At 36.7% G+C, this 262,594-nt stretch overlaps 4 protein-coding genes across 25 annotated transcripts; 2 read left to right on the top strand and 2 right to left on the bottom strand.

Moving 5' to 3' along the window:
- The first annotated feature begins 1,135 nt into the window (after positions 1 to 1,135).
- AK5 (adenylate kinase 5) lies at positions 1,136 to 99,485 on the top strand. 3 transcript variants are annotated; one of them, XM_075156055.1, is made up of 15 exons: positions 1,206 to 1,584; positions 3,473 to 3,659; positions 4,632 to 4,799; positions 10,916 to 11,085; positions 11,206 to 11,319; positions 23,740 to 23,931; positions 50,465 to 50,555; positions 57,195 to 57,271; positions 70,788 to 70,871; positions 71,946 to 71,988; positions 73,096 to 73,140; positions 82,416 to 82,579; positions 83,613 to 83,729; positions 87,705 to 87,893; positions 97,180 to 99,485. In XM_075156055.1, the coding sequence occupies exons 1-15, from the start codon at positions 1,525 to 1,527 to the stop codon at positions 97,288 to 97,290; spliced, it is 1,812 nt and encodes a 603-aa protein (XP_075012156.1). In that variant the 5' UTR covers positions 1,206 to 1,524; the 3' UTR covers positions 97,291 to 99,485. The 3 variants fall into 3 exon arrangements, with proteins under 3 accessions (XP_075012157.1, XP_075012156.1, XP_075012158.1); XM_075156057.1 differs by lacking the exon at positions 70,788 to 70,871 and adding an exon at positions 2,662 to 2,844 and having other exon boundaries at positions 1,264 to 1,584; XM_075156056.1 differs by lacking the exon at positions 70,788 to 70,871 and having other exon boundaries at positions 1,136 to 1,584.
- A 1,027-nt stretch (positions 99,486 to 100,512) lies between these two features.
- On the bottom strand, positions 100,513 to 161,760 carry ZZZ3 (zinc finger ZZ-type containing 3). 9 transcript variants are annotated; one of them, XM_075156049.1, is made up of 14 exons: positions 161,102 to 161,201; positions 136,211 to 136,367; positions 135,129 to 135,198; positions 132,207 to 133,768; positions 116,728 to 116,866; positions 115,204 to 115,351; positions 115,003 to 115,121; positions 114,828 to 114,899; positions 114,548 to 114,649; positions 113,116 to 113,211; positions 108,594 to 108,746; positions 104,967 to 105,101; positions 102,213 to 102,313; positions 100,513 to 101,855 (listed from the first exon to the last, which is right to left on the bottom strand). In XM_075156049.1, exons 4-14 carry the CDS (start codon positions 133,715 to 133,717, stop codon positions 101,711 to 101,713), a joined length of 2,721 nt encoding a protein of 906 aa, XP_075012150.1. In that variant the 5' UTR covers positions 133,718 to 133,768; positions 135,129 to 135,198; positions 136,211 to 136,367; positions 161,102 to 161,201; the 3' UTR covers positions 100,513 to 101,710. The 9 variants fall into 9 exon arrangements, 8 of the variants coding, with proteins under 8 accessions (XP_075012150.1, XP_075012149.1, XP_075012151.1 ...); XM_075156048.1 differs by having other exon boundaries at positions 135,129 to 135,270; XM_075156050.1 differs by lacking the exons at positions 135,129 to 135,198; positions 161,102 to 161,201 and adding an exon at positions 161,610 to 161,760.
- Positions 161,761 to 174,617: 12,857 nt separating this feature from the next.
- On the bottom strand, positions 174,618 to 218,083 carry USP33 (ubiquitin specific peptidase 33). 11 transcript variants are annotated; one of them, XM_075156067.1, is made up of 26 exons: positions 217,993 to 218,083; positions 212,854 to 212,912; positions 212,181 to 212,318; positions 211,061 to 211,114; positions 208,899 to 208,961; positions 208,269 to 208,399; positions 206,258 to 206,410; positions 203,803 to 203,902; positions 201,146 to 201,215; positions 199,678 to 199,791; positions 198,852 to 198,930; positions 196,282 to 196,702; positions 195,733 to 195,873; positions 192,698 to 192,810; positions 191,190 to 191,362; positions 190,984 to 191,078; positions 190,364 to 190,397; positions 189,497 to 189,542; positions 188,541 to 188,721; positions 187,161 to 187,287; positions 184,974 to 185,143; positions 183,461 to 183,542; positions 180,769 to 180,877; positions 178,774 to 178,876; positions 177,927 to 177,995; positions 174,618 to 175,582 (listed from the first exon to the last, which is right to left on the bottom strand). In XM_075156067.1, exons 6-26 carry the CDS (start codon positions 208,296 to 208,298, stop codon positions 175,425 to 175,427), a joined length of 2,568 nt encoding a protein of 855 aa, XP_075012168.1. In that variant the 5' UTR covers positions 208,299 to 208,399; positions 208,899 to 208,961; positions 211,061 to 211,114; positions 212,181 to 212,318; positions 212,854 to 212,912; positions 217,993 to 218,083; the 3' UTR covers positions 174,618 to 175,424. The 11 variants fall into 11 exon arrangements, 10 of the variants coding, with proteins under 10 accessions (XP_075012168.1, XP_075012165.1, XP_075012163.1 ...); XM_075156064.1 differs by lacking the exon at positions 208,269 to 208,399 and having other exon boundaries at positions 212,181 to 212,292; XM_075156062.1 differs by lacking the exon at positions 208,269 to 208,399 and having other exon boundaries at positions 190,984 to 191,087; positions 212,181 to 212,292.
- Positions 218,084 to 218,491: 408 nt separating this feature from the next.
- On the top strand, positions 218,492 to 261,309 carry MIGA1 (mitoguardin 1). Of its 2 annotated transcripts, none has more exons than XM_075156069.1 (16): positions 218,492 to 218,581; positions 219,508 to 219,667; positions 222,503 to 222,680; positions 223,196 to 223,332; positions 223,597 to 223,723; positions 224,199 to 224,335; positions 225,108 to 225,231; positions 242,875 to 242,975; positions 252,747 to 252,865; positions 253,048 to 253,120; positions 253,457 to 253,543; positions 253,670 to 253,768; positions 254,091 to 254,225; positions 255,674 to 255,727; positions 257,523 to 257,639; positions 257,984 to 261,309. In XM_075156069.1, exons 2-16 carry the CDS (start codon positions 219,569 to 219,571, stop codon positions 258,200 to 258,202), a joined length of 1,806 nt encoding a protein of 601 aa, XP_075012170.1. In that variant the 5' UTR covers positions 218,492 to 218,581; positions 219,508 to 219,568; the 3' UTR covers positions 258,203 to 261,309. The 2 variants fall into 2 exon arrangements, with proteins under 2 accessions (XP_075012170.1, XP_075012172.1); XM_075156071.1 differs by having other exon boundaries at positions 219,508 to 219,625.
- Positions 261,310 to 262,594: the final 1,285 nt, after the last annotated feature.

Consider the following 262,594-nt stretch of genomic DNA (forward strand, 5'->3'; position numbering starts at 1 on the left):
AAGGAAAGTGTCTACATAAAAAGCTGGAGGCAGGGCAGAGGAAAAAGGGGGCACTTCAACCACAGAAGCAGCAAAACAAGGAACATGGCCACAGCTGAGAGGGAGAAGCTTGTCAAACTGAATTGATCCACAAATCAAACAGAAGGGGGAGAAGCTGCTTAAAAGACTCCTGAGAAGACCTAACCTATGTCTGAAAAATACGAGATACGGAAAGCAGTTGCTCACTGTTGTTCATAAGCTTCCATTTATGTAACCTATTTCTGTTAGGGTGTGCATCAGTGAAATTACATGGGTGTTTGTTAGAAAAGATAATCAATAAAATTAAGATCTAATTGGAACATCAGACTTGATATAGAACAATTAAGCAACTGAAATAATCTACTCTGACTTCCAGTATGCTACAGAGTATCACAGAAGCTACCCCCTACTTAGCACTCCTCAGAGCACATCTAGAATAATGCATCCTGTTTGGGGCTCTCCAGCAAGAGAGAGATGTTGATAAACTGGAGTGAGTTGAGTGGACAGCCACAAAGATGGTTGGGGATGAGAGCACTTGCCCTTGAGGAGAGGTTGAGGGAACTGCGCTTGTTCAGCCTGTGGCAAGGCTTAGAGGGGACACAATTCCAGCTCTCCAATGGTTGTGAGGTGGTTATGAAGATGGAGCCAGGCTCTTCACAACAGTGCAATGGTGGGCAAGAAACAAACTGAGACAAGGGAGGTGCTAACCGATAGAAGAAAACCCTTTTTTCACCACGAGGCCGGCCAAGCACAGGTTGCCCAGAGAGGCTATGCAGTCTCCATCCTTGGAGGTTTTGCAAGATGAGACTAGGTGAAGTCCTGAGTGAACTGGTCTGACTTGCCCTTGCTCTGAGCAGGAGTTTGGACCAGAGATGTCTTCAGGTCTCTTTCTGTGACCCGACGATCACAGATGCTCACGAGTGATCATAGTTCATGGCCGCCTACTAGCCCAAAGTGTATGAAATGCCTCGCTCTTCAAAACGCCAAAAAACGATGCCAAGGGCAGAGACCGCGGTAACCGGGAGGCTTCCACCACCTCTGCGCTGCGCCCGTGCACAGCCCTCCCCGCACTCCCTGCCACAGCCCTCCCAGCGTGCGGGGCGCGCCTGAGGACGGCAAAAGCAGGCGGTGCCGCCCGGGGAGCCGGGGTCCGATCCCTGCCGGGGCACCTTGCCTGCGGCTCACAGCCAGGCACAACCCCTCACAGCCAGGCACAACCCCTCACCGCCTCCGCTCGGGCGCCTCACCGCAGGCACCCCGAAACTTTCCCCGCCAGCCTGCGCACGCTCTTCCTCCCCGCCGGGGGAAAACGTGCTCTCGCTCCCTCCGTGCAGCGGGGACGGGGAGGCGGGCAGCCTGCCTCCCTCCTCCCCCCCGCCCCGGCTCGCCCGCCCGCGGAAGCCTCGCCGAGGCTCCCGCATTGCACCGCCGCGCCGCGCCGTGCCGTGCGCGGGGCTCGGCGCTGCCACCGGCGCCCCGCCGGCGCCCCCGTCCCCGGCTGGCGGTATGAGCGCCGGCGAGGCGAAGGAGTATCTGGCCCGCAGGGAGATCCCGCAGCTTTTCGAGGTAGGCGAGGCGGAGCGGGGGGAGCGTTTTCCGCCCCGTCGGGGGTGCTCCGCGCTGGGACCCCGCGGCGGGCAGCGGGCTGAAGGTGGCTGGAAGGACGGAGCAGGCAGAGGAGGCTGCGGCGCGCGTACCTTGCGCGGGGAGCCGCGCCGCGGAGGGCTGGCCCCCAGCTCGGGCCGGGGGGCGCTGCCGGGTGACCGCGGCTCCCGGGGCCGCCCGGCAGCGCCCCGCGGGCCGGGCTGGGAGCTGCCGGCCGCCCAGCCGGCGGGGGAGCGGCCGCCGCTGCCCACCTGCCGTGAGCCTCCGCGGGCGCGCAGGCAGCTGGGCGGCCGCGCCCCGCCGCGGCGCTGCGGGCGGCCGCGTCTGCCCTCCTTCAGCCGCCGGGGGAGGCAGCGAACTTGTGCGTCCCCTGGGCAAAGGACCCCCGGGGCCGCTCTGCCGAGGAATTCGGGCGGGGGTATCTTTCAGGTTTTCTCCAGATCTTCATTGGGCTGGGAGAAAAAAAAAGCCACAACTGTTTAGCGAGGTTTTGCTTAGCTTCCTGCAAGTTACCTGCTGCTAATGGTTGATAAATACTTCCCTGTGAAATGTGGATTTTTTTTTTTTTTCGAATCAGACAACCTGCCATCTATATAAAACACGCACACACACACACAGAGACATGTATGTATTTTCCCTGGTCTGTTCTGAAGCGAGACATTTTTTAATGTATTTGAAAATTACAGGACATAGACCATGCTAACGTTTTACTAGCACATTTAGAATGTGAATGGTTTAACAAGAGATGGAAACAAAACTGTTTTTCTGTAGAGGCTCAAAGCTTGAGCTAGCAATTTTTAAAAAATGGTGCATATCTTCTGCAAAAATACATGGCTAGTTGCTGTGATCAGTTAAGTAGTATAATAAGGGCATAGATGCATATAAATTATATCCTATTTTATAAATACAAATGTGTGTAAATAACAACTATCGTATAAACTGTAGATAACAAATAACTGAGCAAATCCTGAATTGGAGCTATTTATGTTTATTACTAATATCAACTGTGACCCTCAAGTTTATTTGCACAAAAATTAGGAAAAGCACAAAGGAACAGAAATCATCCTGAAAGACATTTATTGTTAAGAGAAGGTTGGATGCAGCTGTCTTGTGGCGAAGTGAGATGATGACTTATGTATCACTTTGTCAAGGGAAATCAATTACCATGCATCAAAGGAGGGCCTGGCATTCCTTCTTCCACACTCCCCATAATGCCCATAGGTACGATGGATGCAGAATTAATACTGTAGACAGGGGTTTTCTAATGGCTGGGAATTTCTGGTCAATTAAATCTGGAAGCACCTATGAACTTTGGGTTTGGGTTTTTTTTTGGGGGGGGGGTTTGATCAAGATGATATTAGTATTTCTCGTGATTTTTAAAAACCTTGTTTTCATTATTTTTGTAAGTGTTGACTCAAGAATATAGATAAGATACTTGTGGGTGCACTGGTCTTTAAGTAAAAGATATGTTTCAGTGATCTAATAGGCTACATAGAATATGTAACTTTTGGGGCTATCTAGCGCGTGCATTGCTCTGCGTGTATTTGCCAGTGGTAGTTCTAAGAAAAATGTAGGGAAATTTTTTACTATTTTCAGTTTTTATTACAGTGCAAGCAGACAAATATAAAGATATAGCCACGAGCTTCCTGTTCTGAATCATTTTTGTGACACCGGCAAACCAAAATCATACAGTTTTGCAGGCCTCACTCTCATGCATTGGCTTGAAACACAGAGTCTGAATATACAAGGAATGTGGGGCTTCTCTGTGTAAAGTAAAATTCAAAGTCAAAGTGCTTGTTTTGTCCTGGCATCTATCATTACAGTGTGTATTTCTGATTTTACTTTGCAGAGTCTGTTGAATGGATTAATGTGTTACAAACCCGATGACCCAATTGAATATTTGGAAAGCTGTTTGCAGAAAGTGAAAGAGCTTGGAGGGCCAGAAAAAGTGAAATGGGACACTTTTGTCAGCCCAGAAAAGAAAACCCTGCCTCCACTCAATGGAGGACAATCCAGGAGGTCTTTTTTCAGGAATGGTAATGTATTAAATATAAAAATGATTGTATTTCTTGTGCTGTGGCTGGTTTTACATTCACTACTGAATTATTTTATACTTACTTCTATAGCAGATCATGCCTTATTCTGATTTTCCTTAGGCAAAAGACACAAGGATTCTGTTTCCTTGTGTTTTGGCATTCTTCTCCTCCCATAACGGATGCTGCTATGCAGGAGAGGAAATTGTGATCATTTTGCAGCCTGATGGTGGATGTTTGCTGTGTAAATGTTTAACACATTAGTGGAGAGATTTCTCGTATCCTACCTAAAACATTTGCAAAGATAGGGGCAAAGTTGGCTCAGTGCACTTGGTTTATATGGTCCTTATGGATGACATACATAATAACTTCAATGCAGTTACACTAGGTTATTTTTCTAGTTCATATTGGAGCTATATGCTAATTTACTAAATACAATGTAAATGATAAACACTTAGAAAAAGGTGCATCTTATAAAATCTAAGCAAATGTCATACCAATACCTGTAATTATTTTAACTGTAATGTTAACAAAGAGTCATTAGCTCATCTTTCAGTTGCCATAGTTATTCTTTCTTGCCATCCAGCATTTCATTAAGCTAATTAGCAAGAATACTATCTCTTTCTCTGTGTACAACATGTATCACCAAAAGAGGTAATAGTACAGGTTATCTGCACAATACGTTTTTCTTCTCAGAGGCCACTGCCGAACTCTGGGTGCTATGGGCAGATTTTCACAGAAAAGCTGATGTGCTTGTAAAGAAACACCAAAGAAAACTCACTCCTACTGGTTCTGATTTAATAGATCAGCTAAATAGAGACAAGGAATATTTAATATAGTAACAGCAAGTACATTGTAAAATTAGGAAATATTTATATTTTATGTTTATTTATTATATTTAAATCTGCATATATGAATAGATTTTGAGTTGTCTGTGTATTTCCACAATTCCCAGTTTATCTTACTATTTTACAGTGATGCCTGATAATTCTAACTTCCCATACCGACGGTATGACCGACTTCCTCCAATCCAACAGTTTTCGATAGAAAGTGACACCGACCTCTCTGAAACTGCTGAGCTAATTGAGGAGTATGATGTATTTGATCCTGCAAGACCTCGACCAAAAATTATCCTTGTCATAGGTATGAAGGCAGAGTCATTTTGACAAGATTTTATCTTTGTTACTTTGCCTTTATTTTTTGTACTGCAAATACATTGAATGCCTATATGTATTTAAATACAATTCTTCCATCTGCCGTAGCAAGTGATGCAGCCCAATTAGAGTATATCAGAAAGTGAAATTGTTAGTGCTGAGGATATAGCATCCCAACTGTAAGCATTTTAGGGGTTACAGTGAGCACCTGTGGTCATGTTCTGTAGACTGAATGCCCATTAGCAGCTGGAGAGCTCATGGTTTGCTTATGGAGCACATCTGCCAGTTTGATTTAATCTAAAATGAACCCGACTCATGCATTTCAAAACAGCTTCACCATGTGAACCAAAGTGCTCTTCCAAAGCGTGCTCCAGATATGAACTAAAACACTATCGTAGATGTACTCAAAGCTGCTCACAAAAAAGGATATTTAAAAATATTGGATAAGCCAGCTCAAAAAGGTGATAGGGAACTGTTGTCCTCTATATTTAGAACCTTGAAAACTGATCGGTTTGTCCAGCTGGAGCGAGCATACATGGTCACTAGTCCATTGCATTGATAAATGAATCCCTAGATATTTGGTGAATGAATCCTGTGCCATCTTCAGGGAAAGTGAGCAATCAGTTAGCATTAGTTAATTGTGCTCTCTCCCCAAGTTCTCTCTTGTGTGCTGTTTAGTGTCCTTTCTAGGCAACTCGTACTTTCCAGCCTCAGACAAGTCTACTGTTTATTAAGAAATAGCAATTTAAGTCTAAATCAACGTTTTATTCTGTTTCTGAATTTAAGTTCTTTGAATTAGTTTCCTTGTCATCTGAAATAGTTGTCTTTTGAAATTTTACCACCAGGCCTAATTCTCTGATTCTCTGGACTCTTTAAATAGTTACAGCACAGGTGCCAGGTGATGGAGAATCACATTTTTAGTTCATAAAGCCTTATTCATATTAAAGAGAGCTATTGCTTCCATAACAGAGAATAGTATGTAGTATAGTAAAAGAGAACAGAAATGTCTTCTCTGTATTATAGAGTGGGATCTCTAAGAACAGCATGTCCTCTAGGCTCTGCATCCAGCAGGTCTTGGAAATGTGATATTGCAATATATTGAAAACAGAAAACCAGGCATTTTTCTAGATATTTGTGGTATGCCAAAAGAATTGCTCAGGCATTTGAATTTTCTTAACCTTTTGTTTTCAGCATTACAGATCTCAACGTGCAAATCTCTCCATGCACTGTTGAACTGTAAAGCTTGAATGAGATGGAGAAATAACACATGCCTTTCTTTCATCTTAATTAATTAGCTAGCCTTCCTTTTCATACAGAAGAAAAACTGGCTCCTTTTCAGTGACCACAGAAGGCTCTTAATGCATTGAAATCTGTGTAGCTCTGTTGCAGTAGGGTGATGAATGAAGGTTTGATCTAGGTGAAATAAAGAGAGATTGACTTTCACCTCTGGAACTGAGTGCAGGGGTATTTGAAGTGAAATCCTTGAACGGCAGCATATAGTGAACAGACCATGGATTTTACGGAGCTTTTCTTTTCCCTCATTTATATAGGGAACATTGTAAACATTCCACAAAGGCTATTTCACGTTTATTTTCCAACTGAGTTTCTCTGAATCTGTCTATTATGGTGTGATCTGATAGAAACACAACACTATATGTAGCTTAGCAGCTATTGTCCAATTTTGTACAGTATCAAGAAAATTTCTCCCAAATTCAACCTTCTATTGAGAAAGCACATAAAAACACGTGCTGGAAAGAATAAAAGAATAACTAATATACTCAATGAAAGAGAGAAAGTGAAAAAAAGTGTACTATTAATTTCAAGAGGCAAATATTGTACACAAAAATGTGTTGCATATTTTTCAGTTTGCACAAAATGCCAGCGAAAACTTCAGTTAAGCAAGCTATTTATGTCTAACTAGTGATAACTAACCATACTGCCTAGCTCAGATGGTACTGATCCTATTCGTTGTTGGGGATTGAAATGAATAGAAATTAAAGACCTGTCTTCTGCTTCGCATATTAGGTGAACTTTTCTTTAATAATGCATTAGCCCAAGATCTTTTTAATGCTTCCATAAAGGTTTTTACAACTTCCTTGCTTTATGAAATCTGTCATCCTTATAATGAACCAGGTAGCTCCAAGGCAAAAGAGAACTCGCTTATAAAGGTGGGGGGGGATTGTTCTTTTTCTGTGTTTGTAGAAAAGTCTTCTGGTGAAATGTAAAGCTGCAAAGCTGCAAAGTGAGTATGTGACTGGATTTTAGAAAAATCAAATGGAACCAGCCAGGATGGCACACATCTGAATCACTGGAAAATTAAGTTTCTAAGGCATTATAACACTAGGAAACTAGATTGTGTTTAAAAATGTGCTTCCTAACATATTTTGACAAACACATTTTTACTATTGATACAGCCTGAATACAAAGATCTTAAAAAATTAATTACCTGGTGTCATTAGCCTCAAAGTTCCGTATGTTTTTAAACTGCACTTAATTAAAAATATTAGTTAATATTAAAAGAATATGTTTTCCTTTTATAATCAAATTTTAAAGGATAGATCAAAGAGAGTGCTGTCAGCAGCCGGCTGGCCCATTGATTCGTTAAATCCAGTCCACAGCTAGATTTTAAAATCATAAGTCTTTTCAGAAATCCTATTATTACATGAATTTATTTTGAATTTACAACAGTATAAGCAAAATTGAAATTTTGAACTTCCATTGACAAAACTAGATTAAAACAACTGCTTTAGATGCTTTTTGGGCATGGAAATCTTCACTTGAAACCAGTTAGCAAACATAATTTTAGATGCAACAAATGTTCCCTAGTCTAGACATCTTCTAAGAAATATGTAAAATAATCACGCTTTTCTTGAATAATGTATAATCTCAGAATAAGTGAAAAGAATGAAAAACAAAAGTGATTTGATTTTCCTTTCTTGTGAACAGTTTGTCGGTATGATTTATCAAAGAGTCAGGAATGGATACATAGTCCAATAAATTATAACGATGGAAGTAATTTTGTCCTATCACTTTTCTCTTATTTTATTACCTGAATGTTTCCCCTTAGATTGTAAATGGATAATCCCAGCTTGCTATAAAGGGGTATTTTTGGACTGAGAAAAACAAAAGGTATGAGAAGTTTGTGAACATTAAAGCAAATACTTTATTAGTTTTTTTCTGCTTGCAAATCTAAATTGAAAGAAGTGCCGAGCTACACATTTTTTTTTCTGCTTCTCTTTAATGGCAAAGCAAAGCTCTCCCAAACAGGAGTGTAAAGTCTACCTACTTGGTTTCAAAAAGTTTTTTCAGCTATTTTATAGTTTTACAGAGACTGATGTTTTTTCAAGTAACAGTTCTGTTTTTCTGGCATCTTTTGTATCTCTGCTGGAATAGGGATACTATTTTCCATGTCAAATTTTCTGTTTCTAATTTTCTACGTGTTACCTATATATGTTTTGCACTTCATTGTTTCTGGGGTGCAACATAGTCTGTTTCAAACTTGTCTTGAGTCTGAAATAAACTGAATTTCTTTTGTTGGAAGTTTTATATCTGCAGGAATTAAGCACTGCATTGGCTCCAGTATGTTTTATAAACCCTTTTCTCTGAAGCACAGTCACAACCTATCGCCCCTTTTGTCTAGGAGTTAGGATTATTGACAGTAAATAAAGCCACATAAATTAATAATAATAGATGCTACACGTTTGTATAAACACACACATATATAAGATACATTATTTATATTTATGCTCATTAGATTGCAATATGTGGCTTTATATAGAGAGAGAGGGTTGCTTATGGAAATCTTTACACAGAGTGAGTAGCCATTCCAGTAACGAGTAATTAATCCTATTCATTCACCTCGCAAAATCTGCTCCATACAAACCGGCAGCAATCATCAAACAATTAGTTGTGCTTCTTTGTGCTGTTGTTTTCATCTACGTAAGAAAAAAGACACTGGGAATCAGTTACTCCAAACCTACTATCATTCCAGATTACCAAGAGCCTGTAATAAACTGTAAACTACATGGAATTACCTTGTTTGAACCTTTGTATCAGGTACGTTTTTGTTACAGGAGTGAAACACAATGTAAGGTTTGGTGAAATGCATTTGTCATGGGGAAGGCTGAACATGCCATCAAAGGGAGCGGGGAGAGCCGAAGCAGAATTGCTTTGTAGCCACTTTAGTGGAGGTGATGATTCCTAGTATGTCGGATGCTTGCATATCTACAAAAGGGAAACATCCTTTATTCTAACAAAGAGGATAGCTGAACTGTCTATGAAAGAAAGAGTTCAAGCTGAAAAAACTAAGCCCATCTAGATCACCTAGAAGAACTGAAATGGAATAGCTGTATAACATAACATAATCTGTTGAAAGAAGAGAGAAAGCATGTACCTTTTTAGGAGGGAAACAGCAAGTGAGCTGAATGAGGGAAAAATATTTTTCAATTGTAACCTTACTGTACAGAGATAAGATATAGTTTTTCTTTCATTTCTTTGCTTGTGTGTTTTATGAACATCTGTAGCTGTATTGACTAGTTGGATGTTACAGATAAAATGCTTGTATTTGCATTTATCTTAACCTGGCTTGATTTAAGCATTATTTAAACTAATTGGATAATGACAAAGCCTTTTTTTTCCCAAGGGTGTAACTAAACTGTGGGCAAGGGTATGGGAACACCTTAACAATATGCAAGTTTCCCTGTGCATTCTCTTCAAATGGGTCCTGATCTGAGTTGCAAAGGCCAGGAGGAGAGTTACCATCACAGCGTCAGGGGTACAGAAGAGTTCCTAGTGACTACTGGTGATGCTGAAAGCTCTCTGACATGTAATATTGGGGCACAGGTTTGAACTGCTTACACAGAGCGTGTCATAACCATATATTTTAAAGCAATATTGTAAAGCTTATCCTGCAGTCAAATCTGTATTAATTATATAAATGCCTAAAAGCTATTTATGAGAATAATACAGAAAATATAAGAAGCTCATTGCATTCATATTTACTTTCATTGCATTGCTGTATTTTCAGATTCATAGAAAACGTATATTATATTTTTAATAAATCTTAATTCTTTGTCTGTTGAAATAAAATTCAATGTTCTCACACACAATTTTCCAAAATATAGCTACTTAGTGTTGGCAATTAATATCAAAACATTTGTTTTGGTTTTGCTTTGTTATGCTATTCAGTAACATACACTTTTGTATATAGAAACATTTATTTTTATCAAAAAATTTCCCTATTTTTATGTAGTGGATTCCAGTTTCTCTGTTCTTCACATCATAGTGTGTCCTTTTAGTTCAGACATAGTCTGATTTTTTTTACATGCATTCTTGCTTCTGCTGTCCAATTGACCTTCACTTCAGCATTCCCTGGTATGTAATGTGGCTGTTTTCTGTGATTTTGATACCTATTCTGCCTGTGCTATATTAAAGGGTCTCTTTATTCTTCGAGTTGTCCAGCAAGTTGAACCTAACAAATTGCTTCTCTATCAGATGCTTCAAGCATCAATACCAGAAGTATGCGTGGTTCAATAAAAGTCCTTGTACCAAATCACTATGGAAACATCTCAGATGATTATTTAATATTTTTTCTGCATTTTGAAATCAGAAAACCTCAGAAACTCACACAAGCATATTTAGGAGCAGATTTTATTAGTTCCATTTCATGACTAGTCCATTGATTTCATTGGCTTATTTAAGCAAGTATGATTCTTTCTGACATGAATACGCTTCCGACTATCTGGCTCTATCTTTGGATTCACAGAGTTCAAGAAGGGACCAGTTCATTTGTCTCTTCCTCTACTACAAATCAAGAAAAATTTCTTTCCAGGAACAGCATTAGAATGAGATCAAGCCTAAAAGAACATGTTTATTTTTAATATGCAAGTAGATTTGTATTCTTTTTTTTTTACTTCATTTTACAAACTGTTACCTTAATGATCAGGTAGATGAGACCCATTTCTAAATGGCTGGTAACAAGTCATGCAACTGCAAGCTTTGCTCTAATAATGTTTGGAAAATTGGTGCCGAGAGCAAGGATTTCACATGTGATTGGGTACTTCAGATGAAAGGTTAATTTAATGTTTTACTTATAATTACCAATAGGTGGCCCAGGAAGTGGTAAAGGAACACAGAGTTTGAAAATAGCAGAACGTTATGGATTTAACTACATATCAGTTGGTGAATTGTTAAGAAAGAAGATCCACAGCACAAGCAGCAATAGAAAATGGAGTCTAATTGCCAAAATAATTACTACCGGAGAACTGGCCCCTCAGGTACAGCGTATCCTGTGTTAATGTTTACTTTCAAAGGATTTGTGCATGCTGTATTAATGTGTACCATCAAGAAAACCTCCTTTACAATATTAAATAAAAAACTTCTTTTCTCTGTGAAAGGAAACCACCATAACTGAGATAAAGCAGAGATTAATGCAGATCCCTGATGAAGAGGGTATAGTGATTGATGGATTTCCCAGAGATGTTGCCCAGGCAATCTCCTTTGAGGACCAAGTAAGAGATTATTTTTATTCTTAAAATAACTTACATATCTCTACAATAGTTAAGCTTCTTGAAATCATCAGTAGGATTCCAGGAAGGACTAGATGTTATTTCTAACTGAGCATTGCTCCTTAAATCTTTGCAAGTACATAATTACAGGTTGACAAAAGGTTATTCTTTTGGTTTACGTTACATTACGTTCTGTCTGAAGACAGAATATTTTACAAAAAGACAATGTAATAATATAACCAATAATCCAAGCCTTTTTTCTCAGTAATGAAAATCCTCTCAGGATAAAGAAGAAAATAACATCAAATCTAACAATTAGTATTTTTCATATCTTAGTGATTTAGGAAGGGGGAAGACATTATATTTCCATATCTATTTGTTCAATTTAATCTACATTAAGAGAAACATACTTAAATCAATGCATATCTTCACAACGCTTTTAATCTGAAGTTTATTACAGTGCATTTGAAAAGACTGGAATAAAATAAGTGTTTTGCAAGTTTTTGTAAACCAGAAATGATGCTCATTTTAAGAAATTTAGATGATTTTAGGTATTCTAAACTACAATTCTAAGGTTTAGTCAGCTAAAACTGTATTCCTGAGTTCTATTCACATGTTGTTTTCATGTGTGTATTTTAAACAAATCCAAAAACACTTAAATTCAGTGGAAAAACAAACGGCTTATGTCATTTTCTGATCAAGCGCTGTTAACAGTTATGGTCACAAGTAAAGGTTGCACTTTCAGTGCTGAATTTTTAGAGCGCTGCTCATGCAGAGCGTTTCAAAGTCCTTCACAATTGCTGGTGTAGTACCGTTTCTGTACTCTGAATTCTAAGTGGCATTGCCAAGACAGAAGTAACAAAAGAAAGCAGCTAATGAGACGTTTCATTAGTGTGCTTTTATAAGGTATTATTCTGGGCAAAATTTAGAAGACTGAATTGAGGAAATTAAAGGAAACAGACAAAATAGTTATTACAGAAAATAGCCAATGACTGCCAGCTGTATCTCCTTATAATTAACAAAAGAGAAGATTGACTATGTTATAAATGAAACAGCAGAAATTTAGGCTTAATGGTCATTTCCTTGCCTCATTTTTTTGTCCAGTATATTGTGTGACAGTGTGCCTTAAGTGCATTTCTTGGTGCTGTAATTTTGTGCTGATGTTTTGTTTGAAGAAAGAACAGGGGATGTGAAACTGGAAGAACTGACAGGAGTTAAATTAAGTGCTTCGAGTTATCCTAGGGTCAGATTCTCCTTCTACAAAGGAAAACCAATTAAACAACACCTGAGCACCCATCATAGGGTCCCTTAGTAATACTACTAAGAAGTGGAGTCCAGGAGGTAATAGAAAAAGCTCAGGCAATACCATGCTGTAGAAGGGGAGAAAGATGGACACTATGTTTCATACATGTTTGAACCCTCCCATTGCACCACTCTAACACGCTTTTACAGTATTTCCTCATTTAACTTGAAATATTCCCCCCTGGCAGCCTGGTTAGCTCTTATTAACTATAGAAAACTACATGGAAAAAAGACTGATAGAATGACAGATGATAGAAATCCTAACTTTGGCTCCTTTTTAATATGTGTGGTTGCTTCAAGGATGCTGTAGATCAGTCGTGGTTTTTTTTTTTAGAGGAAAGAGAGGATGGATTTAGTCATTTTAAACCTGACTATATTCTCAGAGAATTCCTTCGTTTTCAGTTTAATGGGATTTGCTAAATCATACTCCTCAAGGCCTGATTCTGCCTGAAAGATAGATGACTATCTGAGTCTCTCAAAAAATCCCGGAGCACTTCATATAGGGCCACCTTTCAATCTTACCTGTTCTAAAATAAATATGGGAAAGGAAGAACTTTTATAGGAGGATAAGAAAGAAGATTTGGTCTGTTTAGGCTCCCCCTTTTTCACCTTTCTTTGCAGCTGACTTCTTATATGAGCATATCTAAGGCCACGGAAATAAATGTACATATTTCAACATACAACATCTGTTTAATCCAGTGGGATATGTTTAGTGTTTTATCTTGGCTTTATATTTTAAAGAAATAAAATACGCTTGTTGTTTCTTTAAAATTCTCTGTTTACAGAGAATGCTACACACATAAGTAGGAAGGTCTTGTGGTGAGGAAAGGGGACTATCAGCAGACGTGGCACCCATCTTCCTTCACAGGATGAGGCTGACGGTAATCCATAGCATGTCAGGTTATTTACATTAAATGTGCTAACATTTTTAAGGCACTCAGAGGTCCCTCAATGGGAAGTGCAATTGAGTTGTGGAGAATTCAGTAATTAACTGTTGTGATAATTTGTGCAGGTTTGCAATTAAAGATGCTACGGGTGTTTTCCACAGCTTAGAAATGTTACAGCTTTCTTGCTAGCAATGTGTAGAAGAACAGAACAGAATTGCTCTCATGAGCCAAAAGTGACAAAATGAGAAATAATTAGTTGAAATTTCAGCAAAGAAAGTTTTGATTAAATAGTAAGACACTTTATAATTAGAAGATCTATTAAACAATGGAACATCCTTCTGAAGAAAATGGTGAAATCCCACAAAATGCAAATAGTCAAATCACATTATTCTATAATACGTATGCCTTATTCTTATAAAGAACAGATCTCTGTAGAACACTGAGATCTGTTGATAAAAAGTTCTGAATAAGAACTAATTCTTATTGTTATCATTAATTTTGTCATGGGTGAATACTTACTCTTACAGACAGTCCCTTTAAGACCATTACATGCTTATGTACCTGAAAACAGCAGCAAAGGTTGTATGACACAAGCCATTTAATAGGGGAACTGCCAAAAGATGCATGAAGTAGGAATTACTATTTATTTAACTGTTTTCCCTCATTCATGATTCCTTCACAGCTGTTGACTGTTTTGATTACAAGGATTCTAAAATGCAGTTGTGTACTTTCGAGCAGTGACTTTATATTATTATTTGTTCCTTAAAGCAGCTAGAACAGTTTTGGGTTTTATGATGTAAATTAAAATAATGATGGTAAATTTGTATAAGGGTAAATAGTATATGTTGGCTTTCTCAGTTCTTTCAGCTGTATAGAATATAGAGTAGATGCCAGTGGAAGGAATAAGCAGCAGGGACAAGGGTGGCTGTTCATTTATCCTTCATCATTTGAGTGTGTTGGGATAGGTATTCATCTGTAATCCCATGGAAGCTTGAAATAAACAAAGCAGCATTCATTTTAAAAGTGGCATTTTCCACTGTATAGCCTTTCTTCTTTACCCTTGTTTACACAGACAGAAACAAACTCCAAGAATATATGTAATAATACCAAAAATAATTGTGGGGGGGGAATGTGAAGGCCAAGTTATTAAACTGAATGGAAATAGAGATGAGTAATACAAGATATTGAGGGAGTAGGTGAGGCTGGAACAGAGACTGCACAAATGTGAGGAAAATAGGAGGTCTATAAACAAAACAAGCTACAAAACACCATTATAGGTCAAGAAAGCATGTCTGGTCTTCATTAATCGTAAGAAGTCTATATTGTTTTGTTACCCATATGTTGTTCCTCTTTGTGAGGCATGATACAGTGGCGTCAAGAAAGTATCTGGACCCAATGTCACATAAAGGGCCAGGAAGTCAAAAATTGCACTAGGTGTGAGCTGGCCATAGTGGTCAGTGAGAGGTGGACCAGGAGAGAACCTGTATGGTTTTCCGTCTAAGCCACGTCATCTCCCCTTTCGCCACTAGTGCATGTTGTGGACAGTAGATGATGAACAACTGAAAGGCAAGGCACAAAGGGCATAAAACCGGTCTTGCTCCCAAACGCTAACACTATAGTTCCCTGAACGCTGTTTACTGAACCTTTTTGTATATATTATTACATAGCTTTCACCAGTAAGAACTGTGCTGAGTTATTGTAAAGATAAACTAACTTATATTGCAAATGGTTCACCATGTTAGTAGAGGAAAAGGAAAAGGTCAGCTAAGGTGCCTGGTTTCTTTTGCGAGGACACGTAAAATCTAACTGTGCTGTGTTTGCAGACATCTTTTATGTAACAAATTATTTATGCTAAAATAATCCCTTCAGTTTTATGGCTCACACAGCTGTTACTGAAACATGACGCTATTTGAGGTTTCACAATCTCTTCATTTTGTGAAAAAATCAAATGAATACGTATATGTCTGAACTCTAGTTACAACACCTGTCCTGCATAATGTTCTAGTATAGAAATACACAATGATAATGAATTCTTGTTGAACTTCGCTTCTAACTGCTCTTGGTACTACCAGCACGTTTTTATCCCTTTGACTAATCCAGAAGCTGAACTTTTCTTTGGGAAAAAAACATTATTTTTAGTAAACGAGTCAAAGCAAACCAACTTATGCTAACATTCCCAAACATAGGTATAGCTAAAAGATGACAATTTCTTCCTTATTATGTTGCCAGACTCTCGTGTGGACAGTAAGTTCTCAACGTGTTGGTAGGCAGAATTGCATTAAAATCCATTGCATCTCAATGACTAAACTGCCTAAGATAAAGCAATGTATCATTTGCAGCACTCACAATATTTCTCTTTCTGCTCACATCTAGAAACCAGAAGTAACAAACACTGCTTCCAAGCAATAATGTCAATCTGGAATAAGTGGGTTAAAAAGCACTTTACACATCTGAGGAATTTTACATTTGAATTAAGGCTTCTTTTCCCTCTCTTTTATTGAGTTTTGTTAATATCACTGTTCCCATCATCCCTATATTTTGAGCAGGAGAGAAGTATTTCAGATGGCATCAGTGATGTTTTCAGATTTTCACCAGTGCTCGCCAACCAGCAGCAACTCTGCCATTCTGGTCACTTACTTACACCAGCTTCATTTCTTAATGGTCAGCTACTCATTGGAGATTCATTGCAGCCTGTGAGAACTCATAGCCATGAGCACTGCAGTTTTCTCTGAGTTTCTCTCAGTCTTCTCTGAACTTCTTACCTGAGTTGAAAAAAGGCCTGTGTTTTTTTTTCTCTTTGAAGACTGAATACATGACATGTAACTTCTTTCATTGGAAGTCTTGGATTGTTGCCAAATCCTGACTTTCCCATTTCTTAATTCAAGAAAGCAGAGTCAATACTACCAACACTTTTGATAGGGGTACTTTTAATAAAGCCCTGAAGTCATATGACTATGATAATCTCTGCTCTCATTTTAAAACAAAGTTTCAAGCAGTCATAGTTGTGGAGAAAAAAATGAAAACATGAATTTTAATGTTTTAAAAGCAAATAGATCTTCCAGTTTATATATTTGTTTTAAATATATGATAATTTCTGGATTCTAATTATTTTGAAATCCTTCTGCGTAGTAGCGCAGATTTAATACTGATTTCTTTAGCCGTCCAGTTTGAGCCTAGGCATAAAGCTATCCTAAACCACAAATTTCTAAGGTATCCATGATCTCTGCTGAGTGCAAATAGTTGAAAGGTGTTTAGATTCCAAGCACACATTCGAAAATGCCAAGGAGAAAATGGTTTATTTACCATTAATCTGTCAGCTTGAAATTCAGCAAGTCACCTACAGTAGCAGCATGCTCAAGCATGCTAAATATCTTCCTCTCCAGTAACACCGTAATGAAATGCCTCTGACTGGTGTATTGAACTCAAATGACTTGTGAAGAAGAAACTGCAGTTTGACTTTCTGTGTAATCTCTCACATGGCAGTAAGTTTTTACCTTTCCCAGGAGAAACTATTTCTCACTTCAGTATTTTCCAGTTAATTTCAGTTACTGCTTTGGTTTGGTTTTTTTTCCCCCCCCACTTTCAGTCATTCATGCATAACGTTCCTTCTGATTTTATTAAGTCCTTCACCAACATTAACCGTGTTAGTTTCAATAGAGTGAGTACAGATGAAGTTTGCTTAAAATATATTAATTGTAAGTTTTGTTAATAGTGAAATAAAATGTGGAACGGGTATTAGAATTAATGAATATTCATTAATGAATATAATTTAATTCCTTGACAAAAGAGAAAGACTATTTTTGTAGGAATTATCTTAAAAATATTTTTGTGTTATATGGCCTAGGTGTCAAGACTATATTTGAAGAAGTAAAATCTTAATTTAAATAATAAACAGAGGCGATAAATTTTATCTGATTCTTTGTTTAAAATGTCCTTAAGAATATTCATACACCTACAAAGAATAACTAGTTCATATTGGCTGTGATTCGAGTTAACTTTTTAACTCCCAAATATATTCCTTATGAAAATTATTATGAGACTTAATTGTGCTAAAGTAGAACAAACTATGTAGATGGCACAATATAGGATGCTGGGAAAAACTGACTTGTCCTCTCACAGCCTCCCAGGCTAAGGACAGCAGTCCTATTCCTCCAAGTCCAATACGTAAAATTCAAGCAGAAATGATGCCTGCAGTCCCCTCAAAGTTTGACATAGGTGTTTGTGGCCAACTGACCTATGGCGGTCTGACTGCCAAGCTCATGCTCTGCAAAGAGCTTCTTATAGAAAACCTGCTTTGTCACTGGCCAAGAGTGTGGGCTCCAGAACAACCAGTAAAATGAATGCAACCTTTCTGTGAATCTTCTTAAGGGGAAAGGATCTATTCTTTGCAATAGGTTTTTGTTCTGGTAAAGGTATTTTTTCTGCATCAAGGTCTATGTGTCTTCTTCTTTTCATTGCCTTCTCAACTTCTATCTCCTTTCTCCCAAATCTCCACTTCATTGTTCCAGGCTAATAAGCCTCAGGTACAGTCCCCTACTGGATATATGTACCCAGTCATCTGTATGAGGAGTGGGAGGGCTAGCACATCAGCAGTCTACATTGCTGTGGTTCCTCTCATTCATTCTCTTTGGCCCTGTGAGTTTTACATTGCTTTCTTAAAGCCAAGCCTGAGCAGGAAGCCTGTGGAGTAGTCTTATCATTGTCTGTCTTCTTCCCCGGAAGCTAGAGCACTCTCCTGGGAAAGGCAAGCAGTAGTTCAATTTTCTGCTGGGTAGGAGACCCTAGACCTCAGGTTTCCTATTTTTCTGGACAAGGGCTCTTCTCTGCTAGCCAAACTAGCCAAAGAAGAACTCATCCATTGCTGGTCCTTAACCCTCAGGAGAGGACCTGATGTTCTGAATTCAGAGTGGATGGAGGTGCCTGCTGAGCAGTTCTGAACCACAGGTCTTCTTAGACCTTTCTTTGTAGCGTTAGCATTAGTGTTTACAGCTAGGGTTTCCTATTGACTAGCTGGCCTACACAGGTGAAAATCTGAATCAGTTCTCTCACCTGCCTCTCTCAATCAATTATTAGGGGGCCTAATTATGTAGTCTGGGCAATTTGCTGGAAGCTTATTTCTTGGGCAGGGTGAATACAGTTCAAAAGCAGTTACCAGGAAAAATTCTGTCAGCAGGATTCATTCTTTGACAGCATGATTCATGATTTTGCTTTTCTAAAACAAGAAAAAACTATGCAAACAGTCTAGTAACCCAGCAGAGATGGAACTATAAAAAGCAAATCAGTAATGACAAGGGAGAGCACCCATACAATGGACATAAACTAGCTTGCTAGTAACCTTTACCAATTAGAATAAAATGCACTGTTAAATTAATGACAATTGTTCATGAGCTGTCAGTTAAGTTTTCTCAGGAGTATCTAATAGAACATACCAGGAATTAAGAAACAGAGCGTTTTTGTCTTTTGCCTAATGAGGAATAATGAGAGAGAGCGTAATCATCTAATTTCTAGCAAACAACCACACTACCCTCACTAACAAGAGGAGATGTAGAAAATATCCCCAGAGAGAAGAGAGCATCTTTCCACTTATACTGCTTTATGTCAATAACACCACTGACTTGCACGGAATTACTCTCAATTTAGTCCTTGTTCCAGTTTAGGAAGGAGATACCCAAAGAGAGTAGGATTTTCTTACCAGTAAATACTATTCTAAACAATGAGAGGATGTACCCACCGGTTTTATTCTGAGTTGATGCCATGTGCTCTTTGTCTCATTTAAAATTCAGAAGATTGTGAATAACCGGAAACCTGTCTGTTCCCGTAGGCAAAGATTCTCCCTGCTGCTGAGTTCCAGTTAGTAAGTAGTCAGATTCACTTCCCTGAGCCCCACAGTCCTTCCTTGCACACATTTCTGGACATGAATAAGACCCTCTGCCTTCAGCACAAGATGAGCATGTTATGGGAAGTCAGCATGAAGGAATCCAGTTCTTCTGTCTGTGCTGGTTCTGTATACCTTTTCTACAACCTGAGTCTCAGAATAAAACTTATTCCCTAGTCATAAAACTCAACAACAGTTCTGAGTTAAAAAAAATAGGTTTGTTTTCAAATGAGTCATAAAAAAACCTTTTCCTTTGTTAGAAAAAAGCAATTTGTATTCATATTTACATAGAACTAGATAATGTCTCTAGATAATTACTAGAGAAGTAATCTCAGATGTCCTTATGTTCATGCTAGCCTGTTAGATTCCAACTTAAAGTGTTTATAAGCACGTCTTGCAGGCAGGTGCAGTTGAGGCAAGTGGAAGCAGAGTGGTTCATGAAAACCGGAGTGAAATAGCAATAGCATTTCAAGGGTTTACCCTTGTAGAAGAAATATAGCAAGTGCTATTAGGTCTGTATATCTATGGATATAGAAGAGATGTTACCCTTTTGTGCGTCTAAAACCAAGCAGAGGCTTGTGTTTATTAAATGGTTTTCAGCTACTTTCAGGTGATAAAGATGCATACTCTGCAGGTAAAAGATGAATTCGTAGAGGGATCACATAATCAGAATCTACTTTGTCTTCCTACCTCAAATATGCTTGAATTACTTTTGTTTTCCACTTCAAACAAACTTTTAGACAATACTTCATTTGAAACTAGGCTTCTTGAACTGAAAATTTTAAACCATTGTTTTCATTTACATTTTATTTCTGTGAGCAAAATTTATTTCAAATTACAAATGCCAGTGTCAGAAAAAAGAGTTCTAATTCCTGGGATTCTGATACTGTCTTGTATTGTTGCTGTTAATAATCAAAAAATAAGGACACCACCACTATTCAGCTCCTGTAGAGAACTTGCCATTTTAAAAAGCAATAGGAAATAACTAAAACCTAATTAATTAATTTTCCACAGTAATTACTGTGCTGTACCTCGTTATTATCCTCATTTTACAACTAGAAAAAAAAAAATAAGGCTTAGGGCATGCTTCCCCATTTTCTTAAAAAGGAACTGACCTCTGAAGCCAGTGCAGTTTGTGGGAACTAAGCAGATGAGAACCTGCACACCTGATGGCGTCATGGTGGCTTTCAGATCCTTCCCTTGCTGTGGGGGTGCACTTACTCAGCCACAGTTTCTTTAAAGAACTGAGATTGAATGTGGAAAGCTGCACTGTCATGTTTGTGTGAAACAGGAGACCTTCCTTTTTTCTCCTTCCTCTTTTTCCTTTAGGGCTAATAATTTCATGGGAGATCTATTTATTGTAAGTACTCTCTGTAAGGTTTGATGTTATATGTGAAGTTATGTGATATGCAAAAGCTTAGGTCCTACTTTGAGGGACCCAGACTTCAGGAGGTCTGGTATGACTTCACAGATCTGAGTATGTGGTAGATGCTAGTCCTGAAGATGTTTGGGAGCAAGCACTGAAAATGAGAAGGCCAGCTACAGCTTGGAGCATCTAAAGATTTCTTAACATCTTTCTTCACTATTATTTCACAGAAATGAAAATACTAAATAAAACTACTCACTTGTCCTTCACTTTACTAGATCCCTGATTTGCAGTTATAATTTCTGAGTCCCTGTATAATGTATGTTAGGAAGCTCCAGTCAGCCGGATATCTACAGTGGGACTTGAGGTGTCTCTGTGCTCAGTCCGCTGCAATGTGCATCAGCCATTGCCTTTCATGAGAGAGTGTTCCATGACGTAAAAGACTGTAGCATTTTTTTTCAGAATCTGTGTCATAATTTGGATTTTTTTACTACTGTATGCTCTTTAAATTCCCAACTTCTGATTCCTCATTATGCTTCTACTACTAATGAAGCAACCTGAATTTAACAGGGCTACTTTTAATAATGTCCATATTGCATGGAAGTCTAACACAGAAACTTACTTTCATAGTCTTTCATATGAATAATTATGTGCCTTAAAGCTATTATGTGGTAGTAAAATTAACTGTCATAATTAATTCATGCCATGAAAGGACAGAATAACTCTGTCAATTATGTTTTCAAAATAGTCTGAAAAGGGGGGGGGAAGTTACTCTATTTTTGTTGACATTGAGGTACATATGTTAGAGATAGGAGAGACCTTCTCTCCCACTGGCAGTTATTTAAAAAAAAAAAAAAAAAAGATTACAAGGTTAATTGTTTCAAAATCTAATAGATACTCATTAAAAATTACCAGAATTTGTATTTTTGGGATTTGTTTTGTAGTTTGTGTCCTCATGTCTCCAATCTACAATATGCATAAAAAATAATTTGATGTTCTTTAAAACCCTATTTAATTTTCTGTAATGATAAAGAGGCCACCATCCTGCTTGCTAGTGCTGCTTATCAGACTGTCCTTTATTGTTTGAAAATGGCTCTGCTTTTTAGCCACTTTCTACTTCCTCATCTCCATATCCTACTCTGTCAGTGACCTCCTTTGTAAAGGCTAATGACCATCACCTAGTTTTGAAAAGTTGTATCTGTTTCTTTTGACTTCAGAAAAACCTTTTTGTCCTCAGGCTGCCAGGAGAAAAGGCCAGATTGTATTCCTTCAAATGACAGAAACCCAGCTAGACGGGTTTGGGTTTTTTTAAACTTGGTTATTAATTTTCCAGATTGTCCACCTGTGAAGTCTTGACTATTCAGTCTAGTATATGGTTGTCTTTAGGCAATTTAACATCCGTGGGTAGAGGGACCTAGATATCAAAAGTATTCAGAAGCGTAATTGGTTTGTTCTGGCCCTCAATAGCAATGTATTATTAACAACTGTGTAATGAACATAAAGATATACATCAGTTCCTTCTTTACACAGTAGTAGTTAGAATACATGTAGATGTTTTGGTGATACTTTTGTATAGCTCAAATTTGACTATCAAATTTACATAGTATCAAGCTGAACAAAGACAAAATTATTCTGTAGGTAGGAAACATGACGAGAAAAATGTCAATTTAGCATTCTTGAGCATCCACCGTCATTTGTAATGTAATTAGATTATGTCATTTTTAGAATAATAAGCTAATTTTTTAATAATATTAGTTAAACTTTTTTGTTCAGGTAAGTAAAGACAGCAGAAGTAACTTTGTGCTTGTGTATGAGAACAAATAAGGCCTTTCTAATCTTTAATCGGATAAAAACGTGCACAGTACAATAGGGTTTGTTTTTATCTGAAATGCTTCTTACAGAGAATTCCAATGTTTTAAAAGGCAACACTAAGCTAGTGAGAAAAAGATTTTTAGGTGAGTCTTTAAAGAGAAGTAGATTTTTTTGTAACAACCAGGTAGAGGAAAGAAGAAAACCAGACCTTATGAATATGGTTAGTATACACTTGTAGCCTCATTTTTAAAATCCTGTGAATTCAGGTGTCTGAGTGACTTCTGTTTTTTCCACATGTACTAAATAGTGGTGACCTCAGCAGATTGCCTGTGAATATTTAGCAGCATTCCTAAGAAAGTGGGGCTATCATTGCTTCCCCCCACCTCAAGCACCAGAGTTATCTCTTCTATAACTGTTTGATAGCATGAGTAACCAAAAGTTATGAAGAACACTGAAACCCATAAGGACAAATTGAATTTAACTGGGAAAGAGCTAAACTTCCAAAAATTTTTTTTCTCATTGACATAAGGTTGTACTTCCTGAACTTTAGTGCAGGGATGGGTGTGAGATAAAACCGTGCTTACCACACAGACCATAAAGGATAGGAGAAATTAAAATCCTCTCAGCTGCCACACCCAAACCCTTGAAAAGTGCACTGAAGCTTGGGTGAGATTTAGAGAAACCGAGCAAGTGATATAAGAAACTGTGGATCTTGGAACAGGTCTGTTTTCACCTGGTCCTAGGCATCAGTTAGCTTCATAGTGGCTGCTGGATTTTAAATACCACCTTACTTAAAGGCTTTTTAGATGGAAACCATACAACCATTTTCCTGCAGAATATGAGGCATTTATAATTTGCTCTTTTTAAAGATTTTTTAGCTGGTGGAACCTTCTGGTAATGCAAATGATGAACATAGTCTAGAGAAGGTTTCTGGGGTGAGGTAAGATTTTTTCATTAACCTTTTTCCTTAATATTTCAGGTGAAACAATGGACAAAGAAGCCCCTCCGTAAGCCTACAAATTTCCTTTAAAAAAAAAAAAAACAGAAAATTAATGACTTCATCAAGTTCCAACTTATGCAAATGTAGCATATCTGAGCCTCACCTAATAATGGAATTGCTGAGTCCTGTAGTGCTGGATAGTCAACTTACCCACAGACTTCTTGAATTGCTCTTTTCACAGATCTGTACCCCAGATTTGGTGGTGTTTCTGGCATGTTCCAGTCAAAGGCTGAAAGAAAGGTTACTGAAGCGTGCTGAACAGCAAGGGAGACCTGATGATAACCTGAAAGCCACTCAAAGACGACTAATGAATTTCAAACAGAATGCCGTCCCATTGGTTAAATATTTCCAGGAAAAAGGACTAATCATCACAGTAAGTCCTTTAGTGTATACTAAAGGAAACTTAATTGTTGTTGTGTTTATACTTGGCTTCTTAGACCTTTTGCTTTAAGATAGGCTAGATGAGTCAAATTATGTTTTAGCTATACACCATGGTTACTGAAAGCAAATTTTCCGTTTGCTGAGGGAGTGTTTTCTGCAAAACGCAGTAACACAGAGCAAAATTCATGTGCATGTAGATGACATGGTAAGCACCATGTCAATTCTTTGCTGCAGACATAAATTCCTTTGCCAACTAGTTGCAAACCCTTTGCTCAGAAATTATTTGCATGAAAGAACGGCTTCCTTTGAAACACTGGTTGCTATTCCAGTGCCAGCAGTTTCATCCCCTGCAAATAGTCATGTACTTCTTGGATGGTTGTCTTGAGAGGGGAGGAAAGCAGAAAAAAATTACATTCTAACCAAAAGCATACTTTGAGTTGGATTAAATCAATACAGGTTCTTCAAGGAATAAATATATCTGGCTGTTGACTGACTCCAGTAAATAAAAAGTCTTTAGATTATCTTATCATGGGTTAAATATGCCGTATTATGTGGTCTCCTACAAGCTTTAACATTTCAGATAAAAATTTTGATGACAAGAAAATTGCAATGTAAATAGACCACTCGGATATCAGTAAGAAAACTGATTTCTGCAGTATTTGGGGCAAAATAAAATATCTCTAAACAAAGAACATACGAAAAGCTGCATTCATAAATAAAGCCAGTAGTACTTTATGGAAGTAGGACTGGCAAGTACTGCTGAAGTATTTAAGTGTTTAATGATGACGAATTCAATGAGCAGTTGACAATGGTTGAATTACTGACATGTTCTAAATTACAGACTGTGTCTGGTTGTAATAGTGCACAGAACTTGGTATCACATATGTCACCATGGGAGCACAGATGATTTATTGTGTTTCTTTTGATGGCCTAAATAACCTAGGTAGTTTACATTGGTATGTTCTCCTCACAGCAGATATAACTAATTCTATGTGCTGGTCAGATTCATGAAGGGCCAAAGCATCCTTAATTGCAAATACATCTAATGATGTTGGTAGCCTTAATAATGCACTTCAACATCTTTCTGAATTTCAAAATGAAAACCCCAGGAAATTATTACATTGTTTTTTCCAGAGAGTATCTTTTCTGTTTGAGGATTTTGATTAACTCTGTTTGGAAGGATGAGAGGACTGGAAATCTTGGAAGTTGTTCTTCATTATTGAGGACGTGTGTATTTTGTGGCATTTCTATAGCCTTTACAAGTGTTCCTTCTACAGAAAGCATACTTAGCTCTTCAGGGAAAATCCCTTTGTAGGTAAGGCATGTGGAGCATCTAGATAGAATTCCTTTTTTGTGATGAGACCTGTAAAACAGAGGATGTTTTTCCTATTGAGGTTTTTGTCTTCTACGTTTTAGCTCTGTTTCTTGAGAGTTCTAAAGATAATTTAAATTGCAATGTTCACCTTAGATATCTCTTTTCTTTTTGAAGAAAGCAGATGTTTGTGATGGGTATGGAAATGGTAACATGGCATGTGAACATTATATTACTGTCCACTACAGGACAAGGAAATAGCATATGCAGAAAATACTGACTTGGCAACATGTCAAAAAAGTCTTCAATATGAAAAAAATCTGTAAGATTTGAATTTACTCCTTAATTATATGGTACCTACTTAAAGTGTGTTAATATAATTTCACAGAGATCTAGAAATTACTCTAGATTTACATCTGTATAGAATTGTAGAGGATTAGACTTCGGAAGGGAGACTCTGTTGTTCACCTGTCATTAGAGCTACCACAGTGCAGTTGCATTTCCCTTGTTGCAAAACCAGGATGCGTTAGTAAAGCCAAGCCCTGAGAGTTAGATGTGTGAGTAATTTCATGGCCGGTGGATAGAAGGATCCCTTTCTATAGATGATAAAGAATATATATGGCAGACCTCATTTCCATAGAATTTCATTGCATATGGAAGATACATTTTATAGTTGCCTAAGGCAACTAAGTTAGTGGGGAATAAATGAGAAAAAGGAGTAGCTGGGAAAGGAGTAATAAAAAGAGATTAAGCATGCATACACCAAAGCAAGTAAACAACTGAAAATTTCTACAAAAGGGCATTTTTTAAAACCACATGACCTTGAAACAGAGGAAATGTATGCTAAGTCCACATAGAAAACTACATACATACTACTAGAGCAAGTTGTAAATTTTAAAACAGTATTTCTAAAAAATGGTTATTTTGTCACCATTTGTTCCTTTTCTTAGGGCTCAATTTATAGATCAGCATTATCTATAGAGTTTTGACATTCTTCTGTAATTTCTTTTCATATGTTTATTTTGTTGGAAAATAATTTGTTCAATGGGAAATCTAAGTATGTTTCTGTAAACTTCCTGTCCTATTCCTTTAAGCAAACATCAATGGAGATAACAGATGTTTTCCTACTCCAAATAATTTTGATCCCATTGTCTTCTTCACTGATGAACTTGAGCTTTCTTTTGATTTAAAAAAAAAACTAAATCATATAATTTTTCATAGCCTTTCATCAGTGGAAAAGACAGTTTTCTTAGAAAGCCATAGGATCCAAGAACCATTGCAGTCTTCATCATCTTTCTTTACTGAAAGAGTGGTCAGGCCTTGGAACAGGCTGCCCAGGGAAGTGGTGGAGTCACCATCCCTGGAGGTATTTAAAAGACGTGTAGATGAGGCCCTTAGGGACATGGTTTAGTGGACATGGTGTGTTGGGTTGACGGTTGGACACGATGATCTTAGAGGTCTTTTCCAACCTTTATGATTCTATGATTCTATGATTCTATGATCATCTTCTCCTGGTGGAAGCCTTGTATCTTGAACTTGCCTTTACTAGTACGTATTTGTATAATGCAGATGTAATATTAACGCTTCTACATACATTTGATGCACTTGTGCGTGCTATTTCCCTACAGAAGGAGGAAGCAAGAAAGAAAATCACATTTATCCTGCTGATTATAACGTTGAACCTGGAAGGCACTGAAATATTATGCGGATGAGAGCAGTGTAAGAACTAGGAACAGCATAAAATAGAATTATACTAGCCTAATTCCTAGAGGAGTGAATCCTTCAGGCAAGGTCAGGCAAGGTCAATGTTGACCAGGAGGAAAAAAAAAGATTCACATTTTTCTTAAATCCCTATCTGCACCTTGTCACTACTATTCAAAGCTCTAAATCTCAGACATTTCTTCTACCCAGTATTATGATTCTACTCAGGGAAAAGAAACAGAACCATTTGTCTTATGGAGAGTTACAATTTTAAAACCACAACTCAAATTTTAAACGTCTACTTAAATATGTTGTTCTTCATCAATAAACAGACCAAAAGAGAAAAAAAAAATCACTGAAATCTAACTAAATAAGATTAATGAGCAGACGTTTAATATAATTATAGTCTACTGTTAAATACTGTATGAGCAAGAAAATAAAAATCTAAATTCCCAAAGAATATTAATTTTTCTGCTCCAACAGTTATTCCATACTACTTTTAACCTATTTTGGTTAATAGAATGAAAAAACACATTCTTCATTTCAGATCTTATTGATTAGGTTGCGTAGGTATAATTCTTTCCCTTCATCTTTTTTTTTTCCCCCTTAATCTCTGATAATTTTATACAGTACATAGCTTATATTTGTTTGCTGCTCTGTATGCCTTATGTTTTCAGGCTGTGCATGGTATCCCTGCTCTCAGGGTCTGATCCTGATTTCTGTTTTCAAGGAAAGAAGTGAGGGCCCAACTACAGTACTTATAAGGAACGGGAAGATACAGTTCTGTCCTTTCTGAAAAACTCCTTCTTTGGAATAATGAAGTTGCAATATATCAAAAATTTCGGATTGTTGTTCAAATTGAACAGATCTGTAAACTTCATTACAATTAAAAAAGAGAAGTAAATATCTGATATTTTCATGAACACGCGGTCTGTGTTTAAAATTCTTTTTAGCAATCTATCAGTAGGTCTAAGAAATCAAAACCTGACTTTATGTAATTCAAATTTGATTTCAGAAAGTATCAAGGCAATAGTAATAGGTATCACAATATTGGACATGGTGTATATAAATAGATGCATATGCTGGCATTTATTGTATCAGTAACTTTTCAGAAATCTTAGAACATTATATATTGTTTATCTAGACAATAATTAAGCCACAAATTACCGGGGGGGAAGATGTTAGTTAGATTAAATTATAAAAGAGAGAAAACGTGAACGCCTAGATGATCTGCAGGTACTCTAATGTTTAGCAGAGGACTTCAGTTCTGAACACAATTTAATCTGTTCCCGTATCCTTCCTGCCATCTAGCAAATATTAGAATATTATTATATTTGGTCTCAGGTGCTGATGTGACAATTGGTATGTATACACATCCATGCCCAATAAACCACGGCTACTATTGAGGTGTGGTCATGAGTAGAGAACTTCAAAATAAAAGGGTCTATGTATGCAAACTTCTAGACAGTGCTTGCTGTTCAATTAAAAATACTTAGGTGGTTCATATCTTTCACTTACGAGAATCATTGTTAGGTACTTTGTTATTTTGGCTACAGTACTCCTAGAGATACAGTATGGTGTCATTTCAGCTTCTAACACTGATTTATAAGGGTTTCCCTCTTTTTTTTTTATTAGATAATAATGAAAATTCAACTGAAAACTTTTATTGTTTTGTTAATTTCAAAATACATTTCTCTTCTGGACATTATATTGATGTTTTATCATTATTAGACCTGCAGCTATGAATTACTTAGCCCTTAAGAACCGTCAGATAAAGCTCAAGAAAATCACATTCACTGACCTTTGAATAAATTACTGCAATGTAGAATTATTCTAACTAGGAAATGTTTTCATTTACATCCCATCAGATGTAATTCATCCTACTGCAGAGAAGTTTAAAGAACACACCAGTACAGCATGGCAGACCATAATGAACAAACCGTTGTAGCACTTGTATCATAATGTCCCTAACTCTAAATCATAAACAAAATCTCCCACAGAAAGCAGCCTCTTTGCCTACAAGAAATGTTGTTTTTTCCGTTCAACTGACTCAGTTAAGTTGTCTCAGTCATAGGGACGAGCTATATTCTGAGAGAAGGGAATGAGAATTCGGAGGATGGTAGATGGTGCCCACACAGTGAAAAATACCAGAGTTGTACTTTTTTTTACTGCTAATTCACTGAGGAAAATGCAAGAAAAAATTATAGCTACTTATTTTTATAAAATGAAGCCATTGGCAGCAATCAGCCATATTCAGTAAAGTAAAAATTCTGACCATGCTATGGTTATTGCTGTTAAGTTTTTATCAGAGGAAAAAATTATCAGAGGTGAAGAGGGCAAGATATTATGCAGGATTTATATCTCCAGATAATCTGTATTTCAGAAACTAGTTATTTGTATCAGACCAAAACTAATTGTGGGAAGATGGTAGGACAGAAGAGAAGTTGGGTAGAAAGGAAAAGGCAATTAAACTTCAAGTCTCTACTCTGCCTTGTTCAGATGGATTTTAGATCTCTGCTATTCACACCCCAGTGATACCCATCAGCCAGTTATTGGTTATTTTGAAAAGGGTTTCTAAATCTCCACTTTATCTGGACTCTAATCTGGTATAGATATTGGTATAGTAATTGGAGAGGAGATCATTGGGTTACAAAAATCTTTCAGTCACAGTTATTAAAGCTGTTCTCAGAGAGCTTAGCTGTTCTTTGTAGAACATATCCGTTGGTCTAGAGAGAAAAAAAAAATTACAGAGCTCATTGTCGTAGCAGTGGAAGTTTCTCTTACTGGAGACAGGATTAGGCCCAGTCTGCCTTATTTATAATAATTCTATGTAAGCATAGTGCTTCAGTATCAACCTTGTTATGGTAATAAGTCTGTGTGTATTAAAAAAACAAAACAAAACAAAACCAACTGGCTTTAGTGAGACAAAAATGCTAAACATTAAAAGAAGGCTCTGGACCTTATTTAAACAGCCAGGATGGGACAGCATCCTGTGGCATAAAATGCCGATTTCACTGATATCTTCATTTCTCACTTGTCCTTTTAGGGAATTTACCATGCCTATGCAAAACATTAAAATGACATTCAGGTTAGTCAGAGAAGTACAGAGAACCCAGAAAAGCAGCTGAAGCTGGAAATGGATTTTGAGCACAAATTTAGAAGTTAAATAGTTGCATGTGAGGGAAATAGCTTATATAGCTGTCTGCCTTCATTAGCATGAAACAAGCCTAATGGCTGTCAACTGTCACAGAAAAATCCCCATGGAGCTGCGTTATATAAATTTTTCTCTTGATTTGGTTAAAAAAGGGATTTTGCTATAGCATTGCACACGGACATGAACTTTAGCCACAGGCTGTGGCTTAACAATACGCTGACGAAAATATCAGTTATAACCCATTTCTAAAGTTTCCTTGCTATCGTATAGCTGTCCAACTTGAGGTTTTGGTTTGGGCTTTTTATTTATTTATTTATTTATTTATTTATTTATTTAGCTGATTCCAAAGGACTTTCAATTACTCGTTTCTCCTTTAATTCTGGGCCCCTCCCTGGAGAAATGTCAGTCCTGCAGTCTTTTCAGTAACTCTCAAGGTCAATCCAGATCTTATTGATAGCAAACTGTTATGCAAAGGCATGATCTGAATCTGCACCCTGCTTCCGGGTCTGGATGGCAGCCACTGCCAGGCACCTCTCCCAAACCAGAATCCAGCTCCAAGAATCTTCTCCTCAGTGGGGGAACGCGCATCTGGTTCAGCAGAACGCAGAATGACTAGCTGCTCTTGTTTTTATGGTAGTGATACCATGCAGTTTTGCATTAAACAATCCTTAAAAAGAAAACAAAAAAAATCCCACCCCCCTTCCCTGAAGTAATGCTAGGAATAGAGACTGTTAGCCACCACCTCCCCCGCGTGCTCTCACTTCTTCGCTGCAGGCTCAGGATCTCATTTACATGCCATCTGATGCTTGGATCTTGCATTTTTGACTGTAAAGTGATACAGACTTGGCAGGAATGGTTTCACTCAAACCTAGCCTCGTCTGTATCTGAGCATAGCCTTTCTTCCCACAAGTCATAGATGTGGGTTTGAACTTGCTTTGCTTTGTAGAGGATACTGAATTGAGATTTCCCATTGATTGGCCCAATGCCACCAAAATATTTTCAAATGCTAAAAGTTGTTTTAAAAATACAGCAGTCATGAGCAGAGTCTTGTAGGAACATGTTAGATGTGCTTTTAACATGACTACTACACTTGCTCTTCAGGGTACTTCTGGTTTCTTGGGCATGACCAAGTAGGGGTGCGAAGAAGAACCCAGATAGCTTTGAATGTCAGCTGGAGCCAAACTTCAATTTTTAGGAACTTTTAAAATCAAACAAGGAATGTAGGCAGCTATTTGTGGGAACCTCGAGACCAGAGGTTTTGTTTGAGATTCAGGAGTCTTCCTCTGTTTTGCTGCATAGTTCCTAAATCTTCATCTGGCTCCATGAATGTATATGCTTATATAATCATGAAAAAAATTTCTACACAGGGAAAATGAGATGTGGGATGGGAAATAATTACTATCACTTTTTCATTTTTTGGTGATTCAAAGCAATGAAAGGTAGGTTGAAGTCTAGAACAGGTAACCAGATCTCTGCAGACACAGAAATTCAGCTAGCTGTCATTGCGAAGTAAGGCTCTCTGTGTCTCTCCTATGTTTGATAGCTCTTTTGCAGAAAAATTGGGATATGAGAAAGGACCTGGAGCTGTTTCCTGTGGAACTGCTGAACTAGAGAAAGTTTATGCATGCTCTCTCATCACTGCTAGGTTTTACACTGTGTCTCAACACTATTTATGCGTTACTACTTTGTGAGATGTTTTGAAGAACATGCAAAAGAAGGTATATAAATGAAATTTATGTAGAAATGTGTCTAAACAAACTGTTTGTAAATATATGCATATTTTATATGGGAAAGATAGATGAGTAATTTGTGCACGTGTGGAAGCATGTGCACCATATACACTTTCCAAGCTTCAAAATATTTTCAGCCTCTGATTATATGATTTATGTCAACAAGTTAAGTGTATCAGAAATACTAATGTCTGCCAGAGAATGACCAAGCTTGGGAACTTGCCATCTGTGTATACATGCAAGCATGCAGAGAAACCCTTGAGGGTGGAAATTCTTTGCTGAGGTGAATAGCCTTGGTGCAATACTATGTTCTTTTTTAACTTTGGAAGCATGATAATTTAAATAAATACCAGCTTTTTGAAATCTGCCCTGCCCTCTGTACCCCCAGTAGTTTGAATGAAGAAGTAGACTTTGAAAAAAGAAATAAACTTTTGACAGGTCTGGCTATAGAATTAGCCATTGATGAGTGCATGGGCCAAGCTGATTTAGGAACTCCAGAAAAAGAGAGGGAATGCTGTTTCTGACAGCCATACTATCCCAGATTTATCCATTTCTGGCACCGTGAAAGCTGATACATGTTTAAAATTAACAGAATTTTTTTTACAGATCTGAAGCTAAAGCTGAGATAAGTAATTAAGCCAAGTTGTCATGCAGAGAAATGAACTGTAAGAGATATTTAAAATAACATGCCCTACATATTCTTCAAGTTATTTTAAATAGTTCATCTTAAGGTAATTAAGCTCTGTCCTTTGGGTGAATATTAGCTTCCAATTTCCTTTTTGTAGTTAAAGTGAGGCTTAAAGAAGATTAATTTTTCTTATTTAGAGGAAACATATTAAGAAACCAGCTTGGAAAAAATAGTTTGTCCTTTTTGTATTAAATCAGGAATACTTGGCATCCATAAGCAAACTTTCCTATCCTAAACCATATTTGATTTTGTGAACATCCAAAGAAGAACCAAAACTGCATTTCAGCCACGCTTTGCTGTAAACATTAAAATACCATTTTCTTACCAAAAGTTCCATTAGTGATTTCCAGTTCTGTTTACCATTGGTGGATCTTCCCTGTGTAAAGTTTATAGTCAGTGACCTCCTGATTTTATGGCAAAGCTGATTTGCTGCCATTTGATAGAAAAGTTTTGGATATCAACTCATGCAAGTTGCTACGTCGGTAGAATCAGGATGGTCTTTCAGCTCTCACTCTCACAGTCCTATTAAAATGTTACTACATCTGGTGGCTTGTGCCCTACAATTCCAGTATTTAACATCCTTATTTCCTGAATATTAAGTTGGTATCATTAGCTATTGTTAAATATTTCTATTTCGTTATGCACATGGCAACTGAATATTTGTTCTGATATCAACCATACTCAACTTTGATTCAAATGGGTAAAATAAGACTGAGTGGACTGGCCTCTAGTCATGCAATCTAGTATCATCCTGTGATTATTCAAGCATTTGCTCCTGTTCCTCCTTTCCTGTAGATGTATGGCATGAAAGAGAGAGGAGACATAAAAGATTACACTTTCTTATTTTTTAATGCATCATGAAGATGAATTTATTCACATTTGTGAATGCTCAGCTATTGTAATGATGGAAGCCATTTAAGTGTCAAAATGGAGAAGAGATGCTCAGATTGTCAGCAGAAAGTCTGATGCAGTTTATCTTCTGGACCCATTCTGGCATTTTTCTCTAGTGTTCTGGAGTCTTATTTCAGCATTTAGGCTCAAAAAGACAGGGTTAGATGCAGCTATAGTGTTGGTGGAGAACTGAGAAAGCTGAAAAGCTACTCATCCATTGTGTGACTCAGGGAACACACCACACTAGACTACTAAAGTGACAACTATAGCCTTCCCCTAGTACGTCTCCTCCTTTGCAGAATATCCTTCTGGATGGTTCTGATAGCTCTTTGGAGGTTTTTTTTTTCCTAATACAACTAAAGAATATCTACCAGTGCTTTGAAGAACTGTATGAAATACTTCAGAATTAGGAAGCACTGCTATTGTGTTAACTCAGCACTTCATAGAAGTAATATATCCTTGCTTCTTAAATTCACTGATACACATTGGGTAGCCACTAATAAGGCTATTTTGTTCCTTGTAACTGTGATACATCATATAGTGTTAGCACAAACATCTCTGCACAGTGTTGTCTTGCATCACGTAGACATAACCTAAAATTCTTGGCAAAGACTCTCTTGTGAATCCTCTGCAGTTTGTATTTGCTATAACTAAGCATGTTTTCTTTATTGTCTTGCACAATTATCATCCTTCCTACTCCCAGGATTAACATTTGTACCTTTCCATCTGATACAGAACTGTTGTTTGTTTCATTAATGGCCAGTGAATATAACTAACTATTCACTTTGTTGTCACCATATCACATTCTGCAGTTCAGTAGTCTCCTTAAATAATAAAATGGGAAAAGAAGCCTCACAAGACATGACTATAACACTGCAATCACAATTACCATTGTAATTTTCTGTGAAGGATGAACTGTTGTCTCCATTCTCAAGGGTTAATCTCTTTTTATGCCAACAACATGGTCATTCGTGCCAGTCAGGGTATAGCAAATAGAGGACTTAATGGATAAAATGTGGCATCTTTTCACTGTAACTTGCTATGATCAGTTATTTATATATCTAGGATTGTTCATACATATGTTACCCCTTGATCCATTTTGTTAAAAATAATTGCTAAAATTATGTTGGTTTTAGACAAATCTTAACATTTTTTCATTATGTCCTCCACTGGATTTCTCCTGACTTTCACCAGAATGTCAAATTGAAGCTTCACACTCCCATTTTCAATACCAGTACTTCAAAATTCTCTGCTCTGTCTAGCATATCAGGTCTTGTCTTTTCTTGCATTCTACCATCCACTGTGTTTTGGTAATGATAGTTTTGTAATGCCGAGGTCATCTCCCTCTCCTATCACTGCAAGATGCCAATTAGGCAATTTAAAAATATACTTTTCACTGGTTTCCTACTGTGTCCTGCCTTCTGTGCTTTTTCGGTCTGCTCTATGGAAAAGAAGAGACTTCTGTATAAACGCAGAGTCCTTACTAAAAGGGAACCTAGAATGTGGGCAATACAGTTTTTAGTCAAGTTGCTTATTAAATTTATCAGTCCTTAATACACTGAAAAAAAATCCAGTAATCCTCTTTGTATCTGCATCTTGTTACAAGAATTTCACTATATAGATTCTACATAATATAGATTCACATAAACCCAAGGCAGCTCATTTCTGCTGCTTTTACAAGAACATTATCTCTGCTGTCCTTCAGGCTATGTATGTTGCCTCAGTCTGCTGTAATGGCCATTAAAGGTTTTGTGGGTACTTTAGCTTTCATCTCTGACCCTGTTCATGGGGTGCAAGACACAAATGAGCTCAATTCCAGTACTGTGAACAGAGGCTTTCATTCATTTATGCAATTCATGTTCCCTCATATCTCTTGAACTTTAGAAGGTCAGGAGCCATGTGAATTCTGAAATGAGTTTGGTTTTAAAAACGGTTCGTTATATCCTTCAACTACAGCTAGGAGACCACTCCTCAGAAAAATCATTAAATTTAGTAGGGTGACTGTAATACAGAATAAGTTAAACATATCTGGATATTCTCTCATAGGTTAGGTTAGGACTTGGTAACAGAAACGATGACAGCGTTTCTTGGAAGGATGTCTCTACAAAAACCCTTGGCTTAACAACCAGTTATGTTAGAGAGAACTTTCAACAGAATGTATTTGATAGCTTCTTGTTAAGGCTGCACAACAATTTGTTATAACCCCATTCGGTGTAAATATTAATTATTCTTTAAATTAAAGGTTACAGTTGCTCTTTTTACATTGAGCAAAGTTCAAACAAAATTGCAAAATTCCTTTTTCCCCTGTGAATTGCACAAGCATGCTGAACTTGCTGATTTAAAAAAAAAAAGTATGCCCTGAAAAAAGATTTACTAGAAAATGACTGACATTTGAGGCATGAAACAAGACCTAAATCTAACCTTTTTCAAGTGCACGATTTGGCCTGAGAATGAAAAAGGACAAATAAAAAAGTCGTAAGCAGGGATAGAAGCTTGTGATAATTTATTCACTGGAGTAAGGATGGGACATAGGTATGTAGAGAGAGTCACTGTCTACCTCAGTGACTATTTATGTATTTACAGAAGTTGTACAGCTCTTAGAGAAGGGTATGTAAACCTTTTGCAAATTAAATCACAGGCAAGTACCCAGGAACTTCATTACATGAGGTAAGAGAGTGTTGAGTTCACATCAGGGAATCAGTTAAAAATTAGCTGGTGTGCAAAATCAATTGCTTGCAGAGCCAGCATATATAAATGGGCTCTCTGTAGATTCTCACTTTCCACACTGGAGGAAGGAGGAAGTCAGCAACATCCTAAGACCCAATGGAGGGCTTTTAATGGAAATGGGGTCTAGTTTGTTCAGTGTAGACAGGTCCACATGAACTTTTGTTTGATGGGGTATTTGTATTTAGTCAGTTCCCCTACTCCCTGGCGTAAGTTTAATACAGAGTAAGCTTTACAAATAATTAGGATCTGCCTCTAAATTATTTTTCTTCTTTTACAGTATAGACTACTCTCAAAACTAATAGAATCAAATAAGAGATTACAGTTCTCTGGAAGTTTGGACAGTGACTTTCAAAAGTTTCTGGGAGCTAGAACACTATAGTCCAAGCTAAAGGAAATTTTCCTTTCCTCCTTAGCCGTAATGACTGTATGGAATGCAGTCATTGTTTCAACTTAAGATTTTGAAAACTAATTTTAAGAACTAGCATATCTGAACTGTCTTGAAAAGTCTGCAAATCTTGTCTTTGTTCTATAAATTATTACAAGTCCACTTTTAGAGTGAGTCTGAGTATTGATACTTCCTGCTTAACATTTAACATGCCTACTGGAGAAGGCTGTGTCCCTTAGAATGAAAAAAAAAATTTACCTTTGATGTAATACTCCATAAGAGTTAAAAGATCTAGTAAGATTTATGATCTGCAAAAGGAGGGAATTGGAATTGTATTAATATTATTAATTAGGATATGCTTGGTGAGACCCACCAACTGAATTTGACTATCTGCACAGTGCAATGCTGTATGTTGTATTACTTAAAAATGGGACAGGTAGCCAAAAAATGCCAGAAAACTGAGTTAACATAACAGGTTTAGGTTTAAGATCATCTGAAATTATTTTTTGTTTAAAAAGATTTTTACTGTCAGATTATCCAAGTCATCTTACTCAGAATTAAAACAAAAAAGTTACAGAAAGAGAAAGGAATATTTAAAATACTTTGTTTTCTATCTCACGACAGCTTAAACCACGTGAAAGGAGAGTGGGAACCTAAAATCCCCCCTAATCCCTTCTGTAAGCAAAAAAAATTGGCATGTATTCACACTGTCTTTTTTTCCACTCTAAGTCATTTCACTGCAAAGGTAAAGAAATCTTCATTTTCTTGAATGTCTTTTGTTTAATTAGAATCTTAAACAGAAAAAAATGCCATAAAAGATATCTTTAAACCTACTATCAATTGAAACTAAACATCACAAAACTTAGTAATAAACTTGTTCAGCCCTTATAAATTCCATCTTAACACTTCCTTCATTTAGTAACTGTAAGTGTTTCAGGGTATCTTGACCAATATGAACTATAGATAATTCTAGAATTTGTCATATATATATGATCTTTTATATTTTTGTCTTAGAAGCATGCAAGAATACCCATTTACAATTTGAGTTGCTTTTAACAGTGCTTCTATAAGCTTATACTGAAGTCATTTTCAATTGCTAACATAAACATGCATTGATTCTTAGTCATAATTGTATAACTGTTCCTTAACTGTTTAGAAGCAGAAAATACAATCAAATCAATGTTTTCTCCTAAAGCCTATCATAAATCCAAACCAAACCTGTTTTCCAGGGTCCATGCCATTCACTCTGTCTAGATAACATGAATGGTTTTAAGAATAATTTTATCAATAGTAAAATTTTAATAACAGAAGAAAAGCAAACGCAAATCAAACATTCATTATATTAAGGTAAATAAAAAACAACAGATAATTGTTAAATGTTCTAAATAGCTATTATTTCTAGTCACCGTTTGAGTTCTAGTCAGTACCACAACACTGGTGAAGGTTGAAAGAAAGAGGTACACCTTCCATACACTTAGAGCTGACTTATATTACAAAAGCAGACACTTTGAAAACACTTAATTTTGTAATTTGCTGCCCATGTTTTGCCAGAATCCCAGTAGAAATTAATGTCACTGTACACCTGTAAGATTGAGATTATTTTGCTAAAATAATGAAGGGTTGAAGCAGTCAGAAAAAAAACCACACTAGCACTAGGCAGCAAATGGAAAGGTAGACGCTTCACAGATATTATTTGTCTGCTGCTTCGCAAGATGACATTGAAAGCAACCATAGTGTGAGAAACGCCATGATGTAGTCTCATCCAAGAAAAAAATTATACCAATGGTCAAGGAGCTTCAGTGATGGAGAATACTAGCCAGAAGCTACTTTAATACAGAGAAACCCCCCCAGTTTATAAAATAATTCACACTGTTTAGTAAGTGTGAAGTAGTGGATTCTTCTTTAGTATATCAAAAGTTCTAATTTTCTGTGTAAATTGAAGCAATGGTCAGTTATAGCAGTTTTATAGATAATGTTGTATAAATACTCAGTGTAGGTTGTTTGGCTTGCTTTTGCAATAAATTATTGATATCTTAACAACGTATTAATACTATGGTATTAGACCTCAAGTGTTAAGAGTTTCAGGTATTCTGTAATTCACTTAGCTCAAACAAACAGGTAGTGGACAGCCAAAGGTAAAGTTATGAAATTATATTAAAAGAAAGATTGTGGAGGCTTCATTTTGATCTTTCTTGGGTTTTTTTTTCATCTTTCTCCTGCAACACACACTATTGTTGCATTACATGCACTTCTTGACAATATCCCTATGCCTTTTCGGACTTCATTTCCCTAGTCAGGGTAAGTGAGCTGCTCTATGATTTGTACTTTCTATTTCCTTGATCAATATAGTGGCCATTTTCTGTACTACTTGTTGACAACACATGCCTTGGACATTTCTCATGCCTTTTTTTTTTTTTTTTAATAAACCCATTGTATTATTTAGTGCTTCCCTAAAATTATGTTTCATTTAATAGCCTCTGGGTAGAAATATTGTCAAAAGCTTTTGAAAAGTTAAATAAATTATGTCAATCAGTTCCACTTCATCCACTTTTTTGTTATGATATTTAAAAAATGCTTTCAGCCTACATAATCACGTGGGATTTTGTCCTACATTTGTTTCCAAAAAATACATGCTAGATGCAAGAATGTCATATTCCTTGATGACTAAAGGAATAGTTTCTGTCAGTATCTCCTTAGCTTGCCAGCTTTCATTTATAAATCAAATAGTCTCCTTTGTGCTCTGAAACAACATGCTCCAATAATTTAGACAGCTAAACAGAACTTTCTGGAACAGAAATTAAAATAGCGCACTCACTTCTTGCTGCAGGAAACAAATTCATGTCCTTCCTGAGGCAGCACAATTGGAAGTAAGTTTTATGAGCCCATCCTGAACTCAAACTGACATTTGCTGAATATTTTTCCAAGTTTGGTATGAGTCATGCTTCTAGAGATAAGTAATTTATTTCATTGAAATTTAGCACTCTTCAGCTCAAGATGACCAAGGGAGGGCTTATTATCAAGGATTCCAATGCCATTTACGAAGTTTATTAATACAGAGACCACCACTGGAAACACTGCCTATCCTAGGTCACAATTTATTTAAATACATAGGAACTGTTTAGCTGGGAAGTAGAATTTATTTTTGTCTTCCAAGGAAAATAGAAAAGCTAATAATTTTCAAATGTTCTAGTTCTTATAGTCTGAAATTCCACTTCAAATAACTACAACTATTGCAGATGAAATGGTCTATATTACTAAGGCCTTAGACACCTACAAATGTCAAATTATTTCCTGAATTAAATGCAGATTTTACATATAAAAACCCCACAGCAGCTAATGTTTAAGCCTATGGTATACCTTATGCTTGTTCTTGCATCTGAGTCATTAGTTCTCATGCTTTATTAACTAGTTAAATTTGCCGTTGAAATTAACTGTTAATTTTGTTAGCTTTCAGTTGGTAGCATTCTTCCTTAGAAAACTGTGATGTTACATAGGCAAAAATCCTATTTTTCGTAACAGTTATTATGACATCATCTAATGGTAAAAGACCAGCCTACAATATTTTAGTAATTTTCATTCAGAATCTCTGCCACAAACGCCAACAGGAGAAAAGCTATTGATCTTGAAAGGGAAATATTTGGTGTATTTGGCAGCAGTATCAATGCTTTTCATTGAAGCAAAGTGGAAACTATCACTGGAAGAAAATAGTATTTATAGGAAAAATGTCTTTTATGTCTGAGTTTTTCTAAAATTTGTTTTCAAAAAGTTGCCTTATTTGAATTACAGTTGTTGCTTGTATAGACCTTTTCTGGGAAACCAGTGTTGCTATATATTTATTTGGGGTGCCTGTCTGCAGTCTGTACGTGCTCTGGGAGCTGATGCTAGAAAACGATTTGGTTTTGTTTTAAACAAAAGGGACAGTGACACAGAAGCTCCAGGAGCACTACAAGCAGGGGAAAATATACATTTTTTAAACTTCATTCAGGAAAAATCTCTCTACACACAAACATATTGGTTAATGTCTTGTAGCTTTAGGGCTCATTCCCTCTGAGAAGCACTGTTGCACTCAATATTAAAAATTAAAGGTATCGAGGAAAGCATTTATTTGAACATATTAGTAATCAGAGCTGTTTCTGTGAACTGGGTGCTCTGGGAATGGGAACATTCCAGTACTCGTCTCATGTGGTACTGGAGGAAATAGGGGGATTACGCCGTAGCAACTGGTCCTTAACTGGTTTATTCCCAGAGAGTCTCGTGGTTTATATGAAACAGGGTGAGCTCCCAGGAACTTCTGAGGAACGAGGTCACATCCAAGCCCCATCAGAAGTCTTCCTAGATAAAGATGGAAGAAGAACTACTGGAGGACAAGCATTATTGCTGTGGAATGAGAAAACAAAGGCATTTGGGGAAGAGTTGGGTGATTCTAGATCTTCCTGTAATGTCACTGAGCTGTATATAGCAAACTGACAACTACAGCTGTTATTGACTAAGCTTCATGCAACTTGTTTGTACTGCTCTGCCCTTTGTCTAGGTTTCAAAATACTGAATTTTACATTAATGCTTCATAACTGGCAGCATTACTGTCAGCTCCAGGAATGTAAGAGGAAAGAAAGGATATTGCAAGCTAAGACACAGGGGCTATTAAAGCTGTATGAGAATTTGGGCAGCATCCAGTCGTACCTGACTCTCTGTAATCAATAATGTATTTCCCCTTCCTTTAGGTTTAGGTGCATTAAAGTAAAAATCAAACAATTTATTCTAGACCCTCAGTGGAGGTGAGAGTAAGATGATCTTTCCCTCAGGCTGAATGTTTTCCTGGATTCTACAGGAACAGAGTAACAAATAAATCATGGAGCATCTCCTAACTCAGACTGTAATTCAGTTTTCCATTCAAGCTCTTCAGTAGTGATCTGTCTTGATGCTTGACACCACTGTTCTGTTTCTTCGTAATACCATTTGCCTCTTTAAAGGCAATTTCCTTTAAAAAGTAAACGTGTAGTGAAAATTACTCCAACAGTGGAATGCATATTTTTTAAAATAAGAAAAAGTAAGCATGTGTGCTTTCAAGGTAGACAAGGTCTCTATATTTGCATGTGCTAAAGCATCCCCTTGTTTTTAATTAATCTTCAAAAATAATTAATATAGTTGATTTTGCTATAGAAGCTGCTGATCAGATGTAATACATGTCAAGGTGCAAGTTTTCAATCATTTGCAAAGTGAATATGCATGAGAGTTTATATGTGGAGATGTTGGCTGTATTTATAGCTTGAAAAGTTACTCCTAGAAGTCGACAAGTCAGATAACCCAGAACAAACACATGCAAATCGTGTCCCTTACATACTACGTGAACTAATGCATATGCTGCCTAATTCAGTTCTGATTCCTGATGACAACTTCAGAGAGAAATGGAATATTTATTGTCGGGGTCATAGTAGTGTAAAGAAATGGCTGAAACATTTTGAATTGTTTATTACTGACTATGTTAAACTGACTTCAGCTTAAAAAAGTTAAAGAGATACAAGCATACTGGAGGACTGCCTATTGGAAGCTCATAGCCCCTCTGAGGAAATGGAAAACATGATGCAAAAAGTATTTCAGAAATAAAACAGCAATATATTTGCTTTCCACATAACAGTCACCAGCTATCCAGATGAATATCCTTATTGGGAAAAAAATTAACCAGCCAGTGCTCTTAAGTATCTGCTCAGACAGAAAGGCTTTGCATCTTAGTGTTATGAAAAGTGTGTATGTTTCAAAACCACTCTGAGGCACCACTGTCTGCCTCCGTCAGCTTCCCTATCAAACAAGTAATTGCTTTCCCCCCAGTTCATTAATTTTCTGCCTACCATGCCACCAAATTATTGATTTCTCCCCTCACCTGCAATCAAATCTAGCTCTCCTTCAATTTGCCCATTTTCTGCTCTACAAGGGCCCATAATTGCATGGTGTCTTTCCCATCAACTCTTGCCACCACATTGCCTGAGGTGCTCATTTTTAACAGCTGAAAACTGATGTAAGTCAGGGTGTTGATCAACACGATCCCAGCATAAAGATAGGACTTCTCCCTCTTTCTGCCTATCAAAAGCTATTACTCCACATAAACCTAAAAAGACAGGCTATTACTTCTGCTTACTGTTAATTGTTTCTTCAGATAAGACATACGATTTACTTGGTGTCATACTGTTCCACATTACAAGTATGAAGGCTGGCTTAACAGAATTTTACCGTGAAGGGAATTAAACTGTCAGAACATCTCCACACTTGTATGCCATGGCACTAAGTTCTTGAGTTTAGCACGAAATAATGGAAAATCACTTTAAGAACAAAAAAATCCAAAGCGTCTCTTTCGTGGTAATTGGATTGTTTATGTACTGCCAAATTAATAGAAAAGGGAGATGATTAGCAATTGAACTAGAAGTGTCCCAAGATATCCTCTTTTGTACTAATGTGGGAATGGGCCAGAATTTGACATAATTTTTGCATCTCATATCAGCTATAACAAAATCCCTAAATCTATTCAGGGTCCATCTCTTCATTTCTAGAGGAGCAGAGCAGGTTTGATCTGTGTGCATGGGTGTGCATGCTTGTATTTTCACGTTTTGTGGTATAAGGTAGTTAAATCAGCTGATAGTTTCTGTTATAACTGTGTATTTACTCTTTTTAAGGGTCATTTCAGTTCTCGCTAATGTTACTGGAAGATGTTATTTGAATTCAATGGTTTAATTTTTTCTTACCATAGTAGATTCTGTCTATGCACCTAATGTGTTCAAAAATTACGTAGTTAGTGGCTTCAGATTGCACCTATTTTGAGTAAATTAGTTTGGATTATACAAAAGCTAGCAGGAGCCCCTACAGAACCTGTCAGCTCCACTCAGGGCCGGTGAATGTTCACCCTCATGCTTGTTTACAAGTAGCACTCATAGCAATAGACACTCAGATGACAAGTGGAACTTGAGAAACTCTAATGATAGAAGTATGGGGACTCTGCAATGATTTATGAATCCTCTGTGGAACTCCTGTGGTAAAAAATAAGGTGTTAAGTGGTTTATTTTAGATAACGCAGAGTATTCATTAGGATTATAATAATGGTGATAAAATCTCCAACTCAGTTTCTTTTCTAAATTTCTGTCTGATTCCAATTTATGACCTCTGCTAATTGCATATTTTTTTATAAATCTGGTGAGCTCTAGTGTAATTTCAGTTGTAGTTTTTCTTCTGTATGTGATACAACATCATATAAAAAATTAATCTGAGATTTCAGAGTATTTGATATAAAAGATAGAAAATATTAGAACTAGAAAATTGATTACAGAGAAATATCTCTCCCCTCTGTCCCCTCCCCCCCATTTTGTGGTGTTTTGGAGGTTTTTTTGTTTGTGTTTTGTTGGTGGTTGTTTTTTTTTTTAAAGAGTATCATTAAAAGTACTTTATAATAGGGGAATGTTCCCTGAGCTCCCAGTCTGCACATCCCAGTTTCATTCCTCAGTTCCTCTGCTTATTATTTTTCCTGTACAAGGCTTCAACTCTTTTTTCCTGTCCTCCCTTCTCAATGGTTATTATCCTACCTTATATATTTTTCCTCACATATTTCTTTACTTTTTTCCCATGTTGCTGATTTTTTTTTGCTTTTGGTTTTTCCAGAGTTCTCTGTAAGTAACTGCACAAGTCAATTAGCTTGTAATCATTACGAGAAGCAAATTAGGGATGGAACAACAATAATAAAGGGATTTCTGTGTGGGTGTCCGAAAATTGTAAAGCAGCACCTATACACTCGAGTGTGTGTCTCATTTCACCTTTTAGTATTACCAAGGGTAAAATAAAACTAGTTCTTATTTGTTTTCACTCCTTCAGGAGCAAACCTCTGCCTAAACCAGTCTGAATAAAAATAGTGAGTTCTTCGTGTCACAGTTGTAGCCACTGCCACTTGAAAATCATTATAACTTGCTCAATCTTATGAATCTCTTTATGTTACTAGCTAAAGGATTGTCAACTTTTCAACCAAAAATACCAACACTTCAAGGACAGTGATACAATCTGACTTCTAAACTAGGTATCTCTTTTAAAAGCGTGGGATAACTGTGATACAAGAAGCCATGTTCTCTTTTTTGTGGCTTACCTTACTTTTTTTTTTTTATTTATGAAGGAATTATTCCTCAATTGCAGGTGATAATATATGGATGATTTGTCCACTTCCTAAACAATGATTGTTTTTCACTTCTACATATAGCTGGTTAATGGATTATAAAGCCAGAAGTGACAGCTATGGCTATGTAGAGCCATTTTTAGACTGCAGACTTTCCTGAATTAATTCCTATTTGAATTTGAATGTATTACTATTTTTCTTTTTAGGAACAATCTTTAAAATTTTCAAATCATGGGGAATCCATTGCCAATTATGATTAATTAAGCAGTAAAGAAACTGGCATCAGAATAAATTTTGCTGCTTGCTTCAATTCTGAATTTGTCTCCCTTGCTCTTCACCCTTGCATCTTACAATTTTGACTACTGGATATAACTACTACTAAAATTTCTCTTTCCCATGGAAAGGTACAGGAAACATTCATTTTTCAGCCTTCTCTGATCTCAGCCCTAATTCTTCCCTTATTAGACATGGTAGTCAAGTAACCATTCTCATAGCCCATCTGGAAGTCCCTCCAGTTCATCAGCTGTGGATACTAGCACTGCACTGGGTGTCCAGGAGCTATCACCCCTGCACCAAACACCACCATGTTATGTTATCACTTGGCTTACATTCAGCATTCCTGTTCATACATCTAATTAGACCCTCTGATTAAGCAGCACAACCCAACTTCTGTTCATTTAATTGTTCATTATAAATCTCCCTTCAGAAGTTGCTTTGTCTGAGAAAAAAAAAATCCCCTATCCTATTTATATGACTGGAGGTCTGAAGGCCTATTTTCCACAGCCAAAGATCAGTCAAACACCACAGAAAGGTCTGTACCTGAGGATGTGACTTAAAAGAACAACTCAAAGCAACTCTCTTGGGTTTTTTTTCCTGACTAGCATTGACTGCAATGGTCAGAGGCTTGGCACTCTCTGCTCACTCCTACTCTTGAAGACTAGCAACAAATAATTTCCTACTGAGGCAAGACCAAGAGGTCAAAAGAGCATACATGAATACCATCTTGCTTGCAGCAAGTGGGTCTGATAATTAGATCACCTGTACCTTTAAATGTACAATATTTGGGGCATTTCTTCAAGTGACATAATATGTGTTTCAATGACTGAGAAAACACTCAGACATCTATGAATTGATTTTGAGGTGGATGGGAATATTGCCATAGAGCAATTAGCCCAATGTTGTTACTTTAATTTGGACATGGCTTGTTTTCTTTTCATTGACATCCATCATGTTCTAAAATAGAGGACAGTTTCATCTACTGTTGCAAATGCTTGCTTTTTTAATATGCTTTCTCCATTTCTAACTTTATTTCAAAGTGCACAAACAAGAATTCCCTGTGAGTCTGCTGCAACCAGATTTCTTTCTAGTTTTCCTGTGCTCCTGTTTTGGGTCTGTCATTTTGAACAAACCACCTGCAAGACCAACTGTGTCATTGGGGGTGAATCAGTCCGCAGGGGGCAGTGCCAGACTGAATGACTTCACCCTCACCCAAAATTCTAGTTAACTCCAGTTTCCTTGATGCTTGCCCCCTGATAAATGTGAGGAAAGAGCTGTGCACTTTTTTCTTTAACTCCATACGTGGTATTACCAAACCTCCATTTATCATCATTGACCAGTGAGATTCGCAATGTTGAACAACTCGGACAATTTTTCTGTGAATTTCTGAATTTCTGTGAATTTTTCTGTTGGCTAGGATTTGTTGGGTGCTTATTTAGAAACACGAATCATTTTCTCTCCGAGAGCAGCAAGTACAACCTGCTTTCCCTAGAACAATTATTTACAACGTAGAAGCTCTAGAAAATATTTTCCATCATTTTTATATATAACACTGTGCTAACATCAAATCCTCCAATACAACAATGTTCACGTGAAACTAGGATAAGCTTGCCAGAAAATTCATCATTATGGCAGTCATCATTTATTTAAAAAAAAAAAAAAAATCAATATATGCTGAGGTACATGACTTCTACTAGTCCTTTCTTTACTAAATCATGATAACAGAGCAAAGCAAAACTATCTGAAACTCAACTAAAAGGAGACCTTGGAGACTTCAGAGATCTGTTCTTGTTCCTGCTTTAATCCTTGGGGTGTATTCCCCTGAACCAGGTGGGAGCATAACAGCGTGTGGTGTAACTACAGTGTGTGGGTGTGGTAAATTCACATCCTCCCAAATGATGCTGTATTACCTTTTCCTCCCACAGAAACACCATTATTGAACTGACTGAGGAGAGGGAAGGTAGAAAAAGCTTCTTGTATTTTCCTTCATCACAGGGAGATAAATTTTGGAAGCAGGACCACTCACAGAAGTGATATGGAGATTACTGCCCTGCAGCTTCCACATGTATGTTGGGCAGGGGAAGGACTTTACTAGATTCTTACCAAGCATAGCCCCCAAATGTACTTCACAAAGATTTGTGAAACCTTTCTTTGCTCAGAGATTTAGGCTGGTTTCTTAAACACATGTGATTCTCTTGCCCTCTGAGGTCCTCCCTCATCTTTTCCTGCCCCAACAAAACAGATAGCGAAGTACAAAAACCCCATTAGTGCTCATTGAGGGAAACATTGTAGAGCAAGTTCAGGCCTCAAGCCCCACTGACCTCACAGGGAAGAGATGCTTTGCTTCTTCCCACATCACTGGTAAAGATTGTATCAATTCAGATAACAATACAGTTAATGTGTCTTGTGTATTGCAAATGCTTTCAGTGGCATGTTTAATAAAATTATATTTCTATAAAACATAGGCCTTGACTATAATTAAACTGAGCCATCCATAAATATACCAGTAGATAATTTAGTTGCAAAGAGCTGTGTTTTGAAGCCAGTAGGGATTTGTTTTCAGTAGGGAAAGCAACATGTCTAAATCTATGGATTTAGACATGTTCTGCTAAAAATACAAGTTTACTGGTGTTTGTTCTTTGTGAATAGGGTTGTTTGAGTACCTTTCATGTTTTATTCAAGCCTCCAATAATTATCAAAGGATTTCATTTAAAAATGTTTAGCAATTCAATGAAGTACAGAACTCACATGGTTACTTAGATTCTTTCAAAAATATTTTCTCGGTGAAAGCTACCTTGCCTTCCTGTGGCTCAAGGTATTACAATTCTCATTTTGTGAGGGGAAAACTGAGTCTATGTGCAAACTTCAAATAATTGGTTTTCTTTGGGTGACAATATAGGCTTTTATTACAAAGCCCAGATTTTTCAGAGTACTGAAGCACAGCTGGTGTTCTTTGAATGGGGGAAGTTGATGTTTCAAATTCTTGGAACCTTCAGAACGTTTTGAGATTGATCATGTGTTTTTTCATGGTAAACTGGATTATTCAGAGGAATGCTGCAAATAAGAAAGCAAGCCTGTCATCTCTCCAAGTGTGGTGTGACCTACACAGTAACGATCAGACACAACCTGATTACAATTTACTGGGTTTTATGCGTACACATACCTACAAACATCATATTATATGATATGTCTTCCCTAGCATATCTAATGAAACACGTACATTTTTGTTGCTGAGAAGCAACAGAAGAAAAGCATATCCCCACAGTTCCTCAGAGACAGACCAGTGCAGAAGAATTCACAGAGATCAATACTCTTTTCTCATCCACAAGAAAATTCCAAAGCTGCTCTTTGTGCATGGATAATAAATTGCCCAACGGTAGCCCAATAGCTTCATTTGAGACCTGTTCTTCCAAAAGCCTCAGTTTTGACACAAGTTAAGATGTAATCCTTCTAATAGGTAAACACAAACATATTTCTGCTTTATAAATAAAAAACAATGCTTTGAGTTTTGATTAACACTGAATGGCAGAAGAACTCCTCAAGAATAGATAAATGTCTGCCCAGACAGATGGACAACTGTGCTGCATCACAGGATGAACTTCTGAGTGGTCCTCAGGGTCAGAGCCAGAAACTCTATTTCAAGAACCAGTGAGAAAACTCCATGTATTGATAATTATAGTAGGCTCATCTATGATGAAATGAACTCTAGGGCTGAGCTAAGCATAAAGCTAAATATTAAGACCTTAAAGATTTAAATTAGGACTAATACCAATTAAGATTTGAGCACTTGGACAGGTGTTGAGACTTAAGCTTGTTGGCAGCAAACTTTCTACAATGGTTGCCTCTCTCTAGTATGCTCTGGCCTCCCACAAGCTTCCATTTTCTTTTGTTCACACAGACCCACTTTGCAGAATCATTCTTTGTCTCTTTGATGTTCCTTCCCTATTTTTGAACTATTTCTGACATCTGCCACTCTAAATAATTATTCTTGGGCTGATATGTGCCTCTGAGTTTACCTTGAAGTGCTGATGGAAAATGCCATAAGGAAGCAAATTTCATTACCAGTGACAGACCAGCTTAAGTAATATAGATAATACATAATTCATCATAAGGCGTAATGAAAAGAGTGATACTGATTTTGCAATGGTGGGTATTAGACAAGCAATTCAGTATCTCTCTGAAATTAACTCATTAAGTATCATGCTATATTCCAAGATAGATATTTGGAAAACAACTTCATCCTTATAGATGTTAGCTTCTGCAGCAAAGTTCCTTGTAGGGTTTGAACTTCTCTCTCCAAGGCTTTTTCCTGACTATTATTTTTACCATGAGACAGGCAGATATTGGCAAGACATCTGAAAAGGTGCTCAACAGTCTTGGACCTGGAAGAAAAAGCCCACTGAAGTTCCTGAGCTTGCAATCGCTAGTGTAATGCTTTTCACCCTGGGGTTCATTCTGCGTCTTAAAACATACTACACGGAAGATACAGAATGATTGAAAATAGTGACTCTTATACAGGGGGGCATGCACTGAATGACAGCCATCTGATGCAACCATTATTTGCTTATTCCTGTAACTTGAGGTTACAGTATTCCCTTTTTCCATAGTAATGTATCTGGCCTCAATTCAAGAAATAAGAAAAAATCCAGAGCAACAGTAAGAAAATGTCCAATTTTTTTCCAAAGAAAGCCTCAATAGTGATGATCTTAATGAATTAATCTTGATAAATATGATAAGAAAAAACACAAACCCACTGTCACCTGGCCAGAAAAAGAACCTATCAGACAGAGCTGAGAAAAAAACTTGGGAGAATCAGTATCAGAATTCAGGCAAAAGACAGAATAAATGAAAAAAGTTTAAAAAGGTGGGAAATTAATTATTTGCCATTTTAAAGGAGCCTTGCTGTCCCGATTTTATTAATTTATTGCTGAGCCAATACACTTTCTGCTAGTGCGAGAGCAAGGAAAGCTTTCTTTTCTATATAATAGGGGACTTCCAAAATACTTTACTTTTTCCTAAGAATTTTGCTCAACTACTTGAAGAAATCATACACACATACATAACACGGAAATTGGTTTCAGACAATTCAGAAGTTGCTGAAAATTTTTCACTTGAAAATTAAATAGTTATTTATGCTAATCTCTTAAAAGAAGTGACAATAAAGTAATCACATTTCTGGTGTCTATGCTGTCGTTTTTTTCAACCATCCAATGGTTGAAAAAGTAATATGCATTACTAGTTTTACTTTCTGCCTTGAAACTTCATTCTCGGAGAGCAAGTAAATTTTACTATAGCTTCTGTTGCTGACAAGCTATTAAAAATAGGTAAAATGGTTTACAAAATTAGTTTAGTTTTTAGTCAAAATGATTAATACCTAAAGCAATGGACAGCACACAGAAAAATAGAAAGGTTCTTATCAAGAAGGCTTGGGGTGAGAAGTCATATTACACATTGATCAGCCAAGTAGTATGCAGTGCCTGATTGCCAACCTTTTTTTTTTTCTTTTTTTTTTAAATAGTTTGATGCAGACAGAGATGAAGAAGAAGTGTTCTTTGACATAAGTTCAGCAGTTGACAATAAACTATTTGCAAACAAAGAGGCTGCAGCAGGTGAGTTAATGCAAGATTTAGAGAATCATTTTTTATACTGCATTTGACATTGGTGGGATGCCTTTTTCATATTCCTTAAGTATGGATGTACGTACTGTAGCAAAGTCTTGACCAACCTCAAACATTTGCACAACCAAGGGCAAAAAAAATCTCTTTACACTTGGAAACTTCATAAAACCCACCTAGCATCTTGTTTATCTACAAGCTCTCCTTAAAATACTATGTCCACTGAACAACTATATCATCAATACAAAAACTTGATAAGTTGATCGATTCCAGTTGTCAGCTATCTGTTTCAGTGAGATGATACCTCAGTGTTCACCAGAAAACCAGTCCTATGAGATTAATGATCATACTTCCTCCCTAATAATTGGTACTAATTCTGAAACTGTGTGTGAATATAAGTCAGGCTTTTGGGATTTTATTTATTTATATATTTATTATTTGTGCTTACTGAGGCTTGCATGTCTTAAAAGAAAAAGCCTTTGAGGGACAAAGGACTGCAAAAGAATTGAAGCTAAAAATCAAAGCACTGAAAATCCATAACATCTGTCAGAAATATTTTGCTTGAGGGGAACAAGAAAATGTTCCTTGGTAACTTCACAACTTTTTCTTTTTACAGATGGCATCCCTGACTGCCTTCCAAGTAGACCATGAGGGTTATATAGGTAGATGACGTCATAAATGTCTTGTGAAACAGCACACAAAAAGAAAAAGAAAATTCTAAGTGAAATATTTTCCTGTAAAATTTACTACCTTTATTAAAACAAAGATATGCATAGTAGAGAAAATCACGTATCTGATCCCTCCTCTGTTTAAGGGAAAACGCATCTGCCATAAAAGGGCAGACAGGGTAGCTTCAGTTATTTGTAATTGTGAACAATCATCTGGGGGCTGCCAAGGAAGGACGAATTGATGAAGCACAATGAAATCTAGTAGTAGCAATACATCTATTACCTCTTTTTGACAAAAAGGGGATTATTTTTTTCTACTAGCAAGACATTTGCAAAGAGCAGTGCTTCAGACAGGAAGATTAGGTCATATTTTGAAGATTTGAAAGGGGGGTCCAAGCTAGCTAGCCTACAAAACCCACCCGTAAGGCTATTTTTGATAATGTTCAAAATGAGATAAAGATGAATTATCAAGGCGGGGGTGGGGGGGATGATGACTTGGGGGGGTTGAGAATGATAAAGTGCATTAGCTAAAAAACCAGGTTTCTAGTAGTCAGCTTCGAGATAAGATGCACACAAGAATAAAGACTACTAGCTTTCTCCATTAAGTGGCACGCTTACCTCTTTTGTGCTTAGCCTTATTCCTAGAGGCAAGAGATTGATTCCAAACCTAAAATGGCATTCCCACTGTATAGCATTGTATTGATAATTACCTGTGGATTCCCCAATCAAATAAGCTAAGTACTGAATAGCAAGAAGAGGAAAGAAATGGCATAAAGGTGCTAGCTCTGACAAACAGCTTGACAAAAGGTAAACAATTTGCACAAATTGGTTGTGATTCTGGATGAGTTCAGTCAGTTCCTTGAAAGTCTGATCTATGTAATAAATTCCTCACCAAAATAATTGGAGAGCTATGAGCTTTATCAGAAGCCATGCCACAATCATCTAATTGGTGCCTAACCTGAGCACCAATAATAGTAAGGAGATTCGAAGTAGGATTTCTAGAGATCCTATGAGACCAGATATTTAATTTCTAAAAGTCGCAATTCCAGCATTGCCTTGATCTCACTTTTTGTCTTTTGATCTTATTAGTGATATTGCAATATATTTTGGTTCCTGGTGGCTAATGTAAATATAGTATTTCTAATATTTTCATGCCTCCACATCAATGTAATTCATATATCATACCTGTAAAATCCAGTTTTAATCAACTGTGTAACAATATATGCTGAAAGAAAACAACTGAATATTTTTATAGATTAAATTACAATTTTCTTATTGTTGCCTTCTATGACATATTAGGACTGTTGCTAAGAGCAACATCCTGTCATGAAACTCAACAGTGTAAGGTTGCAATAAAATTTGTATTAAAAGCATCTTACTGAGAGCAAAATTAAAATGTAATCATTCTAATGCTAATCAGTCCTTCAGTAAATTATTTCTGTTATATTCCACTTGAAATTTATCTTCTAAGCATTTGTCTTGCCCAAGTGCTTATATGCAACATGTATTAATTGAGTTATTAGACTGTGCTTCAGAGCATGTTCCATAACATAAAAAGACATTTTGGTTTTATTGAACTTAAACATGCTACTAAGAGACGCAACATGTTTCACAGGATAGTCTTGGATTACTTTTATGACAGTCAGTGTTGAACGGTGCAAATAGTGTAGTTGTTAAAATATGAGTATGGGCGTATTTGAGCCAATGAACCATATTGAATAGAATTGCTACCAGGATTTGAAATAAATAACGGATTTAAGCAAGGATTGGAAATATATTAGCTGATTTGCCAAAATGCAAATGGTCCAAGGAGCAGACTTAATTAACTCACATGATGGGGTATAGCTACCTTGTAATGTGAAGTTAAATCAACTGCAGATAAATTTAGTCAGATCAGTACAATTTAGTTTCATTGTACAAATGAATTTAGTGAACTGTGAAAAAGCAATGCTTGACATTTGCATTCATGAAAACTTAAGGATGAACAGACTTTCAGAGAAAGTGACATGCACCCAGGCTCAGAACACTCGAGTGTTTTATAGGACCAGAGACGTTTAGGGCCATGATGCCCCTGGGTTCTGGGGCGCATTTTTGTCGTAGGAATCACACACCTACCCATAACAGCCATACTCTCTCAGCTTTCCATGACCAATCCAGTGCAATTCAGGTTAGGAGCAACAAACAATATGTAAAATACAGCATAAAATTTAAAAGTACAGCGTCATGGTGAAGGAAGCGACTGAGCACAGCCCTGCACCCCTCCGGGGGCAGGGGAGTCATTCTCCTTGACTCCCAGACCTGGCAGGGGTAGCTCCTGTCAGCACAGCCTTGTACAACTGCAGCCACCCATTAATTCAGCTCATCCCTCAGTGCTGTGTCACTGGATTCTCTTGCGTTCCTAGCAAGACAGATCTTTATGAATGATGCTTTCAGTGTCAAGATACAAAGCCTAGCAAAAAAAGGGAATGCATTCTAGTGATGTGCTGTTTCTTTTTTCAGCAGCCTGCTGCTCCCTGGAGAGCTGATTATTCAGTTAACGGGGATTTAATAAAAACTTCCAACTGATTTATTTTTTAATTGTTCAGTACTGTACCTAATAAAATCCTCTCTGCTTTTTCCCCTAAGGAAAACACAGGGCACGTGAAAATGACCACGTTTCTCTTACCTCAACTTTAGGCATGCACTGAAATTGAAGAAGCATATTGTTAAGTCATAAGAGTACCTTTTCAGATCAGGTGCTTGCAAGCTATTTCTCCATGGCAGTAGAGCTTTCATGCATTTTTCTTAATTTTTTTTTTCAACTGTTGAGTTTCCCCTTTTGAAATTGATACAGTTACTCAGATTGTTTTCAATAAGTTCATAGAAGCACACGAAGGCTCTAAGTTAACCAAGAGCTGAGATTATGTGGTGGAATGGGGCATCCCTTCAAAAGGAATTAGGACAATTCAAACTGTAAGACTTTCCTCTTAATGGTAAACAAGTGTTAATTTATTTTATAGCCTAGTTCTCAATGTACCAACTTATCAAAGGAAAAACAATGCAACTCAGAAAAGGCAATGAAACTTACTTATGATCAGCTGTTTTGTTGTCAGAGCATGAGATGTGCAGCCTGCAGACTCATTGAAAGCAGCAGGGCATGTTTGCTTCCAAATGCTTTAACCAATCCCCCTCTTTTCCTTAAGCCAACATCTTGTGTGTCTCCTTTGATAGCTGAACATTGCCACAAGTTTTACATAAAATGTTGCCGATTGAAATTTGGGCTTAGAAAACCTGAGCTGAGTTTTGAATTATTCACTCTTTCTAACACTCTGCCCTTGGCTTTAGCCTCATCAGTAGCTTTGCCTGCCACCAGGATTACTGACTCCCAGTACCTTGCAAAGTGGCTATCTGGTATGCTTCTGCTGCCACGCATACTAGCGATTGGTTAGTGAGCCTGTTGTCCTCCCCTGGAAGCCCTGTTTTAGCAAGATGTAGTCCAAACTCAGCAAAATATGCTCCCTCCAACAACAAACTGAGCTGGGGGATAGCAAAGAACTACACTCATGCTTATTCATACTGCACCAGGGATAACACAGGTATATGTCCCCTCATTATTTTATCTTGTCCTGCGAATAGTCATTTTCTTCAATTCATTTCTGGTAGGTTTGCCTTTAGGCAATTTGAGAAGGGTAGAGAAGTCCGTATACTGTTCAGTGATAGATGGTTATGGGTTTTATTAGTTTTCATTGAACCAAGAAAGAAAAGACACATATCTTCAATTTTCCTGACCTTCCTTGAATATATCCTAGAAAGGAGCTATGCTTCCCCAAGGAAACTGGTGTCCTAGTTAAAAAAAAAAGAAAAAAGGCCTTAAGATGCTTGACCATATTAAAATTGTATAGCCATTATGGCTTTTATCACTTAAGATACATTATGCATGAGTATTCTTTTTCAGCCTGACCTTTACATTAAAGTTTGCGGCACCCTATTTCATATTAGCGTTTCTAGCTAAGGATACATACTGCTCTTGGTAGGTAAGTGACAGTTAATCAAATACTTGCACACAAGTGCCTTTAACAGTGATTGATGTGTCAAGGTAGGCCAGTGCTGGTGATGACTGAGGCTTAGTTAAATTATATTATCAACAATGACACAATGTTAAGAGTGAGATGTCAGCTATGTAAAATAAATCAAAAAATTAAGATTCTCTCAGGAGTTGTAAATCTATTTGGTTGCATATACCTTTTACAGAGAGGTATTTTCAAAAGATCATGAAGTGTATATACCAGAGAACATGCTGCATATGTACATGTGACATTCTATAATCCCTTTCTATTATTTTTTTTATAGCAATCTGATAAAGTATACGTGAACATTAGGGAAAAAAAAATCCCAAACCCAAAAACACCAGCAGATGGTAGACGCAAGTCTTTCCCTGGTCTCTCTTACATAGTCCAAAGAGTTGCGTCAAAGATTAATTTGGCAGCAATTGTAATATGGATTGCAAATTAAGACGCCGTGGAATCATCATCTCTACTAAGCAGTTACGGTTTTAGTCATCATGACATCCAGTTCCTCTCCTGTATTCTCTCTCTTAGTGATGTTTAGTTCACCACCTACATAGATTATTACTATGTAAAGTTTAAAAGCAAACAAAAGCAGATAATACGTAAATGCATCTGGCACAAATTGAACTGCAAAACCTGTTATTGATAGTGCTTATTACAGAGAGCCGCTCATACAAACATCTCTAATGGTGAGAAAAGAACTCCAGGTCAGCATTAGTCTTAAAACTATGTATCCTCAATGCCAGTGCTTGCAGGAACTGGTTGAGACACCTGTAACCCAGGTAGAGACACCTGTAACCCAGGAGGGAGGGAGTTGTTTTCTCTTCCTCATCAGTGATCTTGTCTGACTGGGGACATGAGGGCACAAAACAAAGCACATATATTTCCCTTGGTGTTACCTGTTGCTCCCCACATGAAGATAGTGATTGTACTCACCTGTGGCTACTGGCTGGTTACAATTTTTAGATCTCTGTGTGTCATTACAGTATTTTGGTTATTCTCATTTTAATAATGCTGTGAAAAATACTCCTGTAGTCACATGCCTATTGACATTTTAATGTGTGTTGAATAGGTGCAGGATTTGGTTTAGGACTGCACCATCTGGAGGGCCCAGGAGTAAGATGATCTGAATGGGGTGATAATGCCAGAATATGAATATGATGTCCATGCTACACCCTTCCTATGTTTATATAAAAAGATGGTTAGTGGGTTATCATCCCATTCTGGTTTAGCAATGACTACCCCCCAACATGACTTCTTGAAATACCAAGCCCAATTTCTGTTATCCTGCACCTTCAGCAGTTCAGCTGAAGCTAAATTGTAAAGCTCAGCCAGGTCAAAGCTCCTCAGCAACTGAATTTTGTCATCCCAAGTGCAGGAGGCTGCACAACTTGCTGGTCCTGCCACAGGAAGATGATGGGGAGAAGGGGCAGAGCTACACTGTCACCTTGGAAAGCGGTAGAATAGGAATGGGGACTGTTGCTGCTGGAAGCATGCTGCTTTGGTCTCCCATCAACATCACTCCAGGATCCTTTTCTGCTAATCACCAATTAGTCAGTATTTCCTTTCTCTTTCCTAAACATGGTTTGTATTCTCCCCCGAGCCAAGATCCCTGTGGCAATTTTACAATGGCAAATTATGGCACGCAGAACACCCTGCCCAATAAATTTGCAATCTAGCTGAAACAATTTGCCATTTAGTACAACCGTTCCTTATTAAGATTTGTAGTACCTTTTATGGATCCTTTGAAGGCTTTGTTAATGGAATACCATTCACCCGGGTGCTCCAGCACGTCTGAATGGTTCCTTGGATTACAGTTTTTGCATACATACAGACAATTGGAAATATTATAGTGTTCCATCACATAAAGTGAAAATTTCCAATCCATTTCTGAAGTCTTATTTTCTTTCCTATTTTAGGGCCAAATGAACTTCATTGCAGTCTGATTATGGATTCTGAAGATACTGTTTATACAGAATTTGACTTTGAAGACCAGGTAATTTTATGTATATATGACCTCTTTCTAGACAGTTTTCTAGCGTATGTACATACTGTGCTATAAAATTTGTCTGAACAAGGAACTTTAAGGGTACCTAAGCCAAAGGGCTTTTTAAGTGCAATATAAGTAAATTTGTGATACACAGAGGTTGCTTTCTGGTTATGAGAAAAGAGTGAATATTATTGTGGTATTAAGAGGCTGTATCTTCCATTACTCTACATTGCTGAATTTCCCCCACAAATTTTAAAATGTTGGCAAACATGGCAAATAGAATTGTTGGAATGCACTGTAAGTCTACGGTATATTTAAGAAGAGGGAGTAAAACATTTTTCAAAAGAGAGGCACAGAAGTGTGAAATGTAACTAAAACCAAATCAAACATTCGCCCCTTGAAAAAGAAAAATGTTTTTAAGAATAAAACAACAACAAATGCTTACAGTGTGTTGAAACCAGCCTTTCTAATGATCCCATTCTATCCATATCTAAAAACTAAATTTTGATAGCGTTTTCCTTGTACATGGGAAGAAAGAAGGCTAGAGAGGGGAAAAAAGGTTGTATACATCTTTCCCCTCTAATCTTCACCTCAGCACTGATAAGGGCACATCTGGAGTCCAGTTCTGGGCTCACCAGTACAACATATGGAGCTACTTAAGAGAGTCCAGTGAAGGGCCACTAAGATGATTAAAGGACTGGGCCATCTCTCCTATGAGGAAAGGCTGAGAGAGCTGGAAGTGTTCAGCCTGGAAAAGAGAAGGCTCGGGGGGATCTCATCAACGCGTACAGAAATCTGAAGGGAGGGTGCAAAAAAGACGGAACCAGGCTCTTTTCAGTGGTGCCCAGTGACAGGACAAGAGGCAATGGGCACAAACTGAAACATGGGAGGTTCCTGTGGCTTGGATACTATGCTAAAGCGTTATCATTCTTGTTACTTTGCTATGGATAAGCATTAAAAGAATGACTTACAATTAAAAAAAAATATTTTTAAAGCCATCTGCCTATCACACCCAAAACTTAAGGGGTTTTGTATGTTTTGCTTTCTGCCTTTCACTTTTGCACAACTCTGCATGCATTTTCTTCACGAATACCACAAACACTTCTCTAGGTTCATGAGGAGCTTGGCAAAGAACATTATTTTGTGTTTCTGTTATCATTCAACTAAATGCAGTTGCGAATGTTCTCACCTCTTTCTTCATTATTCGCAAAAGATACCTTTTCTTGTGAAATTTTAAAGCTAGTGACAAAATTAGGACCAACAAAACTGAATTTTCATTCAGTATCATCAGTTCATTCATTGGTTTTCTTTCACAGTATTCAATGCAACACTTTATCCTCCTTGCAACATGTTATATATTCTAGCCCTATTCATTTATGTTAGTTTATGATCCTTTTACTCTTCCTTTTGGCTCAGTTATTTCAGTTTGGCTTTTTTCAAGCAGACAGCTCGCCTTTGTCTCCAAATCCCATTTTAAATCCCATTCTTTCATAAATCCTTCTTAAAACATTCCCTATCCCAGGAAACTCTCTTAAGTTTCTCATTATCTTTGTCTTGACAGTACTACTTCTTTATTGCAGGGTTTAGGCCTTTATGCCCTATAAAGTAGAATGCATATTTAAATCATATTTGCATTATGTTGATGTTAAATTTTGAAAGAAATATATGAAAATTATACTAATTTATAATTTCAAACTATATGGTTCACTGGTGATACATTGCACAGTCCGAAAAAGCACTGACTGTAGTTTTGATTGAAATTGCGTGTGGTTCTTACATGAGACTAAACAAGACGACTACGATGGGACCTTATTGTCTTTATCAATAGCAAATATTCTTTCTGCCAGATGTGGCCATTAGCTTTTCTCATTATTTTGCCAGACCAACACGTTGCCATTCTGGCAAGAGTGCAATACTGTTATGAAACAGAGGAGAAATGAAGTAAAGACAGTGCTAAAATCCCTTCAGTCAAAGAGAGATATATAAATATGAAGTGGCTGACAATGACTGTCTTCAACTGCAAGTTGATATCTTTGATACTTATTAGTGACATTTTAAAAAATACAAATATTTCTATTACTAATAAATATTTTTATACCCAGTTCATATGAGATGCCTTGTACAAATATGAAGAAAATACAAAGGAGAAAGCAATTGCAACCAAAAGCCCTTACCATCTAAATTTTGAAATGGTGCAAGCAAGTATTATATAAAGAGGCAAAGAAGGGAGTGGAGATTACCATACAGTCATAATACCATCTAGCTACCCAGTCTGAAAAACAAAATTAGAAATCACTCTCAGGAAGAAAAGATCAATAACTAAATTCAGGAGTGAGGAACTGCTCGCATTTGAAACTTGAGCTCATTTTGACTGTGGCAGTGATTTAATACTCCAGTGATTTACCACATGCTGTTTACGAATTGCATGAAGCACCAACAACTCAAGAGAATCTCAAGTGGAAAAGGAACGCGTGTCCGGATACAAATGTGTCATGCAGTAATGTTATTGCATAGGAAATCTGTCATGAGAATGTGGGGGATAAGAAGGCTGGTTTCTAAGCAACCTTACACAGCTGAACTGCTAAAAATGTCTGAATTTTAGCAGAACATCTTGGTAGTCACTGAACAAGAGGAGTTGGGAGTTAGAGCAGTACACAACATGTACTGAAGACAAAGCCACAGCTGGGGATGAGTATCACTTGGCACAGCTGAAGTGGACATACACAGATACCTTTGCGTTTTCTCATTCTTGGAATCAGCCAGGAAAATCTCCAGTGTAAACTAAGCCAACAAAGAAGTATCTGAGTTCTTCAGATGTACGCTACTTCTTCCAGAATAACCTCTCTTACTGGCAGGCAGGAACAAGGAGAATGAGTGGTGTGGTTCCAACTACCGATGTAGTCATCAGCTCATCTAGGAGTGCTCCAAAATATAGCAAAGTGCTTCGAGAAACACTTGGTACCTGTTGTTGAAACAGTGCAAAGCAACATTAACGCAAGCTAAGATCTGGCTTTTCCGGAGGAGTACGCAGGGGAAATTGAATTAAAAGTAACTCAGAAAAAGCTTGAGCTTTGTATTGTACATTTTATAAATGAACATTCAATTAAATTAATGTAACTAAATTAAAAGCAAGCTGATTGTTTTCTACCGGCTATGCATGAATGCTTCAAAAACTAGAACACTTGTAATCACTAAGTCCCTACAGCATTGAAAGGCAGGAGGGAAATACTCACTTCTTAAAAAAAAAAAAAAAAAACAACAACATTTTTTTTTCTCCAAATCATAATAACTATTTTTCTGTTTCTCAGATCTGTAGCTGTCAGATTCTGTATTACAGAAGGAATAATCTAGGTTTTTAGAATGACTGCCCAAAATATATTCTTCAAAAAAAGAAAAATAAAAGCAGACAGTACCTCTCATTGAGAATGCTTTGTGGAAGAACCAGCCAAAGTTTCACATGGTAGCAATCTCTACAGCCTTCTCTGGAGTAATGATTACACTACTCATGACTTGATTGAAAAACATAAAAGCACAGTAAACTGATAAGTTTCAGATATTTTCACCCATATTAAGACATCAGGAATATGTTTTGGGCCACTCTGGGTGCAACAGCATAGCTTCTAATGAGGGAAGACCTGTCCTTTATAGAATATTCTCATTTTGCAGAACTTGCTGTCGTGACTAGTGTCTGATTTAATAAGGATTGTCTTTTGCTGCTGGAATGCTCTCAAGTGTGATACAGGTTTTCACTGCTCACTGTGTTCGTTTATACTTGCCATTCAATTTCTCAACTTTGCCAGAGAGGCTGTCAATATAATGCCACTTGTTTCCAGAGATCAGACAAGTTTTATCTTTAAGAATTGGATTTTTAATTAGAAACCTACCATTTGGCTTATTTCAAGTGCATTCAGGCCAAAAGAGAGTATTGAAAAATTGGCAGCAGTGAATCCTATCAAAGAGTTCCAGAAAAAAGAGCATCCAATTATTTTCTTGTGAAAATAAGGCTTTCAAGACAACCTTAGCTAGTCTGAGGAATATTTAGACTAATTAGAGAAAAAGTTAAAACATACAGTCAGACAACTGTAGAGTGAATACACTCCTGAACAAGTGCTTATAGAATTGATAACTTTAAGATTTGGGAAACATGAAAATCAGGTACACTTCAAGTAAAAACCTTAAAAATATACTTAGCCTCTTCTAATATTTGGGAGGGAGGGGGAGGAGGGGATATATTTCACATCTACAAAACATGGAAATGCGTTTTTGTTCCTCAAAGGAAGTTACCAGTTCATAACTGAGACATTTCCATGTCCTTCCAGCATCAGACTGCATTTACTTATGCAGTTAGGTAAATGCAACGGCACATGCAAAGGAAAGATTACCTTTTTTTTTTCCCCAAGTGTGTCAAAGACCTAGGAAAAGTAGATGTAAAAAAGACTGAAAGATAATAAAAGGTTTTCTGTTCAGCAATGACAAGCAATCTATTGAATTAAGAAAATTGCATAACCCCGTCTTTGCTGCAAGTGCAGAATGTTTTATAATTAGGAAATGTGACAGCTCACTTGAAAAGCAAGAAGCAAAAGCAAAATGAAGTGGAGCAAAAAAGCCCTCAAAGAGACTTACTCTCATTCTAACGAGAGGAAACAAGCTCTTGATTAAAAGTTGTTGCCATGTAGTGACAATTCTTCTTACAGCTCGCTGTCATTTCCCACCCAGAGCACATACAAATCTAGGCTTTAGGGGAGCAGGAGGAAAGCTTTAAGTGAACTGATGAAAAACAGAGTCCATTGCTACCAAGACTATAACAACATTTCCAGCCTGACTGATTATCATAGTTTGAAACTTAAATATTCAAGAGTGATAATGAAAAGGCCCTGAAAGTTTTTTCAACGCAGAAGCAGAACACAAGTATTCCTAAAATTGATGGGCAACAGCAAATTGAAAGCCTCATTTAACTAAAGCTCTGTGGATTAAACCAAAGACCATTTTCCTCCATTTACTGTGTTTCATATCAGTTGTCACTGTGTTTTGACTCTATTTTCTCTACATCAAAGATTCAATCCAAGTAATTTATTTAACCCTCCAGACACAGTGCTCCAGGGGTTGACATTACAATACGACAAAGAACAAACTGCACATCTCCATTAGCAGGAGAAATTTTCATTGGGACTTCCAAGGCTACCTTTCAAAATTAGATAAACATTGATTAAATTATTTAAGGGGTCAGATCTAGAATGCACTATATTAATCATGTGCTTTCTCTTTACTGGACAACATAAGGAACTTCTGGTATGACAGCAGTTTTATTCATATATGCTGTGCAGCATTAATCATTACAGGTCTTAGTGAAATGAGCAAGAGTATCCAGAAGCTATTTGGGCTTTTAATGCTGAACATTTCTGTGGTGTCCATTTCTCTTTCACCGATAGGCAACAGTATCAATTTGAATTACAGATTCTGGTTCTACAGGGAAGCGTATTAAAACAGGAGTACGCGATAGAAAAGAAAATGGACTCCAGGAAACTCAGAGAATGATTGTGGAACTCTTCCCTCAACATTTGTTTTTGTTAAAGAGCACAGAAAGGTAGAGTCCAATCTAGTTTAAGGATATCTGCAAAAAAGGGGTAATGCATAAGCATCCAAAGAGATGAAAAAGCTGGAGAGGCAGGCCTAACTACAGAGAAAAGATGTTTAATAGAAATGTACTGAAGTCAATGAACAATCTGTTCGGTTCAAGTTGCCATGGAAACTGTCCTATTAAATGCTTAAAAAAAAAACCAGTTCTAGAAACAAAGTACTACAGTTTGCCTGTTACAAAGTGCTCCCTTAATAAGCTCAAACCAAGTGTATTTTGGTGCTTCTATATCATTTTGTAAGCTTGAAGAATTATTTTTCTCTTTCAAAATCACCATTGTACACTGTAGTAAAAGCATGTGAAAGAAAGCCTACTGCTCTATTTCTCCCCATGCAAACCACGGCGAAATGGGCAAGAAAAATTGCTGTAGACTCAATCTGCATTTTTTCTTTGGAATGCCAGAAACAGTTGTTTGCTCCTCCTTTCACAGTCATTATTTGGATGTTCTTTCTGAAGATACTTATATTAGGGGGGAACTGAACTGCCAAGGTTAGTTGAAGTCTTTGCATCCCCATTTCTTTTCTGATTTTGAACCAAAAGTTGCTGCCTGCAGCTCCAGTGGGCAGTACAGGGCATGAGGACTTGGTTACAAGGATCATGAGCTCATGTGAGTTACTGGAGATTTAAACAACAGTGACAGCATCATTCTTCAAGATGTGCTGCATTTATGCTCCACTGAATACTTTTGCAGTAACTTAGGAAGCTCTTCTCTGTGGCTTGTGGAAGGTGTCTGTAGGAAAAAGCATTACAATTTACAGTATCTCACCCTCATTTTTCTGGCAATAGCACTAGGATAGTGTACCTCCTTTCCTCACACCAGCTTGCCCCTCCGCTGGTAAACTGAGGCCTTATCCTTTCATGTACAAAATATAACTTTACAGCTAAATTTACAAGTTCTGCATTTTACATGTCTACCGTTACAGCCCACAGAACGTGCATAATTCTTGGGGAATATCAGGCATCACACACAGTTGATGCATATCAGAACATTTCATATTGCACCTAAAGCTGATAATGAAATGCAAAGGTGTATTTTAAATCCCCTCCTCCTAGATTTAGACACCTTACTCAGGGCTGTGGCTGCATTCTGTTCACATAGCCCAGCATCCCTAAAGACAGCTACCAAAGCCCGCCCTTAAAAATATTTTTAGCAACAATTCCTATATTTTAAAGCATTGAAGAAGAAACAGCTTTTTATAAAACATAGTAATATTTCTTAATCACTGTCAAAGTACATAGATATTTACATATTAAACTGCAGTGATTGCAAAGATGCTGTTTTACTATATAGAATACAAACCTGCTCTTTAAATAACTTATTTGTGTTGTATTGAAGCAGAAGAGTGGCTTCTCTGGATACATTGGAAACACTTTAAAAAAAAAATCCTCTATGTATTTTCAGGAAGCCATATGCTTCCTATTTGGTGTATTTTTACTCCTATGTATCCCGTGATTGTGCTGTCAACTTTAGTCAATTTGGGCTTGTTAGCAGTCATAAGGAGGAGTGAGAAGTGCCCTAGTTTTAGAATTCCTTCACAGTAGTGCATCTCAGATCAGTGAACTGTTTCTTCCCATCATTAAATTCCTTCTTAACAGAGAAGTTCTTTATAAATACTGTAAAGGTTTCTTATTGAAAGTTATAAAACTACTTAATAAAACATAAATAGGTGTTTTAGTAAACCTAGAATATGCTTGGTCAAACGTTAAGCAGAGAGAGTCTTTGAGAGGTAAAATTTGAGCACAGTTGTCAACTTTTATCTTAATAGCCACAAATCATAGGATCTGAGGCCACACGCTGGTCTTATTTTTACAACACCCTGTTCTTGTCCTTCTCTGTGCCAAGATCTTTCACATGATTTTCTACTTCCATATTTTAAAAGGTCTGTTCTCATTAGCTACATTTCCTGGATCTACATTTCCTCTCTCTTTCTCTCTGCTGCAATTCTATGTGTTATGTGTCTGTGCATTATGTATCTGTACATGTGTCTTTTTTGTAAATGGCTGATGTGATCAGGGCATAGCAATGCCAGCAGCCCTTAGTCACTGTCTCAAGACCTGATCATCTGCCACACAAGGGAAAGGCATCTACTCATTTTTGTGGTGCCATCCTGAAACTAAACAACCTCTTTCTCTTTTTTCACTGGCAGTGTTAAATTATGACTGGTAAGGTAAAGAACAGAGCTTTATATCAAACGTGTTACTATAGAGAATTTTGGGTGAATGCTGCAATGTGTGACACTGGGTTCGGGCTAGAAAGACCTTGGAAGGGGAGCAAGCAATAGAAAAGACATGCTGCCTATTGTAGACATATGTAATAGAGGACAAATACTTTCATCTTAAAGAATGAAATAAAAGAATACATATATCTTAAAGAAAATTAAATGTCTTTAGAAAATTCAGATTACAAATGAAAGTTACATTCTGCCCTTGACTCCTTTGCTGTTTATATTCCTAAAGACAGTTTGAATTCCTGTAACTAATCTTTAAAATTAATGACAGGTTGCTACTTACAGGTTACTGCACCTGTCATTGAGTTTGATTTTCATAAAATAATGGAGCTCATATTAACAAAATAAATGGGTGGTGCCATGGTGATGCATGGAAGCAGAAGCATAACGTTTTGTAGGTTACCTGTGGAAAGTAACACCTTGAACTTTCAGTTCTTCCAAGAGAAGCAATTGCCGAGTTCCACCACAACTGAATCTTATCAAAGCATTTTATCTTTTTCTTTTTTCTTTTTGGAAATTTAATTGAGACTGCTCTGCAGAAAAGCCTTATTTATCTAAGGTTTAACAAAAAAAAAAAAACCCACAAAACAAAAAAAACCCCACAAAACGAAAAAACCCCAAACCACTGAATTCCACCCCTCAGAAGACAATGTAACAGTTCAGAGCTGAGAGACTCCTGCACATAGTGCCAATGGTGTATGATTTGAGGGATTCATTCATTAGCATTGTTGTTAGCAGCCTAAGAAAAGGAGCTAAGCGGCGCCGAGTTTGCAGTTCAAATGCACTGGAAGGTCCCCTGCTACACTTCGGTATTGCAGCAGCTTGATATAACAAAAAGCCCAAGCAGCATAAATACTCCACATAGAGAAGAATCATTTAAGGAGTGAGGGCTATTTACAGAAAAGAAGAATGCTAAAGGAAAAATAGTGATAACTTCCAGGAAGAATTTTGTAGGCACTGGGAACTTTCTATAAATACAGCTCTACTGAAAAGTAACTGAATACCGTATGTGACAAAAGTACTTTAAAACGAGCAATAGATAATAACTATGCACAGACAATATGGGTGCCGAGTGTCTCAAGTGTCTTCAAAACACAAAGATATTTAAAAATCAAGCCCCAGTTCTTCTTCAGGTTAGATATAATGCTGTCCCCTCTAGTTCAGCCTTTTAAACCCAATATAAAAATTGCAAATGAAGTATTTGGTTTACCAGAATACTCTTACGCTGCTCTGATCATCCAAAATGCTGCTACTGTGCTGGGAGAGATGTTCTTATTGCATAGCTTGGTTGGTAAGTTTGCCCTTGAAAGTTAATTTTTTTGAAATTTTTTCGAGTTTTCTACTGTCTGGAAATCAATATGAAACTAAATAAAATTTTGCTTTCATTTTCATGCTTAATAATCACATGTATTTTTTGTCATTAAAAAAAAAAACCTACAGAAGTTAACAAAAACCCAACCCCTCCCACTATAGTAAACAGATTTTTATTTTTCCCCTCAAAACTATTGATAGCTACTCTTCTTTATGCTATCGAAGAACAAGAATGAAAAATCTGAAAAAATCTTGCATATCTTTAAAAGCCAGATAACTCAATCTTGGTTTACAAGTATTAAACACGAGACACGAGTTAATCTCTACCTCTGTATAGGTATAAATTTGTTTTATTTTCAGAACTGATAGTAACATTTATTTTAAAGGAATAGTGGCATAGACATTCTTGTCTTTGCTAGAAATCCAAAAGTAAAAGGAAATCATAGCGATCTAATAATCTGTCAGCATTTTGTAGATGCTATTACAAACACTGATTTTTTTGCACTTTCTTGTTGTATGCACTCCAAACAAACAAAAATCACCTCAAATAACATTAGCACTGTTCTCTCATCTTAATTTCTATTAGTCCCTTTTGACACAAATAACTCCACTCTGCTGAGCAGTATGAACTATGTAAGAAGACATGCCTTTCGGGGAAAGAAAAGCCTTGAAGTCTGAATGTATTCATACTGTTTCTTATCTTATTTACACATACTCATTAGTTCTGGACCAGAGGAGGTCAGAGCACAGCCACCCCTGCTTTCCAGAGGCATACTTTAACACTCAGCTTGCAGAAAGCAACTCAGCCTCAAAAAGTGATTTGAATCGTAAATCAAATTTAATGGCAAGCAACTGTATGGCTTATAAAATCTGTTCCCAGGGACCATTGCCCATACATAAAACCTGCAGCTAACCCAGCATATCTCATAAAAACCAAACATTTGCTTTTACAGGAAGAAAACAGGAATTTAAAAGACAAATTCCACAGCTGAGCTCTGACTAGCCCCAATTTGTTCTGATGTCTAACTTTGCCTAGCTAAAGCTTGCTCAGGGTCTTTATGTTTTGCAATATACCTAAGGACACCTCTCAGTGATAACTACATTTTTATAAATAGAGGCTGCATACATCTAATCTGAAAGACCATCATCTGTGATTAGGTATATGCCTATTAAATCTAGTTGCAAACACATGTCAAACTCTAAAACCACACAGATTGTGACAGACTGGACTGTGCTGAAGCAGACAAATTGTATATGCAGACGGTGCTCAACAGACATCTCATACAGCTTTCTGATTCCCTAAACTATTCTTAATCAGTGAGAGAGTTTATTTAATTGAGAGCTAAAGTTGATTTTAAGGGTACTAGATGTAGAAGCATCATCTGCAAGCATTTGAGATTTCATTTAATATTACTTTATTAAGGACTAAGAATTCAAAGTAAATATACTACAGGTTAAAGAGGCGAAAGTGGAAATTTAAGTCTTAAGCCTAGTTCTGCTTCCATATATAACTGTGTTTACATTGACAAGTCACTAATATCTCTGCTAAACTGGAAATAATGCCCTTGCCACTATGCCCAAAGGAAGTACAAGGAAGATTTATGTGGAACTGTAGTGTTCTTTGAAGAAACAAAATGCTACAGGAATACAAATGGTTTGCATACCTAACAACAGCAAAGGGAGAATTGCACAACTACCATGTGCTGAGAAATTGATGGTTATATACCTACATTCCCATCAAAGGGATGCTGATGATATCGCCATGGTAAATCTACATAGTCAGTTCTTGCCTGTATTTTCTACTGTATACATTATGTTGTCTGTATTAAAGTTATGTTTGTCTTTGCTGCCTTTTTTTTTTTTTTTTTTTTTAAGTTTACACATTAAGTTCAATTCTCAGCAAATACTTTTAGGCAGAGAAACATGTAGTTTTTATTTGTTTAAATAATTTGTGCCTGACATGTTCCTTTGAATATTTACATTCTCAAATTCAGTCTTGAAAATTGAGCATAATTTTAGGCAACGATCATGCTGTATTTTAAATTCAGTCTCATTCTACTGCCTTTTTTCTTCTTAATCCATGATTATTTATCCTTTTCAGTAAATTTCTAGGAGGAGCTCTTGTTATATCTGTTAGAAGTCTGAATAAAAATGTATCAGGCACTTTTCACCACTATTTTCAAGAAGCATTCAAGCAACAACAAGGTGATAAGGAAGAATTTTTTTTTTTCCATGTTACCAAAAAAAAACAACACACCCCAACAACAAAAAGAAAACCCAATATTGCTTTCTTTAAAGTTATATGACTTAAGAGTCCTAATTCATTAGTAGCAAAACTCAAAGATCTGGAGAATTCTGTATCATATCCTTATTATATGCTGTGACTGTGACTTACTGTCAGTTTGTTTTATTATGGAAATTACTTCACAACCTAGCAATGAGAGGCAGTAACTTAAACTCATTAACCTATGAAGTACCTACTACTAGTCAGATATTTACTAATAATGAGCTAAGTGACAAGAAGTCAGAATACATGCATTTTCCAACTCTAAAGGCAAATGTCAGGTAAGAGATTCTTTACAGGTAGCAAACTTCTCTATTTAGTGATAATTTTAGTTTACTGTTGATATCGTTTAAGCGGTTATGCGGACAGCTATGCCCCACTAATCAATGTTTCCAGATATTTGTAATATAACCTGGCTCTAAAGGCATCTGAAATTACAGACTACCCACCTTTCTTCAGAGCTCATTACGTATAAGATTGTAATCTTCCCCACCTTGCTTTCAACTAAATGGAAACAGCTATACTGAGAATACAGAGACTGTTCTGCTGGTAAATTACTGTATTCCTGATGGCAATGTGGTGTAAAATACTATTAGCAATCTAGTAATTGGTGGGACTTTTCCTCATGGGATCACTTGCTAAATCCAACAGTTATTTTCCAAAGCACTCTGGTAACCAGGCAGAACAATGCTTTCAGGCCAATATAGGGTAAGCCATTCACAGTTTAGAGACCTACTTACTAGAAAGACACAATTAGAAATAGGTATTGTCAAATGTAAATGAGTGACAGGATGCCAGTCTTTGTCACTCTCTACAAGGGACTGCAATCCAAACAGCAAAACCAGCTCCTCACCCAGATCAGCAGAAAAAATTGTTGTACTTCTGAGGAGATTGGGAGGAAGCGGGTGAAAGGAAATGGTGCTAAGTCAAGTTTAAGTATAGAATAGTGAAAACTGCGTAGGAATACCTTGTCATCAAAACCAAATTAACTGTAGCCCAACTGTTCTAATTTGTTCCTCCTGACTTTTCTTGCAGCTCCCCTACAGACCCCTGCAGGTCCCCTTTCAGGACCTCTTTCCACTCCAGCTGGGTGCTGTTCAGTTCTGTCTGAAAAAAATGTTTTTGTGGAATAACTTATTTTCTGAAATATGGGGAAACTTATTTTGTCATGGAAGTTCAGCAGGGCTGGTGGTCCCACTCACATTAAGCTGTGTGCTGAGTTGTCTTATAGAATTATGAAACAGATGCCCTTTGGAAAAAAAAAAACTGTGGAGAAAAAAAGCAATTCTTTTGAAAACAGTATTTCTGCACCTGAAAAGTGAGCAGTTACAGATATAAACAGAATTCATTATTTTGATGTTCTGGGTTCTGATCAATGTCACACTTCCTGTTTACCTACTTTTGAGTTGCAATTAGAATTCACTTTAATGGCTTTTCATAGCACTTGTTCCTTATGTGAACATGGCTTGTTTGTTAGTTAACCTGTCGTTCTATTAAAGCAGATATGGTTGGTCAAATAAAAGTGGCTGATAGCTTATTTAGCTTCAGTTCTGTCTCTAGTTTTTACATATTTCGGCTCTAAAAAATTAGAGCTGTTCCTGACTTAAACTGACCTTAAACACCACCTGCTGCTCTGAGCAGCCAGCCCACCAGTGTTACGGAGGCAACTGTAGGGGAGAACAAAGCAGTACTTGAAAGAAGTAATGCCTCTTTCATTTGATTGTAAACTTGTGACTGTGATTTTGATTTTAAAGAAGCTTTACTCTAAACTTTGTGCCTAAAATGATTTTGATCCATAAACCTTCAAAGGCGTGATAAGAAGCTGAATCTAAACCCAGGCCTTTTTATATGTAATACATCCTTTGCAGGGTCAAACGTTTTCTTGTATTAGTACATCAAAGAAAAAGCATGTAAGGTTAATAATGTCATTTGAATTGTAGGAAAGAGATTAGTCTCTTACTTGAAAATGTTTTTTTTTTCCTGAAATACTTTCCTGCAAACTTAGTGGATCCAGTTGCTTTTTTAATTTCGCGCTCCCCACACCTTTTTTTTTTTTTTTTAAAGATGGCAGTTCTCCTGCTGCAGTGTAATAGACTGAGAATTACTGTGAATGAAGAAATGAAAATGTTCTATGTAGCCAATATAACGGTACTTCAGCCTAATGAAGAGTACTTCTGTTTCAGTGATAATGGGAACACAAGGAGAAACTTGCAAGGGTAGTGCAAGAGCCTTGCAAATTACAGTGGCCAGTAGTTTACCCATTCTATTCACCATGCGTTTGTTTCACTTCATCTATTCATGCAGCTATACAAATTTCTAACAGTGGCTATTTCTGACAACATACTGAAGCAGAACTGTAAGAAACTACAGCTTGATAACCCTATGGTATTTTGAGAGGACTAGCATAATGTATTACATGCTGATATTACACACTGATGATGTAATGCAAGCATGTTACTGTCAATGCTATTATTGGTATTTTATAGACTAGATTAAAGCACTGATGGTGTGAGTATATTGACACTACATAAGCTAGACTATGTCCAGCCCATATATAATTCTGATTTATAAGAACAGCAAAGGATTCTCACTCTGACACTCTTGCTGGCCAGTATTTGTAATTCCTCATTGGTTGTACTATACAGTATGTGACAAAATAATTCTAAGTGGCCAAGTATCAGGGAAAAAAACATGCCAAGTTCCACATTTCCCTGGTGTAATCCCTCTTTGTTGTTCAGCAGCCTCTATACCAACTTGTAGCTTGTGTTGCATTCTGAAGGTAAATACATTCAAGTTGGTTTAGACCAAAGACTAATTTCATCTTTATACTGTAGCTCACTTCTAGAACTTAGTCAATATTGCCTTTCCACTACTAATAGCTTATAATACCATATTTACTTCAGAAGCAATTCAGCACGCACACTGGTTGCTTATATATCATGCTGGAACTGTGCAGTTGGACACTGAAAAAGCTGTTCCTCACAAAAACAATATGGGCCAGTTAATCATCTCAAGTTGTCTCGGGTTCTCCATGCTCATGTTCTACCAACTGAAACAGTACTAACAGCATTTCTGTGACATTGTTAACCATATCTCAACACAGATTAAAACTGAGAGGTTAGACTATGGAGAAGATATTAAGATATACATATAAGCAGATATAAGAAGAAATGCAAACTACGCAGAATATCCATTTCAATTTGTCAATTGCTCAATTAACAGGAGGAGGATCAGTCAAGTTTTTCTGGTTATGAGAGCACAGGAGGTAAGTTTCTTTTTCAGTATCATTTGCCATTTAATTTTGAAACCTTTGATTTCCCCTTGTATTTAAATAGTTACTTAGAAGGTAAAGTGAATTCAGGTTATTAATATTGTGAAACTTAGGTCTCAAAGGATTTTATCATGTGAATTCTCTTTGGATGCAAATTAAAGCTTGTAAAAGACATTTCTACACTCTTTAGGCCAATGGATCCAAAATTATTAGAAAATATTACTGTTAATCAGCATCAAATCTCATAGGTGTTTTCAGAAATTGGCAGTTACGAAAAGCTTGTTGGAAAGTATGAGTTGCTAAGAGTCTAAGAGGAATGAAAGGATTAATCAAAACCTCTTACGGCTAATGATACTATGTAACAAGAGATGTACACGCCACATAATAAATCACAAAATTGTATGTGATGAATGTGTCTTGTAAGCGATTAAGTCAAGATATAATAAAATTCCAGCAGGCTCAGATGGTGCAAGATCACCTTCTGTACTGGTACAATCAGGCCAATGACAGGGACTCAGACTAGAAGGAACTGCTTTTTTAAAAAATACAGTTTCAGTAAAAGGCAAAGCTGTAGTATATACAGTAGTTTTGTGCTAAAATGAGAGTAATACCGGGATTTCATTTAAGATTATTATTTGGCTGAGTTTGAGGCTCAGGGGAATTTAAGACTACATCTCAGATGTAAGGCACCAAATATAAAATCTAAATGGGAAGTGGACAAACTTCTACAGCAATTGTAATGTAATAACATATTCAGAGAAAAATGCAGTGGCTCAGGAGGCATGTTATTACATCAAGATGCATCTGCTTCTCTTTTTTTTTTTTATCTTTTCTTTCTCTTTTTTAAAAAATTGATGGGTATATGCAAGGTCTAATTTTCAGGTAAAATATTTTTATCATATCTGCAGTGAGAACTACAAAACTGGGAGATAAATAGGCTTGTGGATAACAGCTCCTTTTGGAATGCAAAACATTACAGCAGAAAGTAAATCTAGTAAAATCAGATGACCTTGCATGAGCGTTACACAATTCAGCGTGGAAAGCAGCTAAGATTAAAATTAGTAGCTCTTGCCAACTAACGAATTTTTATTTTCATTTTAGACTTTTCAGAAGATCTGAGGAAATCAAACATAATTTTTGTAGTCGGTAAGTAGGATTCCTAATTTAACTGCTACATTTGAAAATCCCCATGTTATTTAGTTTTGATTGTAAGTATATGATTTCTTTTAAAGTTTATCAGAACAGTTTGATTAAGAGTATTTACACTACAATGGTGGTTTAGTCTTTTGAAAAGGAGTTAGGATTTAATATCATGTTATTAACCTGGGTCTGACCATGCTAACAACAGTTGTGTAAAGTTCAGAGCAGGAGGTATGTTAAGTGAACACATTCAAAATGACCTTAGTTCTTGTGCAGTTACAGTAGTGCTGTGTGATCTCCCACAACAAAGCTGCCTCAACAGCATTAGTTAAAATGTTACTAGATTGGATTTATAACTCAGAATTTTAACGTTTAGGTAAAAAAAACAGGCGTCTTCACCTCTGCATTTGTGAAACAACTTTTGTAAATACAGGTTTCAACTCAACATACTGTTAAAAAGTTAGTGGGATAGTCACCATGCATGATGCTAAGCATGTACTGAGGCTTTGCAGGTTCAAGGTTACTTTATATTTGCTTTCTGGAAGTCCACAGAGGAAAAGCACCATGTTAATGCCCATTATTATATAAATGTGACTAATGTAATTAGCATAAACTTTGAACAGCCTTTTAAAACAAATTATAACTAGAAGATTTACAAGTTTCAGCTTAAAGCTTGGTACGAGTTTCTGTGGAAAAAATAATTGCTTTTGTATCAAGCAGAATTCTTCAGAACTGCTTTACAATACAAAGCAGGAACAACACATTTCCAAGGACCTAAGGATAGATACCCAAACATGGGTAATTTTACATAAAAGCAAGTCACTTTATGCATTCTTTTTCCTAAGGGAAAAAAAAAAGTGACTTCTGAAATTAGCCATAAATGAATGGAAGTTCCATTCAGAATTCAGGAGGCATGAAAAAACATTCCAATACCAGCAGGTTGAGGGAGGTTATCCTTCCTCCCTATTCAGCACTGGCAAGGCTGCGTCTGGAGTACTATGTCCAATTCTGGGCTCCCCAGTACAAGAAAGATAATAACATACTGGAGTGAGTCTGGCACAGAACCACAAAGATGTTTGAGAGAAAGGAGCATCTTTCATATGAGGAGAGGCTGAGAGAGCTGGGACTCTTCAGTCTGGAGAAGAGAAGGCTCCAGGGGATCTTACCAATATGTATAAATACCTGATGGGAGGGAACGAAGATGAGGAAGCCAGAATCTTCTCAGTATTGCCCAGTGACAGGAGAAGAGAAAATGGGGACAACTTAAAATACATGAAATTCCATCTGAACACAAGAAAACACTTTTTTTATTGTGAGGGTGGTCAAACACTGCAACAGGTTGCCCAGAGAGACTGTAGAGTCCTGAACAACCTGCTTTAGCTGACCCTGCTGTAACAGAGGTGTTGGACTAGATGATCCCAAAAGGTTCCTTCTAACCTAAAGGATTTTGTGAAAAGATGGCATGTTTATGTGTTGTACTTTAATCTCACCCTATCTTATACCAAATACAAGTTGACTCAATTTATTGCAAACCTATGGTGGATATTATGTGTTTGAAAAAGTAAAATCAGGTTACTGAAGAGCTCATTGGAGACTTTTCTTAAGGGAAAGATGCATAACACTTATTTTCAGTCTTTAAGCGAACTGTAATTCCATGCTTAATGAAGTACATCTTCCTGCTGTTTGCTACAATGACAAATTTGCATTCTCTCTGCCTTACATATCTTACTGGAAAATTATGTTTGGGTTTGTACAAACACAGATTTTTTTTTTGAAAAAGTGAAGATGCTCAAGGAATTTTGCCTCTGAAATTGTCCATGGTAAGGCATATTTTTCAATTACCTTTGGACTGCTTTTTCTTTTTCAAAGAGCAGTTTTTAATTTTTATTTATAATTTTTTATAGGCCATCTGCTAGCCACCTTCCAGTTTAAAACTGAAAACACACCTTTTCCCTATTTATTCCTGCTCTTGAATCCATCTCAGACTTTCTAGTAAACGCTTTCTAGGAACAGAGAAAAATTCTGCTTAATCAAAAGTCTAAGTTTTCTTTGTTGAAAATTTTATAATGAAAAGTTTGACTAAGTCCAAACGTGGGTTACTTGTCAACAAGTGATGCAGAATGATTTATACTTTTTCCCAAAATATCCCCTTCCCTATCCTCCCACCCCTGAAAAAGCTTCTTGAAGTCTGATGTGAAGAGAGCATGGATTCTTTTTTTTTTTGGTGACCAACATGAGATCTTCATGATTGCTCATTTGGCTGCAAAATCTTGATTTTGCTCCATCTGGGTAGTGAAGGTAAATGGTATTTCCCAAAGACAGATTTCTTGCTGGTGCTGGGATAGAGTGGCCACAAGCTTTTTTTACTTATGGCAGGCAGGCAAATCTTCCTGAATCACGTGTTGACCTACATGCACTCCATTTGCATACCATTTGCCTAGGCAGTAAAGTTGTCTTACACGTCAGTCAAGAGCTGAAGTCCAATCACTGTGAATTGTACGACAGAAGAAAACTTTGAAGAAGCCTCACAGGAGCAGAGCAAAACTGTCAAGCTTGGGGAGGGGGAGCAGGGGCGGAGAAATAAAAAAAATAGGCACCACAAATTCTCAGTGGCTAAGTACTCCATTGCAGTGGACAGCACTAGAAATGTTCAGCCCATGATACCTTGACTAGAAAGAAAGCAGACAAGATGGGTTGGAGCATGCTGCTGTAGATACTTGAATGGGAAAAACTGTCTCGGTCTCAGGTGTTATCAGGAATGTTTACTCATTACATAGATGTATTCATGAGGAAATAATAAGATGCTTATAAAGATGTTTTAAAACTAGAGTTCTAAAGAGACGCATTTGAAGTCGTTTACAAACTAATTGAAATAAATACACCATCTGCCATAGCTGACGAATTGAGATAACTGTTTATAAGACAAAGGGAAAAAAGCAGACAATTCCCTCCCCCACTAGTTTCCCTTGAAAATTGTCCAAAAAGGGAAAGAAAAAAAAAAAAATCTAATTAGCAAAGATTTACATTACAGCTAATGTAGGAGTTAATTGGAATAACAGTCAACTCGGATTAATTAAGCAATGATGTCGATGTTTTATCCTGACAGCAAAGCAGAGACATAGAACCAGCAAGTCAAAAATATGGGAGATAACAACAGGGTAATAAAAGAGGCAAAACCAAGTTAAACTTGGCCTGCAAAGTAAAATTCAAGAGAAAAATAAAAAATTAAACAGATGCAAAGATAAATTTGGGGGATGCTCTAATATTCAAAACTTATGTAGTTATTGCCTGTCACTAAAACAAAACAAAAAAAAAACCCCACCAACCAAAAAACCCTTTTTCATCAGAGCAACATGAAAAGTAAAATCTTAACCACAATGAACAAGGTATGATTTTATCATTCGTAACTAATGTGATACTCTATATCACATCCAGAAAATTATCACACATAACAAAGTTACTGGGAGCATTATCCCTCCCTATCCTCCACTTTTATGTCCAGACTTTTATAAAACATAGCCACATTTGGCTTTGGTTGAGGCTGAAACCAAAGCAGAAAGTTTTCAGGAATCTTTCCGTACTTTGGATCAGAGACAAACTCCCCGCTTACTCTTAAATGTAGTGTTTAAAATTTAGTCAGTGCAACCAATTTCCTCTGCAGAATCCTTGTCATATTCTTGCTGATGAACCAAAGCTGATAATGGTTTAAGTCAATGTAAATAAGACCAGCTTTTCAGCTGACACTCTGAAGATATTATCGCCACCTACATTTACAGGTAGAACATTGTCAGCTGCAGACACTAGCTTCTTGTGCATACAAAAAAAAAAAAACAACCCACACAACACCACAAAACCCAAAACTCTATTTGTCCAAGGTATGTCAGACCTTGAACGACATGATCAAACTTTGAATTTAGCCCTGCTTTGAGTAGAGGGTTTTAGCAGATGAGGTCCCTTCCAACCTAAATTATTTTACAGTACCTGTATTACAGCTCTTTCTACAATCAGATAGGGATAGGATGAGCAGTGCTGATAATTGAAACCCCAATCAGTCCAAGCGCTAACTGTAGAAGCTGATGAAAGCTATTTTCTCTGACTTTCCATGAAATGAATTCCACATTTTCTTTAAAAGGGATGAAAACTCAGTGATGTCCCAGGACATCACATCATTCTGCCAGTATGTGCTCCAGGTTGTTTTTTGATTAAAATAATCTTTCAGGAAAAAAAAATGTTGAGGAATTTTTTGTTGTTGTTGTAGTAAATACTGGCATAATTCCTATATGGTTTCACTCAGACTAAAATCATATGTGAACAACAGATGAGGTGCTATTGAGAAGCCTTCAAATGCCATATTCTGAAGCTAAGGCTTATTTTTATTTCTATAAGTAATCCAAGTAGTATTGATAGAATTGCCAAATTGATCAAGTCCTCCAAAATCATAACTTGAATATAAGGACAGCTTGACTGGGGTTATTTTGATTTCACTTCTGACTTCTGAGGCTCCGTTGTGCAGCTAGGTTTCCCCTGAAAGCACTTTTCCATGATACAGGGATAATACTCATTATGAAAATAAGGTCTAGAAATTGAAACATTTTAAAATGAATGGTGGGACTCTCTTGTAAATCCTGCTGCTGGCATTTTATGTAAGTGTTCACAGTATTTTGGTATACGATAAATTCGTAAGATTTCGCAAGTTTAAAATGGAGACATCCCAGTCTGTCTGTATGACACTTCTGCTTTGTTAATATTTCTGGCAGCAAAGCCAGTTCATGAACTGCTCACATTGCTTGTTCCTGTCCCTGCTTACTCCCAGCAGCAGTCCCAGCTCCCTCTAGCATCATTAATTCATCTGCTTGTGATGTTGTGCTCTAGGCCAGACTGGTACATTGGAATCACGAGCCTAGGCTTGCGGTCCTTCATAGTCTTAGGGGGGGATTGGGGCATGAGGGAGAGCAGGTATAAGAGACTCGATTTCTTAAACTGAGAGCTTTCACTGATCTAAGGCAAACTGCAGTTAAACATTCAGAAGTGCTGCTTGGGCAGTTGTCATTTCTCCCTGCCCACTGAGACCACTCTTTTTCTCCCCTCGAAGTGCTCTCTGTGAAGCATTTCTGCATTCAGTAATTAAATGGGGAAAGGTGACCACCTAAGTCAGCAGTGCTGCCAGAAGATCCCCTTACAGAGTTTCACAGGCAGCTGAATCAACATAACGGAAAGGAAGACTGCGCTAAGGGAGTGCATAGACCTTTTAATCCAGCCTTGTCTATAGAAAAGGAATATGCAGAACGGCATTTAATTTTTATGCTCTGTCTAGTACCCTGGTTCCAGATACTTGCTTACTGTTTGTATCAGAAAGCACAAAGAGACACACAAAGGATTCAGTTTCCAAGAATAACTTCACTGACTGATATAATGTGCTTAATTTCTGAATCTGCAACTTTTTATTAAGTTAATTAATGAGCTTTACAGCAAGATGTACTGCACTTCGCAATACTAGCATAATACAAAAGCATGCTAACATTGAAGAACGGCTGGTAGTAGTTCTACATTCTCCTACAGGTCACAGCATACTCGTAATTCCTCTGGCCATTTTCTAGGCTTTAACTCTTTATCTTCATGTCATATATGAAAATCTGAAGACAACGTGATTAATCTGAACAGCAAGTTCCCGTGAATCAGTCTGTCAGTAGTTAACATAATCTTTTTTTCCGAAATATATGTAGGCAGAGCAAAGGATGACAGCATACAGAAAAAATGACAGCATTCACAAAGAATCTTACGCCTTCACAGCAAAAGTGGGGACATATTTTCCTCCTCCTAACAATTGAGCCATTGGGAAAACTTAAGTACCTTTTTCAATGTCTCAAGTTTTTTCTGTTTGAAAAACAGCGCAACAAGTTGCAGTAAAGGCTTCTTAACTGAAAATACCTTTGTGCTAGCTTTTGTTATATTTAATATGCAGCTGTTGTTCCTTATAAACTTTCTTCAATTAAATTATTAAATTTTTCTCATTTTTTTAAAAAGATGCTTAGATTTAATAAAGAGACCCTCTAAAAAGAATGAAAGACAAATTTTGCGACACAACGAATTGATCTAATGAGTAACGAAATGCACTTTCACATTCTTTCCCACCTAAATAGCTCTTTTGCAGTCACATTAAATACTGGCCTTCAGAGGGAGACAAGACTTTAACTAATACTTGAACTTTAGGCATGTAAATTAATACTGGCTTAAAAGCTGAGTATGTGTTCAGCCCTCAATGCTGAATTTCCTGGGGGCGTTCAGCCTCTTCTCAGGTAAGGCCAAGCAAGAACTTCGGTCTCATTCATTGATAAGAAAGCACAAGACTTTGTAAAGTGGGTCATATACATTTGTCAAGCAGTAGGATGCTTTGCTACTCATCAAATGATACTAAATTAATAGCAGTGGCTGTAAAAATTACCATTTTCAGCACATAACTGTTATTTAATTATGTCTTTTCTGCTTTAAAGAGCTCAGCATTTTAATCTCAGTTTTGTTGGAACTCTTCTATAAAAAATAAACATGGTCAATTTTAATTAATGTTTTGGAGACATGGTAATGCTCATTATGGTGACCCTGCATTCTCTTTTAAAATACTAACAGATAAAGGTATTATAGAAACACATCAACTTTTCTGAATATTTACCTGCTAGCTAAACAACCAAAAATTGTCCTTGTACTGTTATTTCTAAAAAGAGTTCTAGTTTATTTAATATATGAAGGGACATTATGAAATTTCTGTTTCGGCTCTACATTCAGAAGAGAAGCAGTTATATAAGAAACAGAATAAAGTAATCTTTATAGCTGTTTTTTTCTAATACTGTATATATACACACACCAAATAAATAGGATTAAATTACTGCACTGCTAGTATATTCAAGGCCAGGAAACAGAATGTGTAAACAAGTACATGCACCCACAGACTTACTAACCTAAAAAACCAGAACAGACCAGAGATAAAATTAATTGCCACTACAGATATTTAACGTTCACATTACAGATATTTTGCCTATAATTTCTCTGTATCTATTTCTCTGTAACCATTCTTATTTATTCCTTTTTTTCTTTCAATAGGTGCTTTTACAAAAGAATAATTTTCTTCTTATTAAAGCAATAGAAAAACAACATGCAATCCACATGGGAAAGAAAATGAGACTGTGACAAAGATATTACTAGCTAAAATTGTAGCACAAGTGTAATTCTCACACCATGGGCTGATAATTGTCTTTGTGAAGCTGAAGTAAAAGACTCCAAGTTACAGTAGACAAAACCGTTCCTTTGATGCTGTTGCCTTATGACCCAGTTTTTATTCTCAGCTACAGTACTGTAACTTCTCTGAAAATTACATGCTTGGAGCAATTATTTCTTAAATTGAATGCAAAAGTTAGAAAAAATTTCAAGTCAGGAGGAGATGGTGCCAAATTCACTCTATTGTGAACATCTTATTCCTATATTTGTTCATGGAAATATAAACAAAAAGGAAAATCACATATTTTCTAGCATCTTAAATCCACATAATAGGGCTGTGTAGTCATATTTGCAAGTCCCAACAGTTGATAAATACACAAGTCACATGCTTAAAAAACTTTATTGAAAGAGTTGGTTTTTTTTTTTTTGGCCTTGTCTCTTCTTTTGATTTTTGAGCACTGTCTCCCTACAAGGGTATAATTACCTCCTACTGCAGCAGATCTTCTGAATAGATCCATCAAAGATTGTAAAAATGCTGCTACACACCTGGAAATTTCTCCCCGAATCCTGCTGTTGTCACAATGGAAATTTGCTTTCCTGGCCTTCCCCACCCCTGGCACCAACATGGCCCCTCACCCCTCCCCACCCAGTTCAGCCCTCGTGGGGTGCTCACCTCAGCTCCGCCAGCAGCTCTGGAGGTCACAGCCACAGGAGCGGGATCCCCAAGAAGTAGCTTCCAGCAATTTCCGTGGATTGCCCGTCTCTCCAGCCAGGTTGGGGTGGCTGCTGCCGCTCAGCAGGCGGCTGAAGAGGGGTTTGGCATTTCACAGGGTCAGCCTTCAGGGTGAGGAAGGAAGAGCAGTCACCTCCATTGAGGAGGTGGGGCAGGGCAATGCCAGCACCTGCAGAGCAAGCAGGTGCCTCTGAGACAGCCCCAGGAAAAGGGCACTTACCAGAGAGGCATCCAAGAGAGGCAGAGTTTTGGGACTCTTGAGGTGGTGGCAGCTCTCCCGCCAAAGGAAGCAGGGAGGCTTGAGGTGCCATTTCTGACAGGAGGACACCTGTGCATTTGCCTGAGTCGCTGCCCTTCCCCTCCCGCCCTCCCTGTCTCCCCACAGGCCCCGGGAGGTGGGAGCACCCAGCCTGCAGCTGTGGTGAGCTGGGGGGAGGCCGCAGGTGCATTCCCTTCAGCCTGTGGAAAAATCACTTCAGCAGCTTCACCTGAGCGCCCTGTCGGCTGAGACTGCCCTTCATCCCGCTGGTGTTTGGCTCTGGGCCTGGTTCAGATATGGTTTTCCAGCTCCTGACTGAGTACAGTTGTGGATGTAGAAGAGCGGGTGGCGGCAAGGTCTCCACGTGCCCTTCATTGCTGAGCACTTTACTCTTACGCTTCCCTGCCGCGAGCATGAAGAGCAAACCAGTACTGCGGCTGCAGGGCGCGGCGTGACTGAGCCTTCGTCAGCCTTTAGCAGCTTCAGAGCAGCATTTAGCGGCTCTCAGTTATCGGCAGACATACCAGCACGTGCGAGCTTTCCAGCTCAAAGGGAAAGGGCACAAGCACACTGAAATTTTGCTCTTACGTTTACCACAGTGCAAAAGGGTTTAGTTACTGTACAGCTACATGCATCCCACATAACAGAGGCAGGTTTCACCATCTCTTTGCCTATACAGTTCCATTCCATAAATGGGGGCAAAATATTTCCCTTGCAAGGATGCTAATATTTGCTGCAGCTATCAAGCTGAACATATACTGCGTCAAATACCCTTCCCCACTGGCTGGCTGTTTCATGTTTTTCTTTTACATGGTAATGGTGTTTTAGGAGCAGGTTCTCTTCTGCAAGACATTTCACACTGTTATGACTCCTTCAACTTTGGTCCACATTTTTGAGTCAGCAGTGTAGTATACCGGAAGGGAAGTATATGACTTCTTCTACTGTATAGATTGTCTTTGCAAAAAAAAATTGCAAAATAGGCAGTCTCATCAACTTCCTCCCATTTTCTTGGTTGTTATAGTTTGAGAAAAGGCAGATATTTATTATTTTCTAATTCTAGATATTTTTCCCTCGCAAAAGGTGGCCCTGGCTCTGGCAAAGGTAGCCAGTGCGAACAGTTAGCCAAGAAATATGGATTTACTCACCTGTCCACTGGTGACCTTCTCCAAAAGGAGTTATCGTCATTATCAGAGAGAAGTAAATTGATCAAAGACATCATGGAATGTGGTGAACCTGTGCCTGGCGTAAGTGACGGTTTTATTTGGGGTCCTAATGGTTAAACAAAGGCAGTGGTAGGTAGATTGTCTAAAAGGGTGGAAATACGAGACTAGAGCTGATGATTCCCATTTAAGTAAAATTAGTATGCAACTTGAAGGAGAAGTTTCCTCATTGCCAGATCTGTGGCACTTTTTTCCCCTTTCTGTGCCGGTATTTCTTTACATTTCAGACTCACATAGGCAACAAATTAGTAATGAAATACATTCATTTCATTACTGTGCTATGCATTGCAAAATGTAAGAATAAGTACAGGAAACAAACTTCATGTCCATTTTATAGCTTCACATTTCAGATTCAGAGCTGGTCCTCCTGGCAGCTATTCTAATTTACAATACCTGCGGCAGTTCCCTGCAGAGCTGGCTGACATCCCAGAGTAGCTGGACTGCAGTTTAATGGAGACCATGAAGACAGAGTGTGTTGTTCTCAGCTGGACTTGACTTTTACACGGCAGGTCCGCAGCCCCAACTCTTGGTGGATCTTCAGGAAGTGCAGCTAGATCGTAGGATGCATTTGTTAATGAAAGATACTGGGAAGTACTGCTCAGGGGAAACGAAAAGCTGTGCTGAGGCTTGATTTTGATTGCTTTGCTCTTCGGTGTGTTTGGTCAGATAGGTCTCTTAACACTTTCCATGTAATATAATTATATCAATGACATAGCAAAATGCAATCAGATTGGAAAATGCTGCAGCAGTACTCCAGAGTTTCACAGGTATTAACCTTAATTTTGAAACTATGAAATATTCCCAGCTATCTAGAGGACACTTTGGGAACTCTTGGATGGGTTGCAACACTAGATTTGTGTAGCATAGCTGGTCCTGAGAGAAGAAAAAGTAGGGTGCCCTGCTACCTGTAGGACAAGAAAAACACCTGCATTCACAGGACCTGCTTTTAGCAAAATAAGGCAGTTCTCAAGTGTGTAGGACTAAAGTCAGTGTAACAAACAAAGGTATCAATCTTTCTTATTAATTAAGCAAGTAACTCCCTTTCTTTCCAATGCAGGGTATTGTCCTAGAGCTACTGAAAGAAGCCATGGTTTCCAAGTTAGGGGCCACAAAAGGCTTCCTGATCAATGGGTATCCCCGGGAGCTGAAAGAAGCAGAAGAGTTTGAGAGCAAGGTGACCGAATAATCGTAATGCTATTATAACTCCTATTAAGATATGACTGTGCTTCTGATGCTGTTTGGGTCCCCATCTTTAGCTGATGCAACGGGGATGTGTGAAGAGCCAATCCCAGAGCGTTGTGCTGCTGATCACTGAAACTTTGGCACCCCATCAATATAGCAGCTTTTGCCCTCACCTACACAGACTATGTAATACCAGGAGAAGTAAAGGCTGATTTTACCCAAATTTAGTATAAACCAGGAACAATTCACATTTAGTGGAAAGCACCATTTTTAGGATCAGTTTTCCAGTTCTGGTGGATGGCTGCTATACTTCTTATGAAAATCTCATCAAGCGCTATTTGATGTAGGTTCATGAAAGCATGTATCTTCACAGTTAATATCTCTTATCATTAAGCTGGCTCTGCTAAAGCTTGCTGCCACTTCGAAACAGCAAAACACAGATTAAATTTTTGTGATGAGTAACAGGTGGCATAGCCATAAAAAGAGCATTTTGCAAGTGACTGCGTGGCAGTTCAGAGCGTTATCGATTTCCTCAGTATGTGCTAAGACCTACTGAGAAGTCTCAGCTGTACATTTCTCAATCTGCAGAAAATACTCTATATAAGCCCTATGAATGAATTTGCCAGTGTTTAGGCGAAAAGAAGTAGTGAACTAGGGGAAATAGTTAAGTGTATATTCTACCATATTACACTCCACGAATGTCCTATACAAGTTTGAAAGGTAATAAAACTTTAATGAATCATCTGCTTTCTCCCTGAACCTTTAGCTGCTTTATTTAGTTGATTACCACAAAAGCCTAGCAAGATTTAGGCATCAGAAGCTTGACAAAACAATGAGCAGTAAGATTTGCTATAGAAGCCATTCACAGAAATGTTGATCCATTAGTTCCTTTACTAAAATGCTGTAGACTATTAAAAAGACATTGGAGATTTCTTTCATTTTGTGTAGAAGGAGGAACTATTTCAGCATGCTGCTTTTCTGACAGGCATATGTGTCATGTCCTGTGAACACTGGTGTATGCTATAAAGTAGGACTTAGAGATTGGAGTGTCCTGGACTGAGGCATTGCCAAGCAAACCAATCTTGATGCATCCAGTGCAAAAGCAGAGCCCCTTTCAGCTCCCGTAGACACTGTAGCAGCAAAAGATCCTGTAGTCCTGAGCTGCCTTTGACATTTGGATTAAAATACAAGGGCCCCAAGTGATAATTTTGAATGTGCTAAGTCATCCCTGTTGTATCCATGTATCCACTTCAGTTTTCACAGGGTGAGCTTGGCTGGCTGTAAGCTGCTCAGTAAGTCTGTGAAGTTTTTTTAAATGAGTCATTACTGAGATAAGGCTTTGCAGTTCTTTCTAAAGGGGAATGAGAAGTTCTTCCTACATTATAATTGAATGAAAAGAGGTGGACATCGGGCTTTATAATTAATGGCGGCAAAGTGCAAATGAATAATGTTACATATCTACATGACGTGTAAAAAGGATTATAATTGTTAACAAAGAGCTGTTCTGTTTAGAAGACATTGGGAATAGTGCTTATACTTAAAAGCTTGACAGCCCTAAATAGAATTAGCTATGTAGAAAGAGCTTATTCTCCAGCCAGTTTTGCCCAATTCCTTTCTATGATGTAATTGTATTTTTACCTAGCCATAATTCTAGAGAAGCACACGTCTCTGTTCCCTCCTCAGTCTTTCTGATAGGTGAGAAGTAGAAAACAATATTAAATCGTAAGTTCCACATCACCAGGTGCAAGATACCCAATACGACAGAGTAAAGACCCAATACATTAGACTTGTTTGGCTTCTTGCAGATCTCCCGAGAGCATGCATTATTTAAGCTAAATTGTGTCGTGAAAACAGTAATTTAAAAAAAAAAACAGTAGTAAAAATTGCTTTAACATCTGATGGGGCATTACTTTTACTTTTTGCAATTTTTAACTCAGAAGAATGACATTTCTGTAACGTTTTGAATTCCAAAGAATAGCAACATTGAAACTTTTAAGAGAACTATGTAGATTTTTCAAAAGCAAATCAGACCCGGTCTGTCAAACAAGATACTATTATCTGATCCTACCAGTCAGTAGACTCCTTCATATCCTCATTGTAAAGTGATGATATGACTATAAGTGATGAAAGGAATCATTCCTCATTTATTGTATTATAATTTAGAACAGACCATGGAATTCCTCATGTGGAGCTGGGAGGAAATAACTTCTCATCATCCTAGCCCAATTATACAAAAAGAACATTTGTTTTAATCATTGATTAAGCCCACATCTTTTCTAACTTCTCAATCTAAGTCTCTTGCAGTGTTAAAACTGCCTTGTTGGCTTTTTTAATCCCAAAACCCAATACTGCTGCTGCTAATAGCATTAATGTTTTCTGAGCTGTGTGGAAAAAATGGATGGATAAAAGCCTGTCATTGAGCTGCCCGACATAATCCCTTGGCTTCAGCTGTCTCTTAGAAAGTCATTAAGGTAGTAGAAAGGTCAACATAATCCAGACATCCTCAGTCAAATGCAGAAGGCCTAACACGAAATATTTACCTTTAGAATACTTCTTCCTTTAAGGGCTGTCAACAAAGGTAACAATGGCAATTTCCATATATCAGTCATTTAGACTTTCTTTGCCGTAGCCATGGTAAAAGTATGAATTTCTAATGGTCACTAGTGTGAAGAACAGTCGTCTTTTCTCAAGACTTCTCACTCTTTCCTAAAAGGTGTTCTCCAAATCCCTGCTAGAAAGGGAAGGAGTGAGAAAAAGCCTGAGAGCATCATTGAAGGTTTTAATACATAACTGCATGGAAAAATTATCACATTACTATTCTCTGATCCTGTAACACCTTTATTTTACTTGATAGAGTTTATCCCTTTAGACTCAGCCCCATAGTTGTTGCTCAGACAAAACGTGTCAGAGAGAGCTGTGCTTGAGTAGGATGCATGACCGAGTGTATTGCAAGATCTATGCTAAATGACCCACATATTTTTCAATACCTTGGGGAAAGAACGATGGGGATTTGTGTTTAGAACTTTTGGCTCTCTCCTAAAATACTGTAAGGAACATTTTTCTCTTTCTTGCCAGTTCTTTTTCACCCATAAAGTACTGCAATATCTACTATCAAATGTAGATAGAGACAATTATTTACTATCTTTGCCAAGGCCTGGGAATAAAAATAAATAAATCCGTATTTATTTTGTTTATAGGAAAGGGCAGACTCTCCCTTATGACTAGTTTGGCACCTGCCAAAACGCACTAAGTGGTGGGCTTCTCATAGAATTCGGAAATTACTCGCCAATTTGAAAATGCAGAGAAATATATCACATCCTTCCTTTATGCCATGGGTAGTAATGATGTAGAGTTACACTGCAAATATTGACATAAAATAGGTGTGACATAAAGTAATTCACAGGATGTGAGTAAGTCCAATAACAATCATTTGATGGTGTCCCTGAGCCTGTCTTTTCTACTCATTTACGTTTCAAGTGGGCACACTTTAATTTGGACATTTCCTTCTATTGCCTCTTGAAATTCTAAGCTATAGTTTACCACTCTCTGAATGAAAATATACTCTTCACAGATTGAACAAAGCAAAGGCTAAAAAAATAACTGTGTGAAGCATTCCATGAGTCCAGTGCTGTTTGCATCAAGCTGTTACCAAACAATTGCAAATAATGAACAAGCTGACGATCTTCAGTCCAAGTAGCCAGAATTTTTCAGATCATATCTCTTTTTCTCTGTATGTGTAGAGTCCAATCGAGCACAGCCTTGATCGTGAATACTGGGATCTCTAAGTGCCGCTGCAATAAGAGGTGTTTGTTAATAAGCATAATTTCTGCAGAGACAAATACGAAAGTAATTTGCTAATAAATTCCTTGATGACTCTTTCAGTAGCATTTTTTTTTAAAGTTATCCAAACAAAATCAGTTTTGCCAGGCCAGTGGTTTGAATACTTACTGTTTTTCTTTGTCTCTAGGTTGGGGAACCAAAACTTGTGTTCTGCCTGGACTGCTCTGCAGAAACCATGAGCAGTCGCCTTCTGATGAGAAATCAGAGCAGTCAGCGCTCTGATAACGCTGAAACCATCAAGGAAGGGATCGAAAGCTATTACCAAGCATCAAAACCTGTGATTGCATACTATGAAAGGAAGACACAGTTATGCAAGGTAAATTGCTTGACCTTTTGAATTAAATTATTGCTTTTTGCTTCCATTATATGAGCAATATTTGGAAAATACTGACATGACATGATTTATGAACTGTATTAGTTTCTGTACTTTCCACTTTGTTCTCATCTTACACTTCCCTGGTTTATTTGCCACTTCTACAAACTTCTGAATTCCACAGTACAATTTGAAAGAATGAAAATACAGATTTATCCTGATTCTGAGAACATATCCTGAATCACTACCCCATCTGTATAGAATCTCTTGTTAAACATTAATGCAGGAAAGCTTTTCTTTAAGTATTAGGATTTATTTCTCTGTAAGGCTTTCAGAGTTAGGATGAAAGATTATGTTAATCCTAAGCCCTTCTGTTAAATTTACAAAACTGACAGCGTCTATCCTGAAATAAAACAAACCTGCACACAAGAAAGATCTTTCTGCTGGAACAAATGACATAGTTATATTAATTTCAATGAATTATCTCAGTTTACACCTGCTAAGGATGTGATATTTAAAGCATTATTTTTATTCTCTGATCAATACTTTACAGAGAATTAAGAAAAATTCCATCAGTACAATTAACTGATGTATATGCTGGCACATCTGTAAACTTATTTACGTGGGATTTTTATATGTATTTTTATATATTTCTGTGCTCCATCATGGCACACTATCCCTTCACTCAGATACAGAAAGATCTAGTCCTACTGATCCTTCTTGTCCTAAAAGGGAAAGAATCCAATAATAGTTTCTGGAAATACTATGGGAGCTTTTTCCTAGAGGCTGTAGCAAACATGCAAGCCACATATCCCATTTCTCCTCTGCAAAGTTCCCAAAAGAGAAACAGGCAGCTAATTTATGCACCCATATCCTGACCTGAGAACAGAGTAAATGACATAGTCCTGAGAAAAATGATACTCAAAGGGAGAGTCCTGATTTATGGCCTTTGCTAAGCCCACAGTAAGGGCACAGAAGGCAAACTCTAGAGTGGCAGAAAAAAAATCCCCAATTACTTTTCTTTTTTAAGCTTAAGAACAATTTTGTGGTTTTATTTGTATTTTCTTTGATGAGCTACCTTGCCAGCATTGCAAGGATGCATTTAATTAAGAATTCAGTACAATACACAGTACACCAACACAGTGCAGTGCAAAGGAAAACAGAGCGCTCTGTATCTCTAAGATCTTGCTCCAATGAGCTGTAGTGCTCACACTGCAGTGTTTCCCTTTTTGAAGCATCAGGGAAGTGACAGCCCCAAAGAGAATGAAACTACACTAAATACTTTCACACAGATTTTGCATTCATGGTCTGCCTTATTTCACTTGATGAGGACTCTCCTTGCCCTTCCTTAATACTTCTGCTGCACGTTTCTGCTCCATTTCCTGTGCAATCTATGCAATGGCAAAACATGCAGTCTTTTCTCGAAAGCTTATAGCTCATTAGCTCCTTAAGGGCCTTGCCTAGTCTATAGGTCAGAACTGGATATGTGCTTTGCACTCTTTTATCATTAGTTTTTGGGGAAACTGACATTGTGTGTTTGTATCTTAGAAAATATTGCTTGAACAGTGTTTACACTGTTTTTCTTACCATGTCTGTACAGTGTCTGTACTTGCTTCTGATGAATGTAGATGTTCAACGTACTTCCATCTTTGGATGGAACTATTGGGTATGAAAGCTCTGTAAAATCAGCTTTATAAACATTATAATGTAAAATGTCCTTTTAAGGTTGAAAAACGTGTTCTGTTTCTCTTGAACACAGGTACTCTGTATTGAGATGTCTACCTCATCTGCTTTTTACTAAACTGATAAAATACACATCTGCTATCAAAGATATGATTCCATTATGGATTTAAGCAAAGTAGGGAGATGCCCCCTCCCCAACCCTTATGATGTAGACAAGTACATGTTCAGTTACTTATCAGCATTTAGAGAACACTGCCAAGATACTCAGCAGAGGTAGGCTTTTAGAATTAATCCTCCCAGGCTATCCTTGTTACCCTCTGCCAGCCTCGGGTACAAGCCTGCAGCCCTGGTGCCTGCACAGCAGGGAGCAGAAGCATATGTAGTTTCGATAGAAGAAGAATGCTAACATTTTATTGTTCATGGGTGAGAGAAGTGATTTTTTTAACCAAGTGTTGTTGAACAGTTATGGGAATCTATTTTAAAGTTTACTTTGCACCTACTGTCAAAGTGGAAAAGTAGGTCTGAGCACTTTTTTGCACAGGCCAATTGACTTCAGTAGCTATTCTAATCCAAATATTCCCTATCAGTTCTGCAGTGGACAGTGCTGGAATGAAAAAAAAAACATTTGGTTTTGGAAATACACTAAAATACTGTGAAACAAAGTAATTTCTTTTCTGGAAGGAATGCTTGTTTAGGAAATTTTTATACGAAATTTTCCTGGATAAGGGAACTCAAAGAGTTTAACCATACATTCTGATTTGGTCAATGACACAACTCAAGCATAGTGCCTGGCATAGTGGCATCCTTCCAGTGCCCAGTCCTGCTTTGAGCGGGAGATTGGACCAGATGACCCACTGAGGTTCTTTCCAACCTCTATTATTATCCTGTAAAGGTACATCTTACAAACCTATACATTATTTGGCTCAACAATTTGAAGAATAAAGACAAAGAAAAAAAGGTTAAGACTTGGTCAACGGCTGTTTTGAAAGAAAAAGAACTAGATAACACAAAATGTGTAACTGTTAGCTATGTGGGAAATTAAGAGAAAATAGACATTTAGGTTTGCAGTTTTAAAACCATTTCAGCAGTGAATATGTTTAGGCTGCATGTGTTGAAGAAAGTAGAGAGTAAAGGGGAAGTTTGCAATTCCCAGGACATGGGGTTAATTTCTTATTTATAGCAACATATTTTACACACTGCTAAGCATTGACATTAGCAGCCACTCTGATGTTCTCTGAATGAAGAAAGGGAATTCGGGTGGAAAGCAGAAAAACTATCAGTAATACTTCTGACTGCAATTTTTTTTGTGGAGGCTAGACTAAAATAGTCCTTTTTTTTTGATATTTGTAATATCATACACAGGAGACCGAGACTTTACCTAGATGCAGTGTAACATGTTTAATATTTTTCTTCCTGATTTTAATTATAACCACATGTTTTCAGCTTTGGGAATCTGTTCATTCCTAAGTGGGTTTTATTACTCTCAAGCATTGACCAGCACTGGTTGAAGATGTTAATGCTCCCATTAAGATGCTGCTGCCTCTATAATTCTGCTCACTGAAAGAAATATGTTTCCTAATCCATTTCAGGCAAAGCCACCAAAGTTAATTTACAAGTGTTGATTTGAAGACCCCTTAAAATAAATTATCTTATTTACATTCATGGATTTTTTAAAATAATCCACGGACCTTCATGTAAATACAGACCAGAAGCTTGTGCACTCTTTTTCTCAGGCAAAGCTGGTGGGATCCAATAGCTTCAGGGAAGTGAAGGTGCTGTTTGCAGTTCCAGATCAGTCTGTGATCCCAGGAGAAGCGATAGCCAAAGCATCTGAAGAGAAGCTACTTAAGAAAGGAAGAGAAGAAGGGTCTAAAAGAATCTTCAGTTGTCGTCTTCTGGAAAGTTCCTGCCCAGGCTTGTTTTTTCAACAGAAGTAGCTCTTCAGTGGAAGGCCCATGTGAGCTTTATGTCCCTTGAGATGCCAGCCATGCACTTTCTTAAAAATTCAGAGGAGTGGATGCTGAGATTTTAAGAGGAATATTAGAGACTAAATCACACCTGTCACGAAGATTCAGCATTAACCTTTTCTAGCCAGCTTACTGCAGTGACTAAGCACCACTAATAATTGTAGGTGAAATAGTGTTTAATTGTATAAGTGATCATGTCTTGTAGGGCTTAACTGTAGCACCCAGTCCCTGCTTTGCCACAGACAAGAAAACCAGAATTGTTAAATAGACTTGTTTAACAAGAAAATAGGGTTGGCATATTCTCCATTTTAAGTGTATTTAGGGCTGGGCAATGTTTTTAACAGATTGGGAACAGCACGTGGCAACGGTGCTACGTGTTTAATTTGTCCTATCCAGCCTAACAGTTTCTAGTCCTGAAACAGGCAGATTAAATATGTAAATGTAAAATTCAGTCCTGGGCATAAGGCCAGCAGAAGGTCTGGTGTGGGAATTAGATGTTGGATGAGCACTTAATGGAGGAGGAACTGAATCTGTTGCGCCATATTAAGATGTGCTTAAGACTATATTGTCAAATTAGCTTTCTCATTCTCTGCATTGGAACGGGTGTTACGGCACGGGTGGAAGGAGCCTAATAAACACAGTAGAGACAGAAGAACTCAAGTCACCTAGCTTCCTCTGCAGTCATTAGGAATTCTCTCTTTGCTTTACTTGCACAGAAGAGACAAAGGCATATGGTTATCACAGCATTCCCATTTTAATCAATGAGAATTTTATGACCTTCTCTAAACCTAGAATTATTATGCATAGATGGATTCATAAATAACTAACATGATATTTGGAAATGGAACATTTTTCCATTCCACTGACCTCTGAACAAGAACAGTGACCTGATGAAGCTGCCAAAAGATCAGGACTCTGAAATTTCCATGTGACCAAGATTACCTGTCAGTGTTTCTGCTCAGCAGTGGAAGCATGAGCCATGAATGAAACGTGGAGAATTTGGGTGCAGATAAAACATCCGTGAACCTGACAGGAATAAATAATGTTGATCCTTCCAGCCACCCAGCTGAGATGAAGAACGGTGATGTAACTCACGGGGATGTATTTACAAGGGAGGATAAACTGACTGAAGAATGAAGGACAAAGAATGACAGTGTTCTCTGCTCACTTTTCTGCTAAGGCATTATTTTCTAAATTGTGTTCTTGAAGGTAAAGTAGTTGTAGCAGTAAGTTAGAAATTTTCCAATTAATTTTTAAAAAATCATGTTTTGGGGATATAGTTTAATATTCCATAATTTCTTTCATAGTCAGTTACAGAACACCCACCGGCCGCTAAGGACAGCGAGTGGATGCTTTTTAATAAAAACCTCGTACTGGAAAGGCAGGGCCTGAAAGCACTACTCACAAAAACAACATTTGCAAGCTGCCTGATTCTATGGGAATCAGGTGTTTCAGATGAATGAAATGAAACGAAATGCACTATGGTAGCTGTAGTAAGCAGGTAGATACTGTTGGTTTTAAATTTATTTCTCAGTGATTTCCAAAGCAGCTGGACAGAAAAGAGTGTCTGAAAATTTAGTAGGCACCTACTTGTGTTTTAATGTGGCTAAATGTAATTACCTTTGAATATATGGCCCTCTGTCAATTGAGAAGAAAGGGAGAAAAAAACCTGACTGTTTTTAATATCTGACTCATCCTTTAAAGCTTCTTTCAAATAACAGTATGTAGGAGGGTAATAAGTAATGGAGCAGAGCAATGCATTGGTAGTCAAGCAAAACAAAACTGATCCTAGCTAACGTAAGACACCTAGTAAGTGTCTTAAAAACAAGTTCCCTGTTCAAAGTCACCTGAGGAAAAGGGGCATGACTAAACAAATAAGGTAGGCAGTCCAGAGCAGAGGATTTTCAAGGATGTCCAAAAACCTTCACTATTTCAGATTACAGACCATGGAAGCTTAGCCTACAAAGTTCAACCAAAATGCATTTCTTCTTATTTTTCTCTTTTTCTTTTTTTTTTCCTTCTTCTTTTTTTCTCTTTTTTCACAGTGTGGTTCACACTGCTTCTTTCTAAAATCAGTTGAAGTCATATGCTGGGGAAGCAGTAGTTACTAGATTCTTATCACAAACATTTTCCATAACCATTATGAAAGAACAGGTGACCGTCCACCCTCTCACGATCTTCCACTTCTGAGCCTTCTCATGCTGATCCCCTGTTAGAAGTTTCTCTGGGGAGAGGCAAATGTGTACTTTTCCCTTTAGAGGAGGGATAATCAATGGTAATAGTGATAGCAGGTATGTAATTTATTTCCATCTTTTGAAAGGTTGTCAGAGAATCATTAACCCTGGTAGGTAAGTAGGTGGGGAACAAAGGAACAAGTGTGTCTATGTCACCCTCCTTGGTGGCTTGTGACCCATTAGATGAGACATCAGTCTAGAAAGATACATGAGAAACATTAGCAGCGGATTATAGATAAAACACAATGGTAAATTCATGCCAAATGCGAATAGGTATCGGGGCAGCATGTTTCCACTGGATTTCCAGACAACTTGATCCATTGCTCCGAGAACCACGTACTGCACTGTCTCAGAGAGGTTTTTAACACTCCTTTTAATGACAAAGATATAAATCTTAGTGACATTGACTGACCTTGACTGACCTTCAATAAGAAGCTTCTAACTAGTGAGTTTATTCCAGAGTCTCAGTCTGTCTTTCTGAAAAAGGTGGTCCTCAGCCATTCGCTCTCAAAAAAACAGTTGGGTTTTTCTCAGTGGCTCTAAATCCCAAAAGCTACAACAAATGGAGATTTGATGACAGAAAACTTAATTGGCTGATTTTAATGCCAAAAGGAGCAACATCGTTTTATGAAGATGATTACTCCAGCCATTCTTCATATGAGCTCATTAAATTTCTCTGTATTTGAAGTTACCTAAAGCCATAGTGGCATTTCAAAACTGGAAGTACTATGGAAAACTGTATCTGGATCTTGCTTTTATGAGAAGACAGTAGCCTTGAATAACCTTGAAAACAGTCCTAATTCATAAGGTTTCTTACAATCTGAGAAAGAGAAATGCACAGTTTTCTCTCCTGAAGCTGCAGAGAGTGTCATTGAATTGCTGTGGTACTGGCTGTGAATTATTGTCACATTAAGTTAGTTTCGTACCACGACTTTAAGTTAGTTTTATGAATTGGATCTTTGTTATTTAGGAGGCCAGCATGCGAAGCACTGGGGCTGTCATTAGTCACGCTCATTCATATTTTACTGTGACTGTTAGGAAGGCAGCGTTCCAGCCAGCCATAAAGGGCGGCAATTTCCATGCTCACAAACTTAATTCTTCTTCACAACTGCCTAGCTCTAGAGCTGAGTATCAGTCCCACTTCTAGAAGAGGTTGCCAAAAAGCCAATGGCAATCAGCTGTGCTGATTAGGTTAGATCGGTTATCCAGTGCAGATGTATTTATGGAAAAAAGAGATAATAAAAATACAAGTTAAGACAAAAGAGCTTTGAAATGGCTGTGGCCTTCACCCTGTGTGAAGTATATTTCCTGTGGGATAGCCATATGAAAATAGGTGTCCTGGCAGTTGAGACGGACAAACCAAGCTGCTTTCTAGCAGCTGAGGTGGGAGTTGCTAGTTTTATTCTAACTGGAGAAGGTAGGCATTTGGTCCAGAATGGTTCACCATTCCCCTTTTCTCTTTGCTACTAGTAAGTAACCCCCTCCTAAACCCTTTGTTTCTGTGGCATAGAAAGCTTCTGAAAGACATGCAGCCCTTGTTTGAGAACTGACCTTTCTAAGGCACCACCTGCAGCTTCACAAACTACTCCAGCATGTGCGTACTTCAGCATTACATAAAGCAGCAATGTCAGCAAACATCAACGTGACAGAGAGCAAGGGAAGCAAGAGAACCATGCTTCTGAAAGCTTGCCAGGAGGGGAGAGGGTAGTTCAGCTCAGACCGTAAGATATCCTTGCGGTGAGTCCAAGGGGACTGAACCCATTCAGGATGGCTCCTTAAGGGGTGGCCAGGCTGGTCATTTCCAGTGCTGGAGCTGCTGTGTGTGGAGTAGACTGGCTGGGTGTGCCAGCACCTCCGACAGGATGCAACAAGGGACCAAACTTTGCAGCATTTGTGGATGCCACCAAGAGCGAAACCAAGCTACGGAGCGTGAATGCAATCCCTTGCTGGATCTCTGCAAGGAGCAGCTGCTGACTCCCACACAAGACTTAGCACCAAGGGACTTAAATGTACATTGAGTGCAGTCAGACTGTACAGGAGCTGGCTGCAAGCCAACACCATATCTGAGAAGAATTTCATGGCCTATTTTAAAAAAACATATTTTGGAGTTTGAAATTCCTTTTATTCTCCTGCAGAACAAAGAGGTGGCAGAAAGTATGACGGTCAAGAATGTCCCCTTCAAACATTACAATTGTCTGGCATCCTAGTCAGCAACTTGGAGATGAAAATGCAGCACACAGTTCAGAAAAACAGGCTTTAGTGAAGTTGTCACGGGTCCAGTTAAATGTGTGCAAACTCCATGGCATGCACGCATGAAAGGCTAAGCGTGGAGAAGCAGAGAGGAAGCTTGCTTTTGAGTAGAGGATCAAGGCTCTCAGCAGGCATTTGAGAGGAACTGAATAACCATCAGATGCAATCTGCGTGGTGTACACAGCCAGCATGAAAGCTTCTTCTGTCGCTACTGTGAAGGCAAAAGACAGCTCTCCTTCCTCAAGTAGTGACCTGCATGACACTCACTGCATGGGATGGACATGAAACTCATTGCTCAGAAAAGCTCGGTGCTACATTATGTTTTCTAGGGAACACACAGAAGTATTACTGGCTACAAACATCATTCCTCTTTGCTAAAATGCAGCTCTCTCTTCTTCAGCATAGGAGAATAAATTGGTCTTGTTTTTGTTGAAGTCCAGTCATGAAAAATAAACTTGAACAGCCTGGACAACCTCTGGCCAAAACAGAATCTTTGGGGTATTAAAGAAAAAAATTTCTTCAAAGAAAGTGAGTTCTCGTACAACAAATCCAGTGCCACTGTAAAACGTGCATTGCCCAAAGGTCGTCATAAAACCAGAACCCATTCACCAAGCTTGCAAATACAAATGCACAGAAACACACAACCTCGCTAAGTTACTGCCACTTGAAAGCTTTTAGGTCAGTCACAGCATTACAGACTCTGACACTTTAGATGACAAGAAACAAATTAACAAGTCAGTGCTATTCATCTCATTAATGGTGATATCGAAGTTACCTTATTAGGCTTCTTTTGGAGGGTATTAAATGTTAAAATAGTTTCTAAAAATCTTTGGATTTTTAATCTTTGGATGTTCTGTATACTAAAGGTGTAATTTTACTTTAAAACATGAGTACTTAGGAGAAAGAGCTTAAGCTCCCTCACGTGATTAATGTACTTTGCTCCAGACGATGGAGCCTACAGAATCTTCTCACATAAATCTGTGGAAACACAGTGAATTATTTGGTTTATGAAAGCTGCTCCTCTACATTAGTGTTTATAACATGAAAGAGAACAACTTTTATTTTATATCGGACCAGTTTTTTGTGCCAATGTTTAGATTCTGAGATAATTCTTCATAACTTAATCAAAACTAATGTTTTTTGCCTGCTTCACAGGTTGATGCAGAAGGAACACAGGAGGATGTTTTTCTGGAAGTCTGCAAGACAATTGACTCTTTTCTGAAAAAGGAAGAGGCAGCGTTTTCTTTTTCAATAGAAACTCAGTAATGGTGTGTACACAGCCTCACCTCACGTGCACTTGACAGTCATGATTAAAATGCTGTTCAAAGCAATACTGCTTTCCTGAGAGGCATCTGCCATTTGTGCATGTGGTATGTTATTTTAGATGAAACTTTTTCTCTGTTCTGACAATACACTCAATAGAAAGTGGTCTGTATGCTAACTCTCTAACTAAGAACTATATATTGTTTTATTGGTTGTTTGCTCTTCACGGGTTAAAAGCAGCATGGTGAACAGCAGCTCTGGTTTGTATTTCATGATCTCATACATTTGATCGGAAGTCAGACAGTGCCTGGCCAGCAGTGAGCTCTCCAACCACATCATTCACCATTTAGCATATTAACTTTAAGACTACTGCATACAAGTTTCCTATTAGTTATTATTGTCTTTTAATTAACAGTATTATTTTTTGTGGTATCACTTAGCTTGTTCTTGGGTTTTAGTGACTAAAATCCGTTCTCTGTTACATGCAGCTGTAAGACAGCTGGAATTAGTCAAGCTAGAAGTTAAAATAAACTTTTCACACGTCCCCAGAACACTATTACAACAAGAAGCAGAAAAATTAATTGAAAGTGAAGATACGGTTGAATATTGTGGAAGTCTGTCAATCCATTAAAATCCATTATTGTGGAGCAGACACCATTTTTGAGACAGCCTTGTCTTCTGCTGGGAATTGTAGGATATTATAAATGACAACTTCCCAGTTTTGTGAGCTGAGGTGAAAATAATGATTGTATTGTGTGGTTAAATGTGCAATCCAGTAATTATCCATATTAACAGCAGTTTTACTGTATTAATTAAAGTCTACATATAAAGTTGACTATGAGCCAGAACGTGTGAAGATGCCTTTAAATCATACTTCGGAAGCATTTCAAATGCAAAATTCAGATCATATCTGTTGTCTTGTACTGGCATTGCCAAAACTTTGGGGGGGGAGCGGGGGGGAAAGAAAATGTCAGAGATATTTGATTCATATTGCGTGCATCTTTACTAAGCCATTTCTCTGTAATATCTGCAAAAAAGTCTGTAAAAATCATATCCTATTTCCATTAGGTTAACCAAAATATTGTGGAGTTTCTTTGGTATACTGATAGCTAATAAAAGCTTGTTTGACATTCCTGTAAAGTAATTGCATCCTCTTACTGGAACTACTGGGTGAATTCACAGTTGAAGTGGGTTGCATGATTGCTCTTACTGTCAAAGTTGTACTTTATGCGGCAGATTTGTATTTTTAAAGTTACCTTTCTTGTAATGAAGACATAATACAAATAAAACATGTACAAAAATGAGGAGTAATGATTTCTGTTACAGTATATGTGGGTTTAATCCTTTTTAAAGCACAGTACATGACTTGAAAATATAACTCAAATCAGCATGCTTATAGAATATGTCCTTTCTCCATTCAGGGCAGATTCTTCTGTTTTCTTTTTCTTCCTTGGCATTTGCCCTGTAAATGCTAATTAAATTATTTTTTACGGGACTGTTTTAGATATGTTCTTATCCTTCATATCCTGGATGTTCCTTCTTTCCTGGGTCCTTTCATAGCCTACATTTTACCTCTGATGCTCTAGGAAGTGCTTCTCCAGCTCCAGACCAGTGCCATTAAGTGACCAGTAACGCCTGCAGTACAACAGCTTTAAGCGAGAGATTTTCATAATGCATCAGCTTGAGAAGGCAGGTTTTTCTAAACTGAGCCTTGAAGCACTAGCAGCTGTCTGGTGTAGTATTTTTCCGAAAAAAAAAAAAAAAAGTAGTAAAATATTCTGGAGTTACCATGAAGTTGCAAATTCATCTGGGTAGGTTTTTTCTGGAATATTTTTTATTACTTCTAATTACAATATAAGTTAAAAAGTGTGGAGTATCATACTTGTGCTGGATGGGAACAAAGGCAACAATCAGCTGCTAATTTAAAAAAAAAAAATCAAATTACAAAAATTATTTAACATACAGTTTCAGTTTAATTTTTCTTTCTGCTTCTTCTGGTCTTTTCTGTGGAACAAAACAAAAAAACTCCCATGCTTGATCGGGTGTATGTGCATTAGATATCTGTTTGCATATGTTCATAATGTATGCAAGAGAAATAGCTGTATATGCATGCATATGGAAATATAAATATTTATACATATTCAATAAAAAGAGGACTTATCCAAGACACTTCTTTCTTGGGTGGTTCAGACTTGAAATTCTCCTTCTGCTTCCAATCTCATTCAAATTATAGCATGGCTTTTTGTTCTTCCCAAGCTATCCTAAATTGATGACTTGAATATTTGCACGTAAGCATATTTTCACTAATGTACTTTCATTATTTCCTTCCAGTAATTTTTTCAGGATATCAACAGAAAACAAAGATTACCACAGATTCTCTCCCTGCTAATACACCTTCACCAACGCTAGCTTCCTATAAACAGCACGGATGATGTGGAACGCACAATTTTTATTGTATTAGGGAGCCTCTCAGAGCAGTATCTTTTCCAGTTAAAACCTAAAATACATCATGTGAATTTTTGTGTTGTATTTTTTTAAGGGTTATTAAATTTATCTCCGTATACTAGATACGTGAGATATGTTTACGTATACTTGCTCAGTGTTTTAGTAACTGTACTTTATTACCTTCTAAATAGATTAAATGCTTAAAATTATTTTTTCTGAAGCAAAAAATAACTACACCTAAATTTATTGCAAAACTTAATACTGATCAGTTTATAGGTGCAGCCAGCCAATTATCCTTCTTATTGCTATCTTTTTAAGTCAAATTAGTTTCTTTTCTAGCTAATTACTTTGCGTATTCAAGTTTCAAAGCAACTGGAAGTCTATTACAGTTATAAAATAATCAAGTGTTTCTGAATCACAAGCTATACATTTCAACAGAAAATATATTAACTAAAATATATCACAATAATTACAAAGCTTCTCAGACAATGGTATACAGTGTACCAAGGCTACTAAAATCTGAATTTTCTGCAATCTGAAAAAGAACAGTTTGTGAGTCAGATATGAGAAAACTAAAATGCCAATCCTGCAAAAGGCGAAGCACATTTTAGTAGGCGCAGAGCACCATCAGTTCCCATTGAAATTAACAGCAGAGGAAGGCGCTGGGCATCTTGCAGGTTTGCATAGTGAATATTTGTATGATGTATTAAAATGTCCTTTTAACGTTTTCCATCTTGATTAAAAAGTCAGAACTGCACAGAAAGGAAGTCACAGCAAGCATTCTATATATAAACAGACTGTATCCACATAGTTTATTTCTCACAGTTCTCCTGACAATTGAACATTATTTAAGAACATACTGTATACACAGATAAGAAGAAACATACAAAATGTTTTAAATGATGCACAACAAAATCCAGCAGTATAAAAGAATGCATGTGAACCCTTGCTCACTGCTCAGGCTAAATTTAATCACTGTTTAAATAGTAATAAAAATACAATCTTTCATGGATCTTGTGCAGACTACAAAAGAGGAAAAATTATTACCATATATATGATTTATATTAGGCAGTTTTCTTTGATGAGTTGCACTAACAACTCCAAATACAGAGGCAGAAGGCTGTGTATTTTATTTTAAAGGAGTTAATGTTGAGTATTAGAGACTTTACACAGTTACTACCACTGGCACTTTTCACCATATTTTGTACACATCACATGATCATCTTATATAACATTACATTTAAAAAATATATCTGAGTGACAATTTTATAACATTCACACACCATGAGCTGGTTAAGGAAGCAATGCCACAGTTGCCCCCCGTAGTGCTTCACTGTTGGTAAATAGAGTTCATCGTGGTTTAAAAAAAAAAAAAATTAAAAAAATTGAAAGTCAATGTGATTAAGCAGCTCCGATTTAATAAAGGCCTGTAACCAACCATCGCTGAGACAGTGAGTATTTTTTTTTAGAGTACATCCTAGAAGCAAACACTGTCATCGGTTAAAACCTTGCCTAAATAAGTCAGTTACTGTGCTGAAAACTATTTCACAACAAAACTGCAAGCTACTAAACTGTTTTTATATAAATACTTCATCTCCTCTGGATCTCATTATAACCAAGTTCTTCAAAGCCTTTGGAATTTACTCTATCTTTAATGTGTGCTCTCATTTCTGGCTCACCCTTTTGTATGTTTTTCTTTTGTGTTTAGATTCACCACCTAAAAATGACTAATGTGGTGAAAGAAAAGTCTCCCAGTGAAACCTTCTGCACACTAGGAATGTTCAGCTGCTGTTCAGTGATCTAGAACCATGACAGCTCAAAGCTGTAGTTTGACAAGTACACCCAGGAAGCTGTCATGCTGTGAGCAACATTTCAGGGAAAGCAGAGTCTTTCCAAAATGTGCACAGAATTAACAATGGTGCCATTGTTATCTTTCAAAAAGGATAGTAAGCCCAAGATGGTAGATCTGCTTCCCATGTCATCTATTTGCTGGAAAGTAGTTTGGGTCAAGATAATTGTAAGTGGTGCCCTGGGACATGCAGTAGTCTCTGTCTAAAAATGTCTCTGCTCTGTAAATAGGTTCTAACTGATGATCTTCCTTATGAATCTCTGTTTCATGCAGACTGCAAGGGAAAGAAAAACATTAACAGTTTAAAAGTCAAATATTTTCTTTAGCTGTTTCTGAAAGTATTAACAGGTTCATACCAAATTTGATACAATTAATTAATAAAGTATAATTTCCCCCACTATTTAACAGTGCCAAACCTATCTGTCCACTGTATTAAGAAAAAAAAAATTATACATCCAGAACATGCTTACAAAATATATCTCCCACAAATATATCCTAAAGTATCTTCCACTTCACCCAACACAGGAGATGTGTCCTATGCTGGAGCAAAGATTTCCAACATACGCAGCAATTAAGCCACATAGAGATATTCAAGCTAATTACAAATAAAGTAGAAGTGTATGCTGCTCACCAGTCAGAACAAGAATCACAGAAATCCAAGGACATTTCTTGAGGGCAGTCTTGGCAGTGCCACCGAACACCCTGGATAGGTTCAATTCCGCAGTTATCACACTGTGAAGCACATGGAAGAGGACTGAAGAAACAGCAACTGTAATCACTTACGTTAGTATACACCAATACACCATATAGAAAGGCATGTATTCTAGGCCACACAGCTGAATTCTTCTCATCACAGACCATAATGCATTCATGGATGAAGAAGTCCTCATACTCTAGGACAGGCCCTCCAGAGCCCTGAGGATTGATCAATCTTTCTCTCACTTTGCTTCCCACTCCCCAAATGCTCCATGTTGACATTATCCTCCTGCTCAACCAAAGCAGACCCCGTCCTGCCTGCAGTCACTGCTTATCCTTATCCTCACATGGCTGTAAGAACTGTGGCGACACAATACATGAACGTTGTGTTTCTACCGCTTAAGTCCAACCACGTGAAATGTCTAAGCATAGATTCACTTTCCATGGCAGAAGCAAGCAGCGGGACTAGACCAGCAGAGCCTGTGGGGAGGCTGTTGATGGGCTGCAGATCAGGACACAACAGGTCAGACCGATGCACTTTCAAACTCAGGAAATACAGTAACACATTATAGGTGGTTTGGAACTAAAAGCCAGGTGGCTGGGAAGGAAGTGGGACAACATATTCAGGGAAAGGAACAGAAGTCTAAAACTAAAGCTGAGCAAGAACTAATCCTCTGAGAAGAATCAGGGACAGCACAATAGCAGCTAAGTGCAAGAAGAGTGTGGCATGAAGAGGAGGAAACAAAGTACAAACGAAACAGCCAAGAATGGATGAAAAATTCACGATGGTAGAGAAGAGGGGCAGAAATGCAAAGATATTTGATAAAAAATGGAAACCTGGAAAATGGAACTTGGAGGCAAGGACAGCTTTTCAAAAATCTAAAATTTGAAGAGTGCTGCAGAAATAGGATTGAAAAGGAAAAGGAAGTGTGGGAAACAAGCCTGTGCTCCCATAGCTCATCCTCCTTCAGAACCTGAAGTTCTCTCACAGCATCTGTGAAACCCACTCACAGAACAGCTCCTTCCTGACCACAGCTAATCCACTCAGGGTGACAAACACCTTACACCTTACAGATTTGTGACAACTGTATCCCCTCCTTCCACAGATGGCTTTCAGAGTTTGTGGGCTGACAATGAGGAGGGACTAAGCATACTCAGAGCTGTTCTCTGAAAATCAAGTTCAGTATAATGCTAAATACTTAAAAAAAATAAAAAATAAAAATTGGTTCCAGTTTTCTCAATTTGAGAACCAGGATAGTGGAAACCCTTGACCTTAGTTTCTGTGCTCCAGCTTCCTTGTCTTTCCCCTGTGAAACAGAAATAATACCATGCCTTTCATTTCCTAAGAAAAAAAAAGTATTTGCAAAGTGCTCTGATATTATAGCAATGAAAGCCATAAAAAGCCCACAAGGGATTCAAGAATTCAATATTCAAAGTAGAGTTTGAATAATGTATAGTAAATGAGGCTGAAGGACATGCAGAACCAAGTGTTCTGAATGATTGCTTATTAGGTGAGCTCCGTCCAGCCCGTGCACTGAGTGAGGCAGCACTCCTGAGGGAAAATAGTATATAATCATGTAATTTCGTAGCTTACTGTAATGCATAATAAAATCAAATTCAGATTGCAAAGAAACTTTCAAACTTTGAATGCTTGACACTGCATAATGCCAATTTACTTTTCAGAGTAATTTTATGTAGAAAAAGCAACTAGTTTGTTACCTAGAAGTGTGGTCCTGCGTGATCAAAGTTTTGAATTTTGGGGAAGTAAACACTAACTTAAAAAACCCCAAAAAACCAACAACAACAAAAAACCCAAACCAAAGACACCATGCTATCTTTAAAAAAAAAAAATAGCAAAAATGAAAAACGCCTTGGTGGTCTAACACCATGATTAAGTCTGTCAATGTCAACTAACGAGGCTGTCTTCATTTTCTAGTCATTTTGAAATGAACTTTAAACTGAATATCTTTGCATTCTTATATAAATTGGTATTATAAAAATACATCTAGCTGCATAACACTAAACAGAGTGAAGAAACTGTTCCAACATACCCACCAGTTACACAGAAAATCCCTTGCAAACCAGAAAACATAATTTAGAGAATGCCCTTTCTTTCATGTCTCTTATTAATGGTTGATACTGGGACAACACATTAACTTAAATGCTTACTTTCTTAATTTCACATAACTATTGTTTCGTGTCCTTGCTTCAACTTCTGCGAGTTATTACTTGATAGGATTAGGAAGTTGCTACAAAACAGAAGAATTATTAATCTATTACTGTTCTCATTAAAAATCTTTGTCCCTTCTATGGCCTCAGGTGGAGGCAAAATGACTCCAAATTCATAATCAGAGAATTATCAGCAATGAATCGTTGTCAAAACACAGTGTAGTGTCAAATGGAATTCTATAATGATTTAAACTGGCTCTAGAGCTGTATTTTCATAATACGAATGATGAAAAGACAGTATGCTTATTAATTTTCATACAATATCAGTATTCAGTGAAACCTGAGCTATTGGAAAGAGTGAATCACTTGGGTTGTTTTTATTAAAGAAGATGAAAATGAACAAGAACTAAGGAACCAAACTTGCTATATTAAACAAAGCCTTTTTAGGAAAGCCAAACCATGTTATCTTTGAAAACTTCTACAACCCACTGAGTAACAGAGGAACATCTCTTAAACTCACCTTGAATCCCACATGCTGCACAAATCCACTTTCTGCATGCATCTGCTGCAGTTTCTGTTTCTTCAATTTTTTAAACTCTAACAGTTCTTTGTATTCAGGTAACTCTCGATATGTTATTGGAATACTCTCTTCATCCTGTTCATGGTTAAAAATAAATAAGAAACATTCTTTACTTTAGGAATGTAATAACTAGTAAAACATATATTCCATAAATCACTATGTATGATTAATTACCTTTGAGAAAATGCTGGCAATATATTCTAAGAAAGAAACATACTGGTAAATTATTTTTAAAAACATAGCATAAAACAGCGCATACAGCTAACCTACATTTTATTTTGTATTACTTATACTTTATTATTTGCATTAAAACAAAAAACCCCATTATCCTACAAACAAGTTTCTTCTGGTGAAGAGCTTAGCTGTAGTGTAAAGGAGAGAGCAGTGCCTAACTTTAATTCCCAGTTTTTTTCTCATCTTAGATGCCTAACTGCAATTCGCATATAATCCACTTGTCCATACATTGTGGGCAAAATGACAGCTACAGTAGAAGACTTAGCTTCTGTTTAAGACAAAACTAGTTTATTTTAGTTTTAAATACGTGGCAACAGATATTATACTTGAGAACTGAAATTTCAGGTCAGTTTTATCAAGTTCATTTATCTTTCTTTTTACTATTCTGTGGAGTGGTATGGAATAATACTATTCTAAGGATAGTTACAATCACTGTTCTGAAGCACTTTCAAAGCTGTGAAAATATTAAAAACAAAGGACACCCAAAAACTTTTTACAGTTTTAAGGATTTTTGCACAAACTCAGACTTTTAAAAGACCTATAAATCAAGACAGTACCAAGCTTCCATTATATGTATTTTTTATTTGAAGACAATCTTAACAGTATTAACTTCTCACCTTTACCTGTAAGAATAAAAAGTGATGAGAAGCATCATTCCATGACTGGAAAAGTAGAAGTTTCAGAGTTATCCAACTCCTTCATCCCTTTACTTCATGCTTTCTCCTAATAGCTTAAGAAAATATATTGCTATTTTTCCTAAATTATGAAAAAGTTTGTCTCCCTGCAGGCTGGTGCATACAATTTTGCCAGAGATTTGTAACAAATGGTTCTCTTTTTAAAGAAACACACCATTTCTGTTTTTTCTCATCCAGTTTTCTTCAACAAAGTTGAGGACCTCTATGTTATGAGAAGACAGAAGCTCTTATTCTAATTCAGATGCCCATTTCAAGATGGCTATTTAATTGTAGCGGCTGTAGTTGGTAGATGTCAGCTGTTTTCAAAGATGACAAGTCTTTATTGATTTAGAGCAGTTTTCAGATCCTATACTGATAGGAACATTCAGCTATGGAAAACAACTACAAGATAGTAATCAAAAATTCTTCTAATGTAGCCTACACACATAATTTCAATTTCTTCTTACAAATCCATGAAGATTAAAGAATCTGTATTATTTAGTAAGTTTATTAAAGGAAGTGAGGGAAAGAGGCTTGCTCTTTAGTGTTAGATTTCTAAAGGCCTTATCAATTATTTAATTGTAATTATGAACCTATATAAAGGACTAGACTGCAAATGTTCAGAAAAATCAAGGTTAAATGACATGATTAAATTGTGTGGTGATAAACTACATTCTTTTAATATAAAACAAGGATTCACCTTCCACGCAAATCTCAAAAGTTTTTCTGAGAAAAACTGCCTGGCACAAAATAACTGTGTATTGAATAAACTACGCTGTAATAGCTCCCTGTGTGGACACTTCTTTCTGAATAGTAAGTAGTTGTATTCTAGAATAATTAGACTACTCCCAAAATGAAGTAATCGTAACTGAAAAGTAAATTCACTCTGTTGGGAATAGAGGGTCTTCACTTGGGAATAACACATTTATACTAAAAACAATTTTTCAGGAATGGTTATGCCAGTCACGCTGACTGGTAATATCCAGGCAAAATCTTCTGTCTTTCCATGGGAACAGCAGCTGGTACTTCCATTGTAAAGCACTCAAAGAAAACCTTTCCTATAATTTTCTTGCTACACTGAATCTCTTCTCCAGCATGCTGATGCAAAGTGTTTTTCTCCAAGACAGTGACTGTCACTAGGAGACCTGACTTTTAACATTAGAACAAATCCTCTACGTTCATTTTGAATATAGTTCATGAACTCTTTTTTCTTCCAAATTGCTTCTATTTTGCACTGATAATGGGGATCTTTTTGGTAACTGAGCTCACCTGTGTCTTTCTACATTACTGCAAGCCAGAAATATATCCATCTGGAAATGCTGCACTAGTGAAGAAAGAAAAGATTAAGCCAAATTTTTTTTTTTTTTAAAAAAAAAAAAAAGGCACAAGTCCACCATTATCACTGCAAAAAATTAAACCAGCAACTTCTACCCAAATTAAAATAAATCCCAGTTAATTTATGGTGCCTATATTTATTAGAGTTAGGACACCATAGCAAAGCCAAAATATTTTAGGAAAATATTCAGAACAGCTAGAAAATATGTATTTAAAAACAATACAGAATGAAAGAATGTTTGCTCAAAAACAGTTCCATTGAGATAAATAATATTAATCTGCACCTCTTCTAATATGCATTTTTCTTTCCAGGCCTTTTAAGGTTCTTATTGGAATATGCAAAGTTACCAGAAATGTCTGTAGATGAACCAAAAGACCATCAGAGAGAGATACAGAGCATAAGTGAATACAGAGCATGATGGGATTTAAGTCTGAGTAACAGATGAGCAACTTTAATAATTTAAGGAAGATTATGTAGTGCAGTGTAAAAAAGTCAATAAAGAAAATGAATGGACTTATACTGGGTGGCCTTAATACTTCTGTCATGCAACAAGCTTTTCACACAAAAGATGTCACTAGGCTCACAAAAAAAAAAAAAAAAATTTAACAAGTCAGGCTCTTCAGTCTAAGCACAGTGAAGCCACAGTGATTCACACCAGCTGTGAATCTTGCCCAGCATCCTAGTGGTAGGGTATAGTCCCTCTATACGGAAGTGGGAAAGACGTATGTCTAAATTCTTGTAGTATTATCACGTGATAAATTAGGAAAGTGGAACACTACATGATGTAATAATACATCGGGTTAGGATGGCTACTAGAATTTGCCTCTAAAAACACAAACATTTGCTGGTTGATGACTCAGTTTGTTAGTTCACGCTTTGAAGCGGATTTTAAAAAAATCCGTAATTAATTCAGCCACTGAAGGAAGACAAAAAGCAATGATGCCAACAGCATTCAAATTTTACCAGGGCTCTATGTAAATTTTCTAATATAACACATCTTTAAGCAGAATCATAACTATATAGTTTATATGATTTTCAAACTGATGTCATGTCAGATCACTTTTTGAAAATATGCAACTAAAACTTTTTAGAGCTGTTTCAGGACAAAACTGTTTATTACTTCTTTTACATACTTCCTTTCTGATTTGGTCTGAATTTTCTGCAATTGGGGCCTTTATAATAATGATGTGTTTATAATTCAAATTTAATACTTACTTGATGATATTTATTTTATGGCAAAGATGCTTAATCCTCATATTATTCATTAAACAAGGTTAAAATGAAAGTAAGCAAGATATTCTCTGACTGATTTAAATGACATACCGATACTTCCTCTTCTGCTGCAGTATCCATATGGCTGTGAAAACTGGATCTGTCATCATCTTCATCCATATAAACTGGAGGTTCATGAGATGTCATGAAAGTTGAAGGTTTGAAAAGATGTTTATTTAAAGGATGCTGCCGTCTACTTGATGACTACAGTGAAAAAATGATATATTTTTAAAAACATTCCTTGCTTATTATTTAAGTAATCCTCATCGATAAAACCTTGCCAGAATTTTGCTCTTTTGCACTAAACAGTCTATCATCTTTCCAATTATTTTTAGTTAAACCTCTCTATCAGAGCCTCATATAGCTGGAGTTTTTCTCCACCATAACAAGTGAAATCAGATGAACAGTGAAACACTTCTTTGGTAAGAACCCAGTAAGAAAGAGCCCTTACCATAAAAACCTTCCTATCTAAATAAATGAGATGGACAACAATAGAAAACCAGAAAATAAAGCTGTTACAATTTTGAAGACTGAGAACCAAAGTGCAAATATATTAAAAGACTTCCAAGAGTCATGAATGGTGTGAGTGCAAAACTAAACAAAGAAGTAGTTTTGCACAGGTCCAGATCCAAGAGACCAGTCCATGCTTGATACTTATCATCAACTTCTTGTATTAATTCGTGCCTTAGAAAATCTAAGTCTAGGCTAATTGTCCAGATTTCTTTCCTAGTCCAGGGAGAGAAAAGGCAATTCATTCCACCATAAAAGAGGTTTCTAAGAGTCAGAAAGAGTTGCTCTCTGAAGGTTCTTTTTCATTGCCACTGACTGGAAAAGGAACCTAAAAAATGTTAGATGAGATAAATTACTCCATTAGTGTATATCTAAAACCTTTCAACTTTAATGCTGTCTGAAGGTGTAGAATGCATGGCAGTTTTAAAATAGATTACTTAAAGGCACTCAGCCCCTATTACTTATTCCCCATGGAAGAATATTAAATATAAAAAAAGAAGAATTTAGGGTGAATGAAACTGACTCAACTTTTTACTTAGCTACTTTCCAGACCAGCATTTTGACATCTTAAATGTCAAATCTTACATTCCTCAATTTAAAGAAAACAGTGTGAATCAAAATCCAGAAGTATGGAAAGTGCTTTTTTTAATAATCGTAAAAGAGAGGATTGTCTTACACTATGTCTAGCTCCTGTCATACAGATAAAGCATAAGGAATACTTACAATAGTTAATACTTTCTCTTTTTATGCAAGACTTTTTATCCCAAATGTTCCTAAATCAGTTACAAACCTGTAATACTATAATACAGCCATTTATCTCTAAAGACGGATTCAACCTCTAAAGAGGGATCTAGCAGTATTTTACAGTTGTGCACAGTTTTAAAAGGTAAAGATCACACAGTTTATCTTAGATGGAACGTAGCTATGCAGACAGAAGTATAAGAAGGAGTTGAGACTAGCCCCATTCACTCTTAAGGGAAGAGATGAAGACTGTAGTAACGATTGGAAGCTGGTACCTCAGATCTGTAGAGGAACTACAATGCATAGAATAAAAATGAACATTTTGTTCTAAGACTAATGTACTATCCATTGTGTTGAATTTTTCTACCTTCTGCCTTATGGTCACTGACTTCCTGTGTTTTGCTGCTTTTCTGGTTTCCTTTAAGATTTCAACCCCCCCAAAATACTTCCATTTATAAAGTTAGACAGTATTTCAGCTTGAGCTGACACAGTGATTTAAATTTTCTGTTAATAGAAAACAGATCTGCATTCAATACTAGATCTGGAAATCAAGAAAGGAAAACTGTGTCTATGTTTAAGTAGTAGCGCTGTTATGCATATAGTTATGACCTAGGAATTTAACTGAAGATTTGAATTCTCTTTTTAACATGATTCTACTTCTGGTGAAGAATGAACTAAAATACTACATAAAAGCAGACAGTTAAAAAATCATTTTTCCTGTGGGAAATGTATCTTCTGAATTAAGCTTAAAAGCAGGTGCACTAATGATATTATATAAGCATTAAATTGAAAATGATAAGCCATAATTGAAGAACTGAATACTAGAGTCTCTGATTCAGTTTTATTTTCACCAGTAGCAGATGACGGTTATACAGGAAAATAAACCGATGCATCCTGTTTAATTTCCTGTATCACTTATCAGAAGAGACATTATGCCATACGAGGAGATATACACAGTAACTTCAACAAGATATTCAAGAACTGAATAGGCTTCTCACCTCCCCAGTAACCATTAAAAAAAGCATCCTGGGCAATCCCCACGGAGAAATGCAAGCACGTTCTTGTGAAGCATCCCTTTTGACACAATTATTTACATTAAATATATCTATGTTTTTTACTCTCCCATCGATATGTGCTTTAAGTATCAGCATCCAATTTTCAAACTTCTATTATTGGCAATAAAGCAGACACCGCAGTTTACAGTGTATATGCATACTCAATATCAAAATAAGGATGAGCACAGCATAAGCATGACCCAGGCTTCCAATATCCCGTGCATTTCCTTTCTGCCATATTATGTTATCTCCATTGGAGTCTTGGGAGTAACTACAGCCTGGTACAGTGCTGTCAATCTATGCTCTAAGTAGACAGCTATATTAGCAGACTGAGAGCTCAATTCCCCCACATACGCTATTTGTTTGATCTTTTCATCTGCTGTATTTCTTATGTGGGATACAAATATAAAACGGAGACGCTACCTTAATACAAACCAGGGCACAATGACCTTACTCTTATGACTTGGTAATAAGGATATGAATCATACTGTGAAAACAGACATAAGTATTAGATTTGTTCTACACGTAAGCTTAAGAAAAACCTTTAGGATGGTAGCATTACCACTGTAGTATAAGAATGTTAAGAATTTTATAAAAAAAATGTTTCACTCTTGGCTATGGTGTGTTTGTAGGCACATCAGTGGGGTTAAAGAACTTTATGGATCACTGTTCAAATTAGTGAAAAATATGGTTAAAATGTCACACATATACTGATTAAATATTCCCACTGTTTATCAAATACAGTGATCTGCTGCCTGGCAGCATTGCTCACATTCTGTAATAACAGTCTTTCCAAATAAAACTTAGAGGAAAGAAGAAGAGACATGTGACTAAGGTAATTTAAAATGGTAAGATGACATAAAGAACTCGAACGATTATAATTTTCAAAACTAAATTTCCAACCCTGTTTGAAATTAGCCCCACAGTATGGTAAACTGTACAAGTAATGTAGATGAATCTCACGACAGTATTTAAAGTATCAATGTTTCCAGCTGTTTTTTTGATTCTTCTGCCAGAAAGCGCTTTTCCAATAGACAAGGTGCCAGACTGTCATGCCTGCACCTTCCCTGCCTCTGTTTATAGAGCAGAATAGTAGATTAAAATCCCGGTGAAAGTAAAATGGCATTACCATGATGATGGCAAACTGGAAAGCCTCTGATACAAGCACTCATTGTTTGCAATAACTCAGAGAATACTACGAGACAACTGGGGATGTGTAACATTTTAAATCATTAGAGATGAGCTGTCCTTAGATCCTTCTATCAGGCCCCTCTGGCAGTAACTTTTGTTCCCAACCTTTCAAGGGCAAATTTGCCTTTTTGCAGAAGCAATGTAAGGCTTACTCTATTCTTAATCAGAAAACATCACAGACACCTGGATGCAAAAAAGTAATGTTACTCTACAAAATGCCATTGTAACAGGTTTTAAAGAACTTCTGTAAACACAATGGTAACAAAAAAAACCCACACCCAACAAACAAAACCCTCACAAAACCTCACAAAAAGACTGCCCTCTTCAAATGTCTAGGGTCCTCATTAGTACCCAAGAGTACTACATTATTTCAATAAAAACATATGGCTAGTCTGCACAGAAATCTAGAGTCTTTTCTTTTGCAAATTAAGAAGATTTCTCAGGACCATATTCTTTTCTCATCCATTCCAAGATCAGGAAAAGCACTGTATTTTAATGGTCATTTATATGATCATTCTATTTTAATGGTCATGTATGTTGCAAATCAAAATAAGATGTGACATTTCAGTCCTAAGCCTACGCTTGTGCTAGTTCAGTATGCTCAGTTATATGTAATTTTCTTTGGTTTTGTTAATTAGCAGACGACAGTACAATATGAATTATAGGGCTCCTTATCCTCTTCCAACAGGGTTCTCATAATGCTCTTCTACATCAATTACAGTAAACTTACAAATGAGGAAAAAGTACCCCAAGACCAATCATTCAACCCTGTTAGTTCATCCTACAGTCTGACTGCTATGTTCTCTTTTCTGACACTTCATGTCCCCGAGATTATCTGGTAGAGAGGTAATTAATAGATATTGATGTGAAACTAGAATAACAACCAATTCACTCTACAGTGGTAATGGCAAAATAAAAAGATTCCTTTATTAAGTGAGAAATACATGCAAGGTGGAACTAGTTAGTAAGAAAGCACTAATCAAGACTTAACTCTGTTGGAAATATTAATGATTTAGACTCAATTTGCACATAAATGCAAACAGAAATACGGAATTTCTGCTGTAATACTGTCTCACCTTTTTGGAGTATAAATATAAGTTTGGAGTTCTTCCTGGAACTGGAATACCAGCTTTAGTCAGTTTAATAAAATATTTTTGCACTCTACTGGCAACCTAGAAAAAACAACATGCAACAATTAAATGTCAGATGAAATGTAACAGGCTTTCACTTCAAAGTTTTGCCAGCATTGCTAGATTGGTACAGCGATAAGAAATCCCTATTTTCCACTTCGCGACAACTACTCTAATCATTACCTATCTTGCGATGCTGCATTTGTAATATTTCCAGATACTTCGAAGGCTTTCAGAGAAAAAAACTACCTGTTTAAAAGTACACATGAAATCTAGCAAAAACTGTGAGAGAAAGGAAAGAATTTTAGTAGTTTATTACCTGCTGAAGCTTTCTTAACAATGACAGATAAATTATGCATAGTTAGTATACAGAAAGTATACTTATGAAATAAGTAAGCATATATTTTAATTTTTTCAGGTATGGAGAAATATACCTCTAAGTATAGATATGATCAGAGGTGGGATAATCTTGTATATTGAAATTCTTAAGTATACTTTTACCTGAAAGCGTACAACTGAAATAGGAGAAATTAAAATACTGTGAACACAGAACACCAGCATTTTTTACTTCTGGTCAAAATGGAGCAATCATGTCATTTTAGGGAAAAAATCACAACAAGGCAGATGCAGAAACAGTCTGTGTCTCCACATCTGTGTCCTTTTGTGGATCTCAGCCCCAGTACAGAACTAATTCTTCTGTCTGCGACTATTAAAATGTCTGCCCATTCTACAGTATTGAGGTGCAGGAAATTCAGCACTCCAATGTAACTCAATCTGAGAGCAGTTGGTGTCACTATACTTGCTACATAGAATTAAACGCATGCTGTCAAAATCTAATGAACAACTGGGTCTGGGAGCTTTGTCACGGGCTTTGGGGAACTTTTAAAATTATGTATTTGAGATTGAGAATGAGTCACATTGTTATGACTGAAATGCAGGCCCTGCTGTAACATTTTTAAGAAAAAGTGATTACTGAAAAAATACTGGATTTTATTTATTGATGTTTAAAAAAAAAAAAAAAAGATCTACAAATAAATCTTCTGTGAATCTATATCAGCTGCTAGGATGCAGTGACTGACATCACTACTACCACAGCACAAGCACTCAGACAATCCCAAGCAGTCAAATTTTTTTTCTAGCAAAGTAAGTTTTATTGCTGTAATTATGAACATTATAAAAATAAACCCTCTTTTTTAATTCCTCAGTTTATGAATTGGTTTTTTTTGACAGAAAAAAACCTCAAATTAGAAATAAATTACTTAAGAGATTGTATCCAGGTTTCTCTTCAACACTTACCAGTACTTCCTAAAAAGCTTTTTGAAAAGAAAAAAAAAAAGTCAAGGAAAGGGATTACTTCTCCAAGTGTTTTACTTGTTACCTGCTTTGCTGTTCTATTTCCCAGTTCATCAGCTATCTTCTGCCACCGTCGGGACTCTACTTCCTCTGGTGGATACTTCAAAAGCAATTGCTCAAGTTTTTTCTAAATCAATAGGGGAAAAAAAATAAATACATCTTTCCTACTAGAGGTATGAGTTGTCAAAAGATGAGTATCTACATACATATGACTCCGAACTTCTAAGTGCTTTAAACATTATTACACAATTTGCTTTTGTTCTCATGTATGTTACCAGAGCTACAAAATGGAAGTTTCCCATTACCTGTTCCTCTACAGTCCACAGCTGGTTAAAAGTTTCAGGTTTGGTCTCATCACAAAGTCGTCCTCTTATCATCTGCTCAAATACAGTATATAAAATGGAATACGTGTTTAGAAAAAAAGAAAAAAATTCAAAAGTAAAATTTGTAAAATTTTATCTTTCCTTTTGTAAAAACTACCTGTGGACGACTGTTTGTAGAACCTTCTGGACCATCACTTAAAGGCAAGACAGAATATGAAATAGACTCTCCATCCTTCTTGGGATCCAAAGGACTTTTTGGTCTTGCAGGTATTCCTACTGTAAGCAACACAAAAAAGGAATTATTAAATATCCACACTAGTCATTTCTTACTTGTAACGTATGCCCACTTTCCTTTTACCTTTGTCAAAAATCAGCTTCACTCTCCTACTGTTACGTTTTCGGTTTTTAAATTCTCTCTCAAAGTTTCCAAGGCTAGTGGTGTATTGGTCCCAGGCAATCTCAGGGAGCTGAACAACTCTCTGAGGATATGGAAGACCCATATCGACCTGAAAAAAAGAGTGAAAAGTGAAAAGCAGTTGCAATTGCTGTATATCCAAACAAAAAACTACAAATCCTGAAAAGTTATGAAAACCTGATACCAAAATCATAATTTTTGAAGTGCCATGCAGCACACAGTCTTTTTAAGGGGAAGTTATCTTTCAAGAATAATACACAACAGTGCATATAAAATATGCAGCGGCACGGTCAATGATGGCTTATTGAGCATAAAACTTTAAAGCATGTATTTCAGTTGAAATCAGGTGTATCTGACTTCAATATCCTGTTACTGTCTACCTGTCTTTTATTTTGTTTAAACATACTGTTTGCCCAGGATCTGTACCTTTCTTAACACCAAAAACTATAGGACTCGGAGTTTTATCATCTGATAAAACTAAACTCCTCCCACCAAAGAAATCAATGTATATTTTACACTGATTTTGCTGTCTTCTGCCCAGAACACAACTGTTGCAAAACTCAGGTATACTGAATGATAGTTAAGAGTATCGTTCCTTTGGTTTGGAGACAAAAATACACCAGATACTTTCAACTAGCATTACTATTTCCTCATACAATGATTATGAAATGCAACACTATTACATCATGCATGCTATTAACTCATCTCAAAATTTAATGGCAGTACAACGACTGAAACCAGTGGGCTTACATCAGACCTCTCTTTAAACCTAGGTCTGTATAAACCTAGGAAAAAAGCACCAAAAATACCTACTTCATTCTTCACTGAAATACAACACGTTGCTATCAGATTAGAAGGTCAAGCGTGTTTGTCACTGGTAGACACGGCCGCAAGAAAGTATTCAAGCTTTAAACATTTTTTCAGTATCCTGGTTACTACAATTTTTTTTAAAGCTTGAAGAAAATGTTTCCTTATCAAAATTAATAGTCCTCCATCAGACAATATTCTATTATGTTATCCAGAACTCAGGTATGTTTTCTAGCATTCATTCTGGTTTTAGGCTATGAACTACATCTCCTGCTCTTTAAAAAGCACCCTACCAAATTCACTTATAGCACAACATTTAATTTCTCTAATGAGAGAAGTTATGAATTCTTGATCTGATGCCTTCCAGTCACCTGTAGATTTCAGGTTGTCTTAAAATACCTACATTAAAATTAGAAATTTAAAGATTACATTTCTACATACCAAAAAAAAGGAGAGAAAGCATATCTAATCATTGAAGACCTATGTCTTACAGATGTAATAAGCAAAGGGCCATTTTTGCTCAGCAGAGAAAGGATTTTAAACTCATAATATTTACGCAAGTATATATAGAATTCTCTGATTTCTATAGACGATGAATTACTAGTTATTAAAAAAAAACAAAAAATCCCAGTAAGACTTAAGAAAAGCCCATTAAAATACCTTCTTCTGGAGTCTTTCCACAAATCCAATAGGATCTTTCAGTGCTTCTCTCTGGTGTCTGCCTAAACTTTCAAGGTCTTGAACTGCTTGAGTACGTTGAGCCTCGAGTACAGCAATCGTCTGTAACAGTCTCTGATAACTACAGAGACAAAGGAAAATATCTCACTAAATTTGTCTTTAGAAGTGACACCCCTCCCCAATCTAAATACTAGCCATGATCATCTACCAGATTTCATAGCTTATGTGAAACAGTTCACAGACATTTCTACTGAATTATATAAAAAATTATATCAAATCTATTTTAAGTAGTAGATGAATTTATATAAACCCATTAAAAAATATACTTAAAACCCCCAGTGATTTCCTTTAAATGTAAATTCTGTATTAGCTAAAACAATATGGTATCAGGGACAAGCTATTCATATTCTCAAAGCTATGACCAAACACTAACAGAATGACCTAATTTCTCTTCACTTCAAAATCAGCTTCCTTCTATCCCAAAACAAATGACTCTACAACAGAATTTTAACATTTCACTCAACCACGCACGGGGTGGACAGGAATGACTTAGAAACTGTATCTAAACATTTCATATAAGCCTCACTTCCGAGGAGAATATGAGAATCATTTATGAAACATAACAATAAACCAAGGAATAAGTAATGTGCAAAATAAGTACGTACAAAAGATATTCCTCTAAGAATACAGTAGATAGATGAGTATGTAGCATTCCCTCAAACCTGCCGTCCCACATGCAACACAATTTTGATTTTCTATTTAACAGATACATTTGAGAGTCACTGAGGTGACTATCATACCTGTACCCAATAATGTATGCTTCCCAAATTGTTTTCTATAAAGCTAACTCAGAGTCAGGAAATCATACAATATTGTAACACAGCCTTTAAAAAATAGGCAAGGACATTTAATACCTTGTATTAGCTTTATAGTTACAGTTGTCCACTTCAGTTTCTGAATCATGTAGTTACTCATGGCCCCTGTTGTTGCAAATTATTATGTATCAACTTTTTTCATGAAAATCTTTTCTGACATTTAATACAACTTTATTTTAGTTCAGCACAAAATGCAACCTAACACATACTAAAATCAGGTAAGATCTATTCACTACTACACTGTTTCAGTAAATTTGCTTTCTATTCTCTTATTGCTAAAACAAAGACAAGCCTAACACGATGAATTCCACTTATATTACAGAGAAGATCCAGAGGTTACTGAGCTAATGCAAGTTTTTCAATTGACTGCACTGGTAAGTGGGTAAGGCTTTAAGTGGAAGGAAGTAAACAGCTTCAAGGCAAAATACAGGCTTTGTACCACCAAATATTTAAATTTTTACCTAGACATTAAACTGCTGCCTCACCATGAAAAAGGGTAATTTTCTTTCCACTCAAATGTAATATTTGAAAACATAAAATACAGCCATATATTCCAAAGTTTGAAACTAAAATACTGAGCTTGTTTAAAAACAGTAGGAAACAATTCTGTTACGAATTTATTATTATTTAAATTTGTCTGCACACATTCAGGTTTATATGCAACTAAGACCTAAAATGCTTGTTAAATAGGCCATTAATATTGGAACAGTAGTGGAATATTTTCACGACTGGAAAAGTGCTCCAGTTTCTTCTAAACAAAATAATTTTGCTTAAAGCAAGATAATTAATGGGGCTATTCTTGAACAGGCGAAAAACGAACTTCAGAAATAACTTACAGGAAGTAGTGAAGCCACATCAAAACTGGCCAGAGACAATACCGCAGTTCAGATTGTTACAGGCTTACAGGAATCATCATATGTAGAATTAAGATCTTTACTTAGTTTTTACAGTGTCTGATTACTGCCTAGCTTTGCGCTGGGCAACCTCTGTCCATGCTCAGGTGGACTGACAGCACTGCTTACGCAGAAGCCTGCCCTGCATGCTCCAGAGAAATGAAACACAGGCAGGCTGCTAACGTGTTTGATGTAGATGCAGCTTTAACAACGCAGAAGAGCTTAATGATATCTGGGGAGATGATTTAACCCGGACAACAGAAAGCCTTTTTCTATCAGCAGGTGCCAAAACCTCTATACAAGACTCTGGAGTTAACTCTAGTCATGGTAACAGAGTCTCAGTAGCGTACACAAAATTTGCATCTAAGAAAATGTTAAATAAATACCTGCCTTTCTTTTCTTGAGCCATTTTACCTCATTTATTCAAATTGTATTTAAGTGATTGCTTTTCCAAATGAAATGGAAAGAAAATAATAATTGCCTTTAAAACATTTACATACATAGAAGAAAAAAAGCAACCAAATGTTGGTGATTTAGATGAAGTGCTAATTTAATGATAATTCACATGTGTAAAGTGGGGGAAGAAATCATCTTAACGAGGTGGCCTTAAATAATTAAGTCTGAATGGAAAGAGAAGAAATTATATTTAGGGAGAAATGACAAACAAACCAAGAATATTGAACTCCAATTACTTCTCTCGTTAAAACATTCATGTGACCTCACTGAAGTAATCACAGACTTGGAGATAGACAGTTCAGAAGCGATACCTCTGGTCTTCACGGAAATATGTAAAATATTACAAGAATGTCAGTATCATTCAAAAACATGTCATGTAATGTTGATCTGTGGCTAGACAGCACTATTACCATGAAATAATTCAAGAGAGAAAAAGGGGTTTTTGAGTAAACTGTTCAGACATAAAAATTTCCTGGCACTTTTTTGTACCTCCGCTAAGAAATGTATTAACTTCCATATTCAGTTTTTATGAATCAATACATTCTGAAGCCCAGGAATAAGAGTGCAGTTCTATCAAGTGAATATCAGAAGTATTGAAATGCACAAAAATGTGCATTTTGGGGTCTTCCATTGCCAAGAAAAAATTGAAAATACTAATCCTGAAATACATAGTTTACATATTCCATATTCAGGTACTTCAGATTTGCTGCAGTACTGCATTCTCTCCAAACCATTGCACGTCCCTTTAAATTCCAACATGACTTTTTAACCGACTGTATTATAATATGTCTGCATATGTTCTTTTAAGTTTTGAACCACTACTCTTTTCACAGGTTTGTATAGGCTTTTAATTCTCTGGCCCTACATGACTGTAATAAAGCCAAGTATTTATCTGAAAAAGCACTAAGCCAAAGGATGCACATGTTGAGCACTTTCTTGAAGTCTCTGTCTTTTCTGGCTTCTTAGTCTCGAACAGTAACATAATACTTCTGCCGCATTAAGCAAAAGACACTGTGTGCATAATTTCCAAGACTATTAAAAAAAAAAAAAAAGTGGCTGACAATTTTACTCTCCATCTTCCAAGTTTCTCTGTAAATAAGCACAACAATTATGATTCAAACTACCTCCTGTAGTTGCGCTACCATTCTCCAAAATTGAAAAAGCCTAATGAAAGTAAAGAGAAAGTAACTGGAACCTTGCTCACTAGTCTGCTGCAAAACCGGCTCCATCCTTCAATGAGGCAATCAAAGAGCAACCATCTCTGAATTATCTAGCTACAGCTACATAATTTTCTCTGAAAGATATGTGAGGAATTACCAAGGAAAATAATCTCACATCCTCTGCCAAAACAAAACAAACTCATACCACTAAAAACGCGTAATTTGAGTAAACTCGCTGTCAGTCTCATCCCCTACACTGACTGAAGTTTCTTTCTTTTCTCAGTTCTAATTACTATATTGTTAGCACATACAAAACCCGAAGCAGTTTCCTTTGTAGGAAAACTTTCACTCTACAGAATGTAAATCCACGTTTCCACAATCCCAGTACTGAAACACTCTCGTAATTTCTTAAATCATGTTAATTACCAGGAATTTTCCAGATGAATACTTGAATAATTCAGTATAGTATAGAAACTGAAGCTGAAAAACCTTGATTAAAATGGGTTTTGCAGGGACCAATATTTAAAAAAGGAAAGCCACTTCTTAAAGATTGATACTGATCAGCAGGGATTCCTGCTGATTCAGTTGTTCTGTTGCAGTGATAACTATTTCACTCTTTTGGATTACGCCATAAAATAATTATCACGTAGCAGAGCCATATTTCTGGAAGTCCTGCCATAAGCAATTAGTTTTTACACTATTCATTTCCATGAACCTTGTTCTAATAGTGATTAGGGAAACCGCAGCCTCCTCTCTTCTCTGTGATAAAGCTTGAAAATAGTGTAGCTAGTACCTTAATGAGACCCATTTCCATTTTGATCCAGTTTTCCGACATCTACTTTCAAGATGCTTTTTCCCCTCCATTCTTTCCATCCTGTGATAACACTATTTACATTTCCAGATCGAAGCACCCAGAGTTACATTCACAGATTTTATTTTCTTTGCATCAGGAACCAACAACGAGCTTTAGAAAGCACTATATATATTTGGAGTCTACCTGCCTTAAGAATAGCACGTTTCTTTAGTTTACTCTTATTTTTTCTACTAAATGACTTAACACTAGCCTGTGCAAGAGGCCACGTCATTCAGCATTTTAAAATAAATTCATTTCAGTATTACAGTAAGAGTCTTTCAGTCACAGAGGCTAGTCCCTCCATGGTTTCTGAAGGTTTCTTCTCCCTTCAAGAGAAGAACATACTGTACTTTAAACCTTAAGTAAATGAGTGATGTGAGAAACTGATACTACAACATGAAAATTTTAACTTTTAGGTAGCTAATTTGAATTAGTGGATGGAATAAAATAAATAAGTGAAACTTTTCAGTTAAATTGTGGTAAATAAATGTGAAGCCTATTGGACAATGTAAGAGGCAGACATGAAAGTGGCTGTTGGAAACATTCACCGAACACCACAAAAATGCCAAGCCTCCTCTAAAAACAAGCCTCCTAAAAAGTCTTAATGCTCAAACATTTAAGAACACATGAGGAAATTTTCTGCCATTGGTCTTATCCATAAAAAAGAAGAAATTTCATCTTAAGTATCTTCATCCAAAGTAAACTTATACACAAACTTGAAGTTAGCAAGAGGTATCTCAAAACACTACTGTGCACTATTTGTTGGACTTTCCTTATCTAATATTCCAACATAATTATATTGCATTTTCTCACCTTTTAAGCTACAGACTCGGAAACAGCAGTATTACTTCTACTCTCCCCTCAATGAAAATAAAGGGAAGGAGGTCCTTGCCAGTCCAAAGTTTAGTCCTTATTTCATCTTTTTCAACCTTACATAATCACCTCAGAAGTAACGATATAATAAACATTCTCACATTTACTTATATATATAAACTCATGCAACTTTGATCGCCTCAAAGTTTCACATAGTATTCAAACAATCTTACAGACACATAGCTAAATGTTAATAACTTGCTTTTAGCATGAACCATATACGGATTTAAAACACTTGCATTGTTATCACAATGATAATTTTTTCCCTTATTTAAATATTTATTATTGTTAGATCACTAATGCAACTCTCTTCAGTATTTTTTTAAAAGTTGACAAGATATAAAATAGTTTTATAAAGCTAGCAGGTAACAAAAGTGACATTCATTAACAATGAAAAACTGTAGCCAAAAATTATTTGTAATGTATATAATAAAATCAGCAGAGTTCCCTGTAATTTATTGTCTCGATACTCACAGAAATTACTTGAAATAAAAAAGTGACTTTGTCAGCTATACTTGTGTTACAATCATCACTTAGTACCTTGCAAAGACATGTACTTTGCTCCCTAGTTAAAAAGAAATGACTTACCCTCTCTTGACCGATAAAATGCTGTGCAAAAACTAACTGCACTTTTACAGTTGTGTGAATATCATTCACAATATGATAAAAAGTACAGTAACATCAATTTTGGGGATTAGAAGGTAAAAACGTGTGTGCCATAATTTAAATTTTGTATTACAATTATTATTTCTTGTGCAGGTAGGATTTGTTTTAAATGAAGGAGTATACACTTCTCATAACAAAACATGGCTAAAATAGATGTAGAAAAAATATCTACCTTAAAACAAACTTTTTTTTCTGTTTCCAAGAGCTGTGACACGAAATCAGTATGTATCAGTAATCGGGGGGATTTGTGTAAGTCTTTGTTTTATTGCCATCTACTGGCACTCTAGCAAAGTACAGATTAAAACCTGTTCTCCTATACCTAGTCATTTATCACTCTGCATTTTGGTCTACTAACAGCGATTCAGAAAAAAATCCCTTATTAGATGCTAAGCTAAGAAAGTATTGGATATTAAACATGTTATATTATAAGACTGCAAATTACTGTAGGAAAAGGGAAACCCCAGGCAGTAAGAGATTGGCTTCTTGGAGAAATGTTTAAGTCAGATCAAACAGAATCTTCTCATTTCAAAGAAGTGTTTTGTTTTGTTTGGTGTTTGTTTGTTTGTTTCAGTTCAGAAATATCAGATAATGCTCCCAGCTTTTAAGCTTGGCCTGAAATCTTTGCCAGTGTCATGATACAGTAATTTGGACACTGTAGAGTTTCTCGCAAATTATCCTGATGTGCATCTGAGATTTTTAAAAAATCTGTTACTGCACTAGGGGAGAGTGCTGGGATTCAATGCTAGACTTGTGGAATACACGATAGCCATGAGGAAGCAGAAGAGACTGATGAAGAGTGGCCCTTCTTTGATCTCCCTTCAGAAACAGAAAGGAGTTTAAGGGCATAATCAACAAGGGCACATATCAACTCCTGTCAGGATTTATAAATCCACCTTCGCCTGAAGAAAGCAGCATATGGTAGATTTTTCCTTACCTAATGCTTAGATACTACGACCAAGGTAATCTACTTATAGACAATTCTGCAACTCACTATGAAATTGTTTTCCACTCTAGCTTAACCTCTTTACACGTACTGTAATTTACTGTACTTTCTCTATCCATATTTAATATTTGTACTTCAGACCTTTTAAAAGACTTCTGAGATAAGTAAATAATTAAACTGCATCTCCATTTTATACGTGAAACAACTGAAGTATATATTAAGTGGGTTCTCCAAGTTTACTGTGCCAGTAACAGAACAAAAATTGCAATTTCTAAATGCCAGCCTCAGGCGGTAATACACACCTATTTAAAACAAAACAGAAATAAGCCAAAAAGCACATTTTTAAAGGACATTTAAAAAACCCCAACAAACCCTAAACCAAAACAGAAAACGCTACTGCAGTCTTTTACCTGGATGCAAAAGAGCCATTTTCCACTCTAATTTCACCCTTTTTCTAACTTTCACAGCTCCAGACTTCATATTTCAAGCATCTGAACAGTATTTTATTGGTTACGAACTTGTGATGCCCCTTTCTTTCTTAAATCCTTAACTCTGTCCCAGAAACAGAACACCCACTCATATATTTCTATATGCTTCATTCTTGTCAACTGTCCACCACACTCAGCAGGATTTAATATTAGCTGGACAAAAGCACCTTTATCAAATATCCACATTTCCAGCAAGTTTTCAAAATTTTTAGTAGCAAATACGTCTCTGTGCCTCTGAACAAACATGTAACTTGTTTCAGTCTTGTCAACACGAAAGGTTAAAACATCATCCATCAGTCCTCCCCCAGTTAACACACTTTAATATAGCCTTTTGATCTTCCTTAACAGAACTTTCAAAAGTATTTGCCTGCAGGACAGTGACATTTAGTAGGGAAGAAGATATAGGTCCCTGTCATTCCTCTATTTTCAAGGCTTGGAGTGACATGAAGGAAATGGCAGTAAAATTGTTTTCCTCACCAGGGGCACAGAAAAAAAGACTGACAGCACACCCCCAACTCTTTCTCCTCCCTCCTCATCATCTCTAATAAGAATAGGCCCAGTCCCTTTACTGAGAGAAAATACCACACAGATTCCTCCAGTATCTCCACTTAGATATTCTTCTCTAAAAAGATGTTGGGGAAAGCAACAGAAGGGGCTTTCTTCCAGAGGCAAAATAGGAGCAACCGATGTTACCATGAAACTGACCCAGCTGTGCAGAAATCCTCTGAACAAAAAAATCTGAGAAAGCTGACAACACTGATTACTGAACTCCTTCAACTCACTCTACGTTAGTTTATGCAGGTTTTCACTAAAACCCAAGAAACCCCCCAATGATTCCGGTGTATATTCTTGCCATACGAAAAAATTAACATATTCCCTCAAGTATTCTGTTACAGTAATATCTGAAGACTATAACTGGATTACAAGAACATGATATGCAATCATGAGAAGTTGAATGTTCCAACAGCAATACAAAGTATTATTCACTCAATCTTTTTTGGGTAAAGAAGGGGAAGAAAAGTTAGAAATAAGAAAGAAAATCAGTGAAATATACCTTTTTATTAGTATTCACTATGATAATAAACCATGGACAAACACAGTTGGTCCTTGGCTTCAGAAGCAAACTTTCAAAGGTTGTTACACAAAACAATAGCACATCTTCACCTTGACCTATGCAAAGCAAAATAAAGATGTGCAATAATGAAAAATTAAAAATCAGCTGGCTATTCCTACAAAGAACAAAATTTAAAGGAAACCAAAAAGCAGGATCTTTCCTCCCCTCAAAATAGCATATAAGTACTTTCTAGCACCAAAGAAACACCTATCTTGATTAGAACTTATTGCTGAGACTAAAACAAGCATTAATACGTACTGCTTGTACAATTCCTTTCTAAAAGATACCGCCAGTCAGTTTTGTAGTTCATGATAGAGATGCTGTCAAAACTTCATGTAAGACCAAATACTTAAGACTGGTAATGGAGTTATCATTTCAAGCTAGGTTAGTTAAAACTGACGAGTAAAGATACCCGCATTCTCACAGCATACGCCAGTCACTCTATGCTTGTTTTCTTGGTGGCATCATTATAGTTACTAATATTTTAGTGAAATACTTGCACATCCCTACCAAGTAGGCAACTATGTTAATATAATTTATTCCTTGTCCCACCAGACATAATTTACATTGGTATAACTGGTATAACAAAAGCAGAAGTGGTAAAGTGTGGTTAAGTGTCCCTTGTGTGCATAGCCAAAAACACAGCCAGAGCCTTACTCTCCACACAGCTGTGTTGGGTGAGTACGTTACTATCCCACCTTTTCTTGGTTTTGCCTCTCTTTTTTTAAATCAGGACCATGAATTTCCTACAGCACCTGATTCTTTTTTCAACTAATATTTCCTACACCTCAAAACCATTTTTATTATTTACTAATACTTAATTTTCCAGTTTAGATGAATTTACTAATGAGAATCCTTAGAAATGATAAGCATTTCCAAATGAACAGGCGGGAAAGTAAGTTTCTACCTTTTTCTGTATTAAAATAGTAAGTTTGCCTTGGGGGGTTTTTTGTTTGTTTGTTTGTTTTTTTAAATCTGTGCATTTTTCTCCCATGATTTTTGATCAATGTTGGTCAAAGAATTGGAAAGACAAGTTGAGTTCCTGTATGTTCTCTAAAAAAGTTTGGGAAGGGGGTGAGACCATAACTACTGTCTCCTCAAGAGAAAGGCAAGCAGAATTCAACTGTTACTCTTCACATTCTCTGGTCAATCCATCAGCACACACATCCACACATACTACCAAGCCAGCCAGCAGAGAAGCAGCTCTGTGCTGGAGAGCTCACGCTCTCTCTTCCAGGACAGGATGCTGCAACAGAGGACTCTTGGAGGTGAGAGCATAGGCAGAAAAAGAAAAGCAGGTATCAGGCAAATCAGGAGAGAATTCAAGGACACAAATCCAAAAGAAATCAAGCTTTGTTTTCCACAGGATCCATTATTTAAATGAGGATTGCACTGTGTTTGATAGTGCTGTTCACTAGAATTGTGATGTGGTTGACAGCACGATAACTATGTTCAGAGAAAGAAAAACGAATTTGACAAATGTACTTGACATTTAATGGCTCCTAGAGTAAGCCTATTACTAGAGAGAGAAAAGAAGATGCAGCACATGCCCAAGGCATTATATCTTGCAAATTAAGAACTCTGTTATTTAGTGTTTATTGAATAGTTTATATAATTATAAAACATGATTCTATGATTACAAAAATACTCTTATCTAAACCTTAATCTTTAGTCCCGCAATGATTTTGCATCACTTACCACTTTGCCATTGGTAAGTATTTATAAATAGAAATGATGTTATAAAACATGATAAAATAATGATGCTGGCAGTAAACAAGTCTCAAAATACTTAGTATTTTAAGCTGTGTAAAATATAATGAAAATTTCATAAATAAATGTGGTTGTATGCCCATTACTCTATTACAACATGTTTTAACAACACAATTATCTGCAATACCAAACTGCTGTTCATCAGAAACTCATAATAGAAGTTTCTAATTGATTTCCATTACATTTCTATTCTGCAGATTAACTAGTTGCAGCATTCAACTTCTACATGAAATGAGATTTTTACTCAAAGCCGATTTAGTTTTTTGTAACTTAAGAACACAGACCGATCTACCAGACAGTAGAAACTACTCTCTGAAAAAAGTACAAATTTTCCCTATAAGCTTTACATTAATAGGTAGTTTAAGAAAAATATCACTGTATGCCACACCACTCTTATGTGGAACAAAGGATTAATTAAAACACATGGATATCTAATATATATGGCACATACGCATTTTTAAAAAATTATTAACTTCTATTATTCTTCAACACTAAAAATGTAACTTCGTCAATTCTTCTATGTTGATGATATATTCTATAAAGTCCTCAGACGTTATATGTTTACAAAATAGTTGCCATCTCATAGCATTCCTGACCCCAGTACGGATTAAAACTGCTACTACAAAAACTAACTTGATTTACACCAATTCCCTTTATTCCTTAAGATGAAACAATGTAACAACCAAAGTCTCCTCAGACTAAAACTGTATGTCTCGTAGGAAAATGAGTCAAAAGTGTCCTTAAAAATAATATAGGAGGATAATTTATTCTACAGTATTAGCTACTCATAGCTACATGACATCACTATAAAGGAATGTTAGATTACCTGACTTATCTGTACATTAAAATAAATCCATACTGTGTCATAAATTTGACCTTAATTCTGAGACCTATATCTGAATATATGGGGATAAACTACAAAACGGATGTAATATTTTTATTCTTGCCCAATATATATGAAAATAGACATGGAGATTTTATCTTAAAATATATTAATGAAAAGTATTTTAATTTTTAATACTAATTGTCATCCAGTTAAGGAGAAAACACGGTGCAGGTAAAATTAGAAGTTCACCTTAGTGAAAAAGACTGCTACAGGATTATGTTAGAGTTACACTTTAAGAAGATTCTCTTTAAAGCAGTTCTCAAATAATTGGTATGGCAAGGAGCACCAGACCCTATTCTAACAAGTCAAGTGCAGTAAGATGAACTTTTATAGATAACTGTTTTAATCTGATTCATCAGGCAGAAACATTTGTGACGGAATAAAATACAAAACCTGTACCACAGGAAATGCCACAGATGCTTCTTTTCTTTCACACATTCATATATTAAAAGTGCATCCAAAGATATTAACAGTATTACTATGAATTGTCAATTAAATATTAAATCTGATTGTACGACGCTACATGGTCCTCTGTCTTTCCAAGACCTCTGCAACAATACAACCCACAGTAAGTAAGAATTCACAAGACTGGATTTTAAGAGATGTATTAAAATATTTCATTTTAATCTGTCTTCAGTTTAAATGTCAGTACAGCTATTACGATTTTAAATATTATGAAGTAATAAATGAAACCAAAGATATATGAAAATATCTACTTAAAAATATTTACTGAATAAACGCAAGGTCCTAACTGCTGCAACTGAATGCCTGTAGGCAAGTGCTCATGCATAATTCTTATATTTCAGTGGGCTTACCTACAGGCCTAAGTAGTCCCTATAAAGCTAATCACAATTTACAGGCTCCTAGAAACACACTGTATAATGCATTATGTGTACATGGAAACTCAATTCCTCAATTACATTTTCATCAAGAACTCAGAGTGAAGTGTTAAACAAACATTTTCCCCCATGCAACCTAATACATGCCAAACATTGCAAATCTCCAAAGAGAGTAAGTAGAGAGGAAGAAGGAAAAAAGAAAAAAGGGCACTAAATGAAACACTGGGCAAAGGGGAAAATGTACCGAGAACAAAATATTGCATACGACAGAAAATTAAAGTAAGCTACTGCACTGTAAGAAAGAATTAAACTATAAAAGGATACAGCAAAGAGATATTAGAAACTCCTGAGGAAAGACATATGCAAAACACTAAGCACAGCATATAAAACTAAGCAGTTTAAAAACATTTAAATCAACAAGTTCAGTTTTGATGAAAATATCTCAAGAGAAAAGGCAAAGGTTTCTGAGCTAGAACATAAAAGCAGAATTCTCAAATATGCATCAAACCGTATTTTTCTCAGAGGAATACACAAAAATTCAAATTATGTGTGTAATAACAGAAAAAATAACATGAACAATACTTTACAATTACACAAGACTAGATCAGTCTGTTATTATCTACATGAACGTCTATGTTGTGATAAAATTTCTGTTTAGAGATCTCGGATCTGTCTTTGTAGGAGGGATCTATTTTATTAAAGAGGTTGTGGAACATCCACCATTTCAGCCTTCTCTCTGAATGATAATATTCCACAATTTGCTTTCTGTGATGATTATTTTTCCTATTATATCATCCAGTTTTCCCAGAAATATTTATATATGAATGTTGTTTAAACACGACAACATTCAAAAAGCAACAAAATTCATACAAAAAATACCACAATATACATTTAGTTGTTTTTCTTATAGCAAGTCTTATCAACAGCTTTTGAAGGTTTCGGCATATCTGTATTTTATCAGTGTTACAATAATTTCTTGGAGAGTGAAAATCAGCTGTATGAATGTGTATGTCATCAAGCTATGTAATATAACAAGAAATAATGTAAGTTTACAGACATATCAAATTGCTTCTACAACACAGAGGAATACAGCCTTTTTTCCGCTGTGGAACATCAAAAGAGTGATATTAATGCCTTCTTGGAGAAATCTGCCTCTCAACCTAGCCAAGATGCTAATGTCTCTCTGAATTTGCTTTTAAAAGAGAATAGAAATATAAGCCAGAGAAAAAATCATCCATAAAGACAAGTTTAATCACAAACTGATGACGGACAGAAAAACAAAGCTGTGTACCATTTGAAGATCTGATAAGCAGAAGATCAGGATACTTTGCTGAGCCAGAAATATCACGGGCAAAGCGAATAGCCTTTACCCGACAGCATAGGAACCCTGGAATTCTTTGCATCTGACTAATCAGGGAAAACATTTCTGCTACAACCTTTTTTTTTTAGTTTAACATTTTAGAAAATAAGCACCAAATGAGATTAAATAAGGGTATAATAAAGACACTATTCAAGAACTGTAACACATAAATTCAGAGTATCCTCTAATGAACTTTGTTATTTTTAAGATTTGAAAAAGGATGTAGGTGCACTGTATTTGATTAACTCTTGAACTATGAAGTTCCAGATAAAGGACAACTGCACTCAAATATGAAAATATAGACTTAAATTCTTTAGAAGGATCCTATTATCATGAGGAACCATTAGAATACTAGATTTGTTTTCTTGCAAATATAAACAACAACAACAACAGACTGCCCATAATTTTCCAATTATATCAACATTTTTAAAGGGGGAAAAAAAAATCCAGCTAACACTACCTACAGTAGCATGCTTCCCTTCTGAAAAGTAGACATTATTCTTTCCTGATCTAGAAGAGAATTCTAGCTTCGACTTTTTCACCACCAAAAATGAGTAAAATATAAGATAGGATAAAAATAACAGCAATTTCTTTTGGAATTTTGCATTCAGGCAGCGAGTTCGTAGCAAGCTACCAAGTCCTAGTTGCAATTTCAAAAGCTCCCCAACAAGCTCTCACAAACAGGCTGCCAATCAGAACAACAACTAGTCAGATCTTCAGAGCAACTGTATATTCAAAAGCTAACACTAGGGCACGTTCCTGAAATTTTTCAAGAACAATTTAGATCTGTGTTTAATTGTAAGAATAGAAAAAATTACTTTTATTTTTACAGTATTTACATTCAATTGCAGATTTTGATTTTTAAAAACTGTGCATTTCAGACATGTTTAATTTGAAAGAAGTAAAAATTGACGCTACATCTAAAAATCTGTTATGATCTTTATCATTCTTTTCCTAATAAATAATAATAATAATAAAAGATACATTACTAATGTATTTTTGTACTAACATAACTAGTAAAGTCATCCTACATACAGATACAAAAACATCCAAAAAAAGTCAAAAGACAACAGACCATTTTTCCCATTTATAATTTAAGAAAGCAATCTTCTCTCTATCTACCAGGAAAAGTGTCCATACACTTTGGCCTGATGGCTGAACCTGCAGATATTTAATCGTTATTTTGAAATCATAGTTTGTCTGAACCATGCTCTAATTCACAATTTTCTCTGATTAAAATAATTTATTCACATCCAATATTGAACAAAATTTCATTATAAAAATAATGCAACTCTAATACCAAAAAACCCAGTCAAACTTCTGCTGGATTAAACAATCATCTGTGCCTTCTGCCCCATATTCATAATAATTGTGCTGTGATTATTTACAGAAACTGCTAGCAGTGGTTTAACTCTTCATAAGAAGCAAACTGAAGATCATCTGCATTTGGCCTTTCAGTACTCACAACAAAATGTAGAACATCTACTAAACAGCAAAACACAGAAAGTCAAAACAGCATTACAAAGACTGTGCAATAAAAACTGTGGCCCAATCTATCATTTGAAGACAAATTTTCTCCACATAAACTTTCTTCATTGAGAAAATTGCCCTTTTGTTTCAAGAATCTCTTTCACAGTTACCACAAATGTACGATTACCACAGTACTACTTACAGACATTAGATGATAAATATAAAAACAAGTTAGTGCTCTTTTCTAATAATAATGAGAACATGTATATATTTACATTTAATAAATATAAACAGCAATGTAGACATAATTTACTCCGGAGAAAGTTCTCAAATTGCTGCATTTGATCAGTTTATCTTCCTTAATATGATAATGATAAGTCTTTCCCATGACACTCTGAAAATAGGTATCTAACCTTAAATTCTATGTACAACAGAATGGTACAACACCTGTATGCACTGTGCCTATTGGATATGCTGATAAATAACTGAACTGTAATTAAGGGTTATAATTCCTTTGTTTCCAGCTAGTTTTTTAGAGAAAAGAGATAACAGATGTGTTTAAAAAAAAAACCCCCACAATTTCTGGCTAAAGAATTCATATCGCTAGAAATGTATAAACCACATTGCTGTACCATACTGCATATTAAATAGAGTTTAATTTTGTTTGGGGCAGAAACAAGGAAGAAAAATGAAGACTGAAGAGTATGAAAATTATAAAGCACTTAAATTTTTGAAAGTACTTTAAATATGTATTAATTTATATATTTTTGGTAAGAAACAAAAGCAGAATTCATGGTTACCATAGTTACACATACTCTTTGTTGTGTTTCAATGCCACATGATCTGATTCAAAGTAATACACATCAGGCTCTTCCTCATCATCCTCTGCAGTGTGGATGTTGGCACTCTCTTTGGCAGATGGTACATATCCAGCAACAAGCCTAGCCTCAGAAAGTGGCTTTCTTAGTCCATCACTCCCATGATCTCCCGTATTACAATTTCTCTCTTTTTCATTCTGTTTAATTTCTTCAGACTTTTTGGGAGATCCATTGATATTATTAACACCTACAGGTACATTCTTTTCAGTGGGACTAAGATTATTTTCCTCAACCTGTCCGTTTTCTCTACAAGGAGAGTTATTTTTAGTAGGGCTACTTCTGGCAGGGGCAGCCCTTCGTGGTGAAGTTCTCAATGTATATCTGTGTTCTTGAAGTTCTGACATAGATGTAATTTGAGCCGAAACACAGTCCAGCACTGAAGAATGTGGTTCAGGTTCACCTGAGATTGATGCACTGTCATGATGAGTATTCGGGTTGCTATTGGTGTTTTCAGCACACTGTTCCTTAGAGGCACTACTATCTCCTACAACATCTACCTCCTCCTCCGAATCCCTTAACAAAGATGACTGGATTTCAGAAAAGGACCCTGTAGCTGGCTCATCTGCCTGATTAGCGTGCTCCTCAGGCAAGCAGTCATTTATTATTTTGTGGTCCTCTAACTTTACCTGTTCTTGAGAGTTTGTGCAAGGCACATAATGGTCTACAACACTGTCCTCCTTGCTGCTATTAAGCAACAATGAAGAATGGGCAAATGAGTTTCCATTTTCTGCTACTGTTTTGTCCTTGGGCATACAGGAACCAGCATTGTTTTGCTTAGTGTTCCCATCAAGCTGACAGTCATCACAGTTAAGAGAATTTGAGTCTCTCTCACCAACTCCATTGACGGTCTGATAACCTGCGATCTCGTCAACTATTGCAGAATTATTAAATCCTTCTGCACACACATTCACCTTTTTAACTTCCCTTTTGTCACAATCATCCAATATAAGACATCGACAAGCTCGCTTAGTCCCTGTGGAGACTGCATCATTGTCCGACACTAAGCTTTTATGCTCCAATGACTCCTTCTCTGTTTTAGTAGGCAAGTCTTCTTCTGAACTGTTGGGTGCCTCTGAACGTAGACAGCGCTTAATTCTTTTCAAAACTGGTGAAACAGATTCTGCTTGTTTTTTTTCACAATTTTCCACAGTTTGTTTATCAACATTATCTTTTTCCGAAGAAGACAGCCCTCTCTTTCTAGGGCTCACCCATGATTCCCGAGCACTCTGTTGTTTCAAATCAGTAGTTCTTCCACCGTTACTTCCCTTCTGAGTTTGCACAGACTCTGGCCTCTTCTTTGGTGACCTTGACCGTATTTGAGGATGGGGGGGAACTTCCTCTGGATGAGCAATACTACGGTTTCTTAATGTTCTACCACAAAAGTTTTCATCCAAACCATTTAAACCCACTGTAGATCTTGTAACACGAGTAGATCGAGAAGCAGCCATACTACGGCAAATCCCTAAAGTATGTTCATCATGATCCACTCATTGGGAAACCTTCAAAAAAATGTAAACAAAACAGTCAGAAAAAATATTTAAAAAACACCTACAGACATAGCAAATATGAAGAATATATTGTCACAAATGTACCTAATATAAAACTGAATATGCCTATGCAATGTATTAATACCACTTCTTTCTGTGGTATTTCCTTAGGGCATTAAAAAAGTTTTCCATCTAAGCCACAAAGTAGCTGACTTGCTATTTGCGGTTGTTCTGGCTTTAGTACTTGTGTGTGAATGTTGTCATGTTTATGCCTTATGTAAGGCTGGAATGTTCCAGCTAGGCTCCAGTTACGAAAATACACTATTTTTATGTATTGTACATATGATATAATGTATTGGTATTATTATTTAAATTTGTCTGGTCAAATGAGAGGTATCAAATCACATTCTTAATATCCCACAGTTTCCAGTTACATGGTTTCACACACTAAGAAGGGAACCATTAAAACTGTATTTGCTTGCTCACCTGTTGCTTAAAACAAAAACAAATCGCTCACAAGTAACAAAACAGAATTGCAACTCTAATTTAACAGGGGATTTAAAAAAAAAAAAATCACACCAGTAAAAAATAGCTAGACTCATTAATAGCAAAAATTAACTAAAACAAAATGCCTGAATCAGAACCATAAAATCACTCAAGTTGCAACGGACTTTGGAAGGCAATCTAGTCCAACCTCCTGCTCAAATGAACATCAAGACTAACTTCAGATTTAGTTACACAGGACATTGTCCAGCTGGGTCTTGAAAATCTCCAAGTACAGACATTCCACAACTTCTCTGGGCAACCTGTTCCACTGTTTAATTGTCCTTATAGTGAAAATATTTTTTCTTAAACCCAGGTATTTTTTTAGATCCTCCCCTATTTTTGCATCATTTACATCAACAAAAAGCCTGGCTCTATCTTCTTAGTAATCTCCTCTGAGGTACTAGAAGGCTTTTTCCCAAGCCCTCTCCACTTTTAAACTTTTCATACAGTTGGTGAGATGAATCATCATCTACATTGGATTTACGTAAATTCAGATTCAAAGCTAAGTTTAAAACATCCAGTTTGAGAGTGTCTGTATTTTAGATTTCAGGGTGAAATGTAGGAGTACTTGACTTGCCCAATCTCAAAATAACATTTTTAATAAAAAACAGTTCAGTCTTATCCTTCTATTCATTTCATCTTTAAAAATTCAATGTGTCAAACTGCATATCACCACAAACCTGTCATAATATCCATGATAATGAATAGATTCACATTTGTACCTAATGGCATACCTTCCCTTTTCCATCTTCCCAAATTCCAGATTATACAAACCTGTTCAACTGACATATGATGTGAAGACTTAAAATTTTAAATATGATCAAACCTTTAACATGTTATTTAGGAAGGCTGAAAATGACAAATGGAGGAAAATTGTTTCAATAGGCATTTTCCATCTTCAGCACAGGAGAGGGGAAAAAAAAAAAGCATAAATTCTCCCAAATCTACTATTTAGGTGTCAGATGGTCCTACAGCAGAAAAGAGAGAACGGGACAAGACCAGTACACCTCTTAAGCAATACAATTCTGTTTGACAATTAACAGTAGTTATTACAGTCTGTTTAGGTATTCATAACGCAAGTAGTATTTCTTAATGAAAGTAATGTATCCTTAAAGTATTGGTTGGTTTAGCTCTAGATACAACTGTATAAGACAGCACATCATTTTGTGTAACGAAGAAAAGGCAATTACACAGCGGAAGTTTTAAATATTCTCAAAACCGTATTGTATTTGTGCTGCTACAACCTTCCTGCTTGTTAGCTATTCCCGCTGCCTTACATGAATGCCTAGAAAGGCGCACTGTTTGTATTCCTGGAGATACAGGTAAAGAACTGCTAACTTCCCTTCTGTCCCTTTAAAAGTAATGATGCAGGACAAAGTGTGAGATGTCCAATGAACTTTGTCTTAAGAGAAAATATAAGTAACATGACAAACAGGAAATGGGCAAAACATCAGTAGTCGAGTTGAAGAGAGAAAAAAATCATGTAACTATGCATTGTCTACAATGGTTGTTTATACCTATTTTCCACACGGATAAACTTGCCTGTATATTCTCCCCTTTTACACACAAGCTCAATACCTTCTGAAGAGTGATCTCATTTGGGGTTGAACCCAAATGTGAAAAACAGGGTCATTTAGATATTCCCTTTCACCTAGGTTGTTCTAATGAAGGCTAGCACACATTAAGGACGAGTAACTGACATTTCAAATGGATACCAATAAAATAAATTAAACCAAATTCCAATGTACACTTTGGTGAGTAACTACAGCTGAATTCGACAGACATTAGAAATAATATGTAAGACAGAAATCTTTACTGATTTGCTGGTATGTTACTTTCTAAAGAAATACACCTTACATAACAAGTTAAAAAGTTATTATTACTTAATATAAAATGTAAAAAACTTACCATTGCAAAACTAGAAGAAATATAAACTTCTGATACTTCATACAGCAAACTCTCACTGCGCCACTCAAATAATATCAATCACCATTGCTGATATCCATGATGTAATCCAAATGCCTTTTTACTAGTTTATGCCATCACATTAACAAGATTTTGAAAACTGTTGAGAAAAAGACAAAGGCATCAATAAAACATTTAAATTATTTCATTAAAAATTAAGAAGAATGCAACAGGACATAGAAAGAGTAACAGCTTTTTTAAGAAGCAATTATCAATTTTACAAGTGTCCTACAAAAAGAACAGTATGCTATAAAGTAATTAAGAATGTAAAATGCTAATTTAGGTTTCAAATGTAAAATATCTTTCTTGGTTATTTTTAAGTGATTCACTGTATCACATTAAAGATGTGCAAGCAAGTGAACTCCCAACAGAGTCATGTGTTAGGGTGTTCAAACCTCAGAAGATATTTGAAGAGACACAAGAAAACAGGTAGTGAAAGATATTACTACAACTAATGAATTATGAAAGGCATTGTCAAATATATTTTATAATTAGATACACAGTGAAAAACAATTATTTCTGCTATTTAGTTTTAATCGGCTGAGCAGAACTCAAAACTTATATTAGCTCCAAATCCCTGAATAACCTTCATCTACACAATAGGAGTGAAATGCTTTCCAAAGTTCACATTAAACCTATTCTTCACCCAAGGAAAACAATGTATACTACCTTGTTTATAGTGGAAGCGAACCAATTTTGATATTGAAAGACAGAAGTAAATCTATGGATCCAAAAGCCACACAACGCTTTCAGCTGTCTCCAGAGTTTGGGCATCAGTGCCAATGCCCAACAGCTATCACTTGAAAAAACATACCAGGAATCGCATTTAATTTAAGAACATCTAGTACTATGGAGGCACCATAAATCACTATAGAATAGTGATTACTGAATCTTTCTTCATATTCTGTTGACTTCATAAAAATGAACTTATTTTCATATTTACAATTCAGAAACTTCATGATCTGAAACACAAGCTGACAGGTTTCTCCACATTTTTCTTTCTACACAGTTATTATATTTAGATTATATACGTCCAAAGCCTTTGGAAATTGTCTTCTTTACTTTCAACCTACTTATGATTGCATACTGGTAAAAGCAAAAAAACAAATTCCCCATTAAGCTGACAATTCAAAATATAAACTGAGCCAAACAAGAGGAGAAGAGATTAAGTATGTCTAGTTACAGTGAAATTCAATAACGAAAGATATTTGTACAATGATGTTACATGAAGTATCATAAATTCTATTATATGGATAACTAAATTAAATTAGATTTCAATTATTCAGTGGAATTTCTTAATTTAACAAACAGCAGAGAACTGTCATAATAAAAGACAAATAAAGAATGGAAAACCAAGAAAGTAAGGAAAAACACTTGAAAATGCAAGAGATAAATGACTGAAAGGAATGAGCAAAAAGAAACAGTTGCTACTTAGCCATACCAGGAATGGAACCAGAAACAGTGAGAGATGAACTCCGTAAAGAGCTCCAATAACAAGTGACTTCAGCCTGTGTTCCCCCGCCCCCTCTGCCATCAAGTTTCTTCTGGTTTTAATATCCTGGTATGGTCTCAGTTACTTAAACTTGTATTGTTGCCTTTCCTATAGATCCCTTTAGGGGAAAGATACATATGTAGATACCAAAAGTAAAGAGAGATTTTGACAGATTTGGTTTTTGTTATTTGCAAAAACCAAATAACATAGCCCAACAAAAATCCCATAGCTCAGTAACTTTGGTAAAATACAAAATACAGAAAAAAGCCTGAAACAAAATATAACAGTGAGTCAATCAGAAGGAGGTCTAATCTCAAAATTTTTAATTACTTTATCAGTCCATAAGTAAAGAACATTCGCATAAGTTGTTTTAGGAACGGCTGAAATAGTAACATCAGTCTTTCCTCAGATTTGTAGACTTTATTTCCCCTAATTTTCTTCCCCTTAAAACAACCCTATTTTACTCACAGAAGGAAAGACACAATCCCTACTGTGCCTAGTCACCTTTGGGGAGAGCAAGAGCATTTTAGAAACAGCAAAAAGAACCTGTAAATATCACAAGAGGAGAAACCAAGGTGTGGGGGGGGAAGTTTTACCGAAAACTTTAATCAGCATACACTGAAATGACTGCATCTTAATTACTGCTTAAAAACTAGAAAACAACATTCAGAAGAGCTTACTAAGTGAACAATTAAAAAACTTCTCCCAGAAGTTTCCTTGGAAAAATTATCTTGAAAAGAAGCTACTATTTCTTTACATTTCATAACCAATTAGAATTACTTTTTTCACCTAGAACAACCACATCTTCCATGGCAGAGAAATCAATGGAAGAGTAATTTAAGGTTTTGGACACCACTCATTTTAGAAGATATTTATGAGTTGGAATAAGGAGTGCAAGGGAAACTAAATATGCTTTTAGGTCTAAGCCATTCTTCAGGGAACCACATCAACATTTAAGATGTTGCAATAAAGACTCAAAGCCTAAAGAGAAAGAATCGGCTAAGAAACAACATGGTCTGGTTTGCAAAGCCCACTAAAAATGAGGAAGTTACAGGTGAAAGAAGAATGTAAATGCAGACAGAGACAAAGCTTTGAAGTAAGAAAGGGACCCTGAATTTGTCTTTTGTGGGGAAGGACCTGTCTAAGAAGTCAGCGAGCAAGTGTTGATCCTGAAACCTTATAGGGAATGGTCATACATTAATCAGTATGCAACTTCTTCACAGTGAGACTGAAGTTCGACTGCTTACAGAAATTGTTGATACATCTTACATACAATCAAGAATTTGATGACAGCACAGGATGGAGTTTCAGGATTTTAGCATTTGAGAACCCTTAAAGTGTTACATAGCTTTAGGCAAACTCTACTGATACGCACCATAATCATATAATTACGCTAGAATTTTTATTTAACTTAACCAGAAGCCTATTTAACAAAGCTCAGGAATGTTGAAGTGTGTGTGTGAAAACCTCTAGCAACAAAGGAAACAAATTTACATAGAGATGGAAACCAACAGTTAAAGACAGCAGAATGAGGAAACTCCTTCCTAAATATGCAGAATAACCAATTTCTCCACTTCACATACCAGTACTGGGTATCTGGGAAACAAATCAATTGTTTAAAGGAACCCCAAGAGTTAAGAAACATGCACATAGTTAAAAGTATGTTCAATGTGGCCCTAAGCTAGAAAAGAAATGGTAAAGAAAAGAGATCAATATATGAACATACTGGGTGTTATCAGCATACAGGACCTGAAAGCAGCAAAGTAATGAAAGTCTCTACTATAATTGTGTGGTGGTGCTTTTAATATATACACGGTACTTACAATGGCTATATTAACATTACATACAACATTAAACAAACAAAAAAAAAATTGTGTATTTGGGGGGGAAAGGGGGAAGAGACTCCTGCAACAGGAAAAAGTCTCCAATAGTTATTTTATGTCACTATTTTATGAAAATGGACAATAGCTACAGCCTTCCACAACAATTCAACCCTAGAAAAGACAGTAGTTTGTTCATCTCATCTAGAGTATAATGAATCATCATCTTATATGAACAGAAATAATATGTTCTCTTTCCGTTCTTCTGAGTCTCATCTAATAATCAATTTCTATTCATGCTCAGTAGTACTGCACGGTGGTAAAGATTAAAACTTTTTCCAGTGTTCAGATATTGCAGCTGTGGATACCTGATAGCAGTAGCACTCTCTAGTCCCATCCTGCAGTAAATCCCAAAATTACTTCAGAAACAGTATCTGTTATTGGTGTAGTTACCATTTACACGAGCAAATGTGAGACATATATAATTGCCCTTTCCTGTTTCATTTTCTTTCTGCTCTAAATCTGTGGGACCTTGCCTGCCTGTGGCTGAAAGAAATATTGCAGAATGTTTTATTTCAGTCATAAGACTCTTTTTTCTGTCATCAGAACTTGGAAGTCCTTAACGTATATTCCTTTTTTAAAGCAGTGTATTTTATTCTTTTAAAAATATGTGTCAGATTTTACATTCTCTTTTTCAAACTATAACACTTCAGAAGAAACATCATTTTTACACACAAATTTCTAATACTGAAAAGCAGAACGTTTTCTGCGAAAGAAAACAAATCCAAACAATTCTGTATCAATGACAATAATATGGTGTGGTTCGAGAATATAAGACTATGCATAATTTAACTAGTTTGAGACAATGTACACTCAATTATTCTACATTTCATCCCAAACTATTTCTTGAATTTTGACATCCTGCTTCCATTGACCTAATGATTTTCTAGACTGCTATTACAATGCACTTAATATAACTCTATTAAAATAACTGTGACTTTTACATAAGAATATAGCAAAGAATATAGCAAGATTTCTGAACCTATAAACGTCTGTTTCTTTCAGAATCTCTCAGAAACCACTCTGAGCCACTGGCCACTATTTATATTTTAGGAAACAGCAGTCCACTAGGAACTAACTTGCTACTGGTCTATCTCAGTGCAGATACGAAACCAATGGCCAAAATTGACTTTTCTCAAGCCTCTTTCTAAATTCCACTTCTCTCAAGAATCAATCAGAGTTGACAAAACCTGAGTTTGACCTGACCCTGTATCTGTAACTCAGTCTTCTACATTAAAGGGGTTTAACAAGGAAAAAGCATAACATTTATCACGAATCTCCTGCTTGACATTACCTTCTATTATGAGCACGTGATAAATTTTTAACTCATTACTGCATCCATACACTAAGCATGCATGCACGCAATCTTTAATTGTTAGCAGAACCCTGTATATGCTTCATGATATGGCCCTTGACGGGGGGGCAAGAAATTACATCTTCTGGTTTTGCATTTTCCACAGACAATTACACCAAAGGTATTTTGAGTAAGCTTTTGTGTTCTGATTGCCTAGAGACATCCTGATCATTACACCATTATCTTTCTTCTTATCAGCTATACACTCCAGGCCACATTATTTCAGTGACATAGAAAAAAACAATCAGACTTTATACATTTTAAGCATGCATAGTACTGCTTAAGTGTGTATCTCAAGAGAATATTCATAGATGACTTAAACTAATAAATAAACCCAGTGCGTCTCTGTGGTATAAAATAGCAATTCTTAAATTCTCTGCAGAGCAGTAGCATGTTATTTAAAACAGTACGTTTTTAAAATGGAAAGTTTATTGTATAAAATGAAGACTGCAGAAGCTATTTATATATACAGAATCTAATTCCTTACAGAAGTATTTGTCCAAGACAAAAAATTAGCATCTTTGAAGAGAAGAGAACTTGCACAGTCATCAGATTATCAGGGCTTTGGTTTATCTCCACATACAAAGCATATCACTTCCCAGCAAAGTGGTATTACCAAATTAGGGATGAATTCCATTTAACAAATTATATTCACCAGTCTATCACATCTAGAGTACGCCAGCATCTCTTCCCACACATCCTGAGCTTAGCATAACTACATTAGCAAGAAAATAGTTTTCTGGAGAAGGCACTATATTTTTCTGATTTTACATTACATCAAAATAAGCAATACTTTCAAATGATAGAAATAATCCCCCCCAGAAGACATTACAAAGATCTTACTTGAAATAATATATACAATAAGCAACTTAAAGCTATAATGAAAGCTTAAATGCTATAAAAGTAAAAATAAATAGATGTTATGAGGCTCCATGGTCTGGAATTACTCTGAGATTTCAGCCGTCTCTGACACAGTAAGATTATATTACACATGGTCAAAATACAGACATTTGTCAGAATGGGACTACTTATATTTCAGGATAGCAAGATGAAATAAAGAAAATAAAGAAAAAAGAAAAATTTAGAATAGTAGGAAAAAATTATCAACAGTTTTTAAAAGTTATACCACTCCAAACTAGCAGGCATGCACTTTACCTAAAAACTAAAACTGGCAAAGAACTGGAATGGATAGTTCAATATGCTCATTTTCTTCCTTAAAATAGATGGGTTCACCAGACAAACCTATTCTTACATAAGAGGAAAAAAAAATCTTTAGAAAGAATCTTCTTATGGGAAAAATTGTTTCTAGTTCTTTCTGGGAAAAAAAAAGTAATGGAAGAGTAAGCGAGTAAGCTGAATCTGGTATTTAAATAATAGGATGTGTGAAAACAAACAAAAGCTTAACCTGCTCCTCTCCATCGTTGTCTTACATTGACCCCTCTTTCTCTGAAACCACAAAATAAAGAAAAAGGTCAAACCAGCCAGTTATATGACAAGACTAGCAATGCACATCTGTTCCTTTTTAACCCTTCCAGTCAGCAGCGGGTTATCAAGACGGCTGACTGCACTGGTATTTCTCACTCTTCTGGGCTACCTACATGAGGAAATTTATTGGGAGGATGCGTACGATAGAGGCATCACCTCTCTTCCAGCCAAACATTACAAGATAAGGTTGCAAAGTTAATTCATATAAAACTAAATATGAATTATACAAGTGTAACTGTACAGCAGAACTCTAGAAAGGTAACCACTCTAACAAATTTCTTCTTCTTACAGACAAACCCTAAACTGCTTTCATTTCTTGTATCTTGGCCAAATTAGAGTTTGCGCTGAAATCATACATTGAAGCATCTGCCTCAGACTGAGATTCCCACCCTGCTGCCTCTCCCCTCAATTCTCAGTCAAAATAATTACTCATTTCTGTGCACAAATACGGATATTTTTTTTTAAACTGTCTTATTGCTTAAGACACATTTGACTTTTTCTTCAGGAAGTTTTTCTACCTCCATGTTTTGGAGTAAGAAATTGGAATTCGGCATAGAGAAGCATTTGCCTGAGAAATCCTGGTGGAGTTGTGATGAAGGCAGGCTAAGGGGAACGGTAAACATGAATGGACAGGTAAGGAGAGCAGCTAAATTAGCAAAGTCAGTGGATGTTGACTGGAGAAAGAGACAGCCTGGAAATCCTGAAGAACTGCTAGAAGACAGAAAGATCACAACTGTGAAAGAGGAAAACTGGAACTGGGAATAACTGGAAGAAGCAGACTGATTCAATCTTCTAACTACTATTAATCATTCAACTACTAAAATTCCTTAATCCCTTGTCTCACTTCAAAAAATCACACTTAACCTCACTTATTTGCCATCACTCTAGATCCTTCTCAGCCCTCCTACCCACTCCACTACATCATCCTATTCTAAATTATAATATGCTTTCCATGCGAAACCATTCAGCTGCTAAATAGCTTTACTGTTATCCAAAGAACATCTCCTGTGCAGATTACCAAAACATGTGACTAACATCTTTGAGACACATTAAACTACACAGGTTCTTGAAAAGCTCATTATAAAATTAATTACACTAACTTCATTAAGTAACCATTTATCAAAATGTTATTCTAGCAGAATAGACTCCAAAAGTATTTAATCTCTTAACCACAGCTAGAACATAGTTCTATACCAATATATAGGAAAAATATGATTTATTTCCTAACAAAATTATTATTGCAATACGCAGAAAATATCAAGCATAAAAAGACATTTCTTTTTTCCTACAGGTAGGCTGCAATTGTAAGGGGTCATCAAGTACTTAATAACCCTGCTAACAGCTTACAGATGAAAAGGAAGCTGATGAAGAAAAACAGTGCTCCTTTACTTTCTTAGAAGACCCAAGATAAACCAGTCTGTTCATTTTTGTAGAATACTACACTGGAAATATGTACTCTGTCTGATTTACTTTCGGAACAGTGATTGCAAACATGCTACCCTATGAAGTACACTGTAATGTCCATATTGTATGAAATACTGTATAGAATATATTTTTATCCCAGATGATTTTCAGTCAAGGGCATGCATTTGAAATACATCCATTAATATACTTCTTTATATGCAAAATTACAGCATCAGCTACATAAGCCTCAGAAGGCTATCATGACAAACACTGACGTACAAGATAGAGCAGTACTACACACACAAAACCAGGTATCCTGCATGGATTGTGCTCAGAAGTGCTGTTGCACGGGTACTAAGGCAAGGACCAAACCAGAGAGTTTGGGAAACGGGAGCGTGAGGCATGCAATGCATCCTGTAAAATATTTTGAGTGTTGCAACAGAATTAAAATGTTTTTGTTCTCAATTTTTCATCAAAATTTAAAATGACCCCTCTGCCCCCAAAGAGGGGGGAGGGGGGAAGCGAGAAGGAAGAATGTTTTTCCAGTTATCTCTATTAATGAAAAATGTTTTAACCATTTATTTTCTATCTGATAATACCTTTGACTCAATCTAGGAGATAAGCATGTTATTCTACAAGCAAACCAGCAAAACTGCTATCCTATAGATGGCTCTTTGTAGTCCTATATGCAACCCAATTCTGCCAGACATCCCACCTCACCTCCCACGTTTTGAAAAACTTCATGTTCTTCCCTCTGGCCATCTCTAAAACTCAAGGATGGTGTGGTCAATTCCAATCTATACATGCACTGACTAGATTGCTAGCAAACCATGTATAGCAGGTAACTGCTGGACTCAAACTGCAATCATCCTCAAAAAGGGGACTCCAACTTTCATGAAAGCTGTGAACTCTTTACACTTCTGAGATCTTCACTCCCAGCTAAATTTTAGGGGGGGTTGCTAAGTTGGCCAAGAGGTTCAAATGTTACTCAGTGATAAGAGTAAACTAATGGGGGACACCCTCTTGCCTAAGCTAAAGGGTTGATCTAAACTATGCTTAAAACACATTCTGGACAGACTGGGAGCAGGGAGGGTCCAGAACTGGCATCTATGAACAAAAGAAAAAAAAGCCTGTCACACTATGCTGTGGCCCTGCTGTGTTCTTCTGACCAGATGCATTTTCATGCTCCCAGAATTACAGACAACCCTTGCACATGAGCTGATCCTGCAGGTATAATTGTAGCACCACTCACCATGTAACCAAACAGATGTGTTCTCACATGCTAGGGGCTCTAGAAAGTAATGGACTAGCTTATAAGACAAACTGCTTTAACCTTGAATTTAAATACTGTTATCATAGAATCATTTAGGTTGGTCTTAAGATCATCAAGTCCAATCGTAAATGACTTGCCTTATGTTGCTTTTTGATTGGCAGTTATTTTTAAGAGTCCTAGCTCTTTTAAATGCTCATGTGGCTGTGTTATGACTGACTTTGATATATTAATAAAATTGTATAGCACGCTCCTGTTTTGTGAGCTGGATGTCAGCATCATCTACACAGAGAACGAGCCTTGTCTCCCCAGGAGTACTTGAAGGCAGACAGAAATTTTCTCCCAGTGCTTGGGCATCCTGACAGAACAGCAGATATCAGCACTTACAAACAACGTCTTACAATTTATTCTTAGATTCTTTCCAAATTCTGCTTTGCCGCTGACACTGAGCTTGTTAAGCAGAGAGGTTTCATACCCTTCTATAGTTTGATGTTCTCATTCTTTGTTCAGTCTGTATTTAAGTGTTCTGAATAAAAGACCATTATGCATATTTCAGTCTACTTGGACTCCTGAAGTTTCAACTGGCAAGTATTGAAGGTGTTTTAAGTGCGTTAGCAACTGCATTTTTTAAAAGCTCTTAAAGTAACAGTGACCAGCCACTTTCTGTTTGATTGCTGTCCTGTCTCCAGGCACACAAAAAACCATTTCAATAAGAACATTATTGCATACCTTTTCCTTTTAATTACAGCATACCTACTGGTAATAGAGGTCTTGATTTAAAAAAACCAAACTTTATTTTAAGAGTGGTCCCAGTTCAACTAGTACCTTACTTTGTCTAGCTGCTTCTGACTACATCCAACTACTTCCAGATGGGATAGCTGGTCAGAATTTCCTTGATTTAACAGTAGAATGGCAGTCTATTTTCCTTTTGTATTCTAACACATATTTCAAACAGGACTATGATTGCATCACGTGTAATTCTGTTTTGCCTGATTGCTATTTTGCTTGCTTCTCTTGCTCTGCTCAGAAAGTCTTTGTGGGCCAATACACTCACTGATAAACAATACGTTGCATTTAATTTCCTGGGTTTTCTGTGTTCTGCCTTGCCTATGCTTACAGTACTAACTGGAAATACAAAGAAAGTTTGGCCTGCATTTACATTTAAAATCTCAGCCTTTTAGTTACTGCTTACTTTCTCAATATGAACACTTTTTTCGTTTGAACACTTTGGCATAAAATGCCATTATCACCCTGTAAAAAACCCAGAAGAGTATTTTTTTCTTCCATAACTACAGGTCTTTGCTTTTCCTGTGACCACTGATAAATAATCTTTAGGCTTGCTCTACTTACATTTTTCATCTAGATGCAGCCTTGCTCATCAGTTTTGCAGTTTCTGCGGCCCTTGGCACAGTAAAAACTCAGACCAGTCTGATTCACACTTTTTTAGTCTTTAAAAGTCACAAATTAATTATCTTGAAAGATTCAGCCAGAGGAGTAAAACTTTTCACACAGTACAACTAGCATCAGTTGTTTTTTCTCCAGGTATCTTATTAACTTGTTGAATATAATATTTTATAGATTTAAAATGCATTTCTAAGCACTTCTGAGTTTTTACACTGTTACTCTAAACCCACCGTTAACCTGTCAACACGTTGCTGAAACACAATTACCGTTTACTCTTTGTATGCTTTTCTTTTTGCTTCCTTTATTCAACTTTGTGATAGAAGGAATACCCAGGTATTCTGCTTTGATTATTATTGTTCTTCAGGGTTGTTTTGTTTATGATTTCCTGCACCTACATGAGACAAGTTACTTTCAAAACTATGTTCACTGTTCAAGCATAAAATGAAAGACTGCCCACAAAGTGAAAAATTCATTCTGATTCTATTATCCCTTTCCACTTGCTGAATACTTTATCACGCACTTTCTAAATATGTTCCATGCTCCAGATATTGAGATGTTGCACTACATTTACAGAGCAAAAAGGACTTACCTATTACCACCTAAGCACATGAACATACCTGTCACCTATGCACATACACACTCAATTCCCTTTGTACGTTAATTGACTATCCATTTCCAAAACTTCTTCCTCATTAACTTTAAAAGAAAATCAATTATTTTAAACTTTATTAATTTCAAACCTCTTTCCTCACATTAAGTCAGACCAATGGTCTATCCAGTCAGTACTCTGTCTCCCAACAGCAGCCATAAGCAGATGGCTAGGGAAGAGCTGCTGTATACAATACCTTTCCAGCTTCCAACTATTTTTAGCTCAGGGTCCTCTCAAGACATACATGATTTCTATCTATTTACTGAACTTCAGTGGATTTCTCTTCCACGAATTTTCCCTGTCTTCCCTTGAGCTCCCATAATTTTTTAGCATTCAAGCTATCCCACCGATGTGTTTGTAAAAGAGAATTCTAATTTTTCATTTTTACAAATGGGTATAAAGATCCATAACCTGGGAAAAAGGAAAGGCTGCAAGGTTAGATATCCAATGCAACTCTCACAGCAACTTGAGTTTGAACTTTCTCCTTACTGCTTTCAATTGTATTTTTTTTATTGGCAAAATAAAATTTTTGTGTTTTACTCAGAGCTCTCCCTTCTGCTTCTCTTTTTATAACTTTGTCTATACACATTTTTCCAAGAAAAAAAAGAAGATGATCCATGGTATTATCAATGATGGAAAGCTATTGCATAAACAAAGTGTGCCTTTTCAACTACAATGTCATGGATGTTTCAAACAGATACACTCAATACTAGTAACCTAGGTATATGTTTGCAGTTTTAATCTACCCTAATAAAACATATGAGACTTCAAGTTTTTAAATAGCATGTTGCCTTTTCTCATTTTAATTTTCTGAAACTGAAGTAATTTCTGACAGCTCTGACTTTCACCCTTTGTCTCAAGATGATAGGACTCATAACTACAGTAATATTTCACTGATTTTGTACTTCATCAGTTCAATAATACATTCAATAATACAGTGCAAACTATGACCACATTTTAATAAAATAACAATTAGAGCATTTAACCTTTTATATAAGAATATGTCTGGCTATGGTATCTAAAATTCTTAATAATATGTATTTCCAAAAATAAAAAGGAGATGCTCATCCTACTATTCCTCGCAATTACCCTGTAACAGCAGATAAAAGGACTGAAGAAACATAAAAGGGCTATTCAAGTCCCAGGTTCAGCCACTACAGAATTTCTCAAAGCACAACAACAAAGGAAAAGAGAGCTACCATCTACCTTCAGCATATTTTATCACAGATTCAGGCAACAGGATGGAGCTGCCAGAAGCTGGGTCAGAGAGTGTGAATTATATAGTTTCCATACCTATCCTAAGCAAACATGAGCAGATTGCCAGAGTTCAGACAGTTTCCTAAATGGCTAACCCATCACAGCAATGCAAAATCTGCACTTGCAGTTAAGTTCTTGCTCTCCACAGGCATGGGCTTTGCCTCTGAAATGCACACCAGATTGCCCACACACTGTATCAAGTGACAACACATTTAAAAACTTCTAATTTGAAGAAATTAGATAAAGCTTGGACTAAATGGCTAAGTTATTTATTATGGACTTACATATTGACTTACACAAATGTAAACTGGATTTTTTTCTGATTTTTATCCCTCTGAAACATTCAGTTACAGAGATCGGATTACTCCAAATGCTGATTTTTTACAAGACCAAAACCAATTTGACCAGTAGCTTTCTGAGTTTGCCACAGATACAGTTTGGAATCTTTACAGTATGAATTTGAAAATAATCAATAAAAGCAGTTACAAAGAAATCACATTAATTCACTTTGAGTGTCTTATGCACATTTGCATTTATAGAGTAAAGATATCAAGCAGAAGACTCTACATAGCTTTTTTTAATAATAAATCACTTACAGTTTGCCAGTGATGTCCTAAAAAAGCCTTACTGACCCTTTCTAAGGCACAGTTTTTTCAGACTACTAAGGAATTCAACAGTGCTATGTCAAACCAAGTGCTATGCTTATTCCTTACTCTGAAGAGCTGACATTAAGTATTAAGTAAGGATTAACTTGACAAATGCAATTTACATGCCATCCATAAAACTGCTTAACCTTTTTTAAAATATTATAAAAAAACCCTGATTGTCAGTTCTCTTAGAGAACATCTAAAATTTCTGTATAAAAATATGAAATTATTCAGCTATGAACATCTGTATTACTCACAGCATAATGCTGTAGCCATAAAAGAAGAAAAATAAATACAGTAAGAATATAGCCCCTAAGCAGCCTTTGCTGTATCTTGAATATACAAAGCCCTCATAACTCAATGATACATTATCCCTCCTAGGGCAATAAGCAATTAAACACATTCCTTTCTTGATAACAGGAGAAAAAAAATACGTAAAACCCCTATACCTTTAAAAATTAGTTTCACTGTATCTAGAAATAAAGAAGTACTGAAATACAGTGACCACGTATGGCATGGCAGACCTGAGGACATACCTTTGCTGTACACTCCCAGAATTAATGGATATTTTATTTGGCTTATCTCCTTGGTGTTCCACATAGAGAAGCTATCCCAAACCTTTGATTATTCTTGTTGCCTTTCTCTGTACTAAGTCTAGCAGACAGATCAGTGCAGGATAATCATATTCAAAGCATGGCCTATGTATGTCATGGATTTTTACCATAGAATAGTAATGGTTTATGTTATGACCCCTTTCTAATAATACTCAACACTATTTTTTTTTTGACAGCTAGCGAAAACCGAGCTGATGTTTTTACAGAAATGTCTATCAGAACACTTTCCTGAGCAGTAATAGCTGATTTAAAGTCAGGGTTGGGGTTTTTGCATAAAGTTGTTTTATTCTCATGCATTACTTCACATTTCTGAAAATGAATAATTCTTCTATTTTATCACCCATTCGCTCAGTTTTGTGAGATCCTTGTACAACTCTGACTCAAGACAGTGGTGAAATCAAGAGTCATCAGATTTGTATTATCTCTAGACTATTAACAGAGTAGAGGGGTTTTTTTCTGCAATCACTGAAATAATTTTATTATAATATCACTCTCTATAAGTATTTGATCGAACTTAGCAACTCTGACCATCTTCTAACATTTAAAACACCTGCTTATTTTGACTGAAAATCCCCCTCTTAAATTATGTGCCAGCTAAGGTGGCACTACTTCCTTTCTGGAGTTCTGCATGCATACAGTTTGGAATTATCCTTGCTCAGTTGAGGAAAACATTAAAAACATTTTTTTATTCACTCTTAGTGGTGAGGAAGAGCAACTCTACAATTTCTGTGTATTTAAACAGCCACTAAGGAAATAAAACTGTAAATCCATGTGTGATTTAGCAGAATCATAATGAAAAATACGTTGTGCCAGTCCAGGAGTCTATGTTGAAGGTTACACATTCATTGACAATGAAGGTTACGAAGATCCAATGGCAAACACCTTCTTTAGTGATTGAACCCTCTTTCAGCAGTTGGCTTGATTTAGAAAGGTTTCCACTGTTATCCCAAGTGGGTGACTCTCATGAGGATCTCAACATTTTACATCCTAATTACTGCAATGCTCTTTTCTCTACCCCTGCTCCACTTATATCCATTTAGATACTTCTCCAAAGAGCGTTTCGTTAGCTTATTGCTTTGTCCAAGGCACCACTTTCCCTGTATCTTTCTAACATAGCAAACAAAGCCACACCCACCACTCCTTATCAAAAGGGTTGATTCACACTCTGGTGAGCCTTCAATCATTCTCTCTTTAATTTTGCAACAAGACTTCCCAGGTGAGGTTTCATTTTACTGTTAAGTGATTTAATCTACAAAAAGGAGCAACCCCACTCCCCTGTAACTCTCAGGCGCATCATCCCGATTTTTCCCATGCATTTGCTTTGGTATTCAATCCGATCTCACAATGAGCTGATTTAGAAAATACAAACCCCTACAAAAGAGCCATTATCTTTTTGCTGGTTTAGCTCCCTAAACAGGCTTACTGTAATGGTCAAACGAGCACAGGTGCCAGTGGAAAGCAGGGGTCACAACTATGTATTTTGGTGACAGATAGCCGTTGGATCAGGTTAGCTGTAATGTGAAGCCTTACTCTCAGGCTCTCCCTTATGCTTTGTAAGCATAAGAAGCACAGTTACTTCTTTTAACTTGGAACTCCAATCTTCCATGATGAGGATAAAAATATTTTATAACTGATGCACAGGAAAAAATTCAACCATCGTACTGTTTCCATCTATCTGTATTGCCCAGCTATAACCTATATACTGGAATTGTGAACTCCTTGGGGGAAACGTTCTTCATGCCTGCTTCTGCAAAGCAGGGGTCATAGCATCATCCGTTTTACTTTACTTTATTTTCATTATGTTTTACTGTTCACTTGAATATAAAACTGTTAAAATTCTATTGAAAATTTAACTGAAATCCAGTTGACGCAAGTCTTCACTGACAGAACCTGAGGCACAAAAAAGGCATCAAGGGAAAAAAAGAAAAAACAGACCTTCTATATTCTGATCTGTTACTGATTCAAACCCTTGGGCTCTTTTTGACATCTTCTCATTATGGAATATATAGTCAGTCAGAAGGTCAAAAAGAAACAGTTGTCCAGACTTCAGCAGAAGTTAATTTCTAAGTACAAGAAAATCAAACTTTTGTTTCAAAGCAGTAGCAACAGCCAACCAACTAGGGAAGCTATAACTGTAGCCCACACATAGTAAAGGACACATTTAAGAGAGGATAAACAAACAGAACTTAAATTCTAGCTCATGCCACTTCTGCAAATCAGGCCTACTGACAGAACGGCTAGGATGAGAAGAAACGTCCACATGATTATTTGGTACAAGTCATATAACAAAGCTATAGTGACACATGAAGCAAAACTGAAAATGGTACCAAGAATATTACACAGTAAGCCTCTCCAGAGCTCTCCTGTTTCTCATGGAGAATCTCCTGACCTTTTGGGATGGTGTCTTTGGGAGAATTTCTTGGGCCAAGTAAATACAGATATTCAACAATCTAACAAGAGCTTTTTAAAAAGGCAGTTGATCTAACTGCAACTAAATTTAATTATGAGCTATACCCTAAAAGCAGGACACAAAGGTCTGATCACCAGAGTTACTTCTCAAGTAGAAAATCAATGAGACATGAGTCACACTGGATAAAATGACATTAACTGGCCTGCCTTTACCTCCATATCCCTGCAAAAGATTCCCTCTCCGCATTCAGAATTTCCATAAGAGAAAAAAATAACCTTTCGTGCAATATAGGAAGTTTCAATAAAACCACTTCTGGGCTGTAATTAACCAGAGATATTTTCAGATCATGAGTGACGTAACTGAAATTCACAAATATTAACAAGAAATTAATTATCTGTATTGTCGGTGTGGAGGTTTTTTGAGGGGTAGTCATAAAACAATAACAAAAAAAGACTGTCTAGATCTTAACACCAAGAAATCTGCTCCTTTACACTTACACACTTGGATAATTTGAATGGTCCTGACAGCAAACTGCACTCCATAAAGCAAGCCATTTGTGAAAATAAAATACAGAGGATTCTTGAGGATTTGCAAAATTCTCTTTGGTTCAACAACAACTAAGACCTTCAAACTACATGTCAAGAACCACACTGAGATAAGACTTAGCATCTAACAAGTCTTGAAATTAACTGTAAATTAGGAAAAGAAATCTGAAAAAGACAGACTTCACTTTGGGGTGGGGAAACTTTATTTGCACTAGCACATCATACAAAGAGTAAATGTTTCTCATTGTCCTTTTCAGCACTGGCTGTGAGATGGCAGCTATGTGAAGAACCTTTTCCTTCTGAAGTATCTTAGGAATCCTCTTAACAAAGGATCAGTAGATTCCCAATTATATGATCCAGAAAAATTCTCAGCTGACCTCACTGAAGAGAAATGAGATAACTACACTTTGTTCTGTTAGAAACCACTTCCTCACAGATGGATTTAAAACTATGCAAGCATATATGAAAAGCAATTGCATTACTGCAGCCTCCACAATGATACTGTGAATAATGATTTTTTCAGCCTTTCTGCATATTTTGCAATGCAGTGGATATAGCAGAATTTCCAGAAAATTGATGCAATAAGCACCATGATTCTGCTAAAAATAGAAAACTAGTTTAAAAAAAAAATCATAAGCTGTAGTGGCTTTCTATTTTGCCTATTTTTCCAGGGCAAAATAAATTAAAAAAAAATACAGAAAAGTTGCAGACTGAGGATTGAAAAGAACTGAGAACATCTGGTTAGCTTTCTTTTTCCTGAAGCCTAGCTTTTGAGGAAATACCCAAAGAACAGTGCTGGCAGCATAGCAAAGCACAGAAACATTGTCAAATCTTTTAAAGTGACTATTTAGACAGAGTAGGAACTAAGAAAAGCAATATAATCCTGTACACCTAACCAGTAAAACTCGCTGCTAGTTATACTCTGACTTTCAGAGACATGTATAGAGAAAGCCCAAGTAAATAAAAATAAGGTAGTGGGTGGAAGAGAAAACATGTACCTATATATTGATTAATGAAATAAAATTTTTAAAGTTGCCGAAGAAATTGTATACACCTGGAAACAGAAAAAAAGCAAGCAAACAAACCCCAGCATCTGTTGTAATGTTAACAGATTCCCAGTCACTGCCTATACACTTCTCCAGTCCACTCTGCAAGAAATGCTTCTCCGAACTCCAGGTTAAAACAGCCTTTTCCAGACAGTTCTTTCTAACAGTTTCTTCTCAGTTACAGCTCTTCAGGTGGAGCTTAGGGATAGGTGCATCTGTCTCTGCCTAAGACTTAAGCCTTTGTGCCCTTACTGCATGAGATACTGTGACCCCTTTATAATACTTTACAAAAAAGCCTCTGTACTGCAGTGATACATATAAGGAAAATCCCTGGAAGACTTAAAATATTTGAGAAAAGGAACAAATTCCTTATCTGACATAATTCTAATACAGTGAACAGTGTTTGCATTCTTCCTTTATTGATTTTTAGAAATAGGATTCTCATTAACAGCTCTGAGATCACATTTATTTAACTGAAATAAAGTATATGAAACCATTAGAATTAACCTCCACCATGTCCTGCTGCATTTGGAACTATATGTAAGCAAACATTGCTTCAGGATCTAAAACCAGTACCGTGTCAGTTACCAACACTTTGTTTCTCAATGGTTTAGTGACCAATTTCCCATCAATTACAACAAACAGAATGATGATACCCTGTGAAGTTAAAGTACATATAAAGTTTAATCCCTATCATTGGTGAGATGGAAAAATGCCCTAAAAGCCTAATTACAATTACGCAGTAATAGATTGAAAGCATTATTTTATCTAAATCCTCTACACTCTTTTTAAACACTGAGAATGTGATAGAGTTTGTTTCACTTTTCCTAATTATAGAGCACATACATATATGACACAGAGCTTATCCTTCATTTGTCATTAAGCCCAAGGCAGCTTTGTCAAATTTAAAAAATCAGAAAAGCTTGAACAAGGTCACATGGAATATAAGCAGTTGATTTTGAATAGAAAAAGTGCAGAATTAAACTGAATTTGGTTCAAAACACAGTTTTATCAAATTGTCCAGTACTTTTAACCCTAAAAAGCTTTAACAACTCATTTGTGTCAAGGTTAGTTCTTCCAATGTAATAAAATATTTTTAAATCACCTAAAAAAAATCTCGAAGGAGAAATTTTGTTTAAAACTAGTATATGTAGTGTAAAGGATACATTTCTATTCAAGCTTTTGCATATTGTGACTATTACACAGCAATGGGCATTAAAGACTGGAATCTATTTCTAACAAAACAATTTTAAATAACATCATATTTATATAACAAACTCTTCAGGAACCTGAAGGTACTTTACAACTGATGATTATCCCTCAAAATACATCTCTCAGATAATAACTGTTATCTCTATTTTAACAGAAAGAAAGTGAAGTTGCATGATTTGCTCTGTTTCAGAGCCTGGAATGCACCTGATTCCCTGGCTCCCTAGACTTAATCTTTTGAACTTTGCTTCTCTTCAACAGTCTTTTGAAGGACTTTGACTCCAGTGCATTTTATTTCTATTGGACCATAAAAAACACAGAGGTAAGTCAAAGGTATTAAATCTACAATGAAGACTCTATTAAAGTTATTTTCAATATTATATTACAGAAGGCTTTATAAATAAATGTTTTATAAAAAAAACTTTAATGAATATATTTGATTTTTTTTTTGTAAACTAAATCTTACAAACTGTCACATCACTAATTTTTTTTGCTCCACCATGAAGTTTTGTTTCATTTTTTTAAATCATGGCCAGCAAAATTACAAAAATCATAAAAATGTGGAGAGATCTAATGCTGACAAGTCATCCTACCTTCTGTGCCAAGGACAGACCAACCGTATCTAAAAGGAGGTTATTTAACCTTTTCTAGAGCACTTTCAGCAATAGATATCCCATTACCTCTGTCAGATACTTAACCCTGTGATTATCTATCCACAGAGCTGGAAAGTTTTTCTTAACATTGAAATCTCCTTTTGTGCTCTTTAGGACTGTTATTTCTTATCCCACCTAGAGAGAACAGTTTATTACATTCTTCTCTGTAGCAATCTTTACCATATTTGAAGCCTATTATTATGTCTCCCCATCTCTGCTATAGACTAAACAAGTGCAATTCTTTCAGTCCTTCCTTAAAGGTCATTATTGCAAATCTTCTCTAAACACTCTTCAATTGGTCCAAATCTGTTCAAAGTAGAGTAACAAAAATGGAGACAGTACATCATCTGAGGCCTTACGCTGAGTACTGCAGAAGAATTTAATATCTTACATGCAACAACAATACTGTTCATATACCCCAGTATGACTCTTCGGTTTTTTTATAGAACTGTCATGACTCCTTTGTGTTCATTTTGTGATACAGCTGCTTATTTGCAGAACTGTCGCCCCAGCCAGTTGTTTCTCAGATTTAAGTTTATTGTTGCTACCCAAATGTATTATTTCGTGTTTCTCTTTACTGAACTGCATCCCATATATTTCATGTCATTCATCCAATTTGTCAAGACCATTTCACATCCTAATGCTTGTATTCCCTCCCAGATTTGTACTGTCCAGGCAGTTAGTAAATCTGCTTTGTTCTATCATCCAGGTCACAAACTGAATGACTAAACAGGATTAAATTCAGAAAATACACCTGCACAATTCCACTCAATGCATGCCTTCAATTTGAAATGTCCTCAAAGCATTTAATTAATAGGTAACTAACAGGCATGGCAAATCTTCTCTGGCAGTATCTATTTTTAGTGTTTCTAGATTCTTTAGCTGTGGAGATAAAATTCCTGACTTCAACACTACTGTACAGGCAGAGTATCTTTCAAACACAAATATACAAGGGAGGCTCTACCACTCTCCTCCCCCTTTAATGTATTTGTATGTTGCACAGTAACCCAGCTGCATTGCTCCTCCAATTTTGAATTTGGGCTATATCCCTCTTTTCCTTTCCTACACAGACACTTCAATTCACAAGAAAAATCACTAGCTCTGAAAAATTCCGATCTTATGTACATCTATATATATACACACATACACCAATAAAACAAAAACAACAACAAAAAGTAGGGTGTTACCATTTATGTATCAACAGGCAAACTCTCAAGAATGCTCATTTCCTTCTTGACTTTTAAATTTTCTAACTAAAGTAAGTGTTTTAAAGTGGTCAAATCACTGCATTTAGGGACACAAATCAGGTATTTCTCATGACAAAGCTGCCAAAATCCCACTGCTCTGGGGCGGGACTGACATATTCTCCAAAAGGTAAGCTTTTACCCTTCTTATCGCTAGTTTGGCACATGTGCACCCACTAATCAAAACAAATACTGTTTAAATACTGTATTTAAATCTGAACTAGTAAAAACATCTTTAAAATCTTGGACAATCAAATTGTCTATCTTGCCAACATTCATATTCCTATGTCCTATGATGAAGTTCAAAAGACCAGAAAAAATGGAGAGCAGCTAATGGCAATCTAATAGATAAAGCATTGCTACAAGGAGAATCAACTGTTTTCTGAAGCAACAAGACACGAACCGATCAGCTTACTGCAAAGCAAAAATATTTAAATTGAGTGTCAGGTAAAACTTTAACCATGGGGTGATAAGTTGCTGAAACAAGCAACACAAAAAGGAACTTCGTCATCAGAGGGAATGATCTCGATACATTCCAAAGGGCAGAGGCCTGGACTAGCTGACCTTTCTGTATTTCTATGTTTAACTGAATTCATTATAAGCATCAAAAATATTAAAGTAACTTTAAAGAACAATTATTGTAAGTTAAGCTACCAAGCTTTTTGTCTGAAGATACAAGAAACTCTTGTATGACAAATTGTCTATATAAGGGAAAGTAGTTAAATGCAAACTGTTAACTAATACACAAATTTTGAACACAAACTGTACAAATTATCAACCTAATATGCTACAAAACCCAAACCAAGTATATTGATTACAAAGCTGCACTTAATCAGAATCTTTTTAAAAGTCTTTTTGTTTGAAAAATAGTGTCCAATAAGGAAGACAACACACTATTTAATGTTCAGCTCTGCATTTCTTAAGTGTTTTACAAGTTACTCAAACAGAAAGGTTTTCACAAAACTAAAATAAACTCTCATGACAATTCTTCTACAACCAAGGCAGTTTTTGAAGCAGAAACCATATTTACAATGTTCTTAAAACTAGAACAATACAGAGTGTAAAGTTTATCAGAAGCAAGTTCTTATAATCAGCAGTTTGATTTCCAGCAAAGAACACTTAATTTGGAAACTAAAAAAAAAACCACCTTCCTCACTACAGAAGTGAGAAAGTTTCTCACTTTCTGCAACTTCACTCCCGCCTACAGAGGTGGCAGAATTTTTCTTGTTCAAGATTTTTAAGGACAAGTTCTACAAATATTCGTCTGGAATAATCTAAGTACGTTTAAACCAATCCCAAAGAAAGGGAACAATAGGTCTTACAGTACTGCATTTCTAGAACTGTGAGTGCAATGTAAATCTATAGATACAAGCAAGTGCTAAACACTTGAAAAATAAGTTCTCTTGCAAATCTGGTTCTTTATGACCAGAGAGACCTGTATCATCAGCTCCCACGCCATGCAAAGACTTCCATTTTTGGGAAAACCAAAACAAAGCAAACCCCAATAGATTAGCCCTAAAGACTTTAAAAAGAGCTTTTCAAATGTGAAAGACTAATTTAAAAAACAAGAAAAACCCCACAATTGGAAGTAGGGCAGACTGCAAAGACTTCTGTTCCGACTTCCTGAGTACTTTTAGAAACATTAAGAAAACATTTCTTATTTCCCTTATCCAACAAAGTGGTAAAAGAGCAGAGTAAAAGACTTTCCACCTTATATCAACCAGACAACTCTTACTGACCAGAAATCAACCTAATCAAAGTATCTAGAATGATCTGGAAGAACCAGAAACAAAAAAATCTTTAAGTCTCTTGGAGGTATTGGGAGAGTAAAGTCTTCATTCTGTATGAGACTATGGATAGCAGACTGGAATCTCACTACATAAGCATGTTAGAAACACTAATAAATATCAGAGCAGTCACGTGCTGTTCAGCTGTAGAACAGAGGCCCATACCAGGATACATTCCCAAATTTTGTGAAATAGAGATTTAGTTATTTTTGCACATTAAATCTGTAATAACACTGAGCTCAAAAATCCCACTTGCTATTTCTCTTTTTCCAGAAATGTTAAAAATTATGAGACAAAACATATAATTGAACTTCATGACTAAATAGCTTAGTAAGTAAGCTATTTAATACAGCCCATCTCTTAGTAATTATACACTTGGAGTATGCAATGCAAAGGAAAAATCGTTTCAGTTAATAGTGGTACAATTGAGAATTGCAACAACTACCTATATTGGACTGAATAACTAGACACATAAATTATCAACAGTATTTCAATTTAAGGTCATAACTGCTTCTCCTTACTGACACACACGGTTGTACTGTGTGACAGTCCTTCACAAAAAGCCTTACTGTAAATTCAAGACAGAATGTTTTTATGAAATAAGCATGACAGTGCTGGAGAAGGCCTGCAACCAAAGTTGTTCAGGTTCTGAATGACTTGCTAGAAGTCACATGTTAAAGTAAACTACTAACTGCTAACCCCTTCTAAGGCAATGGGAGTTTCATGAGTGACTTCAATTGGGTGAAAATTTCACCTAAAACCTATTCTTTTGAACATTTTACCACATACTCTTTACTTTAAAAGAACTGCATTTTTCTCCCCTGTTTAACACACACCATCTTTTTTTTCCTTAAATGAACTTTTTTCCACTTCTGATTAAGCAAATACTAATATTATTAATCTGAAAGACAGTACAGTAAGATTAAAAGATACTTGAAAACAAATTGCAACAGTAACTTGTCAACTTATTTTCTGAAAAGTTATACTTGCTTATGAAAAGAATCAAATTTTGCTAACCCCAAATCTACCAGTCCCTACTGGATCACCAGTCCTTGTAGCAACTGGGGGGGGCGGGAGGGGGAGGAGGAGCATAGTATCTAACCGTAGGTTAGAAATACACCCAAAAAGCATATTCTCAAACAGTTGCACAAGTTAGTATTTAATATGAAATACAGAGTACACTTAGAGTTTCACTTTAAAAGCCTCAGTAAACGATCACTATGTTATTAGTACAGTAATAATGACAGTATTAATGGAAAACATGCAAATACATGTACAACCGCTGAAGAGCTACTACAATTCGTTTAATAATAACTGCAAACGTATTTACCAAATAAAGCTTGGATCTTCAAAGCCTAAAGAACATATTCATTTATAAGAATTTAGTATCAGTTATGTGGCAGCCTAAAACCAGATTAGTAAAATGCAGAGTTATACTCCAAGACTACAAAAACTGCCAGCTTTCCTGGATAATCAGGGACGGAACACAAAACACCATAAGGAAGAAACAGAACCATATGCTCTCCCTTAAGAGAGATCAGGACTAGGAGACAAAGGGGACATTGCTGAGCTGGGACACTTGGATACTACCGGAATTATTTTTCCAACTACAAAGCAGAAATGTATTTTACAATTTTGGGATATAATGGGACATGTATCATAGCCTCAAGAGAGATCAGATTTGTGATGTTAAATCTCTCTCTTTTTGGACCCCTGCATCCTTAAACATCAGCGTTCCTACAGGGTAGGAGCAGTTTGGGTTCAACAGCAGAAACCTGAGCGAGTACACAAGCAACAGCATGGGACAGGTCTGAAAAGCAAGCCCAGACAGCAAAAACACCATGAAGTGCTTGCGGGGGGCAAGGGCACGGCCCAAGGCTGCACGCTGGTCGAGGAAGGGCCAAAGGACCTCTAGATGTTAACGCTGACTGGAAGCTGTGAAGGCAGCACTGGGGCGGTCGGAGAAACAGCCGAGCCAGCGCTGTGAAGTTGGGCACCCTGTCCAGCAGGTGATATGGCAAGGCAGCGGGGGACAACCAAGAGGCGCACCAGTGGGCTCTGCGGCGCACGCCGCCCGCCCCGGGACGGCGCCAGCAGCACTGCCCGCAAGCCCGGCGCCCGCGGCTGGAGGGCCGGGCCCCGGTGGCAAGGGCAGAGGCGGTGCGGCGGCGGGGGGTGGGGGCGAAGCAAGCAATGGGACACGGCACGGTCCACGACGCTGCAGCCTGCGCGCCTCTGGAGAGCCAGAGGCGGGGGGGGGGGGGGCTGCCGCGGCGCGGCCCGGGCACTGCGAGGGGCAGGCGTGAGGTGATCTGAGGTGAGGCGGGGCAGGGCCGGGGCGGGGGGGAGGAGGGAGCGGAGCGGAGCCAGTCGCGCTTCCCCGGGGCGCCCAACCCCGCCCCGCTCCCCGTGTGGCCCGGGGCACGATGGCGGGGAGGAGGCTGCTCCCAGGGTCCCCGCCCCCCGGGCCCCCGTTACCATTACCCAGCACGCCCAGCGCTGCGCCGCCATCCCGCAGCCGGCCCGCTCCCGCAGGGACCGCGCGACCTCGCGAGATTTCCTTCCCCCCCGCCCGCCACCCCCCGCCCCGCGACCCGGCCCGGCCCCGCGCGCGCGCACGCGCACCGCCCGCACTCAGCTCAGACCCAACATGGCGGCCGCGGCGCCGCGCACGTGTCCCCGGCCCCGCCGTGTCAGGCCGGGCGCGCGCATGGACACACGTACGCACACGTAACGCGCGGGAGGGGGAGAGGGGGGAGGGGGCGGGGCCGCCGCGCAGGCGCACGAGGCGCCGCTGCGGGCCAGCTGATTCGAACAGGGCGCGCGAGCCGCCACCTCCTCCCCGCACGCGCTGGTCACGTGGGGGCTTCCCCCCTCTCATTCCCTCCTCCTCCTCCTCCTCCTTCCCCCTCCCCTCGCGGGTTCCGAACTCGGCACCATCCGGGTCCCCCTTCCCCCGGGGCCGGGCCCGCGCCCGGGCCCGAGCCCTCACCTGGCGCCCGCTCCTCGGCGCGGCGGGCGCGGCCGGGCCGCGCAGCCCCGTGCGCGGCTCGCTCCCTCCGTGCTGCCCGCACCAGGCAGCGGCGGCGGCTCCGCACAGCGCCTGCTCCCCTCAGCGCGGCGGCGGCTCCTTCCGCTTCCTTCCCCTCCCCCTCCAGCCGCTGCGGCGGGGACCCGCTCCCTGCAGCTCCGCCTGCTGGCAGAGGGCGGAGGCGCCCGGCCCGGCCTTGCCCGCCGCCGCGGCCAACGGCCGGGGGGCGGCCCGCTGCCCGGGGGTGGGGGCCGAGCGGCGCCGCGCTCCGGCATGCCCCGAGGGAGGGCCGGCCCTGCGAGGGGGCTGGGGGACGGGACGTGCCGCCGTGCGCTGGGGCAGGTGTCTGGCGGAGCGCCCCGGGGGACGGAGCTCCGCGTGCCCGGCCAGGGCGGGCGGCTGAGGCGGGAGGAGGAAGCGGGCGGCGCGGCCCGAAGCGGCACCCGGCGGCTGCTCCCGCCGTGCCGGGCAGCGCCGCGGCCGTCCCGCCTGCCGCCCCCTCCGGCGGGCTGCTCTGGCGCCGTGCCGCGCCGCCGGCGGCAGCGGTAGCAGCCGGCCAGCGCCCGGTGACTTGCAGGTTTGCTGCGGTTAGGAAGGGGAATGGGGAGCAGGGCTCGGGGGCGGTATTCTGCCGCCTGGAAGCGCCGCTTCTCAGGTCGAACGAGGCAGTTCCTGCCTCCAGACGTCCCCGCGCCTGCCTCCACAGCCGGCTTTGTGCCCCAAAAGTGGGGCTGTCTTGTTCGCGGCTCCTGAACAATTTCCAGTGCTCTCTCCCGACTTTCTTACTTCAAGCAGTGCTTCAGGAACAGGCACCGTGGGGTACTCCCACCCTCTAGATTATGACTAAAAATTAACCAATCGTGCTTTCAAATCTCGTTTTTGGTAGCCGCCTGGTTCTCAGCTAACGTGAATGTGATCACCAAGAGTTACTATTTAACTCACGCAGTCTGCTCGAATAGGAGATTATTTACCTCTGTACTCCTACAGAGGGAGAGGAACTACTGTGTATCTCTTGCTATCCTTGTAACCGCTCATCGTTTTTTTCCTGATAACCACGGTTATAATGCAATCTGGAAGAGCTTCGCGTACCCAAGAAACACAAAAGACTCAAGTTTTCTGTTAAATGCGTATGAAGTTCAAGCCTTTCCATTAAGAGCGATTAACAAATTTCCATATTGCTAGAAAATCCTAAGCTAAAACAGTTTTCTGTAACAGAAGACTAAGTACTGAAGAATATTTTCAATTGCTTTTAAAAGCAATTACTGTATGGTGATTCAACTGATTGATACTTTTGTAAAGAAAGCAGATTTAATAAAACCCTAATTGCCCAAATTGCAAGGCTAGTCATACAGACACTCAGTCTGCAATGCCAGGGTCTGCAGAAAAACCTCAGCAGCTTTTCCACTTTCCCAAGCAGTTCTCACTTTGCCCTGCGTCTTGCTGACTTGGAACTCTTCTCCTGTGATCAGACTCAAAACAACTGAAATCCCACAAGAAAGGGAAGGAAATTTTTTTCTTGAATCTATGCCACTGTTCTCATGCAATCTTCTGTCTGTGTGCCCGAATCCGAAAGAGGAACGGAGCTTTTTGCGTTATTGCAGGAGCACCTGTAAGCACTAAGATGTTGTAAATTGCAATCCATTTAGAAATATGTTCACTTAGCTAAACAGCTGCAGTGGTTGAAGATACTGCATTTCAGACGTGTTTGTGCTTTCACAGTAGAACTGAGGGTTCTTCTCAGCTACTTCAGTGCAAAATCAATTGGGGTTTTTTTGTGTTGTTTTTTGGGGGTTGGTTTGGTTTGGGTTTTGATATTTTTTTTTTTCAAAGGGTGCAGTTGAGCAATAGAGCTGAGCTAATCCGATGGCCTGCTGACACACGAGGCAGCACTTTTTCCGATCTTCCCTGCCGCACAGTCTTTCCTGCTGTCCACTCTGGTGCTCATCTACGCACATGGTAAACCAGTTGGACTTCCTAAACCACCAAGAAACTGTTCCTTGTTTCTGGTGTGTTAGTTTTCAGCTAGAAAATAAGCTGCATTGGCTCACCGCGGAGACTAACAAGGGAGCCAGCACGTGAGATGCGGGTGAGAGAGTGTTGCCAGTAGAGGGGAGGAACAAGACAATCCTCTTTTGGCAGCAGTAACTTTTTGGCAACAGGCTTAAACCAGTCAAGCTATATTGCCTAACCACACCCTACACCAGGATTTGCCTTGAATTCACTGAGGAGGACTTAAATACTATGTTCTGCCATCTTGCCTAAGAAGCAGTAATGTCTAGTGATGGGCTGATAACAAAGAGCAACTGTTGTTAATGGTGTGATGTTTCAGGTAATGGTTCCTGCTAATGAAAGGGATACTCCCGAGGCTCTTGCCCCACCTCTACATGCCCCCTGCTTTTTCCTGGATTGAATCCAGCCATTGTGTATCTACAGGGTAGTTTGGCTCAGCTAACCTTCCAGTGGAAAATTAACAATATGCAAAGAAGAAAAAAGCAGTCCATGTGTAGTAAGGACTGAGATCAAGCAGGTTTACTAAGACCTCCGCCCAAGAAAATTTACATCTAAACCTGGAGAAACCTGCTTCATTTGAAACTGGCTAGCTGGGGCTCTACCTCCACTCTGTTGTCCCCACAGTTCAAAATCTCTTTTTCATTCACTCATGCTATCCTGCAGCCCCTTCCCCACAGTATCCTATAGCAGCTTTTAAATAATTCCCAAGTATAAAGGAATGTGCTCCTGCCTAGCAGCACCTCATTGCTTTCTCCAATACATTTTCACTTCTAGTCAGTCTCCCTTGCTCCTCATATACCCTACCCAAACTGTATCACATTCCTAAGTCCTTTGGCTGCAGTCTCCTCTGTGCTACAGCATCTATCTTGTACCAGTAATTAGTAGCTGCATTTATTATGGGTAGCCTTGAGTATTAATCATTTATAGGGCAATAACAATTTCTCTGGCCTCATCAATGTTGGTATTAAAAAAACCAATGGTGTTAATGACAGCTTTTCAGCATGTTACAATGGGACAAGCTAAAAAAATACTAGATCAGCCCCCCTCCCCCAAGTCAGTACTTTCCACAAAATCAGGAGCCGAGATGTTTTATATCCCTCCAAGTCACTGAAACCTCAGCTTGTGTTTGTGCACAGAAAACTGGCTAAGACCACAAGGTCCAGCTTTGATGAAGTTGTTACATGGCTCATGCTTTCAGTGGCAGCATCGCTGTTTCTACCTATCTCAATCCATGAAATAGCTTAATTACTTCTCTTATTACTAGAGCAAACTAAATGTGATTTTTTTCTGACAAAAGATTAGCAAAGTTCACTCTTCACAATTCAGCACAATGGAGAAGTTGATCCCAAGGACATCTAGGTTAGTTCTGTGGCAGCTACTCTGGTATCTTTATACCATGCCCCAAGAACGACGTTAACAAGCTGTTACTGCTTGCTACCCAACACTGCCGTTAAAACACGACTTACGTTCTTGGCTACAGCTCTAAATCTACACTGGCTCTTAAAAAGGGCATGCAGGATGAGGAAGATTACAGCTGAATTCATCTCCAGAGTTCAGCTCAAGCTTGTTTGTTCTGACTCAAAGGCAGGTGTATCGGACTGGTTGGTGGAATTAATCGGGTGGCTGCACAGTAAGCCCTGGACAAGAGCAGAGAGACTTTTCCTAAAGCCAGCTTAGGTTCAGTAGGGTCAACTTCCACAGTATGGCCCAAACCTAATAAACCATCCTGCACTGGATGCGAGTTGGCTCAGCATAACACTCAGAAGTCTCTACACTAATTACTTTACCATCTCAATAATTTTGTTTGTAAGTACTTTATAGGTGGCCTTTTGGATTTTGTATTTACATATTTCTGAAAGCAAAAAAGAAAAAGCATTTGCATTCTTGAGAAGAAAATTCCAACAACATAGTTATAGAAAAGAACTTAAAGTTATAAAAGGGAATTTTTTGTTGAGCTAAAAGAAAAAAAATTTTAACAGTGTTAAGACCATTTTCTGCTTAAATATGCATACTTACACAGAATCACTTCTTGTTTTCTTTGTTATAGGTCCTGGTTTGCTGCTCAATTCTGCCTGCTGTATTCTCTGGAGAGCCCTAAATTGTAAATTTTTTCTTTTTTTTTAATTCATGTTACCATATGTAAAGAACAAGTATGAGAAAGACTAGATTTCCCTTAAGATCATCAACAACAAAAAAGCATTTTCAATGTTTTTACCTGAAGCAAAATGCTTTAGATAAACAAAATTGGTTTGTGTACAAACTTTAAAAAAAAAAAACAGCTGTGGCATCAGTAGCCAGTTTACATCAGAGACTGTACAGGCTTTTTGCCACAACTTTTGTTAAAATTTACATTATCAATTCAGTAACATAGTGACAAAATGCATGTTTTTAATAATATTTCCACTACTTCAAATACTACTTGGACAAAGACTTTACAGCAGTTATGGAAGTCAGCATACCAAAATTAATAATAAAAAAAATACTAAAATCATAATTGAAAAAAACCCCCGCAACTGTGGTAAATTGCACAGGATTATAAGTGGTTATCTGGTCTAGTATCTACTGAAAATAAATCCACTCCAGCCATAAATTTAGAATGCCTGTTTTTATGACACTTTTTTTTTTTTGTGTGGGAACAAGGCGGGGGGGGAAATCAAAGTTATAGCTATTTATTAAACAGAAAGATCTCCAGTCATTAATAAAGGATATGTACATTAGACAATTTAGGAGTCTTATAACCCACACAGACTACTGCAGAGTTGACTTTGGTTACTGAACGATGTCATATTCCATGTTGAAAAAGCAAGCTGCCAATTACAAAAGTTAAACACATTTAGGAATTTATTAGTTTATTTCCATTTTATGCCCATATATTTAAAGTAGGGGCAATCTAACCCAAATTGGTCTAAAAATTTGCAGTTGAGATCTGATACTTATTTTTAATAATTAAATTTGTTAGGCTATATTCAGTACAACGTATAACCACTCCTCACTCATGAAGTATTCCCATTTACATGGCTTTTTCTAATTTCAGTAGAGACTTCAAAGTCACGTAGATATGAAATGATAGCTAGACTATAGTGCATTATTAAAAAAAAAAATATTCCAGGCTGGAACTCATTAAAGCAGTATACTAAGAAGGAAGATCCTTGTTTTTCAAGCTTTTCAACTACTTCTTAGTTTTTAACGCTCAAGAGCTTCAAAATACTTCAAAACTGAAATATTGGTGTCTAAAATACTTCAAGCAACTGTATTTTTTAATTTGCTTTATTTCAGTTACTTTGAGCATGTTATTATTCTAGTGGATAAACTTTGACTCAGGTTTCAAGAAAACAACAGTCCAGACACTTCTGGGTTTTGGAAAATTTCACGTATGTGAGACAGGGAAGTTTTGACTAAACGGGGTTAGAATGGGAGCTGGACCTATATGGGCCTAAGGCTACTGAAAAATTGAAGTCCATATTAATAGTTACCTTACTGTAGTGTTCACATCAGCACTGACTTTAAGAGTTAGTCAGCTTATTCTAGGAGTTTTACCCCTTACAGATGTTATGAACTCCTATCCAAACAATCACTTTTATCTTTCCCCTCTCCTCCCTTTGTTACATGGAGCACTCTCAGGTATTAGTGGTTCTGCATTAATACTTTTAATTATGTACAACTTACATAAAGATGTGTCAGGTCATGGAATATCCCTGTTACTGTTTTGACTACCTTGCATATTCCTTCAGGTCCTAGACCACAATAAAGGGCTCTATTGTTACTCAAACTGAACAGCGTGTAGTATGTTCAACGTAAACCAGAAAAACACAGATTAGGAGTTTTCAGGTAAGATATAGGTGTCTAAATCCAAAAAAATAAGACCTGGCACATTTCTGCCTAGCTGTTAGGCACAATTTTTTTCCAAACAGAGAAGTTTTTTAAAGACAAGTCTAGCCTATTTAAATCTAATTGGTATCACACAGGCATGGACACCAGCACCACTGACAGTTTAAAAAGGAGAGATCTCTGTTCAGGGCTCAAATCCAGAGCGGAGGGTAGGCACTTTTCAGATTTAGGTTAACAGTGCGATCAGGAAGCTTAATGTCTTCTGGAGGAGGCTTGCAGAGCAGAAGCCCAGAAAGTGCCTCCATTACCTGTATCTTTTTCAGTATCTACAGAAAGAGCCCAGGAAGACTAGCCTCTGCACTTGAGTGTGCAAAGTCCAGGTCACACATGAAGTTCAGATTGCTACTGATCTAGTTTAAGAGACAAATTACCTCCACTACCCTGCTTGGTTGGAAAGCAAATTAATTATACTGCAAACAAACAAGGTAAGAGAGAGTACATTTTGCTTACTGAAAATTATTCACAAGATGGGACACCAAAGAAGAGTTCATAGCTAAATAAACGTCTTATTTCTTGCTTCTGCAGTTAAATTGTAAAGTCAGTCTAAATATAAAAACCTCAGTACTAGACTAGAAATTTAATTGAAAATATTGTCTAACTGAATTAATAGCTGCCAATCAATTAGCATTTTGGCATGTATGAGTGCATTTCTTTCGTTATAGCTGAAAAACTCAAAGTAATCTTACTTCTGGTCCTAAAGAGGAGGAGCGCACATTGGTGGAAACAAACACGCATTCACAGCATGAGCAAGTGCTGCATCTCTGTTCGTTTGGGTTTGGCATTTTAACACACACTCAGGGGAAGGCGGGGGGGGGGGGGGAGCAGGGGGGCGAGAAGCAATGCATCACCATGGCAACCAGGACATCTTGTTTTAGCATGTACATTAAAAACACACAGGACAGAACAAAATTAGTCACCTAGAAAAATATTAATTTCTGGGCAAAACTATTCACAAACAATGAAAATGAAAAGGTCTTGGCATTGTTCTGTGAGAGAAAAGACAAAAATTGCTCTTTTTCATTTTTGACAGCTGACAATTTATTTTGAGCTAAGTTTTTTCTTACTTGTAAGAATCAAATGCCTCCTCTCCTCTGCCCTCTTTATTCTTCTCCACAAAGTACTTTAAGATTTACTTTCTCATGTAGTAAGTTATTCCAAAAATGGATCTTACTAAAGTTCTTAATGTATAATAAGTTATTTGTGAGTTCCAAGTGAGAAAGGAGGAACATACCTGGAAATGAAATCTTCTCAACTTCATTTATGTTATGAAAACATTTTGTGGATGGTGACTTTTATTTTTGCACCTCCCATGCTGCTGAACAAATGACTAGTAAGAAAAATAAGTGATTTGAGATTCACTAGCATTGCATAAAGGCATATCAAAACTGCATGAATAACCAGTGTATTTCTATTACTCCAACTTTACTTTTTTACTGACAGTTCATTTCATAATGGTATATAATCAGTAAGTCACATGTCAACTGTAGTTCCTCATGTCCACTCATTTCAACAACCAAACTTGTATTTTATCCCTTTAGCTAATCTACTCAATCTTCAACAAGTCAGAAAATGAAATTTCTTGCTTATTCATCTTAGAAATGTCCTATTTGAGTGATCAAGTTCCTGTTGCATTGTCCACACATACACCCGTCTACAACCCTTAAAGGGAAACTTGTCATTGAGTGACTTGGCATGTAGTATCACTAACAATCCATAAAACCTATCAGACACATCAGTGATATATTTCTCACAAATGGACCTTCTTTTTCTAGCTGCATGTCTCCGCTGACACATTTAGAAGAGAGAAAAGCTTTGTGATAGAGTAAATAATACCAGCTTTCTATGAAAAACACGACTCTGCTATTGTAAGCAAACATCTGTAATATTAAATGTATTATAAACAGATGATGTTTTATCTTGCTGTGTGGCAGTGTTCACACTGTTTTTTATGGAGAAACAGCCTTGTCACCTTGTTGAATGGCTGAAAGCTAGGTTGAAGCTATTCTTAATTTACGACAAGTCACATGTTTTAAACAGCAATATACATATTATAGAATATATTCAAGAAAACAAGTTATACTTTTCATTGTTAGTGAGAATAGCCCTTTTAAAATTTTTTACAGAACAAGGCTGTTTTCTAATCTGCTAAGATTTTGAAGGCTAATATAAACCAAGTTTCTTTGCAACCAGATAATTTCTGTGAAATAACGCTTGAAAGTGATTTGTCTTTCTCTGTGACACTTCAGAAATCTAGAACTCTTATTTTGCTTCCTGCTACTAATTGTCAGCTCTGGATGGCTTAAGTATAGAGGGAAGCCAGAAAAGCCATCTGTTTGGAAGAATGAGAAAGCTAGTTGTTTTACTCATTTCCTGGGCAAAATGAAGAGCTGAAAGGTTTTCAGTGAGAAAACTGCTTAAACTGCACTAAGCCAGATGTATATAGGGAATTCAAAAGGAATAAATGGAACAGAACTTTCTTAGTTCAGGATAAAATAGTTGTATGGCAAATATGAAGAAACCACTTGCCCCTTTAAGCAGATAATCTGTAAGTTTTCCTGTAAATTTTCTAGATCTCAGGTTTGCTTTTCCAAATGAACCTATATGATGAATAACAGGATAATCTATCAATAATAATAAAAAAAAAATGTTAGCAGTATCATTATAAATAAATGCCTATAATACTAACTTGAAAGAAAGTTCTTGGCTTTAGTCCTTAAGAAAACTTAGGGTATCTTGTGTTAGAAAAAGCCAATCACTATATGAGTTTTGAATCCGAGAAGCAGGATTCTTACGTAACGCATTAGCAGAGCACATCAAATTACACCAGATTTCATAAGACAAATTCAGGCCTAATGAGCATATTTAACTTTTGCTCCACAAATGAAGACTGCTTCATCCACATAATATATTTTATAGCCAAACATATTTCTAACACTTTATGCTGATATTCCACTGTCAGTGAGACATACCGTTAACTCAACATACTTATATGAAATTACCCTGCTCTGGGGCTCCCTTTACCAAAATATGGGACCATACGAATTTACAAAAGGCTCTAAAAATAAATTCTTTCAGATGTCACTGAGTGTTGCACTCTGCTGGAAGAACAGATTTCTAAGAGTACATTATCATCTAGCCTCCAGAGTAGGGACTAATACACTACTACTTGTTAGCTCCCATCTTCTGACATCTCTACTTTGATAGCGTGGTCCGAAGTTCATTCCTACCAGCATAGCTCTGTCGATAGAACGCTAAGCATTCCCACATGACTATGTGACGCCCAAGCAAAGCTAAACAGACTAGAACTTCTACATCAAATATGACATTGTCAGGGAGAAGAAATAGATTAATTAAATAAAAAACCCTAAATAAATTAGCTTCCATTGACCCAGCTGCATATAGTAGGTTTGCAAGTCATAGTACGGTATCTAGACAGAGCAGTAAAATTCTTTACCACTGTCAGGGACATGTAGCAACAACGGGTGTGGCTGTTCTCCCTTGAATTCAGATTTAGCAGGTTTGTAGTGTCTCACCAGAGAGCTTACCTTGCAGCAGTTTTTGTCAAATAATTCTTAGAGGATGCCTTAAAACATGTTTTTGCTGCATTCAGGCAGCTCAACAGCTGACAATGACAACAGTATTCAAATAAAATATGCAGAGTGACCAAAATGGTTCTGAGTTTTTCTGATATGAATTAATAAAAATAGCTTTTGCCCTTTTTCATCTTATCTTGATACAGCTTTTGAACAGTGTTTGAAGTCTCTAACTTATCTAGCAAACTTTCAGGCCATTACTGATGGGAAGGCTGACACCCATTACAGCAGTCAATTGAGTGTCATTTATCTATTTGAAAACAAAACACAACCTTTATCGGCTGTATCTACTCAAGATCTATTCCAACATAGAACCAAAAATAATTACTGTAGTGTCTCCAGCCACAGTTCAATTAAGAGACTGGAGAAATAGATTATGTGCATTTATATATGTATCTATCCCTAGACACAGGACTAATTTAGATTTTACTTGCAGAAACAGCTTTCTGGACTACCCAAGTTAAACAATGAATTTGCATCACAGAATTGTCTTCAAAACTTCCTTCATTTCCTAATGTTCCAGTCACAAGAAAGGAAGAGACTGGCCTTTAAGTCAGTAAAGTATAACATGGGATAATTTTACAGCTGACAAGCAGGTCATTTTTATTTGCTTTATTAAGCAGACGGACTACTTAGCTCTCACCTCTGAAGCTTATTATAAAAGTGCCTTATTTTACTACTAAGCAATTCAATAGCTCTTCCACTAACCTTTTTCCCTCCAATTATACTGTTCAGCTACATCACATAGTATCTGAAGCCCTCTCCTCGATGTTGGGGGTTCAGATGAACCATTAGCTATACTACTTGCAAAAAAACTTCAAAAAACTAGAGAAATCAAGCTTTGAGCTGATAACTCCCCCCCACACTCCCCCAGTTCTCTCCAGAAGAAAGGATTAAAGTTACCGGACTGAACAGCAGGCTTTTAACAGCTCAAATGTAGATTCCCAGGCCTAAAACAAGGACTCCACTGGATTTTTCCCTTCTTGAAATGACAGCTTCCCTGGCACCCAAACACATTGCTGTGTTTCCTCAACTGGAAACAAATGAACAAAGAATTCAAATAGTCTGGTGAAAAGCTTGTGGAAAAAAAAATAATTTCCACAGCCCCTTCCTGAGATGCATTCTTTCTTTGCTGCGAATCAGACAGCTCTTCACAGTAAAGGCTTCTCCTTTACCTATACTCTGAAGTGTTGCCTTCCCTCTAGCACACACAAGCCATCCATCTGGAGTTCTCCCACACTGTCTTACTTTAAAAGGCTACTTCCATTTCTGTGGCATAAAATCCTTTGTGGAGCTCTCAAAGGACTAAAAGCAAGACAGTCATCCCTTTGGAACTGTCTGTCTTGAACACAAACACATCTATTTCATCTCTGCAAACTCAGGATTTCTTGTTTGTTTTTTTTTTTAAAGCATGACAAAGAGTTGTAGTGTGAAGATGCCTTTTACCGTGGTGACAGAGGCATTTCACAAACTTTGCGAGTTTAAAGTGTCTCGTTAGTGATCTATGTGCTTCACAGTTTAAGATTATGTTTCACTATGGATTCCCAGACATCCAGTGGAAAAGACTGACAAAACTTCTAGAAGATTTCTAGATTTCTAATAGGCTACCTAAACCCAGCACAAGTCTCCATTGCTGAAGCTGAGGCAAATATTCCTACCTATCTAGGAAAAATTGTTCACTATTATCCAGCAATTATTTCCACATTGGAAGTCTTGCATCTTCAGCATTCTTTTAAGCGAGAGAACAACTTAATTTTCAATGCCGAGTCTTGTTGCTCTTCTCTGAAATACCCCCTCCCCAACTTGTATTTATCATCATAGAGCACTCAAAATTGTGAACAGTACAGATGAGATGTCACAACAAGCACCGCACCAAGTAGAGCAGAAGAATTACCTCCTGTGCCTCACATCTGATGCTTTTGTTACTATTACCCAGAACAGGTTTTGTTTTGGTATCACTGGATTTTAGCTCTTAGCCTGATCTGCTGTAATACCCAGAATACTTAGCACAGAACTGTTTCATTCCCCCAACAAGCTGATGTCCCTAACACTCAATCCATTTTTCTCTTGCAAGTTTTACAGGGGCAGTCTGTTCACCATCCAGATTATTAATGAAAACATTGAATAAATTGGTAATCCTGATCATCCCACAGTGATTTAACCAAGAAAATATTTCCCAAGTTTCCAATTAAGAACATCCTGTAGGAAAAATCCTTCCTAAAGTATGCAGATCTATTCTTTCTTATTTAGCTTTAGTATGTTAGAGAACCCTAAAAATAGCTTAAATGAGATAAAACCTTAGCAAAAAAAAAAAAAAAGAGTTAAAATAAGACAGTATAAATCTAGGTTTAGTTTAGTCACACTAGTATGAAAAAAGGACAACAAAATGGAGGTGGGAACTTAGAACAGCCTTCCACAGGCCAAGGTCAGGAAGTTTCTATTGACTGCTCATAAGCAAGTTACCTTTACCTTACTCAGCAAGGTAAGTCTGTAGTAGTAACTGATGTGTTTGTTTATCTTGTACATACAGAGGTAACTTGATATTAACTTCAAGTTGCCTTATCTACTAATGTAAAATTGTCCAAATGCATTGTCGGAGATTAAAAGTCTCTGCACACTGTTTCTTTACATTTACACCTATGTACATGCAAGGCTTCTCAGCTGCCGATGTCCCATGACTTCCTCTGGAATTTAAAGAACACTTACGTACAAGTTCTGAAACTTAACAGGCTGGCCAAGAGTTACCTGCGATACAGTTTAAAATTGAAAAATTTTTTCCTTATATACCAGCCATATAATCATTGGCTTCATACTGCTGTCCATTTACCCCTCTTAGTTGCATTGCTGTGTTTTTAGCTCTAGTTCTTCTCAGGTAGGCTGAGCAAAAATACTGGGATTTACATTCAGACAGAACTGACTCCTCCTACATGGCACATTAGCAAGTACTTAAAGTTAGAGGACACTTTCTCTACGACTCTTATAAGAGTTTTAACCAGAATGGCTTTAAGTGCTTTACAAAGTTCAAAACCAGTTTGATTTTATACTAGATATAAAATTATCAAGAAGAATGTTATGTCAGCATTTTCTTACTTTGGAGCTAGAAATGTCAACATCATTGCCTAAGCATGAAGTGGTCAAGAAATATAGTTATATGGCTGTGAAAACAGTACCACAGCATTACTTCAAAAGTTTTTGTATTGATTAATAAATGAAAAACATTTAAGAAAGTTTCCCCCCTCCCTTCGATAGTTTAATTTTTTTTTTTTTATTATTGATCCAGCCTTGAATAATGCTGCTTATTTGGTAACAATTATCAGGCAAAAACAAGAGCAAGTGCCATTCTGCATTCCGATATGAATGGTTCAGTAAAGTTTTGCAATATATACATTTTATCCAGTTTCTGACATTATAGGTCATCATGCCAATGAAAATTTTTAACAATACAATAAAATATTTCAAAAGGAACTGTTTATGAATGTAATTCAAGAGACCAGACAATTTATTTTCTGAAATTTAGATCACTCATGTCTATAATCATTTTACATTTCACACTTCATGCTCTCAAACGTTACCCTAGAGAAGACTAAATCTTTTTGTCACATATACTATTAGAGACACTAGCCAGGTTTATAGAGTTACAGAAGACTATAATAAGATGTAAAATTTAGTAGGTAATAAGTTATGACATTTGCTGACTAAAACAATATTCAATCTACACTAATGTTTGATCCATTCAAATACAACAAGTATTTGGATGTTATATACTACCCATTTCATATACTTACAGTGCAAAATAAGTGAGAATTTTTTTCCTGAGCATTTAGGAAATTAAAATCCTTTTCCTTTGTCATTGATTGCAATCCATTTAAAATATACTCCCCATATACCTAGGCTTGTCAAGACTGTACAATTAAGACAGGCAAAAGTTTGTAGATATCAGAAGCCCAATCAGGATCAGAAGGGTTATTTAACATCTCTAAAATTTGTTCCCATTTTCAAGTCTAAGGATGTAAAAGGATTCTGACATACCAAAAAGTTCAGAAATTACATTTTTTTCCATTGACCAAACACTCCAAAATGTACAAACCCCATGCCTTCCAAAACAGAGAAACAGCCTCTATTTAAACAAATTGTAATACATATTTCAACTTACTATTCTGTAGTTAATGTAATGCCCAGTGAGCTGTGCCTCCAACAGACGTAAGAGAATAAAACTTTTAGGAATGTATTTTGGGCATTTTGTAAGGAAGCTGGATTCCTTATCTTTTAACCTTTTTCTCAATAGCTACAGACCATGAGTTTCTAATTCAATCTTCTCCTCTGTTTGCAAGATATCAGGTTCTACTGGAGGAACAGGTGGTCTGAGTATAATTTCTGGACCTCCACCATAGATTGACTGAAGAAAATTCCATGTTTCTTCAGATATTTGTCCAGAATCTGCACCTGAAAACATTTTTAAAATTTTAATTACTATTTAGAATAATTCTTTCATGATTTCTTTGAAGTCCTTAACAGATACAAAAAGAAAAAAGAATATAGATTCAAATTTAAAACCCTAATCTGAATTTGTGCTTTATCTTGCCCCAACTACCAAACCCAATGACATATTTTGTGTTAACTTTATACTTCTTAATTCTTACAACCACCTGCTCTAAACTATCCAGTACTTAACACACCTCAAGCATAAAACACATGAAGGTTCTATGACAAACATCTTATCTGATACTTATCAGCCAAGCTGACAACTGGTAGTTCTTGGTACACAGGAAAGAACGATTCATATTAATGTAAGGATATGCAGTCCCATCAATTACACAGTAAAGTTCAAGGACTCAAGATTCTTGTTTCATCAAAGAAATTAATATTGATAGTAAAGAATAAAAGCGTGAGAACCACAGTGAAATTCTCAGAACCCCAGAGAGAAACCACTATTAGCACACTAACAGCCCCACTAATGCTCCTCGTATGTAGCACTGATGGGTTAGCCTGATTTCTTTTCGTTCACTGATTAAAGTCTTTGCTTATGATTCCATTCCTCTGGTTAGAGGTCCCTCTCCTGTCTCAGGTCAGCATCCAACATGATTTTCCGTAACCTTTTATAGTGGCAAAGGGCAAGGGAGCACCAGCACATCACCCCTCTAGAGGACAGCTGAAGTGATTTCTTCACACTAACCTAGGCAGAGAGGACAAATTTCTATTCTATCTAAATAGACCCCCTCTTCTTTAAGCAACTCATTAAAAAGCTGCCCCGCAGCAAGTTTCCCCCAATATCCTTATTAGATACTATTAATCTGTCTTCTTAAGCCTAATTTCAGCACACTCATACCTTAAAAAAAAAAAAAGCACCATAACAAGGGGACTTCTCCCCCTACCTCCTATACTTTTTGGTCCTCACCACCTGCTCCAGCGTGCCTACTACTGTACTTTATGTATAAAAAGTTTCCAAAGAGGAAGGGTACAAAGAGCTGAGCATTTTTTTACCTACACTAACTCACCCATGCAAAGCTTCATCTGGAAGCCATGATGCAGGTCCTTGCCAGTACTAATGATGTTATGCCTCGGTTTTACTCATTTAGGTTCAGGTACTCAAAAAACAACTTCATCTCTGTAGGAACGGGAGTAGATCTTCCCTCCCTTATCCAGATTCCAGCTCTTCTAACAGTCAGGTTTAACTGAACAGGCACAGTGAACTAATGCACTGGGATCAGGACCACTGGATCACAGAAATATGTAATACTGTACACTATTTAGTGGCACTCCCACCTCTTCTCTCATCACTTAACAGACAAATTTTCCACAGCCTACGCATCTTCATTTCTACCCAAGTTCTAATTTGAACCAATGTAGCTGAAGTTAAGTCAACAACTGGCTAACTTGCTATCAATTATTGATTCTAAAATGATTTTTTTTTTTTTTTTGCTACATGTCAGTCAGAGGCTTTATACTTTGTATTTGAATTCTACATTAGCACTTAAATCATTAAAATGTACTGCAGAACTCATTCTTATTTAAATACACTCTTGACATTTTACAACTGGTGAGGTTTATGCAGGGCCTCGTGACCTCCAGTGAACTGCCATTGGTAGGTCCACTGGATGCTGCGTCATTAAGTTAAATTGGGAAAAAATCCAGTTAAATAAAGGTTAATCTTAATGCTGCAATTTTTTTTTTAAGCTGAGCTACAATGAATTTAAATATTCAGAGAAAGTCTAAAGCAGGCCGTATTAGAATTTTTTTTTCTCTGTACCCACAAATTAATAAATGGTATTAAGCATCTGACTGAAGAATTACAAAAAAATTTGTATCTTCACATGCTAGAGAAGTTTTTGCAATGTACAGTGGCAAATAACTTGCAGAAAAGTGAGCAACAGCATTTGCTTACTGTGGTTTATTTCCCTGTGTTAGAAGTAGCTCTCAATTCAAATTAGGTTTCAAGATCCAAATAACTACATATCGATATACGACACAGCCTAAAAGCCAAGCATCTCCCAATTTATGTTAAGAAAACCCAATTCAAACCAAGCGATACAAAGCCAAAGCACACTTTCACCATTTTAAAATTACTCTGCACTTCCTTCTACACTCTCATCTGTACTTGGATTAGTCTACTACAGATACTAATTCTTCATTTTAAGAATAAGCTGCTCCCCTAAAAATGAGCACAACACAGATTCACTAGGAATTGCCATTTTATGATAACAGTTAAAAAAAAATTCATAATAAATTTTCCAAACTTCAGCAAATACATCATAAAGAGCCCAAAACTGCAGCAATATTGGACACCTACCTTGTTTTAGCACAGCATTTCCACATTTTGTTACTGCAATCTTAGTGTTATCAATAGGACCAGGAGGATCTAGTGTGACAGAAAGATGATTAAAATTGGGAGAGCTGAAAACAAACGGCAGGTTGGAGGTTCTATTTTCAAATGGAAGGAGAAATAGCTCATTTGTTTACTGCTTGTTCTTGTGCTGCTTAACATTACGTTCTAAGTTGTTAAAAGCTATTCAGAATTCTAATAAAAAGCAAGTTTTTCAAAGCATTCATGATTACAGTAAGTCTTCAAGCAACAAAACCCACAAATTAATCCTAATTCTTACCCCTAGCAAAGTTGTCCTAGAGCAGACTCAGACAAGATTGTTGAACATTTTATCAGTGTTTCCGTTTCAAAACTTTACAGGCACCTAAAGTAGGCTAAAGTGATATTATTATAATTGTTACTCAGTTATCTATGAGTTTAGGATGTGACAGTGAGGTCACCTTTCCTCCAGAAGCTGTAGCATTATCTATCAGTTCACACAGCAAAATCCATCCTCCCTTGTACTTAGATCCAATTTTCCTGCTGCTGCTAACAGCAAACCCCGTGCAAACAAGCAACGTTCTTTCCACAACTACCCCGTTATCCATTCTTGTGAATTATTTGACTATATTCTGTAATTTGGTTCCCGGATATATTTGTAACCTGCAAAACCTGTGCCTTAGACATTCGTTTTAAGAGCTTTTGTTGCCATCTCAATCTGTTCTTCTTCTTTTACAGCCTTCTACCAAAGCAGAAACAATTTACTTAAATAGTACTACTAAATGACAGCAAAAAAGAAAAGATTACCCATATTTTGAAATGGAGCACAACTTACCACTGTCTTTACCCTTTACAAATCCTTCCCATTCTCTGAACCATTGCATACTGATGCAGTAAAACGTTGATGGAGATTCTTCTTCTTGGAATGCTCTATTAAGCTGAAAGGAAAAAGAACCTGTGTTTTTCTGCTTTTTTTTTTCTTTAAACTACTGAATTCTTTTAACCACTGTAATTATTAACAGCATAATATTACACTGCTACCGAACATTTTAAAGAACTACTGACCATCAGAACAGTGAACACCTGGTAAATCCCCGAGGTGAGATTTTGATGTAATTGTAGCCTTCATATTAAAGGATGATTTATTCTTTAATTGAGAATTTATTTATTTTTTCCTGAAAACAGCAACAAGTTCTTCTTAAGCACAAGTGCTTACCCATCAAACACTACCGGATAATTACTGTGAAGGCTGAACTTTCAAGTAGCAAAAGAAATCAAAAAACTTATTTTTGTAAAATAAAACAGTGTTTTGAAAGATTTGCTCCATAATTTTATGGAGCGTTCTTTGTGTGATGAACTATATCTTCATCTATGTTTGTTTTTCCCCTAATACTTCGAACAGATGCCAGTACGATTCCAAGCAAGGCATGGTGAACTAATGCACTGGGACTTTTCATGACTTTTCTTTGCTTCAGTTTAAAAAACGTGAAATATTTTTTGTTCCTACTATTTTAAAATTTAAAAAAAAAAAAAAAATCACATCCTGGTTTTCTGCGTTTCTGTTGCAAAGCAATGTAAGTAACTGTATAAATTAAAAAAAAAGCTAAGTAAAGAGTCTCAGTTGCATTTAACTAAATTTGTTTCTATCATTGTAAAAAAAATTTTTTTTATAATTAAGATTTGAGGAAGTTTAACATTTTATTCTTTTTCAGAGACTACAGATCTTTTCACAATGTTATTAAGAAACATGCAAAAAGTCACTTAAACCTTTAAAACCATTATCTTTTAGCTCTGTAATAATATAGCTATACTTCCCCCTGAAGCCATGAACCTAAAGCATCAACACAACTTCTTAAGGTTTCAGATAGAATAAGTTTTGCAACCGTTGCCTATACAGAGGATAACAGAATTTTCTGTCTGCTAACCAGTAACAATACTTGCACAACAGTGCACATATAATCATTGTTTATGCTGGAAAAATACTGATTGCTAAAGTAAATTAGGTTGAATCAATGTTGTTAATAATAATTACTATCCAGTGGTAACCCAGACTAAAGAAAAAACAATAACTAAAAAGTTCAAATAGCAGTTAAAATATGGAAAAGCTGGCACAATCTCTGAAGTGTGATTAAAGCACAGATAGAATTGAAACAACAGCTGCAATTCTGTTTTTCTCCCTCTCATGAATTAAGATAGCAGAAATGGGACTCCAATACCTCTGCATTTATTTTCACTGAAAACTTCAAACTGCATTTTTGGTTTAAGAATTACAAAATCATTACTAGTAGTTATTTTACCAGACTCATGCACATAATCTCTAACTCATGGAAAATATAGTAGCTGCTTGATATTAATTTTACAGATCCATTACAATCCTAAGGTATTTACTTCACACTGAATTATTTATGTTTGTTTATGTCTCTAATGATATTTTTAAAATTAGAACTAGAGATAAAGATTATGATTAACTTTTTGCTGGCACAGTATTATTGCACTTAAACCTTATCAGATTGCACAGAACAGATCACTGGCAGTGTATAAAGAACAACTGCTCATGTGGCTGCATTCTGTTTCCATACTATAAAAACGCAATTTAAGAAACACATTAAATATTTTCTCTAAGTACATTTCCATATCAACAGTTATCTGGGATCTCACAAGAACATTACTGTTGCCAAGAGGGAAAAAGGGATTCTATATAGGTATACAGATATTTAATAAAGTCCATTTGTTACAGGAATCACCTATGCATTTCTGGTAACCCCTTGGGTCAAGTCATGAATATCAGGTGATGTCAAAAAGCAGAATGAGTAAGTGTTTACTTTTTTACCCGAATAAACATTTCCAATTCATTTTTCCTTCTTTTTTCAATTCTTTCAGACTCTATTTGGCAGGTGTGACAAACATACAGATGGTTAACAGCTGGTCCTCCTCCATACCTGCAGTAAAAGTAAAAAACCATTAACCTTGTGGAAAACACCATGTAAAAAGATCATGCGCCTATAGACATTGCAAGTGTCAGCTGCTTATAATATGTAACAGAATTCTGATACATGCCAGTCACATTGATCCACAAATGCAATAATTTATTTTCCTAGTAATATTTTGTACTCCATCCTAAGACATAACCATCTTTCAAGTTCTGATGGCCGAAAGCCAGCTCAAACCATCTCAAACTCTGCTGTACCACATACTTCAAAAGGCATTACTATGGCAAGAACATGTCAGTGAGCAAGTATTATATATACTCCATGTGTGATTTTATTAAAGGCCTCTAAGAAACAGCTTATGGAAATGTTCCAGCCAGTTCTATCTTAACCATGTTCCTCCATTCCATTGCAGGCTCTTCATCACTTTGCTACCTCCCTGACACCAGCCTCTAACCTTGTTTATTGTTTTGTTCTTAAAAAGTTATTCTCCTTGACCGTCCCCTCCATATTTTCCTTGTGTGAAACTGCACACATGGAAGTCTTCAGGGGCACTGTTACTGAGAAGCACCAGAGACCTGTATCAGGAGAGGGAGAGTGTCTGTCTGTCTGTATCATTATGAACATGGGCAGCATTTGCTAGTCTGGAAACTACTAGCCTGATAAAGAAAATATTCTTGAATGACTAGTAGCCTTAAGAGATGCATTTACTTCAACAGAAAGGCCACGTTAAAATACGCATTGAGATAAGGACATTCCAGGTTCTACTTCCTAGCTGAATAATTATTTTTGTCAGAGCTGTGTTCTCTGCAAATTTTGTTTCACTTCTAAAACCTCAGATTTTATTCCAAAAATCTTACTTTAAATGAGATAAAAGAGAGTGCTTTTAAGCATAGCAACACTAATTCAAGTTCAAAATATGAAAGTTCTTAAGCAAGAGTGAAAAAGAACTATGTTTACTTAGTGAATAAAATTAAACAAAAATCTGCCATGGAAAGCATTGCTTTTTTTTCCCTTTTAGACTTGTATGTTTGTCAGTCCATAAAAACAATTTGGGATGCTATTTTTTTCCCCCAAATACAGAAGTGTTGTATTTTAACTGAAAATTAAAGCATTGTTTCAGTACAACAGCACTTGTACATACAAGTTTTTTGGTATATATTCAATCATCCCAACTTAACAAAGACACACATTTCATAAAATGGTCACCTACCACTTAAATTGCACCTCTGAAGATGACACTTTGTCTTTAGACTGCACTGATCAGTTCACAAGTTTTTAACTAAAATAGGTCAAGCATGGATTATACTGTATCATCTCAAAGCAACTCTGACCTCAAAGTATTTGGAATTGAATAGGGGCAGTGCTACGTGAGCAGCAAAATAAATGTGTTTGGGACACGGATTGGCAATTGGCATCCTAGACGAATATATCCTTTTCCTTAATACTATCTCAGTAAAAGTCAGCTTCCACCACAGTTGGCTTCCTCACCCTGAATTTTCACCCACTGCAGCCACGGTACTCTCCCATAATTCCCAGATAACAGCAAGACAAAAAGCAAAACATGGTTGCTTCAGACCTAATCTGTGTTGAAGGATGCATGCGTCAGTCAGGAAGCCAGACAGAACAAGCAAATGTTTAGCAGTAACAATTCATACCTCTTTTCTACCTAGTAGATTAGTCTCAAAATCTGGAGGACCCTATCATCTCTGGGACTTCTACCTTTCTATCAAATGATTGAAGTTTGACATCTTGTTAAAAAGTTTATAGAGAAGGGAAATTAATGAGAAGTTTAAAAACATTTTCCTTCAGATTCAACAAATATTTCTGCATACAGAAAATGGATAATGCCTTTGTGGGTTGGAAGAAAAATTCAGTACGTCTAGGAAAGTGGAAATAAGCTGGCAATAGTATTGTTTCTATTTTTCACTTGTGTCCACTTTAAAACAAAAAACCCCAACCCTTTAGCTATAGTGCTTAGGTGGCAGGAAATGAAAAGCTAAAAGTATTTAATGCAACTGCAATAGAAAATCCTTAGGTCATCAGCAAAGCTCTTCTGCAGCATTTTGTTACTTTAAAAGGAGACACATCTTGTAAGAATTCATCCTTTATAAGCAAGCACTTAAACCTGACCTACATTAAAAAGTGTGGAGTAGTTTTGAGGAATACTTAGATATAAGTTATTTTGAAGAAGTACTGGCAGCTGAGGCTATGGATTCAAAGCCAACATAAAAGAAAAGCTGTCTCCAGCCAACAAGAGAACAGGAAGCTGATACAGAGAGCTCTTTCAAAATACCTCTTGCAAAGCGTACTTTTGCTGACCTACTTTGTGTCATTTTGTACATACCATAGATGCTTATTAGTTTAATACTCAAGTATTATCCCAGTAACACACTACTTTATGTAGGCTTTTAGCATTACTTTGCACAAACAAATTATATAAATCGGCCGTTTGCAATCCCTTCACTTAGTTTGTGCCTAAAGTATATGTATATTTTTCTGAGCCACTAATTCTGAAGTCTGATGTTGCTGTTTGGCGCATGTTTGCACAAACTGTATCACTGGATTTTTTTCCAGTCACAGTACAAAACTTACCTGCTATACAGATTATCCCATATATTTTGAGGTAGCATTACAACTAGGTCCTCTATGAAGTTAGCTTTGTGTGGAGGAACACCTGCAGAAGCAATGGAAGGGGGGGGGGGGAAAAAAAAAGAGAGAGACTTGTGGATTTTATTGGGGAGGTGGGGGAGGAGGAGACTATATTAGAGGTTTCTAGATAAAAAAAATACAACCTTTCAATGAATTCAGAGAAATGATATGAAACAAGTTGTACCACAGTATAATCTACTACTGTATTTAAAGAGACAACTCTAATTTCAGTCTTTTATGAGGCTGAAACGTTTATAAAAAGCAGAAGCAAATTACATGAAAGATTAAAATTGAAGGGCTAGAATCCTTTTTAGGTACCAATTGCAAAATACTTCTTAAGGTATACAAATGTTAAGGTATTAAAATGTTAAAGAGTTATTAAATACTTTGTTTATGCATGTAAACACATTAGCAAACTGTCTATTCAAAATTCAGTTATTTGCTGTAGACCTTTTTGAATTACTTCAAACAACACGAATTCTTGAAAGTCGCGAAATTTTGAGGGAGGCAGAAATAGAGGGGCCTGCAGAATTAGAAGCGCTGAGTTGAAGCACATGGTAAGCAGCAATGTGCTATGCAGGAATTCTTCTGAATAGGGAAAAATCTAGTAACTGGGGCACTCGTACAAGAAGAATCATCTGCTGTAACCCTGCAAAAGGAAAGCCACAGCCACAAGGGCTCACATGTACACACTCTGCAAATTGCTACAGGGGCACAATATTCCTATGTTAAAAGTTTGGTTCAGCAACAGGGGCAGCACCTCCAACTGCTAATCTAATACAGCTGTATTTTTTATTAGAAAATAGGTGTAAGAACACCACATAGTAATGATTTCTTGGAATGTTAGCACTCAAATATGGGTATTTCCCCAAATATGTTTTGCTTAATGCGATTCTCTCATTTTTATTAACATTTAGCACAAAGTAAAATTTTTATGCTCCTATACAAAATATACACAATTACTACTCTATTTTCACACTGCTATGCACTGGATACTCTGCATCAGACCAATTTCTTGTTCTGCAGCTTTCAAACCTTCTTGTTGCTTCCAGCACATAGCTGAGAAAAAGATTTAGATTGGCAGACCAAAGTATTAAGGATGATGATAAAGTGACAGGATTTTTAAAAATGGGAATATACATGTTTAGGAAGCAAACAGATAAGCCAAACTCTTCCTCTTTAAGAATCAAGAAAGCTCATAAACAAAATGAAATGTGCAGAGAAAAGAAAAAAAATTAGGGTAACTTCACACAGTATCATTTCCAACTAGTCAGCTACTGAAGTGAGAGAAATAATTTACTTACAAGTTATAGTTCTAATTTACCTAAGAAGTTACAGAAGTTATAATATGAACTTACTATATTCAAATTCCTTTAATTAAAACAAGCGTACATCCCTGTATAGCTACAAGGCGACAGACAAATTCTTTTTAAATGATACTCAGTTACAGTCTCACCTCCATGCATACAGAGAAAGTCATTATTTGAAATTGGTCCTGGCTCTGCAAAAGTCTTGAATTTATTTAACCACTGTCTGGAAACATAGAACTGCAGAAGACTTGGTTCCATCATATTCAGTAGACCCGATATCCTCCGTCTCTCTCTCTGTGCTTCTTCACTGCTCTTTCTATTACCGAAACAGAAATCGTTAAACAAATATATATCCCTGTGTACAGTGCAGATAATAACTGTACTTTCAAGTAAATTACCTGGGCCACATCTATACTTCAAAGCTGTACTAGCATGAAGGAGTTGACTTAGCACGTGAAGAAACTTGCACCTTTTAGGCACAGCCAGAGCCACCAGCTGAATGTGTGGCAGGAACCTAGACTGTCACATTACAGAACCATGTGTGACAAAAGTCAGTACAGTTAGCACAAAGCGTGAAGGGCAGCAAAGACTACTTGCTCTGTTAAACCTGTGCTTGTCTGCAGTTCTGACAAGCCATGGCACAGGTGTTATCATGCTTACAAGAAAACTTTTGCCTGCTTAGTTCAACAACTCAAAAGACCCCTGACAGTTCCCATTCAACCTACCAGCCCGAGAAAGCAAATAGTTGGACTGCAACAGAGACAGCAGACTATACTGCAGAGGTGAATACTGCCACAGGAGAAGGAGATAAGGCTCTGCCCATCTGCCCATCTCCTCTATGCATCTTTTGAGCTAAAGCTTTGCAAGCTGTTGGGCAGATGTTCCTTACTTACCTTCAGAAGTAAGGTTGAACAGTAAGTAGATCAGATAATTCCCCTGCTTTTCCTGTATTACCCTACTTTTCTCATTAAGGCTGTTGTTGCTGTCCAACTGGAAGTACCTCTGCTCTCCTGTTTTTAGGTTGAATAGAATCTCTCTTCTCCAAAACCAGGTTTGAACCATTCATTCCATCCTCCAAAACCCTGACCTGAAACTTCACTCAGCATCACACAAAAGCTGGGCCACCTCAGTTAATTTATGGAGTCAAAGTTCACTCAAATAGCTGATAGAAAAACTTCAGGTAGACCTAATGGCTATAGCAACAAGGCTATTTATAGTATAACAAAACAAGACTAAAAGAGTAGGAAAAAAACAAATGCTATGAACCCAATTAAAATACATTACCTGTTTAAATTCAGATCAAAATTATTTAACAAAAACCTTAAAAGTCTGAAAATGAAATTCAAGTAGGTAAGTTCACTTTCCAGCTGTAATTTAAAAATGCACACATATCCCCACTAAGCTTTCTAAAATGCGCTGAAAAAACATCTATTTTGTGTGTGTGGTAGTGTTTTGTTGGTATATGCTTTTTTAAAACCAAATTTTATGAATGCTGTTCTTTTATTATTTATTTTAATACATTTGCCCACAGCCCTGTGCAGTGTTCTTTCTTGGCAATACAGCACGACCTCCACATTCCTTTTAAAGGACCTACTGAGTCAGACTCACAGGCTTAGCTCAGACAGTGGCAGGTACGAGCGCTCCTAATGAAAGTTAAAACATTCTCAGGACACATCTAATTACTTGTGCAACTCTGACACAATCTATTATTTCGCTGTCAACTTTTAGTGGAAATTTAGTCTTAGTACCAGAAATTTAGAATTTGAAATTGAGTTAAGTTGCTTTTATTATTTCAAGTACAAAAATTCCTTAGACTGAAGATGATAATAACATGACTTCTCGCTTTTCATTTCACCTTTCAGGAAAAGACCAGCCTGTAAATTCCCTGAAATTAAATTCCAACACAGTAAAACCTCTGTTGTTCCACATCCCATCTGCTAAAGACTTTCCACAATTCCCTTTAGAGCTCTAACAGTTGGAGTCTGTGTGCAAAACCTCCCTGTGTGCAGAATTTCTTTCCTCTAATTGAAAACAAGGTAATTGGTGGTCAGTTCTAACAGTTGCTTAAAGTTCTCTTTCTAGTCATCTCACTATACTTTATTTATGCAGATTTAATTTTCATTTTAAGTTCTATACATGTTTTAGCAGTGACAGAGCAACTGTTAAGGACATAACTAAAGGATTAAGTCTCTCTCCAGCATAAGCTTTTCTGGTTGGTCAAATTCTTCCACTGTAATTCTTATGGGGCAGCTAATTTCTGAAAGCTGCTCAACCACTTAAAAAGTTATTTACATACCTGACTAAAATGTATGATCGCACTTTTAATTTCTTACCTGTAGAAGAGAACATAGGCTTCTGCATTTTGCACTGTGGATTCTGATACTTCTGTGACACTCTGGTCATCAAATTCATACCACAAATTATTTAAATTGTTGCGACAATAAGCTATATAATGTCCACCTATAGTGTTAGAAGCAAAAGTTATTAAAAAGTGTCCAGAGCGGCCCATTTTACTTCCTTTTCACATATTGCATATTAAGTCCAAAAAAAGCAAGTCTTAAATAGAAGAAACATTAAATCATTAGCAGACAGGACCCGGACATTAACTCCTCTCAAACTCAGGATCAGCTTTTTTTTTTTCTGAGTTTCTATCAGCTAGTGGAAAGCTGGACACTGCTTTCAGCATATTCTTGAACTCTTCAAACAGCTTGTTGTCTAACCATGTTGTCCTGAACCATGATATTCAAATCAGAGTAAGACTATCTGAACAATTTACCCTAGTTTCCACAATGAACTCTTCAAATGTTTGCATGCTTTATAATAGAAATTAGCATAGATGTGTAACAGCTACATGATATCAAGACCATACTTAACTTGTTTTGAAGACTATTCATAATATATTTTAAATTATTACTATTTTTAAATACATATTCAACTGTCAATAACTAAATAATCAAATATCTACTAAACTAATTATGAGAAGCATCATTCAGCAAGCACTAAACGGAAGATGAAAAAGCATCCAGAAAAAACTGAAACAACTTCATCTAAACAATGGATACCTCAAGTTTGGGGAGTAGGAGGGGATGGGTAATTTCTGTAAAAGTCTATAAAGTTTCTGGCTTCAAACTTTTCTTTCTCCTATTTTCCAAATCTTATAAATACTAAAAGCACTTGGGCAGGAATGAGCTTGACATATAGCAATAAGATGGTCATTCAGCCACTAATCACTACCCATAAATAGCAATTACTGCCTATTTTGGGGTTAATTGGACAAAAAAAAACGGCATCTTTGTAGTGCTTGGTGAACTCTTTCCAAAAAAGTAAGGCATACAAAGCATCAAAACTCTAGACAAACAACAGCCGTGTAGAACAGCCGATCAACTGTTCACTTGCTGGCAAATAACATTATTTGTACATTTACACTGTTCACTTTCAATAGTACATATAGGTTTTTTTACTTAATATTCCAGGGTCTGTTCATTTTTTTCCACCTACAATTTTAATAAGGTATGCCATACAATTTCAAAGATGCATCAACTCTTTAAGAGCAAGCCATCTTATGGGTCAAGGTAAAAATCACAGCATTTATCTTTCACATTCTAATTACCAATGCTCTTCTATTTACCCCTCAATATATGAATATCATCCTTAAACAGAAGTGCTGATGTGAATATCAACTGCAAAGACAAAACAATCAACCTCATACTTACTGCTGGCAGTTCCATGATGGCAGATGACAGATAGGAGATCATAAGTCACTATTTGAGCTGGACTGTCCTTCGCAAGGAAAGGCTGAAGATCAAGGCCTTCCAAGGGAAAGGACACATGGGTCCCAATTTTTGTGGAAAACATAAGTTCATGTCTAAATCTTTTGAGATGAATGCACAATATCTGTAAGAAAGATCGACAGATTCACTCAAGAACTATATATGCTACTATTTGATATTTAATAACTACACTGTTCACACCATCTTTTCCCTTTATCATCCCAAAAAGATCACTTTTCTTTATGGCCTGAGGCAACTATCACAAGCTCTGTGTTCCATAGTTTTTTGTGTGTGGTTTTTTTTTTGTTTTTGTTTTTTTTTTTTTTAAATCAATTGTGGCTCACAGAATTAGAAATGAATTTGTAATTCTCAAAGACTTATCTTACTGACAGTATAAAAAAAAAAAACAGTCCTGAACAGTTACTAACACTGATGCAGCAATGAACAACATACTTTTTCTCTTCCTCAATGCCCCTATTGCACAATCTTGTCACAAGGGACATTAATTCTTCCTGATTATTGCAGCCATCAACTCATGTTTTGAAGTGTAAGATTGGATTACTTTTAAAATGTAAAATTACAAGCATTACTTATAGAAAAGATTTCCAGTCTGGCTGTGGTATTTAGTTCTATGATTTAGAGTATAAATAAGTTCTGCAGGCTGACAGTAACAACATAGAAAAACTCCATTCTTCTAACTTTACTTTTCATGTACAAGGTTCACTTTCTTACAGGGTGAATAATCAAACATTGCTCACATTCTTAAAACAAATGCCAATATGAAGATACGCTTTCATCATATAATATTATAAACACAATTTACTCCATGCAACTCATTAGTCTTACCACATTCCTAATCATGCAGAAAAAGTGCTTTAAAGTGCATGTAGTAACAGTACCTCAGGAAATTTTTGCACTTTGCAGAATTTCACTCCATTTCTTAACCTAAGCAAAGAAAAGAAAAAACAAACAACAAAACAACCAATACTTAATTCTGAAAAGGTTTTATTTTATTGTGCTAGATCACCACAAGTCTAAGCTGAACCCAAAATATTTCTGGAATGTAGACTAGACATGGAGTAGCCAAAATGATACAAACGACGACACTTCAGAAGAAAAGACAATCTGTACTGCTGAAAAATTCAAAGCAGCAAGTACAGATAATCAAGTTCCATCTAGATAACAGTTTCTCTTAGCATAAAGGAAAGAACTTCAAGTTTCATGAAAGCTCATTATTCAGCAAAAGAGAAAAAAGAAACCAACTAAGTTTATTTAAGAAATTACCTACAGCAGATCACCAGTTATATAACGCGGAATAACACTCTTCTTCCGTAAAGGGTTTTGAGCAGTCTTCAGACCACTTCTGTTTCTTGGTTCTTTAGTATTTAAAGCCATAGTATATTTATTTATTTTTAACACTCTTAAGTGACCTACTGCATATTAATGAAAACCTGCTAGTAACATAGAGGGCTAAAAGCTTTTATTTTATCAATCAAAAACAATTTAGAAAGGTCTAAAATTGTAAGGATCATGAAAAAGAATTAAGCACATTTGGTTTGCAATATGGTACAGTGAGTCAGTACAGTGCTTCCTGACTCCTGCACCTTTGTAATACTAAATTTCTGAAAGCCAGAACACAAGGTAGTATCAAAAGATTAATAGTACTGCGACATATCCAACAGAAATAAATGCCTCCTGATTAACAAAAGCATTAAAGCACTCAAGTTAAGACAAGTTAAAACAAAGAAAGGTAAAAGCCAGCTTACTTTTTACACCTTCCACAGCTGTACATGTTATCACCTGCAAATATCAGGGAGAAGAACAACAGCCATTATTCTCTAAATCCAAATAGTTATCCTTCAAGCGCATACATTTGATATATAAAAGTTTCAAGGGAAGTTATCTTTAGGTTGCATTCAATATTTAACAGTCGTAAGAGTGCTGACATAGCAACTAAATAGAAAGGTTCTCGGGTTTTATGCTTTCAACTATGAAGCAGTACAGCATAATCTGAAGAGACAATGCTATACAATTTAAAAGGGAAATAATTTACTAAATCCAAATTAAGGTTATGAGAATGAGTATTAATATAGTGGTTTTTGAAATTTTTATGAACCTTCAGTTGATACCATTTCATTAAAACAAATTCAGCTTTATCTGACATTTCTAAAGCAGCTTTTATGGGCATTTCTTTCCTCAAATATTCAGTTGAGTGAGAAGCTTACCTTTTTGAAATGAATGATCCCATAAGAGCAAGGAGTGACTGTATTATGGTCTAACAGGTGGCCTTTGCTTAATTGTGGGAAGCTAAGAAGATATTAATCATCTTATTGTGATAGGAGGAAAAAACCCCCGAAGAAACATGTTCATGTAATTAACCTCTTACCCTTGAGCTCATCTCTGGCGAAAAAGGCAGCAAGACAATCTTGTAAGGTTACAACTGGACCCCAAAACCAGCTAGGGACACATGAGACAACAAACCTGAAACATCATTGACAGAAAAGAAAAAAAAACAACAAATGTTCTGCCAGAAAAGCAGAAACTGGAATTTCAAAATAGATTAATAAATAAACCAACGTAAATATTATTTACCTTTTGAAATATTCCATAAAAAAAGCTATCCATCCCTGGGGGGCATACGCTTCTCCACATGACCCTGCCTTGACTAGAGATGTCTGATGACTTGCAGAATGGAGTTTAGCAAGATCTTCCTTCCCTGGAATAGGCAAGGACAGATCCTGAAAGGTCTCCAGGGTTACAGACAGCTGAAGAAGAAAACAAATGAAACAAAATAGAGTTAAGCTTGAAGAGAAACAGCAATTAAATTGAATTCTGTAAAGTTCACCAGTAACTACTAAGTCACTGTATAGTTGAAAAGTGCACTAGGTAGCAAATTAATTATAAATAAGGAGATGTAAGAATTCATTTTCTAAAAAAGAGGAAGAAAAAATAACATTTTAGAGTGAACTCGCACACTGTTATCACTGAAGCATTGTTTTTTAAGTTGTTATTAATTATTTGTCTTCCTACCAGTCATAAAAAGCATTGTGATTTTTGCCTCAGGCTCCTGTTATACAAGCTAGTTTCAGAAAGCTTCAGCCCATTGTTTTGACAGTATTTGACTTTGACGTTATCTTGACCTGATGTAACTGGATCCGCTGCAAGGAGACCCAGCTGTGCATTTTCTTTCTCCCATGCTTGATTTAGTGATCACATAGTCACAGAGTAAAACATCAAGCAAACTCTAAAAATTCTTATTTGTTTTTTTTGAACTTGTTCACCAGATTAGCCTGAGGTCTCAGTATTCTTAGATCTAAAGCAAGGGAAGCAGTAAGGGCATGCAACTGCATCAGGGTTAGGTTTAAACTTTATGTTGAGAAACTTGTCCCCAGTGCAAAGATTTGGATATCCAATGTTTGCTATTATTGCTTTGAAACTAAAGGGGTCCACTAGACATGTTTAGACAATTGACTTTTTTTAAATGATCACGTGTGCTGTTCTAAGTAATTCTATCAGCAAGTAGTACAGAAAAAAAATCAACTGTTCCTATATTGCACCACATCTTGCAGTAGAGGACAACTTCAGAAAGCAGTTAATGATTCATATAACCTGTAAAAGTAAGTGTCTTTACCTGGATTTTTTGAAAGACATGCGTTTTCTTAGCCTCAATCTACCTGATAAGACTGTTATAGCAGTATGACTGGACTACCGTCTTTTGCTTTTCTTTGTAACATGTACCTGAGAACTTATGACAGCAGCAGGTATGAATTAGGATATTCAGAACATTACTAGAAACTAATCATACCTAAGTGAAGTTGAAGAGCAAGCCTCTTTCTCCATCCTTGCTGTAAACCAATTCTCAAAATGTTATTTTTCAGCTCTGAGTAAACATCCAGCTCAATGAAAGCAAGCTAGTCTAAATACAAAGCGCTGGTAGTAGCTGCTATTACTATTTGAGTGAACAAGTGTGAAACAACCTAACCTTCTGAGGAAATCTGCCACAAAAGAATAAAGTTACCAGAGAACAACTGTATTCGTAAAAAGTATTTGTATTAGGGAAAAAAACATATCAAAAGCTAGAACTTCCCCTCCTTACTCACCCGATCACAAGTCAAGCACTGTACTGAGCTTATTATAGTCCCATCAAATATATCAGAGATAACACTCCTGTACTTCTTGCGCTTCTTCCTTTTTGGCGATGATACAGTTGAAACTATAAAACGACAAAAATAAAATGCTGAAAGTAAATCAAGATACAGTGGATTCTGATTTCCTTCAACTTTGCATAATAGAATTAGAGATCACACATATTTAGGATTAAATTATAAGCCAAGCCTTGTTTTCTATTTACTAAATATTTCTTAGAAATTACACAATCAGATTACTGCTAGTACCAGGCAATTCATGCAGGTTCCTCAAGCAATTTATAGGGGACAAACACCAGGAAGTTTTGCTTCTCTTTAAGTAAAAGTCAAACTGCCAGTCTTGAAATCTACAGCCTACTGCCAAGAGATTCATCTTGGCAGGAATCCCCCAAGGTATAAACTTAAAAAGGCACATTCTACCTGACATATAATTTGATCACATCTTTCCAGGAAGTTTTAACCATGTTGGGCCGAAGAGCTCATACACAAGCTTATTGTACCACAACACTGATGACACTGGGTTGAAGCAGACTAGATTTACTACTAGAGTCCAGCCTAACAGCAGCTTATTAAAAAAAATAAAGTAAAACTCCAAGCCAATGACATGTGCTCCCCACCCAAATCCACTGCTAATTAGGTAAACACACCAGAGCAGTCTCTTGGGCTCTACAGATTACTGGAATGGTAGGCTAAAATGAAGACCACAAAACCTCTTCTGGAGTCAGTACATTACCCAAGAGACCACTCAAAAGTCTTGCATGAGTCAAAGGCAAGCTCTGCCAAAATGCTGACAGCCAGTAACAAGATAGGCAGTGAAACATGGAAATAATTACAGTGAAAAGGAAACTGAATTACTCCAATAAATCTTTCACATAGAACACAACCTCTCAAGACTCCTTTGTGCATAAAGAGTTTGCCCATAAGCAAACTGTCCAGCAGTATTATATATTCTCTCTGTATCATCCCATACCTAGAAAGGTGTCTAAAACAATAGAAAAGTCTGAATTCAAAAGTATCTCCAGCAGAAAGAACATCCGTTAGAAGTAATCTGAAAAACCCTCTTTTCCACAATGCATCAGATATATTTTATTTGTCATGGACACAAACTGCCTCATACAATTTATCCACACTAACAAACAGCAGGAACAAATGGAAGACACTGACAAGCAGGGGCATCTTAGAATTGTGAAACCCAACAGACACCACATGCTTTCAGCAAGGGGGAAATGGAAGAGAAGAAGGGAATAGGTGTGTTTTAATTAGTTATTAGCTCCCAGACACAAGTCCTAGCACACTCGGGAATTGCCCTAGCATTATGGGGAATTAAAAAAAAACCAACACCTTGTGAGCTTGCAAATAGCTGCCACACTATGCCCCTAGCCAGTTCTACTGTATACATATCTATTCCCTCAATACTCAATAAAGATGACCAGGAGTTAAATTATTAGGAAGTGACAAAAATCAGTAGTCTAGATTGGAAGGGACCTTTGGACATCATTTACTGAAAGAGTGGTCAGGCCTTGGAACAGGCTGCCCAGGGAAGTGGTGGAGTCACCATCCCTGGAGGTATTTAAAAGACGTGTAGATGAGGCCCTTAGGGACATGGTGTAGTGGGCATGGTGGTGTTGGGTTGACGGTTGGACACGATGATCTTAGAGGTCTTTTCCAACCTGTATGATTCTATGATTCTATGATTCTATCATCTGGTACACTCTCTGTTCAAAGCAGCTCTAGTTGAACTTTGGAATATCCATCTCCAAGAACCTCGGGGTACCTCTAGGCTCCCGCCTCCGTTCCAGTATTCAACTACTCAATGGAAAGATTTTTTTCCTTCCATCTAATAGAAATTTTTCTTTCTGCAACTTGCTTCCATTTCTGTTTGCTGCATGGCTTCAAGAACAGTCTGGCTCTGCCTTCTCTATAACCACCCATAATGCTGATGACAGCAACAGTTCCCCTTTAGCCTTTCCTTCTCCAAGCTGAACAAACCCAACTCTCTCAGCCTCTCCTTGTATATGACAGGCTCCAGCCACCTAGTATCTCTTCCGACAGACTCACTTCAGTTTGTCTAAAACCTTTATGTAATGATGAAGCCAAAACTGCAGACAGTAGTACAGGTGCAGTGTCAAAACTGCTGAACAAATGAACCAAAGAGGTCAATGATTTAAGTACATTAAATCATTGTCATTCAACATCAATGCTAAAGCATTAAAAGGATAACATGAACATTTTCAGAACTTACCCTTAACAGCCTGTTGAATGAAAGAGGATCACAATATTAAAGTGGTAGGAGTTTTTTGGTTTGGTTTAATATTAGCCTTAAAAGCATGTTCCAAAAGATGAGCTTTTATTAAAATAGTCTACTGTTAGACAAATAAGGGCAAAAAAAAAAAAAAAATCATATATTGTTCCTTGTACCATAAAGCTGCACCGTCTTGCATCTAAAGGCAATAAAAGTCTAAACATTCTGGATGCTGATAAACACATCATACTGTGGAAGGTGCCAAAAGAAATACTCTACACCGCAAAGACAGTAACAACCAGAAAGCAGCTAGCATTTACAAGTTTATCTACAGTATAGGTACACGTGGCTCCTTAAACCTTAATAGAATAAAATGTTGACTTACTGAACTTCTGCTGAAGAACCAATGTGCGTGTTCTCTGAAAAGCATTACCTTTTTGTGGGTACTAACTTCTCCCACGTTCTCCCTCCCTTCAAACCAGTGCAATTGAGAAAGTTGTCTAAAAATATTATTTCATCCTCCCAAAGCAGAGGGAAATTCATGCTTCGAAAGAATCAGAATTTTACAGAAGTAAAGGGAGTCTTATATGTCCAGCTTATATAATGCTCCCTCTCCCCACTGGGGATAGGGGATAAAAAACCCCTAAGAACAACACTGCATTGCTATGCAAGACATAAGAAACAACAAAATGAAAACTGTAATACAGAGCAATTCAGTACCAGAAGGGAGAAAATAAAAGGCCTATACCTTTTTTGTGGACTGGTGCCAGCGAAGAGCACGATGCGAATGATTTTGGAGGACTGTTTGATAAGCGTGTGTTCATCCCTTCATTTGATGATGGGGTTTGGGCTGCAGATATATCATTCATGTGGACATCACTGATGTACTCTGCAATTAATATTTGCATTATTTCATAAATTCTACCAAAAAATGTACTGCAGAATGAACAGACACAATAGTAATTTATTTAACCACACTGTCAGGTCACTGGACATTTAGGAATTAATTTCAATTCACATACCTTTAAGTTAAAAACAAAACCAAAAAACCCCACTTTTCTGGGTTATCTGAAACCTTACCCAGTACAAATCTTCAGCTTTTCAAGGGAATTCAAAACACCTAAACTAAACACTTAAAACTGAAAAAATAAATTGAAGAAGGTGCATTGTTTACAAGTAAATCTATCTACCCTATTTAAACTATACCTCTCTATTGTATTCTACAACTCATTTCCAATCACACAGATATTCTGGCTAAGAATTTGACTATTTCAATTGCACATTAGTAATGCATTACCCGAGAATCTGCTGTGTATCTGTACTTTGACAGTTCCTTGATTATTTAAAAATTCAGTCGCCTCTGAAGCAGTGTTCGTGTCTTTTTCCACGTCTTCCATAGAATTTGCTCGTTTAAGCTTGTTGCTTGATATTTTTTCTTTCTGCCAATCTTTGGATGTGATTGAGTTGTTATCATCATCCTGAATTAACATGGTTGTCTCTGCAGGATCCTCTAAGACAGGTTTGAAAATAGTGTCATTTTCTGTTTTATCACAGGTACCACAGGATTCACAAGGCTGAAAGCCTACATCTGACTGGCTCTTGTCTTCTTCCATACTCTCTTCAACACTCATAGACTGCGCTTCTTCCAGTTCTACAACTGGTTCTTTAAGTTCTTCATGAAGCAAATCCATTAGACAACGCAAAAATTCTTGTGCATCCTAGGATTTTAAACAAGTTTTACAATATTATTGCATTTTATTTGGAAGATATTAAAGTCAAATCAGGAAAAGATACAGATTGCTAAAACAAAAGCTACAGCTGGCTGTTAAAGAAGAATAAGGTAAATTCCTCTGTCCCAGGTCTAATGTTCAAAAGAAATTTCATTTCCAGACCACATGTTTGTTTCCTGCATACATTTCTTGCATGTCATAAGTAATCATCATACAAGTTTCCTCCAAAACACTTCAATTCCCAAAAATCTTATTTCAACAACTTAAACAAAAACACTGCCATAGCTTACATGAATGATAAATTTAACTCAAGCAACTACCAACAATGTGGTCAGACTCCAGCTTTGCTGGTAATGGAACGTTTTAGGGACAGTTTTTTTAAAACCTTATGCAGCATCTTCAGCAAAGCAATCAGAGCATTGCTTTCACTGGGCATGGAATTACTTTATTAAAAAGTATTATGATGTACTTAGCCCATTTTTCCAATTGCACCACACTGCCAACAAGATCTTAATTCTTCTTCTCAAGCCTGGACAAGATTCCTCAACTATCAGTGTTTCCACAAAGAGCTGTCAAGTATTACTACAAGTCTAATCAGTGTTTGGAAATATCTTAAAAGCCACCAAATTTCAACAAACCACACTGCAGCTTGGTTCCTGGCAATAGAGAATATCTAATAAAGCAAGCATACGAGAAAACAATAGCCTCTTCTTGGCCACTACTACTGCTTCTATATTTTCCTATTTTCCTTTTTGTATTTTGGTTGTTCATAATAATAGTTTTTGCTGCTCAACATTCCCATCCATCATAGCAATTACTTATTAAGCTCACAACTGCTGAATAGAAAACATACTTTTTCTTAAAAACTGTAACAGATTTGAGTTTTGGGTTTAGGTAATGAAAAAAATCTAATACACCTTGCTGATAATCCTTTTACAAAAAAAAAAAAAAAAAGACTCAAGCCTTGAGACACAGATTAACTGATAAACATTCTTCATTGAGCAAAAGAACTAAAGAATTCCTTTTTCTCCCTGAATATTGGACATGGCTGCCCAATTGGCTGCCCAACTTGTGAGGCCGGGCAATAGGAGAGTGTTGGTCATGAAAGACCTGCTTTGTTTTAATTGTTGCCATGAAACCTACTAAACATACAACTGAAGCGCGATCCAGGCAGAACCTTAAAAGGTTCTCATTAAGTGTTGCTCTGCATGGAAAAAGACATTCTCATCAGTGTTCAAAGCTGCGAGAACCAAGTTTCCATATGGTTTCTATTCAGTTATCAAGATTGATTTTCTACTTTCCCAGAAATTCATGTGGCTCTTAAGAAATTCATGAGTAAATTAAAAAACATTGAGATTACTATTTAAACATTTACTTTACAGCTACATTTGAACATTAAAGCATGTGTTCTAATCCTCCACTCCACAAATATGAAACATACTAACTGAAACAGCAAAATTCCTTTGAATAACAGCAGATTCCTGAAAGATATTAGTAAGCTTTTCTAATTACAGAGTTTAAATTTTTCCTCTAGCCCAAAACCTTTTAATAAAGTACTGCAAACTGTATGAAAGCAGCAAGATACTGTATGAAGGATCAACTGAAGAATGCCTTTACTACATAATAATCCATGCCTCTTTAACAGATTACCAATTTACAGTTCCCACAATACTGCTTACAAAACACAGAGCGGTGGGTTTTTTAGCGGTGGGATGCTAAATGAAAACTGGATACTGTGTACACAGAACTGGTAGATGAATATAAAAATCTATTATATTCTTTTCTATTTTTGAACACCTTTATTTTGTGTTCTGGGACTGCTCAAATATTAGCAGCATTATTTCACACAAAGGAAAAGTTTTAGATATGTATTATTTTAATTTTCCTGAAAAAAGAAAAACGGACTTATTCTCAGAAGTTGAAGGTCTTTCAAGAATTTGATATAAACAAACATAAAACCCGACTTAACTGTTGATGGTTCAGTTTCAAATGATCTACATTTGAAGCATATAAACTAAAGTTTATGTTGCATTTGTTTTAAACAAATATAGCAAGCATGGTAACTTACCTCTTATTTTTAAATTTAATGCTTAACTTTATGGCTTAGGCAGATTTAAAAGACATCAGAAAGTTTTACCTGTTGAGAGTAGCCTCGAAATGTTGGATTAACAGTTTTAATTCCTTGAAATAAACCAGTAGGAACAACAGAACCAGGCCTAAAAAAAAAGTTTCAAAAATATAAATGTACATAAAAAAGCAACCATTTAAGTGGAATTTTCTATCTTTATTGGGATTATAATTTTACCTGCAACTAAAAAATAACACATCTAACACCAATAATATTAATCTTAACCAAACATAATATTGATATTGAATAACTAACAATACGATTTTTTTTAAATCTGCCATCCAACAGAAATGGAGACTGTATCAAGACTTTTACACCACATTTCTTGTCAGAGAATCAGATGACAAATCAGACATACTCTTGGCACTATGCACAATTACTGTTTCTTTACCTTTGTCTTTTATTTTGAAGTATTTTCTTAGACAGAGATAACAGAAATTCCATATAAGGAAGTAAGATAAATTGATAAAACATTGATACAGAATGAAGGTCACAGAGAGGATCAAGTAGTTAAACATTTCAGATATATTTCTGGCAGATATAAACTTATTTTTAAAAGCTTAATGCTACTTTGTATACTGTTTATCATCTATTTCTTGTCAGATCTCCCTTACTACAATTTACATAAATTATTTCTCCTATCTTTGGCAGATATGGAAAAGAACAGGTTATAAGGAGTGTTTAAATCTTGCAAGTCAGTCTTTCCTTCCTTAATTTATAAGAGTAATTCTGTGATACACACAAAATAAAAATTAGAAACCCAGGACAGATTAATGCATCCTTCATGACTCTGGATTTTATTTGTAATAATTTCATCACCAAAATGATACAATACCTGCTTTTGTGCCAGAGTTCCGTCATCAGTTTGAGGTAACTTTTACAAATTGCTGGTTTCTTATCTGTTCGGGCTAAGCCTCCACAGTCAAGAAAAAAGTGCGTCAAAGGTGGGCTGATTAAAAAGAAGAAAACAGTATTTTTTTCAGGTTGTTTCACATTGTTAAAATACAAGAGGAAATCCGCATTTCATACAAAATTATTAAAAAAAGAGTAATACTATTATGTAATTGAACAATTCCATTTCCTACATCTTTAAATGCTGCAACTGAACATTCCTAGTAGGACAACTTCAGCAGTAAAGCAATACTGCTTTTCAAACATATTCCAACATCTGTTAAAGCACCAGAATCGTCTAATGGGATTCAAATTCAAGGCAATTCCTATTAGCCATCACAGTACCCATGTACCACTACAGCAACAATCACCATAAGCCTAGTCCATAAATAGCATCTTAAACAAATCTTCTTTCCTCTAGAATGCAATAGTGCCACATAATGTTTGTAGGTAAATAATTTATACTTAAATGATTATTTATCCGTTTACTTCATGCAGTGTTGCCAACTCACATACTCTCTCACTTCTCTCCCTTCAACTCCCTTTTGAAGTCACAATCCCTCATACAGGTTGGACCTATTTTTATTGAAGAAAGCAGATATCCTAGCACACTTGCAAAATTTGGCATTTGTCAACAGAATAATTTCCTCATGATTAGATGCCTTGTCCACTTCTTCACCTTCTAGAGAGATTTGCCTCAGTTCTCCTCTCCCTCAACAAAGGATTTCAGTGAGGCCTACTTAGCCCTGTATTCTGTCTTGGATTGCAACCAAAAGCAGATGCATACAGTAAGCATATACGATATATGCCCAAGTACTGTCCCGCCTAACCATTTTGAGTGCAAGAAACTTCAGAGTTGGATAGTGTTTTTATCTCTTCATCTTTTGTAGATTTCTCTGTTATGAACTTGTCTGGTATCCCCATGGGATGAGAAGATTTTGTATTCTAGCCAATCCTATGCTATGATTTAGCATAGAATGTCCCAGATGCATTGTTTGTAAGGACTGAATTTGGATCTTTTGATCTTAACATGTCTCTTTTTTTTAATTAGTGTTTATTCTTATGCATTTCCTTTCATTTATTCTGTAGCAGGGGGGAAAAAAAAAAACAACAACCCACAAATTTAATAGCTTTTATCAGATTTTCTTCTAATTTTTAGAACTGCGTGTATTTTTATTTAGAACGGTGAGGAATTAGAATGAAACAGAAAAAGCTGAGCAGCCCATATACCCTAATACTTCTTTTTTTTTTTCCCCTATCAGTGACACAACTGTTTGTAGTATATAACACTGAGATTTAACAAATACACATCATCTTCCATGGTAATGCAGCCCTTCAAAATCCTTAAGTCCACCTTGAGAAAATGCATATATAAGCAAATATAAAATTACATTTATGACTATTTTCCTTACCAGTTGGAAAGAGCTTGTAAAGCTGCATTCATGTAACAAGTGTTCCCAATATTTTTTAATCCTGTTAGACCTGAAAAAGAGAATGAATATTCAGCAAGTCTGTTAATCCAATATAAGACATATTAAGGAAAACACTTCCTAGAAAATATGTATTTATTAAAATATTCATGTAACACTTCTGATGCCAATTATAATGCAGAGTTGTAACTAAAAGAAACATAGGATTCCTAAAGGAATACTAATCTAACTGGAAGAAGTAATTAAGTGTTTTGATTTTGGCTGACTAAAACACTTCAGGCAAGTAGGCTGTATTTCATCTTAATAACTTTTGATGTTTTATGACAGCTGCAGATTGTAATTTAAAATATTTTTATCAATATTTGAGTTTTACTTGAACTTAATGATTTACCTGTTGAGTTAAATTGTTGCTATGCTGCGTTCGTAACCATTAATCATACTAACAAAAGCTTCTCAAGGAAGATTTCATTCTTCTGTCTCCAGTTCAGGCTAGTAGTCAGATTACACCAAACATTCAAAACCTACTCAGCATGAGATTATCCCAGAATCAGAATTATAATTACCTATGATCAATCTTTTTCTATGCCAATTATATACCCTTACTTTCATACACAGACTGCTCAGTTTAGACTTCCCCACAGAATTTATTTTCAAGCCCAGATTGTTTACTTTCGTTACTGATATCCACATATAGTTTTTCCACACACATGACAGTTACAATTAACATCTATTCTTTCAGTGATTATGGAGTCATGAAAAATGCTCTCTAAATATTTGAGGAGAGGCTACTTAAACAAGTCATAATTATCATATGATCTCAATTAAAAAAAAAATTAATCTGAAACACTTGCTATTCATAGCTACTGAAGTGTTAGATTAATGAAGTAATTAATTTCAAAATAAAATTGCTTTTGTGTGAGAAAACAGTAACTTTTATAAGCAAAGAATCAATAAGACTGGAAAACTTAAAATATTCAGCAATCAACACCACTGGCTCTATACAATAGTTGAAGTATAGGAACCACCCCGATCATTTTAGTTTGTGGCAGAAAAAAAAACCTTACTAAGAAAATCCTTTTACATCTAGAAAACAGTTTGGTTGAATTTTCTAATACACAGAACTGCATTTTTAAGTTTTAAAAGGTTCTTCTATCTGTCTGAAAGGAAATATAGTCCTGCTTCCCACATCTGAACCTGCATTCTGCCCTTCCAATTTCTGCTACAAAAAGGATAGTCACTCTTACTGAAATTGGAAAGTAAGAACAGTCATAGGATTTTTTTTTTTTTTCTTTTTTAACAGCATAAGATATATCAGGAAGATAGTCTCACTGCAGTTTTCCAGCCTGCAGTGTTGCAAGTAAAGTTTTTGAACAGACTTCTTTTCTTGCAAAGATATATTCTAATATTTGCTTCATCAAAAGCATTTCAAAAGAATTTTAAGAACAAAGTTAAAATGGAGCTAAAGAAGTTTTTTCCTTTACATTTGGGAAATGTATTTAACACAGTCACATCAATATTACTGGGAACTTTAATGCAATTCTACTTGTATATTACTTCTATGTAAGTTATATTCCCAAAAATATTAATAGGACAAGAAGATAAACAAATACATACATTGCTAGGAGAAACTAACTGGAAATAAAACACATGGTTTAATAATTTAAGGGCAGATGGCAAATTAGTGGGGTGGTGACATATCCAGAAAGACCGTGCCAAACAACAGAAGGGGCAAAGTAGGTTTTTTGGCCAATGTCAGCAGACTTAGGAGAGGGAAAGCTGGCAGTAGATGAGTAAAGGAGAAATGAGATCCATAAATTGGAAGAACTCTTTTATCATCACTGATGGAAAACACACTGCCTTGACATATGCATTGGCATCTCAAAAACAATAGCTTAACAATCTGCTGGTCAGATTTTTCTGAGAAAATGGTAGTTAGAAGTATTTTCTTTGCTAACAAATACACATTTTTAAAATTATCAATATCAATTTGAGACTTGTAAGAAATAATTATTATGTTCTCTTACGAAATGAGAAATTGAGGCTTCACTGTTTGGGGTTTCATCCACTCTCATCTTCATCTTTACAATAGTTTAATATTAGGGGTAACCTAATACCAGGGTAACCTTTTATACCAGGAAGGTAACCTTTTATACCAGGAAGGTAACCTTTTATACCAGGAAGTTTGGCAGTGCATGAAATCCATTACTGAAAAGGAGAAAACAAAAAACCAAAAAGCCATACTGCTTTTTTTCTGCAGGCTCAGAAAACGGTTACCCAAAATGCAGGAAAGCATTCAAATCAGGAACCTTTTAGGACAGGAGAAAATATTAGAACAGATTTTATAAAAGCCTACTTTTACCAGAGTGGCTAGAACACCAGCTACACTAAGTACTATTCCAACATGCTTTCTTATTTTTGTTACTGCTTGCATGGGTACACTACATTTACCACCGCAGCCTCTGTTCTGAAGGTAAGTAAAGATTGCTGCAATAACAGTGAAACTAAAAATAAGAATCATAGTTGGAGCAGAACAGGAAACAGTTCCACTTAGAATAGAACGAGCATATAGCTGGAGAACAGACTTGGAGACATACACGTGTGATAAAGGGCAATAAAGCGCTGGATTTTGCTTTTATTACCTCTAGTCTTTAACTCATCTTCTTCCACTTCTATATCTAAGTCATCAAATACAGCTGCTAGTGGAATCTTCAGTGTGGGATTACTAGGTATTTTAAAATCCTTATAAGGAGAAAAAGAAAAAAGTGTATTTACTTGTATTTATTAATTTTCCTCTTAATTGAGCTTACATATAATTTCATCAACAAATCTAGGAACTGAAAATTATGTGAATGCATTTTGAAATCTCACTGCATATAAAGTGAGACTAATAGGATCCCACAGCTACCCTGATAAAGTTTACTAAGAAAAACCCCACGTTTTTCAGATTAGCAGTGACAACATTGCATGATTTTATGACAACAGATGAAGAGTCAAACAAAGCAAGTTATAGTATTTCTTTCCCTTGGATAACAAACAGTAAGCCAGCATTGAAAAACTAACACAGTAGTCATCACATAAAAGTTAGCATATATGTTTTTGATATGCCACCAGATGGCTCACTACATTTAACGAAGACAAATTAAACTGTTGGAAACAAAATGTACAAATAGAGAAACAGAGTATTAGGCAGGCAGACATTTATTGCATGACAAGCTCTTTTTGTGAGCATATAAATAAAAGTTCTAAACAAAATAGTTGACAGACTTTGTAAGTTCTACTATAATTCTGTAGATTATAGAAAAATCTATAATCTACAGATTTTTCTGTATATTATACGCATTCCCCTGGAAGATTAAAACAAGTTAAGTATAATAGAACAGAAGTTCAGAAGTCTGAACCCAGCTTTATATCAAGTCACCAGAATCTCTGGACAAGAGAAAATAAAAAAAAAAAAAAAAATTCCAATGGTACTATTCCAATTGACCTGCTGGCATTTTATGACAAAATGACCAGATTGTGTTCATATTAAATACTAAACTTTGAAGTGAAACTACTAAAGGATATTTCATCTTTACACATATTGAAAAACTGCCCATCTTTCTGTCCAACCTGTGCATCACGGTATCTCTTCCATAGCTCTATGACTCAAGCAAAACAATTTTAGAAATACTGTACTTGTACTTGTGTCAGTTTTAACTGAGTTACCTGTGATTTTTTTAAGCACATTAAATATGCAATAAAGAAATAACACCTTTTTTTGAGATAGATGCATTATGCCAATCATACTTAAGAAATTGCAGCATAACTTTCTCCAAGACAATACTTATCTAGAGAAGATACTATCAGAGTGAACAGTATTGATGCCAGTGAAGACTAATGTAACCAGGAGAAGATAACAAAACAACAAACCTAAACAAGCCTTGTTGAAATTGCAGCAGAAGACAAGCAAATAGTATACTGCAAAATTCTCTGTATAACGTCTGCTTTGTCATTTTTTTTCCTCTAACTTGTCTCCAATACTAGCTAATGCTTTATTCATTATCTTACTCTCCAGCTACTATGTTAATAATATAATTATTAATTAATAAATGTGGAGTAAGGAACAGCTTTGCACTTTTATAAAGTCTTGTCTTTGATGACATAATAATATAAAACATTATAATCTTAAGCCTATGTTTTACTCGACTAATATCAACTTCCCCGATACTGGCCGTATTTTTCTCCTTGGCATATTTATACTCCTTGGCAATCCTAACTGCCATAGAACACTGTTAGCATTCTCCTGATTTCTAGTTTGATACATATTTTTCCACATGGATCTTACACAATGTATTTGTCATTCTACATCAAAATTACACACATATATAGAATATACACAGGTTACTACTGCCTCCTTAGTAAATTCTTGCATAGTAGTTGAATTCTTAACTATTCAGGAGTTTTTGTGTGTATACCACTCCGTTGGAAAAATTTTCCCACACACATATACATACACAAAAATCAAGACCTTTTCAGTCATTTATCAAAACTGAAAACTAGACATGTTTACACCTCAAACTAAGTTATAGGAATCCCTTTAAGTGTCTTATATTACCAGCTGAATGAGGTTAACAATTAGCATATATTTCTCTAAAAGTACTGTGCTTGTATGAATAAACTTGTATCTCAGGCAAGTATCCATAAACACATACTAAGGCATTCTGCCGCTCCCTGTAAGTTAGCCAGCAATTACCATAATGAGTTTTGTAAATAACATTTTCAAGAGTTGACAGAATGGGGAAGCACAGGTGAACTATTCCAATCTTGTAACCTTAAATTTAACCCCGTGCTTCTTCTGTACCTTACAGTTTACTGTAGATTACAATTAGACAATAAGATGAATTAGACAATAAGATTCTTAGGAAGCATGCAGTACACAGAGACAGAACACAGAAGCTGGGCACTGTCTTTTTAAAGAAATTTTATAAAAATAGAGAGAAATTAATAGAAAGTTCAGCCACAAGAAAGGAGGAACAGTCAGTCTCTCACTTGAGAGAAGACACAATGTTTACTGCAAAGCTACAGCCGCCTTTGTTTCATTGGGTTAAAAAATACCTGCACACTATTTTCTTGTGCTTGGTGAGACAGTCTTGCATTTGGTAGTGGAGAATGAGATCCTAATTTTCTATCCAGGAATACTTCCTTACTACAGGCATAGCACCAAACACGGAGTGTAGTAAGGTTGACAGTTAGACAGTGTTTTGTCTCCTAAAACAGAACAAAAACCAAAACTGTGATTCAGAAATTTGGCATAATTAAATACTGCTACATGCAAGCTAGAAGTATTAAAATTCTAGATCTTTCAACAATGAAACAAATATGTATGTTAGAACATCAAAAAATAGCAATTCAATTACCGAAATTTTATTACAAACTATCCAATGCTCATTTTTAGTACACGTCACTCAAATTAGCAACAAGGTGCAATCAGAATCTAAGTCATTGTCGTATCTTACATGCCTCTGCGCAATTACAAAAATAAGAAGAAAGCCTTTTGTCAGAAGCGTTACAATTCACAACAAACCAATTTTCCAGGAATGTCTGCTATTGGTCATAATGGCAGCCGCCTCCTCTACAGTAAGGGCAGTGTTTATTTCTACTGGTTTGCTGTAGGAAATTCAAGCTATTTAACAATCAGTCAGAAGAGTAAGATAAGATTTTTAGTTCAGTTACAGTAAGAGGTGCTCATATCAAAACAAACATTCTAGACTCAGTTTTCTTGTTGACAGCTTCATACTGTGAAGCAATATAAAAATTTGACAGACAATATTTTTACTGTTCTAATCCTTATGTTTCTTTTTTTAATCTCTTTGCTTACTGTAAGATTGTGTACACAGTTGCTATCATCCTCCAAATACTTCCACCAATTTCTTCCTTTTATGTTGGCACCAGCCAGGTTTATAGACAATGAGGGATTTGCTAGAAATCAGGAAAATACTACTACTGCTGCTGCAGGATGCCCAAGTTCTCTTCCGCTCATTTAATAAGGCCTTACATAAGAACAATGTTTTTAATATATATTGTGGGCTACAATTTCATTAAGTAGCCCTCTCCCTACTAAAAAACATCAGAAACATCAGATTATGTAAATATCTCAAGACAATTTTAATCATGAGAATATGCTTGATTCTGCAGCTTCAGCTGCATAAATAATTACAAGTCTCCAGAGCAACAGCTTATTAATTTTCTTGAAGTGGACACAATTAACATCATTATTTGCAGTACAGGGAGCCTTGCTGGTGGAAACTGGAGTAACCAGAAATAAACTGATTCATGTCAACCTTGTTTCTCTCATTTTAGTGAGTTTATCGAGATTTTTACTGAAAAAAAAATTCAGAAGAGGGCTTATTATCCAGAAATTAAAATTAAGTAACAAGAAAATCAAGACAAGGATGTCACTGACAGCAAGCAAACTATCCATTCCCCTTCTCTTACCTGGCAAGTACATAACATCGCTAAAATAGCATGTAAATCAGGAATAAACCACCGTAGAAAGCCAAGAGGTATAAAATTGTAGGCAACAAATTCAGGGACCATCTGTTTCCCAATTGCACTACAAGCAGCTCATTTATATATCTACTGAAAAGGCTTCAGAACTGTGATTCAGCTTAAATAGCTGCCAAAAAAAAATTATTTATATAGATTTATATTAATGCACTATTGATTTGTATAAATATGCACTCGTCTCAAGGCCCTGCTTCAAAAAAATCGCGAGTGGTGGTAAAATGCAGTCATAAAGCATACTTCTTGTAAAACTCTGGAATATACTATTTGTTCATTTTGATATTCACCAGTGGGTTTTTTTAGTATTTTTAAGGAACAAAAATTGCTCGGTGTGGAACCTTAGATGTATTTTCTGACAGACAAACTGTAAATTGGTGGCAAGAATTTCATGTAAACAGAAAGTCAGCAATTCTGAAATGACATGTTAATAGATCTGCCATCCCTCTGTCCCCAGTATATTTGTTAAGAGAGAATGAAGTATCTCATTTGCTTCATTTTGGCAAGTGTACACAGAACAGACAGTGAGTTTAAGACCCAAACAGATGCACTCAAGCTGTCCAACCTTGCCAGAACTTGGCATGCTGGGGAACATAGTGCACACAGTCCACTGCTCCTACCAAGCTGGATCCAAAATCAGGACATAGCAGGAAAGGATATGCTCAGCTCAGTCTACAGGTTCTTCATCTGTAGCCACTGGAACAGGGAGCATAATGCGGAAACAAAGCACCTGTTTCTGGTAATTTATAATTCCTATCTTACACCTGTTCAGCTCTCACCTTCATTAATCCAACTTCCCTCCCCTTATCCATCAGGCAGCCACAATCCTAAAAAGTTAGACTGAAGTAGTGAAGTACTACATATAAGCTGAAGTACTCAAGAATTCTTTTGTCCACGCATCTTGAAAATCATCAGTAATTGTTGTTCTTTTTTAAATTTTCACCATGTTCTTGTAAGGAGCACAATAATGTCAGAATTACATAAATAATTATGCATAAATAATTACAAAGACTGTAAACTCACATACTCCTAAATTAGTAAGACCTGCTTCTATAGATGAAAAACAATCATAGCTAATCAAACTTCCAAACAGTTATGCTAACACAGGTTACTGACTTCACTAAAATGAGTAAAAAAAGTTCTCTAATTCTACTTCACTGCTTCAAGTAACTGTATTACTAGCAAATACACATACCTGGGAATGGGTGGTACTGTGATCAACATGGGATTCACCACAGCCAACATATGTACATCTGTTCTGTTGAGCAAGATACGAAGAAGTATACAGAATTAAAAAGCGGTGTCAAATAGGTTTACAGAATAGGAATATACTGCCAGTCCCTTTAAAATTCACTCAAATTTCAAACTTGCAGAGTCCTACACAAACCAAGAGACATGCACAATAAGTGTTAAAATAAATATCACCTAAAGTAAATAAGAATGCTGCTTTAACTCAACTCCTCTCACTGGTGAGCAGTGTTAGACATTAAATGTGTTTGGAATATAATTTTTTGGCCATTTTGATATATTTATTCGGATTAAGGCCACATGTATTTTTTACAATTCATGATTTCGCAGAGATTGTTACAGAAAATATGAAGATAGCCCAGCGTCTAAAATACTGAATTGCAACAGCCTCGGAACATGACACATTTATACAAAAATGCCTGTATGCCCCTATCTGCAGTGCCTATTTATCAGGGTATTACTTCACAATTAATTAATTTTTTCACCTTTAAATAAGAGTTTCCAGCGCTATATGGTTAAGTACTTACTACATTCTAGTTATAACATGCAAAATAATTGTTGATTTTAATTATGCTAATTGCAAAACATATTTGGCTGAGTGTGGGATCTTGCAGCTGCCAATCTTCAAGCAATTTTCATTAATTCCTTATTTGCATGAGTCAAAACAATCACATAAGAGAGTACAGCATGTTATCTGAATAACTCTGTAAGCACGTTAATTTATACAATCAAATAGCAGCTGAACACAGTCAAATTTCTATATTAAATAATCACAGTTATTGCTTAAGTTACAGAGAGTTAACATGCTGGGATCTCCATGTTTTTCTGCTGAAAAAGGTGAAGGCAAGATGTCAATTCATCCAAGGGGAGATATATCACAACATGACACTACTGCAGTGTCCTACTGCAATTAGAAAAGTCTCCTATGGAAATGTTGGTATGAAATTAAGTTTTTCAGTAACAGTTTCAGAGCTCTAAGTGAGAAATAAAAAACATATTTTAAACTTCACAGCATTTCCCCACCTGCCAGGTTGATGCATCCCTGAACACCTTTTCCTACTCCCAAAAAGGTTTTTATATGTAATTAAACTTCAAGCCATCTAACAAAAAGACATTAAACACTGTTTCTTTCTCCCTTTGTTTCTCTCTCTTATTGACAGCAAGAGCAAAATAACCTGATGTCTTAACTGTTGCCATAATGCACTGAAACGGAAACTAATGAAGTAGATTTTTAAAAATACTCATACATACACCTAAAGTTTGGCATCTCAGCCTAGATACATTCCCAACAGAACTTAGACAAATGTTGCCAAGAAACGAAGTCAAGACTATAGAGCAAAATTTCAATCTCTAGAAACAGCTGTATGTCTAAAGAACTCACAAGATGTTTTAAAAAACTAAATTAGCTACATATTTTCCTGGTGGTATCATAGATCAAACAGAAGCAACATTTTCAGAGCTTTTTGTTTTAAATACACTGAAAATTATGGGGTTTGTAGGTGGCAAGAAGAGTAAGGCAAAAGCATATTTAAGAAAACTATATACAGGGTAAAGACTATACAAAATTAATACAAAGTTTGAAGAAAGTTTATACATGTTTCTACAAGTTTCAAAATGAGTTTTTTCTTTGTTTTGCTTAAGAATAAAAAAGTCAGAGTACATATTTTTAATGCTGTAAAAAGTCAGCATTTACTGCTAGATGTTATTACTACAAATGCTAAGAGAGGCTTATAAAAAGTAACTTAATTAATTCAGGAATAATATATTATTTTTCAGATCTACAGACCTGGGGAAAAGATTTTTTAAAAAAAAAAAAATCTTAAGAGGTAAAAAATATCATAACTCAAGAAGAAATCTTAATATGCTACTTTCTTATCCGAAAAATCTCATTTTGAGCACAGTATTCCTAAATTACAAGAAATATGTACCTGATAAAAGGCAAATAATTTTAAAAATAGAAAATGGCACAAGAGGTTTGCTTTTAAATAATAACTTAAAGAAACTAATTTAAGGAACTTCATTATAGTTGTTTCTTCAAAAAAAATACTACCAACTTTATCTGCAGATTACTAGAAAAGGACCCTACAATGGAACAACAGAACAACTTACCTCTAAGCACGCCCAAAGGTTGGGTCCTCTGACTTTACAGTCCTGACAAGTGCTCTATTAAAGTTAAACAGGCAAAGTATTATTTCATTTACTTTCACCAGTAAACCACAACTTTGAGACAAAATGAGAAAAAATACTGTAAAGCTCAGCAGCAACTGAATAATTTTAAGACCGAAAAAAAGGATGTGTTGATAACCAACTCAATTTTCATTTTGCTTCACATAATCTTAAGATCAGCATACTTTTCTAGTAAAACCTTGGATTTCTCTCTGAATTTCCATCTTAACCAAAAATTGTTCTTCTAAATAAAGCATAAACATATATCATATCACATTATTATAAAAATCCTTAAAATTGGTCTTTCCTATCAATTTAACATAAAAAGAAATGAAAGTGATTGAACTTGTAATAACTGCATATTCCTATTTGCAGTCAGTCAACACTGCCTGCAAAGGTTTACAAAAAAAGATGCAACACTAGAGAATTGCTATACCCCTCAGCAGCAAATTGTTACACTTTTCAGATAAAGACATTTAGCACCATGGACAGAAAAGGTTGGCTTTTCATCACCTCCCAGCTACTATAATGGGTTACAAGATCTTTCTTTATTCCATTTATTAATACTAGCTGGAAACCAAGAGTTCAGGTAGGGGCAGTTTCCCAAATTGTGGCTCCTCCATCAAAAAGTGAACTGTTATCCACGAAAAACTTAAGCATAAATTTCTTTGTTACACTTTCTACCTGAAGTCAAGTCAGTTACACTATATTACATTAACATTCCAAGTAACTAATTGCTACAATGGTAGTGTCTGAAAAAGTTCAGCTTTGTGTTATGCTAACTCTTTTAACTAATATTTCCATTAAAACATTACTTGCTTTGGAAAACATTGCTAGGAAAAGTACTCTTTAAGTGTCAAGTACTGAAAAATAGTTTTTCAGTTTTATCAAGTCCATAATTCTTCCCGTACTTCATTTAAACCTTACTATTCCAGTACAGAAGATTTTACCTGGGTTTAATACTTAAATGTGTCTTATAACTAACAATACATGACAAGATATGTAGCTAAAATAAGTGACCAGAGTAACTGTGATAGGAAGAAAGTAAGCTGCTACAACTCACATGAGATTTCTGTATCAATTCCTCTTTTGTTATCTCACCAACTGATTCCAAGTGAGGGCAATTGCTGCCGGGCGATGACATTTCAGAAGCTGTATTTTCTGAGATCCTGTAGCTGGGATTTTCAAGACCAGGGAATCACTTGTCAACAAAAGCAAGAATGAGTAAAACTCAATTCCTTAGAGTAGGCAGCAACATTAGATATCTAATATGCAACATATACATAACTTTTAAAAGAATGTGCCTTTTTAAAGTAAGTTAGTATAAATAACTTTATTAATAGTAAGAGAATCCTATAGTCCAAATTAAACATAGCTGACTTCTAAAACAAAATCCTCTGACTTTTAGGGCATAAACTAACAGAATCCTGAGAGGAGCAGAGCTGGTTTGAATTAATTATTTAACTTCCTGGCCTCTACCATGGCACCCCAACGACATAAAAATTACAGTTTTCAAGCCTACGCAGAACTGATGGTGGTTTTGACTATATATTCTGGAAAGGGATCTTATGCAACACTGCTGAAGTGTGCTGAAGCTATGAAGGCTAAAATGCAGGAGCACGTGACTTGTGTTTGTCAAAGGAGAAGGAAACTTTATCTTGGTTTTATTTATTTACAAAGACATTATAGATTCAGGCATATTATATCTCAAAAGCAAACTGAAACTTGTAACTCACATGTAGTACTGAACACTCAGCGAGCTTTTCTCTTGCTTGAGTTCTCTCTGTCCAGGTCTCTGATGCAGACACAGAAACTTATCAGAAATAAAGAATGCTAAATACAATCACTTTGTCATTACTATTTTGATGGTTGTGCAGAAAGCTGTGATGTTTTACAGAAAGAAAATAAAAAAAGTAAACTCAGTAACGTTCTTACTTATATAAATACTCCAATTGACTCCTGCAGATAAGAACCATCCAAGAACTTTGTTCCAGTTTTGTCACTTAAACAATTACTATTGATGCCTCAATCTTTCTAAAGCCCAAGAATCTTATGCTTTCTTTCCCCAATTATTATCTGTCCAATCTAGCATTCCTTTATCAAGACTTGCAACTAAACTTCCATTCTAACTCAGCAATGCACGCTCCTTGATCTGTTTGCAGCCTTTAACACTGTCATCAACATCTCTCTCCACTTTGCCTGTTTGCTTTGGCAGCTTTAGGTCTGTTCCTTCTACTATACGACCAATCACTCCTGTGAGTATTAAGTAACTTAGAGCTTTGATGGCATGGGGGAAAACAAACCTTGGCTAGTAGGCATCTCAGAGACATTTCCTAGTAAACTTTCAGTTTGTTACCTTTGACTTGGTCTTTACTTCCATTGCCTTGCAATAAGATCCCTTTGAATCAAGAGTCATTTCAGTTCCCTTTGGTTATCAAAGGGGGTTTTTATATATATGTGTGTGTATATACTTAGTTTTATTTATACACAAAAAATTATGTTTATATAAACAATACACAAGATATTTATTATATATATAATATGTATACATATACTCAAGTATGTGTGTGTATCTTTCAGTCTTTTTGAATGTCATGTTAACAGCTGTTCAATAAAATATTTAAGAACTTATCTCACAAGACTGGAAATACTACAGTAAATTAATAATTTGGGATTTTTTTTGAGTTGAGGTCTAAATTCTCTTCCTGGACCAATGGCATGACATTTAAAAAGCATTACTCTCAAATATAAAGTGCAGCTGGAGAAGTATGTCCTCAGTTCAGTGTCTATTTGTAATCTATGTACAGTATTGCTGAAAGACACTTTAAATATGAAAACAACAGTTTTCCAGGCCAAACCTCCTCAACTTCAATCATATTAGCAATTCTGCTTTGAACTGTAAAGTTCCTTTTCAGAACAGAAATAGAAACATGCACATTTTGCAAGGGCTGTTAAAACATTAAAAATGGACAAGTGAGTTTCAAATAAAGCCCTGACAACCTTAAAAAAATTCAGTGTGAATTAATGCCGATTTAACACAAATGCTTTAGAAAGACTGGTATAATGGATTAGTAAAGCTTTAGGCTTACTTTTTTTATGGAAGAAGCTTTCTGAATTATCCAAGTAATACAAAGCAATGAATGAAATGGAGACTTCACCTTATGCTACCAGATTTGCATTTAATAGCTACTTTTCACGCCTGGAACTGGCAAATCCAAACCTGCAGTCCTGAATAAACCCAAACCCAGGAGTTCTGCTCACACCAGGTTCTGTTTCTTGGTGCAGTCTGCATCTCATAATAACCATCAGAAAGACCAAAGCATGTTGAAACTTGTGTCCCTATGGATGTGGTTCCTATTCCTGTCCATATGAAGAGCATTGCTTGTAGAAGTCTAGTTAACGTTATAGATTCTTTACATGTTATTATATAGGCAGAGCTGAATGGCCTTTCTTTCACCTTTTGTTACCAAAATTCTTACACACTTCCATCCATCCTGTAGCAACCATGATAACTCACTGTACTGCCATAACCTTGGTAGCTTAATATACCTAGCTGCAGTAACACATTTTGTAAAATTTTATGTTACAGTCTAAAACTGTAAAATTAATTCCAAAACTATGATTCATCCTTCATTTCTCTAAGTCCTAGCAAGCCCAGGGTAGCCCCTCCCTCACTCACTGCCCTTCCTCCATTTCACCACTTCCTACTCTATCTGAAAAGGTTGCTTATCTTCCTCTACTGATGTATCTCGTTATCACATCTGCTTTTCACAAGCTTCTGCATTGCGTTGACCTTATCCAAAAGTCACTTCTTCACATTTTCAGTAATTAAAAAAAAAAAAAAAAAAATCTACTTTTGTAGTTTCTCTTACATTCCATTTTATACTCCTGTTCTGAAGCTGGAATCTATCTCCACTTCATGCCCCCAGTGATATGTGATAGTTTGTACTGGGAAAGTACCTAGATATCTCATACGAACAGCTCTACTGGGTCAGATGAAAGGTCCGCTTAGCCCACTATCGTGTTTCCACCACTGACCAAAAGAAGACATCCACAGAAGAATAAGAATATATATCTTCCCTGAATCCTCTCCAGCTCTGGGGCTTCCTGAACCAAAAGTTTATATATTAGAAAGACGAAGGAAGGCTCTGGAAAGGATCTATATCAGTAATTTCAGCCTCCCTCAGGTTGAAGAACTCTAAGAAATTGTTATCAAGACAGGAATTCGTAGACAGCAATCATGTGTCCAGAGGTAACAAGACTATTTCTGTCACCTTTCAAAAGTATTCCATGGTCTCACAGGAACTTTAGAAAAATCACAGGCTGAAAACCATGGACGTACATATATCGGATACAAGAAGCATCTTTGTTTCACTATGAGGTTAAGAATGAAGTAAAACTTAACTGGGAATAGAACTCAAGTTTTCACACTAACTGTTCACATGATCATATTCATGCAATAAGCTTTTCATCAAATGCTTCCCATACATTTGGGAGAGAACTTTGCAGTCTCTCCCTTGTTCTCCCTAGCTCTCTCCATCATTTTCACTGAAAGGTTTATTTCAGCCCACCCATCTCAACGCATCATACTACATCATTCAACTAATTGAATCATTTAACATTCAAAAGAAGGACTTATAAACACATTTTTACTTGGTGCATGCATAGTGAGTCATACTTCAAAGAACAACAAAAAAGCCTGTAACACTTATCTTGAACTTCAGTCTTTTTTTTGTTCCTGCTTATTCTTTGCATTCACTAAGAAAAAAAACATTTGCTCACGTGAACCGTCAGAGAAATGTGAACCATAATTTAAAGCATCATGACCAGCAATCTATTTATTATTCAGCAGAATTCCATGGCATCACAAGCTTGTGTGGTGCCTACCGTAGAAGAACTATCACACACAGAAAAACCCTATCAAACACTAAGAGAATTCAACTGATACTGAAAATGATCTTAGGCTCATGCAGAGAGCCTAATGTTTCCTAAAGAAACACAACAGATTTTAAATTCTCTCAAAAATTGTTGAATTAAAGTTAATGTTTTCATCTGCTTAGTTATAGTAGTTAACACTTCAACAGATGTTGAAATAAACATATACCTTTGTTCTGTTGATGTCCCCAAATATGGAGCCATTTTATCAGATCACTTTACAGGGTTCAGTTAGGGAATGCTGGTAGAAGATTTTAAGAATAAAAGGATTATTATTAAGACAGCAATTACCTGAAGCAGTAATTGTATCTTCATTATAGGCTTTTATTATTTTGCCTATGCTGAATAACAGCATATCAAACCAGTAAACTCTAAGTTCAGGCTTCCTATTTGCACTCACAGTTATTTTACAAGTGATGCACTGGAACAATCACATTTAACATTTATTTTCATTTTATGGCAACAAAATAAGAATGACACAGGGATGCAGTTTTGTATCTGAACATTTAATTACTTAGAATACTAAAGATATCTGGAACTTCAGTAATTACTTGTCATATAGATATTCTTCACGCTTCAGAAAAATAACACCAGCATTCACACCAAACTATACATTCCCATTGAAGCTATAGCCTTAGACAAACGTATTCAGATTTTTAAGATGTACATTTTTCTATCAGTTTTCTAAAGAACTGTGTTGCTCTTTAAAAACTTTACTGGATTCTTTGACAATTATTATAGAAATTACTTCAGCATAACAATGTATTTGAATAATATTGTTACCAAACTTGAGAATAGTCTTCTTAGTTCAAGAAATAGGGAACATTAATCTTAATTTCACACACTAAGTTCCTCTATATTCTGTTAATCAGTAGATGGTTTTGATTTTCATCTTCCATCCCTCCCTATTTCTACCTTTTTTAATCTATCAACTCTAAACATTAGTATCGGTTTTCTTGGAAAAAAATGACAACACCAGTACTAGCTCTGGTAGAAAACTTACTTTATTTAGAATAAAACCTGGTACCTTCCCAATAAATGACAAAAGCACACTCAATAAGCTGATGAAAGATACCTGGTCCTTCTCTTCAGGCACCAAGAACTATCCATCCAAGCAAGACACAGTTTTTTAAGTCACTTTCATTAGGTTTTTTTGCTGTCATGAAGTATTGTTTCCAAAGAGAAAGCACATTAAAAAAAAAAACTTGAGGGTATATGCGGGTTAGCCATTTTTCATTTTATATTGCCTTTAAAGTATATAGACTGTCCATTCATTTCTTTCGTCCACCACTTTAAATCCTAACTCTGAAACTCATTAGCTGACCTTTATGTTTCTAAGAGGATTTCCCTAACTCAGGCTTTGCCTGCGCACAGAAGTCTACAGTGATTTTCCACTAGGTGCTACACCAGACTTTTTTCTCCAGTCTATTTCACCCCTCGTACACGCAGATCTAAGCGTGTAGTTACCTCTGGGAACGGACAGAGTAATTTATAGGAAAATTACTGTTTTTAGGAATGGCATCGTATCTACAATACCGTCGCCGCATCGCTTCAACTTCAGCAGATCTTTGCGGAGGTCGATCCAATGCTCTTTGGCCGCTCCCAGAGGGCGGGCGTACTTACACCGCCTGCTGACCACCCCGCACGGCGGCCCAGGCGCCGCCGACCCACGGCCCCGCGGCTCAGCTCAGCGGCCCGGCGGAGGAGGCAGGCCGCGCACCGCTCCCGGCCCCAGCCAAGCCCTCCGGGAGCGCGGCACCCCGGCCGCCGAGACGGCCCCCGCCGGCGGCGGCCATCACCGTGCCAACATGCCCAGCGGGCCGAGCCGCCCTGGACTCCGAGACCGGCCAGAGACACGGCCCGCCGCGCTCCCGTCCCCCCTCACGGACGCCGGACCCGACGCGCCTTCCCCGCCGCCGGCGGGACGCTCCCTCTCTTACCAGAGCAGCCAGACGTACCGTGCGCGGAGCCCGGAGCTAAGCCGGGCCGCGGCGAGCCCCGCGGCTTACACCGATGGCGAGCCCAGCCTCCGGGGACAGCGGCCCTGGCGAGCCGGCGGGCAGCGCTCCCCCGCTCGGGACGCCGCAGTGCAGAAGGCCGCCGTGGCGGAGAAGGCGGGCGCCCAGGCCGCGGACGCGGGTCTGCCGGCGCCTCCTCACACAGACAGACGCCCACCGGCCGCGGCTGCGGCAACGCTGGCCGCGGGACGCGCCCCGCACAAAGATGGCCGCGCCGAGCGTCTCCGCCGCTCACGTGAGCGCTGCCCCGCACAAAGATGGCGGCGCCAGGCTCTCACCCCACCTCACCCGGTCGTCCGCAGAAGAAGGCCGCCCTGTGTAAAGATGGCCGACGCGGACTCCTAACGGAGCGGGTCACCCTCACGTGGCAGTGACAGCGGCTGCCTCCCGGCCGACCTCGGCCGCTTCTCGCTGGCCCGGAAGCAGATCCCCTGCCGGTCTCCTAGCAGCTGCCGGTGCGGGAGGAGAGCCGCCCGCGAGCGGCCGTGGCGCCTGCCCCGGTGCTCGGCAGGTAACCGAGGGCGGCAACCGCAGGGCCGCCGCGCAGCGGGACCCGACCCGGGTGCGCCTGCCTTTGCCTGGGCGGCTGCGGGGACGGGGGCTGAGGGGCGGGCGGAGTCGGCGCCCGGGGAGGGCTCGGCAGGGCCGGAGAGAAGTGGCTTCTGCCCCCAAGGCGGCCGGCTACGGGGCTGGGGTTCGCTGCCCCGCCGAAGCCGGCCGGGCCCCGCTCCGTGTCCCGCGACAGGGAGAGGTCCTGCCCTGAGGAAACGCCTCCGGCGCAGCGCAGCCCGCCTGTGGCCGCAGACGTCGGCGGAGGGAAAATAGCCGGTGGTTAAAGCTGACCGCTCCCTGGGCGTGTGGGCCTGCCCTTCTCTTTCACCTCCCTCCGTGCCGCGGTTGCGGTCGTGGGTGTCAGGCGCCAGGGGCTTCGCCGTGTATTTAGTATTAGGGAGTAAGGGGGATGTTCCTCTTAACGGGGGAGATTACGTCAGGGTATGGTATTTATTCCTCATCATGTGTCTGCAAAAAATTGAACCTCTGAATGAGATAAACTTTTTCTGGCCGCTCTCAAATCTTTTAACTGTTTTAGCTGGCATTTAAATACATCCTTCCAACAACAGTGATCTTAGAAACAGGGTTGTTTCCATGTATGATTTAGAGGATATAATAAGTTAACTGCCAGGTAATAAAAGTAGACTCAGTCCTCTGTAGGTCCTGGTTATACATACACAGGTCCCTGCACAGAGCAGTTGGGATGACTGAGGCCTAAGCTGAGCCAGCAAATTTGCTGTCTTCTCATTAAGCACAAGTCTTAACTCTGCTCAGAAATATCAATCAAACAAGTCGTCTACCTGTTATGTAACAGATTCGAGTTTGTACAAGAAAGCTGTCCTGGGCTTCAATTGCATGATTTAGTATGTATCCTTCATTTGACAGAGACCATCTTGACTGCTTTCAAGATAGTTACACTTAATGAGGTTATGGGAGAGAAGGAGCCATGTCAGAAGAAACTGTTACTGAGGCACGATTTTCACTGAAGACGGTAGCTTTACGGGTATTTCATCTTCCCCTTTCTTGGTATTATTCTCTTAACCAGGTAATATATACGTTATCTGCATATTGTCACTTTTGATACACGTTTAGGAGTTTAATTGCAATGTTGTACTCGCTCTTCTGGGCTTACTATGAGTTAAATTTGTACGGAATGTGTTGATTTTTAGTTTATTTAGAACACTGAATTAAAACAAGTGGGTTTTTTTGTCTTTTTTTGCTAATGAACACTTAGTGCATCATCATACATCTGACTGAAGAGGTTGCTTTATCCACAGTGTCCATATGTCTTCATTTTGCAACAGCACAATGATTCTCATCAAATCAAATATCAAAATCCTCAAGTTGTCTTTTTTTTTTTGTAGATTTTTTTTTAGGTATTTAAAAACTAAACATAACTGTCATTAAATTTTGAATGATGCTATTGAGTGTGGTCTGAAATAATTTCTAGATTAATTTGGTGACTGGTACTGGCAATCTGAATGATAATTAATTAATTAATGCAAGTCAATCTCTTGTTCTAGTTTTCCAGTCACTTCTGTTTGATTAAATAAGTGGCACATGACTAAAACAAGGCAGTGATTCTTTAAAAACAGGCTGGTTTTTAAACCCGTTCAGTTCTTTTTGCTGGTTTTGTTTGTTTGTTTTACTTATGGAAAGATCTTCAAAGAAAATCTATTAATCACAGTATTTCCTTTTATAGATGGCCCTGGCATGATTTATTTTTATTTTCTTTCATTGATATTATAGGTAGGTTTCGCTATATAAATAGCAACATGGATAGCAGTCACTCAAATTTGGGCAAAGAGTACATTATGATCTCAGTTTTCAGGTTGACAAAAGCTGGAAGTATTGTGAAACTGATACTCCTTGTCTGCAGGGAATCATAAGATTTGTCTCTAGAGCACCTTCATGTTAAAGACAGGGAGGAGGAGCTGTAATTGTGTTGTAGAGATTCAGAGAAGAGAGGTGTTAGTTGTCTATAACTACATATGTAATAAATGATAGAGCGAAATAAGTCAGAATTACTTGAGCAAATATTAAAGCTTCAGTCGTATCCCTCAAAGAATGAATTTCTTGAAGAGTGAGCCATCTTCTGATGCCATAATACACAGGAGAAAAAAAAGGGTTTCTAGTTGGCTGTGCAAAATATGGTCCAGTATTTTTTCCATTCTGTGTATGCTGAATCATTGACAAGGATAACTAAAAGAAAAAAAATTTGTTTATAATTAAGAATGCCAATAATATTTTTTAAAAAATAGATATTAGCAGGTCCTGATAAAGTTATTCTTTTAAAACCCATGTCTTTAATATGACTGTATTATATTTTTATTGAATTAAATGCTTGTAAGCAAAAACCATGTCATTTTTCATATTTGCATGTAAATGCTTTTCAAAGTTTTACTGCATATAAAACCAGAATGAGATATTCTCAGTCTTAGCTTCATCTCATTATTTTCACATTTTTTCTGTATTTACAATACTTGAAAATTCTCACCGCAAGATCACTGACTTCTTTTTTACGTTGCAGCATATTCATATCCTTTTTAAATACCATGTGCAACTCCATTATGTGCAACTATTAACTTTCCTCTCCTTAGAGGTTTTCATTTCACTGTTAATTTATTTATGATCATGCTTGTAGGCACAGACAAATTTAAAAAAATCCACTTCGTTCTTTGAAACTTTAGTTCTAGCATTTAATTCTGTGAGCTTCAAGGTTTTAATCTCAGTTATTTGGTTATTAACTCTTTTCTGTTAAATAGTCTAGTCTTTTGTAAGTATGTGTTTGCGCTGTGTTTCAGGGATTTCCTTTTCCTCACAGAGTACAGTATCGGTCAAGATACAGTGCCACTAAGGACAGGGTTCTCAAGTCAAAGGTGTTTGACTTGCTGATTGCAAACTCAATGCAGAGCAAAGCTTTTAATGCTTCTTTAAATTACACAACTCTGATAGTATTGACCAATTGCACAGCAACCAGGGACTGTGAGAGTGCAGCGGTACTCTGTGTGGCCAGCTCTCTCTCGTATGAGGAAACATGTTACAGAAGCACCGTATTAGCGCTAAGGACTGCAGATCTGGTTTTCTCCCAGCAGTTTGTTTCTCAAGCAGCATAGATTTCCTAAAGATTTTGTGAATGTGGACTCTAGTTTCCAGTTAAATGGCTCTTTTCTTCCTTGTATATCTTATCACTTTGAATTTTATGAACTTTGTTAATGGCTTTTAGTTCCAGTTGCTTGTATATATGGTTCTTACTTGCTACTTAAATGTTTGTAAACCTATGACTGATCTATATCCAAAATAAAACATAACAATTAAAAAAACCAACTGGTTTATGTAGAGAAATATGTTTAAATGCATGTGCTTCCCAAATTGAAACACCATGCAAATGTTAGGTTTTGGATCCTCCACTCTTTCACAGTGCACGAAAATAGTCTAGTTATGAAGGGTGAGTTTCTTCTTAGAATTTTTTTGCTGTTAGAGAATTAATTGAAGCCCTGCATTGTCCTGGCATTAAAAAGAAATTAAAAAAAAAAAAGAAGTTTGTCTGAAAGTCATTTACTTAGATCCCCATAGTTCATGGATTTGCAATATACCTTATAGTTCTTGGTGCTGCAGTATGTGTCTCAGTGCAGCCACTGACTTTGTTGCACCAGCCCCTTTGTAAACTCTGTCACCTACTGGCCATTGCAAATTTTAGAAGCTGTTAGTCTAGGTCCTTACTCGGAGTTGGTTGTTTCCCAGGCTATGTGAGAGCAGCATCTCGTATCTCCCCCAGACAAGCTATAGTCTAGGTTGAACTCACCAAAAGGAGGGTAGGAGGAAAGGTGGGAGTTAAGGAGCATGTATTTCCAATGAAGTCACACACTTTTATTTTCAGATAAAGCTTTCCCCTGGGTTGAAGAAGCTGTTCACAGTAACAGCAGTGAGTGCAATATCTATTATTTTTCTGGCCCATCATTTTAAAAGAAGACGTGGAAAGAAAAACAAGAAAGTGCCACCCTGGGAACCAAGTCATCTAGTATTAGAGTGTACCAAAGCAGCCGCATCAGAAAAAGGTACATGAAGGGACTCCCAAGGTTTTTTGTTTTCTTGGAGGGGAAGAAAAGGGATGGGTGTGTAGTAGTAAAACAAACAATTTTCCTTTAATGCTGAGTAGGTTTGAATTGTTAAAGTAGAAATTGTGCAAATTAGGAACAAAATTACAGTGTTTTATAAATAAGCTGGTCTTGTTCTCAAAGCTGAAGTTTTAATCATGAATTTGGATTAAAACTTTTTTTATCAATAGTGTATTAACAATGGGGTTTGCAGTTCTTGTGGACATATCTCAATACTGAGAAAAGATTTTATAGGATGGGAAAATAATTATGCTCAAAGGCATGTTTATTGTTATAGATATTGGCTGTTTTAATTTGTAGTTTCTTATATAGAACTGAAAATAAAAGAATAATTGTTGTTTGCTTCTAAACTGGATTTTATTTAAAAGAGTAAATGCAATTCTTGATAGATCTTGCTAACAAAAGATACACCGATTTTTAAAGCTGCTGCAAACCCAAAACATTGTATCTGTTAGGTTCTAGTTGTTCCAGTAGTCGGCAAAACTTGACTCTTTCTCTGAGCTCTGCCAAGGAGAAAGGATCTCAGCCTTGTATCTATGCAAATGGAGGACTTTTCAGTAAATACTCTGGTTCAGTTCAGAGTCTGGCCTCGGTAAGTAAAACTGTTTTAAAGCTTTTGAATGTCTGTTAACTTGCGCTGCATATGCACCTAATGGTTTCACTGAGCTGAAACAACTTTCCTGAACAAGCTGCATAGATGGCTAGAGATGCTGAGAAGGCCATTGTACTTGCTACATACTAAAAATAGTTTCTAAACAGATAACTTGGATGTAATGTACTCTGGCAGGAATGTAGTTTTAAGGATACTCTGTATAACAACACTTCAAAATTTGTTTGGTTTTTTTTTTTTTTTAAGGTTCAGAGTGCCACCTCTTGTCACAGTTGTGCTTGTGTCAATTCTAATTCCTGGGATAAAGCAGATGAAGATGATATTAAGCTTGTCAATATTCCAGTGACCACACCTGAAAATTTATATTTGATGGGTAAGTTATAATAAGAATATTCAGCATCTACCAACAATGAATGTAAATAATTTCTTGGGTTTGTGGCAAAGTGACTCTTACACAATATTATGTGGTGTTCTTTCACAGTGTCCTGTAAGCATGTGTCTAAGAACATTTCCATAAAATGAGGAAATCTTGATCTAGAGTTAATTTTTTAAAATACATTTTTTAAATTTTTATATTTGTAGTAATAAGCCATAGAATTATTTTAAAAAGTAAATAGGAAAAATAAACTGAACATCGTTGCTTTAATCATTTTGTAAACTTCTTTATCTTATTAAAAAGGCAGGTGGTTGTTTGTTTTTTTTTAGACTGGGAATTGCTATTGTTTTAAAAACTTACATCTCTGCAATAATCATGCTTATTAGCTACATAGTTTCCTGAGACTCTAAAGCGTGAATACATATGGAAGCTGTGTATTTGATGGAATGGAGGTATGCCTGATCTCCCCTAGGTATGGAGCTTTTTGAAGAAGCACTGCGTCGATGGGAGCAGGCACTCACTTTCCGTAACAGGCAAGTTGAAGATGAAGCAAGTTGTGGTTCCATTAAGCTGGGAGCAGGAGATGCAATTGCAGAAGAAAGTGTAGAAGTGAGTACATTCAATCTGTAATTTACTGTTGCTGCCCTGACAATTCATTGTGTTTTGTTACCTGAATCTTTTCAACTTCTAATTCAATTACCAAAACTGAAAATTAATTCAAATTTCCAATTTAGTGGCATTGCATTTAAAGGACATCTAACTTTGTTCCTTTTGATTTTTTTGGTTGGTTATTTGGAGGAGGGTGGAGGAGGGGGAATTAACTTTATTTACTTTTTTGGCAATTGCTGTTGCATCAGTGTTTGCTTCTGGATGGTATTATCAAACTACCAAGCATACTAGTTCTCTGCACAAAATCTTTTGGGTCATCACTTTGTTTTATGACTATGTGAGGGGATATCTACTTAGCAAAGATAAAGGTCTTGGGAAAGATGATGAATTTATGAATATTCACAAATAATGTGCTTGAACTTTGTTTGTATTCCTTTGTTCTTAAGAACTAAATGTTAAAAATATTTTGAAATAAACATACACCTGTATGACTTTCATAATTTCTAGTGCAGTAAACATCACAGGTAATTTTAAAGTATTTGAAAACTTAGATTTTATTATTACAGTAAATAAAATAGCTGTATGTTTAGAAAAGTGTGTATATTTTGGATGTTGAAGTATTCATCTGACAGTGTCCTTGTGTGCTTTGTAGGAAACCAATGTGGCACAGTGAGCTCTCTGAAGCCTTAATTTTCTTAGATTTTACAAAGGAGTCTTACAGACTGTAAAAAAAAAAAAAATAGAACATCTTCTAATATCTTTCTTCTTGCAGGATATCATTAGTGCTGAATTCATTCACAAGCTTGAATCCCTTCTTCAAAGAGCTTATCGTCTTCAGGAGGAGTTTGAGGCCACCCTTGGGGCCTCTGATCCTGCTTCTCTGGCTAATGATATTGGTGAGTACTCCTATTTCACATTTTTATTGCTTGTAATAATGACTCTTGCGGGGGGAGGTCACTGAAATATCAACTGAGCAGAATTATATTTATCAGTAAATAAGCAGAAAAAAAATCAGGTTCTTTTCATTATTATGGAATGTTTGACGTAGTACTTGTGTTTTAGATAAGAATGGACTGAGAGGAAATTTTTTTCCTTACGGCTTGTCAGTATACTTCAGAATTTTCATAATACTTCTCTGCTTTCTAAAGTTTGTTAACTCGGGTATTTAAATATTTATGCAGTAAGAATATATGACCCTTTTTATAGCATGGGTATATTAGAGTGTTTCAAAAGAAGTTTTATGTGTCTTTTGAACTGTCAAATTGTGTATGCATGTACTGGGGTTTTTTGCCTGCCATAATTAAAAAAAAAAAATTTACAAAAAACCAAACCAGAAAGACTTAGCCTGAAACAGATATCCATTACCGAAGCTCTTATCCCTGGTGATTGAAATTTATCACAGTTATGAGTGACTAAAACCAGGATGTTACAGTGGCAAATATAGGAGTAGTTGCTGCCAGGCATGTTGATTAAATAAAAATAATCAAACTATCTGTATTTAAAGTATTGGTTTAAGATGTTCTTGTTATGCTCTTTCGTAATTCAACATCAAGCATCTGATCTCAAATAACTGTCACATTTTACAGGCAGAACATGCTCTGGGATTAGTTTTAGTCTGTAGTCTTGTTTGTTAGGCTTCAGCTTGACTGGCACGAGGTGGCAGTACTCTCATCTCTTAGCCCTTGTGTTATCCTGCAACTACTAAATACAGCTCTGAGTAAGGTGGAAATTAAATATAGGTCAGAGCTGGCTTTCTTACATATCTGTGTACACCTGTTAATGTAATTCTTAAAGCAGAAAAGCATTTGGATGTGTTATTTTGGTGTCTGAAAGCATAAGCCCTAAATAAAGTTGCAGTGTATATCCATTATTAAATTAGAAGTTTATTTGTAATTTCTATCTTCAGGCAAAATTAATAAAATGGTATTCAAAGGACTCAGTGTGATGTGCAATGTGTTTAGTTATTGTTTTGCTTGGTTACCCTGGCAGTATTTTAAATCATTATTTTATTTTTTAGATGTGATAACTTGATTCTCGTTTACCAAGAATGTTCTGAGAATTGAATTCCTTTCAAATGTCCTTTGTGGAAATCATTTGTGATCTCTTGAGTAGAGGTCTGTTACTTTATTATGAATTTTATTTGTGCTGGCCCAGATGAGTTAGGAAAATAAGTAATGAAGTAGTTTAGTGAGCAGTATTTTCATTGTTCAGGCTTTGGGGCTTTTTCATTATTATCTTGAATTTGTGGCTTGAACAGCAAGTAATATATTAGACAATGCTTCACTTTTCAGAATGCTGTCTTAGAATAGAAACAGAACATCATCATCTCAAACACTGTGGTGCTTGGAAGATTTAATACAGAGGATGGTTTTGTTCAATATTTGATATAAAAACATTTAATCACTCAAAATTTCTTAGATCATTTACTTTCCTATAGGATATGACAATGAGTGTAGTATGAATTTTTGAAGTAGGATGTTTTTGAGATTGACATTTTTTGGTAACTTTCGTGCGGAGAGACAGAAAAGTATGTTTGGAAGAATCCTAGAGGCTCTCTTACAGGTTTATTTTTCCCTTTTTTTTTTTTTTTTTTAGTTTGGTAATTTAGTGAAAGAGAAGGAAAACTGCTGTCAACAAACTTTCCTTTACTACCCCAAAATGCACATGTTAACATGTAATACTTATGTTGTTTCACTTCTGTTCAAAGCTTTGTATTACTCTTTTAGGAAGTATGCTGGTATAAACATTGATCACTTTTTTTCCTTTTCATGCGTGTGTGCGAGTGCCTGTGCATGTATTAAGAACAACAGGAATGGGAGGGTTCAAGAGCAACAACAATAAGTAAGTCCAAGAAAATCATGAAATTCCAGTGGCCAAAAGAAATAAAGATACTACAGCATTCTTTACACTACTAAGAATAACAATAATATCCTACTCCAAAAAACAAATGACAGTTCTGAACAGAAAGAGAAATGAAGGTGCTTCTGCTCTGTATTTGAAATGAATCAGGAATGTGTATGCATCTCTGACACTGATAGGAATGCATATCATTTGTGGCGAAAGAGGCAGCATCTGTTAAATCAGAATCAGTAGTCCTGGATGTTTTATACCCAAAATTTCTTAAAGAAGCTAGATAAAGAAAACGCCCTAATCCGTATGTTACTATGCACTAATCTTGGAAAGTGAAAAATGTTCCAAATGATTGGGAAATCACCAATTTAGTTCCAAATCTTAAAAAAAAAAAAAAAAAAAAACAAACTAACAACCTCAAAACTTCAACACCCAAGTTAAGCGTCATGCCTGTGAAAAAATAGAACTAATTTGCAGTTCTGTTACCATAGACAACATAATAAAAGATGTAATTAGTGCCAGTTGATATGGTTTCATGGTAGCTAGTTTTTCTTGGACTGTAGGTTTTTGGGAGATCTGCATTTTGGGGGATTGATACAGCATACATTAGAGGATAATAATTAGCTCGCAGACATCAACATTTATTTATACTTCTGTGCACTGTTAATGGAAAGGTTTGCTGTCTAGGAAAGATGTTTGGTCAGACGCTGTAATTTTATCAACTATGTAGTTGATGATAAAATCATTTGTAGAGCTGGAAGCTGATAAAAAAATATCATTTAGAGCATCAAAAGCATTGAATTAATGAAAAGCAGTTTAGTAATACTGATCTGAATTATCTGTTTAAATGGTTACAATCTAACAATTTACATTTGAATCCAGGCAAGTATGGATTGTACATATAGATGGGAGATTTTGAAAGAAAAATAATGAACACTCTTGGCATGCATTAGGAAAGTTATGCATCACAGTCAGTGTAAGTTCTCAGTACAGTGCTGTAGGAAAAAGGCCATCGCTGATCTCTGGCTATGTGAAAAGGACAGCATCAGCAGAGAGGCAAAGATACGATCTTGGTTTTGTATGGTTTTAGAATACTGTGTCCAGTTCTGTTCATATTTCAGAAGATATGGAAATACTAGACAGCTCAAAACAAGCCATAAAAATGATCCATGTTTTGGAAAAACAAGCTAATATGTGGCTTAAGTTGCATATGTCCAGCTCCTTAAGAAGGAAAATACTGAGAGGTGACTTACTTGTTCTGAATAGCTACTTACACATGGAAAAGGTATGTGGTGCTGGGGGATTTGTAGACATTGTTGTCAAAATCATAACTAGATCCAGTTTCTGGTTGTTCAAGTGAAACAAGTTAAGTTCTGAGGCAAGTTGCCTCTGAAGCATGTTGAGGGTATTTCAGTGTTTTAGACAAAGATTTTTTTTTTTTAAATGCTGTTTTGAGGGATGTTTTTATTCCTCTTTGAGACGAAGGATGGACTTGGGGGTAAATGGTCATTGTGGTCTTTCTGGCTTTTAAGCATTTCCTTTTACTGCTGCTATTTTTTCTTCTTCCGTGGGTCTTGGGGTGAACAAGAAAAAGCCTTTTTTGTCCTTAATAGGTTCATAACACTTGCAGCTTGTTGTTAGAATGCTTATAACCAGATCTTATGCTTCAGGGTTTCAACTGTTGACCCACGATGGTAATCAGAAAATGTTTTGCTTTGTTTTTTCTCTGATACATGTCATGGTTAGATATAGTTTGTGGATTTTTCTTCCACTTTCTCCACCTGAAGCACTTGTGATTAGCTACAGCTGGAGACAGGGCTCTGGCAGTTGGACAAATGCTATCAAGTGTTATCAAAAGACTTGCTACATAAATATCTGACTAGCACTTCTTATTCAGAAACCCTGGGTTATAATGAGCTCCAAATTTGGTCAGGAAGGAAACTTACAAAAGTAAAAATTTCCATCAAGTTCTGGTTTTCAGTTCTCTCTGTAAAATTTTCTGTCAAATTTCTGGGGCTCCTGAAACCACTCTCTCCCCTACTTGTCTACTAGTCACAGATGTTGCTCCCTCCCAAAACCTTTAAATGTTATTCTTCCCAGGTTATCATTTCCCTCTACCTAATCAAATTAAGATCTTAGCGCTGCCATTGATCGATCATACCACAGACTTGCTTTCCATTTTGTGATCCCAGTTACTAGTTGAAGTTGGTTGGCATGAGAAACAATTTGCCAAACAGCTTTGAGAAACAGCCTTCTGGAGGAGACTATGGGAGAGTCAGGAATGAGTTACCTGGGACCCTGCTGGAATACAATAGCTTGTCACTGCAACCCCTGTCTTTCATGATGTGGCCTGAAGTGCTTCTCTTCTGTCTGCTATAACAGGTAAAAAGTGACTCCTCAGAGCAGGCAATCATCACTTGAAGTGCTTGCATGCTTTAGTCTAATTGCCTTCTGTTTGATTCTTGTTGTGTAAATTAGCATCTCCAAATGCTTTTTTTTTTTCCCTCGTTATATGTAAATTATATATTTTCTCTTCCAGATATTTCTAAATATTCAACTTTTAGCACTGCAGAAGATCCAGGTATAAATAAATAACTTCTCTCCCTGTGGGTAGAATTCTATTAATAGTAATAATAATAATAATAAAAATAATTGCAAATAATCATTTTCAACTCTGTAAGCTATTGTTGGGTTATAAACAATGAATACAACCCTGGAAAAGACTTGCATTTTAAATAGAAGAAATAATGGAACACAATTATGTTCATTGTTGTTGCATTCTCCACTGGACTTTCAGAATTATCATATAAACCAGCAAGCTAAAATAGGATTTCTATAGCAGAAATACTTCTGAACATGAAATTAAAACAAATATATAGGGCTAAACTGCTGTTGTTTTTATGTTGATCCTCTTAGGACTGTGAAACAACATGGGAAGCCTAGAAACAGGCTTTCCTGAGGCAGGCATAAGCTGCACTGAATCAGGAAGGAGGCAATTGGCAGAAAACTGTGAGACAAAATATTCATCTTGTTATTTCTGAGTGGTGAATGTGAGGGGGTAGAGGGTTAAAAGCTTCCAATACTTTCTGTAGTCTGTCCTTGAAGAAAGTTCTCTTTTTTTCTTTTTTTTTTTCTTTTTTTTTTTTTTCCTTTTTAGATCTTTTCTAGGAGACTGAAATGTTAGCCGAGCTAACTTGGGAGGAATGCAAAGAGTTAGGAGAGAAACAATAGCTGTACTTACGAGCAGAATTGCAGGTCAGAGGGGAAAATTCTCGAATTGTAGGGCTCCTTGTCAGTACTGAATTCCTAATACTTCATATTATTTTGATTTCTACTGTAAAAAGGAATGCTGGCACTCAAACTAATGGTGACTTGTGTACACTGGCCCCTAAACTTTTTGATAATAATATTAAAACGTATGCATTGATTGCGTTTTTATTTTTAAAATACTTACTTTTTATTTTATATTAATTATACAATTTAAAACAAATGAATTGTTTGAGCTACTACAGTAGAAGATCTCTCACAAAGGTCTGTGGTGTTGATGGTTTTGTTGGAAGGTTTGTCTGTTTCTTTTTTTAATTTTCTTCTCACACTCAAAGATATGCCTGGCATTTTTGAGAAAATAAGCACAGCCTTTAACCTAGTGACAAAACTCTTCGGAGAACATATCTACATATTAGAAACCTTTTCTCCAGCTGCTCTTAAAGCAAACAAAAAAGTCTTTGCATAATCAATGAAGCTGTTGAAAGCTCATTTTTATATATTTTATTAACACAGACTTCTATAATGTTTTACTGTCCATGGATGAATATCGAAGGCTTGTATTTTCCTTCCTGCCTCTGAAATATTAATGGAAAAACTTTAATTTGAGAGTATTATGTTTTATTTGGTTATGCAGAAGAAATGTTTCTAATTCTCAGGCTCCGATGAGGAGGTGAGCAATCTGTAATAATTTACTTAGGTGTGCTCTAGTGGTACACACTATAAAATAATTTTGAAGTAGCGTAACTTGTTTTGATAGCTTAAAAACTTCTGCTTGCTTTGTGGTCCTTGAAGGTAAATTTACATTAAATGATCTCTTTGTTTCTTGGAGAAGGACAAAACCTTTTTCTAATGGCTGAAACAGAATTGAAATTGAAACAAAAGAAAACAATAGCTTTTTTAAGTGTGGAAATATATTCATCCCAAGAAATGCTCTTATAAAGGAGAGAAAACAATATTACCAAGTCTGAAGAAAAGCCCAGAAAAGTTATTCCAATCCTATTTTAAAAAAAAAAAAAAGCATATTTTGAACATAATTCAGCTATTACAGTTTGTGGAAGTTCAGTAACTGCTGAAGCTTACTGCGTTTTACTGTGAGGTCTCTTGTATTGCAACTTATTGCTGCAACTCCTTCTTTCTGACTCACTGATACTCAAAGGGCAGATGTTTGAATTGGATAGTATGTCTTCTGCTATCAATAATATTTAAGACTTTCCTTTAAAGGCATATTTGTCCAATATTAATAACGCTTTCTTTCTAAACCGCCTTCAGCAACATTCCTTACCGGAAAGCATCTAAGCACAGAATGTTGAATAGTAGAGTAAGATGGATAGTCAAAAGTTCAACTTAAAACTGTAAACAAAAATATTTCTGCAAATGTTGTGTCTATGAAAAGATTATAAAGCTTGGTTTTCTCAGCAATGCTCTTAATTTTGGCAATACTATACTAAAAACACAAAACAGCTTTGTGTGGACCTGCAGTGAAATTACTGGTACTGAAAAAGATTAGTATTTGATAATCTGTATCTTTATGTTGGTATTCGATAACCTGGAGTGAGTGTTTGCGTTTATATTAAAAGCTGAAGCTTAGATGCCATTTAATTGCATAGTAAAATAGATTAGCTGAAGTCTTTTCAGCAGTGGCTCAAGATAATCTATTTTACTGTACACTGAACCAGTGTTGGAGAACTCAAGGTCACTTATTGTATGTTAGTGGGGGGTAATAGAAACTTTTGAAAACACTTCCAATAAGATCAGAAAGAGTCTGTTTCTGATTTTCGAGGACCCTTGTTACCATTTGCCCAACAGCTTTAGTCTTAGATCCAGCCGTGCAGGCTATTTATACACCTTGTTGCTTTTCCTTAAATGGCATCCCTGAAACCTGTCTTCTTTCTGTCCACACCAAAACTCCTGTTTAAGCCCTTGTCTCTCTCACTTCTTGACTCCTGCTGTGTTCTCATGTCTTGCCTTGTCCATTTAAAACTTGCTTCTCTCACATGGACTTAACTGTTGTTTATAAAAATCACCTTTGCTTGTTTTTCTGACCAGATTATTCCTTTCCCTTAAGCTGTCTCTCTCCCTCAGGAGCTTCTCTTCAAATGAAATACGAACGATTCCTGCTTTTAGCGCTAAAGGCTGCTCGTAATTGAGCCACAATCCACTTACCTGATTTAATTTTCCAAACTTTGTTCAGCTAGCTGTTCCTGTGCTTCCTTGCTCAGTCCTCCTAACACAAAATCCGTCTGCTATTTCTCAACTGTTTCTGCTTGTTCCTTACAACGTGAGCAGCTGCAATCATCTCTTTCCCAAGATCTCTTCTTAGTGTGCGTTTCCTGGTTCCACATAGTTACCTGGGCAAACTCTGATTACTTTCTCCCTCTTTTTCCTTTCTTCTCTGCCCATCAATTTTAAATCCCTGATAAAAAGGGAGAAATATAATGAAGCTGTTCCAGTTCCTTACATGAGTAAGGAACATTTGTACAGCAGTTTATGCCATTAGTGCCCCACAATACTACTCAAGTAGGGCTAGTTAACGCATGCTGTACTGTCTGTGTGTTTATCACTTACCCCACAACAGTGAACACACATGACTAACACTACTTTAAAGGCATATTTTTTGAGCATTGCGTTTGCATCTTTTTTTTTTGGCCATTCTAGTGCTTAGTTTTAGTCAATAGCTTCTCAATTTTTTTTAAACCTTTTAAAAAAGTACACACATTTACCTTCTTTTTGTCTAAAGAAAAGTGATCATTTTCCCCACACATCAGGGCTTGATTTAATAACCACTTGCCTTCATTTTGAACACTTTTGAAAAGTGATGTATGGAATAAGTGGAAACAGCCTTCCAAGGCAGGAAGTTGCTTCCCCTCCTCCCCCCTCATGTTCTTGTGGTATATTCTTAACAAGTTATAGTTTACAAATTCTTTTTCTTACTAAAAAGGATGTATATACACTTAACTTCTATGTGTTTATATACATTGTGAGTATAAATGTTCCAGAGGCAGGAAAAATCGTACCAGACAGATGGCAAGTAGTGAGGGCAGGATAAGTGTTTATTTTTCTGGCTGGAGTATTGCAGTGTGAGGTTATATAAACTGATGATCAAGAACATGTTTTGGCCCATAGGGCTAATTCCTGTTTTAGAACTTTTACTAAAACAATTTATTCTTGCATTAAAGTCTATTTTTAAGAGAGGTTTGTGTGAAACATTCTTGGGCAACATGAAGGAAGGAGAGCCAGAATGGGGTGGGGGAGATACAGACAGTGATAATTCAGTCTGAAAGACTTCAAAGGTAATCAGCTCTCCTAGCTTGGTAGCTTAATCTTGAAAGTGCAGAAACAACATTTTGAGCTTTTCCGATTGCTTTTGAGCACAATATCAAAATAGAATATTGACAGAATTGTATAAAATCAGCAAATATAGCTCTCTGCACTATAGTTTCTTTATTAATTCAATAGTTCAGTTAGGACTAAACTAAAACTTCTGTCTGCAATTTATTTTCAAGGGCTTAAAATGAAAACATTGTGTCTGTGTGTGCACGTGCAAAAGCTAACAGCTTTTCTTAACTGATGTGTCTACTATGTTTAAATCTTGCTGCTGTTTAAATCAAAGGCTCTGACCCATCAGTCTGGCATAAATGGCTGTAGCGTGTTCACATAGCACAGTCTTCAACAATTGCTGTTTACTGGGCTTTTTATTTAGCACTAGCCATACCCCATTGCTACAGCAATACACATTTATTTACCAGGCATATAGTTTGTGGCTTTTTTTAATTGTTTACCCTGTACCTGGGAGGCTCGAGTAGCTTGTGTAAGCATTTCATTCCTAAAGGTCTTTTTATATCTTACAATTTTCTTAAACTTTTGTTTCAGCTTGAAACGTTTCAAAGTTGAACCTATATGTGGGAGTAAATCTATTTTTGTGGAAAGTTATAGCAAAAGGTTCTGTGAACAATAACAACAGGGAGTAAAATTTATTATTTATGTGTCATTTTTCTCTCATGCATGTATTTATTATTTATTAGAACTGTTACAAAAAATTAGCTGGGTTTGAGATGTGTTTTATTTCCCTTTTGATGGCTCAAGCTAAACTTATTTTTAATAAATTACTGTCAGTTCTCTAATTCTTTGTGGGATATTTGGTCTGTGCATTATGTCCCACTTTACCTAATAATCCTGTTTGTAGCAAAGTGCTGTAGTGTAGCTAGCTGATTCAAGAGCACATGTCGATTACACCAGGCTTTATTCTCTCTACTGCTATTTAAAGCTGCCCTTGTTCTACATGCAGATATGCTGCAAGTATTTAAAGGTAAACATATACATATTTCCAGATAGCCTAAATTATGTACATTCTTTATTATTCAAGCTTTGCTTTATTTTACTTTACTCTAATTTACCACAGATAACTAAGATATTGACTAGATAGCAGCTTTAACTACATCTGTTTGAGTAGCTGCTAATCAGTGTCGAGCTATCTTCCAGGTTGCACTAATCATTACTTACATTATAATTCAAGTATTAATATGTTGTTACTAATGCATTTAGCAACCTTATAGTGTTATTAATTTGTTTTTTAATTTAAGTTTGGTAACTGGTGTTACTTAGTAAACTAAAGGTCCTGAGGAACAACTCTTCATTCAGTACAACTTTTTAAGGATTCTTATCTCATTCTTTCCTCCTCTTGCGGGCAAGTGGAATGCAAGCAGGCCCCAAACACTAGGGCACTTAAGATATTCTTTAAGTCTTATTATTTAAAGTTAAGCATGTGTCTTGCTCATTTAGGTTCTTAACTGTATGCTGGATGCAGCTGGGTTTTCAGAAGCCAGCCACATTCCTGAGCAGTTTCTCTGCAGTCTGCAGAATTCTGTAAGACAGTTCTGCCCTGAAATTCAAGTGAAGACTAGGATTATTATGCTGTTACTATTTGCCTGTGTCAAATATGCTAGAGTCTCCATTATGAATACAGAATCCAAATGTTAGTCCAAATCAAATATATATATTTGCATCTTTTGATGTTTATTTCAGTGAGGATCACCAGTTATATAGTTGGTTCTGTCTTTCTATCTTTCTATTCATTCCGGGGATAGAAAGTTATCAGTCTTTCTTTTCTGATGTTGTCTTCATACATGTAAGCGGAATTACCAACTGCTTGACAGTATATTTTTCTTTTAATGGAAAAACAAATGAATATGTGGGTTCCTTTTGTCAGTCTGTCTCACTTGCTTTGATATGTCAACAACCCTGAAGCATAATATACTGGCTAAAGAAAAACCTTTCGGGCAATCTTGGGTTTAAAATTTTACTTTGAAGGAACATGTTGGATGGTCCTATACCCTTGTGCTGTGTCCAGCAAAATAGTCTATATGCTAGCGTACTAATTGTTTACTCTTTCCTTTTTTTATATAACAAATTAGGAAATTTTATAAAGCAACAAGTTTCAGGAGCTGAACAACAGTTGCTGGTTATTCTTGTCCTTTTTGGTCACTGTGTGTGCTACTATCTGCTCTTCTATGAAGAGATGCATGGTGGGAAAGCCAAGAAGGTGGCAGTGAACTGCCTTGGAAAGAAGCAAGAGATACTGCTAGTAATGCACTTGTGTAAACATCTTGCTTTAAGTACCCACTGATTTCAGTAGATTTACACAGGTGTAGTAGAACTGAGGCCAAAAGGATAAGGTCACTTACTTTTGAGACTCCTCTCTCAAGTCTGGTGAGAAGACTTTTCTACCTAACCTGCTTATGGAGGCCTCTGGCACAGGAAAGGTATTAAAGGAACTAATTCTGGATGTGTAAGCCTTAAAGTTAACCTTGTACTTCCTTCTCCTGTAAATATGACATTGCATTTTGAATCTGCTCTGCATCACAATGAGTTAACATGCTGTCACGCTGAATGTGGTTGAACAGACCATTCCATTGTCACTAGAAAGTGTCTGTGCAAAAATAGCAGTAGGTTGTGCTTGTTTTTAGGATGTGAAGAACTAAGAAAAGGCAGTGACGTTCAAATCTGATGACGAAGGTATCTGGCAGTCTTCACAGTGCTGTGCTGTAAATCCCCAGTGGACAGCCTACATTTTAAAACGTAGCACTGCTTTGCACTGGAATTCAAACTAGACTTTGCTGTGGACAAAGCAGATGTGATGCTTTCTGAACTACACGAGAATGGAGTACCCCTATGAAGAGGAAACAGACAACTTTGTGTTGCACATCCATCTAAATAGACTCTGTCCAGAATAGACAGCTGAGCAAGCTTGATTGCCAGATCTTCTCTCTCAAATCAAATACAAGTATGGAAACTGTTATCTAAACTATCAGACTTGAAAACAGAAGGGTGGTCAGAAATCAAATTCTTCTGTAAAGGGTAGGGATTTAAACCTTAAAATCAGGGAAGATCCACTGATTTTTTAGCTTCAGGGTAAAGAAAAAGTGTTACAGAAAATTAAAACCCTGTGTAAATGTAGAACCTTATAATGTGCAGTTATGAATAAGTTTACATTTTCAAAGAAATGAAAAGCTGTATGGTAGTTGAGATCTAACAGTGACACATAGTTTACACAGGACATACATCTCAAATCTGTTTCAGGATCATATGTCTATGTCAAGCAGAGTCAGAGCAGTAAACCAGAGAAGTGAATGTATGCATACATTTATTTTGTGTTTACTAAGCTGATTTCTCAGCTGTCAGCATATATGATGTGTTAGTTCAGGTTATAAAATACCTGGAAGGCTTTTATGGGGACCTTGAAGATTATATCTGTACTTGGAAACAATTATGAAAGCTCTGTTGAGTCAACTTTTACTGAGGAAGTAAGATTTTGCACAAAACCAGAAGATTATTCTCTGCATGAAAACTACTAAGGTATTTGTTAATTTGAAGGCTCAGCAGTTAGCTCAGCCAAAGCTTACCTTGAAAAAGGTCTGTGAGTACTAGGAGGAAGGTGAAATTGCAAATACTAAGTACTTGGTGTTGTCCCATACTCCGTTTTCCCCAGTTCTTCCTTTCCATTAGACCACTGCTTTGGTTGCTAAGTTCCTAGTCAAATACAGGTGAGCAGAAAGTGTGTGTTCACAACAGGGGCCTACTGGAGGTATGAGCGCGTACTGACAGCCAGGCTGGGTGATCATACAGCACTGGAGTGTCTTTTTGTGGGTTTGGTGGGGGTGGCAGGAGTGTTGTGTTGTTTTGGTTTTTGTATTTAAAAGAATCTGTCACTTCAGTTTGCATCAGAGCAGTCCCAACAAAGAACCATGAGACGCATTTAACTCGCAATACATGCTGACGTACTGGTAGAGTACAAGATTTGGTTAGATATTTTTAAAAGTCCCTAACCTGAAATACATTTTTATGCTGAGGTCAATAACAGCTTTGTTTATATACAGTGAGGTGAGGTGCCTCCAGCTATACTTTCTTGAACCCAGGTTTTTGTGTTAACCAGAGAATGTAAACACATAATTTAACAATAACTGTTAAATCCAGAATGGTCTGTGTGGGCAACCTGCTCCATTCTTGGCTTGCCTTTTTTAACCTATTAATGTATGATCCAGTCATCAGAAGGTGCCATCTGAAGGTTGGGATTGTTTTCTTTTTGTAAGTACGACATAAAGTAAAATTCACTGCTTTCTAGGTGCATCCTGTAAGACTTCATGTAATACATTAGTAGTACTTGGTAGGACTGATGATTTTTTTAATGAGTATTCAGTCAACACTCTCAGAGTTATGACTATTTATAAACGTAAATAAAGCTGCTTTTGGATGCTTCAGCAACAGTGGTGACAAACCACTGTGCCACTTGTGACTATCTAGAAGACTGTGACACATTCTCTTGAAACTGAATTATGTAGTAATTCACGCTTCTGTGCTCTCTGAACTTGATTATTGTAATTCCTTTGTCTAGGCATGAAGCCACACATCTAAGGGGCCTGACTAGCACACAATACAGTGGCTGACTGTAGTAGCCTGGCAGAATACTGCTGCTCTTGGGGTACCCTGACTTTTCATAAGTGGATTCCTTTGCAAGGTTTTCTCCTCTTCAGAGCCTATCAGGTCTCTCATTTTTCATCCTGTTTTCCTGCTCGTGATGTATAACTGCACTGATGTTCCAGTGAAATGGGAGGGCTGGGGAGAATAGGGAACCATGGCTTTCATGGTGGCACTGAGAACTAAATTCCGTAACTCCCAGTGAGTTCTTTGCCAGTGGGTAACTACTTTCCTTTTTTAACTGCTGCATCTAAGTGCCAAACTCACTTGTGAGCTCATGCCATGTTTCATTCACATTGGAGGGAAGATAACATATAAACAGTTTTCAGGATTTTAAAACATTATGTGAAGGTGAATATTTCCTAATTGAATGCTAAAAGGTTAATTTGTGTGCAGTTCCATCTCTAAGGTCAGATTTTGCTCTGAGAGTTTAGAGGATTAGTCTTTATCACACAAACCTACCAGAGCAAAGACAAATAAATATTCTAGATTAGTACTCTGTGCATAGGTGTGAAAGTAGCTTTGTTCTGGTTTGGGTTTTTTTTAGCCTGCTTGGTTTCAAATAGTTGTTTGCAAAATCTTATAAAGCTAGGATTAATTTCACAAGCTTTAGCAATACTCCATATTCTTAGCTTTTTTTAATACCCTTAATCTAACTTTAGAACCATGTATGCATTTTAAGGCATTACAACCAAGAGTCTTTATGGCAATTACTATTGTCAGTATCCTGTCTGAAGCTCTACTTCATCCTCTTTACAAATATAAATGAACCCAGAATAACTCCCTGGCTTCTCAAATAAGTAAAGTATATTTGAAGCTCACATACTCGCTAGTATTCTTTTCCTGGAGGCTTTAGACTATACAAGAGCTAGGGATGAGTATGAGCAGTTGCAGCATGCTGGTGGGTGGGTTCCTCGTGCAGCTGTTCATTCCGGGAGTCTCATTGTGCTGCTGTCTCTTTTTTTTCATGTTCTTGTGTCTAAGAATGTTCTCCTGGTACTCGCATGGTATGTACTCCAGCTGTAACTTAATTTTCACCCTAACGTTTTCATAATGGTGTGTTCTCTGCACAGCGTGGGTATTGATAAGCAGCTGCTTGGCTAAGGGTATTTTCGGGTATTAGGGTGGTGGTGGCCAGAAAGTCAGAAATAGCTGACAAGGCTGTTTTGTTTTCTTTGGGGAGGCTGTGCTTTGGATGCCCATATCACTTGCCAAAGGTATAATTTCACTCAGCATTACCAACCTTTTTTTAATCAATTTTTTTTGTCATAACATGCAAATTTTGTGTCTTTTTTTGTAGTAGTGAGAATTTTCTTTGAGTGAAAACACAGAAATGCCATATTCAACTAACATGTTAAAAACATACTGGCTAGGTGACAGTTTTAGGCCCATATTAGAAAACTTGGAATTATGACTTCTTCGGCCAATATAGATGTATTCAAAATCTTACTATCTCTAGAGCTTCATGTAATCTGTAGCAGGTTGGATGCAAACTCTACAGAAGAACCTCTGATTCTGTGGTATTCTGGGCTGGAATCTCTGTGGTTCCTTCCTTTACACCAATTATTTTTTTACATCTATGCAGAATAAATTTTAGTGAAATAGCATTATCCCCATTTCTATGTAATCAATCACATAGCCCAGTGTTAAATTCTTCAGTGTCAGTTTGGGGATATGTTGTTGTCATTGAGCTATAAACTCACATGTAACAGCAACAGCACGGTAATTATCAGACAATATAGAATCATAGAATAGTTTGGATTGGAAGGGACCTTTAAAGGTCATCTAGTCCAACCCCCCTACCACGAGCAGGGACATCTTCAACTACATCAGGTTGCTCGGAGCCATGCTAACCCCATGCTCAGATGGTGGCATCTGCCACCTCTCTGGGCAACCAGTTCCAGCGTTTCACCACCCTCATTGTACAAAATTTCTTCCTTATGTCTACTCTTAATCTTCTCTCTTTTAGTTTAAAACCATTCCCCTTGTCCTGTCACAACAGGCCCTGCTAAAAAGTTTGTCCCCATCTTTCTTATAAGTCCCCTTTAAGTATTGAAAGGCTGCAATAAGGTCTCCCCGAAGCCTTCTCTTCTCCAGGCTGAACAACCCCAGCTCTCTCAGCCTTTCTTCATAGAGAGGCGTTCCATCCCCCTGATCATTTTCATGGCCCTCTTCTGGACCCGCTCCAACAGGTCCATGTCTTTCTTGTGCTGACGGCTCCAGACCTGGACGCAGTACTCTGGGTGGGATCTTACCAGAGCAGAGTAGAAGGGCAGCATCACCTCCCTCGACCTGCTGGCCATGCTTCTTTTGATGCAGCCCAGGATATGGTTGGCCTTCTGGGCTGCAAGTGCACGTTGTTGGCTCATATCCAGCTTTTCATCCACCAAGTCCTTCTCGGCAGGGCTGCTCTCTGTATTGATATCCCAAGGCTTGAGGCTTCAGTCCATGGTATAGTTGGGACTTCCCTATGAGGGTGGTGGAGATGTTCTTGGACTATGAATAAGTTGATATATGAGACTACTTGACAGCTGCACTTTGTGTACATAAGAGTTGGGTCCTTACCTTAACATCTTCATTAAAGCCATCAGTAAGATCTTTATTAGCGTGGCCCACGCTTTACTCTCGTTGGATTTTGTGATTTGCATTGCTACTTCTGAATATAGCTATTTATTTCTCATGAAGTAAGTGTTGCAGGTTGCCTACAGACTGGGAGGATCAGGAAAATAGTATTTCATTGGATTGCACTTGAACCAGGTGCTAGAGGGCTTTTCTAACTGTGAGATGTAGAAACTTTTGCTCTAATTGCAAATTTATTATGGAGAATAACTTAGCCAAAAGGAGAGGTTCAGTGGAAAAAATCTGCAACCAACCTATACAACCCTGTACTACCCCCATGTTTAACAGTATTATTGCAGTTTCAGCAACTGGTTATGTGAAAAAGTGATATTAGAAAAGCATTTAATGTAATATTAGAGGGGGATTCATGCAAATTATGAGCTAGAAATAAGAAGGAAACATCATGTTACCTGTCTGCTCTCACCAGACCTCAAGCAAATGCTTTACAAACCACAGTTTGGTTTTCTGTTCCAGCTCTTCAAATTCCAGTATTGATTGTTTCTCAACCAACTTGGATGCTGCTGTACTTTTCCTCTTGGTTTTTAGAGGTCAGAAAAAAGAACAAACTATTAAGAATGATCTGAAAAAATCAGAGACTTTCATATGAATATTGGTGAAGTTGTTGATACAAGTTGGAATCTGCCTAACTCAATCTAGTAAAATCTTTGTCCAAACTTTTAATGATTTTTTTCCCTCAGTGAATAGTCTCAAAGACAGATATTTATTATGTGCAATTTTTGAGCTGTCATTCCAAGTCCGTAACTAATAAAACCATAACAACCACCGAAATAATAGTTATGTGGATTTGTAGCATTTCAATTGATGAGTAAACCATTCCAGTATATTGGCATTTGGCCCCTTTGCTATGTAATAGTGTTTTTTACGAAGCATTGCCGTAGCAACAGATCTGGATGACATTGGGTAGCTGGTTGCTGCTGACTGTTGGAAATAAAACAGACTTTTAGCAACACATGTGTAATGTCTGAAGGTAAAGTAACCCAAAACAAATGCCTGTGCTCTACTGAGAATGTAGTATGGGGCACATCAAGCCAAAGTCTGACTTACTGACTTATGGATTTAATCCTTCTGTGAGTGTTTCTGTACGGTGAAAACAAAACCATGTATGCTAGTGATATGTGCAACAGTTGAAATCTGACAATAAAATAAAGGAAAACTGAGAGAAAGTGTATTGCAGGTGATTTTAAGCATAAAATACCAGTTATTTTAAAGGCGTTAAGAATTCTAGTACTATAGGAAATGCTTCTGGATGTGTTATTTCAATGGAAAAGCTTTTTGGGCAAAGAGGATACAGAGAAGATTAAAAACTTCACTTGCTCTCCTGAAGAACCAGCAAGTGAAAAAAGGCATGAGAAGTAGAAAATGAAACTAATTCAAGTGAAGCTGAAACTTGTTTTTTATTAATGGCTTTTATTTAGAACAGTATTTCTCGGTTACTAAAACATTGAGCATTTGTTATGTAACACAGCCAAGTTAAAAACTTAACAGAGGATTTGGATAGCAAAGTGATATCTTTAGATAGAGAGATCTTCAGAAGTCTATCAAAGAAAAGGCAAAATCCCTGGGGAAATATTTTTTTCTTCTGTCTTTTCATTGCAGATGATGTTTGTAAGTCCACTTTAAAGACAGAAAAATACAGTCATCTTTATATATTTTAGCAGGTCATAGGAGAATTTACTCTCATAGTAGTACAATGTTGTGCCTTCCAAATGAAGTACTACATTAAAGTATACATGAAACACACTTTCAAGACTTAAATGGAATTTTCTGATAGACAAATAATTGGGTTTGTTTTTTTTTTTTTTATTTTAAAGATAAAAATACAGACATTACTGTAAAGGATAATACGGATGATTTCTGCCTTCGAGATACATTAAGCATTGCATCAACGGACTCCTTTGTTTCCACAGCTGAGGTAAGACTCTTGAAGATTGCTTCTTTAAAGATTCGTTGATCTATTTGAACAGTGAACAGAAGAATCTTAATTTTTGCTAATTATTTTAAGCAAAGTGTATTTCTCTTACGGGGAAAAAAAGAAGCTTTCCTTGCTTAGTTGTAAACAGTTTCCTAGCAGTTCAAATAATGAAGTTGGGATTAATTTTCGTATTATCTTTTTTTTTTGCGCACTGGCAGAATGTTTCCCCGACTCCTTCTAAAAAGAAGTTGCTTTTGAAAAATATATCAGATTTTCATGAGTGAAGAAGCACAATCAATTGAAGCTATAGTAGTTCCTTTCACCATGAATTGCATTTTTCTATTCTCCTTTTTTTTCTATTCCCTTACCATAATATAAAGACATATAAAGAAGGTTTTGTCTTTTTTGCAGTTGTGTTTTTTTGGAGAGGAAATTATTAGAAATTGACAGCTACCTATTTTAGTATGTTCCATGCACAATATCATATGCTTCATCTAACTTCCCCTAATCTTCTCGGATAAGACCATAAAGGATACATAAAAAAATAATTTCTGGATAACAGGGCATTGTCTATTAGCTGAAATCTGCTACAGCTCCCTTGAAGTATTTGAAAGAATTTTATATACAACAACACACTTATTTGAATGAGGGATATCTCCTTTTATAGTCTCTCAGGAGCTGAAATGATCTTGAATAGCACTCTTCTCCAAATTACAGGAAAGGCAATTGGTCTCAGTAGATACATTCTGTGTTAGAAATTGCTATCATGTATGCACTACAACGAAGCTACTAAACTCAGACAGTTGTAAAAAGAGAGAATTGCATACACGTTCTTTGCAATTATCTTTTGACTGTCTATTGTATGGTTTGTTTTTCCATGACACAATTACTTTGATTTAGTAATTCACATTAAACTGTGATCATCTTGATTTAGTAATTCACATTAAGTTGTGATGGTAAGCCTAGCATTCATTCCTAACTAAGATTGTGTCTATAGAGACTGGTTACTCTTTCATGTAATTTGGACAAGACCACAATTCAAGCTTCCTTCAATTCTATCAGCTCTTGAGAGGAGCTGTAAACCATTATAGTTTGTACACTTTGTATCCTTTTTTTTTTTGATGTCTTTTTTTTTTTTCCCCATGAACTTTCCTAGTGTTTTTGCAAGTATATGGAGATGGGAACAATCCATTATGCTCATTTGTGTTGCTTGGCTTAAACAAACAAACAAAAAACACCACACAAAAACCAAAACCAAAAAAACCCACAAAACCAAAAAAACCCCCACACCACAAAACAGAAAACCCCAGGATTTATCACCTCAGTGGAGTAACCATTCTATCCTAAAGCTAAATTGTCTCAGTATTTGCTAAAGAAATGTTTGAGTTCAAAATTGGCAACGGAATTGTCTTTACATATCCTGAAAATATTCTCCACATTTTGATACCTCAAAGCCACTTCTGTGAACTCTTTCTTCCATAACAAAGTTACGAAGATTTTCTCTTCCTTTCCAGCTGTTCTAGCCTTTGCCAATAGAAAAAGCTCTCTGATCTCCTTTCTCAGATTTTATTGAAGAATCTATTAAAATTCTCAGCTGATAGGAGTCCTGAAGATTAACAAAGCCATAAAGAACACAAAGTTTGGTGTTCAAACCAGAACACCATCAAAATTCTGGATTAAATATGAGCCACTAGGCTTAAACTACAGGGCCAGTTAGCTCTCTAGTAGTAGCTAGTGGGGCATCATTGTGTGGTGCAGGTAAAATAAGCTGTGAATTGGTCTTCTCTTAGGAGTATAGTGTTACCTTGATGTAAAGTTTTGCCCATCCTCTGGGGGGAAAAATGCTTTAAATTAGTCCTGCAAATAACTATGGCAATGAGAAGGAGCAATAATTAGTATATAGTAATAAGTCAGTGTATTTCAGCTATTAGTAGAGAACAGTGATCACTTTGATGTAACTGGATTAAAATTGACATGACAGATTTTTTTATCCTAGACATGATGATGTCAGGCAGCTGCTTCTTGCTTATCTACTTCTTTCATTTTGTTATTCTTGCGCTTGCAAAAAAGTGGAATGTCTCAGGCTAAGAGGTTTGAGGCTTTTCCAGCTTTGGATTTGTCTCAGCTAATGGACAAATAGGCAGTTTTTCTTTTGTCCTATGCTCTCTGATTGCAGTTACAATTTTAGTAACTATCCTGAACTCTGTGTGCTGATAGAAATTGTTAGCAAAGTTTTTAAATCTGAAGTTCATACAAGTGTGTATACTGCTGTGTGATTTTGCCCTACTGGAATCATTAGTAATTTCACCTTCCAGGAAATTATGAAGTTGCAGCATTTTTTGTGGTCACATCATGCTACAAGCTATATGTTGACAGTGACTTATCTTCCTTCTACATTGCATCCTGTCCCAAGGAGCTGGACTAAGTATTTTGTGTCACTCTGGTTCTAGAGACTGGAAGTTATTTCCATGTTTCAGTGCTGACATACAGTCAAGTCGAATTTAGTTCACTGTCCTCGGGAGAGATAACAGCAAAGATACAGAGAATCCTAAAACAACACAGATGGATGTTTTGATGGAAATTGGTAGGGATACTGCTTAGGAGGCAACAAGAATGTTGTGCTGTGTTATATTAGGACACAGCCATAGGAAGATGGCTTTCAAGAGAAGAACTGTACAAAACTGGGACAGTTGGCAGAGTTTAAATCACGTGCCCTTTTGATCAGCAATACAGGATAGCAGTAGGGTATGCCAAAACTTCATCTTGGCCATGGCTGATGATCAAGGGATGCTGAGGATCATGCACTTGATGACTTCTCATACAGAATTGTGCCAGTCTGGACACCTACAATAAACAGGTGCCCAAATCCTTATAAAGATAATTTAGACAGACAGTTGCCATCCCCAAGCCTAGACAGACTTCCATTCCTAAACACATGTAGGCCCTCAGAAGCACCGCAGAAGGGATGGTAAGCACAAGCATTTGCCCTAAGGAAGTTATTGATACTATATACTGTGATAAATAATGCTGTTTTCTTCCCCATTTGAGACCATCTGCCATCAACCTGTGTTTATGAGGGTTAGTGTCTTTTCATATTCTTGTTACCTCACCTATTGGGTGATCAAAATAGCTACCACCTTTGGCAAGAATACAGCAGCAAGCATGCCAGATAAGTCTCCACTTTCTCTTTCCTGGCTTCCTTTCTACCTTTCCAATAGAAGCTCTTTTCTGCTCTCCCTGACAGTGAGCTTCGTTGCTGCCTCTCCGTTGTCAGTACGCATGCATTTATCATGTCTTATTTTCAGATCTTGAGAAGAACTGAATCTGTAGTTCTGTTATCAAATAAACTTTGCTTTCTTTATTAAAATGTTAACTGAGTCCAAAGCTTAGGATATTTTTTTAGACTTGTGAATAAAGCCTTAGCTGCTCTTTTTTTATCAGTAATTCCTTTACAAAGGTTGTCTTTTTCTCAGTTCAAATCTATTAAAACAAAACAGTGTAGGAAGGAGCACGCTTTGATAACAGGGAAAGAACACCAGTTTCCGTATGCCTGTAATTATTTGTATATGGCACCAAAATCTTAGAGTAACTGAAATTGCTCAAAAAGAGCCCTGTCACTGAAAGGTAGGGTTACCTTTTTCCTGGTTTCCAGATAGATGTTTTATTCTTTTTCTGATATAGGAAATACGAGAGGGAATAATGTTGGCAAGTAATAGTAAGGTGTATTTCTATAGCATTTATAAGTGAGATGTTTTTGGTTTGGTTTTTTTCCTGTTTCATCACAAAAATCAGACACACGCCCTCCTGTCAGAATACAGAATACTCCTGCCTTCAGAAGTGTGACCATAATCAGTAATCTGATTTTCTCAGGCCTTACTGTCCTCATCCTGGTCATTTCCTCCATGTTCATGTCATCTGCCCAATTTGACGTGGATTGTTGTCTTACCTCAAAAACAAATGTAGTATGGCAGTCCTGCAGCCTAGCATGCCCTGGGTAGCAGATTGTAAGGAGCTCCCTATTCTAACAACTTTAATGAGGTATGGAGGTGCCTTATATTTATAGTCTTAAAACATGTGGAGAAAGAGGGGAAAGAATTAATCCCTGAAGTCTTTCATTCTGCTAACAGTAATACTATTTCTTTGAAGAAGCTGTGCTTGACGTGCCACTAACCACTGCCTGCTACTTTGGGCAAACTCAGAAGATTTCATGGTGTGTAGTGAAGCACGATATCTAGTAATAACGCTTTTCTATTCATATCATCATCAGAAGCTTTCCACCTCCCAGTAAATGTCGGTGGTGTTGTAGGCAACAGAAAAGTTCTGTTCCACTTTGAGAAACACCTCCCATTCCTACCATTCCTATGTCCTCTCTAACAAATTCTTCAAACTTCATGCTTCATTTGTGGTTTGTCTTTTTTTTTTTTTTCCCTATTATTTGTCTTCTGCGTCCTAATAGGTGTAGCCCCAGTTAAAAAGATTCCATTGTGGAGAAGAGTTTTCCCTATGGCAGTAAAGAGTGGTCAACAGGAACCGTATTCCTTTGATTCCCTCCAAGGACAACTGTGGTTGCTTGCTGTATGGCTATGAATAGGAAAACTTAGGCCAACAAGTCATTAAATGGTGTTCTAAAAACTTTAAAAATAATAATAAAATTAAAAAATCTGGAGTTGATCCTTGATTTCTAACAGAAACCTTAGCTATGTATGGTATTTGCATAGCATATTAAATATTTTCACTTCTAGAACAATGAGGAGTTTCATCTAATAGCCAGGGTGTTGCTATACGCTGACTGCTCATAATGTACAGTTTTTAATTCTTAGGAAATATATGTAACATTTGTAACAAATCCCATATATTAGCACTGAACTAATTTTTGTTCCATACTACCTCCATGTAGATATTATGTAGGCAAAAGCCTATGTAACAGACGCAGCAGATAGCCTAGGATTATTCCGCCTGACAAGTAGTGTTGCCACTGATGCACACAACATATTGAATTCACATTCTTCATTATATTTAACAAAGTTGCAGCAATAATTCAGATAAAGTCATGTTCTGAATGTGTGTTTTCCTCAAAGAAAATATATCAGGTGTCTTGTAATATATACAAGTAAGTATAGAAAGACTTCCGGAAAATACATGAACTTCTTTACTGTTTTCTTCCAGATATTAGGAAGAACATACCACTTTATCATTTCAGTTTATTAAAGTACCTTCTCAAATGTTTTAGTTGGTAATCACCGTCACATCTTCCAACTCCCAAAACATGTTTCATACTCATCCTGCAGCTACTTATGTTAAAAAAAAAACAACTTTTAAAAGATAAAGATACCCAGAGAAAGAGATCATCAGCCTTTTTAATACAAAATAAGCATCGTTTCTCAGAATGTAAGGAATGCTGACTGTGCCAGTAAATTCATCTTTTTATTAGGGGGAGCAAGCAAGAACTCCTAAAAGGTCTAGCATTGTTTATTTTTGTTACATTCATGTAGGTGGTTATTTTGGTAGTCAACAAGATCTTGATGCACAGCTGAGAATTTTTTCTATTTATTAAGAAACAACTTGTGGGTGGCAAATAAGAGTACCGAGACTGTTCATTAGACCAGAGCAGTCAGGGAGTCCCAGGCTTAAAAACTATTGCAAGTTCCAGAGGTTTGATGCTTTACAACGATGGTTTCAGCATCTCTTTACTAGCAGATGCAGCCTTAAAGCTGAACTGTCCAGAGAAAACTGATTAGCATCTGAACAAAAACAGTCCATGTTGTAATCTTCAGAGGCTGCTTTGCTGCACTGCGTGTAGAGACACAAGTTATCACTACAAGCGTTGGAGTTTTGAAGATGTATGTATTATTTCAACATAATGAAGTTAGGTATCCACTCCAGGTCATCATAAATGTCCTGTGCAGTGGTCACTAACAACTACTATGTATTTCTTGAGCCTTGAATGGATAGAAGTAAAGCATTACAAGATTAGATTGTTACTATAGGGTGATTCATCTTTTCAGCTCTTCTTTGTCTGCATTTTCATATTCTTCTTCATGTAACCCCACATGACACTGAGGAAGTGGCAGACATTTAGGGGCTGGCACGCCAGGTCCATGATCACAAGCCTCTGTGTTACTCACAACTACCAGCACTTCTGGCAGCTGGGTGTGGAGCACTTTTTCCATTCTTAGTGGTGTGTTGAGAGTTTCAAAATGGCAGTGGCTGTGCAAAGAAGTGTTCACTACAGAGTGGCAAGAAAGGACTCAAGGAGCTTTCAAGAGTCCAGCTTACCTGTGATGACAAGATGTGGGATGCTGGGGCTTTCTGCTAACTTCTGACAAATGCTGAACCACAGTTGAGGAAAGTTACGCGGTGCATAGGGGTACGTAGTGGGGTAAAAAGCAGGTACCTGAATACATATCATGAATGCATGCCAATTCATATAAGGTAGTTATAGTGAACCATCTCATTTAAAACTATCCTTTCTCTCCACCTTTTTCCTCAAAAGTAACAAGTCCTTGGAGACTTTTACAAGAAAGACTTAATTTTCCTTTTGATGTCAGCTTGAGAAGTTCTTATCTAGCAAATGTTGTATGCTCTGCATGTTGTTAAACATTGTATATGATTTGTCCATTCTTCTAATAGCTGAACTCTGCTATGTTAGAAATGTGGATGTGTGTTCGGAGCATCTTCAACTAATTTTATTTTGAAACAGGATGTTTATATAGGTGAAACAAGCTTTCACCTTATTTCATCTCAAAAAGAATGGCCATTACCGAATGTTTGCAAGACCATTTAAAATATAATACTGTATGTTACATATATTTATATTGTTTATATCTACATATAAAATATTTGTATATATTTTTAAGTACTAGAAAGCATTAAAAGAAAATCCATGATGACTCTAGGAGCATTACAATGCAGCTTTAGAGCTTGTCTAGAAATCACCTTTTCTAGTTAAACTTAGAGGTTGTTTTAGTTTCTGGGTTTCAGTCTGTTTTGTTTTTTCTCCTCTTCTCTTTTTGCATGCTAAGAGAAGTCAGTGATAGAGGAATTTGCACTCCCTTTCCAAATGTTATTGGTTGGGACTAACTTCAATCTGTAATCAAAACCACCTTCTCCGTGGAAGAATAGTTACATCCTTCTCTCCTGCTTAGTATCCGGTTGATTTAACTGCTTTCTTCGTTTGAATTCAATAATATGCATTACAACAGTAACACAGCTATTTTATTTCATCTGCTAGCATGAGAGGAAGTCTTAAAAAAAAAAAAAGCTAAATATAATCAAGGGCCTCACCCAACTCCCAGGTATCAGATTCTATGCTAATCTGTAACCTCAAAGGCTATGATCAGTCATCTTCATGTGCCAAAGATGTTATCATCTCAGGCTTGCTGGCAGCAGATAGAGATTACCTGCATCTAACTGTAGAAATCACGAGTCCTAATTCAGTCACAGTCAGTCAGTTTGCCTAAATATCTGAAGAAGGTGAGTTGCCTGAATTTCACTAGAGAAAACTAATATAATCCCTTTTATCACAGAAATGATAACCTCCAAGAGAGGGGCAGCAGTTTACAAAGTGCGTGTGTGTTCACAACCTATTTCTTCTCATGCTTTGCAAATGAAATAAAGTAAATGGAATGTTTTATGGCTTCAGTAATAGCTGGATCAGGTAAGAAATAAATTAGTATACTTATTTGTGTTCTGTTTTGGTCTTTATTTTGGGAAATATGTATGTATTGTTCCACAGTTAATACTTTCTTAACCATAATGTAGAAAAACAAATTCTGGAGTAAAGATTTTTCACTTGTTCTTGTTGATACCTGTTCTAACTATTACACTATATATACGTGTGTGTGTATATATATGTGTGTGTTTGGGTATGTATATTGATTTCTTGTATCTGAAAGAAATCAATATATTCCTGTTTCTTCCAGTTGGTTAAATTATTCCTTCCTATATATTTTCACATATATTTTCAATTAAAAGCTGTCTGGCTTCCTTTGTTTAATAAGAACATAAATTTTCAGGTGGGCTTTTTGAATTAGCGAATCCGAAACACAATTTGGTGCTATGATTAATATTGTTAAATTGGAATAAAATCTTTTGTCGTAATAGCTGTAAATCTTTTTTAGGAAGTCAGCTTATTCTACTCTGTTTTTCCAAGCAAAATGACTGATAAACAAATACGTACTTTTAAAATGGAAATACTTTCAAGCTAGATGAATTCTGAAAGTGTACATTACTCATTTAAGTATAACATTTTGTTGACCTTAAAACGTTTATTCCTTCGCTTATTCCCTTGCTATTGTCTCGTCACTTGAGTCTCAATTCGAGAACTCTATAGAAATCTGGATAGGAATAAAGATATTTTTTTTTTAACCCAAACAAATAAATTTAAAATGGAACCTGACAATTTTATGAAAGGACTTGCCTGTATTTGCTTACAGTAAAAGGATACTGGTATGAGTGATGCAAAACATCAGTGTAAGTTCCAGCCAATATATCCCATCTAACAATGTGTGACGCTTGTCAGAACACCAGCTCTGTATTGAAATCTCTGTAACTTATTCATATGCTTAAATGTTTACGTGGACAAAAATAGGTATTGGCACGTGCTTATATTCTTCCCTTGAGGAGGCAAGCCTACTTGGCCAAACTGTTGTTGCTGTAATTGGCTCAACTAAAGTCTGTGGAGAAGACAGACTGGAAGCATACTTCTTAATGTCTTTATGAAGTCTCGTGCCAGCACTTGCCTGTATGTCCTCAGTGACAGGAAAAACTTTTCAGCATATATTTATTTGAAAATTTTAATGGAAGTTTAACATAAAGTTGTATTTTAATCTGATTTTTTTAAATCTTTCTAAGATATAGAGTAACTATTTTTATATAGTTCAATTACTGTGAGAATTATTTTTTAAAGATGTTTCTAGGCTCTGTTTTTTTATAGCCTAGAAGCACACGTTTGTTTCCCCCATGCAGGATATTAAAAAAAAAAAAAAAGGATTTAAAAAAACAAGTTAGAATTCATTTTCTGGTCATTAACTAAATTGAAGGATGTGTAAGCCTCTGATTTTTTTTAGATCATTAATAATATGATGTAATGTTTGTAGTGGAAATTGTAGCTAGCACAATTTTTTTGTGGATTAAATATGATATCCTGTAAACAGGAGTTCTCTGTGTTATTTATGTGCTTTGATTTCTTAATCTGTGTTTGTTTTTTCTTGCTCTAAAAATGTCTATGAAGTTCACGTTAATTCATATGATAACCACAGAATTAAAACTGCCAATAATGAAAACCTTTTTGGGAGCCTGTAGTAAAATGCTGGATGCTCATGCTTCGTACAATATGCTTTGGTAACTAGCAGACGTGTTTACCAGTGAAACAAAAACAGGGGTGGGAGGATGTTACTATTTCCAGCTTCCTAAAGAAGATTTGCATGATGCAATCGTTCTGTACTTTGTGCCCTGACAATTTTATTTTAACAGCTTTGAGACCCATTAGATTTAAGTAGGCAAATTAAAAACAAAACTAAGCTGCCTCCATTTTATTAATTAAACTTTTGAAACTTGAAACCTGAAAATGTAGTTTTCAGATTTTAAAAGTTACAAAGTAACAGTCTTGTTAATAGTGTGGTGTTTCTCTTCTGTTGAGCGTTGCCCCTTTGTTTTAAGCAGATGCAGAAAAGGATACATCTTTCAGTAGAATATCAGGAAAACTTCTTTAATTTGTTTCATCTTTACAAAAATGATGTTAGCAAGCTCTTTCAAAATTTTTTTTTTCAGCTTACAGAGCACAGAGAGGTTCGTAATACGTATGGTCTAGATTCCCTTTGCCATTGCCCATTGTATGAAGAAGCTATGCACTTAGCAGAAGAAGGCAAAATTTATTCACGAGTGTTAAGGTATTGATTTATGTCTATTTAATTATTTCCAAGAAAAGCAAGAATTGAAGTTAAATATTCTATATAAAACTCATTTTTTACAAGTTACTTGTACTAGGTATTTTTTCTAGGAATTAGACTTAGTTGAATTTTCTTGTGCTTCTTTTTTTAATGGTCTTTGAAAACTTTTCTATTTTATATAGGACTGAAATGTTTGAATGTCTAGGAGACAGTGACTTCCTTGCTAAGCTTCACTGTATTCGACAAGCTTTTCAGGTAAATAGTAAGGAGACTGATTTGTCTGTCTGTCTTGTTAAGCCTAAAGTACATGGCATTGAAACTATCAATGCACTGCCTGTGCAAGCATTTTTATAACATATTCTGTAATTAAATATTTTCTGGTTGCTTTTACATTTCTATAATTCTAAAATGGGACGTATTTGCAGAGGAGTTAATTACAAAATTAGCTTTGGAACCTTTGCACCAAAGGCTTATTAGGAACTTGCCTACTATACTAGTGGTTATAATTATATTAAATTTGATTGAAGTGTTTAAGGTCACTTAGTATAACCTGTGAATGAATATGTCTATATTTTCTGAAACCTTTTCTAGATAATTCTTTCAGAAACAGCAAACAGAATATTTCTTGCTGAAAGTGGAAGAAAAATTTTGTCTGCTTTAATTGTGAGAGCACGAAAGGTAAAAGCCTTTTTTAACTAATGTTTTATTGTTAATGTAACCTCTACCAGAATTCACTTTCCAGTGTAAATAAACCATCTCTCTTCTTGTTAAGTTTGCTTGATACTCATTGCTTTTACTTTACAGAATCCAAAGAAATTTGAAGATGTCTTTGATGAAATGATGTATTTTTTGGAACAAACAGATCACTGGGATAATACTGAAATGGAACTTGCTGCTAGAGGAGTGAGTCTGAATTTCTGAAAAGTGCTTTTACCCTTAATTATGCAAACTGTAGCATCTAAAAATACTTTTTTACACTTCAGAATTGTGGGAAAGGCAACTCTTTTTTGTTTACATTGCTGATTTAGAGAAATGGCATCCACCACTGCAGTTTAGTACCAGAAAGCACGTAATAGTTTTTTTGACTTCTCCTTTACTGACAAAGTATCTTTATTATTCATTAAAACCAATTATAAATTTGCATGTTAATACAGAGTTAGAATATGGTGCATGCTGAATTGCATTGCTGAAAAGGTTACTTAGCTCATGTTCTGATTTAATATAGGTGAAAAACCTGAATTTTTATGATGTTGTTCTGGACTTCATATTAATGGATTCATTTGAAGATTTAGAAAATCCACCAATATCTATACAGAATGTAGTAAATAATCGCTGGCTAAATTCCTCTTTTAAAGAAACAGTAAGTATTTATGTGTAATTTTCATAATCATTATTCTGTAGTACATTACAATAAGTAGATAGTATGATCAATATAACATTGGTGTGAGCATTCTGATATAAAATTTCTGTATATGCTGAAACTGTTCTTCTGGCAATCTGTACTTTATATTCTTAAAGCACAATGTGAAAACAAGAATAAATCCAACAACTGCAGGATAAGGACTGGGTATATTGTCTTGATAATAGCATTAATTTTGAAGCAAAAAAACTACGCCATCCTTCACTGTAAAGTCTAATTCAGCTTCCAATATAACTGAATATTCCTGAAATATTCCTCAGAAAAAATAAACAGATTGTATTATCAGGTTTTTCATAATAGCAATTTAAAAGCTAGAAGTCAGGGTCCAAAATATATAGAATGATTGAATATATTGGAGAAAATACTTTAACTTGTTCTGCAAAAATGAGTTTTCTCTGAAGAAGTAGAATTTTAGAAGGGAAGTTTCTGTTAGCCACATCTTAGATAATTAGATACAGGTTTTGGTTCATATACCAGAGATTTAGCAGTAAGACACAAAGCTGCAAGCAAACAAAAGTAAATTAATACAATACAGGCATTCAAATGTTGATAACTTTTCACACAGATGTGCCTGTTTATTTGTCAAATAGATCTCATCCCTCTGTTACAGACACACAGGCTACTGCCATGGTCAGCTGGTAGAGATACTACTGTCATTTCATCCATTTATATCTATAAGCAGCTAGTTTTCCTTTTATTTTTGTCTTTCAATTGAAATACTACCTCTAGAGGGAAAAAAAAAAGGTAACATGCATATATTTATTTTTATAGTTATGTGATAACATTGTGTTTCCTGAGTAGTCAATTATCTTGCAGTACTGAAGGAGAATCAGATGAGGATAGTTAGAAGCTATGAGGGGAGAAAGCCTAGTGCTGATATCAGTATATTGTATTTCACAGGTCCATATTTGGACAAAACTCCTTAGCTGAATCTGAAGCTATTGCAAGAATGTTTTTGCTAAAATGAAAAAGGACATTTCAATGTGTTCACATACTACTTAATATCTAAAATAGTTATTCTGTCTGAGCACACATTTTGGTATGAGAGACTGGTCCTTAGTTAAACCCAGTGAATGTTGCTAACTGTTCCAACTGTAAAATCAGTCAAGGATGCCAAATTACATTTGAATTAAACTAAACAAAATGTTGCAAAATAAGATCTGAAAATAACAAATATGAACTACATATAAAATCAGTTATTTGTATCAGCTGATACTTTATAGTTTTAAACTTTGTGTTATCACAAGATTGAAACTGAAGAAAATACAAATCCCCAAAATATAGAAATACAGTATTCTGCAGATCACTTCTTTTGAGATGAAAGGTAATTTCTCTTATAATGAAGTTATGCAGGGTTTTGAGCTTTTTTTTTTTTTTTTTAAATTTAGGCTGTGGCTTCAAGCTGTTGGTCAGTACTGAAGCAGAAAAGGCAGCAAATGAAGGTAAGTTCCCTTGCAAACTATGTGGACCAAAGTTACTGATCAGCTCCTAAGAATTTGAAGTTCTGTCCTGTAGCTTTGGCAAAATAAATTACAGATCAACCCTTAATCCTGTAGACATGTTAGTTTAGACAAGAGGCTGCCAATTGTATAAGTTTAGCTTATGGGGCCCTAATATCAGTTTTTTAGCAAAAAATCTTAGCTGAAAGATTTTCAACCTAGTTTAGGTTCAGTCAGCAGTGGTGACAGTAATTTCTCTGACTTATGGCCCCACACATGTACCTTGGATTTTTGCAGACCAAGGTCATTAATCTTGCATCTCGCCTGCTTATGCTAGGATTTCAACCCCATCTCCCTGCATCATCTCCACAGCTAAATAAAATTCAGTCCTGTCCCTTTACCTACCTGAAGTACCATCTTCCTTGCCAGCGGCAGGAACTCTGTTGCAGCCTCCTTCGGCCCCCTTCTGCATCCTGACCTCTCAGTGAAGGAACTCTGCAGATTTCGAAGTAGAACTCCTCTGCGCCAGCAGCTGCTTACTTCCACCTTTGGAGGCTTTTATTAGACGTAGGAGGCAAATGCCCCATCTCTGCAGTAGCCAGTCTAAAAGCAGAGTTGAGGCTTGCTGCAGGACGTCCATAGCCATTAGAAGTGGTTTTGCATACCGCAGGTGCGGAATCTCTGCTGAAGTGATTGGCACTGACACCTTTCTCTGATTCTAAGAATAGCTATTTATGCGACTTCTAACTACTAAAGACATATTACAGTTGGTATTTTGTAAAAGGTCCTCAGCTACCATTATGTCTTAAGATTTGAGATGTAACATCCCTGTGGCAATATGTTCGGGAATTAGATCTTTTCTACACTAGTTTTATATAAAGAGGTTGTATCTCCAAAATACACGTTATAGGAACCTATTATTTTCATGTCTATTTCAATGCACAACTACCTTACTCTCTAGTTCCTTTGTATACTGAAGTCTCAGTATTTATAACTTTGTAAATGTGTGAGTAACTTTACTCCTTGGGAGTAGTTTCATCAGTGCTGCTGGCGTCATTCAGAAGTAGATAAAGTTAAGCACCATGGAAGTTTTTGTAAGGGAGAGACTAATTGTACCCCAAGGAGCTTGATGAACTTAAATTTACTTACGGACAGTTCTTTATGTGGTATTTTATGTTTTAATTTATGGTTAATTTCTATTTTTATTATTTTATAAATTAACTGATGTTGCAAAATTATAAATACATGTTTATGAGTATATAAAATAAACTGTACATCCATATATGATATATAAATTAATAGTATATTATATTTTATGAGTGCCTGTAGGTTGTAAAAGTAACAACAGGATGGTCATTCACAGATATTTTATGCTTTTCTTTAGACTTAAAGATGGATTCTTGTAAGATATAATTTTTTTCCATTAAAAAATGTGCAGTTTGCTTACTTTTTTGCAAGCTTCAGCTGTATGTAGTGTATAGGGGCTCAAACAGGAATAACGGAATAAAATTATCTGATCTGTCATATGGGAGTCAGAGTAGATTGTTCATGATCTTTTTGGGCTTATGCCTATTAATCTTAAAATATTTAAAATACTAAGTACCACTGAAGTAAAAACCTTTTCTAAAAAAATCATGACACTTGTTTGGTGCAGATGCCCTATAACTTAAAGGAGTTCAAGTTACCGCAGCCCTGAAGTAGTACGTGTTTTAGGCTTTTCTGAAGAATTAATTTTATATAATAGAGGTTTATACTACATTTACCGTGTAACTTTTGTCTACAATTTTTACATCACTAGGTGCCTGATGGATTTTTTGCACATTTCTATGCTGTATGTGAACATATCAGCCCTGTTTTGGCGTGGGGCTTTTTGGGCCCTAGAAATTCCCTTTATGACCTATGCTGCTTCTTCAAGGTTTGCAACTTTTTTTTAATTACCATTTATTTTAATTTAAAAAAAAATCTTAGAAAGATTTAAAGATTAAAAGAAATGAGGATCTTATTTATAGGCATACATTTGCATTTTCCTAAGATTAAGACTAGCAGTAAGAAACCATGAAAATAACTATTTTCATATTGAAATTGTTTTTTAAGCCTAGAACTATTTTGCAAAGTCTGTTTTAGTGCACTTCTGTCTTAGCACCAAAAGAATACATAAATGGATGCTTTTAGAAAACATGTAAAAGAAATAGCTAGCATTGCATACTTTTTTTCTTCTGGTAAGTGAATACAAGTTTTTTCCTTTTTTTCCCCCACTAGGATGAAGTGCTTTTCTTCCTCAAAGACATTTTTGATTTTGAAAAGGTGAGATACTCAACTATGGAGAGTTTGGCTGAAGATCTTATGCAATTATTAATCCGACACACTGAACTTTTAATGGCCTACCTTGGAGCAGATTCACTAAGACATGTCAGTGCTTGCGTAAGTGGTCATGGGCATGTCATGACCAGTGGGCTTTTAGAAGCAAAAGTGCAGTAAGCTTAAAATCCATGACAAATGAAATGGAGTGCACTTTGACGTACTCCCTCCCACCTTTCTCTCTAACGCCGAAGCTATCATTGCTGTTACTGAGCAAGCATCTGGAAATGTATCGTGTTGCTAAGTATGGAAAAGGACTCAGGGAGGTTAAATGTACATCTGTGAAAAGAACTGGTGAGCATATTATTGTATATACCTAAATTAAATTTGCAGCTCAGCTGTCACTGTATTTATACTTAATGTATCCCAAAGCTTTTTTGTGTAATATTTGGGTAAAGTTTATTTATGAAATACTGTACTTTTGCACAGATAATTTGTAAGTGAAGCTGATGGAGTTGTTTCCTTTCAAGGCTTATAGTACAAAATGTTCATTACAGAGTCTCCAAATCTTTGTGTATCTAGATCTAGAAGGTGTTTCGACTGGGGTATATGCAGTCTCTGATTCATGTGGCACATACAATAAAGTAATCACACTCACAAAATTGATCGTTGCCACTGCCCTGAAATTACATTTGTGTGAGTGTAAGCAGTTGTCATTTTGTACTACAGTGTAATAGTGATGCAGGAAATGCAGGCACCATTTGGGCAGGAATGACTTCCAGTATGCATTTTTTACTTTATTTTGTTTTATAATATCTAAACACCATGAAGGTGTTTGAGAGCACTTACTTATATTCAAAAAGCCATGCTAGCTTCACCAATTAATTTAAAACTTTTCCTTTTCTAAAACTGTTGCTACTTTATATGGTGGTGGTAAATAAAGTAATACCATTCTCAGTTCATATGTAGCATTTCAAAATATATTTTTAAATAAGGATGTATGGTGAGATTTGTTAGTCGTGAAACAGAATTGAAGGCAGTGTTTTGTAATTAAAATCATTTCCGTCTTCCTCCCTTCCTTGTAGGAAGTCAGGTGTCTATTTAAGAGGAAATCTAAGCAATTGTGGCCATCTATGTGCAATGCAAAACTGTGGCTTAGGATATGGAACCCTGAACTTTAGATAGGAGCACAGCACAGTAAGGAGGCATGAGGGAACTTGCAGTAACGTTTTTTCCAGTGCTAGAGGTAATCAATAATCTATAATCTTTGAATTTCTGTAAACTGAAACAATGTTTCATAGTTAGCTTAGGCTTTTAAACTACACCTACATATGCTTTGCCACACAAAGCCAGCCCACAAGAATGTATCCTGTGTCAAGTAATACAGAGTAAGTAATTACAGAGTAATTCTAAATATTCAGATACTTGAGAAGCATGTTGTTAAAATCTAGCATATTGAAACAAACGTTGATTAGAAACATTTCAACTTTTGTTGCAAACACAATCCAAAACGATATTTGAAAAGGAGGGCCTGTATAATTCCCTAGATTTTACTGAAGCTGACATTCTCTCCTTTGTTGTACTCATTTGATAAATATAAAAATGATGTAAATGTGTCATATGACTTGTGTGAAATGCCAACTGATTATAGTTTATTTAAAAAAAAGTATACTTCTATGTGTAATAAAACAGAAATTCCAAACGCTGCTGTTGGCCTATTTCCACCATTCATGTTGCTGAACTTGGCACCGTGCTCCACGCTGTACTTTTTTCTCCGCAAAGTATGTCTTCAATACCAGAATGTGAGGTTTTTTCACCCTCTCACTTAGCTTAAACATACTTATCTCCCCCGATCGTATCGCTCAAAAGTGTCTGTATTTTGGCAGCTCTTTGCAAGTCTATGAATGAAATTATATGGAACAGTAAGGTGTCTCGTTGGGTTCAGAATCAATAGGAATAGCTGGAAATAGAAGTAACAGAGTAAATGGAACGTTCCAAGCAAATGTACTACCTGGAGGTTGCAATGTGTCAAAGGAAGCTGTCTGCTGTGGTTTGTCTGGTCTAATAAAATGATATGAAGAAAATGACATCTTAACATTCATCACAGAAAAACAGAAATGCACTTTTTCACAGACATAAATGTATGTTTAAGTGAGCGATTTTCATATTATTTATAAAAAACTCTTAAAGAAAGTGCAACAGCATTGCATGTGAGATTATAAATGTTTCCGGATAATTTAAAAGTCGATCCTCTGTTGAAACTGAAAGGATTTTTTTAAACAGAAGAATGAAAAAGTTCTAATGAAACACCAAAATATTTAGAAAATGGGTAAGGACCTGATAATATCTGGTTTAAACAAATGTATGCCTTTAAATCAGGAGCACTTCAATGCACTCGTAGAGCTCTCAAAAGTCCATAGAATCAGGTTGGAAATTGGACGGATTCATTTTCCATCCGAAATAAGAATTACAGTATTTGGTTGCTGTAAGATACCACCAACAAATACTTGATTCAGAAACAGTTAAGAAAGCAAAAAGAAATAGAGAGAGAGGGCAAGGGAGAAAAAGAGAGAGGAAGAGGGAAATGTGCAGGTACAAGTGGGTAGGCTTTTGATCTCCTCTGGGTCTTTTTAGACCTTCTCCCGAAAAGCATTCATATATTCTGTCCTTCTTAACTCCAGAGACAGCTATTAAATGGGAGATAGCTATCTCCCTGTAACACAAAACTGGAATCAGTTCTGTTATAACCTAAGGTTTATATACCTTAGCTAGAAGGTGTATAACGAATATCTGTTGATAACCAGCCATATGGCTTAAGAATTTGAAAAGCCCACCATCTTTGAAAACACATGCCAGAGCTGCACAAAGGAATGATAGTATGATGCAATTCTACTTTAGTGAATTCAGAATCAGAATTTAGTTTATAATCTCTAAATTTTTAAATAGTTTTGAATGCCACTTTCCATGCTAATAAGAACAAGCTAAATTTAAAAGCCACCCTCCTCTGCCCTAACTGTACTCCTAAGATCAGAAATATTGAATGTGTAGGGATTATACAAGAATCAAATATTTATATAATTTGTAATTTAGTTGTAATAATAATCTCACTTTTAATGTGTTCTTAATGATTATTGTACTTCACTTTTGTAGTCTTTGGTTTCTGTCAAACTAAATGTGTCAAATCAAGTGTCAGAGTAAGCGTATTTGTGAACTTTCTATTGCCTAAATGAACTGCAGTTGTGTATATTAAATAAAATAATTCAGTGAAACGACTGTTGCTCGTATAACTGTATCTAAAACTTTAATTTGCTCCCTGAAATTGAACAAAACCCAACTATTACACAATTTATTATATGCATGAAAAAGAAATGGAATGGGAACAGCTTTTGCGCTGTCCAGTTTAAACTGATTTTGTCGACCTGCTTCGTTTTGCACCTATTAAATGGTCCACAGCATTGATAAATTTTCAACACATAGGCCAGTGATGCACCAAAAAGCCAAATATTGGTGTTTCTAGTCTTGGAATTCAAAAACTGATTCAGCCAGACACCTTAATAAGTGAAGAAACCCTCAGCCTATTGTGGCTTGCAGACGTGATGCAGGCAAAGTAGATTCAAGCGGTGTGACACAGGCAGTGGTTGGTCAGCGGGTGAGACCCTTGCCTATCCTACTAATCATAGAATCATAGAATCATTAAGGTTGGAAAAGACCTCTAAGATCATCGAGTCCAACCGTCAACCCAACACCACCATGCCAACTAAACCATGTCCCTAAGGGCCTCATCTACACGTCTTGTAAATACTTCCAGGGATGGTGACTCAACCACTTCCCTGGGCAGCCTCTTCCAAGGCCTGACCACTCTTTCAGTAAAGAAATTTCTCCTAATGTCCAATCTAAACCTCCCTTGGTGCAACTTGAGGCCATTTCCTCTCGTCCTAAACCATCAGAATGGTTTAATTGCATTCATCTCTCTATGCCAAGCTGTTGTCTCTCCTCTTGGTTTTAGGAGACGAGTCTTCTCAGGATTATTTCCAAACCAAACTGCTAGAGTGAGCTCCAGATGTGGAATAAGACTTCCTTTGTGGGGTAATATAAATAATGAAATGGAGAACATAAAGTGTTTAATCCTTACTGCTGTAGAAGGGCAATGTATATACGCTTTGATCTGCCAAAATTTGTTTTATGTGTTATATGTATTCATCTGCTGAAAACTGTTATTTTACTGAGAGTGAAATCTTGTGCCTTTGCATCAGAAATACGAGTACAGCTATTTTGAGGGTGGCACTGGGGGAAAGTTCCTGTGCTGTCCTTCAAAAGACAGACACATTTTGTGTTCTAACTGTGATGGCCGTAGTTCAGATTTGCAAAGCCTAAGGTCACGTGGTTCTCGTCCTAATACCTACAATCCAGCTGAAAGTTAGGCTCCAGTGTCACAGACATAATACAACTGAGATAGGAAGGAGAAAGTTCTGCACTGGAGACTTTGCAATTGAACATGTAGGAAACAAGTCATCTTTAAGCAGGAAAAGGAATGTATTCAGATGTAATAAAATCATGTTTCTGCCTCTGCTT

The sequence above is a fragment of the Calonectris borealis genome, chromosome 8 (assembly GCF_964195595.1).
Source record: "Calonectris borealis chromosome 8, bCalBor7.hap1.2, whole genome shotgun sequence".
NCBI classification, from domain to species: Eukaryota; Metazoa; Chordata; class Aves; order Procellariiformes; family Procellariidae; genus Calonectris; species Calonectris borealis.

What these genes read in the sequence shown, in the direction of transcription:
- AK5 (XM_075156055.1), top strand. Translation starts at nt 1,525, where the DNA reads ATGAGCGCCGGCGAGGCGAAGGAGTATCTGGCCCGCAGGGAGATCCCG. An exon ending in GAGGTCTTTTTTCAGGAATG is followed by an intron (nt 3,660 to 4,631) that starts GTAATGTATTAA and finishes ACTATTTTACAG; the next exon opens with TGATGCCTGATAATTCTAAC. An exon ending in AAACAAAGAGGCTGCAGCAG is followed by an intron (nt 50,556 to 57,194) that starts GTGAGTTAATGC and finishes TTCCTATTTTAG; the next exon opens with GGCCAAATGAACTTCATTGC.
- ZZZ3 (XM_075156050.1), bottom strand. Translation starts at nt 133,717, where the DNA reads ATGGCTGCTTCTCGATCTACTCGTGTTACAAGATCTACAGTGGGTTTA. An exon ending in CTACAAACAGTCGTCCACAG is followed by an intron (nt 114,900 to 115,002) that starts GTAGTTTTTACA and finishes GTATTTGAGCAG; the next exon opens with ATGATAAGAGGACGACTTTG. An exon ending in TGCAGCATGTGGGATTCAAG is followed by an intron (nt 102,314 to 104,966) that starts GTGAGTTTAAGA and finishes TGTGCTTCACAG; the next exon opens with TGTGATAACTGCGGAATTGA.
- USP33 (XM_075156062.1), bottom strand. Translation starts at nt 212,261, where the DNA reads ATGTCATCGCCCGGCAGCAATTGCCCTCACTTGGAATCAGTTGGTGAG. An exon ending in AGTGCTTGACTTGTGATCGG is followed by an intron (nt 191,363 to 192,697) that starts GTGAGTAAGGAG and finishes TTTCTTCTTCAG; the next exon opens with CTGTCTGTAACCCTGGAGAC. An exon ending in GCCTATGTTCTCTTCTACAG is followed by an intron (nt 185,144 to 187,160) that starts GTAAGAAATTAA and finishes TTTCGGTAATAG; the next exon opens with AAAGAGCAGTGAAGAAGCAC.
- MIGA1 (XM_075156069.1), top strand. Translation starts at nt 219,569, where the DNA reads ATGTCAGAAGAAACTGTTACTGAGGCACGATTTTCACTGAAGACGGTA. An exon ending in CAGTTCAGAGTCTGGCCTCG is followed by an intron (nt 223,333 to 223,596) that starts GTAAGTAAAACT and finishes TTTTTTTTTAAG; the next exon opens with GTTCAGAGTGCCACCTCTTG. An exon ending in TTGCAGAAGAAAGTGTAGAA is followed by an intron (nt 224,336 to 225,107) that starts GTGAGTACATTC and finishes TTCTTCTTGCAG; the next exon opens with GATATCATTAGTGCTGAATT.